Below are 288,358 nucleotides of genomic sequence, written 5' to 3'. Positions count from 1 at the left end.
TTATTTGTATGACATAAACAGCCTATGTTGACATCTTTTGTTCTACTCACAAAACACATTCGGGGACAAGGAGAGCCGATGGTTATCAAACCAGTTCATCTGAAACCCTGCTGATATTTGGAGGTTTGATCCAGAGATGGAGTCTAACCTCGGACCAAAATTCAGTGATATTTTTCCTACACAGCAAGGTGACCTATTTGGTAGTATGTGAGGAAGACGATAAAAGATCCGTCTGTGGTGGGAAGTCTGGAGGTGTGTTTTGGGCTTCGAATCCATTTCAGTGTAAGATGAGGACAGCAGTCACAAGATGAGTCGTGTCTCCTTGATACAGAAAGCAAAATCGCCCAGGTGGAGGGTGATAAACCACATTCTCAATGAAAAGCAGTTATGCTAAAACTTCCACATTGTTTCTACATGTATAGCCCCCCCGTAAGTCACCCCTTAGTTCTCTAGGTCATGAAAGAATTACAATTCTCTTGGTAAATGAATTGCAAGCATAGAAAATTAAGTGGAGAGTATGTACATCCTTCCAAAACAAAATAAAACTTTAATATTTTTCTTATTTTCTGAAGTTAAACATTGAGTGATGAAAATGTCAAGCTGTTACACTTGTAGTGGGACGGTCATCAAAGTCAAATTATATAGATTTAGAATATTTAGATCATTCTGTCCAAAGAATGAAATTCTCCATAGTATTCATCTCAATCTCCCGAAGAACAGCGACTGCCAGGAAAAAAAAAAGTATTTCTTTCTTAAGTCCTGAAACAATTCATAAAATTTCCATCAACACATTGGACTCGTATATAGAGATCTAATTAAAAAGCTAGAAGTACCTGCTAAGCTAAGCCTCAAGAATTTAAAATTGTTAAAAATCAATAGGAAATTAACATGGCACACCTTAGTTGGTCCTAAAGATCTTTCAAATTCGCAAAATGCCTCCAAATCATTGCCATTTATTCCCAATGCTCTGCGCAAATGAGCTAGTTTCTTCACAATTTTATTTCCCCACAAATAGTATCACTTCTCCCCCCTTCCCTGGTATCTTACATCGTATTAGAGCAAGGAAAAACAACAATTTATAAATGTATAATCAAATCAAAGGGAAGTCAGGCTAAATTAGTATACTTTAGAATCAAGAACACCCAGGGCAGTATAATTGTCCAGGGTTTCCACACAGAAGAGTTATGGGCAAAATTTCAGGAGCTATTTGATGAGAAAATGGACAAAAAACAATGAAAATGTTGATGAGTTTGAAGCAACACAGAATTACCTTTATTGCTTCTCACTGACTCTGCCAAAGCCACCCTCACAAGCAAATGTCAGGAGGCACATTTCATAGTTAAGTCGACAATCAAGCAAGAACAGCTGCGTATGTCTGGCACATTGGAGATGGCGAGAACATTTACCCAACAGGCAAGCTGGAAGCCAGGCTTGTGAAATAAGGACAATACCCACCTTGATGTTCATACAAAGACCTTCTACCATTGTCCAGGGAGAAAGGGAAAGGCACATTAGCTCCCAGGTAAATGCAACACTCACTTGAGCTTCATCCTGTGACACTCCGTGCTTTTGATGCTTTCATCTTCAATCTTCCCCAGATGCAACTGTATTAAGCAGGAAATGTCTAATAGTGGATATGCTGAGAGGGCCCTTCTGCCTATAACAAGACCACCAACTGTACTAAGGAAGTGCTACAAATAATGAGGACGCCAAGTGCCATCAGCTTTTCTTTCCATATTGTAGCTGCATCAAGTCACTTCAAGTCACCCAAATATCATTAAAAAAAAACAACAACTCATTGAACACTTCTGAAAATACTCTCATGCCTACAGAAAAATATGCTGATTGAAACTCAATGGGCTTAATCTTTTTCATGTTTTGATCTTAAGGATCTTGATTCATCTTAGCTTTTTCCATTAGGAAAGATATTCTTGTGTGATCTTCATTCATCAAGTAATTTGTTTGACTCGAAAGTCACTAAACCTCTGAGCAAGTGTTTCTACTTTCAAAATACTAAAAGGATTATAAAATCCATAATGGAAACTGCTAAAAAAAAGGTCAAATCTTGATTTTTTAAGACATTGGGTCATTTACATCCTATTTTATTTTCTTACTCCCATTAGCTTTCAACACATCCCTCACATTCTTTCTCAAGTGTATCTGAAATACTTAACATAAACTCCATGTGCTCATGTTGGGTAAAACAGCATTTTTTCTCCCAAGTCTGCCATGTGGAATGTCGACTATTTTTGCTTATTTGTTGTTGTTGATACACTATCTCAACAAACTAGCAGCAAGAATGATCACTTCAAAGAAAGGTAAATCTGCTTAGTGATTTCAAATAGCAAAGCATAAACGCAAATGTTGAATAAAATATCCACAAGTATGTCATCAATGATAAGGAGAGTCACCAAGTGTTAAAATAATGCAAACACAGCCATGATTTCTATCCAACGCAATTCTCTAATGCTGGCCCAACACACCTATGGCTCCACAACTACAAACCTGTGACAAGGACTGTATTATGTCCTGCGGTATGTGCAACAATACAGAGTCTTGTTCCCACTCCAATTCTTTCCAACGGTGCCCTTCACCTGTCTCCCTCATTTCATTTCACAGGTGGAGACTGATGATAGCTGACTCAGGAGCAGGTACTAAATGTGGTATCCAACATGAGGAAAGCAGGCAAATCAGACACAATGTGATACAGGTAAACCAGATCTCATGATTTCTCTCCTGAAAACACCAGGGTGCTTTTCCATAACTTATAGAAATAAATCCCAGTTCCTCACAAGGGCTCACAAGCCCTCTAAGTCATGATCCCTTTGGGGCCTGAGCTTATCCACATTGTTACCTACCCCCCATTTTTCAGCCACAGAGGTGTCTATTATGGTTCATCAGGGTAGCCACCCCTTACTGCACCAGCTCCCTGAATCAGAGCTCTCGTCAAGAGTCATCCTCTCTGCTTACCACACAGCTCCCTACTGATGCATGTGAGAAAGCATTCAATAATGGCCTAAAACTTGAATTCCTGCCATCCATACAATTTCAGAATCCTGGCTTCAGCCTGTCCCAGTCTTAGCAGTTGTGGCCATTTGGAGAATAAACCATCAGAAAGAAGATAAATATTTCTTTCCCTCTCTTTTTTTTTCTGTCTGCCTGTCACATAAATGAATCATTATATCGTAAGAAATGATGCTATCATTATGATCATTTCCTTGGATAAAATAGAAACCTAATTTAGATAAACAATGAACATAGATGGAGTAAGTGCATAGATAATTAACTAAGGTCTCCTTTACTTTTTTTTTTGTAAAGATTTATTTTATTTTTATTACAAAGTCAGATATACTGAGAGGAGGAGAGATAGAGAGGAAGTGGAGCTGCCAGGATTAGAACCAGCGGCCAAATGGGATCAAGGTGAGGACCTTAGCCACTAGGCCACACTGCTGAGCCCAGTCTCCTTTACTTTTAAAAGACAACTATGTGGGGCCTGGCAGCGTGGCCTAGCGGCTAAAGTCCTTGTTTTGAATGCCCAGGATCCCATATGGGCGCCGGTTCTAATCCTGGCAGCTCCGCTTTCCATCCAGCTCCCTGCTTGCAGCTTGGGAAACCAGTCTAGGATGGCCCAAAGCCTTGGGACCCTACACCCCCATGGGAGACCTGAAGGAAGAACTCCTGGCTCCTGGCTTCAGATTGGCTCAGCTCCAGCCGTTGCACTTACTTGGGGAGTGAATCATCGGGCAGAAGATCTTCTCCTCCTCTGTATATCTGACTTTGTAATAAAAAATAAATAAAAAATGTTAAAAAAAAAAAAAAAGACAGCTATGTGTTGGTCTGAGTCAATAGAAAATCCACCAGGATAATCTGAAATAAACCAGTCCCTAAAAGACATACTCATATGTGTTCTGATTTGTGATACCTAATAAATACAGTATAAACATGTAGCGTATAGGAAATTGTTATTTTGAGAACTGATTGTGGTTTAAAATCTTTGTCTACACTCCTGAGAAACAGTGTTTTTTTTCTACCTACTACTCGTTAAACTTTTTATTTAGTAGAGGATTGAGTTTGTGATTATAAAGTATAATAAAAGTACGTCATTGCAAAAAATTAAAGGACAGTAAGAAAAGAAGAAGGAGGGAGGCTAGGAGGGAGGGAAGCAGAGACAGTGAAATGGGAAGCATCATGTTCTTAGGACTGTCTATATGAAAAAGATGAGATGCATTCCCTTTACGTAAATAAATTAGGATAATCTGGATTTTACTAACCCTTTTCAAGCTCTCTCCATTCTTTTCTCTTTTTATCTTTGCATTATTCTTCTACGTGTCAGGTACATCTGAAACAACTTGCCCTTCAAGTTTCTCCCTGTAATTGATGTTCACATGTAAATAATTTGACAGCATTAATTGCTTGGGTAATTTATTTGCATAATCTTAATACTAGTTGACATGCTGGCTGTTCAACATAAGTCACCTTTGGATCTTAGTCTCTTCTGAGTCAGGACAGATAAAACACGCAACCAAGCCCTGCCATCTGAGGAATCTAGAATGCTTTTTAAATGTTTTTGTAAGTCTTGATGCTGCATCTTTGAAATCTGAGAAGAGGGAAGATGCAAATATACATCTCCTGTCCAAAGCACACCACTCTGTATGTATTTTTAGCATTTTCCTCCCAACGTCGCTACTGACACTACCCACAGTTTACCTAAACCTCTTTGTGGTAAATTCAGCTAAATGACACATGCCAAAACCAGTTTCAGACACCTGATGCCAAAATTACATCAACTTTTATTTAGCAGAAAAGTGTGATACTGTTTTAAATTTCTAAGGAGTATTTTGGTTTTTAGTTGCCTTGCTCTTTTTAGAAATCTTTAGCCCTTTGGAAATATCACATGATTGAGAAAATTTGTCCCCAGCGTATTGATCACAGACATTTGCCACATGAGTCTCCCATGAGCAAACTTCCAGGCTCATATTACCCTACAGCTCAGATTGATTGAAGCCTCTGTTTTTAAAAGATACATCTCCAATTTCTAGATAAAGAGACATCATGAATATCAAACCAAAAAGGAGTATCAGCGTCAATCAGATTTATGTTACACTTGGCGAATGATTTTTACTTGATTGACTGATTCATCATCTCCTTACAGGTAGGTCACCATTGTTTCATGATTTGTTATGTTTTTAGAAATGATAATAATAATAATAACAACACTATCAGTCTGTGCAGATAAATTAAAATTTAGTAAGAATTTGAGAATCTATGAGAAAAAAATCTTTGTTGCCTTTAAAATAATTAATCAATGCATATGTAACACAATGAATGCTTTCAATATTGAATTTGTCTTTCCATTTTGATTGCATTTGATAACGACTGCAATGTTGATATCATAAGCATGCAGCAGATGAACACACCAAAAACACTTATTTGTTAGCGATAAAGATTACGGGTTAGTTTCTTTGCAAATCAGTGAAACGTATAAATCTTAAAGAAACATACTGCCAAGAGTATCCAGGAAGCAAAAATTGGATTTGGCATGTAATAGTTAAAGTCTCTGCATTATTCTTAATTCATTTTTCTTTGAATAATCCCAAGGAGTCTTTTAAAGAACCAATATATTTCTCAAAACATCCTAATAGTTAACTCTCTTTTGCAGTGGAAGCTGGAAATGCAACAAAGCCCAGTGTTTGCTAAATACAGATATTGTATCATGCTTCGCTCACAATAGCCCTGCAAAGGAGACATTTGTCTTTCCTTTTTAGGTGAGAAAGGTGAGACTTGCAGTACCTAAATAGAACTTGGATTAAAGACATGCAAGACAAATGTAATAGCCTGGATTTCAAGCATATTCCATTTCAATCAAAATCCACATATGTATATATTTTTCTTATACATCATTGCCTCTGGCATGAAAGAGTGTTTACTAATGCGGAATACTAGCTACAAGGTTAAGAACAAAACATTGTTGATGATTCCTCTGCTCTTTTCTGTCGATCCCTACAAAACAAGGCTGAAGTGAACCACCAGTCTGACTTGCAGCCACACTAGATCATGGAAATGATTTTGCTCTAAAATGTATTGCAATAGAATAAAATGCTGATAATGGGAAATTAATCATTGCTATGGAAAGTTAATGGACCACCCATATCTATAGCCTGCAGTATGCTTAGAGCTTTGAAAAGCTGTAACTACAATTCGAGGCCAGAGATAAATCTTCAATGATAGGTTTATATTTACTTCTGGCCACCTATAGGACATGCAGTCCTTGCTTTTTCCAGATACCCAGAGTGGGTTGGGGTTGAGATAGGAGTTGTAAAACTCCAAATCTTGGAAATGGTCATTTTTATCTCTTGAAATCTGTGTTGAAATCTCTTATTGAGAATAAGAGATTCTTACTGATTCCCAATAAAATCTCAAGATTTCCACATGTTGTCACCTATGGTTACCTCAGGGGTGTGCTATCTAAAATTCATCTCAAACCTTATACGTCAGTATGACTAAGCCACAGAGCAGGTAGCAGCCTGGCTAGTGAATAATATCTCTACAAGCAGAACATTTTCATTACCACTGGAGTCCTCATTTGGACCATTCACTTGCATACCCAATTTAAATGAACTCAAATGTACACCCTGACACCTATTTATCTATTCTCCTTTTCAGAAATCTTGTCATTTCATAAATACGACACAAATGAAATCATGAATTGTTTTTGGATTTTCATTTTTATATTTCAACACACTTCTCTGGAGATTGATCCAAGTGATTGAGCCTATCAGTGGCTTTGTTGTTTTCACTACTCAGTAGTATTCTGTGTATACTAGTATAGATTTTGTGCCACAGTAACCATTCCTTCATGAAAAGATAGTTTGTTTTATAGTTTGGGATGTTAGGAATAAAACAATGAGTAATCATGCAGATATTTTTCATGTGATCATACATTTTCAATTCTATGGAATGAATGTACAGTTAATGAGGAGGTTAATGATTGCAAATTTGAAGCTTTACAGATGCCACCACACTGTTTTCCAGGCTGGATATATTCTTTTATATTTCCACCAGCACAGTCATGGATTCCCCGACTGTATCCCAACACTTTGTGCCTTAAAAATTTTTACCAATATGTTATGATTAGCATGTAATTATACATATTTATGTGATATCATTGAATATTTTGATGCACATACTCATAATGTGCAATTCAGTGTAAGCGTATCTATCGCCTCAAACACTCACCATTTCTTTGTGGTAAAAACTTACAAAATGCCTTCTTTTTGGATTCTTGAAATATGTAGTATGTTATTATTATCTATCATCAGACTATTGTGCAATGGAGCAGTAGGATTGTTTCTTCTATCTATAACTTAGTACCCATTGCTCAGCCTTTTCCAGCTTATCCCTCTCGCTTATTCTCCCTCTCACTTATTCCCCTAACCACATCTTCTGGAGCTCCTCTTCATTTCAATTAACGTAATGTCTCCAGTTTTATCTTATTTAGGGGAAAATAAAGGTTTTTCCAGATACAAACTAAGGAACTCAAGAGTAAAGTTACTGTGAATGTGGATAAGACCTAAATGTAATGAAAGATGTCCTTATAAAACAAAAGCAGAGAAATATTTCACACTCAGAGACAAAGAAACCTTGGTTATGTGACACAGTGACAGGGGATTGAGTTATATGTATATAAAGAAGGGTTCAGGGAGTACCAGAAGCTAGAAGAGGTACACGGAGTGTATATATTTTTGGAGCTTCCAAAAAGAATCACTCCTTTCAAAGACTTGACTTCAGAGCTTTGGTCTATGTGATGATTAATTTTTGTTGTTTTATGTAGTGGGTTTGTGCCCATTTGTTATAGCAGAATTAGGAATTTAATGTAGCGCTGATGTTTCCAGCTGTAATTATGCTTTGTCAATATTTCCTTTCAATATTATCAGTTTTTGCTTTATATATGCTACAGTTCTGTTGTGTGTTGCCTATATATTTAGAATGATAAATAGTTCTGTTCTATATCACTTCCGTTTTCTCTTGATTAATATTTTCATGACATATGGTAGAAACCTTAACATATTGTTATATTTTTTAAGGAAGGTGTATTCTAATTCATTGTGCAAATCTGTATTTTAATTCATGCAGCTGTACTATTTATATGTGATGTAATTATTAATGTTAGGACTTAGTTTGGCATTTCATTTAATTATTTACTTTGGTTTTCTGTTTGCTTATTTCTCATGTCTCTGAATCTTTTTCTTCTTTTTTTTTTTTTTTTTTTTTGGCTGACGACGTTGAAAATTTATCTATGGAAAGTTCCTGTTTGTTTCCTCCCTTGGTCTTTGATTGGGATACAGCTGCTGCTTTCCACAAGTCTTTTGTGTTGTCAGGTGGTCTCTTCCTTAACGGTTAAGCCAGGCAGGGTAGGTTTTTGTTTTGGTGAAGGCAGTTTTGTCTGTGTCATTGAGTGTCTAGTTTGCTGGAATGTCCCATGATGGTATTCCTTTGTTTTGGAGGTTCTAGTCAGTCTTGTGTTTCTCTCTTTCAGTTTCTTCTTCTTGCCATTATTATGTCCATGATACGGTTTTGCAGGTGTAGGGATTCTCCTCCACACCTCTCCTTCCTTCTTCTCTTTTCCCCTCCCCCTCCAGTGCCCCCCATATTATTGTAATAGTATAGTCCTTCAGCAAATACCGCAAGCGCAGCATCCTGCTGCACTTGTGTGTCATGTCATTGCAGATACTGGCAGTGACAGAAAAATCCAGCATCCTATGGTGAAGGTTCATTTTATGTGCTTCATGCTTGATATTTTAGAGGTAGTTGGTCGAAATACCACTTAAAAGTTTATCTACTGCATTTCCCTGCAAGTAAAAGGCTCACAGTTCATATGATTTTTACGTTATGAATATTATTCTTCTTTTGACTTCTTCAACAATTTAAAAATATAAAGCTTTCCATAGCACTGAGTCCACACAATAATACACAATGTGCTGGATTTGGCTCATGAGACATAGTTCATTAAGTCTTACTAGATGAAGATTTCTAAACAGCAACCTGCTTTGGTAGCCAGTCTAATAGCTTGCCTAAAATGCCTTTTCTGTTGTCAAAAATACGCACACTTGATAAGAAGAATGAATACTGATTAGGAGAGTTTAAGTAACAGATAGCTTCGAAGACTGGAAGCAATGCAGGAGGTTTAATGATATCCCTCAGATGTAACCTGCAAATAACAGCTGCTGTAAAATAAGCATACAAAATTTCTGGAGAAAATTTCCATTTTTGTGTTTGCTATTTTTACGCATATTCATAAAATGTTCATAATGCCGGGCCCGACGCAGTGACCTAGTTGCTAAAGTCTTCGCCTTGCAAGCGCCAGGATCCCATATGGGCTCCGGTTCTAATCCCGGCAGCTCCACTTCCCCTCCAGCTCCCTGCATGTGGCCTGGGAAAGCAGTTAAAGTTGGCCTGAAACCTTGGGACCCTGCACCCGTGTGGGAGACCTGGAGGAAGTTCCTGGCTCCTGACTTTGGATCAGGTCAGCTCTGGCCATTTCGGCCATTTGGGGAGTGAATCATCAGGCAGAATATCTTCCTCTCTGTCTCTCCTCTTCTCTGTATATCTGACTTTGCAATGAAAATAAATAAATTGTTTTTTAAAAATGTCCATAATGCCATGCAAACATATGGATGATTTTCCTGCTTTGCATATTCTCTTTTCTCTGACCTGTCTGCTGAGTAATCCAAATCATAATGTGTAAATGCATGACTGTCTCTAATCTACAGATCATCATTGTGTTAAGGAGGTAGATAAACACATTGAAACAAACCACTGCTCAAATGAGAAATAGGTAAAATTACGTCATGAAAGAAAAAAGAGCACAAAAGTAGCTAATGCCTGTTAATGTAAAATATTAAAACATTAAGCAAATGTGAAGCTGAGGAATATCCACACACACACACACACACACACACACAAAATGTTCCAAGAGACCAGGAGAAAATCAACTTTAGGAACAAAACTCAAAGTCTCACCCAGCTGCAGAATATTTTCCATGAAGGCTGGGCATGGGTGGGGCAGGGAAGATGATGTTGAACTCAAATGGCAAGTGAATACAATGCCAAGTCCAATTGTTCAGCTGAGCCTGCCTGAAAATTCATGCAAAGTGCAGAGTTAGTATACATAAAATTATTCTAAAGCTTCCTTTCTTGAATTGCCCTTAAATTTTAAATGAACATAGACAAGAGCTTTTGCTAAAATTGTTATGATCCCATCACCGTGGTGTGCAGATCTGTACCCTTCATGCTAGACAATTTCTGACACTGAATTCTGTTCAAAATTTCTCTTCTATTTTTTGTTTATTTGCTTTACCGATCTTCAGTAAGAAACATCCAATGTCAGATGAAAGGACACATATTGCTAGAAACTCATTTCTTCCCTTACTGGTGCTATGTGATGTGTGGCTTCCCATTGAATACAGTTGCCAACAAGGCACAGGTGTGCACTGCATGAAGAGGTGAAAATGTGATTATAGGGGAAGAGATGGTGGGATTTTGTCCCTCTTTCCATAATGTAGTCAGATCCAAATGAATGCCTGCTTTTTTCTCCCAAAGTCAACACCAACTTTGGGAAGGGGAAAAAACAGCACGTTCCCAACATTCAGACTCATCAATATTGAAGTTAGTAACAATATATACAAGATTATTCAATGTAGCATTGATTTAAAGATCATAAACAAGCAACCTAAATATTTATCAAGGTAAGTTAGTTCAATAAACTGTGAAGTATCTATTTATGTTGGACTGTAATAAAAGCAAAATCTGTATATGCTAATATGAGACAAGGATTTGCTAGATGAATGATTATAATATTACACCACTTGATTTTTAAAAGATAACAAAGGGCATATGTATTTATATGCTTGCTTACATATGTATATAAATTTATTGAATTTATGAATAAAAGGATCACAACCATTTTCTATATGAAGGAGATTCAATTTACTGAGAAACAATTGTACACTGGTACGCAAGAGACTATCAATGTCTACAGTTTTACAGTGACTTTTAAATTATTGAGCCACATAAATGATTATTAATTTAAAATACATAAAATTTTAAATTATAGAAAAGCTGTTGAGTTGCTAGTAGGCTACAATGTGATAAATGTGATCAATAACTACATTATACTTTATAGATTATCACTAATTTGCGGCTGAATGCATAATGCATTATACTTATAGCAAACCAATTAAAATCTCATGAGATAGACATGGTAAGACTCAGTAACCCAGATGAGCCTCTTGCACTAAAGCCTACACCACAGAACTGACTTTACTTACCAAGAAAGGAAGTGGAAAATATTCATTATGACTTGGAGAGTATTATGTAGATTTACATGCCTCAAATTTACCTTTTCTTGTTTTTTAACCATTAACTCGTATTTTCTGAAATTCTATCTATTAGGAAATCGAGACATTTCTGGGAAAGAATACCTAGGAGAGAGCTTCCCAATATATTGCCTAATTTATGCGTGACAGAAATTTGTTTACATATTTCAATTTAGCCTGTGCTAGCTAGGTTTAGAGAACTAAAACAATTTAACATAGGAAAGCTATATTTTTGTTTAAGAGAAAATTTGAGGACCATCATTATGAACTCTCAAATACTTGCTCACACATCCAACAGAAATGGTTTTTAGTGTTAGAGCTTTGGTGAGGTTGATTTTATTTAAAAAGTAATTTTCATAAGATAATTTCTGAAGAGTAGAAATAAGAAGTGTTATTAAAGTAAATACAAATTTCCATGGATAAATTAAGATATTCAAAAGGAGTTCTGATTACATGTCAGATCAAATAGTCGCTCATATTGTTAAAAATGGAATAATCTTGAAGTGTTTTACTTATACCAACATGTTTACTTAAATTGGTAAGAAACCAAAAGCAAAATGATCAGTAGTGCTAAGGCAAAGAGGATTGAAAATCCAACATTAAGTTATTGAAAGCATAGATACATTCATAGAATGAGAGTAAGGTCGGTCACCATTTTTATATATAAACCATTTCCAAATAAGCTTTCCTCTGAGACACTTCCTATTCCATTAGCACTTGGTGGGTCAGGAAAGATCTCTTAAAGCCTTTTAAATTGAGATTTAAGTAGGTGCATTAAATCTGAGGAAAAGAATGCCAGTTTCTGATAGTATTCTTTAAAAAAAACTTATAAATAGGCAGAATTTTGGTTTAAGCAAAATTATTCCAAATGGTTTGCCAATAAAAGAGAGGGGGTTAACTTCAGGTACAACTAAAATTATAATCTGAAAATATTTATTTTTAATTAAGAGAGTCCTGGAAATCAAATTGAAACTATTTGCTGATGACATGAGCTGATATTCAGACTTCAAAGAAATCACCAAAAAGCTATCAGAATTAATACACAAATTCAGTCAAGTTGTGGAATATAAAGTCAATATGCCAAGATCAGTAACGTTGCTATACACCAATGGCGAATATTTTGAATAAGAAACAGTAAAGGAATCCATCTACAGCAGCTACTAAAAGTAAAACTTGAGTAAATTGAAAAAAGCTAACAATCTGTATGATGAGCACTATAGCTGATTAAAGAAATCGAACAGAACAAGTATGTTGTGTTCATCTTTAAAACGTGCGTACTACACAAAATAATGTACAGATTCAGTGATATTCCTCTCAAAATCCCAGTGATGTCTTCCACAGAATTACAGAAACAAAACTACAACTCTGTGTGGAGACCAAAGCTACAAATAATGCAAGAAATCTTAAGCAAGAAGAATAAAGTAGAAGGTATCAGGCCTATCTGACTTCAAAATACACTACAAACTTACAGTAACTCAAACACTATGTATTGATAGGCACACAGATCAATAGGCCAGTGGAAAAGAATACATACCTTGAAGCAAATCTGCACATCTACAACCAACTGATGCTTGTAAAAGGTGCCAATGATGTGCATTAGAAGGAGTGTTTTCAATTAATTGTGAGAATTGGATATCCAGATGCCTTAGAGGTAAACTATATAACCTTTTTCTCACTACATCAAAAAAAAATTCAAAAAAAATTATTGACAATGATGTAAAAACTGAAACTAAAACCACTAGAAGAAATCAATAAAATGATCTAGGAATTATATTTTTTATCAAATTCATAAAGCACAGGAGACAAATGTAAAAATAACTAAATGGGTTGTTAACAAATTAAGACTTTCTGAACAGCTATGGGAACAACCAAGAATAAGTAGAAACTCTGTAGAATGGGAGAAAAGATTTGCAAGCCATACATCAGACAAAGGGACCTCAGTAGATAAAGAACTTCAACAGCTCAATAGCAAAACTCAAATCATATACTCTAAAACAAGCATGACTTGACTAGTCACTGTTTAAAGTCAGAAATACGAAAAGGCAAGGCGCATCACTAATCGACAACACTAATCATCAGGGAAAGGGAAATTAAAACCAGAATGAGACATCTCTTTATTCCAGTTAGATTAGTTATTAGGTAGCAAATGTTGACAAGGAAACACAAAAAGGGATCATTGTACATGACTAATGAGAATGAAGCCCTAACACAGCCAAGACTATCTGACTCCATTTCCTGGCTCTACCTATCTCCAAACCTCTTCCAAGCATCTTAAAACAGAAAACATAGTCAATTTTATTTCTGAGCAGCAGTCAAAGGACATAAAGGAACAATAAAAAGGGGAAGAAAAAATGTAGAAAGCAGCATCAAGTTTAAAAATAAAACTATCTTATGACACAGCAATCCAACTAATGGCTGTAACCCAAGAGTAATGAAATCAATTTATTTAAGAGATATTGGCACTGTCATGCTTATTTCATAACTATTCATAAACAGGGAAAATGGAAACAGCCTAGGTGTTCATCTATTGTTAAGTAGATTATAAAAATGTACTTGGCCATATTAAAAAAATGAATCATCATTCATAATACCATGGTTGAAACTGGAGATCATTATAGTAAGTGAGATAAACCAAGTACAGAAAGACAAGTATCACATGATCTGACTCATATAAAACAACCCAAACCAGAAGAGCACCCACATGGGAGAGCCGGAAGAAGCTTCAGATTGGCTCAGCTCTGGGGGCTGCAGCCACATGGGTTTTGAACCAGCAGACAAAAGATCTTCCTCTCTCCTTCCCTCTGTAAATCCTACTTTCCAATAAAAAGTAAATGAAGCTTTAATAAAATACTATAAAATAAAATAATTCTTTTAAAAACCACTTCAAGGAATTTGAAATCAGGCCTCATCTAATTCATATTATTAACAATGTAAATCCACAGAGAGAAATGTTGGGGGAAAAAAATGTCACACTGAATACTGAAATTAGGTAAACAGTTTGGAAGTTCGGTAGAGGTGCTTTAATCAGAGCCACACAGAGGTTGAAATTTCCGGTTCTGAGTCTTGGAAGAATACACAAACAAGCCCTTGAATTAGGACAGTTCTGTTTGCAATTTTCAATCTTGGGATGATGTGAAATCAACACATTTTGAGTAGAAATTGTATTTCAGAGTTTGAATGTTGTTTTAATCTGAGGGTGGTGATGTTGAGGGACATTGCCTCACAATGACACATTGTAATGTGGTGGGCATGACAAGTATTCTGCCATGAGCTGACCTAAGCTGCTAACACTGGTGTGTTCTATGCATTTCATAGTAAGATATGTTCACTTTACAATAATCACACTGTAAGTTGAAGAACATTCCATATTCCCTTGACATGAGGAGTTTATGCAGAGTAAGTGACTACTGTTTGTCAATTCAAGGCAAACATCAACATAATGACATTTTAATTTTGTTTTTGCTTTTTGGTCTATGGCATTATAAAGCTAAATTAAACTTGTATACATGATCTATTTTATGAATCACTGTATGGCAATTTTAAAATGACATTTTATCTGAGACATGAGTGTCATGTTTTCAAAATGAAAGCAGGTAGGAATTAAAAACAGAGAGGGGAAAGGAGAGAAAGAAACAAAAGGAAATACAAAGAAAAAATACATATGTTTTGCAAAATGACCATTTGATGGCTGAAGAGCGAAAAAGATGATTTGACTGCACTGTCCGTTTTCCTTCTCTCCACTGCCTCAAATTAGCTGTGAATATCAGCCAGGGAAGTCTTATTTGGAATCATTCATAAAACTTTTCATTATCCAAGCAAATGATTAGAGTCATTACAATGTCAAATGAATTTAATCAAGATGAAAATATACAGGACATGGCTAAGGACATTATATATGTCCAATAGGTTATACATATTATCCTAGTTAATTTGCATTTTAATATGGAACGTATGTCATTTTAAAGTTGCTGAAAAAGAAAGGGACAACGCTGGTCCAAAGTCAAAGAACCAGTGAATCACAGAGATTGGTTCCAAGCCAAGACTATCTGACTCTGTTTCCTGGTTCTACCTATCTCCAAACCTCTTCCAAGCCTCTTAAAACAGAAAACATAGTCAATTTTATTTCTGGGCAGCAGTCAAAGGAAATAAAGGAACAATTAAAAGGGGAAGAGAAAGAAAAGAATAAGAAAAAGTAAAGGAGGAGGAGCCTGACAAGCAAGCACCGTCCTTGAACACTAGTTGTTGAAAATCCTGTGTATCAGGTGGGTGTTTAGCTTAGTGGTTAAGACTGGTTAGGATATCACAGAATACATTAGAGGAGCTCTTTTTGATGCCTGCCTCTAGCTCCCTGTTATTACTGACTCTGAGATGTAATGAACAGAGGTAAAAAAAAAAAAGTAGACAGAAATTAAATAATTGAATTCCACTTGGAAGACCTGAACTGAACTCCTGGCTCTCAGTTCTTGTCCCAGCCTTTAACATGGCAGGCAGTTGTAGAGTGAATCACTCTTCAGAAGTGTCTCTCTCCCTCTTTTTCGTTCACCCCCTCCATTTTCATGAAATAGAATGCGAGAGCTAGAGAGAGAGGAAGAAAATTTTTTAAATTCCCAATGCAGAATGAAACAGAGTAAATGTAGATATGATATGCAAATATATAAATCTGCCACTTTCTATAGAAGACATTTCCAAGTATAAGAATTGAGACAGGAGATTTCTGGAGAAGGAAATCCTAGGGTAGGTAAGATTTGGATTAAGAAGAAACAAATCAAGAAGGGAAGAATTCCAAGAAGGGAAGCGGCACAATTTGTAGAAAGAGTAAGAGACAGCAGAGAGGATGAGAAAATCAGTTGCAGAAATCGTCTGGAAACTCACGTCTACTCATATCCTCAAATGAACTCACATGTCTTAACATCTTTTTATACTTCAATCAGCTTCTTTCTCCTTTTTTACTTTTATTTTTGGGATTTATTTACTGCTTTAAAATTCACAGGAGTTTGCAATATTTAACTTTCGAGATGAAATCATGGCCCCAATCTGAAATCATTCAAGTGAAACTGCGTGTTCCATTTGACCGATTATTCCGAAACAGCTGACATTATTTGTTGCATCTTAAATTCCCATCCTTAAATGTACCCTGGTTGAGCAACAGTCTCTCCTTTGCGGTGATGATACGGCTTTCTCATAACTATCCATGGCATTAATTTCATCTACACAAAGTCTATGTAGGACTTACCACTAGAGGCTAGTTCCTACTGGGACTGTGGTGAAAGAGTGGATACGTTGTCCAGATGCTTTTTTATCTAGATCATAGCTCATTAAGATTTACAATTACAGTGTGTATACTGTTGACCAATATATGTGAATATCTTAGATCACATAAGGAATGAGGCAAAGTAATTATTGATTTTGACCTGTCATTACTCTCTAATGGAAATTTTTGCCTTCTACCCTTTTGCGTGCTTGCTTCTCCAGAAGACAGACAAATGTGTTTATTCAGATACAATCTATCACAAGGGTACAAATGAGAAATGACATGTGCTCAAATAATTATGTCAAGGTTCCCATAAATCTCAAAGACCTGATTTGTTGTCCCAAACTTTAGAATACAATAATTTCAAAGACAGAGGGAGCAAGAAAGAGTTCCCAAGGCCCACATGGACAAGGCTGCACCGGGAACTCAATTCAGATCTCCTATCTTGGTGGTAAAAACTTCATTTCTTGAACCACCACCTCTGTCGTCCAGGGTCTTCATTAGCAGGAGTCAGGAGCTGGTGCCCTGACGTATTGACGCAGGACACAGGCACGTTACATGCTAGGCCACAGCACAGGTTTTTCCCTTTTAGTATATTCCTCACAGACCCTTGAATTACACTTGAAGCAATCTCATTCTTAGTAGATGTCCCTGTCCTCAGCACAGATGAGATTGTGATGAGGTTCTTCACCCTTTGCCCTTCCTCCATCAAATAGGATGTTCAGCTACTGTTTCTTTAGCACATACAGAGGTGAGGTTCTGAGAAGAGGAGAAATGGCAATACACAAAGTCCCTATGCTAAAGCAGCTTACATTCAGGCAGTGGGAAGTAGGGGATCATAATAAATAAGTATGCAATTTACTGTAATTCTGATGATAAGATCTATGGAAGAAAGCAGACCAAAGCAATGAAGTCTGCATAATGGAGGCAGTGGAGGGAGAAATTGTCTCTCTCTACAGGAAAGTCAGGGGTACCCTAAAGGTCTTCCTGCGGATGCTCCACAGGAAAATGAGGCTCATCCTGACTGTAGAGAAATCTGTGTAGAGTGATAAAGAAACAACAAAGAAACAGAGAGATCAGTACGAAGGATACTAGAGTGCATCAAGGTACTCTCTGCTGGTAGCTGTCCTAGCCCAGAAACCCAAAAGCATAGCTAGAGTGTTAAGAACCGAGTTTCTAAGAAACTGTAATAGTTCAAACAGATGCATGGTAGTCAGAATCACACCACAATGAAGGTGTTTGGCAGGAACAATATGTCTAGAATCAAATGTGTTCTGGAAAAAAAAAAAAAGTAAAAAGGAGATTTCTTAGCCAGAGCAGCTAGTTTGGATTTTGGATTCGCCTTACGGCCCTTACACTTGATCAGAGACTTTTCTGTGACTTGGCCCGTGGTTCTCAGATGTAATGAACATTGCATGAGTTTTCTAGCAGCAAGACATAAATAATGCCTAAGAGTATATTATGGGGAAGCACAGTAGATATAAAATTACCAGAATAAGGACCTTGGGCCCTCAAATTGTTTTCATACCCTGGTTGCTGAACTTTTTAGAGAAAGATTGGCATCAAATACCAAGTGTCCATATATTAGCACATAAATTAAGAAAAATAAACTATATGGTTCATTACAAAATGGTAAGTTACATCATGCAAGAATAACTGCTGGGAAAATGTTAAATGTGTATATTATACCACCTTGTATCTTCCATGACAGTCTTCCCCCGAAACTCTGGGACTTTCCTAAGGTTACTGCTTGTGTTCTCTCTCTTCCATAAGACAAATAAAACTCAAAATCAAAACAAACTGTCCTTACCTTAAAAAGAATAAAAAGATGACAGTTATGACAGTTATGTGGTTTCCATTAATTTGTAAAAGATGATCTTTTATCAAATATGCCAAAAATATGTTCCATCTTCATACTAGATTTGTTATATACCACCATTCCAGTAATTCATTTTTATTTATTCCAGTAATAAAATTAAAGTTGAATCATTGGATCTATAGTTCACAAGATTGCTACATAAAGTAAGCTTGTTTAAATTGTTATTATTTGATGAATATTTGCTAAAGCTATTTTATCAATATAATGTAAAGCTTTGGCCATGTTTAAACTTCAGTCATAGATACAAAATGTGAGTTTTCCTGCCGAAATAGAAGCACTCATCCACATATATTCTTTGGACTGACTTCCACTAGGGAGAGAAAGCAAACCACCAAGTACATGGCAGTGCTTCAAGCCATAATGAGTCAAGGCAATTTTATTTTTGTTGACCACTGCTCCAGGTCATTGTAATTTAATGAGTTGTAATTCTATTTAAAAATACGTTGCAGGCAGCTTGGTGCCTGCTGGGAGAGAGTGGCTATGCATGAACAGATCAATATGCATTGTGTGCTCTCAACCATTCAATAATCAATTCACCCTTGTTACGAGAAAATAAATGCCAAAGTCCCCAAAGTTAATTTCTGAAGAGAGCATTTACAAGGCCATCAGATTATTAAAAGTTTCCATGGGTTATCTTTGGTTTGTTTATTTGTTCCTGAAATTGCTGTGTTGCTACTCACAATATCCCATTCAAAAACTGCAGAAGATCCTAAAAGTTAATTCCAGCAGGAAGATTGGCTACATTTTCTTAGTATCACTAAAGTGCTGGAGGCTTATTTGGACTGAAGCATTTTACAGAGTCAACTCTTTCCCTCTTCTAGTCTCACTTTTTAAAAATACCAGCTGCATTTAATAAGCCATCAAGTAAGGTTTTCAGCAGGCTTACCTAGAAGATGTCGGATCTTCTACTTCATGTGATATTCAGTGATTTTCAATTTCTCAAATTTGTGCATTAAAAGAAGATAGCATATTCTTTAGACTAGTTAGACTTTTCAGAAGTCTTACTTATATGCCATGGGCTTTCAACATTTCCCTGTTACCATAGAAATGGGTTTATGAAGAACTAAGTCTGCACAGCATAATCACAAGCATTAAATTGGTGTTTAAAAGCATCCCAGCCTAGCATCTCTACTGTCTGTGTTAATAATTCTACTGCTTCTATAGCAGGATCTTACCAGGCAGTAATTCACTCAGGGAGTCTTAAACGCTATCTCTCATTGAGCTGGATTTCAGAGGAGTGTCTTACACACTGCATGCCATTTTACTTAACTGGGTTCTCAGCACATCATATTGTCACATGAATGAATTCTACTGATTAAAGAATCTAACCGGAGACCTGAACACATCAGAGCCCCAAACACAATGCATGAGTTTTGCTTGTTTGAGCTCAATGAGTAAGATAATATGAGTAGTAAATAAAACTCATTTCTTTGAGTCTGCATCACATTGTTATATAACAGAAATCGATGAAAGGTTCAACTCAGCAAGTAAATGTTGTTGGTCCCCAAAGTTACTAAACTGGATTTCCTCAAATGTTTTTCACTCTAAGAAGGATCCTTCCAAAGTTTAATTAACATGGACCATATAGATAAAAATTAACATATTAGCTTTTGAGTAGTAAATAACCTACCCTGTCATGAAACCATTACAAAACAAGGCAAGCCATCTAGGTAGCTCATATTCTCATACCGGTTCCTCTGCTATAAAATTCAGTTGGAATTCCCACTCCTTCTATTTTAATGGCTCCGAAATCTGATTTTTATTCCCAGTGGATCCAGAAAGCAGATGTTCTATTCTGCTGTCTACCCAAAACTGAAGTTAATTAAATTCTTTCTTGTAACTAAAACTAGCAAGAGTCTAAAATTAACAGCTCCTTTATTCTTCGGTGTGCCATCTTTCATTGTAGTCTGCCTGTAGAAGTGACATTGTTCAGCAACTTTTCACTTGATTGTGGAGAACTAGTTTTATCTGAGCTCTTGTCAGTTGTTACTATTTTTCCCCCATAAAGGCCAATTCACTTGCACAATACTCAATGGAGGTGCAAGTCATCCTAACCAAGCACAGCACCCAGTGCCTTAAGGTTAATCAAACGAGATTTTTTTTCTCACATTTTGCTTGCTAAGCAAGGTCAAGAAAAATTAATTTCAGTGATGATTTGTTAATTGCAGGTTAGCATCCACATTGTTTTTTGTCATACAAATTCCCCCTCTCTTACTCCATTTGGATCTATTAGGGCTGAATTCGTTTCCAGGTGTGAAGTATACCATTTATGCTTAACCAATCAGTTTTTCTCAGCAGCAGAACTGGTTCACTGAGTGTACAAATCACACATTTTTGCAATTAATGCAGCAGATCTCACATCTAGGAACAGAGTTCCATTCCTAAAACCTATGTTGTGATGATACGAATTTGGGGTTCCCAAAAGAATAACACAGTTAAAGGCTAGCTAAAAACAGGAGGAAGTTGTCTTGTGATAATAACGTTTCATCCCATGAAGACAGGTGTACTGCAACACTCCTCACCACTGCCATTCAATTTATTTTAGTCACATTAGGTTACATTCTCTTTCATGCTTAATGGAAGAAATACAGACAGCTTCAGTTCATTCAGTCATTCTACAACATGTGCATGTGCTTTAAAACATCATGTTCTGCACAAGAAATACAAATGCTGTTACCTGTCAATTGAAAAGAAAAGGGACTCTTGAAGTTCACTCCATAAAGACACATACATCGGGCCCAGCGGCGTGGCCAACTGCTAAAGTCCTCTTCTTGAATGCGCCAGGATCCCATATGGGTGCCGGTTCTAATCCCGGCAGCTCCACTTCCCATCCTGCTCCCTGCCTGTAGCCTGGGAAAACAGTCGAGGACGGCCCAATGCTTTGGGATCCTGCACCTGTGTGGGAGACATGGAGGACATTCCTGGCTCCTGGCATACCAGGAAACATATCAAGTATCTCTTTAGATATTTCTATCCACATTATAAAATTTTCCTGATACAGGAAAATTTCCCTAACCTAGAACTCTCCCAATGTCACTTCTATCTTCATACCCTAGAGGAAAGTTTGACTTCTTCCACCTAAAAATACTTCTTTTTTTTCTATTTGTACTAATGAACTCCAACTTAACATGTAACGGCTTTAGATCCATAGATTTCTTATGTCATTTTTCAGTGATAGTCAAGCTAATTCACCTCTTTGAGACTTGATTTTTTTTTACTCATAAAGGAAACATAATGATCATTGACATGGGAAAAAATAAAATGAAACGAAATATATAAAGCACTGAGAAAAGTACCTCTGTGTAGCAAACTCCAGTGAAGAGTGGTCAGTATTAAACATGCTAATCCAACACACCAAAGAGAAATTTTATTCCAAACATTGAAGATCTCTGCTATTGCAATTTTACCGTTACAAAACTTTTTCAGAATCTTAGTGGCTTAAAATGACATATATGTCCTATACTACTTTTCTGGAGGTTGAAATCTACAAGGGGTCCCACAAGGCTGTGCTCTTTTTAGGATGTGCTGGGGAGGAATTCAGTGACTTTTCTTGCCTGATATCTCTGCCTGATCTCCTCCATGGGTGGCTTGTCCGTCTTCCGAGCCAGCAGCCCAGCGGCATCTGACACCTCTTCTTCCTCTTTGCAATGGCATGCTCGCGAGTCAGTTGAGCTTCCTAGATAATCCACCATAATCTCTCCTTCTCTCTGTAAATTTGATCTGCCTTTCCAATAAAAATACATCTTAAAAAAAGAATAAATAAATATATAAATAAATTGATGATCGTTCATCTCGTTTGTTTTATCTATTTTGGATGATTTAATGCATTTTTAGATTGTAGTAGATAATACTGGATAATATGTATAATTTGGGAATAACTATCTTATTGCTGGCTTCAAAAAAAAAAACTATTCAGGAGTAACTTTATCCCTTATAAAGCACATTCCCACAAAAGTGCTAGTCGGGCAGATATTTGTTACAATGCACTAGTGCCCTGGTTTGTTGAGTGTATATGTGCTTCTGGGTTAATTCAGTTTGACCTGCTTCTAGTTCCAGGCTCCCTCAATTTTTGCAATTTTTACAAGCTAAAAGTGCAACCCTTGGGCATAGAGTGGTAACTCAATAGCTAAATACTCATGCTACAAGTGCTGGGTTCACACATAGGTGCAGGTTCATGTCTAGCTAATCCACTTGTTATCCAACTCCTGGCTTGTGGCCAAGGAAAGCCATAGAGGACGGCCCAAAGCCTTGGGACCCTGTACCTGTGTGGGAGACAAGAAAGAAGTTTCTGACTCTGGGCTTCAGATCAGCTCAGCTCTGGCCATTGTGGCCACTTGAAGAGTGAACTGGTGGATAGAAGATATTTCTCCCTATCTCTCCTTATTTTTAAATCTGATCTGCCTTTTGAACAAAAATAAATAAATCTTTAAAAAACAGCAACTCTTTGGCTAGATAAAGACTTCAGATTTGTGCTGGATGCATAGAAGCTTAAAGAAGAACTTTTATTTCAACTCAGTCTATTTAAAGCAATTAAATTTCAAGTTCAAAAAGCACTTATTTTCAAATAAAAATCTGGGCAAAAGACTTATAAAAGTAATTTTGCTCTGATACTTTATTGATTCTTGTGGCATTTTTTCCAAAAAATTATTTATTTTTATTCATGCACAACTACACGGGAGATAGATTCATGATCAAAGCCAGTTTGATTAAGGAACTTGAAGAAATTTTATTTTTGCAGATCTGATATTGTGACCGGCACCCCCTCCTTTTTGCAATCAGTCACCAGAAATACAAGGTCTAGAGATGCAAAATTATAAAACCAAGGTGTTGGCAGAGCAGTATTCCTGGTGGAAGCTGCAGGAGAGCATCCGTTTCGAAGCCTGCATTCAATGATTCTGCATTTCTTTCTCCATCTTCAAAGCCAGTACCAAAATTTCACACCTGCCAATACTGCTACTATTAGCATTCTGCCTGCCACAGTGTAGCTTATAATGAAGGAGTCTTACAAAGAGGCATGGTGGTAGCTGCTTGTGTCCTGGTTCACTTTTTCTTGGCCCAAAATGGCACCCATCTGTCCACTCAGTTACTATGGCTCTAGCATAAAAGCCATGAAGCAGCAAGGTAGCCAGCACAACAATCCAAGAAAGAACATGGTGACTTTACTCAGATCTAAGCTGAACAAAACAGATAGAGCTGAAGACAATTGAGCCAGCAAGAGTGGCCAGTTCTCCCACATAAATAGCAAGAACCCCAGTACCTGGGATCTCATGTGCATTCAGTAAGTTCCAACTCAAAAGTCTCCTGCTTAAAAAAAAAAAAAAGTGAAGTGGTGATGTCATATGATACTATTTGCCATGTGGAAAAGTCACTGTTTTGTGGAAAAGTCTCTGTTTTATGGAAAAGCCTGAAAAGAATTTGTGATAATTGCAGAGGAAATTAGAAAAAGAGACAATTGCAACTCTAGAAAAAACAACACAAACACATAATAATGGAAAAATGAGTTGATAGAGTAGAATGTACCACTTGTCTGTAAACATTATATAATCAGCAACAGGAAGAGCGAATATTGGTTTAGTAAAATTGTGTAATATGGCTTTATTTTGACAACATTAGAAGAATAAGAATATACACTTTATGTTTACATTTAGGTACAATAGGTAAAGCCACTACACCTGCAAAACCACATCCTATATGGGTGCCAGTTCTTGTCCTGGCTACTCCACTTCCCATCCAGAGTCCTATGGCCTGAGAAAGCAGAAGGTAGTACAAATTTCTTGTATTCATGCCAATCACTTTGGAGGCCCGTATAAAGCTTCTGGCTCCTGGCTCCAGCCTGTCTGTTCCAGCCCTGGACCCTGCAGTCATTTGAAAAAGTGAAGCAATGGTTAAAAGGTCTCTCTCTTTCTCTCTCTCTCTTTCTCTGTTTCACTCTGACATTAAATGGATACATTACTTTTTAAAAGTGAAGAACACAAATTTTAAATTGATGAAGGTACAGAACCTGTTGAATTTGGCAATACAGGCTGACTGTTTAATGTAGTCTTTGGAGAAGGAGGACCTGGGTGTGGCAGAAGAAAATGCTTTCACTCCGCAATGTTTTATGAGCACATCTGACTTCTTTCAGAAATCAGATATGACTATTACTTTGATTTTAAAAATTCATTTGGAAAATGAGAGACATTCAATGCCAACTGTTTCTGTTCTGATTGCAGACTGTAAGAGCATTATTTTAATCTGTTGCTACTGCTTTCATGATGTGATCTGCAGCACACTATAAATTTGATCTAGTAGAGATTCATGCTGAGGAAGCTATTTTTCTCAAATCCTAAATGCATCTTTTATTTTGTCTTTGTCAATTTCCTTTTAGAAAAAAAAAAGATCAGAAATAAATAGGGCTGATTTCAGTCTATTAAGAGCACATGGATAATGTTGCCATCAGGAAGTAGATCAAAGGGACATGATTTCTTCCTCCATTTTTGTGTCTTTCATCTGCACTGGATACTAGGACAGTAAAAATATGCATATTCATTGCATATAGATTGAAAAAATAAACATTCCTAGACTACAGGTTCAAAAAAAAGGGGGGGAGAGAAATTTTATCTTCCTTGCAGGGACAATAGACAAATGACAAAGCAATCTTAATGAGATCCCAAGATAGTCACAACACTGGTCTCAAAGTGCAACTGTTGAATAGCTGAATTTAAACTCAGTGCTATTCCTAGAACTTCATAATTTTTTTTCAAAGAGTGTGGTGCACAGAATACTGGACAACAGAGGAATAATGAATTTTCGCCCTCTTTGGAACATCAAGATTTATTATCAGGAGTTCAGCACTGATTAATGATATCACAATGAGTACCAAAAGGGACCAAGGAGAGATTTGTCACTTATTATAAAGTGTACTCACATTTGTTTTAGTTTCTTGCTGAGGGTCCAAGGAACCAAAGTCATTACTTTCTGAGTGAAATATTGGATGCCAGATATGAATAATAGGGCATGAGGAGCTCTCCAGTTCCCCTGGATTATCATCTATGCATACAATTTTGCAAGGAAATTGAGTGAATTGTTTAGGGCTTTGGAATACTTGAGCATGAGAGCATTGCCTAGGGCAACACATTGGCCCCTTCGGGCCACTGGGTAATTGTGCAACTGAGAAGGTCCTTCCCTCAGTGCTAACCTGAATCTCTCCAGCCCAGAATCATTTTGCTCCCTGCTGTGAATGAGCCAATGGGTAATTCTGTTAGGAATATACATTAATTTCTATCTTCCATGCGGCTCATTTTTTGGTGCATCAAATCATGGATCTGGATTTCATCGGTTAATTTTATCTACTATAATGCTTCACTCTCAAATTCAAGGACATAAACTTGAAACAGTCATAAGTAAAGGCATGTTAGCAACAGCTGATAGTAATGCCAATTTCTGTTTGGAGCATCTGATATATGTAGTTTAGTTTGACAAGATCTCAACATTAAATGTAACTTTGTGTACTCAAACAAGCAACTCTCTTTCTAGGCGACACACTTCAACTGGGTTTCTTATTAAGTTTTTCTTGCTAGAATCTATCCTGTTTCACATTACAGACTTTTGGTGGGTGTATTTTAGTTTCTTATTATTTGTAGGCCTCTGTCTGCCTCTTCTCCCCTGTCTCTGTTTAAGCAGACACGTACACATTTACACATTTACATATTTACACACACACACACAAATTCCACAAATATACTTGATGATGTTGATATTTACCAAATGTTCCAGAACCTTTTGTTTCAAAACGTTTATTTTCTAGGCCTAGTAACAGCAAGGTTACGGAATGTCCCATAAACTTTTTTCATTCCTTTGCCTCTAAATATAGTAGAAAGTGGTATAGCTAAATTTCTACGTTGTTCTAAAATTTTAACTAAACTGTGTTCAGCAAAATAAATTTAGGGAAGAAATCCTATCAGTCACCTAAAATCACAAAGAAAATGAGACTGCAAAATATTTAACCATGTACAGTAAATGAAACTTCCAAATATTTAACCACTTATAGTATATTATAATTACATGGCACATATCCAGGACATGATCAAGGAAGACGTGAAATAATCATACATTGACCAGACTAGCTGAATTTTTAATAGGGCCTCATGACAATGAGTATTAGATGTCAAAAATACGAAGATGTAGGAATTGTTATAATCTCAGTAGTTTCTCAACTTGTACCACTGGTAACAACGCTACTATGCTCTTCAACCATAAGGAACCCTTTATGTGATCAGAATTTGACAGAAATTGATGTTCAACTTGAGTCCTCAGTTGTCCTGGTGTCTCTCTAGAGGACCATTCATCTTGAGTTCATGGTAGCTTGCTGTCTTCAGGCTCAGACTTAGTAGACTAGATATATGAGACCCTCCTCATGCTAGACTGGTTAGTATAATTGATGATGGGAAATCGGAAGTGTTTGTGTCTGTCTGTATCTTCTTCCTCACACTGCCTTAAACAGAGAGCAGCACACTGCCCCTCGTGCAGGTCACGGCTGGAGGAGGAAACCATACTGGAGGTTCATCATTTTCTTCATCTTGAATAGTATGTGGAGATCTGTAATTTGACCTCGCCATCTACCTACACAAACTTCTGACTTCAGAGTTTTCTTCCTTGATTCTGGACCTGTTAGGAGGCAGGCAATACAGTCACGGATGCTTTAGTTACATGTTACTGTGTGTCACTGATGAGGAGAAAAAAGGAAATTTCCACAAGCAAGTGTCCATAGGCGGATTGTGAAGGGCACCATCATTTATGATGAAAAGGATACCTGTTGAAAGATAAGTCACAGCGTATCAGGCAAACAGAGATGTTTAAATCCAATCTTGTAAGTTTTACCACCTGGTAGTGCAGTTTCTGCTAAAATTCTCTGCCACTAGGGTTTTTCTGTTTGTTTGCTTGTCTGCTTGTTTATTTTTACCATTCTTGGAGAACCCCATCAACTTACAAAGACTGAATTTGAAACACAATATTTCTCCTAAAAGGAGGAATGAGAAACATAGAGGTTGAAACAATAAAGTTGGCATTTCAGCATGTGGTCAAGAAAAGGACAAAAGGCAAAAATCCAAGCAGATGACAAAAATGTTCTCCAACACCTGAGGGAAACTTTACTTTCTGGAAGGTTCGAGTTGTTAGGTCAACCTTCAGTTTGAAACAAAATTTGCTTTCTTTGTCACTTTGCTCTTCCAGTGTCTGCTGAATATCTAGCATAGGCGGATTGGGGATCCAGAAATCATCAAGATTTATTGTCTCTCTTTCCATCAAAGAGCTTGGACTGTGGCTAAGAGAGACAAATATTGTATTTACAAAAGCATCCCACCATGTGAGTGACATTGCTGAGAAACTCTGTTTCTGAAGACTAATGGGGTTTCCTGCTGGGGTGATTCCAGAGCACAGGCGAGTATTTGAGCAGCTACATTTGAAGAGGTATAGGTCGGAATCAGGAGTTCAGAAGGCTGACAGAATACCAAGTGAAATCAGGGCATAAAGTTTACCTATGATGAGTGAATTCATCAGAAGATAAACAGGTCTGTATTTTCAAGTGAGTGGGGAACTAGGGGACAGAACGCTGGGAAGGCAGCAGCATGATAGCATGCTATGAGAATTCAATTTGTTCTAGGAAAGAATAGTTTTCCTATGATGGGATTTTAAACAAATAAGCAGCAAAAGGCTTGAACTGAAGTGCTTATGGTAGACAGGATCTCGTGGCATTCCAGAATGATGAAGTTTAAGATAGCTTAAAAAGCAGGAAATCGAAGAAAATGTGCACAATCTCTTAGGCATTGTATGTGGACAACAAAGTATGATCATTCATATTCCATGTGTAGGACACAGCATTTTCTTAACAAATGTGCAGATCTGCAGGGTGTAATATTCTACTTTCTTTCGTTAGAGGTACGTAATGTAAACCATTAGATACAATTTCTACTGTGTTTGAGACAAACGCTTTCAAGTGTTATGAAAAAGCTTTTATAAAAGCTCTAGATTGTAATAACTTTTTATCCAAATGTTTATATTTGGCTTACCTACACCTAATTTTATAGAAAACAACAACTTTCACAATTCACTTATTTCAAGCTGCTACGAAGCATTTTAATTGACTATCATGGAAACAACTCCCTCTTTTCACACTCATACTATACTTACTCATAGATTATCAATGACACTACATAATTATAATAATGATTGGCACAATTGGTATGGGAATACACTGTGCTGAGCACACAAGTGAACTGATAATAGAGCCACACAGCTATTCCAGACACTGGAGCTGGCAAGTAACCTGCCTGGCCTGATTGTTCACGATTCCTGGGAAGAGAAAGCGCATGCTGTGAGCAGATGGAGCACATAAGCTATTAGGAGTTGATTAAGCGTACAAGGGTAATGGGGAATCTAGCTTAAAAATTAATAACTCTGCTTGCATGCTTTTAGATATCTTATGGACTTTACCAAATATTTTAGTCATGTATCTATATTTGCTTCTATCAAAAGAAATAGTCCAATGAAATAACCATTTCAAAGACCTTATGCCCTAGGAATCTTTCAGAAATTCTAGTAACTCTTCATTGGCTCCCTACTGTCCAGGAAATTTCACCTGATTTCAGGCCAGAGGGTCTAGAGTCCAAAGAAAGATCCATATCAAGGAAAACTAACTCACAAACCAATGTGTGTTTTATGTGTAATGTAGAAAGGTCTGCAGCACCCTGGTGAGATGAAGACACCAAGTCCATAGTCGCCGCATTTTCTTAAGTTTGTATTGTTCCTCACTTCTGCACCAAATATCTTTGAAATTGTATTTACATCCCAGAGTACCACATTTGATATGAAAGGGGCCAGGATGATAACTTTCAACTTTATGAAATCCCTGAAGATCACACGCCTGCCAAGACTAACCCCAGAGGCAGATGACAACTCTTAAAAATCTCAGAATGGTGCATTGAAAACGCTTTGCTCATGTGTATACATCATGGTCCCAAACATCATTGTGACCAGGAATAAACAAGCCAACCATGAAGTGCTGTAAGCTGGACATTGACTCGGGTCAGCTTCAGAGTAGTATAGACTAGGAAGAACTCATTTTTGGTTTTCTGGGATCCATAATTACACACTTCAAGCTTTATATCTTCCCAAGTTTCTGTGCAAAGTGCACAATACATTATTATAAAAATAACCTGGAATCTTTAATCTATTTCATGGTAAGTATAGTTCACTTAAAATGAATCTATAAAGTTGCCTTAAGAATAATATGATAAACCAAATAGGGTTATGTAAATAAATCAATATATATGTATAAAATGAAACATATATAATACATAGAACATATTCCTCATTCACTTCCACAGAAAGAAAATGTCAAGACAACTGGTTTATTGTGTATAAAAGAAGATTTTATCAAAATAGCATTTTCAGTCATTGGGAACTGTCAGATACATTTACAGTGATGCTTCAAAAAGATAAGCCACTGAATTGTAAGCAAAACATTGCAGTTTTCATTTTTCTTGCATTACATTGCAGTCATTTTAATTAAAACATACTGCATACACATATTAAAATGAATCATGAAAACATCTGTGTTTATAAGAAATTCATGAAATAATGTCATATAATTAGCATGGTATAGCACCTGATACCAATACTAAATCTATTAATGATGGGAAAATACTGCATATACCATTTGAGGTATTCTGTGTGTTTGTTTCCAGGAAATACTCAGTATATACATATCTGGTTTTTTTTTTTTTGGAAAATATTCAAATAGTAGTGGACATGATTTTAATTGAGTGAATGTCATAAAGTAATTACAAATACATCAAACATGGATTCTCCAATATTGCATACTCACATAAGGGATGCTGTGTCATGAGAAAATATTACATTTCAAGTTTGAAGCTGAAAATGTTGCTGATTTTAATGTTTTTAAAAGGGGAAAAAAGATAATATCAAAACATGAACTTGACACAATTTTAAGACTACTAATAGGGGGCTGATGCTGCGATGTAGCAGTGAAGTACACGCATCCCACTTGAGCAACGGTTTGAATCCCAGCTGTTCCACTTGTGATTCAACTCTCTGTTAATGCTCCTGGGAAAGTACTTAGGCCCTTGCAACCATTTGGGAGACTCAAAAGAAGCACCTGGCTTGTGGCTGCAACCTTCCTTCCAGTCTAGCCCAGTTGTTGAGGGGTCAGTCAGACCATAGACATTGTCTCTGTCCCTTCCTCTCTCTTAGCTCTACTTTCAAATAAATCAACACATCTTAAGAAAGAAAAAAAACAGTACCTAGTTTCCACAATCAGGACTATTCTTGTTAACACGAAGAAAGGTAACCATATTCAAACCACTTCAGTTATTTCAGACATGAGCTAAAGCTAGGCTCAATGTCTGAATAGGTAGGCCCACCATGAGATCTCTTGGAACAGAGGATGTGTGTTTTTATTCAGGCATTCTGGAACTGTGGCATAGTACCGGAATACTTCAGTTATTTACTCATTTCAACAGGCTTGTAAATGTTTTTCCTGAAATAAAGAGAACATTTGTTTTTCCCATCAGAAGGAATGTGATCTCTCAACATAAGCAGGACTGAGTTCATGTTTCTGTTCAGTCACAGATGTTTGGAAATTTAGGCAAAAGCATTTTGATAGTTTCTAGAAAAGTAACTTTTCCCGATCATGGAAACTTTAGGAGGTGAAAGGGAAGGAAAATAGTCTAACCATCACAACTATTTTAACAGACAATTTGGGGGCAGCATGGCATCCGTGTTAGGGGTGGATAGTAGGAAAGCCAGAGAAGACAGGGGAGAGTAAGGAAGTACAATGACAAGCTAACAGACAAAGCTAGATGCTGATGAAAGGTTAAAAGTAGGGCCCTCATTGTGGGACTTCAGGTTATGCTACCACTGCAATGCAGCATCCCATAAGAGCACCATTCCAGCCTTCAGTTCCAGTCCAGCTCCCTGGACACTTGAGAAATCCGCAGAGGATACCCCAAGTGTTTGGGGTCAGTTCAAGTCTCAGCAACTCTACTTCAAATCCAGCTTCCTGCCAATGTGCCTGGAAAGGCAGCAGAAGGTGGCGTAAGAACTTGAATTCCTGCCTTTCACTTGGGAGACCAAGACAGTTTTTAGTTCCTGACTTCAGTCTTACCTAGTCCTGGCTTGCAGTCACTTATGGAGTAGACCAGCACAGGTAATTCTCTCTCTCTCTTTCTCTCTCTCTCTCTCTCTTTCTATTTCTTTCTCTCTCTCTCCCCCCTCCATCACTTTTACTCTAGCTCATACTTCCAAATAATAATCAGTGCTCTTTTTAAAGTACAATGAATGCCCAAACCAGTCTAATCAAAACATTCCTGAGACTCTATAGATATTCCATAGCTGGGAAAAACAGGAATATAAAAAGGGATTTAAAAAAAGCCAGGGATTGAGCTAGACATAGCAAATCTGGTTACAGGCTAACAATACAAAGCAATCCCAAGTATTAGGATTATATAAAAGTGGCCAAGAAAAATTCTGAGAGAGCAAAGTCCCAAGTGTTGTCACAGGGAATAACAACTGAGCAAAATGAGGAACGAGACTGAATTGATCAATGAGTGTGGAAAGAAGATCTGGAAGACTAAGTGCAGCAATATCATAATTGGAAAGTTTGGCCAAACTTTTTTTCCCCCTAATTTGCTCCCTAGAGTCGCATACACATGAGTAAATGGATACAACAGTGCAGGAATTCATGCTGAAGGATGGGCAACTGCTTATTCTCATCGGAGGTCTTACTGTTAAGCTCTGGGAGCATTTGTAGGAAGACTTAACCTCACAGAGGAGAAAGATTATCTGCTGTTACCCTCAGAAAATCAGCCAGTGATTAACAACCATCATCAAAATTAACTCTTCGCTGAAGGTAAGATTAATAAGCTCACTTCTCTCCTTGTCCAATATGTTTTCTGAACATAAATCAGACAGGTTTGAAACAGCATTAATTTTCTCAGCACTCTAGAATGCCATTATTTAAAGGTATTCCTGCCTTTTGAGTAAATAAATGCATCATTTTTTAAAAAAACAGCATGTTTAAGACAATTAGACATACTTTTGAGGCTGAGATGCAAAAATCTTATGATGTGTTCTAATTAAATGTACATCCTGGCTATAGAGATTGAACCACGATAAATTCTTTTTTTAAATTTCAACTTGTGTGAACTCAGTTGTAGAGATTACATGGATTATGTCAGTGTTTTTCTTGCTTCAATTTTTTATTCTCATCAATGCTGCAAGATTGTTTTTTCGTTTGCAAATAAACTTTCCCTTGGACAATTTTTAAAGGCTCTTTAATATGCAAATACATTTTCAATAACAACCCCTAATAGTTTTGGAGTAGTTACTCTTCTGTCAGGCAAACCAAAGATCATTTGTCAGTCTCTGCTGATTTGCAAGAATTCAACAATAGAAACCTATCAACTATTTTGGCCCTACCCTTAGAAGTTTGTCACTTGGTCAGGTTGGGTTGTTTGCATTCAGATAATGAATGATTCTTAATAAAGGGATCTACTAGGAAGCTGACATCTATCCTTATGTGTACACTATACTCTTATCCAACTTTTCAACCAAAAAAAAAAAAAACAAACAAACCCAATTCCTACACAAAATTAGCATTCTCTTGGTGATGCAGGCATCAAGCCAATTACATTCAGTAGAGCGTGAAAGAGCTGTAGTCGGGCACATCCTGCCTGGGCCTTTTTCGCTGTGTGACCTTGTGCATATACTGAGCTCTCCTGTTCCTCTGCTCCATCATTCCACACAATGATATGCATTCACACGCTGACCATAAGGGCAAATTAAGCAAAGGCAATATGAAGCAAGCGCTCAAAGGTAGAGAACTCTACAGAAAGTAAAATCATTACAGGTGATTATCATTATCACCATCAGAGTCATTGTTATAGTAATCACTGCCTTTGAAACCACTCTCACTGCCAGTTTCCAGCCTGCAGGGCTGCCCTCAGGGGCCAAAGAGCTGGAGCAACCTGTAGCTTCCCTCAACATAAGGATACCTTCAGGTGTCCCAGCTTACCTCTGTCTAGTTCTGTTGCTCCCCCTCTTTCTCTTTATAGAACATTTTTGAAATGGACATAGAGCAATCAGGAAATGAGCCATTGTATGTGTGTTTTTTTAAAAGATTTATTTATTTGTATTGAAAAGGCAGATATATAGAGAGGAGAAGAGACAGAGAGGAAGATCTTCTGCCCGATGGTTCACTCCCCAATGGCCGCAACAGCTGGAGCTGAGCCAATCCAAAGGCAGGAGCCAGGAGCTCTTCCAGGTCTCCCAAGCAGGTGCAGGGTCCCAAGGCTTCGGGCCGTCCTCAACTGCTTTCCCAGGGTGCAAGCAGGGAGCTGGATGGGAAGTGGAGCTGCTGGGATTAGAACCGGTGTCTATATGGGATCCTGGCATGCAAGGTGAGGACTTTATCCACTACACTATCACACTGGGACCCCATTGTGTTTTTATATCAAAAACCTGAACTGCTACAGTGAAATTATTGAGAAAGCATTCCTGTGAACACAGTTCACAGTCTTCGATGCAGGAGCGCATATATCGGCAACCTGCAGACCTCATTTGTTTATTTCCGGGTTCTCTATTGTGATCCACATGGAGGCGGTGCTTGATAAAGCGCTCCTTGCTAAGCAAGGGAATAATCAGCTCCCGTTTTGTGTTGCTATTGCTCATCATGCCCAAATTATTGCACATCAAATGTTGATGGAAAGTCTTCATTTTAGCAACATTTTTCTGTCTAAAAAGGTGTTAAAGAATCCAAAAATAAAAAGCCTTCTAAAATAGAAAATGAACCAACATCTTCTCTTCTTGAGAGAGCCCTAAACAAAACAACAAAAAGCCTGCTGCTGATTCACCCACGAATCTACTCTGATTAACAAAATAATTATTTTATTTTCTTGCATCAAGTAAACTGAGATAAGGACACGGGGAACTAAGCACAGAGACAGACATTCTGTGTGTGTGGGGGGGTGTGCGCGTGCGTGTGTGTGATCAGAACTTTAATGTACTGAAAGTCATTCTTGTGAAAATCCCATCTTAAACTTTCCAGACTGTTTTAACATTAGTTCTTGAAAATTTAATTATTATTTACGTGAATTGAGTCCTACCTCACAGGTCTCACCAATTCATACACAAAGGAACGTATGCATGCACAAGTAGACGACCTACTGAATATAAGGAACCATGACAAGAAAATAACTTGTAAAATTTAAAAAAATTGCCTAGTTTAACTACTTAGATGTTTTGCTCTGAATTAATCACATAAATCAATTACTTTTGCTGGTTCCATATAAAGTTTTATATACATTTGAGGTTAAAAATGAGAGATGTTTGTCAAACAATTGTATACTTAATGCTTTTTAAAGATTATCTCCTTTCTTTGAAATGCAGCATTATTCATAATAGGCAAAAGATGGAAATAACTTAAATATCTATCAACAGATGAGATCAGTAGATAACACATATATTAAATGGAATATTATTTTGTCATTCAGAATGCAGGACATTTTACCATTTCCAACATCATGGTCAAGCCTGATTAGAGGCAATTAGGCCAGAAACAGAAAGACAAACACTGTATGATTTCATCAAAAGGAAAGCATCTTCCAAAAGTTGATGAAAATGTATGTTATAATTTACCCATGCACAAAGTATAAAAATTTTGGCAGCAAAATAAACTTCTAGTTTAATTATATTCTCATGAATTTTTTTAAAGTACCGTCATATGTGGAAATAAAACCTAATTATCAGCAGGCACGGGTGGAAAAATAAGTTCATTAAGGGGTACATACTTTCTGTTCTGAATTCTGAGGTTCTAGGGCATATCTTGGGTGGTGATGGATATGTTATTGAAGTTTAGTTATGACAATTACTATCCAATATGTACATCAAATCATGTTTCAGTTAAATATTTCTCTTAAATCATGCTACATCACTCAGTTCTGAACAGCATCTGCTTTGTCCTATTGACATCAGTCTAGCCAAATGCACATCCCATGTGAGGACATCAGAAGGAAAACACACAAGTCTGTAGGTGATACAGAACTAAACCTCTACCTATTCTGTGAAGAATTTGACAAATCAATGCTTAAACTGGAGTGCAATGTATAGATACTTCTTACAGATACGGAGACAAATAGTAATGGAATCAGCTTGAGTATTTTCAAACTCAGCATGTGACAGTGTGACCCAATGGACAGTTTTGTTCTGGTGGGAAAGACTAGATGCATAAACTAAGTTATGTCCTCCAACTGTAAGTAATCCAAAAGGAACCAGAGAGTGAGGGGGTGGAAGGGAAAAGGGGAGTAAAGAAAAAGTTTCTTTAACATATATCAGCAAATAAAAATCATCAATTGAAATAAGTCTTAATGTAGAAAAACTCGATTCCCCAAATGGATTCACAAAACATAGAGTGAGAAGTTCTTTACTGGTAAAATATAACACTTTTTATTTAACATGCCACACAAAAGACTTTTGGGGGGAGGGTCAAGTTCTAAATGAAAGTTCCTGGCATTCAGGAGTTTCGCTGCATTTCATCCACAGGTATGTTTTTACAAAGGGTCAAGCTCCCACTTGTTATTTAGAGATGAGCCATGGTCATGCATATGCAGTGAGCATGCAATCACATGTGGGTCTCCAAGAGGAGCTAAGGCATTTTACAACCACCCCAGGCTCACACACATCACTTGTGTAGATACGAGACCAGCAAATGCTAGTCTTACCTTCTCTTTGTTTCCCTCAGTTCAAACGAGCTATTTGGATTCTTGCATTCTGCTAGAAGTTTAGATCAGCAGAGAGCTGATGCTGCAGTAGGCTAGAGTGTGAGAGCCACATCAGTAGAGACTATGTACTCAATATTCTGCTAAAGTCGTTGAGCGACCAGAAAGAACAGAAAAAAAAGGGAGAGAACAAGGCAGGATCCAAGTTAGGAAGTGCAAAATTAAAGTTTCATATCTGTGAATATTCTGAATGGACTTTGACATCCACCTAAAATGGCTACCTTTTCCTGCCATTTTTATACTTTTATCAAAATGTTAAGTGGATGACCTGTACTTTCACTGGCAGGCATGTGATTTCTGCTGGCAAGGGAGTTTTTGACCTTCAACAATTAAAACTTTATAATCTCAGTTTAGTGTGTCCTCTAACAGGAAAAAGAACACATTACCACAACAGACCTCTTGAGTGTCATTTTCAAACTAATGTATTCCAAAAATGCATTCAATCTCTAACAAAGAGCAAAGGATAAACAATTAAGCATTACACATAACAGAACTCTTACCCACCTGCCAACAATTAGACTCAGTAATTAAAAAACTTGTAGGCAAATACACACCAGCTTATCCTCTGCCACAGTCACACCATGGTCAAAGACAGGGAAAACTTTTCCTAATAAGCTCCTTTTCCCATTTCCCAGACTGCTTTCCCTGACATTAAACAGACATAAGAATCTGTCAACTGGGTTTCACTTTCTTTCAAAAGAGGGAAATCCCATTCCGTATCTCCTGGGAGGACTATTATATACAGATGAATGTATTCTGTTATTTAGTTTAATAAATGTGGTGTTCAGACCAGATGTTAAAGCTTGAAATTGTTCAGAGAAAGAAATAGCTCAGGTGGCAATAATGCAGCTCCCGTCTGCTGTGCTTTCTTCTTTGTCTTAGAAGGAAGCGCTACTTTCACAGGTGTAAAGGTATTAGAGTATTTATAGCCACTCAAGTCCTCACCACTGGACTGAGGCTGACAAACGGGGTGCTAATTGGGACCAGGCGTGTGGTGGTAATGGTGGTTTTATGACCCAGGCGTCTGGCTAGTAAATTGGACTAAGAGAAACAAGACATTTACAGAAGCACTGCAAATCCAGCCACGCAAAGAGGAAGGGGTGAATGTGAGGACTGCTCTTAAAAGAGGATTTTCCCAAGCCCCGGACTCTGTGGCCTTCCTCAAACTGTGCCTTCAGAGGACATCCTGATGCACATATGACTTATATCACCATGAGCCAAAGAATTTCTTTAGCATATACCTATAAACAATGATATACTTCCAGAAAAGGCAAGATTTTATTTGATCAGAACTAATGCCTGTCTTCTGAAAATCACCTCTTATAAAAACATGTTGATTACAATATAAACAACTGTCAATATGTGAATCTGTAAGCCAGGAAGCCATAAAACCATAAAATTAAACTGATTATATTTGATCGTTTAGTTAATTTTATAATGTTTGATTTATCTTAACTACAGTAGATTCACAAATTATGCATGTGATCAGCACATCTACATTATCTTCAATGATTTGATTTCTACGGCTCCTGTAAAAAAGAGAAACTGTGATTCACAGGACAAAATGAGTTCAGTTTCAGGATATTTGCATTTAACTCCAAGGAGCTTGTTGAAACAAAAACAGTTCCAGTGGACTGTAGGCCAAATCGAGGCACTCCGTTTTCCATGATCAAATGGTTCTTCAGTAAGAGAATTACTCTGAGTCTCACTTTCCATGATGATAACACTTGTTTTCTGGTAGCTCTGAGAATCAAAGGGGTATACAGAAACTAATCAGCATGATTGCGGGTGCATTGTGGTAGCTCAATGACTGGCTGAAACTATTAAAAGCATTAGCTTCCAAAAAGAACGGTCAAAATTGTTTCACCACTTAGTAACATATTCAGTACAAAGTTTCAAGTTAATCCCTGATGTTTGAGGATTCAATGTGATATGAAATATGAGCAAATATTGTAAATCACTGGAATATGATTAAAGGGTATGTAGGTACTGTTGCTGGGAAACATCTGTCTCGTTTCAGGTGGAAAAACTATCAAACTATAGACAGCCATCCAAAAATGAGTTTTACTATCATTGCATTTCACTTTAAACACATTTTAGAAGTTTTTCACTTTTACATTTTTACTTGTCTTAGAGAGAACACAATCAGCTCCAAATGACTCCCCCAAATGTGCTCAACAGCCTGGACTTGCACGGGACAAAGGCGGGTCTCCATGGGGGAACCTGGAACCTCTTCTGGGTCTCCCACACGGGTGCAGGGTCCCAAAGCTTTGGGCTGTCCTCGACTGCTTTCCCAGGCCACAAGCAGGGAGCTGGATGGGAAGTGGAGCTGCCGGGATTAGAACCGGGGCCCATATGGGATCCTTTTGGGGTGTTCAAGTCGAGGACTTTAGCCGCTAGGCCACGCCGCCGGGCTCTATCGTGTGCTTTCAATACATGTAAACATTGTATAATGTTCTCAAATTTTTATCACTTCTGAACAGTGAAATATGGAAAAATGTTGAACAAAGGAGCAGGTAGTTAGCCAAGAAGTTAAGAAGTCCACATCCCAAACTTGTCTCCAGTTCAAGGCCTGCCCCCAGTTTCCTACTTCAACTTGCTGCCAGTGTAGAGCCTGGGCTGCAGAATGATGGCTTGGATGGTTGGGTTCCTGCCACCCATTTGGGAGATCTGAATCAGCTTCCACTGCTATTCTGAATATCTGGGAAGTGAATCAGCGAATGGTACTCTGTGTATCTATTTCTCTCTCCCTCTCTCTGTAAGTGCATGTGTGTGTGCCATAAATAAATATTTTAATAACCCAATAACTAGACGTAGAATACTGACTTAAACAACTACCTGAAGCAGATTCTAATATAAAGTGAGATGAATATGAGAGGTTATTCCATACTCAAATTTTAAGCTTTGGGGTTACCAAATGATTTACCCAGGATCATACATTGCAATGGATTACAAAACCAAAGTTTGATTCATTACAAACATTTACCCCCAGGCATTCTTATTATCGAATCCCAAGTCAGTGGAGCCTATGAGATCATACACAAAGGAAACCCTGGAAATCCTTGGCCTCTCAGAAAATACAAATAAAACACAGCTCAGCTTTGTTATATTGGATTTCCTCAGGAAGAGGAGCTTTCCCCAGCAATTTTTGTTTCTAACTTGAACTACAGAAGCAGAGAGGCTCCCTGATACAGCTGCCTCATTTTCTCATTTCCTCTAAGACAGGCATTAGAACTCTGCGAAGTTCCCATGTGGACTTTCTGTTTTTCATTGTGTCCTAGATTTACATCAATTCCTCAACTGTGTATTTAGGGTTGGCAATGTTTCTTTCAACCAAAATTTTACTTAGATGAAGATTCTCAATGTTAGAAGTACATTTAAGTTCCAACAGTTAATTTTTAGAAAATAATTAAGGTAGTATTAAGGAACGAAGGAATGGGGGGAGGGAGGAAGGAAGAAAGGGAAGGAGACTATTTTTTTAAATATTTATTTATTTTTATTGGAAAGTTAGATATACAGAAAGGAGGAGAGAGAGAGGCAGATCCTCTGTCCGCTGATGCACTCCCCAAGCAGCTACAATGGCTAGAGTTGTGCTGATCCAAAGCCAGGAGCCTGGAACCTCTTCTGGGTCTCCCACACAGGTACAGGGACCAAAAGTTTTGGGCTGTCTTCAACTGCTTTCCCAGGCCACAAGCAGGGAGCTGGATGGGAAGTGGGGCTGCTGGGATTAGAACCAGCTCCCATATGGGATCCAGGCATGTTCAAGGCAAGGACTTTAGCCGCTAGGCTACTGCACCAGGCCCAAAGATTTTTTTTTTTCTAATTTGCTGGTTAATTTCAAATGACCCCAACAGGCAGGGCTGACCCAGGCCAAAGCCAGGAGTCCAGAAATCCATCATATTCTCCCACACGGATAATAGGGGTCGAAGCACTTGGTCCATTCTCTGCTGCTTTTCTAGGCTCCTTAGCAGGGAAATGGATTCAAATCATTCATTATGTACTTCTTCAGAGTTTCAATACAAGAATCAAAGTCTTAAAAAAATCAGGAACTATGTGCCTTGAGTAATTTCTGAAATGATAGGTGGGTTAGTTCTGCCTCTTTGTGACATATCAAATTCTCAATCCAGAAACTTGCACATTCCTTTGCTTATCATGTATAATGGAAACAGCCACTGAGTTGTATCAGGAAAGAATGTACATGACTTTCTGAGCATATTACTGGCAGACAGAGTTTTGTCATAGTGATTGATAACACAATCATCTAAAAGCTGACTCCATGGAGAACAAGGCTGACAAGAAAATAAAAGTGAAATTTTCAATAAAATGAGAGAGCTGGCAAGGTTGACCTATGACTCCACCATAGTTGTTCTACTATCATTCACCAAATGACCTTAAGGCGTAAGAATAAAATCAATTAAGCCATTTAGTCTGATCCTGAAGGAATGTTGTTTAAATTCAATGAAAAGCAGGTGCTTGAAAATCAGGCACTGTGTAGCTAATTGGTTTAAAGCCTTGTTTAGGAAAAGGACTCTTTTAAAATATCATATATACTTGAGAAGTAGATTGGGATTTCATCTTATTTATCTGTAAGATTATTTTCTAAAGCAATGCCAGCCTGTCTCTTGACAGGGATTATGCAAGTTCAAGTCAGATGATTTGAAACAGCATCAATGAACAACAGCCTGTTGGAGCTCTTTGCATGCCTGGCACTGGGCTCAAGTATGTCCAGGTGCTAATGCCATTTAATCATAACAATCATGTGATATAAGCATTCTTATCCATCCCACCTTGCCTAGGAAGAAATTGAGACTTAGACTATAGGTATCTCCAGGATTGCAACATTTACAGGAGTCCTAGGCCTGGACTTTAAACTCAGAACTTCAAAGCTGGAGCCTGTGGACCTCGTTTTAAAGACCTCCACGTAGCAAGGAGGAAGATGGAAAGCCCATCAAAGGTGGCTACTAAGGCACAGTAACCATTTTTACAAACTAACAATTTACCTCATGCTCACAGTAAAGGAAACATCGAAGATGTTCTTTTATACCAAAATGCTATAAAAAAGAGTGGGTATATAGAAAATATTCAGTTGTGTGCAAAATACTCTTCAAAATGAAGCCACTTGGCTTGTGCTGATGGTGGTGATATTTATCACACATAGATGCCATGAGAAAAGGAACTTAATTATGCTTACATATGATGAGCTTGGCATGGCAGTCAGGACGTGACCTGGGACGCCTGCCTGCCATCTCGGCATGTTGTCTCAGCTCTGCTTCTGATTTCAGCTTACTGCTAACAGGCACCTTCGGAGTCAGCAGGTCCCAAGTTGGGTCTTGGCCATGCCTGTGCCAGATCCAGCTTGCAATCCCTACCTCTGCCTTTTCCCTCTCCAGCTGAAGAGTTAGTGACTGGGGGCTCTTTGTCTACCTCTCTCTCTACTTTCCAAATAATCTAAATATATAATTGAATAAAAGTTAGAAAGTATGATGGTGTTGCCCTTATTTTCTCCTGTGATGTTCACTAAATGTTTTGTGGCGTAACCTTTTATACTTACAGTTATGGTCTTTTTGTGTTGTTTTTCTTTTTTTTTGTTAAAAATTGTAAGATTTTTTAAAAGCCTGTAGAATCTGTGTCTAGATTCTTTTTGTTATTTCAGTATCTGGTCTTTCTGGTACTATTTTTTGGAAAGACTGTCTTTGCTCCATTATATTGCCTCTGTTCTTTTATCATAAATCAGTTGATTATATTAGTTTTTATGTGAGCTTATTTCTGGGACCTCTTTTTGCTCCATTGATCTATTTGTATATTCTTCCACCAGTATCAGCCTGTCTGGATTCCCCTATCTTGGTATTAACTTCTGGTTCTAAACAGTGTCACTCTTTCACTGTTTCTCTTTCCCAACATTGAGTTGCAATAAGTCTATTGCCTCCCTAATAACATTAGAATCAATTTGTCAATATCCACCAAATATCTTTTGGAACTGGCTTGAATCTACAGCTGAAATTAGAAATAATAGTGACCGTCTTTGAACAACATGCATCTTGGTCAACAAGAGCTTTCTAACAATGTAAGCATTTGGTGGTCTGAGTAAGTAGTTTTCTCTATTTTTTTTAGTCATTCTGTAATATCTTTATTAGTCTTGTAATTTTCCTTACATAGAAAAGGCACTTTTTTCTTTTACTGTTATTGGAGTTATAGCTAGGCATTCATTGATAAGGTGGACTCATGAAAATTGCAATATGTTTCTCATTTACATTCCACTTGCTCATTGCTAGTATATGAAAAAAGCATGTGATTTTTTGAACCAAGCATGTAGTCTATCTTAGTGAATCTGCCCTGTGAACTTGAGAAGCACGAGTGTCTTGCTGTTGTTGAAAGAAGTCTATAGATGTATATCACATCCAAGCGATTAATGATGTTGCTGAGCCCAACCACATTCTTACTGCTCTTCTTCCTGTTGAATCTTTCCATTTCTATTGGAGAATATTGAAGTCTCTGACTGTCATAAGAGATTTATGTCTATCCTCTTGCAAGTATGTGAGTTTTGCCTCACAAGCTCTTTTGCTAGACTTACATGCACGTTAGGATCATTACTTCATGAAATATTGTCCACTGATCATTGGGTAATGTCCTTGTTCAACAATATTTTGTCTTATATGTCTGAAATTAATATAACAATATCCATTTTCCTTTTTTTGTTTTTGTCAGCCATCTTCCTTTGATTGATGTTAATTGGATAGATATTTCCCGACCCTTTTATTTTTAATTTGCCTGTGTTTTTGTATTTGAAATGAATTGTATATAGATAACATATAGTTGGATCTAGCTTTATGATCTGCTCTGACAATATCAAATTTTACTTGGTATATTGTAGGCCACTGTTCATGAGTGTGATTGTGAGTATGGTTGGATTACAATGTACCATATTTGTTAATTTTGCTACTGGTTTCCCTTGGTCTATATTTCTGTCTCTTGCGCATTTTTTTGCATTGTATGATTTAATTGTAATTTTATATCATTTCATTTTCTCCACTTTCTTATTATATGAATTGCACTTTTTTTTCCACGTTTGTTAGTAGTTACTATATGGTCAATATAAACTTACTGCAATTTCAAATAACATTATGTTAACATCACAGAATGTACAAGTTTCTGATTCTAATAAACAATTCCTAGTTCCTTGCTCCTTTTGCTTGTATCATTGTTGTCATTCATTTCACCAGCATACATAAGTATATGTGAACATACGTGTATATGCAGGTACAATGAGGTAAATTATCATTATTAATTTGCACAAACTATTATCTGCTCTATCAATTATATCAAGCAAGTATAAGAGGTGTCTTTATTTATCCTTTCCCTGATGCTCTTCCTTTCTTTATGTGGACCTGAATATGTGTCATATGTCATTTGCTTTTCTTTAAGAATTTTTCTTTTACATTTCATGTAAGCAGTATCTAATGTCAACAAATTCTCTAGATTTTGTATTTTCTAAGAACATATTTCACTTTGGAAGAATAGTTTTGCAGCAACCTTCATGCAAAATAAAAAATCAATAGCCATTTTAATACTGTTTTTGCTGCAGCTCATCGGTTTTGATGTTTTTGCTTTTATTTACATTTCTTCAAATAGTGTCTTCTATTACATTTCTTCACTGACTCACAGGTTATACAGTAGCATCATTTTCTCCAAGAAGGGTTTTGTTTTCTTTTTTCATTTCTTCATCAACACATTGGTCATTCAGTAGCATGTTATTTATTTTCATGATGTTGTAAATGTTTTTTTACTTTATTCCATTGTTGATTTTAGTTTTTGGCTTTTCATTTATGGGTGAAGTTCTGATTTTCTGTATTGTCTGTCTGGATCTCAAGTTTGGGGATGGCAATGTTTCCAGGGACCTTATCACCCCGATACATCTAACAAAAGTCGTTGATTTTTCAGTTTTTTGGTTTGTTGTTGGTTTCAATTTCCACCTATTCCTCGGACGGAAAAGAATTTCTAAACTTCTGAGCTCTTCAATCAAAGACTGTAGGAGTCCCATTTTTTATTTTTCTCATTTTGTTTTATATGCAGTAGCTTTAAGTGAATTTTCCCCCAACTACTGCCATGACCTTGTACTCATCCTTCTTTTTAGTAAAGATTGATGCATTGTTTTCAGGAATTACGGATATACTACACATATGGAAAATGAAGAATTATTCCAGGAAGCCTGACATTAGGGAGCCCAGCACATCACTAGGATGTGCCACTTATAGTGACGTTGGAAGCGTGGTAGTGACCGCTCCTTGTTTAGGTATTTCCCCTGTAAAATGAGGACAGACTTTCAGTTCTCATGACCATTTTATAAGAAATGCATGTTAAGTAATTACACGTGTTCTTGAATACACAGAAAAGGTCGTTTTGAGCCAACAACAATGCTGGGATTGTTAAGCAAGAAGCATGTGATGTAGAGGCCTTATCCAGAACACAGTGGCAAAGGTGAAGTAGGGACATCTGTGACGTGGCTGTAAAGCCCTTCCATTTTGACTTTGATAAACTTTCCCACCTGGAGTAACATGTGTTCCAAACTTCCTCATCAGTCCATAGGTTGCAGAATCGTTTTCCATGGGCAATCTTGCAACAAGGACATCCTACTAGATATAGTCCACAGATATGGCTCTCCTCTCTATAATGTCAGGAAAGTCATGAGCAAACTCATGTGATATGGGCAAAGTCATCTGTTGCCTGTCATTGGGCAGAGTGGTGGTGGATAAATTAGTCTGGTAATCTGGAATCAATGATTGGGAGAGAAATATGTAGCAGCACTCGCTTTTAACCCCTTTCCATTGAGCTAATTCGCTTGGTCAGTACAAATTCTAAACGATGTTTAAACAGAGCCCTTCCTACTATTTTCCCTGATGAATACTTCTTCATAAATTCATTCTTCACAAATCATTCCAGATTTATTTTCTTTTAAAATACACTCGGCAAAATGCATACTGTACATATGCACAATGATTCTTTTGCATCAGAGTTGGGAATAGTATATGCTAAAATACAGTTTAGAGAAACATGTGAACATAGACACTACAACAGAATCAGAGAAAGGGGAGTATTTAAGCTAGAGATGAAGGTACCCTGTTCCCATGAGAGCAATCAGAGCACCTGGGTTCGATGCCCCAACCTGACTGATCAAACCTCTAGGATAGTTCAAGTAATCATGTTCCTGACCTATCATGTGGGAAATCTGAACTGAGTTTCCCATCCCTCCACTTCACCAAGTTCAGGCAGATGTGGGCATTTGGGGTGTGAATCAGTGAATGCCCTCTTTCACTGTATGAGTCTCAAATTTTTTTAAAAAAAGTTCAAGGAAATGCATGTTGTAAGAAAACTATGGGTTTCAAAATGTTTAACACTAAAATAAGGTTATATTTTAATTTCATTTTGCTAAAGATATTTTAAGTCATATACGGATGTGTGCTAGATACAAACCTTGTGTAATAGCACAAATGTGGAAAACTCTTGGTTTAGGAAAATACAGATTCATATATCATTCAAGAACAGGATTCATTTTGACAAACGCAAGTATGTTCTGTGTGTCTCATAGAGCATATGTGCACAAGCCAATATGGACGGGCTATTTCTAGGTGCTAGCCTTACAGGACCACTGTTAGATCACAGTCCACCACTAACTGAAATATCTTTATGGCAGATATGACATTAATTAATTATTCAGGACTCAAAGAGGTGTGTATGTGTGGGGCAGGGCATGGGGGCATGTAGGAATCCCTAAACTGAGAGTGGTAGAAGAGAGAAATTTGAAAAATCATTTTATCATCTTCATAAAAGGAAGCAATTTGATTCAAAAAAAAAAAAAAGATGAAGTGAAAAATAGGGTAGAAGTTCCCATGGAGTAGAAAAATGTGTTCACTTTGTTCAACTCAATCCTTCATTCTCCGATGGGCTGAGTGGCTCTGATGGTCCTTTAGTTTTCATGGAGTGATGTAGAAGAGGCTCGTGTAACGAAGTGTGAACACACTTCCACCCAAGGACAACCTAAGCACCATGTTTAAAAACTACTTTCCAAAGTACTTTAAAAAACATTTTCATGAATTTTCATTAAAATCTTATTTACCCTTGAAATACTCTTTTACTAAGATAGATAGATAGATAGATAAATGAGCTAATTTTTGTTTCCTAAATTGGCATGGAATTATAGTGTAAAATATGTGGTTCTGTCTTAAATCTTGTGTACAGAACATATTATAAATTTGTTTTGCTTCCCTAGTGTCTTTGGCCATCAAAAAATGCATAATTCTCACTGGTTCATAGACATCTTCAGCCACATATAACAAAATATGGTGAAAAAGAAAAGGTTAATTTATCCACAGGATTCACAAACAGACCTATTTCACAAATGGATTCCAACACAAAAATACAAGGACCCAAAATATCATACTTGGAATTTTTCAAACCCAAAAGGGAAACTAGAGCCACCAGGAACAATTGACTCGTTGCTATGGAGAAGACAAGGGGGCCTAATGAAAATGAGAATAAGCCCCAAGAAAAAGTAAGCTGTAACACTATCTTACCTCCTCTAAGGTTAACTCTGATTGCCATTCTCTGTTCTTCCTCCCACTTCAACTCTTTTCTGCTTCTATTTTATATCCTTTGAAGTTTCTGATTATTTGCTTTAGAATTTGCTATTTTTGTTTTTGCTCTTTCTAAGAATCAGGCCTAAAATGTGCAAGCCTGGCTAACACTCATATTCTCCACATCCATACAAATCTTCGTGTTCCTACAAATTGTGCTTTTCTTGCTTTTAGCAAGGTGTGCCCTGTCTTTCTCGGATCTGAGACTAGACAGACAGGAGGGTAGACTATGTAAATAATTACTGACAGGCGCATCCAAAATGTTCTTTATTAATCCCAACTATATGTCACTGTGAAAGGAATAAAAACACTGTATAATAAATATTTGTTACTTACCCAGATTACCTCTGCCTGCAAAAGCTGATATAAATCATGAATCTTGAACACTTATTTATAACTTTGGAATAGTATAATTTGATTGATAATGTAGAAGTATGTGGAATGCAAGCAAGCAAGAGTAAGAAGATAATGAATGAGAAGACAGGATGTTTTATAGAAGAACCTGGAGAAAGAAAGAATAGACATGCCAAAATGGAAAAATAAATTTCTAGAAAATACATAACATAAATACAAAATTAAAATGCCCTCTATGCTATCTTTTTTTTTACTTTGTGCAGCAACTTTCACTAGAACACCCTTTCTATTTCTACTATGATAGTAATGTTTCTAGCGATGGATCAAATTGTGATTTTCACTGATGTCTCATTTATGTTTTTATGGTATTTCACTACAGGTCAGATAAATTTCTCTCTAAACTTGGGCTTGTGAACCCTTGAAGCAAGCACATGTTTATTAAATAAATGTAGTTAAATATACGTATTTATTAAGGCATGTAATTCATACGTATTTCTTAATTGCATGTAAATCAACTACATCTAATACATGTAGTTAACGTTTATTGGATGATTTAAAATAGGGATTCCTATTTTTATTATATGTGTGTGTTCTTCATTTGAACACCAAAATGTTAGTCTTCACAATGTACTTATTGTGGTAATGGACTGAAAAACTCAGTTTTCACCAGATGCCCGGAAAAGAACAGGTGGTCGCTAAGCCAGGTTGCAGGTGCAAAGAAGCAGAGGCGACCAAATGACTTCAAAGCTCAGGGATCTAGAAAACAGGTGTAACAGACAAAACACTAGCACAATGTTCGCTGGAAAGAAATGGACAGTTCAGGGGACTAGGAAGGAAGCAGGAGAGGAGAGAAAAGAGATTGAAAGAGGGAGTCCCTGCTGGGAGACATCTGCAGCAAACATCTGTAGACACTTCTCCATCACTGCCGGGAGGAGGATCTGTACCACAGCGGCACGCAGAAAAGGCTTCCCTACCTGCGGTGTTTGGTCGAAGGGCATAAGCAAAGCTCAGTGCACCAGCCTCTAATTACTCCCTGACAGCCCCGGATCCGCCCTCCCAGTGGAAAACATATGTCAAAATCGCACTTAGTATTGATTGAAACATAAGGCAATTCTTTGATTCATCACTTTCCCCACAACATGCCTGCCTTATTTCACCCTCATTTGTCTGAACACAAAGAGAAAAAAAAAAAAAAAAAGCATTTCCTTCTGAGGAGAGATAAGAAATGGCTCTGATCCATTTACCCTAGAATTGACTTTGCTTTCTGTACCTGATGTTAAAAAATTTATTTTGCCAACACTGCCCTGTCTGCCTGACATTGAATGCCAGAGTAGCTATGATAAAGGTGTTAGTTACAGGAAGGGGATGCTGTCGACAGTGACAACTACACCAGTGGCTGGAGCAGCTCTGGGAAGGCTGAACGAGTCGTTGGGAAATCAACTGTAAAGGGGTTCATCCTCCCTGCTTGGCCCTCGAAAACATTCCATCCTTCCTAAGCGTCACATTATACCATTTAGAGCTCATTCAGGGATAATGGAGCGGAGACAAAGCATGAAGCTAGAGACAGACAGAGAAACCTTGCATACAGGAAGAAAATTCTTTCCGTTTGACAGAGTTTGCAGAAAGTGAAAAAAAAAAGAATCTGTCTAGATTTCTGGGTACACATCAATATCCTTGGCCTGTTCAGTTCTTTCAGTCCCATGACGATTGGCCCCCATGGAGTGAATGCATTTTGTAGGTCAATCACTGGCACATTTGTGTGGCCGGGCTGTTGTACAGGACTGGGTCTCCTAGTCAATGATGAGCCAAATGCTACCGACGGTGCCACTCCTAGAGTTACTGTCTCAGAGAGCTGGTTCCTTTGAAGTGTGGCCAGCTGAAAGGAATGAGCAACTGTAGAAAATACAATGGAACCTATAAGCGGCCTGGGCCAAAAATTGCACATACACAATTACCCAATTGTTAGGCCTTCCATTCAGTTTCAGAAGTCTGCCTTATCTTGACAATGACTTGCTGAGCTGCTCAACTTTCTATGCTACTCACTCTTTCCATTTATATAATACGTTAATAAAAGCAAATTGATATAGAGTAGTATTCCATATACGCAGGTGTCCTTCAAGCCTTTCACTTTATTGAAGAGATCAAATAGATTAGCTTCCTATTGACAGCCACGCAGGCTATCACAGAAAGTATCTAAGAAGGACAACAATCAAATACCTAGGGCATTCATACCAGCAAGTTAGTTGGCATTCGAGAGGGTTGCTTTTCTCTCCTGATGCTAAGGCCTGAAAACCAGGCAAGTTCAATGATTCCAATCGTTTGCGTAAGCAAAACAATTAAATGTTCCTTTTTATATGTAGCCAGTACCTGTCACAATAGATAATCCACTGTGACCAAGATTCAAGCCACAATTTGAGGTCAATATAAAAGAGACAAAAACTGCCCCACAATCTATCCTGCCCCTTCCTCCACTCCAACTACTTAGTGTTTCCATATCTGATAAATAATAATAAAAAAGAATGATCAAAGAATATGTCTAAGAAATAAAGGGAATGGCTTATAAAACAAAACACTCTTGCTTCTCTTTCTTTCTGCCCAGTCATACACAGTTACAAAATCAAACCATTTCATATCACTTCTTGTAACCAACTCCTATCAAAACCACCATCTATTTACCCCCATACAGACTTTAGGGAAATTCCATAAATACACCAGGTGCCCTAGAACTGCCTTTGGGCATGGAGATTCTACCTACCGATTAAATACCTATGGTCTGTGTGGAAATACCTAAGTTAGATGCCCACCTCCAGCTCTTAACTCCAGCTTTCTACCCATGCAGACTCCAGGGGCAGTCACGTTGGCTCAGTTGATTGGGTTCTTGCCATCCATCTGTGTGATCTGGCTTGTGTTTCCCTAGCCGGTCTCTGCGTCCAGTTAACCCTGGTTATTGTGTGTATTGGAGGAATCAGTGAATGGGTGTGTGTGCTGTTTTTCTCTCTCACTCTTAAATAAACAGGGGCCTGGCATGATGGTATAGTAGCTAAATCTTCACCTTGCAAGTTCTGGGATACTGCATGGGCACTGGTCTGTGTCTTGGCTGCTCCACTTGCCATCCAGTGGCCTGTGACCTGGGAAAGCAGTCAAGGACGACCGAAAGCCTTGGAACCCTACGCCCATGTGAGAGACCTGGAAGAAGATCCTGGCTCCTGGCTCCTGGCTTCAGATTGGCTCAACTCTGGCCATTGTGGTCACTTGGGCAATGAACCAGCTGATGGAAGATCTTTCTGTCTCTCCTTTTTTCTGTAAATCTGCCTTTTCAATAAAAATAATTAACCTTAATTAAATCAAATAAAAAAAGATAAGTCAAATAGGTTCAAAATGGTTTCTGCCTGGAATCTCAATGGCCGAAGGTAGAGATTACTCTGAGAAATACGTCTTACTTTCCTATATGTTAGTTTTGTAGAATTTGGCAGAAGAGATGGGGAAAACTATAGTGCTTGGATATCTAAAGTACAACTGTTGTAGTTGTAGTTGCAGTGTATATATGTATAAACAAATATACAACTTAAACATGCATTTGGACCTATTCATACATGAGGTTTTTTTTTTGTTTTGTTTGTTTCTAAATTTCTCCAAAATTTGTTCCAAATGCTAATCCACTGATGATAAAGTGAAATTGCACTTGCATTACATTTGTATAACTGGTGTAGGTTCTATCACATTTATTGAATGGTGAATTTCTTTTCTCTGACGACTTGTATTTTATCTTCAATTCCTAATAAATGTGGATTGACCAAGAGATACATGTTTTAGGGCAAAGGCTATTGAGGGTCACCTTTTGCCATTGTGAATTTCATACTTCTGTCTGCAGTCTTTTGTTTGTTTTTCGCTCATACAAACCATCTGTGCCTCTCATCCTATGTTTTTAAATAAGCTGCCTAATTATAGGGATTGGAATTTTTATATTTTACCCTCAAGCCTGCTGTTTATCATTTTTGTGTGTGTGTGTCAAAATTGAATGTCTGGCCTTTGAAAGGTCATTTCTAAAGTTTAAACCTGTTGGTTTATGTTATTAGAGCAAACCTCATACCAGAATGTTTGGGATTGTACAATAACCATGCATCTACTGCTGTGTGTAATGAATAACGAAGTCAAAAGCCACTATTTCCTTTTAGCTGTGAAGACCCAATTTTAAACACACATGCATTTTGTGGTCGGCCTTTCCACATTTTTCAAGCAGCTAGTATGATGATACCATGCTCAAAGTTTACAAAGTCTATGGCTTTCAAGTAACTCTTTGAATAGTGGTGTTATTACATAGGAAGTGAAGTAACATAATGATAGATGTCACAGAACACTCAATAGATTATTTCTGCACTCATAATTTTCCTTGGCTTCATGGATTCAGAAACAAGATAATCTTTCATCTTTATTTGACATAAAAGAGTGGTATATTATTCAGCAGATAGAGATTGCATTTTTTTCTGATAAAAAAAAACTAGAAACTGTTTAATATTTAAACATGCTACCAAAAAGTGTGCCTCTTTCTGGATTCACACAAGAAATTCCACATGAGAGATTAAGACTGTTGCAGATGGGACTGTGCTTTTGAAATTTAAGATTAGGGATTAATTACCAAAAGAGGAAAAAAAAGGAAAAGTCTTTTGGATTTGACTCTAGGGTTAGTCACAGCCAGTACTAAAAGAGATGGGAGTAGGGAGACTAAGATGTGATGCAGTGCTCCCTCAACACCAAATCATTGAATAGACACAGGCCAGCACTTTTTCCCTTGATAACCACAAAGCTACAGGTGCTTTAGAGTGATCCCCGGGGTTGCTCTGTGGCATTGATGAGAATGATCTAAAGGAATCCAACGTGTGACAGACGAAGTCCATTGGTCCTCATAATACATTCCTCAAACATGGAACCTAATAATAAATTAATACTAATCATATTAAAATAACAAGCAAGCAATACACTAGCTTACATATTATAAGAGTTCTGAATATATCATCATAGATCCTGCAAGCCAGTGATGGTCAGATATTTTGGTTACAGTTCTTTTAGCCTATACTCTAAAAAGTACAACTAAAAAAATAATTTTGTGCTCTATTTTATTTTTGATGAAAGCATCATTGCAAACAGAAAACTGTGTTTCCTTCTTTACATTAATTATCTTGAAAGGTTTGAAATAAACACATTACTTGACGTACAAATACAGATATTAGAACACAGTCACAGAACTTACCATTAAGATTATTTTGTAAGGGCATAGAGCAGGCTGGTGTGATGGCTCAGCTGAATCTTGTGCCTGAAAGTTCTGGCTTCCCATGGGGGAACCAGTTTGTGTCCCGGTGCTCCACTTCCTCTCCAGCTCTTTGCTTGCAGCCTAGGAAAGCAATGGAACATGGCTCTCAAAAGCCTTGATATTTGCATACTCACAGGAGGCAGGAAGAGGCTCCTGGTTCCTGGCTTCAGATCAGCTCAGCTCTGGCCATTGCAGCCATGGGGAGAGTGAACCAGCAGATGGAAGATCACTTTTTTTTTGTCTCTCCTTCTCTGTAAACCTACCTTTCCAATAATAATAAAAGACAGAATTTTTTTTTCATAAAGCATAGAGCTTAATTCTTAACAAAGTGTAAGGCATCTTCCTTATTTTCACAAATGGATATGTACTTTCAGCCGAATGAAGGAACTTCAAAAATTTCATAGAAAATTAAATTAAAAGCATGAACTTTTGCACAAAAAATATTGACATGGATGCATGTTTTTTTTTTATAGTGAATATTTCCACACACATACTGAAAAAGAATTATTTTGGAAGTTGGAATGCAGAACTTCAGTTGAAACTCTGAGTTCATGGAGTGGGTATGAGGGTGCAGCAGGTTGTTATCGTTTGGGGTGCCCACATTCCATCCTATAGTGCCAGTTTCAATCCCAGTTACTAGGCTTTTACCTGGTACTCCTGCTAATGCATCCCGCAAGCGCTTGGAACCCGCCACCCATGTGAGAGGCCCAGATGGAGTTGCAGGTTTCTGAGGGTATTTGGAAATGAGCCAGTTAATAAACTCTGTACCTTTCAAGTTCATTAAAGCAAATAAAAAATATTTTAAAAGGAACAATTTAAATTAGTCCTAAAGTCCTCACTGATGCTGAGAATATAGAAGAGTTTCAAGACTCCTTAATAAAGTTTCAAAATGATGAGGAAAAAAGTCTGAATCCAAAGGCAAGAATTTAATTTAATGGTCCAGATGACACTTGGGTAAGCTTCACCCCATTTCAGACGGCCTGAGCTTGAATTCTGGGTCTCCTTTCAATTTTAGCTCACTATTTGTACACATCATGGGTGACAATAGGTGAGAATTCATGTGGTTGGGTCTCTTGACAGCCATGTAACAGATTTCAAATTGAAACCCCATGTCTAACCTTCAGTCTGACCCGTCTGCTGGCTGTTGTAGGCATTGGAGAAATGTACCAGTGGAAAGCAATACATATCCTTTCTATCATTGCCTTTCAGGAAACAAATAAACAAATTGATTTGATAATAAAGTAAAATACAAATAAAAACAAAACCTCACTCTAATTCACACTCACCAAGCCAAGGTGCAGTAGCTCACGGCTTTGTCCCTCTGCTTCATAATGTCTAAAACAGGGGAACACATAGCTCGTGGAGACTCTCCTAAGAGTCTTGGAGCAGCTCTCATACATTCTCATACAGAGTGCTAATTTATGAAACTGTTACTTGTCCACAGACAGCCTTTTCATAATTACATAAATGTACTGGCAGAAACATCACTTTCGAATTTCATGCTGGAACTTATTTTACGCAAATCACCATTGATAATGGCAATACTGATAGTAAGAAGGAAGTTTTTGCCTTGCACCCAGTATCAATGGAACTCTGTAATGTTTCTCAATTCTTTTGATTACTCCTTAGCTCAGTTTTATCTTCCTTCAATTTCTGTTATCTACATCTGTCCACAACAGGAATACTGCAGAGGAGGTGGTAAGAAAGCCAGTAGACAAGGCTCGGGGCAAGCTGCTGAAACAAAGTCCAGCTGCCAGGGAAACAAATATTTTCAGTAAATCAATGTATTTGAAGTTGTGACATTTGACGTTACCTCAAAAAAATCAACCTTTTAGCTCTTTATTCGTATTATCAAACCGCTCTCCAACAAACATTATAATGATAACCTTTATCTTCAAAGACAGGGGAAAAGTCAAAAATAAAGAGGGTGAAAGGAAAATCTTTGTGTATGCACTTTGGCTCAAAAAATCTTATTCTACTTTGACACATCAAAAAAACCTCATCAATTGGTTCTGCTTCATTCAACAAAGGGATAGAGCTCCCACACTATAACTGAAGTTGTCCAATTAAAAAAAGTTGTCTCACTATTTAGACGTTTTCAGATAAAGACTACCCTGTGAGTAGCATATACAACAACATGCGTTAGTGGTGTCTATCAGTAACTGTCATGGACACCTATTTTAGAGGAAAAGAAAGCACTGTATGATTTTTTAAAGATTCATTTATTTTTATTAGAACGGCAGATCAGATTTATGGAGGGAAGAAAAGACAGAAAGATCTTCCATTTGCTGTTTCACTCCCCAACTGGCCATAATGGCCAGAGCAGAGCTGAGCACATCCAAAGCTAGGACCCAAGAGCTTCTTCTGGGTCTCACACAGGACTATAAAGCCCTAAGGCTTTGGCCCATCTTCTGTTGCCCTCCTAACCACAAAGAGAGCTTAATTAGAAATGGGACAGCCAGAACAAAAACTGGTGCCCATATGGGATCCCAGCACTTGCAAGGTGAGAATTTAGCCATTGAGCCATTGTGTTGGGACCAGCACTATAATTTTTTTTAATAGGAGATTTTTCTTGGCATAATGCATTAAGCTGCCTCCTGTAATGCCGGTATCCCATACAAGTATGGTTGGTAGCTCTACTTCCCATCCAGCTCTTTGCTTAAAGCCTGGGAAAGCAGCTGAGTATGGCTCAACACCCTGGGAAGAAACTCTTGGCTCCTGGCTCATCTCTGGCTATTGAGGCTATTTACTGAATGAACCAGCAGATGGAAAGTCTCTCTGTCTGTCTCTCCTTTTCTCTGTAAATCTGCCTTTCAAATAAACAAATAAAGTTTTTAAAAATAGTGTTAATTTTAATATTTAAAACATGAGCTCTGCATAAACTCATGAAAATTAAGAATGTGTAAATATTTTCAACATCACAAAAACAATGAAGTTTAGCATGTAATTCCTAATGTTTGCTTTATTCCAATAACCAGGCACAATATATGTACATTACAGACTACTAGAATACATTTTCTCTTAAGTTCAGTATAATGATATAACAACTTCGTCCATTTTTCCTGCTGTTTTATAAGATGCCTATTATTCTTACAATGAAGTTAGTTGGTAGAAAATTGCACAGGTGGATTTCAGTTGTATTCACCAAGTTCATGGTTGTATATACCTTTATGATAGAGTATGAGATCATGGGAAAAATGAGAGGCTGGAGAAGACAGAGAGTCCACAGTCAAAGAATCAGGATGGAATGCATGATGAAAGAATGGAAATCCACCACAGACACAAGAATGGCCTTGTGTATCTCTTGCTTGTGGATTTAACCCTTTCTTTGTTTCAGATTAGTAGACTGTATGCAGCTGGAGCAAGAGCAGAGCAGGCCTCAATGGATGAGTGTGAGAACTGTAGAGGATGGGGGACCAATTGTGGAAGGTACTAGAGTTCTCAATAGTGCTTCAAGTGTACAAGAATCTGATGGTGTCAGCTGTTAACGACATGAAGAAGTTTCATTTAAATAACTGATTTTACTATAGAAAACATGGAAAATTCTCTGTCACAAAATGGAGATTAACTTGTGTTACCTTGCATAGCTAGTGAAATATAAGGACATGTGGATATTAAAAATTCAGGCATCTAGAAAGGTAAAAATGTAGGAATCTAGCAGGATGGGGACACCATCGTCATAGTTTCTCTTGGTTTGTTTACTTGGCAGTTGCATGCTTCACAGTTCCTGCACACATAACTACAGATGCATCTGTAACCTACTTTTGCAGTCTGTCCTTCAGAATGTGGGTATCACACGTGAGTGTGTCAAAGCATTCTCCAGGTTCTGCCCTCCTGCTTAACTGTTGTGTACTCTCCCCAACTTCCCGACTTAAATTCCCAATAGAGAGAACAAAGTAGTCCCCAAGTACATTTCCAAACCAGGCATCGTTCATGTTCCTGGTGCCCTTTGGGGACGAGTCAGTTATATGAAAAGCAACAGCTCCATTGTCTGGTCAGATTCTTCAACTACAGAATGGGCAGGTCAGACTGACAGAGGAAGGATCATTATTTGTTAGTCCTGGGACGGACATCTGTCACATAACGATGAACATGATTTATCCAATATATTTTTGTACTGAAAAATGAAAAAAAAAATTCTGTTTTAAATAATTTACTGAAAGACAATGACTACTTATGGCACATCATCAGAGAAGAGCTGCAACAGTAACAACCAGCAAAATATACTAATTTTATCCAAATAATACCTAATCTTGGTGATGTTTATGTATGTCATACTGAACTATAATTTAAGATGCAATTTATACAAACCAATATAATGTGCAGGCAACCTCCTGAAGTGTTCTGACACATTTTCTATTCAAGTGGAGGAGACTTAAGAGCCCCAGATCCCAGTGAAATCAGCTCACTGAGTCACATTCAAACAACCAAAGAAATCATAACTGCCAGAAAAGTAAAACTGATGCACAAAAACATTTTGTATTCACCCCTCTTTGTAAGACTGGCTAAAGACAAAAAAAAAGTCAATTCTTTAAACCATGGCTAAAAAAAAAAAATCAATTTTTAACCAGCTTAAATGCTCTAATTCAGAATTGTCAGTGGAAAGCAAATATGGGAGCTTTTAATTTAGATTTCCAAGGCACAAAAAGTTCTATCCCTACTGCTTCCAGAACCTCTAAAAATATCCTAATGCTCTATTTAGCAAAAGTACCCCCAGAAGAGGGAAAAGCTTTTAAAACACGTCAACCTCAAAGCAAATGAGTTTAAGGCATTATTTCCTTGAAGATTCTATTTTGCATCAATGGTCATTAAATCCATCAAATATAAAGTGGAGTGTATCAAAGTCTACACACACACATACACACACATGCACACACACAGAGACACACAATCTTCTCTAGCAGGTAATGAAGACTAGATTACTCTCATTCCTTGTGAACACCTAGGCTTAGAGTTGGAAGCAATTTTATTTCACTCCTTTTTTCTGAAGGAATTAGATCATATTTGTTGGGCATTCAGATCTGTGTGAACATTCAAGAAGAAACTTCTATCTTATTTAACATATATTTGAGCCACATGGAAGGTTACTGTATAGTATTTGGCATAGTTAGCCAAGAACCTAAAAATGCAAGTAAGTCAACAGGAAAATATGGTCTTTGTGATTGATGTGCTTGGAGAAGATGTAGCCTACATAAAGTTCTGGCATCCTTTGATAAATGATGTCAGATTGGCATGTTGCTGCTGATATTTACTTTTCATCGCTGTAGAGAATAGCAGCAAAGTTGATACATTCACGTCATTATCTTCTTACGAATCTAATGTGAAATTGTAAATTTTCTTACAGGAAGCATGTTCACTTGCTTGACAGGTGTGAAGGAAGAAGGAAAGGAGCAAGCTCTCGTCTGTTCACTCATTTGCCCGGATGTCCACAATGTCTAGGGCTGGGCTGAAGGTGGGAACCAGGAACCCAATGTTGGCTTCCCATCTGAATGGCGGGAACCCAACCATTTGAACCAGAACGTGTGCATCCCAGGGTCCACACAGGCAAGGAAGCTGGAATCAGGAACCAGGGGCAGTTACAGAATTCAAGTTCTGTCAGGTTCGGGTGTCTTAACTGGCATCCGAACGACTGGGTTAAAACACCTGCCCTAGTAAAGTATGTTTTAACGACATAAAGAAAGGTTGCACGATAAAGATCGCATGGGTGGCACTGTACCTACACCCAGGAGCAAGTACATACATGGAGGCTTGCGAATTGAATTAACAGTTGGAATATGGAGACAAATAAAATGAAGTGCTCCGTTCTCTGCTGATTAAAAATGAAGAAACTAATTATCTCTCAGTTCCCCAAATACTTTTCAACTTTGAGCTCTGAAAATAATATAAGGCTTTAAATAGAGGCACAAAGAGACATCAGTCAGCACACAGTCTGTAAAAGAAAATACTCCTAATCTTGGGGAATACAAAGATAGCGTCATCAGCTCCTCCCAATATGTGCATTTGCCTACTGTTGCCATAAACCAGGAGGAAGCATTGCATCTCAAAGTTCAAACTTCTGATTTTCGTTCTCAACTTCCATGTTTTACTGTTGGGAAAAAATAATTTTTAGAACATGAAAGAATTCTCCCAGTGTCCAATAACTGATAGGCAGAACAGCATGGGAATCCTTGTATCATCCTCTAGATGGAATTTAAAACGTAAATGGATTGTACTGGTAATTCAGTAAGTATTCTTCAAAAAGATGAGAACAATCATGAAAGATTTCTTCAGAGGAAATTTGGTCTCTTCCCAATGAATGGCAATAAAGTAGAGGAGAAAAATATGCTATAGGACGGTGCTTTAAAAAAAAATTCTTGCAACGTGAAATTAAAAGAGAAGCTTAGGGGTGGGCATTGTCACACACAGGTTACCGCCCAGGATGCCTGCATCCCAAGTCAGTGTGATGGTTCAAGTTCCAGCTACTCTGCTTCCTATGAATTCTCCCCTAAAGAGGAAGCAGAAGATGACCCACGTACTCCACACCTGTCACCCATGTAGTAAACCCAGTTGATTATCAAATTCCTGACCTTTCCCTGACCAAGCCCCATCTATTGTGGGCATTTGGAGACTGCATTAGAAAATGGAAGATTTTCTCTGTCTCTACGTGTGCCCCATCGCTTTCAAATAAATAAAACAGAATAAATCTTTTTTAAAAAAAGATGATCAAATTTCATTGATATAAGGCATAATTTTGGAATCTACGCATAATTTTTACAATAAGTATTTTCCATGAGCTTTTTGAAGATTTCATGCATACATGAATAGAAAAAGAAAGTGTGCATCAAAATAAACACTTTCAATACAAATTTCCACAAACTATTTGAAGTCCTGTCAAATATTCTTCGTCTTCTAAACATCATGTGTTAATTGCTTTAGAATTATTTTTTAACAGATTGTAATAGCACATTAGATTCTCAGGGTCATTGCAAATGAATGATAATCACTACAATACAATTCTCATGAATTTTCAAGTTAAGGTGCTATCAATACGAAGAAATTAAATTCCATGTAGCTCATAAATATAATTCTAAAAATATAGTGTAACTTTCTCTGTCCCTCCCTTGTTGAGGAGATGACTTGGCTTCATGCCCAACTTTGAAATAAAATGGTTTCTGGTATAACACTAGGTATCTTTTATTTATTTGATTTACCTCCATTTAATAGAATCATTTATTCTTAAAGAGCTATTTATTTATTTAAAAGTTGTGCTGGCAGTAAGAGTAGGGGTGAAAAGAGAGAGAGAGATGAGGAGATAGAGGGTTTCCACCTGCTGGTCCACTCCCCCAAAGGCCCACAACAGCAGGGGGTGAACCAGGCCAAATACTAGATGCTTGATTTCCAACTGTGTCTCCTACATGGGTGGCAACAACCCAAGAAGACATGGGACCTATCCTCAGATACTATGTGTGTGTTGGGGTGGGGGGAGGGCAGGGAGGGCAGGGATGGAGGACGGTGGGAAGGTGGCAGGGTGCCTAGGGGTGCCTAGCTGAACCACAATGTGAGTCCCCATAAACTCATTCTTTAAAAAAAAAAATAGAAAGGCAAAGTCACAAAGAGAAAAGGAGAGAAGGCAGAAGACAGAGAGCTTCCATCTGCTGGTTCACCCCCGAAATGGCTGCATCAATCACAGCTGAACTGATCCAAAGACAGGAGCCAGGAGCAACTTCTGGGTCTTCCGTGTAGATACAGGTGCCCAAGGATCCGGCTCATACTCTGCCACTTTCCCGGGCCATAGGCAGAGAGCTAGATCAGAAGTGGAGCAGCCAGGATTTGAACTAGCACACATATGGGATGCTGGTGCCCTAGACAGGAACTTAGTTTGCTATACAATTGCACTGGTCCCATAAAATTCTCGCACAGAAAATCAAATGGCTCATCACTTGTATCATTTGCACCAGGAAACCTTAACTAGCTTCACAACCAGCCACACCCGATGTAGTAACTGAATTTCCTTAGTAGCAGCATTTGAGAGGCAATAGTTAAAAGTACAGATTCCGAAACAAAACCTCTGAACTGAGTTCCAGGTTGCATATGACTGAGATCATTATTTAACCTCCCAGAACTTTAATTTTCTCATAGAAAAGTCACTTACCCGTTTTAAATGAGTCGATAGGTCAGCTTTTAGGACTGAGTGTGGCGCATTCCTTTATGTGTTATTTGTATGATCTACCTGGTAAACAAGTGCTGCCAAATTTATATTTTCAAAGCAATGTAGCACCCTGATGATAGAACAATAAGTGATTCCTGCAGAGGCTGGCACTGGGTTTTCTTTGGTTTGGGGAGAAGAGCTCTACCTGCACTTGGAGTAGGGAAGCTGCACAGCAATGCAACGCAACTGCCTCAGCAAAGCCACCACAGCAAGTTCGGAAGAGGCAGCGGCAAAAATGCAACACAGAGATGAAACGATCTCCAGGTCCCACTGATTTAGGGGGAAAAAGAATGTTTTAAGGGCCCAAATAGTAGAGAAACTGAAACAGCTCTCTTATTCGTTATTTCCACATTACTTATCTGTTGCTGCACAAAACATCGCCATGGTAATGAGACATGTGGATCACATCCCCATTTCGAATGCCCGAGTCTGGTTATGACTTAGCTGAATGGTCTGCCTCAGGTGCAGGTGTCAGTCAGTGCCAAGGTCTCGTCAATGTTTGGGACCAGAAGTTGCAAGCTCTTGTGGCTGTTGGCAGCGTGCCGTGCCTCAGGCTGCCACAAGGCTCATCTGAATCTTGTCCATCATGCTGGCTGGCTGCTGGAGGCCTCTACTTGTACATGGTCTTCTCCACATGGACCCTCTTGAGATTTGGAAGTTCTAGCAAGATGGGAGGTACATCTTAGGCAACAATCCCTCACAAGCCATCATGTCATTGTCAGCACTGTCTTGTTCTTTTTGATGAAGGAGGGATGCTGACCGAAGGCAAGAAGCAGGGTTAGCACCAATGCATCCTGTTGACACCTTGGATCATAAACCCATCAGAGACTCTGCCTGCCTTAAGTTACTAGTGCTCCTTTTTCTTCTCAACAGTTCTGTACATGCTAGAGTCATGTTATTTCTCTTTGATCGCCAGGAAGGCCAAAGTCAAAATTTTCACTCATATTACTCACAACATGATGCCATATTGTGTGTATATCTGCAATGGATACCCTCCTGATGCCCACCTTCCTTTTAGAAGTTCATTTGAGTGTTACCATTAATGTACACCCTTGTTATTCATTTACTTAACATAGTACTATAGTTTATATTCTGTACAGTAAGGCATGGACCAAGAAGATTGCTAAAAAGAATAACTCCGCTTTGGAAAGAGGTGAAGTTCCTACATTGACCTGGCTTCTAGGAGTTTCTCCATTGGGGTTGTAGACATCCCTAAGGTGAAAAGAGGTTCCCAGTCCTTCCCCCAATGCCATAATTGATCTACCTAATTAGAGCATAAGCCAATCATTTCATGTACTGTATTAAGTTAGCACAACTTTCTTTTAATCAATGGAAATGTCCATTTCCACTTAAGTTGTAAATAGCTTCCCCTAATACCAAAGAACATAACATTAATGAAAGAATATTACCCCATTCCTACTTGGAATTAATCTGAAAGGTGTTTCAGTTTGTAATACGAATTCTCATGGCTCGAAGCAGTGAGTGAAAATGATATTATTTTAAGAAACCATTCCTTTGAACCAATCTCCCTGATATATTTCATGAGTACACTCCAACATTTTCAAATATTTTCGAAGTTTTATACACATTAGTACATACATTTAAAAGCTTTTTTTAAAAAAAACCATTATCAAGGGTATTTTAATCTCAGCTTCTCCATGTTTCTTATCCAAACAATAGGACTAAAGCACAACAATAATACATTTAGTCAGCTAAAATGTTTACAGCTCCTCACAGTAGTTTTGTTTCATGGTGAATAATTATTTCATGAAATGGGAAAAATGGAAAAGCATGCCTTCATGTTATGCCTTTTATTTTCTCACCTTTCTAAAACAAAAACAAATGCACTAATTCTTTGCTGGTGTAAACTTTACTTACTCATCAAAACAAATGAACCTCTTCAAGTTCAGTACAAGCAATAGCTGAGTTTGATAATGGCCTTTACAATCCTTTGTGAGATTAAATTATGCAGATCTATGGGTGGTTTCATCTCATTTTTACAGAGAGACAAATTCAAAAGGATTTAAATCCTATTCTTTTTGTTCTTTTTGGTAAATGACACTTTCTTGAGAGTCAACAACAATACTCTTATATCCCTATAGACTAGGATGATATGAGTCCCCTGATTTGTAATCAGATAGGGTTGCTCCAACATTAAACATCACACAAAGAATGTTTTTTCGAGTTTTCCTGTAATTTTTAAGAGCCACAGTCATGTGCTTCTCAATTTAGGTGTCTTTTAAGGAGGAAGAAAGGGCACAAGGAGACTGTCTAGAGGGCTAGGGACCATAAGGAAGGAAGGAGGGGTGGTCTACAACACACCCAGACATGCCTACTTGCAAAAGCCAGTCTCACTGATGGCACTTCACATGGGACGATTTGTCAGCAGATTGCTTCCTGCTTGTTATAACTCTCATATTCAGGAAGAAGAGAATTGGCCAAACCAGCCATATAAATGCATTGTGTGTTCTTCCCTCCCTCTTCATGATTAATTCTACCAGTGGTACAAATTTGCATGAATGAATGTCAGTGTGTTTTCTGCCCTGAACATTTCCTGCTGGCTTCAGTTCAGCCCTGCTGACATTTATTACAAATAATAGCTAAATATTCCTGATTTAATAGCTGCAGTGGCCCCACATCTGAAGGTGATGTCTGTAATAAAAGCAGACAAGACGAGCTTATAACAAATACTAATCAGATTGTGTTTGCACACATAATGGATAAGCCTCACAGATATTCCCACAAAATGTAACGGTTGTTTTTTAAATGCAGCTGTTAAAAGTCACAGTTCAAGAACATATTGGTTGCTTTATTTCTTTTTCATTTCTCTTCTTCCTCTATTTTCTTAGAGTATCCAAGGCCTGGGTGCACAATCAAGATTGAATATTATCCCCCTTTTTTATCTGGAAAAATGGGACACTAAACACAGAAGGCCTGCTCTGTCCTTTTATTCATCTTTTGTTGCTCCTTCTAAACAAAGGGCATTGTCCCCTGATAAATTCTATTTTCTGCCTCTTATTCAAAGGTAGTTTACACACCAGCTACAGTGGTTCTCACACAATGCAGTGACTGCCAAAGATACAAATAACTTTCAAAGTTCTTTCAACCTGTTGACCCAGGTGGCCCTTCTGAAAGAGATCAACTAGCCTTCCACACTTCATCCAATTGATAAAGGAGACTATAAAACCTGAGATTACAAAAAGAAAACACACAGTGCCTACTAAAGGCAAGTTGAAAAAGCCTTTGGGAATAAAATGTACTTTTCTCTTTATCCTCCCCAAACTTCAGCAGCCTCCACATGAAAAATGAAGAAGGTCAAATTAGCATTGTCTTTACCTTGACATTTAAACGCTTAAGAATTTTCACTTACTTGGCATTAATTGCATATAACTTTATGGAAATACAACTTTTTTGTAGGCTTTTTTCCTTCTAGAGTAGTCTGTGTAGAAAATAGTTATTACAGGTGACTGCAGCCACTAAATTTCTAAAAACATATATTGCATTGAAAATATATTATCTAACCAGCAGACAATGCTTTGGGAACAAGGTCTTAATTATAATGCATCTTAAGATCTTCTAGAATATGAGCCCCTCAAATACAACCCTGGATATTTGAGTACCAGAAATTGAGGCACTGACTGCAGAAGCACATATCTTGTCTAACTCTTGAAAGCCACCTTAGGACGCTCCAAATTGTAGCTCCCAAGCACTGCCTGCCTCCTCTACCCTGCAAAACGGCAGCCCAGAGAGGCAGTAAATGTGAGTTCTAGGTGCACTGGTGCACTCTCAAACCCCTCTGACCATCTCCCTCAGCACCTGAGCAGCCAGACACCCCTACCTGAGCTTCAAACCTCAGTTGTGTGTAAATCCAAGTTAACAAAAACAGTTTCAACAGACTTTGAAATTGTCCACCTCATTGTGCTGGACCAAATAAACATAAAATGACGCAAAATATATCCACATTAACACAACATTTCTACAGGAATTATATAGTGAGAGAATGTTAGCTTTAGAAAGGGAGTTGAGGGGCTGGCGCTGATGTGTAGTAGGTAAAGCTGCCACTTGCCATTCAGTCGTCCCATATGGGTATGCAGATTTGGGTCCAGCTGCTGCACTTTTTACCTAGTCCTTGCTAATGCACCTGGGAAGGCAGTAGAAGATAGCCTAACTACTTGGACCTAACATCCACATGGGAGACTGAAAAGAAGAACCTGGCCCCTTGTTTCAGAGTGACGCAACTCTAGCCATTACAGTCATTTGGGGGCGTGAACCAGTGTGTGGAAGATTCTCATATACATAATTTTGATCCCTGTCTCACATCTCAGGCTTCCTCCACTGAAGGAGTCCCCATTCGTCTCCATCTTCCTTGTCCTCTCCTGATCCACCAGCACAAGTCACTGGCCTTTGCTTCATCTGTCCTGACCTGCAGTTAATGAGTGCTGTGTGGGTAACAGAAACTCTGTGGCCGAGAAGTCAATGTGACAGTGCTCCTGCTCTCTAGCATGTCCTTTTCTCTGTGGGTGAGAAACCATGCTCAGTCTGACAAGGAACGATGTTACATGTGTCCTCGCTGACCTCTTCATGACCAGCCTTTAGCCTGCTGGACGATGGGCGCTTGAGCTACATTTCTCCCACTTTCATCACTAACAATTATACTGCTTCCAGAGGTGCAATTTATATGTGAGTTCTTAGCACACCGTGTTGAGATTCTTCTGTCTCCTACCAGTTCCTTTTACATACATTGAACTTCAGCTAAACGTCCTCTGTGGTTCAGAGTACATCTTATACAAATGTGCTTTAGTAGCTGTACCCTTGCCATGATCTGTACTGAATACCATTCTATTCCAATCCTCTTCTTTTTGGATGTCATCTCTTCTTTGAGTCTTTCCCAAAATATCAGCTATAAATAACATGTATCCGTTTCCTTCTTGTCACTTTTATTTTCATAGCACCCATACACTGGTTTTCTTGCATGATACTTCATGTATCAGATGTGCTTGACCATGGATGACAATAATTCATCCTTGCACTGCCCACCACACAGCACAGTGCACGACTCATCACTGGAAATAACAGCTATACATGTATATACGTATATACATGTTAATGCTTGTTATTCAGAAGCTATATCTTTTCATCTTTAGCAAAAATGATTATCAAAAAATAGCTCATTTTCACAACACCATATTGACACTAAAAAGCAGCATGCATCATTTTAACGTCTTAAAAGTCATGTGAAAATTGAAGACAAAACAAAATGGGTCTTCCCATAGTCCACTGTAAGCAGAAGCTATGTATGTGCCCGAGAGCAGAAGGTTACGTGAGGGAGGGAGACATCACAGGCAGGCATTCCGAAGACTTATTCAGCTAAAAGACACACATAGTGGAGTTGTGACTCACATAATCAAAAGGCAATAATGTGACAGCTCATTACCTGAAGGTGCTTCCTTTTGGTTTTATTTATGTTTTTGCTTTTTGCTCGAGATGCTGAGACGCACACACACATATAGGTAGAGGCAGAGCTGGACAAGCTGAGATTTCCATCAGTTGGTTCACTCTTGAAATGCTTTTAACATGTGGGACTGAGCCAGGCTGAAGTCAGGAGTTGGGAACTCAGTTGAAATCTCTGAAGTGAGTAGCAGCAACTCCATTACTGAAACCATCACCATTGCTGCCCAAGGTATGCATTAGCAGGAAGATGAAATCATGAGTCAAATCCAGGTACCCACCCCCTTAAAGGATGTGGCCAACTCTAGTGATGTTTTAACTAACACAACCAACACCTTACCCCTCATTTGTTGAAAGACAACATCAGACTTGACTAGGCATACAAGACACCACTCATTACACTGCAGTGCCAGCAGAGAGCTGCTTTCTGCTCATAGATAACCCCAGCTGGGATTTGACACAAAAAGGCTCTCCTCCACCCTTCTCCAGAACACCATTCAGTTGGATGGTTACAAGGAAGCTAGGATCGGTGGCACCAAAAGACGAATAAACAAAAACTATCCTGTTGTTTTAAACTGTAGAGTCAGGATTCAGGGAAATTCTAAGGCGCTGAGATTATCCCAGCAAAATGACTCAATTGGCTAATTCTCCCTCTTCACGTGCCAGGATCCCATATGGGCACCGGGTCATATCCAGACTGCTTAACTTTCCATCCAGTTCCCAGCTTATGTCCTAGGAAAGCCCAAGAGGATGATCCAAAGCCTTGGGACCCTGCACCCATCTGGAAGACCAAGAATAAGCTCGTGGCTTTAAATTGGCCCACCTCGTGTCATTGTGGCCACTTGGGGAGTGAACCAACAGAGGGAAGATCTTTCTGTCTCTGCTTCTTTCTGTAAATCTGCCTTCCTAAGAAAAATAAATAAATCTTATTAAAAATTTTAGGATTAAAAAAGCACACTTTTTGAAGAATGGAGAAAGAGCATAATGGTTAGTGACAACGATGCTGCAACAACAATGATTTAAAAGCAAGTTGTGTTGGCCGTGAGGTCTGCTCCATCTCAGTAGTCCCTCGGTTACGGCAGTGAAAGAAGTCGGGTTTTCTTAAACCACGCTAAACCTCAAAACCGCTGTAGCATCTGTCATGAACCTGATACACAGCCTGCTAGTGTAGATCTTAAAAACTTGTATATAAATGTCTGAGAGGCATTCACCGTGCTGAGAGCAAGTCACCCAAATCCATACTTCTCCAACTTTCATGGGCTCATGAATGACCGGAGATTCTTGTTAAATTAAAGATTCAGATTGCATAGCTCTGGCACAGGCTGGAAAGGGGGCATTTATCACCAACACCCATGCTGCATGCTGGTTAATGGATCAAATGTCAAATAGGGAAGACCTACGCAATATCTAAACTGGAGCCTGACACATAAAAGAAGCATTATACAATTGCAGTCTTGTGTTTAAATTAAGGACCATATATATTTAGCATATAGATCCTGAATTATTTAAATGTTAGATTATCTGTAATAGCATATGATAATATTTCACGACTCAGAATATATATTGTTACATTCCCCTACAAGTGTATACCAAAACAGCATGAATTACTTGTTTTCTGAGATCATTTCTTGCCTCTGTCTGCTTATATTCTTTTTAATAGATTCCAAATGAGAAATGTTCACTTCACAGATTTTAATTACCTGAAATCCTTTTTTCCTTATTGATTACCAAGAGCAAAGTAGCTTTCTGCGTTAACCTTTCAAAATGTCCAATTTAATTTATGAATACAATATTTTCTCCTGCTCAGTGTGTATGGGCGATGCATATGATTTCATGCTGTTTATTGAAAGACCATTTTAATTACCCTACAGAAATGTACCTGAGATGGAGAGTTGGAGAAGTTCATGTATAAAACTGACCAACAATTTGTTGGAAGAGCTCATGGCACCTACAAAGTCATTTTATCCGTGCTAGATAAAGCACTCTTATAACTGCTGGGAAAATTTCTTTTGACATCACATTAGGATTAAACTAGTCATGCAGCATTCAATAATGCTTGCCTCCATCTTACATTTTAAAAAAAATAAAGCCTGATTTTTTTTCTAGGTCCCACCACATGTGGACTAAGGAAGGGCTCTGCTGCTGCTGGTGGGGTCACCTTGTGGCACTGGAATCCAGGGCTTCCATTATGCCAATCGTGATGGTTATTCTAGGAAGCTCCAGGGTCACACAGCCAACACGGCTTGATTGCAGTCACTTCTCTGTTGCCTTCAGCATGTGCTGGCTCCGTTTTGCATTTTCTGGGCTTTGAAAATTCACATAGTAAGTTTATTCCCCACTCCGCCCAAACCAATCAGAAAGCTTTCAAGCAAGCCGTTCTGCAAAAACATGAAATCAGGGGGAAAAGAAGCTAAATCAAACTCAAATAAAAAGCAGTGATAGGAGGCTTCAACAAAGTCCACACAGGGAATCAAGCCTGCTTTTAAACAAAAATATTGACATAGCAATTTAAAATAAATACCAGCTTCTTATGCTGAACACTTTATTATTGGCTCCAAGCACTGCAAATGTAAAGAACACATTCTTCTCTGAAACGTTGCCAAAGGCAAACCTCCTCAAAGCCAAACATTGTGACGTGCTCTTAAGTAGCTTGCCATCATGCCGATTGTTGCATTTGGTGGAACACGATGCCCGCATGCTCATTAAGCCTACAGTTTGCAATTAAGGTACATATGTTTTGCTTCTCCAAATGTCTGAAAGCCAGGTGGAACAAGTCAATCGCTCTGGTGACATTGAGCATTTCAACAACAATGCTGAATTCCAGCTTAGTCTTTTGCATCGTCTGCCTATTATATAGGAAAACAGAATTGCCAATATGTCCTTTTCCTGCAAAGACATAAAAGCTCAGAGATCTTAGCAAATCCTGGCTATGTCACCATTAAAGTACGTGAAGCAGATGTCTACAATTATCCTGTTAAAAAGTTTCTTTGTAAGAGACCTCAGCAATGCTGCCAGTAATTGTACATTAATTGGCTTCACTCCTCTCTGAGGGTCTAGAAGAGCACAGCCCTCTGATTTGCTGCCACCAAGGCACAGTCAATGTTCCAAATAGGGTTGGGGGGGGGGGGGACTTGTCAAGCGCAGATTGTATTCTCTCATTGTCTTTTCATCTTTGGGAAAAGTGCCTATGGAAGAAAGGTAAGTACAGTCTCTGCAAATAATAAACATGTATTCAATCATTTACAAAGCAAAACTAGAATGGATTTGACTCCCTGGACTGGGTAATACCTCAGGATAAAAGGAAAAACATAGAGGCTAACCTCACATTAACAATGGTAAGTTTCAGTTCATTGGAGACTTGAAATTGCGACCACTGGGCAACTGAAATGTTAAGTGTCGAGTAGCTGCACAAAATATGGTTCTTACAAATAAATCCTGGCAAGGCTAGAATTGTGTGACCTCCCCCAATCCATGTCCATACGTGGCATGCAGGATGACTTTTATTGCAATGTCAGGAAGAGCTAATTAGCTGAAAGCTGCGTCTCAGGTGAAAGGGCAGTGGGCAGGCGAAACCAGGATTGCTTCAAAATCACTCTGCTTATGTCTTCTGGACAGGGGTTTGGGAAGATTGCTAAGAGTGCAAAAGCTCTTTCTGATGTTTCTGACAGTTAAAGTACCCTAAATTGGAATGCACTTCTGTATAACAGAAAAAGGGAGGAAAACAATTGTCCTGGAGTGTTGATGGTGGCTGGGGACAGTTAATCGTTGCTCTAGGTGCCCATGTGACTTGGAGAAGTTGGATTAAAAAAAATAAATAAATGAAAACTTTCAAAATATTCTATAAACCTCGTGCATGAAGTAGAGCTCTTAATGGCTAACTACTCAGTAGGCACCCTTACATCTCACATATAACCATGCCAGCATACTAACACCTTTCGTTTGTTGTCTTCCGATGCAAGAAAATGTTTAGGGAGACCCTGCTGAATCATGTATTCCACTAGATAACAGGAAGAACAGAAAAAGAGATGCAATTAGACATGAGCATCTGAGAAACTAATGGTTTATCTACCAGACTGGCAGAACCCAAAGGCCACTGCAAGTGGAACCCAGTGGTTCTCCGGTCACTCACTAATGGCTTTACACGTTAAAGCCATTTCTTCTTTCTTTGACTAGGTGTCCTCATATGTTGTATGAAAAAAAAAAATTCTTCTAACAACAGCTTCGAATTGTTCCTGGTGACCGAAATTAGAGTCTCACGTCTACATTCCCAGAATCTTCGTCTTTCCTCTGTGGAAAGGACTGACAAAAGGAGACTTGAGGTTTAAATCTTCCCAGATACCTTCTATTCGTCAGCTTCCATTTGTTGGCATATGTATTAGTTATCTTTCCATTACTATTATAAGATGCCTGAGGTAGCCTAATTCTACAAAGAAAGAAGGTTTATTAAGTTCACAGTCTTAGAGGGTTATGGTCCGAGGCCACTTGTGCAATGCTGGTTGGCCTCTGCAGATGGTGTCTGCTGGGAGAGTACAGAGGGGCTTAAGGTATCACATGGCAAGAGACAGAGTATAGGTCTCTGACTATATCTGTGTCTATGTTTCTTATGAAGCCACCAAGATTCAAAATACAGTCCCCTTCCTACCAGCCCAATCCAAGCAAATCACTTCCCCCAACCAAAGGGTACTCTTACGCTACAATTGAATCGATTTCCACAGTCTTAGTAACATCAGCATAAAACTTTGCGGACCAAATTCCTGAGGTTTAGGAGACAATCATGCAAACTACATCATAACTTGAGTAGTAATATTAAATGAAAAATAATAATTTGGGGAGTTCCTTAAGTTTAAGAAAACCAAAAGAGAAGACTGATCCTGGAGAACCGAAGGTATTTTGCAAGTGTCAAATACATCATAGGTCTCAGATGAATTCCACCAAGAATGTGGTCTTCAAAGATCTTCACGATTTGGGAAGACTATGAAGCAGTTGGACAGAATATCCAAGTAAGATCCCAGAATAATTCATAACAGAGTCACATAGTCGAGGTCCTGATTTATGGCAAAATCCCTTGAACTTCTATTTCAGATACAAGCATACTGTGTAGAGAACACTGTTGAAAATTATCATTGAAAGGAAGTAGGAACAAGATTTAAACCATTGCCAAAGCGCAATGACTTTCTTTTAGAAAACAGACAAGTCTCAGCCAGAAATTTGCTCTCACACCATCTTGTTATATTAAGGCTATTAGAGATTACAGAGGTGCGAGTGAAATAAACTCAGTTAATCAAATCCGCTCACTAAAACAAACTAACAGTCTGAGAGGAAAAACTGTCAACCCATCCTAGACTAAAATCAGACAATTTGGTCAGCAAGCAAAAGCAAACCAACGTCTGTTAATTCCACAGACATTTTACTTACAACCAGGTGGTTGGCTGACACTAAACGTTGTCTAGAAAGTGAGATCTGGCTTATTTCACTGCATTTCTTCTAAAGTAATAAGACCAAGACCAGATAGGTTGGAAAACAAAAACAAAAGCAAATAAATGACCAAGATGGACGTAGAAACTAGATAAAGTGGGGAAAGAGAAGGAAGAAAAATAGCATTGAATTAGGTTTTTAAATTCATTTTTTAACATTTTTTTAAATCCCTTGATTATATATCCAAGGTAGCAAATTAGAGAAAATGAGTTCAGGTCCTCTAAATATTACAGATAATTAGGATTATACAGTGAATAATGTATTTCAAGGTACATTCATCCAAAGTTCTATTTAAATCATCTCAATTCAAAAATTACCAGTTCTTAAATGTTAAATTCAGCCAAGTTTGAAGATGCGCAACATGCAATGCCCTCTTTAATCATTACATGAGAAACATGTTTACTTCTATAAATTAGTGTTTTTCCAAGAATTATCTAGGTTACTGACACTAACTAAAAATATTTTTTAAAGATTTATTAACTTTTTCATTGGAAACTCAGATACACAGATAGCAGAGACAGAGAAAAGTATATTTCATCCAATGATTCACTTCCCAAGAAGCCGTAATAGCTGGAGCTAAACCGATCCCAAGTCAGGAGCCTGGAGCTTTCTCCGGGTCTCCCACACAGGTGCAGGGTCCCAAGGCTTTGGACCATTTTCATCTGCTTTCTCAGGCCACAAGCAGGGAACTGGATGGGAAGCAGGTTCGCTGGGACTAGAATCGGTGCCCATATGGGATTCCAGGGCTACAAGGAGAGGACTTTAGCCACTAAGCTACCACACCAGACCCTAAGAATATATATATATATATATATATATATATATATATAAATATATATATAAATATACATATAAGAATATATATTATATATTATATGGGTATATAAGAATATATATTATATTTACTATATTATATTATATTATATGGATATATAAGAATATATAAGAATATATGTTATATTCTTATATATTAAATTCTCTATATTCTTATATATATAATATATATTATGCTCATATATATATATATAATGCTCTTTTTGTCCAGTTATATAGTGGTGTCTTATTTTTATACTTTCTTTGAAAAGGAAGTAAAATTATATCAAATCTATTTGCCTGACTCTCAATTTCTTGCTTTCATATGGTATATTAGGTGTCAGGGCAGGAAGAACTGCTATAAGAAATACAAATAAAGGTAAGAATAACTTTGCATCTGATAAATAATCTTCCACATCTAAAGGTGAATTGACTCTAAATATGCCTAAATAGATATCCTTATGTCACACTCTTGATAGAGATACAGGGCATGGAGGACTCCCATCTAATGGCTCACTCCCCATACACCTGCAAAGAGCTGGGTTGAACATTGGCAGAAGCTATGAACTCTAGGCTCAATCTAAGCATTCCATATGGGCAGCATGGGCCCAACTACCTGAACATCTCCATCCCCGCCCAGGGTACATAAGACAAGAATCTGGAAATAAGAGTGAAGCCTGACTCAGACCTAGAGACTCTCGATGGAATAGGTGTGTTCTAACAGGCAGTTTAAATGCTAAACCAAACACCTGCCCCTGTATTTGTTTCAGATACCATTGTTCAGCTTCCTAAACAGTAAGATGAGGGTAAGGCTTTTGCTGCCATTCTATTCTAGGGCAATTTGGAAAGACTGAAGCCAAATGCTGTATTCCCAAATGTTGAAACAGTATTTCCTACAATCATATTAGGAGGCAGAGACAGTAGAAAAAACTGCAAGATTATTTTGAACTAAAATAAGATTTGATTTATGTGAATTACATTCATTGAGGCCCACATGATTTTTCATGGCAAGCTATCACCATGTTGGGCTGAGCAAATATTATAGAAATATTTGCAGTAATATATAAATCCCAGTACTTTTAGAAGAAATTGTTCTTCAGATTCTCCAGGATGTTTTAATATAATACACACACATATGTATATATGTCACATTATTGCTTTTATTGTGAAGACTGCACTTAACGTCGTCTCATTCCCAATCCTAGAATTGTAGAACTATGCAGAGTGTACAGGCTGCAATAGTAAAAGCAAGCAGATACACTGTCTTTGATGTATGCTAAACCCAAGCCAAGCAGCACCAATTTCAGCTCTCATTTCTGCCGAGCCTCAGTGTGGCCTCAGCTGCTTCTCACACAACACTCGAGACTGTCCAGTCCAGCATTCTTAATACACAAACGAACTGAAGTAATAACAACACAAGCAATTCCCCCATTTTGCTGTTTCATTGGTTTTCAAGGAGAGCTACTTCTAACACACAAGTTGAGCTTTCATAATCGCTGTTTTCTTGCCTTAAAGGACTTTGTTTTAATAGGAAAAGATAAGGAGCTTTGGAATTAGGATATTTTTCATTTTAAAAACTCATTGGTTTATTTTCATTGCAGCTACTGATTTTCATATATGTAATTTATTGCTATTTTTCTGCTGCCTCTCTATGTAAACCAAGAATATTCCTAAAAGAAAAAGAAAAAAATATATTAGGGGCCTGGGCAGTTGTGTAACAGACTAATCCTCTGCCCTGTGGTGCTGGCATCTCATATGGGCACCTGCACCCACATGGGAGACCTAGAAGCTCCTGGATCCTGCCTTCAGTTCAGCTCAGCTCAGCTCTGGCCATTGTGACATTTGGGGAGCAAACCAACAGGTGGAAGATCTCTCTGCAAAATCTGCCATTCAGATAAAAAATAAAAGACATTAGTCACTCTTTATTTTTTTGAGATAGAGAAACAGACAGAGACCAAGAGGCAATGTTCTCCCATCACGGATTCATTCCTCCAATACCGTGGAAGACAGGGAGAAAGGCAGGTGTAAGATGGTAGCAGGGACTTCTTTCAAGTCTTTCAATTACTTGACTACCTTAGGCATTACCTGCTGCTTCTCTGGGTACACGTTACCAGAAAATTACCCCTGAGAATGCAGTTGGGTTTTCACCACAGATACCTCAGTACAGGATATGAAAGTCCCAGTGACTTCTCAGTTGACATGCCAAACATCTGCCACTACCCCCCCCCACATGCTTTTAAAAATATGCACATGTTTTTGAAGCAATGACATTCCGTGACATATATATTTCAAGTATTCATAGAGCCAACCAGTCCTGGAAATAGCTTTCTCAACCTTATGCAACTCAGGTCTACACTTCCACTAACCAAAAACTGCCAGGCCTCACCCAAGGAAGGGTAACCTCTTTGGTTATTCTGACATCTGGAGGGTATATCATCTAGCTTTGTACCATGGTGTAAGTCACCTGCTCAAATTTATTTCCAAGCGCTGATGGTTTGGTGTCAATCAGCTGGTGCTTGGATTCTTGGCCCCTGATTTCCTGCACCTTGCTCTTCTGCTATTTTAAGCAAAACAAGAAGCCACTAGTTTCCTTAGCCAACTGTCATGAATCCATTCAGTAAATATTTACTCTGCTCCGAATATGTAGCAGGTGCTGCTAGAGTTCAGCAACAAAGTAAAATCCTGACATCAGCAACTTTCCATCATCATTTAAATTTTAGCAGGTGAATATGCCACATTTCACATGTTGATTAGGCCTGAAGGGGAAAAAAATTAAAATACAAGGGACACAGGGATTGATGGCAGAGGCGTGCTCTTCTGCACAGGCTGATCTTGAGAAACATTACTGACAACCCAATGTTTGATCAGCATCTTCAAGGAAGTAGAGAGGAAGCCATTTATAACTGACAAGAAGGTCTCTAGGCAAAAAAAAAAAAAAAAAAAAAAAGTCTTGGACTCGCAACAGCATTTTAAGTCATGAGAATGAAGCCACAAAAGCCCAATGCAGCCTTCACTTTGAAGGCCTGGGCAGTGGGGAGAAAAAGGACACACTTGCTCACTGTGAGATGATGCGGAGAGGCTGGATGAGGAGACAGGTTCTCAGTACTGTCCATCTCGTTTATTCACAGAAGCATCTGACATCCTTCCCTAAAACTAAGTCAAAGTGAGCAAGCAGGGTCAAAAATGAATGAAGACCGGTGAGCTACAACATGTGTAGAACAGATCTTGGGAGTTTTACACTGGAGAAGAGCATGAAATTAGTTAGAAATAAATGGAACTATTGTTGCATTGTTTTAAGATGGGAAAAGCTTCTATGTTTTTCACTGGAATGATTTTTTTTTCTTTTCTAGAAAGGGCAGAAAGTGAGAGGGCTGGGGGAAAGGCAGCCTTAGTTTGGGGAGATGAGGAGTTCTTAAACAGTAGAGGAAGACAGATTTAAGTGTACCGAGGTGGCGTGATTGATAACGGAAGAGAATATTGTCTCATTTCTTTTCCTCTGTGATATAAGAAATAAAGTCACAGCTCAAAATGAAGGAAACAAAGGAGTGTTGAAGGCTTAAGGAGAAAGAAGATAATCTACTAAACAACGTGTACCTACCACTACCCTTAGCTACATTAATAGGAAAGCAGGGGAAATTTCTCTTTGCTAATTATACACACCACTGCTCCCTTCCATAAGTGAATCTTGACTGCAAGTGCTGGGAAGATGGGCAGAGGTTGGCTTATTACTTTCACCTTGAAAATAGTTTCAAAAAATTACTCTCAACTCACGGATACACATTCTTTCTCCCGCCCCGTCCCCAGCCATTTCCTAATTATAACCACATCATTGTAGCACTGTCTGTCTTTGCATAGGACATTCCTAAAAGAAATACAAACCTAACAAACATATTTATTTAGGAATCAAGAGGAGGGATCATAACCATTCATTGACCTTAAGTTTTGTTTTATTATTTTTTTTTTTGTTTATTTTTTTTTCTTTTTTTTTTTTTTTTTGTCTTTATTTTTTCCTTTTGCTTAATCATTTTGTTTAAACTTCATCTTTATCTCTCTAATCCTTTAATCAGCTGCTATTCTAAGCTGTGATCTGATAACCATGGTATAGAACTTCAAAGGCTAGAGATATATTGAGAAAACATAAGTGCTATCATAACATGAAACCTGCAGCACTGAAATGAGTAATTGCTGTTTTCATGGAGTCGTGTTCAGACATAAATGCAAGGCAGTCCACGTCCATGACTGTTTCAGAAAACCAAGTGAGAGATTTTCCTATTTGTGGGAGAAGAAGAGCAAAAGCATGAAAACAAATGATCAAAACAGATGCCCTTGGATGCTCATCAAATATTGGCTTCATCTCTCCAATAGGTGAACGATATTTTACCTACAGCATAGCGGATCTCTTCTCTGACCTCTACACCGCATGGGGGAGATGGCTATTGGGGGAGCAAATTATACTTAGCTTAGATCAAGGCCGTGCCCCCTAGAGAGAAATTAAAAATTCCTCTGACTTCAGTTGCACACCGGAAGCTGATGCTAAAGGGTCTTCTTGGAAAATCAGAATGTTCCCTTTAACACCCTTAGGATGGATCTCCCCTATCTCTGACTTATTTGTCATTCATTCCTGTGACAGATTCATTGGCCAGATTGCCTAAAGACTAGCTGACAAGCGTGCCAGGCGTTGGAGATTTGCTGGTGAGACTGCACTCAGAGGACGGCAGGGAGGAGCCGGCAGAAGCTGTGCTTTGCAAAGGCAGGATCTGAGAATGTAAAAACAGGAACAGGAAAGGCAAGTGCAGGAAGCAAGAAAATAAAAATAAAAAAGAAAATAGAGAGCCCACAGGAAGTAAAAATGGAAAACAACCCCCTCAATAGAAGAAATACTATGATAACAAACAAATTGGCTTCATTTTTTTCTTAGACTAAATGACAAAATAATACTTTAATTGATTAGATAATTGGGTGCAAAAAAAAGCGTTGAGAAACAAAATTTTCATTACCTCTGTAGACATCAGCTTTTAAACTCAGAAGTGATGTAATGAATCACCAAAACATGATAAACCAGTTTATTTAAAGAAAATGTAAAATGTATAACCTCAGAGAACAACACAAAATAGAAAGGGGAATAGTTTATGTCATTATCCTTCACTTTCCTTTCTCTTCCTAAATGATTTAGAACAAGGACTAGCTGACACAGTCAAGCAAAGTAGTAGTGTGAGTCAGTGAGCCTGCTGGGATAGGGAGAAGTGCCAGTTGTGTCGGGGAGAAGGGCTCCTTTGAAGCAGGGGCAGTGAAGTAAAGGGATCTGTGCGCACGTGGGAAGAGGGGCTCAGGTACACTTGTGAAAAGAGCTTCAGGAGAACTCGGAAGACAAGAGGAGTGGGACAGTGGCTGTGATGTTGTGGCAGGTGGGCTGTAGGGCAATAATCAGAGAAGTGAGTTTGTAGAGGATGAAGGGACCTGGATATTTGTAGACACATGGATGGATTTTACGTGTGTGTGTGTCTGTGTGTACACTGCCCCTCTCTGCATCCACAGAGGCTTCCTGAGAGCTGCCACTCATACCCCAACACAGGAAACATCCCCAGCTTTCAGATAGGTTTCATGAAATGGCTGGAAGAACATACAGTAAATTATTTAGAATGACTTGGTAGGTTGCTAAGATGATGGATAATATTTGTTTCTTTACTATGTTTCAAGTATGCCCAACAAGTCTGCAATACATTTCTATAACTATAACAAATAATTAAAAGAAGGGATGTCAGAAAAAGAGGGCAAGGCCCTCCAAAACCCTCTTTGTATTTACCCTCCATCTCGCAGAAGCTTGAGGACAGAACCATGCCCTTGGTCAGCTTCCTTTGGAGCTAATATGGCTGTAGGACACAGTTCAGGGCTTTCTCAAAGCTTTCTACTAAGAATTAGGCAAAATGGATTTTCCATATGCATTCAAGGCCTCTTGGGCAAAAGCATTTTGCTGTGTTGTTTCTTCCTGTTGGAAAAACAAATGATCTTTCGGTAGGCTCAGCAGCCATCCTATGCCACTGAGCCAATAGGACAAGGACCTTCACATCAGAGCCAGCAGCGCGTGTGGGAAGATGGGAAGAGACTGTATGCCCGGAGGCCTTGAGCTGCTCTGGATTCCTCACCCTTGAACTTCTTTGTTCTGTGAAATCAATAAGCCTGGTGAGTTTTAACTGCTTCTTATGGTTGACTGTTACAGTAATAAACATACGAAATAAGAAAAGTACATTGCTGTACACAGAAGGTGTGTGCCAGATTGTCACAGGACCTTCATAGCCAGGCTCAGCAAAGAGCATCAGTGCTGTCATGACAGAATTCCAATCATGTCCTGTGTCCACAGCAAGAATACTTCTGAAAGTTAATTGGAAATAGAATTAAAAATGCTTATTTTGGTGCAAAACTCTTTAAAACCGATACATAATGTGTTTTCAAGAAATTCTTGGAAAATGCATTTGAGAAACCTATGCATAAATTTCAATTATTGTTTAAGCAAAATAGACATTTGATCTAGTTTGCCATGTGCTCCTTCAAGAACACTTGTAAGCAAAAGAACACTGCCCCCAAGCCAGTTCTTCTTTTTATCAGTTTTATATATTCCATACATTCCATACTTACCGTTCCAAAAAGACAGCCACAATTTCTGTCTCTTCCACCCTAAGTCCTCCTTCCCTTTCTCCTGTGAGAACTACCTGATTCTCCTAAAACATGACATTTAATTCAACTAAATATGCAACTTGTCTCTTACTAACACTACTTTAATCTTCTATTAGGCATGACTATAGTCTAAATTCTGTAATATTGCTATGTCAAAGAGGTGGATTAGAAAACAGTATGAATCTAGAATTGTCCATTGTTTCTCAAGCTTTCTACCTCTAACGTGAAGACAAGTGAACATGAAGCCAAAATTGGATTGGGAAGTCTGGAGCTGGTATTCCTAAGAAATAGGAGAGCAAAGCAACTGTTTCATTCTGTGACTCAACTATAACCCGAAGGGAATTGCAGTCAGCGGAATTTCATTTAAGTCTTCCATATTGGTAAAATAAAAAAATCTAAGTGATTCTGCAGTCTTAGAGGACATTATTTTTCGTAATTTGATACAAGACTAGTATCCAGAATATATAATTAACTCCTACGAAACAATTAGCAAAAAAGAAAATAGAAACATACAATCAAAAGATGGGCAAAAATTAAACAAATGCTTTTAAAATGGAATATCTGAATGGCAAGACATTCCTTAAAGAGATAAAAATTAAAACTGCAATCACACTACCCACTAGAATGACCAAACTTTAAGGGATTAAAAGTGTGTGTGATCATGTTCAACAGCCAGAATTCTAATAAACTACAAGTATTCATGAAGGCATAATGTTATGTATATCACAACTGTTTATAATAGTTAAAAAGCCTGCACTACCCAAACGCCAACCAAGAGCAAAATGTAAACACTCAATGTGATATCTTTATCCATTGAACACTATACCACTGTACAACAAGAATAAACAATCTATAGCTACACACAAAAATATTGTCATCTCTTCCAAACATGTTGGTGAGTGAAATGAACCAGACAAAAAGTAATCTATACTGAATAGTTTTGTGTTTATAAAACTTGGCAATGACTGGCGCTCACTTCTGGTAGTGTAAGTCATGGGGAGGGGTACAGGAGACGGCGGTAGAGGGAAACGAAACTGCAAAGGTGTGGTGGTTTGCAAGGCAGCCGCTCAAGTTCCGCTTCTCCTATGAGGTGTGATGGACATTTCTGGGCCTCCCTCTCCGTGTGCCCTTTTATCCACGTGTGTTATGCTTCAGTAAACAGAAAAGCTGTAATGATATTGATAGGATTTTGCATTCTGCCTAAGTTATTTCTTGTTAGACTGCTATCAAGGTCTCTCTTAATTTTTTTTCAAGTTCTCAAGAAAAATCATGGTCTTCAGGGAGACCAGGTGTCTCTCTCAGCTGCTGCAGAATTTGGCCACAGCCACATTTTTCCAGTGGGAGGAAAACGGAAGGCATCTCTCGTACCTCACTGTGCTATCAGAAGCTGGCCCAGTGCAGCACACTGGTGACCGCACAGCCTCATTTTCAGTGGTCATCACCATCAATATTCATTTGTTGTATGTGTTCCCTTGTGCCACGCCTCCAAATAATTCACTGGGAACGCCCTCGCTCCTCCACCTTGCATGATAGTTTTCTTGTCACTGCAGTTCAAATAGCCTCTGGACTCTGCAAATTTTCTTAGTATTAGAATCATTCATTCAGCTCTGCTTCATACAGGTCTGTAAATGTGCACACCCAGACAGGCATACATGTACATGCACTTGAAAGGACTGTAAAAATTCAGGAAGATGGAATTGCTAAAATAACTTTATTTTGGCACCATTTTTTTTTTCAAATCCAGCATAAAATGAGTGTTTAAAAGGAATGTGGAGGGCCCAGCCTGGTGGCTCAGTAGCTAAATCATTACCTTGTAAACACCAGAATACCATATAGGCAGTGGTTTGTATCCCAGCTGCTCCACTTCCCTTCCAGCTCCCTGATCTTGGCCTGAGGAAACAGTAGAGGATGAGCCAAAACCTTGGGAACCTGCACTGGTGTGGGAGACCCAGAGGAGGCTCCTGGCTCCTGGCTTCTGATCAACTTAGCTCTGGCCATTGTAGCCAGTTGGAGAATGAATCAATGGATGGAAGACCTTTATGTATCTATTTCTCTGTAGATCCGACTTTCCAATAAAAAGAGATAAATCTTTTTCAAAAAGAGCATATAAAAACTATATTATCAATATCTATTCATGAGTTTAAATATTTTTGTACAGAAATAATGCCAGCTTCCATAACATTTTCAACTCTTTATAACATACACATGTTTATATACATGCTCTTTATCAAATACATGCTCTTTCTCTTACTAAATCTAAACTATTTCAGGGCAAAGTTCTCTCTAGTATCTTTTATCTCCATAACTTGGAGTCGTAAGGCATAACGAGCTCTGAACATAGATTCACATTTAAGTAAATTCAGGTTGGCACTCCTGGATTTTCAGCATCAACAGCTAGCCTCTACAGTATCCCTTCATATAGCATGTGAGATGTTGAGGTTACTCCCACTAGAAATCTGGTATACCACATATTCCAAACAATTTTCTGCAACAACCAGAAAGTATGAGCCACTCCCAACCATATCAGACTCTCGGATGTCAGCACTTAGTGTAACATTTTGATAAATTAAGGTAAGGCTAACTTCTGTGTGCTTCTCTTCAGCTGTTAACCACACACTCTACAAACTCCCTCATGACCTCCTAAAGTAGACATGTGTGTGTTAGAAGAGAGCTGATAGATGGCTAGATGGACAGACTGATGGGGTGAGGGGACTTGTAAATAAATGCATGGATACAGCGATAGATGTAAAGTGATTCAGGAGGTAGAAGATGACAGAAGAGCTTAAGGACAAAGTAAGCACTTTGAGCTCACCCCGGGAAGATAAACCATTTTACAGGGACTTTTGCTCTTGTCTTTTGTTTTCACAGCTATATTGCCAGCACCTAGGCAAGTCCTGGAATATTATAAACACTTAATATTATATTATATTTTTTTCCTGAGTGAATAGATCAGATTGGCAGCTTCAAAAATGAACAGTCACATCTCCCTTCATGCACCTGACACCTGGTATTCCCAGATCAGTGATATTAAGTTGCTATGCAATTTGGGCCCCTTGTAAAGAAAGAACAGTTGGAAAAAAATATGCCTCTGTACCAACAACAAAGACAAATATGAATAATGAATTCAGCTTTCTATAAGCACTACAATTTCCAGATTAAAAAAAAAAACTATACAATAAATATGTGATCTGCTCTTGACAATACGTTTTCAATTTCTGGAAAACTAAAAAGAAAGGTTATGTTTTCTTCTTACATGGAGAACATAACAACCGAATATGATTCAAGCAAACTGAAACTGATTAAGATATTTATTCATGCATACACAGGGAGATGCAGTGAGTCAGGTTTGGAATGAGATGGACCCAGATTTTAATCCAGCTCCAGCACTTAACCTTGGAAAAGCTTCACCTGAAGGAAAAAAAAAGAGGTAATTATATGCCTCATGCACTTTTCATGAGGAATAAAATAGATAACACATTTAAAGTTCTAATCTATATATGGGGAAAGACGCTCGATCTTGTTATTGGAGGGCCTTCTTGATAAATATCGCATTGGAATTCAAGCTTGTTTGAATTTTTGCAACATATTTTAGATTAAATTTCTCCCTACCAAGTTTTTCCTGGAGCTTTTGAATCTGTTGATTTTTTTTTAAAGTGGACGCTTAATTCATTCTTAGGGTCAAACCTGAATACAAGATCATCATCCAGTGTTCATCTATTATGTTGAACGAAATTATCTTCCAAAATGATCCACCTTTAATCCGGTGCTAAAGAGATATCTGTTCACAGCTTTAATTGACAAATCTAATTACTGTGATGAGTTTATTTATAGGCACTATTCAATATCTATTGATAGTTTCTTGACCTTGACAAATATCATCCAATTAACATGGCTATGTGTGTTAATGGATTTTTAAATTGCTTTACCCTAGATTAAAAAAAAAAGGAAAAAGAAAGGGGGAAATTCATTTTCAGACAGAAGAATCACAGATTATGACAACAAATCTTACACATTTATCACTGAACATGCAAAATTACAGCGGGTCTTTTGTATCAATTCAGTATTATGAAGGGTATGTAACTGATGTGAGGCTCACATTTTTTAAAATCCTTCCAGAAAAACAGTCCTAAAACTCAAGCAAAAAAGTCCAAGGAGAGTTGTTTTGTTATAGTGAGAGTCTGCTTCTATTTTTGCAGAATTTGTTAAATTTGAATCTATTCGTTGAAAATGCAGAGTTAGAAAGAGATGAATGAGCAAGAATCACTGACTCCATAAAGCATGTAGGAGATAAGAAAGCTTTCTTTCACAATCGAGAGGGTTCAGGAAAGTAAGGCTGGTGTCGCAGGGGAGGTAACTGTCACTACCTCATTGCCAACTTCCACACAAGCCAGCCATGCCCCACCACCCCATCCACCATGTGATTTCGGTTTAATTTTGGTATAGACTTGGAGGCACAAAGTCATACAGAGCCTAGATGATCTCTACTCAGTCTTCAGCTGCAGAAGGCCTACACTGAGAAACTGAATGGTGAAGTGCTACTCTTGATGGAGTCATTCATAATTTTACTTCTCTGTCTCCTGACTGATCATTAGCTTATCCAAGCCAGCAACTGGTTCTTAATATTTGACAGTTAGGATGGAATTGTGCCCCATCAAACACACATACACACTTTGTGTGCTGAAGTCCGGACACCCACTTCTCCCCAACCGCCACTACCCAGTGTCCTTGGTAATGATTACATTTGTAGATTACACCGTGAGAAGGCAATTCAGCCTCATGACGTCATATGGCTCGGTTCCAATCCAACAGCAACATAAAAGAAGAGCAGACCCAGGGATGTACACACACAGGAAGGTGGCAGGAGAACCTGAGGACTCAGGACTACTGAATCCTCCAACATCTTGCCCTTGCATTTTTAGCTTCCAGAGGTGAGAAGAATAAACGTTTGTGAAGTCATTTAGTCATTTAGTCTGTAGCATTATTATTTTATTGCCACTCAAGCAAACCAATACAGGGTATTTGTGTTCCCAACACCTGGGAATATATAAGTCCTCTATTTACAAAAGAAAGAAGGGGGGAAAGATGAAGGGAGAGGGCAGGAAGCAGAGAGAGGAAGGAATGTGCCTTGTAGATGGAAATTATTGGTTACAGAACAAAAAGAAGAAATATCTAAGCACTCTTCATGGAATCAAATGCAATGAGACTTCTGAAGTGTAAAACAGGCTTTGCGCTTGCTTTTCCACATACCTGGATTTCCTGTTTATTTATGATTATGCACCTGCAGGACAGTAATTCTTTCATGCATGGGTCTCAAATCTCAAATCAGCATGCTTGAAATCAATGGTTACATTTGAAGAGAGAAAAATAGACTTAACACCTCTGAAATTCCTGTTTTACTTCAAGTAGTTTATTAAGAAATATTTCCCATATAAGGCAGAAGTAGCTTAGCCAGGCTACATCTTACGAATTTTCAGTTACCACAAATAATTTGCTCTGATATCTGATCTGTTAAAGACGGGGCTAGGGAGGAGTGGAGAGGAGATTTAAATATTTGTTCTGTGTTTGGATGTGATGCTTTCAAGCTTGAATACCTAACAAAGGAAATTTTGCCTCCAGAGTTCAGGAGATACTCATTTTCCTGGTCTAAAATAAATTGGAATGGATGACTGCATTGAGAACTACCTCTGGCACAGCGAAGTGCAGCAAATGATGCTCAGTGAGCCTCACTGGACATGAAGATGATGCAGTCAAATGCACTTAGGCACGATTCCAAGATGGCTCTTTATTATTCTGAAAGATGCCAGTTAGATAATCTATTCAAAACTACATCTTTTAATACTTTGTTATTTTTTTTTTCCTTTTGAAGCCAGGGATGGGAGAGGAGGAGGTGGGTAGGCTACTCCCACAATTTGATGATAGAAGTTGAGGATAGAAGGTCCTGCTGAGACTAGCAAAGTCAGACCATTCAACAGCTGGGTTCACATGGGAATAAACCTCTGTCCATTCCATGCTTATGGCATTGATGCCCAATCCCTTATTCCTCCCCAGCTTTGCAGCACTGTAGATGCCATGAGTACCTACAGAAATGAAACAAGCTCTACAATGATGGCACCTGATCCACTGGTATTATTACAGCCTAGACATTCAGTGACGGTTGCTGTTATATTCTCATCCTGTTCCCTAACACCATTCAACAATTGAAAGGGGGAATTCGTGTGACTATAGGTGAATATGAGTGCACAAATGTGTATGTTGTATGCATGTGTGTTTATATATCTGAGTGTATCGTCTGTGTGTCTAAGTGTGTATCTGAAGAGATATATGTGTGCTTGCCTATGCGTTGTCTGTCTTCCAGGCAAGGCACAGGAAGCAAAAGAAAGCCTATTTGGGCCTTCCATTTAAGCACTCTCAGCCTGCTTAGGCATTCCATGCATGTCGGCCTCAGAAGCCACCGAAGCCATCACAAATTACCCAAGTCAACAACTGAATAATGTCCGTTTGGCTGCTGAACCTATTTTTTGGTACCAATGGCAGTTTGATTTTTACCCATTTAACCTTCCCACCTTCTCTAACATACTGCACTCCTCACTCAGCCTGCAAAAATCCCCATCCACTGTCTCAGACCTGGGTGAATGCCAGCTCTTTTGTTCAGCACATTTTTCCCGTCCAAAAGAGGCTTGTGTTCATAACCTACACTATTTGTTTATAACTTACATTGTTAATAACCACAGGTTTACCAACCAAGCATGCAACATGAGTGGGTAAGTGTATGCAAATATTGTGTCCACATGTATTTTCATGTTGTTCACAACTTGATACGTCTGTAAGACAGAAAAAGTTTTCCGCCTCGCTACTGCAGGGGAAGCAAATAGATGAGCAAGGCAGTGATTGGCAGCTGATGTTAACTACTCAAGTGGGGACAAAAGGGAGGGCTGGTGACTATAGCAAAGTGAAGAGGAATGCCACTTGCAAAGTGAACAGCAGCTCATGAAGCCTCCTAATGCAAGTGTGTGCAGAGGATTTCCATATCTCCCAGTTTATCAGGAGAATCCTGAATCTGGATGATAATGTGAAAATCTCTCGATAAGAACTGGCAACTAAATAAGTTTAAACACATACACAGACACACACACGGACTTTTCCCAACATAATACAAAGAGTCCAAATGCCCAAGAGTTAGCCCAAGTCATCATTTTGTAACCCTGCAATATATACTGGTGGAACACAGATTTCCTTAAATCATTCATTATTGTCTAAAGCGACGGTTTTATGTAATACCCAGGATGGACATTCTAGGAGTATGGGTTTGAAGTCAGCTTCACCTTTCACTAACTGTGTGACACTGAGCAAGTTACCTAACCATGCTCTGCCTGGGGTTCATGCAGACAATAATGGGGTTGCTATGAACATTAAAGGAAGCCCCAGTTGGCAAAGCATTTGAGACTGTCAATATAAGACAATTATTACTAAGTCTTATCTTCTATTTAACATTTTTAACATCTCTCCCCAACCCTTCACTAACTCCCCTGACCCCTAATGGGCATATGCCTTAAAGATGCCTTTAATATAATGAAATGTTTAACATAGTTCTTTTTGGAGAGGAGCTCAGTTAGAATTTGCTCTCTTAAAACCTGAAATGTAGTAGAAATCATAAAAGGAGATTTAAAGAAATTGACTCGCAATCAAGGTCACACTACTGCTTGTCCTTGCCTCTGTTCTATATATTTAAATTTCCTCTAAGGGTAGCACGTTGTAGCAGTCCATGTCAATTTATTCTATGATCAGTTGTAATGAATGTTTTCTGAATCCCAGAAGTATAATTTCCTCTTTGATATATCCTGTCCAGTCTGCAGTACAACAGACAGGAACTATTCGTGTGCTTTTCTTTTCTCCTTTAAAAGACCAGCAGAGTGTTAGGGTTAGATGGAATGGTGGGTACACGTAGGGTAGCCTTGTGTGGCTGGAGCCCCTGGGTGTTTTCTCACCTGCCTTTACTTAAATTGACAGAGGTTACATCACAAAAACCTGCCAGGGCGCTTGTCAAAACGGAGCCATTATTATCCTCATTCTTTTCTTCCTCTGCAACCCTTGTTCTCTTTGAAAATAAAGAGCAGGTTCTAGAAAGGGAGTGTTACAAAATGGAACCCCCCATATTTCTCAGCATGAAACGCAGAATTCTGAGACAGATAACACAAATAGAGTTTCATAGTACAGACAAGGATAATGACTGGTCCTCAGAAGTTTGGGAGGTAGGCTTTAAGCATGTAAAGCTAAAGGCATGTCTCAACCCAATCTAAACTTTTCTCATCCTCAAATGATATTTAAAATATTGATTATAAGAAACACAAACCATCTGTCATTAGACAATGCAAAAACTTATCCCTCAGCTCTTGAAGTTAGCTACGATGGGCCAGGACCAGAGAAAGTTGAAACACTCAATGGTTTCAAATAGGCTGATGTTAACACCAAAGTCCTGTAGAGGTGAGATTAAAACAATAGTCATGATTCCTGAGCTGCCTCGTGTGTAGGGCATAAGGGTGACATGTATTTCATGTGGAGCAACTTGAGGAGAAGAGAACAATTTGGAAGGAACCTGGAATTTTGGAAGAAGCCAGATAAATCATGAAAGCTTAATGAGTAACTGCATAAATCGTGCAGAGAAACCTCTCTTAAAAATTTAACTTGAGCAAAGGTGAAATGTGGGGGAAAATTAACCTCACCAAAATGTACAGTATTCATCTTCTTCAAATAAATATTCACTGATTGCCTACTCATTGCCAGTCACTGGACTTGACTACAGAGTATGCAAATGAGATGGTGTATCTTGCCTCAAGAAGGTGTGTGTGTGTGTGTGTTTGTGTGTGTGTGTGTTGGCAGTAACCTTAACGACAACAGCAACAAAAAAGGAAAGGAAACCCGATTTAAAAAGAACGGAAAGGTAAAGCCAAGTTCAGCATTCTGTTCAGTACAAGGAGCAGAGAGACGAGAAGAGCAACAAAACAGGCTTCATGAGAATTAACCCTTGAACTGAGCAGGTGTTGCTAAGCAGATGGTAACTGAAGGACATCACTTCATGAAATTAATCACTTGACACACTTACTTCGCTTCTCTTTTCACAAATCCTGAAGCATATATCTGTTATGTCTGTTATGTGACGGAGGAAATCATGTAACACTCATATATATTGCTAGGTGTGTTGCAGCAATGTTGTTATTTGTATCCTAAGAATTATTCTCCAAAAGGAAACAACAGATACAACTTTGCAAAACATCCTCAATAATAACATTTCTTAAGATTACTGGCAAATTGTTTAGGCCCGAAACTCAGAAAACATAAACAGTTGGGTAGATTTTAACAGATTATTACCTAGACTTCAGACCAATAGGAATTGTTAAGGAAGCAAATTCATGGCTGTGGGGCCAAGACAAATGTTCCAAGTCAGACCACTGACCTGCTGGGTCCAGACACAACAGTGATCTGGTGTATCAGGACACCGAGGCAACTGAATGAACAAATGAGACTTGGTGCATGTCACCAGCAGCAATACCAGCCATGAATTCTGGATGTAGGCCCCAGCAATGCTGCTCTTGCTACCCCAAAATTCATCCCCAGCTTCTCCTACCAACAGAGAACCCCTCAAAGTGCTGCCTATTCAAGGTGAGTACGTCTGACTTGACAGGTGTCAGGTTCTATGTGTCCATGTCATTGCTATAAGAGACACTTTTTGAAATCGAAAGGGGAATAGACTCATGTCGAGGATCATAAGACAAAGACAACACTCACATGTGGGAACAGGGACAAGATACTAACCAAACACAAGGAACAGCAGGAGAAGCAATATCTTGCTTTAGCAATTTGAATTCAGACAAATCTGACCATAAATGTTTCCTTTGTCTTATTAGAATTGTGGCAATTTGTCTTAGATTCAGTTTTACAACAAACAGGAAAAAAATAATGACATTCTGAGTTGCAGAAATTTGTTATATTATATATATATATGACATATATAATGACATATCCCTGAAGCATAATAGTATTCAAGAATGATGCCTAGTTTTGCTTATTAATCAGCTTAAGGTTTTTTTCTCCCTTATTCTCTCCTTGGCATCTTAGAAAAGGAGGAAGATTTCATTTACCATGAAATATTTATGTGTTGTTTTGTCTAACCTAGAAGTATGAACTTCAGAAAACTATTTAAGGCACATTTCAAAAATTTCAGATGCACTTAGGGATAACAAGGAGGCAAAGTCGAGAAGGAGTTTTATGTCAATCACCCGGAAAAAGGAGCTCCCAAGCAAGCCCACATTTTGTTATATAACCTAGTGGGAGGATGGGAAAGGCATTGGTGAAGTGGAAACCAAAGGAGAAAATTTTCAGAGCAGCAGCCTGTTCTTGCTTTCTTTATTCTCTGCTTTGTGGGAGTAGGTAGACAGCTTATAGCCATTCCATGTACAGCTTGCTATTTGATGAGCACAGGGACTGCATGCAATTGAGAACAGGGCAAAGATAACTCCCCCTAACTGTGAGCTGAGGCTCCAAGACGGGGGCTTCGAGACTTTGCCAGGATCTGCAGAGTAATTAAAGCTGTGGATGAGGGGTTGTCCTGGCCTACTTCAGAGTCGTCCTATAAGAACATACAGGTGGCATTGACCTTACAGGATATCAGGCATTAGGTGAATGCCAGAATTCCCTCTAGCTGGGAGTTCATCTTAAGCGTCATACCACACAGGTCTGCTGTTAGACACAAGCTGTGCACTTGGCTTCCAGTGGCCAGTGGGAGCTGATTAAGAGGCAACGTCAACCATAAAGGTACCCCAGGTTCTACACGAAAGGCAGGTGGTTTCTGATGTGAGCAGCTCATCCTCACCCACATCCTAAGCTTCAGAAAAAACACAGAGAAAGGATATTGCAGGCCTCCGTCACAATCAGATATTGAGTGTAGTAAATATTGGCTCGCGTTCCTGAAAAATCACCTAAAAGGTAGTAAAATAATTTTACTGAAAAGATCAAGTTTCCTCATGGTCCAGCATAATAATTGCATAGTGAAATAGAAAAGAGTGCTGGTAAGAAATTAGAAAACAATGGATGATGAAGCTCCGGGATCCCATATGGGCACTGGTCTATGTCCTGGCTGCTCCACTTCCCATGCAGTTCCCTGCTTGTCACCTGAGAAAGCAGTAGAGAACCCGGAAGATGCTCCCGGTTCCTGGCTTCAGATTGGCTCAGCTCTGGCCATGTGATCACACGTGAAGTGAACCAGTGGGTAGAAGATCTTTCTCTATGTCTCTCCTTCTCTATAAGGCTACCTTTCCAGTAAACATAAATGAATCTTTTATTTTTAAGTAGAAAGAAGACTGCAAACAGCTAAGTGTTCACTGCGTTGAGGATGCGTCATCTAACAGAACAGGTTTTATATAATTTGTCTGGTGCTTGAGTATCTTCTAATTCCAATTTCAAGATCAAGCAAAAATTTAAGAACATGCTTTTGCAGGTAGTAAATCAACCCATGGTTCCATGCCTGCTCAGAAAAGTCATAAAACTACTAGACCTGAACCTCCCCTCTGCTTGATAACATGTAAGCTGAGCTCTGTTGATTTGTAGTTAAGAGTCTCTCAGATCCTAGATGGTGGGGTTGTTTATCTCAACACACTGCTAAAAACAATCATTAACTTTAATAATAGCAATAATTTCCAGCATACAGTGTGTCTTCCCTCTGAGAAACTCAAAACAACTTCACATTTACTATGTCGTTTGTTCACAGGCAGCTCTGTTAGAACTGAAAAAGAACAGGAACTGTATTGATTGTGCTATAGAGAAAGACCCAGTGAGGTTAAGTATTAGTTCAAGGTCACAGAGCTGGTCTATGGCAGACACATGATAAATACTGCTGAGGGTAACTATATAAACCAGGGTTGAGCTGAAGCCAGTCACAAAAGATTTGATTAAGGTCCACACTTCTGCAGCCGGGACTGGACCTTCTCGTCAGAGTCATGAAGTGCGTGCCCTGAGTAAACCTCAATCTCTCTTCCTAAAGGAGCCTTAAATTAGCCCGTTGGCCCCGATGCATTGTACTTCCTTCAAATTATTGCCTTCAAGATCTGCATTGGCCAGATGTTTCAACCAAGACAATGGGTAATTTTGTTCTCCGTGTTGGTGACTACAAAAATTTGCCTGACAAGGAGGCATTTCTTTGATCAAAACAAAAACATTCTCTTTTATTTTTTTCAAGATTTAGCTTATTATTATTATTATTGGAAAGTCAGACATACAGAGAGGAGGAGAAACAGAGAAGAAGATTCTCTGTCCGTTGATTAACTTACTATGCGGTCACAACAGCTGGAGCTGAGCCGAGCAGAAGCCAGGAGTTAGGAGCCTCCTCCAGGTCTCCCACATGCGCACAGGGTCCCAAGGCTTTGGGCTGTCCTCCACTGCTTTCCCAGACCACAAGCAGGGAGCTGAATGGGAAATGGGGCCACTGGGAGTAGAACTGGCTCCCAGATTGGCTCTCAGCACATGCAAGGTGAGGACTTCAGCCACTAGGCTACCGTGCCAGGCCCGGAAAAAACCTTTTTATCACAGCATTTGAAGGGCAAAACATCCCCATACTTTCTGGAAGTTATTGTTAAGACTATTCAAAAAAATATTTTATAAAATTGGCAAATTCTCGGGCCAGTCTGATGATCTAGCAGGCTGATCCCATGCTTGAGGCACTGGGATGCCACATGGACATGTTCATGCTCTGGTTCGCATCCTGGTTGCTCCACTTTCAACCCAGCTCTCTGCTTATGGCCTGAGAAGGCCGCAGAGGATGGTCTAGGTACTAGGGCCCCTGAAACCTCATGGGAGATGTACAAAAAGCTCATGGATACTGATCTGAATCAGCTCAGCTCTGGCAGCTGAGGCCATTTGGTGAGTGAACCAGTGGAAGTGAAGTGCCTTCAATCTGTTTTCTTCTTATTTTCACAGTAGCAGTTGCATCTCAGAATATTTGTTAAGAGTTCTATCTGCTTCATCCCTCACTCACTAGACTTCCCTTTCTGGATCAGCACAATGGAGATAACCCTCTTCACCCTACTTTTCTTGCAAAACTATACCAATAAAACAAAACAATGCAAGAATGCTTGGTATGCCATAAAGAATTCAGCATAGAGCAGTGCTTCTTTTTTCACGATACTCTAACTAGAAATACACTTACTCTTTTTTTTCTCAAGCAGTGAACAGCATTTTTAAACCCCTATTAAATGTCAAGGTTAGAAAGGTACAATATCATTTGTAAAGTTCAGCTTGAAGGTAAACAGGGCAGCTTATTAGCATCCACAAGGACTGCAAGTTAATTTTAACCTAACAAATATCCTGAAAGACCCGTAAGAAGATAGTGCATCATACCAAAAAAGGTCTCCTTTAAACTAATGTCATACTCCACCGTTTTTTTTTTTTTAACATATACCTTGTTTATCCTTTTTGCCAATCTCTTGCTTTGACTTTCTTTAGCTACAAGTCTATTTGGGATACCAGTGTTCTTTGAATTCAGCCACTTTAGATTAAAATGCTTCTTATTACATCAGCTCTGTGACCTTGGCAATGTACATAACTGCTTGATGTCTCCCATTTCTTTTTCTTGTTTTTTTTTTTTTTAAGTATTTATTTGGAAGTCAGAGAGAAAGATTCTAAGTGCAAATTCACTCTTAAATGGCCTGGGTCAGGTCAAAGGCAGGAGTCAGGAACTTCACTTGGATCTCCCACTTGGGAGGGGCCCAAGTGCTTCGGCAGTCCTCTGCTGCTTTCTCAGGTGCAATAGCAGCTACCTGGATTGGAATTGGAGTATCTGGGACTCGAACAGGTCGCTGCATATGATATTGGCATTGCAGGCAGTGGCTTGACTCTAGACACTGCAATATACTCTACCTGCATTACTTAGAATGCTTGTATTATGTTATGCAGATTCAATAAAAACACGCACAGAATCAACCAGCACACTGTTTTATATAGTAACAACTCTAATGTTGGCTGTTAACTATTGTAATGATACAATAATTATACTTTCTAACAATTGCTGTATATAGTAAGATCATTTTAATGCATTAGCAATGTCTGTAATCACTATAATATCACATGATTCAATTGGGGGTACTTCAAAAACTTTGAGTAAAAGTAGGATTAGGTGTTTATTGTGACACACACACAACTGGAAATCCATGCCCCTTTTTCACGTATTTTATAGATACACCTGGCTTCTGATCTTCACAACCTGTAGTCATAGAAACACAAGACTACCCACCTCCTCCAGTGTCTTCATCTCCCGGAGTCCAGGGTTTAGAATGGGCAAATCTTAAAGCTTGTTCCTTTTCTTCAGAGGCTGGGAACTACATAGTTATAGTAACCAGCATCCTTGCAGGTCACAATCGCTTCTCTAACCAGTGTCACCATCCTCATATGGTGAGAGGGAAGTCTAGAAAGATTCTGCATATTGTTACAAGAGGTGGAATACAGAGCATGTGATAGCAATGGCATCGTGGTGAGAAATTTTGTAACTTCACACACACAGCTGTATTCTCACAGTTAGCGAGTCACTAAGAAGCTCTTTAACTCTATGGTTATTTCTCAGGTTGCAAAAATTGCTTCAGCACTCTCACGTCTTAAAGATCTATGGCATCTTTAAGTGCACACTGCTGGGTTCTGCAAAAAAATTCAGTTTTCTACCATTGCCACCTACAAAGAGCCTTGGCCCACAGAAGTTTGATTTCAGTCGTGATTTAGGATAAAAGGAAATGAGAACAAGAAGAGTAGACTATTTCTGAAGATTCCTTTGGACGGACTTGACTAGCAACCTTGAGTACTGTCCTAAACCTTCTCAGTGATCATCCATAATGAGCATGAGGTTTTCATGTGTCGATGTAAGGACTAAAGGGAGTTAGACAATCATCAAAATGGGACATCCAGGTGTCTCCTCAATGAAGCATCAGCTGTTTGGGAATCTTCAGAGAAAGTGTTGAGCTGACGCTGTGGGAATACCAGGAAATATAATATAGGCAGACACACTTAACACACCCCCTCATCTAACACCCGATCTGCAGGCCTGCCAAAGGGCCCAAAGTGACACCGCAATGGAGTCTGGTTAAGGGGCAAAGGATCTTTATTTCCAGAGAACTTCATAGTTTGAGAATGTGTAAATAGTAACTGAAGGAACATATTTTAGCTATTTCTGTCCACTAATTAGCAGCATAAATGAGTGTATCAGAAAAAGATTAATGTACTTAGCAAGAAACTATTAAATAGGACAAATTTAGAAAGGAGGGAAAGGGTAGGAAGAAAAAATAGTCCCACATTAGAGCTGTCTATTGAAAGTGAAGATTATGTTTGACTCTCTGAGAAGTGGAGTAAGAACAGAGCTGATGGGTATTGAGGGAGAGAAATGCCTGCTTCCTAAAGCTGGTAATGTTGGAAGAAACAGCTCTGGACAGAAAATCATAGTGCAATCATCCATTCAACAGTTCATTAAGTTTCTAATCTGTACCAGGAACTTTCAAGCATTTAGAATACCAGTAGCAATGACAAAATCTTTCTAGAGAGCTAGTATATGTTAGGCATTGGACTTTGGGAACAAAAGCAGCACAATAAACAGAGGAAGCTAAGAAAACATCATGGCCAAACTCTTTGGAGCTTGTGTAAGGTAGCGGAGGAAGGCTTTTGATGACATCTGATGTGGAGAATGAAAACAGAAAGAAGCAAGCAAACAGTGGAGAATCTTCTGGAACTTGCTCTAAGAGACATGATTGAAACTGATCTACTGATCTTATATGTGCTTCGGAGCCCTCATGCCTTCAGAGGTGGAAGGGAGTACTGTGGGGGGGGCAAGATACTGGAATTTTGAAGGTATCTGAGAGTTCTAAAGCCTTTGAAAAAGAGAAGATAAACTAAAACAATAGTCCAAATTTTCTAGAATCTCCTAAGTGTCTGTTACATTACAACATCCAATTCCTATCAATTCTGTCACTATCAGATGTTTATGAGAAGGCACAGAGTTCTAAGTTTCTCATGAGATAGTTGGTTAGCTAAATTCTGCTTAGCTTTCCTCACTGCTACTGGGCTCATCATGTAATATTCCTGTGCTCCTGCTGCACTATGGCCAACCTCTATCAGAGAGCTGACCAATACTGAACTGCAAACTGTCAAATTCTAAACCGAAGCAAATCTTGTGCTTCCTAAGAATTTAGTTCCTCTCTGGAATTTTAAACTTACTGGAACTAATACATGACATAGTGGTTCTCCTTCCTCCCCTCTTCCTCTCCTCTCTTCCTCTGTCTCTCTTGGGCTCTCCCCCTCTCCTTTCTCTCTTTCTCTTCCTCACCAAGATAGTCTCCGTAAGATTCAAACATGAGTTCCACAAGCAGCTGCAGGAATGAGAAATTGAAGGCTGGGTCTGCCCCTATCATATTAGTTCAATGATTATTACATATTATTCTCTTTTTCCATAAAAATAAGTTTTTGTAAAAGATTTCTCAATGCACACAAACACCAACCATAGAGTTGCAGGGCCCATGGTCTGACCGTGGAGTGCATGTGTCAGAGCTGAGCCTCCTTAGTGGCTTAGACAGAGCAGTGGACAGCATATCCAGGTACACATGGAGGATATGCAGTACATTGGAGTCTGCACAGGACACCTGGAACCACAATAGAGGATGGAGGACAGGACAAATTGGTCAACTACCCTGGCCATTTGTTGGCCAAGAATAACTGGCAAACCAGGACTCTAAATTGAACTATGTCAATCCGTGGATTCTGGAGAGATTTCATCGTATTTGGAGTGGCAAGATAGGCAGTAATTCAGAACTGTTGAACTATCGAAATCTCAGGAGCAGGACCCTCAGAGCGTGTCCCACACTGGGAACCCTGGGGTAATGGCGGGTGGCTGTCCTCTGTCCCAGGGTGCAGAGGCATTTGGGAAGCTGGGCGTGGTTTCTTTCCTTGTCTCTCCTTGTGGAAATAGCAGTCTCACCCACTTTCCTGAAACCTTTGACCTTAACTATGCTAAGCAACTATGTAATAATCACCAAAAGTAAAATAAAAAACAATTAAATTTAACTTTTAAAAAAAGGACTCATCCAAGCGGCTGCGACGGCCAGAGCTCAGTTGATCTGAAGGCAGGAGCCAGGAGCTTCTTCTAGGTCTGTCACGTGCCACGACACAAACTGGCACCTGTATGGGATCCTGGCACAAGCAAGGTGAGGACTTTAGCAGCTAGGCTACCATGCCAGGCCCATTACATCCAGCTTTAACCTCTTCTAGAACCTTCTTCATATTCCCAGAGAGTGAGAACACTTGAACTTAATAATCCCAAATAGTTGAAATATAAAATTTTTGCAGGCTGAGCAAGAGAGTGGGAAGGGCATGCAGAATCAGGAGTTGGAATTATTTCACTGAAAAGCATTTGTTTATGAATGTTAAACCCCTCACACATTCCTCAAGGAAAATAGGAAGCAAATTATGTTTCCATAAATGAGATCAGATTCAGAGGTTGGTTGGGATGGAGAAAACTGGCAGATTAATCTAGAAGAAGAGAGCCTCTTATCTCCCACCTGTCTTGCTAACAGAGGCTATGAACAGAATCTGGGAGAATCTTGAAAAGATTCCTTCAATGCCTCTTTGAAAAATATGTCCTGTATCACAAAACAAGATAAGGAAGGCACTCCTTCTCAATCTGAGTTTAAGATGTAACATTGAACCTAATCTCTAGTCTCTCAAAGAACAATGAGTATGGTTTTCAACAGACAAAATACATGAGTTCATCATCAAATTTTAAGAACAATGGTCACGCTTTCCAAACATGATATATAATAATTCAATATACAAGAACATTAAAACATAGTCATTGCTAACCATAAATAGCTAAATTATTTTCTCAGGTAAAGTTGCAACAATATTTCTCTGCGTGCTCAGCATCTGTTGTAAAAGGTCTTCAAATTGCCGGTTTCTTTGTTTCAGTCTCATTGTAACAATTCTGAGATTCTATTTAATAAAGAAAAACCTGCCCATCTAATAGCCATGATTATTTAAATCATGTATTTTACATTAAACTGGGAAACATAATGATATCTCAAGCTCCATCAAATTTGTAAAAAGCAAATTAAGATGTTAAGGTTAAAATTTTAAAAAAATAACTCTGAAAACCTTAAAATGATAACTTAAATCCATTTCAGGAACAGAATTACTAACTCCAAATGTTAGTAATGTTATTTCTAAGTTTCTGCAGAATCTGAACTACATATGCTGTTTAGTCTAAAAGAATATGATTATAAGACTATCAATCTGTGATATCTACTAAAGAACTGATTAAGATAAACAAAATGGCAATAAATGATCAAGAACTATGCTCATATCTAAAAGACATATGGTCCTATATGCTTTAAATTTACTAGTTTTGGGCCCGGCGTGATAGTGTAGTGGTTAAAGTCCTCGCTTTGCACGCACCAGGATTCATTATGCGTGCCGGTTCTAACCCGGCGGCCCCGCTTCCCATCCAGCTCCCTGCCTGTGGCCTGGGAAAGCAGTGGAGGACAGCCCAAAGCCTTGGGACCCTGCACCCACATTGGAGACCCGGAAGAGCTCCTGGCTCCTGGCTTTGGATTGGCTCAGCTCCAGCTGTTGCAGTCACTTGGGGAGTGAACCATCAGACGGAAGATCTTCCTCTCTGTTTCTCCTCCTCTTTGTATATCCACCTTTCCAATAAAAATAAACAAATCTAAATAAACAAATAAATAAATTTAGCAGTTTATTTTAACCCTGAACAGTCACCAATCAGAATGCCTTGAGTTGAAAGCAGGGAAGTGCTTCCTTTCATATAATCTTTCGAAAACATTACGGAATCTATCGTATATCTGATCACACAGTAAGAAAAAATTATTGAGAATAGCAAAACAGCCCTTTAGAATGCTGTCTTACAATAGCTCGCTTTGGCAAATAAGGTAGACAATATCATTCCTAAGAATAAACCAGTAGAATAATTTGTTCAAAACTTAAAAAAAAAAAAAAAAGGAAATGGCATTCTGAGATACAGCTGCATTGACTAGATGATGAATATTCAACATTTGAAAAACTGACAAAGTTAGCTTTACTCCATCATTAAGCATGTTTGTGACCAGCCGGGTATTCATCCCATGAGGGCTCCTTTTCAGTGGTGTTCTTCGTGTCTAAGGCTTGCTCATGCCCTTCCTGACATACTGCAAGCCTAGCCTTTTGTTTTCCTTTACAAATTTCTGATTACCCACATTGTTAAAAACTCACACTTAAAGAACTCTTTTTAATAGCAAGAAAGTACAATATTGGTGAAAACTTGCATTCCATATTCGAAATCTTGAAATAATAGCATCTACATCAGCCCATCTTAAAAACAGGTACTGAAAAATGTATTTCTGTTCATTTGCAAGATGTGTGTTTAATTGTTTTTGTTCCAAAGAGTACTGTTTTCTTCATACTTTTAGGTTGCTCCTAGTTCAGGGAAAGTAGAGTCCTTTTTAAAGACAATTTTCAACTCCAAAAATTTCATCTTTTTAAGGCAAATTATTCTTTTCATTCATCTTTCATTGTTGCAAAGAAGTCTAGCATCTAACTGGAGAGTTTCATCCAGTTTTTAATAATTCATTGAAACAATATTCACCTTAAGAGCTCATTGAAATCTATTTCCAAAGTGGGTTCCTGGTGTTTAGCCGGAAAATAATACGGATAATTATACCAAATTTGGATCTCCAGAATCCTTAATGTGTCACATGTTCTGAGAAGCTTACTATGAGATTGATTTTGTAAATTGTTGAAGTTTGGCAAATATGGGCATTAGAAGATTCCATGATGCCTTTCCAAAAATGTGACCAAAATATCTTTTCCGTGTGAAAAAAATCCTATAGGAAATGACATCATCCACGTAACAGCAGAATCTTGGCTCTCTCATTTCTTATGTATTCAGCACCTTCTTTGTATCTCACTGTCCCAGCGGTCACAACCAATCATCAATACTTGTAGACACATTTTCAATATTTATAAGTTAGGGGCTTAGATCCAACAGTTATCAATAGCAGCCCTACAATTCCATTCACACTCACTCGCATTTCAATTACACTGCCAAACAATACATATTCTCAGGAATTTCTCTATGCCAATAGTTTAAAATAAAATCTCATTTAAATCTGCATTAGGGCTAGCTAGAACTGCCAAAGATCTCACTTACACTAGCACCTCTGTCCCTTGGAGTACTTCTTATAAAAAGGATTTTTTGTTTGCCACATGACAGGATGTATAAACAGCTGCCTGAGCTAAAAATCATACTTGCAAAGTGTTCGTACCAAAAATAAGTAAGAAATAGCATTGCCTGCTAACAAAAATAGTGATGACTGGTAAAGAAGATAGATAAATGTCAGCAACTTGGGTTTGTCTAAACAAGGGTGAGTGAGAAACGGTACATGTTTGCTTTAAATATCCAGGAACAAAGCTTATTTCACTCAGCACCAAATAAAATCTACTTATTTTGTCAAAAGAACTGCAATCTAAGTAAAAAAAAAAAAAGAGTTTTCAAATGGCATTGATTTTGTACTAATAATCCATGACAAAGATGAACATAAAACCTCCCTAAACATACAGACAACGCATATCACTCACATTTTTAAAGTATGTCCAACCAGAATTTGATTCGTAAGATCATTTTAAAGATTCAAACATAATTATAGCCCTGAGAAGGGAATACCTCTCCTTTCAAAACACAGTACCACTAAACTTCAATTAATGCTGTCCCTCAAGGGGCGAATGAACCATGACTGCCGTAAGGTTTCCTAGAAAACATTCAGTGAAAAAAAATTAAATAAATTTGTTATGGAATAATCTTTCAAAAACATGGGGTTGCTTTATTTTATTATTGTAGAGTACATGGAAATCTATTTGTTTTGTGCTCTAATTAACAGAGATTTTATTGCCTGGGAACGCACTGTGCCTATGAATCTCAATGGGTTCTCATGCCCAGATTGAGAGAATAAGCCTTAGGTGAAAACGTGTTTTACTTATTCAATGTTAAGATACTGTCACAGTGACAGGTTATCAAAAAGCATTTGCCAAAACTCCTGTTTTTTTCAGTGTTCTAGAAACTCAATTGACTGACACAATCATAAAAAATCTCCACCCCACGTATATGTTTTAATGTTCCATTTCATCACACACTCCTCTACACAATGCACACCGTAGTCCAGCCTCCAAACTAAATATGTTCTCTAAATAAAGAACTCTAGACTGTGTCCCAAACAAAAAGACAAATGTCAGACTGCAGTTTGCCTGACAATGAAGCTGAAAATGTATTTAACCCAACAAAATATGAGAAAGATAGCTACCTGTCCAAGTTTTTAAATTTAGAACTTTGGATATTTATCTAAAAGGCAGAATTACAGACACACACACACACACATACACAGATTTTTCCATCTGCAAGTTCACTCCTGAAATGGCTTCAAAAACCAGGAGCCCGGAGCTTCATCTCTCTCTCCAGCATTAGTAGCAGGAGCTCAGCCACTTGGATCACTTCTCATGTTCCCAGGTGCATTCGCATCAGGAGTGGCACAGCCTGTGATTATTCAGGTGGCAGCGCAACAGTTCACCTTCACCACAGTACCTGTCTCCTCACCAGGTTTCAATCAACCCCACTTCGGTTTTTCAAGGACTTCAGGAAACCTGACTTAAAAAGCAAGAACTCTTAACCTTGTAAGCTGAGCATCAGTCCTCAGACCAACTTGGGAAATGGGAAATTACCACCAATAAATACTCTGGCACCAAATTAAGCTCTGCTCTCTGCTATAAAGTATATAACCAGAAGTCTGACTACTTGGAACAATCAGAAAATTCAACTACTGTGAGGTAATGGGTTCATAAGTAACCTTGCCCAAAATGTTAGGAATTGTTCTGTAAAATTGGAAGATGATTAAAGTATTTTCCTTAATCTTTCTAACTCTAACAATTTCCTTCCTTTCCTTCTGTCCTTTGTGTGCAGGACAATGCCTATCAAGATTCATGCTGGCAACACAGTCATCTTTCCTCCAGGTCCCAACTCCACTGTAGATACATCATTTCAAATGACAATTCCATAGGAAATCAATAGTTTGAAAGGAAGATTGCTTCAGCCTCTGTGGTGTGGACTCTGGGTACAGCCAGTGAATTCAAGACAACAGAACCAATTGTATCCACCGCTCACTCCAGCAGGATTGATTGCAGGTACTTGGTCAGAGAGAAAGTGGAAGAGCTATTCATTTCTTCTTCTCTTTTCAACTTGTACCTCTATTCTGGATCGAATAAAAAACAGTTTAAAATTGTAAATAACAGGAGGAGATGAACAAACATTTTGCCCCACACCAAATGCTAAATAATAATTCCACCTGTTGTTTAAACATTGGTATTTTCTTTTGAACCTCTTTTTCTTTTTTTCCTATTTTGCATTGCCAGCAGTGGCTGCAAATACCTGCTATTACATCACAGGGTGGGCCATCTAAAATCTACTGATATTCCATCTAAGAGTGCTCTTCTGACCACTGTAATCAAACATAATCAAAAATGTTCAAAATCTCCTCTTTCCTGCTTCCAGCATTTTAAACCAATATTACATATTTCAATTGCTTTTTCTAGATTTTATACTTTATTTTTGAATGTTTTCTGATTAAAGAAAGAAGTAATATTCCGAAGGAAAGAAGAAAAACCTACCACTACTCTAAGTGCATCTCTCAAAGGCAGCATTGTTATATCTTAATAATCTCTAATACAAAATATTGATATTATAAGCAATTAAAACCTATTCAATTATTTACAACAGGTAATATCATATTAAGAATGCAATTTTATGTGTCCTTTATAAGACTTTTAAAACGGAAACATGAACATGAGAAGAGATGAGGAAAAAATAAACATCCCCTATATTTAAAGACAATGATTATTCATGTCATATTTTAGAGATGCACAATAGTTTATATTGCACAAATATCCTAGTCTCCTTGATCAACTCATTACTACTGATACTTAACTGTATCCATACAGTATTGTGCCACAATATAGAACTGTGAGGGAGGCATTGAGAAAAGAATTAAGTGCTTTTCCTTACAAATGTATTTTTAAAATAAGCCTCTTTTTGTTCATTTCTGTTCCAGATCATCAGAGCTGCCCACATATCTTCACATCAGTGCGTGAAATAGCCTTTCTCTAAGAGTTCAGAGGATGGTATTATACTACCCAGTGGATCAGACAAACAGCAAAGTGAAGATCAGTTTAATCTCCAAAAGTTTACCTTACACCACATAGATTGTCAGATCCCTTAAGACCAAAGCTTAAGAGTGACTCCACAAAAAGCGTAGTCAATATTCTCTGTTCTTCCCTCCGTATGAAGAAAGTAAAGATAGAGAGAGAGTTTTTAAAAATAGGAACTATATCTGACACAATGAATACTTCAATCTCGTGCCTGCATTAAGGTCAAGAAGAAATAAGGAACTAACCATTATTAAACACATAGTGCAGCCAGCCTTGTCGCATGTCACTACATAATATGTACGTTCATTTGGCCAGTTTTCTAATTTTAAGAGGCCAAATAGTGTTACATGGATAGAATGGTGACATGACAGCCAGGAGGCAACAGTTCAAGTTTAGGTTCTAATGAACTCTCTACCCTTGAACAAGTCAGGTAACCCCTCTTAATATTAGCGTCCTCTGTGAACTGCATGACTGCGAAAATTAATCTAAGTGTCTGTGGCATTTTAAAATTCTATGGTGCTCAGTCATAATTTATCCTGTAGCAGGATAAAATCTATAGATTCTTGCCTGCTCATACACCCAAAAGACAATCATTGTTGAAGATCGAGATCACAATACAGAATAACAACAAAAGTCAGATGGATTTTGAATGGATTTGTAAGCACAGAGAAAAGATGTTGTCCTGAAAGTCATTGGCAGGACTCAGCCAAGAAAGAGGGGAAGCCCTCTATTAAGTTTCTGAAAACCTGGCTTTGTTTATCAGGATAAAGGAGAAACGGGACCATTCTTTCATGTCATTGCAGTACACACTGCTGGTCTAGGCCCACAGTTTCTCTAATAAAATAAGATAGAATGCTTTACAATTACTAGGGGTAAGTTAAATATGTGACTTCTTGGGCTAATGTGAAAATATCTCTTTCACAGATCTTTTCCATCAATGCATGTTGAAAACTGCTGCTCTAGATTAGGAAACACAGCATGTGGGAGGAACGCATCTGCTTATGTAAATCGAGTCATCCAGAACTTGAGAAATACATGAATGAAGTGGCATCATCCAGGGCTTTGGAGGTACATGAATGTAGTGGGAGAAATTCTCACAGCTTATAGAGGATTGAGTGAGGGAAAGCGCCTTCAGCTGTTGTTCCCAAATCCTCCCTATCTCCTGAAGGCCTACAACTCAAAGAAATGCAGTCCACCAACTTACTGAGAATATTAAAACAGAAAATCTCTATTTCTTATCTGCTGTTATGAACAGAGGCAATTTAGTAGCATAATGGCAGCCAATATGGAGATACTACACCGAGGCATAAATGAGAACAGAATAGATGCAGGGAAGTGTTTGAGAGTCACGTCTGTTCTACCGTTCTTCCCAGAATCCCATGGGATTTGGATATTATCCAAAAAGACCCTCTTATCCAATGAGGCAAAAAAAAAAAAATTTAGGTGAAAACAAGATATGACAGTCCTTCGGGGGGTGAGAAGTGAAGACATTGACAGCCCAGCAAGCTTCCCAGAGCAGTCACTCTACTTTGCCAACACTAAAAGGACAAAGGGCAAGTTATTCCAACAATGAGCACAGCAAATAAGGCCTGAGACCATGCCCCTCCTTCTAACAGCAAGAAGACAGGGACATACTCAAACCCTAGACCATCCAAAGCAAGAGAAGCAATAGACGTTACTCGAAGCTGATTGATTTTAAGCAGAAGATACAACTTTAAACTGGAAGTAACGTTGAGGCTTGGATTACATGGCAGATTAAAATTCAGAAGACATCAGAAACATGAGTCTGTGGCTGATTTTATTCATTACATGTTTTTCCCACGTAAGATTTTGAACACTTTTGAAAATAGAAAATGACTTGGCTTACTTTTTGCTTTTTACATTTTCATTAATATAAAAAAGGACAGATTTCATGTATTTCATAGTTACAATTCTAAAAAAAATACTTCCATCCTTCTATCTTTCCTTTTCTCAATTCCTTCTATTTCCTTCCTTTCTTTTCTTTAGTTTTTCAAAGTCACAGGCTTAAAACAACACTACTCATGATGTTTAACAAGTAAAAATTAGAAAGACCACAGGCCCACAGGAGTATAAACAAGGGCTAAACACAACAATAGATCACAAGATGTCTGCTTTGTTCTTATCCATATCTTGTATTCCAATTCTTTTTGGCTTGCAGCTTTGGGTTCGTGGGCTTCAGATCAGATCAGCTCTGATTATTGTGACCATTTGGGGAGTTGAACCAATAGATGGAAAACTCCCCCTCTCTCTCACTCTTCCTTTCTGTAAATCTGCCTTTCAAATAAAAATAAATCTTTTTTAAAATATGAAATGATAATACAAAAAAATTAAAATCTGCATTTTACGCAAGGCACAATAGGTGAGTCTTAAGGCACCTTCTGTCTCATCAATGTTTCTGAAGGCTGAAAGAAACAATGAGTGACACAATGGCAATCATTTCAAATCGTGATCTATTTCATAACAAAATACAAGGAAAGTATTGAATCAAACTCATGTATCTGATGAGTTCAACATGGTCTTTATAAAACACCATTTATACTAATGCATACTCCAACATTGTTGGGAAATATCTGTGGTTTCTTCTCGTTTTGATTTTTTTTTTTTTTTGATGATGTTTACATAGCTGACCAAGGTGGGAAGGGTCGAGGATCAGGAGAAAACATGCAAAATCATTGCTTACACATTCTCTCCCTCTTCTTCCTGCATCGGGGGGAGGAGTGAGGATGGGAAGCAGACACAAGGGGAGAAATTGTGGTTTCTCCTTTGCAAAGACAGTCTTGGGGTGGGAAGGTACATTTTAAGTATTTCAATATGTTGGAATCATTTAGAAGAGTTCTGGTCATGAATTTCTACAATGACCTCTTATTGTTGAGGGTCAGCAAATCAAGTTGACAATGTTATATACAATACAGGTCCTGAAAAAATTAATTCAGAATTTATGCCGGGTATGAGTCATCATTTCTTCAAAGTTTCATAAATAATCAGCAACACTTCTCTGCTTAGCAACAACTTATGAACTATACAAAAATGTCAGAGGTCTTCTTGTAACCGAATACAGATAGACCACTTAATTTTTTTTTCTACTTGCTTCTAAAATGCCATGATAATTTTTCCTGTTTTGAAGTCTACTATTCTTGCATTTGGCATTATTTCATTACACCAAAAAGCCACTTAAGTCATTTTTAACAGCACATTTTGTTGAGTGACCATACTGATTCTTTGATCTTGGATGAATAAATGCTCCTGTTTAATGATCTATTATTTTCCCAAGAGACCATGAAACTTTTAAAACAAATCTATTGCTTAAATTTATGTCACTTAACTATAAATAAGGGTATATTACAAAATTTCGGCTAAATACAATTGAAATCTTTCACCATGAATTAGGCAACAGAATAAAATTATTGTAGAAGTTGTTATCTCCTACCACAGTGTCGTGAGGTAGGGTCCAAGATGGCATTATTTTTTAAGATAACAGTCAAGTATGTAGCATATGGATTTGCTGATTTCGACCATATGCTCAAATTACTTTGAAAAAGAAACTCACTTCTTTGAAGGTGACTCTTGTATCTGAACTCCAGTTAAATACATTACACACACGTTGAATTAATAATGGCATTTCTGGTCTTGTCAATGCCCTCTGAGCATCTGTAATTTACCAGGTCCAGTTTCAGGGCTACCTTCTCCATGAAACCTTCCCTCTAACTCAGTTTCGGCAGCACGTATCATCTGGACCTCTCAAATGGCACCCATTGTATGTGTTTCCATAAAATTGCTCAAGAAATTTCATCTCTCAATGGAAGAAACATCAGCAAATCCTAAATTATTTTTTTTAAAAAAAGGCCATGGTCACTTTCAGGGGTCTTTTATATGACTTGTATGCTAAATGTCCATTCCCAAAGGAATCAGAAAACTGAATATTATTAGAACTAATGGAAATAGCAAGTGTTTCAGCTACCATGGTGTTAAACCTCTCAACTTATGGACCAGTTCATGAATATTTTATGTATTAATCTATACAACGAAGAGGTAATCTACATATGCATGTGTTAATTCATAGCAACATAACTGGTTCTTTTGTTCAAAGTACACTTGTGCCTTATTTGTCAACATTAAAATGCCTGTATAAACAATAATATTATTTGTAATGAAAAGCATATTTCTCAAAAACAAGAAATGTACTGGCATTGCTTGACAGCATGCTCATTACCCTTTAGTAAACACATCAATACTGTACAAGGTTATTTTCTTTTTTTTTTCTCAGTATTTCCCATACAATGAGCTAAATTTTAATTGCAACCAGTGGACAAAACTGGATAACACTAGTGCATGAATTATAACATGCCTGGTAAGAATTGAGCCTGGTATCTAACTCCCTCCGTGGACCCAATAAAAGCTTGCATAAAGCAGGTTTTAGTTGGTTCACATGACATAAATCTGCCTGGAGTGACAAAAGGGAATTACCCAGAGTGTGCTAGTTTACTTCATAAGATCCAAAGAACTGGGCAACTAATTTAAGCGACAAAGAAGCAGCTAGATCTTTGGAGAAAATGAGACCAAGAATTAGCATCGTTAGGTCATTGTGTCAATGCCTGAGTTCTTCTTTTCTTGCATTCCCCTCACTCTTCCTCAGTGAGGAATACCTTTCAATATAGCTGAGCTCCCTCATTCTCAAGTGAAATGAAAACTCCGCATACAAAAAAAAAATCCATGCACAGGTTACCACAGAAGGTTTATTCAATAATTTCCTCAAATTGCAAGTAACCCAATGCTCATCCACAATGGAATAAGAAGTAAACTGTGTTATATTCACCAACCATAATATTACTCAATAGCAAAACGATCTTTATAAGCACATCATGAGTTTGTTTCACTAACTAAAGAGCTAAGATTGAAAGGTCTTTAAACAAACACTGGATGACAGTATTGGTGTGACACTCTTGCAAATGTACAGAACTACAGAGATGAAACTACCTCAGAATTTTCCAGGTACTGATCAGAAGTTCGCCAACTCAAAGGAGCACAGAGAAACTGAGCAGTGGAGGTTGCTGCCCTGGTTTTGTACTCGGTTGTTACGGTGTTTACAACCCTAAACGCTAAAATCCATGGCTTACATACTGAAAGAGGTGAATTTCACTTCACAAAAATTATACTTCAAAAGATTTTGAAAGCAGAGAGCAGAAAGCCAAACTTTAATACCCTTTTATTTTTTTTTGGATGTTTTGAAAACAAAAAAAAAGCAGAAATGAATGATGAGAAGATAACAAATACCGAGAATGTCGTCTTGGAAGGTCAAGACAAGGTATTGACCCCAGCAGTCTCTGACATAAGAAACCAAAGCAAGTGGATGAAACAAGTACTAAACATTGCTTTTCAGGAAAACTTCCTAGAAGTAGATGTGAAACTACACAGAAAGAGGCACACCTGTACCTGCCAATTTATCCCAAAACTGCTATCACTCAGTTACACTCTAGTAAAATTACTGGACTTCAAAGAAAAAAATCCTGAGGGCATTTTATAAAAGAACACTCCTAGGACAAGAAAATAAAATTACCATCAGTTTTTTTTTTTTTGACAGCGATGCTTTCTGCCAAAAGAAAATTGAATAATATAGTTGTGAATCTCAGTTGCAGAATATCTGCTATCAAGAATCTTATATCTCTTATCAACACCGAAGAGGGCAGGAATGGTCTCATGAGTACACTCTGAGGAATTTATTGTATAAACAATCCTAGCAACTAGAATGACTAGAGAAGCACCAATCAAAGAACTGTTGGTGAACATTATGTTTATAATTTCAGTTAGAACTAAAACTAAATAGGAATTAAAAAGAAAAACCTGCCTTTTAATTGCAGTGTCTGTAACGTTTGTGCAGTACTCTTATGTATTTGCAATTAGATGACTATCAAAGAACTATTAACCTTTACATACAAGGAAGACACATGTTCAAATACAAAAATAATCACAGAAGAAATTGCCAAAGATTGTGACAGAATTTACTAAAATGTGTAAATACACACATGTATATCTATTAAATATAAAAAATGATGCTCAATCTTAGCAGTTGTTGCATAAGTGCAAATTAAATATCATTCACAATTTTCAACCTTTTGGATTTGTGAAAAAACTCAGTGTTTAATAAATAGCAATGTTTGAGTATATAGAAAACTAGGTTATCATACTGTTATCTCCCCATGAAAATAATCGTAAATGCTTATAGCAGTTTCTGAATCTACATGAATTATTTCTCTGATTTTTCATCTCTTCTTTTGTGCTCGATTCCAGGTGGATTCCCTTGTTCATGCTTTATTTATTCACTTACCTATTTTTAAATTTTCATTAAAAATCTTATTTTCAAAGCCCAAGGACAGAAAAGGAAAAAACTTGCAGAGAAAGAGATCTTTTATCCAGTAATTTACTCCTATAATTGGTTTCAACACGCTGGGTATGGACAGACCTAGCCAAGCTAGGAGCCTGTAACACTACAAATTTCCCACAAGGGTGGCAAGGCCAATGCACTTGGCTATCATCTTCCACTGCTTTTCCCGATAGAAAGCAGCAATGGTGGAACTGGAGCCAGTACTCTGATATGGGATAAAGGCACACCAAGTGGATGCTGAATTTGCTGCACCACAACCCCATCCTATAATTATACTTCTTAATCCCTAATTAATTCTGCATTACTATTTACTCCAATTCATTTATTAGACATATAACTGGTTATCTTTTTCTGAGAACCTTTTTACTGTTTCCTGGCTTCATTAACTTCTTTTATATCATTAAGTCTATTGGGTATCTTTGCTTAAAACCCTATCTGTGCTTTAGTTCTGTTTTTAATGGCGTCAGCCATGAAGTCTCAGGGCTTTGCAACCATTAAATGTTTGAAAATATTTGGCTACCTATTCATGTTCCAATTTTGTTGACATCATTTTTTCTGACATCATTTGTGCTCATCATTTACATGCCTTTGATGCTTTCTTTAAACAACCACAGATAATCCTAGGAATTGGTGGAGGGATGTGGGGGTAGATTGTACTTGCTGCTGAGTGTGAGGTCAAGCAGTTGTCTTATGAAAGTGAATGGTGCTCTGTTTTCCCAGGGTGGTATCAGTCATTTGGTCATGTTTTTCCCATGCCACACCCACTACATAATTAGTATCAGCAGTGAATGGGTACATTTGCTCCTAGGATCTAGGCCATTGGCTGAATGTGACCATGAGAAGGAAAGCATAGTAGAGCCTATTTAGCTGTGGCCACTCCACATAAAGAGAAAATGTCACACACACAAAATACAGTCTTGGAAACACACTCATTAGCAGATACCTCTGTCCTGTGGGGTGAACACTGAGAAACTTCCCGTGCCTCATCTCCAACTAGAAACAGGCAGAAGCCCAGCCCCAACCACTTCTGCATTGCCCTGCAGTTACTCTAGAACCCTTTGATCTCTATTTCCCAATATTTGACAGTATCTATCAGAAATGTTTTTTTTCCTCCTATGGTCTCACTTCTAGTATCTCATTTTTTTTGGCTAAACTACTCCAACTAATTTTTGTAGTCTACTTCTAGAAAAACAAAGACAGTGTTTATTCAATGCCATGCTAGATCTGCTTAGTTCTTTTAAAGTCTCTTAAATTAATCTTTATAGGCCAAAAAAAAAAAAAAAAAAAAAAACCACTATCGTGACATCAAGTAAAACAATTCCAACCCTGGATAAGTGTCTTCTTTATGCCTTTTTTCTTCTTAGCCTCTGAGGGTAGCTCTAGTGGACATGAAAGTGTGCAGCACATATTTCAGTTCTAGAAAATTTGCTACAGGGAGCTTACCTGAAAGACGGCTTCTGTTTGCTACCACTTTGTTTCTACCACGGCAAGTCAAGGCCGCAGTTCTCTTAGGCCCATCCCAGCAAGACTGACCCCAACCATTCAGGGGTTACTGGACCCTCACAATTTCAGCTTTACCCAATTCCTTTAACAGAAAGCCTTTACTATAACACTCACATCAGCATGGGCACAACTTTCTTAGAACATCACCCTGGTCAGCAGCTTTTTTCTATCCAAACCTGATTACTCATTCTCTCTTTTTGTTGTAGGTAACACATTGCATTATGGTCTGTGGTTTTTGCCTACCATAACTTCTATACTTGATCTCAGTCAAAAGAGTAAGGAGTGATTGCCCATAATAACTTCTTTCTCCTCTACTTGTCCCCCTTCATACTATCTACTAGGGGCATTTACCCCAGTAAATCTCCTGAGCATATAATAAAATGAATATCATCTACATATCTGTTCCCTAGAGTATCTGGACTGACATAGCAGAACCAATAGTAATCTTAAAAAAGAAGAAGAAGAAGAAGAAAACAGATAAGAAAGAATGTGGAAACTCCCTCACTTCCAAGTTGGTGGGGAAGACTCCATGCTGAGTGGAATGTGGTACAAGCAGTCACTGGCACAAGATGGAGGCAGAATCATGGAAGATTTTGTTGATGCTGCTCTGGGAAAACATCTCATTTGAATGAGATGCCTTTTGCAATGCGAAGGCTCAGGCATGTAAAAGATGGTGATGAGGGATGAAAGATGCCAATGCCCACAAGAAGAGTGAAATTGGCTGATAGTTATTAAATGATGCTGATTACATGCAAATGGGCGATGAAAAACCAAGAGTGGTAGCAAACAATAACAAGATGTATGTGCCAGAAGCCTACTGAAGTAGCTTTCAAAGAAGCCATCATCTTCTGCCTTGGAATACTGGACACAATTGGTGTACAGCCTCAGGCTAGACACAGAAAAACTCCAAAGAAGTCTGAAAACTAAGCCAAGGATTTGACAAACTGGAAAGTTGAAGTAATCCCTAAATTGCCCCCTGGCTTGTGAAGTAAATCTATTGGAGAGTATAGGCAACGAAAAAGATTCTGAAAATTCACTCCATTGAGCCAATGAACCAACTACAACACAGAAAATTAGATCTCAGAATGTCAACATTAATGACCCCAAGAGTGTAGGGAGAGTGATCACTGTTAAATATCAGTTTACTTCACTGTTACGTCTTGAAGAGAAATCAGTCCCCTTAGAAAGTTCAAAGACCAACACTAACCGCACAAAAAGTAACCCTGATCTTGGATGCTAGATTTGATGGCGGGTTTCATGGCTAAGGCAAATTAAAAAGGTGTAAGGTGCATTGTATGCATTGAGTTGACAAGTGCATTCTTTTCTATACCAATAATAAAAGATCAGTAGCAGTTTGTATGCAATTAGAACAAGCTATATATCTCTTTACTATTTAACTATTTTAACTCTACAAGCCTTTGTCACAATCTAAGGGTCTTGAGAACTACAACAGAAATTTCACCATTTTTAACCACAAATCCCTTCTTATTTTTGCAATCTGTTGCTTCATATACAGACTACAGAATATTTGTTTTATTTCACTTTCATGAAGCCTTATAATCGTTTAAGGAGAGAATTTGATTATCCGGTTCAGTCATGGCTAGAAGAACTACCTGAAAATTACATATGTACTTAAGAATGTTCAATGAGAATATTTATCATAGAAAATCCACTAAGCAAAAAAGTAGAGAAAAAAATAAGTTTCTCTTAGCTATTGTTCATCAATAACTACCACAGAACTACTCCAATGCTGAAAGGGAGGGGGTTGTCCTAAGTTTTAAGGATGGAAGCTACATTGTGACCCAAGAACTTTTCCATACATATAATGTCAGGATACACTTAAATAGCAGAATGATGGGATTATGACTGCTTTTACAGGACCATATTATTATAATACTATAGAGGAAATCAGTGTGGGGAGGAGTTTGGGGAAGAGGAAAGAGGAAATCCCAGAGCCTATGGAATTGTATCATAAAATTTTTAAAATGAAATTATAAATTTATAATAAATTAACAATTAGTTTATAAAAATTTATTAAAATTAATTATTAGAAAAGAAAATCCCACTGTCCGAAACTAATATAACTGCCTTTCAATAACCAGCTTGCCAACAACACAAACAATACGGCAGCAGTCTTTGAGGAAATCAACACTTGACCAGTTGATCATATCAGATCTATGGGATCCTGCAAGAGCCAAAACAGAGTTGATCCTCAAAAGAAGAGAAATACTCCAGGTTAAGACCTCCTTTACAAAGCTTCTGTCACCTGCTGCTGCCCTGAGGTGATGCAGCCTGTGCCTCTGTCCAGGGACATACGAATGCTGAGACTCCTCAGCCTAGCATTGCACGCAACCCAGCATATGACTAACGCACCAGCTCCACAGGAGAGGAGGTATGCCACCCAGAGCGCCAGTTATCCTGGACTGCTGGGAAACCTGCTGAAGACAGAGCCCAAGTGCCACCTGTGAGGGAGCAGTCCATAGGAAAGGGTGCCAACCTTCAGCTGTTCATCCAATCAGACACAGGTACCCGGTCTCCCTGAATTGAAGAAGCCACAGGTTTGGGAATCAGTAGCACATCAGGCATGGTTTCACTTTTGTTCCTTCTTATGACCCCTGGAGAAGCAGGTGAAAATATTCAGTAGCACCAGTTCAGATTTTCCTCAAAAAGCTTTCGCAAAATCATTATTATTAAAATATATTCTGCTTTCTGAAAAAAAGTAAAAACACAAAATAAAAATATATCATGCTTTCCCTCAAAAATCTACCTACAATCCCATGAACCTTATTCCGTAGTAATTCACAGCAGCTGCATCAGCAGTACAACAGAATTCTTCCTGGGAACTGACTCGATCAGCAGAAACCACCAATGGGAGAGCACATGCTCACCTAGAATTCATTTTAAAATGTAGACACTAAAGACATTGCCTGGTCATAATCAATTTATCAAGTGGATTCATCATTGCAGATGTAACAAGGGCAATTCCATTTACTTGGATAAATTAGATTTTTTTTCACTTTAAGACATTGAATAGCAAATAATATAATTTTAATGGCATTTATTTAATGTATATCCATAAAATGGCACTTATTTCTATGATTATCTTTGCAAAGTACTTATAAATGATACTTGCATTTTTCATTTGAGCCTCACAACAACCTTGGGAATTAGATTATATATATATGTGTGTGTGTGTGCATAACTGTGTGTGTGTGTGTGTGTAAAAAGTTTGGAACCCAAATAACAGAAATGTTATTGACTGTTAATAAGGAAGAAAGCCAGCATTTGAATACATGACTGATTTTACTTCTTTCTGAAGAAGCAAGATATTAGAAAGCATACATTTGGAGTCAGAAGTAGATTTCTATGCTTTCTGTATAATTACTAGCTATAAAAACTTCAGCCACTTAATTATCTGTTCTAAGTCTTAATTCATCATTTTCCTATTAGCTATTAAGCAGAAAAGGATAGGAAAGCGGCTATGCTGTGAATGTAATCTATTATCCAATTACGTTTATATTGCTTTTTATTCACAGGGTTTTTCTAAAACATGAAGTCACTCTATTTTTCCTCTGTTAGCAACATGCTTCTCCTGATAATTTGCTATGGCACAATTCAGCCTTCCACCAACACCCAACAGGACAGCCAGGGCTAGGGCAGTCACCTGTCACCCGGCAGTGCCATGAGATGCTGTCATGAGAATATGCCTCTGCTTTTCTACCTTACAGCCGAGGCACCTATGGTCAAGAAAGAGCTGCTTTCAATCTCAGACTCAAATACCTCAAGCATTTGGAATTTTACAAAGATTCTGCTTAATAATGAATCCAGTTAAGTCACAAGGTAGCATTCTTTCCATTTAGCCTCTTTCCTGTGCTATGGGACTTAGAGGCCCCTTAACATTCCCTAAGGAACACTGTGGCTCCCACCACTCTGAAAAGCATTCCTAGAGTGGCTTCTAGTCTGGCCATATTTCAGTGCAGACAATAGAAAGAGAGATTGAGTACAATCTCTTTCCTTATGGAAATTGTATTTTATTTGGGGAGAGAAAGAAATAATTACAGGAATCCCATCACTATAATTCAATACACACAGTGGTTACAGATAAGCTCAAGGTGTTACAGTAATGGAAAGGAGAAACAATTAGCCACTCTGAGAGTGGGAGCCATGTTAATAAAAGGCTACAAGAAGGAATGAAATGTGATCTTGCAGTATGAGTAGGAATTAGCAAGTGAAAAAAAAGGATAAAGAGTTACAGGTGGAAAAATAATATGAGTAATTGCATCGACTCATGAAGCCACACGTTTTGGTCAGGCTGCAAGCAGCTGGATGCTGCCAATGCAAACAGTAGCTTCAGTTTTGGACATGCACATTTGATGTGCTTGTGGGACTCTTAAGTGGGGGAGTGTGTCTGGAATCTGGGGAGACAATCAAGACCAAATAGGTGTTAGCCATCAACTATATGAAGTGAAGAAAATATCATGCAGGCTGAGCAAGCAGAGTTGTTTTTGTTGTCATTGTTGTTGTTGTTTGGTTTTGAGTTTTTTTTTTTTTTTTTTTTTTTGGTATGGAGTGAATTTCCATTCAAAGTTCTGCACTATACAAAGGTGATAATATCTTAAGTAAAGAGACAGTAGGTCTACAGATTATCTCAGAAAAGAGGTTTCCAGCAGCAGAAAGAAAAAACAAACCCCAAATCCTGAGGTAGGCATGTACTTGAAACGTTGGAGGAACAATAAGCACCAGAATGGATGAAAAATGTCAATCAAGAAGGACAGAACAAGGACATGATGTTCCAGAGGTATCAAAGGCAGAACCTTCATAGTTCCTCTGTGAACTTTGACTGATTTCAAACAATATTGAAAACCATTAGTTGATTAGACTGAAATATAACATGATTTGTATTATAATAGATCTCCTCTGGCTATTGCCTGAGGAGTACACTTACTGGGAGAGCGACAAAATAGAGAAGCCTGATAGGAAGTAGAACTATACGTTCCTGAAGGAAAGGAAAGAATTATGGAAGCTTTCATAATTTTTTAAAAAAAAAGGATTCTGGGAACATTTTGAAACTATCAGTTCACAGGAATTTAGTGTGTTTGCATGTGTGGGAAAGGAAGAAGATAAGGTACAAAAGATAATGAAAAGTCTTCTCAAAAGAAGAAGACTCAATCATGAAAAAGGAAGAGAATAGGCTCAGAATGATGCCATAAGACAAAGAAGGCCTGTAAATCCATTTCAAGATGTTCGCAGAACAGAAAAAAACAGAATGGAACGGTGAGTTGATTCCAGTGCAAAGTTTTGGAAATTCAAGCACGGTATTTTCACATTTCCAAAAGAAAAAAAAAAAAATTGGAAGACCCTCCTATGCATGGATTTCAAAGCTTCTTGTCCCAAAATAAATTTTGATTCAATTTTATATGATTTTTTTCAAGTACCCTTATGTTTAGTTCTGAGATTTTAAGAAGAATATAAAAATGTTGCCTAAAACAGCAGAGTGAGAAAACAATAACAACATCTGTTGAACTGAATGTTGGAACTATTGTTAAAACAATCTCAGCGCAGTGGAAAGAGAAACCAGATTGCAATGGCTTGACGGACGGATGCTGTCCAAGGAATGGGAGATAATATGGAGTGCTATTGGTCAAAAGTCAGCAGAAGGAGAGAGAGGGGAAGAAATGTTCACGTTGTGTGCTCAGAGAGCAAAATGTTTTCACCCTTGTGGTGTGGTGTAATTCAGAACCAGAGAGTATATCCATAATTATCTCTTCTACTCCGGGGCTTAAAGAACCACCCACTGGAATCAGACAGTTCCACGTCCCAAACTTTAAGATTCAAATGTTCATTTTCCTGGGAATAGTGATGTCCAAATAATATCAGAAGTGTCCAATAATCGTCTATACAAAATTTTTAGCTAAACCTTCCCTGGGGATATGACACATGATTTTAATCTCTGTAACATTATATCCAGGTGTGCTAGTACCTGACTTAGTAACTTTAACTCATAAATCATCAGTTTTAACTTTTACTGAATAAGTTAATCTATAAAATAAGCACTTATTTAAATTATATTTATATGAATTAAAATATAATTATACTGCCCTCAATAAAATTTATAGTATTTTTCCAATTGTTAACCGAGTACAATATATCATGAACAGGAATGTAATTTCCCCCTATGACTAATGCATTCACTTGTATTTTCTAAATACCCCTTCATTGCCAGAAAATGGACTACTAGCCACAGAGATTTTAGATTAGAAGTTTCGGAGTCATCGATTCCAAGAAATTTAATTTCTAAAGGAGGAAACTAGAGCACAAGGAAACTTCTTCGTCAGGCTAATTATGCAAATACTGACAAACAATGAAAATCTAGAATCCCAAAATTTAGGATTTTTTTGTTATTCTATGATTCTTTTAAACAGTCCCTGAAAAAAAAAAATGATGACACAGCCACCCAAAATTTAGTGGTGCTTTGCTATATGGATATTGTTCTTAGTCTTTATATAGAATATTTCTCTGTCTTCAAGGCAATCCAGAGGCTGGGAGTCATATTACCCCATCAGACAGATGAAGAAGTTAGAATGCAAATACATTGAATGATTTTTTTTTCCCCTAGGACGTACACGCAGCATGTGACAGGATTAGAATGGCATCCTAGGTTCCAGGGAGTCTGTTCATTTCTTGAAGTCTATCCTAAAAGTATTGACTGAAACTAATCATGGGTAGCACATGGCCCTGGGAACCAAGTAAAATATGTGCAATGCAGAGCCTAACACCTATCAACAGAGGTATACGCTATTAACACTAACACAACATGGGTAACACATTCATATGGACATCGTAGACATGTTATCCAAGGCAGCATTTCTTCCAGCCATTTCTGGATTTCTTCAGCACTGAAGTAATTTTACTAATGCCCGTGGTGCAGAGGGTGAAGAGCATGCAGTAAATACATCAGCTGTGCAAAAGCTCTCCTAATATATCAAATCATCTTCACAGAAAGTTATCAGAGGTTTCAAAGTGTCCATAAAATAATCCATTTACATTCACTGTCCACTTAAGCAGCAACCTTTAAATTTATGAGTTATCCAATCACTAGAAAGTCATATAACTTGCTGAGTATTAATTTCTAAGATGACCCTGGTCTGGTAAGAAAAGTGCAAAGAGAGTTAAAGTAACTCTGCCAAATATACCCCAGACTATTCAAAAATCACTCTTTCTGCAACGTAATATTTTTGATACATGTTTAAGACTTACTGAAGATCAGTGTGTACGCCTTTGAGTGTTAAGGCTTCACATTTGCTCTATCTTCGATAAAGACACTTAATCAAATATATCTTGTTTTTCAATGTTCAATCTGTATACTAAAATATATATGTTTTTAAAAGTAAATGGAGAATCCAGTGTTTTCTTCCTTTTCTTTCTGTAAATGTGTCTGTCATAAAATGGGAAACATAAGCATCTAGCGATGGAGAGTGTGTTAGATTTCGTTTGTGATTCAGGAGTTGGCCATTGGTATTCTCATCTCCAAAGACTGCACAAGCTGCCATTTTGAGTGTCAGATCACTTTTCCTGATGTTGGACAAGGGGAGTTTCTCATCCCTTCCTAGTGAAGAGTATTCTTATCACTAACAAGTTGGAAGTGCAGCTGAGAGTTTTGGGAATGGTCTGCATAGCCAAATTGTGCAGAATCTCTCTTCAATAGATTTTGAAGTTCTCTGTGGATCTGTGTTGGTCAAACTTCTTTCATTTGCATAGTACTGTCATGACATTCGATCTTATGTCTGCAGGAAAGAAACGCTATGTGCTTAATATTTTTATTTAAGTGGAATCATTATTTTGAATACATTTACTTTTTTTTTTTACAAAGGTTTCTATCACTTTTGGAAGTTAAAAAATATCTTATGTCATACAAAATGTCATAAACATCTGACTGGCATAATAATCGCTTGCCAGGGCCTGCCCTCCAATTATTAAATGGGAAGAAGTGTAGTTAGTGTCAGAGAGATGTTAAGGACATATTAACTACATATTGAGGAATGTTTTCACCCTTATTCTAATTAGGGTCTGCTTCTGAGCTTCAATGTTACTTCATGCTGTGCTTCTGTATCCCTCATGTCATCTCAAGCGCTCCAGAAAGCAGGTGCACTTTTTTTTTCTCCCAGAGACGAACTGACCTGGTCGTCTGGATGTGGTGACCACAGTTATCCTGATATCTCCTCTGAGTGGATTTCCTGATGAAGATGCTTCACCTTCAATGCTTCGGTTCTTTCTCACAGATAATAGGCTTGTCTTTCTTGAATTTCTGCTGCTGTGAGCCTAAGCAGTCACTTCACCATGCGTTATTTACTTTCATTCTCCACGTTAGTAACTCTAAACTCTCCTTGGAAGCAAGATTCGTGTGCTCAGCCCTGAAATCACTAAATTACTCATTCCAGTTACCACAAACCCTAAATTCAGACATGGCAGTTTTCTCATCCACAGTATCATCACATTGTATGTGCTTCACAAAATGAAAATCCTACTAGAAAACAATCAACAAAACCAGTCCAATTCAAACTTCTTTGAAACCATGGGAAAAACCTGTGGTCTGATTAAGAAGTGCTAAGTGTCAGGTTAAGATGTGCCATGCAAATTTCATTGTAATCTCCTTCCCAATTTATTCCTTCCCTTCTTCCTTCCTTTCTTCCTTCCTTCCTTTCTTTCTTTGCATAAATGGAAATTGGAAATTAGAAATAGCCCAAAAAGTATGAGTCCAATTTCCTAAACATTAAATGGATCAAACAATTATATACCCATTTTAGGAGCCTTAAAAGATTCAACATGATTCTTAGAGTTCTTGTTTCCTTTTCAAGATTTATTTGCTTACCTAATTATTTGAAAGGCAGAGCAACAATATAAAGAAAGATCTTAATCCTCTGCTTCGCTTCCCAAAGTGACATGGCACTGAGGTCTGTATCAGGACCTCAACCTGGTGCCTCACAGGTGTGATAAGGCCCAGATACCTGAGCTATATCTGCTGCCTCCCAAAGGGCATTAGCACAAGTGAAGTTTCATGGAAAGGAAAGGAAAATCTGCAGGTAATGATACAGTCAAGCCAACAGTACTAAATAACTATCAAATACAAAACTCAGCCATACCAGTGAAGTGTTACATACTAGGATGTTAGCCACATTTAGACAACTTAAATTAATTTGTCTAATTAGTAAGCAGTGCCTTACATTTGACAGAGTCACTTGCTTGATCTTAAAATGAAATCTACATGGTTTGGGGATGACAAAAATATTAATAATGTTCATTATAATGTTCTCAAAGACAGTTTTCGGAGGAAAACAAAAAAATATTGGAATCGGATGACATATATGGTATTCCAGTGGAGAGCTACTGCAGCAGTTCAAAATGTTTACCCAGGTATCTCTTCAAGGTCTTAGTAGTGAAGGGTTCTGATAAAACAGTAAAGAACTTTAAATTCATTTGACTTTTGAGATTATCATTCTATTTAACCTTGAAAGCTTTTTGCATTTTCTCATGCCTTTGTTTGCTTTCAGGAATTTATCTTCATTTGAACTTTAATCCATTTTATATCACCTGCCTCATCTTTGATCCACAAGTTTCAACCTTCTTTTTTTTTTATTTATTTATTTTTATCTGCAGTGTCTACAGTGAGCAAAAGCCCTTTCTCATTTTTGTAAAGGGTATATAATGTGGTCAGCCTAAAGAAAGGTTATGCAGGCATACATTTCAGTGTGTGAGTGTTTGTGCATGTGTATTTATGCATGCTTTTGTGATTAGCAAATGATAATTTAATCTTTTAGGTTGAAAAACTGGCATCTGGATAATACATGCACCATATCAATAGTGCTTCTGTAAATTATGTAATCCCCAAAGGTGGTAGTACTTTGTCTCAAGTGGCCCAAGTATTTCAATATAACCTCTTAGAAAAATACAAGTGTTTATCAAATTTGCCCAAGAACCACGAAATTAGCATAAAAAACATTGGCTGTCTCACACCTTTTATAGAATAGTAATAACTTAAATCAGCTTTATATACTCTAAGGTATCTTTTATATCAAGTGTTGCAAAGATAGTTCTTAGAATCTGAGACTAAAATAATCATGTATCAGTAGCTCCAGAAATAAAAAAGTTCAGGTTGGGTATTTAGCCCAGCGGTTAAGATGCTTGCCCTCCATCCCAGAGTATTGCATTCGATGCTCATTCCTGTCTTCTTGTTCTGGCTTCCCCCCAAGTGCAGATTTTGGGAGGCAGTGATACAGTCAAGTACCTAGCACCTGCCTCAGGTGGAGGAGATCTCTGGGTTCTGAGCTCCAAGCTAAAACCTGGTTCATTCCCAGCTGGAATCAATACACACGAATCAATGTACAGGAACTCTCTCTTTCTCTCTCAAACAAATTTAAATGTTTTTTTTTTCATATTTAAATGATGTCTGCAAAAATCTTCTATCAGCTTTAATTCAACTTTTATGTTAATATAATAAAATTGAAATCTCAGAAACAAAAGGAAGAATTTATCCCATTAAAATAAATCTATTTTAACACTTTAATCAAAAAGTTAATATGACAATCCAAATATTTGCATTAGAATTAGAATCTGCTTTGTATAACGAAAAGCGGAGTTGACCAAAGCAAATGTTTCTAGGTTATATATTGCCATCACTACAGATCTTTATTCAGATGTCAGCAAAACAGTAATTAGAGATGGTAAAACACTGAGGATTCTGTAAAGCAACAAAAATGTCTATTGAGAACTATTTCCTAGCTGGAAATTACTTTCCTCACAGACATTAAATCAGATAAATTGGGATTTTCCATAAGTCTTACCTAGTGAGAAGAAAACCCTGGAGCCTCGGTTCTTATTATCATTGGTTTTATTCCTACCTCATTTCTGAAAACAGTACAAATAGAACAGGTCTACTCCAAGATAATTAAAGAAATTCTATACTGTTCCAAATATTATCATGGGTATCAATAGATCTATGATGCTCAACTTCTTTTTCTTTTTTCACCAATTTAAACTTGCCAAGGATGATTATAACAGGGACATTCACAGACGTGCTCACATAGTCATCATTGTTTCATATTCAGCAACTCACAGTGTTTAGAATGACCCCAATACATTTCCTACCTGAGGAAAATCAGAGCAGAGAATTCTCAAAGTCAGGTGCTTTTACAGATCAGACTTATAAACTACCTGCTATCAAACTACCACATCCTATTACAGGCCCACACCTTGTGAAGGCCCAATATAAACCTGGTCTTGAAATCAAGCACCCTAGTGTTACAAGCCAGCCTGTTTCTTCACAGGAACAATTCCCTGGAGAGAAACCGCTCTCACTTCCTAACAGGTTTGAAACACTGAAATGTGTCTGCCTCTGTTCGGTAGTTTTCCATCAAACGTGCAAAGATGCCTCATGACAGTGAAACAGCATTTCTCATTTACCTTTTCAACAAGATTGAAATATGCCTTCTCCATAACCGAGCAGTTATTTTACTTGTGTAAAAATGAGGTTGATCTCTAGAGTTTAATTGCTTTATTTTTCAGATACATCTTCACTAAAAGAAGAAAAAGATGTGTATTGAGTAGCTCCTATTTCATTGAACCAGATAGGAACATTCCATTTTTTTGTTAATTATTTTGCATTATGTGACAGTTTCATAGGCTCTGGGAATCCCCCCACCCCTCCCCACTCCCCTGGAACATTCCATTTTAACACGCCACCTACAACTAAATGTGATAGGACATTCCAGTTGCACTGAGTCACATGTTGTGACTAGTTTTCCTGGTGTCCATGTAGCCAGTCACTGAGAATACAGGTTGCAATTACCAACCCAATTAAAAATGCTTCACAGAATATATAGAGCACTAAGCCAGTGCTTAAGAGTTCTGCTGGGGATGGCAAGTTTTTAATTAAAGTAAAACATTCCCGCTAGCACAAGTGGAAATATATATATATATATATATATATATATATATATTTGAAATTGAAACCACTATCATGAACTGTAACGCAACACTTCCCAACACTGGCTACCATCAGAGGTGCATTCTGCGGTCATAGGAATATAAACCTCCGTTGGAGGTGCTGTAGGGATGAAGCTCTTCCTGACCTGCAGGTTCTTGTACAGGAGCTTGTCTTGGTCAAAAAACACCCAGCGGTTATTTTCCCCAATAGCGAATGTCATACCTTGCTCCGCTATAAAGGTAGATTGGAAAATAAATAAACAAGAAAAGCATTTAATCCTTAAGGCTTCCCCGTAATATGCTTCAATTAACTCTAAATGATCTCAATGGCCTTAAATATTCAAATGTCCCAGGAAAATGATCAATTACATAAAGGATATCAAAGTTTACAGATGAGAGGTGAGAGGTCTTTAAGAAGTTCATGGAGGGCCCAGGACAGTAGCCTAGTGGCTAAAGTCCTCGCCTTGCACATGCCTGGATCCCATATGGGTGTTGGTTCTAAACCCGGCAGGTCCGCTTCCCATCCAAGTCCCTGCTTGTGGCCTGGGAAAGCAGTCGAGGACGGGTCAAAGCCTTGGGACCCTGCACCCGCATGGGAGACCCAGAAGAGATTCCAGGCTCCTTGCTTTGCATTGGTTCAGCTCCAGCCATTGCGGTCACTTGTGGAGTGAACCATCAAATAGAAGATCTTCCTCTCTGTCTCTCCTCATCTCTGTATATCTGATTTTGCAATAAAAATAAATACACCTTAAAAAAAAAGTTCATGGAAAATGAACATAACAAAATATTATACATAAATTAACTTTTTTAAATTCAAGTTTCCACGACATTGCTGAAGTTGCCGTTTCTATATAAATGAAGAATCTTTATTTCATCCTACTTACAACAAACTTCACTAGTCACAACTGGCAAGAAGTAGCCATGTCCAAAGGAGTGAAAGACCCTGATTATTCAGTTTATGAAGAATGTGAATCATTTCAAACTTCAAAGGTGCCAGAGGCCAGGGTAAGACACTGCGCAGAGTCAGGAGAGCCCAGCTTCCTCCCTGGCTTAATTAAGTGACTTCAATTGCCTGCGACTGAGGTGCTTTGTGAAATGGGCTGGGATTAAAGGAAACAGCTGTAAAGGGTTTCATGAGGTGCATCTTGAAATACTGTGAGTGCACTCAAATGATCATTAACTTTATATCCCCCAATAATTATACAAGATTAGCAAAGCATTTCCCATAACTATGTGGATTATTCTGCCTCACTAAATCACTAACATGAAACTCATCTTCTGTTGAGGTGCCAAGTGTTTGTGATTACACATTTCCAAAGGTTTGGGACACCGTTTGTTTTCTAAGTAGGCTAAATAAATTTTCTGCACTGCTGGCTTATTTATACTTAACATGTGATTACCAAAAAATACCTAAAGCGGGGGGCGGGTGGAAGAAAAAACCATTGTTTTTCATGAAAATTTCCCAATTCAATAGTGCAGAATAGGGTCAACATTAACTTTCTTCAAATCCTCCGTTAGCTATAAACATGTTTAAAGACATTTAAGAAGCTTAAGGTTCAGTTTCCTCATTTTCCAGATTGTCCAGTACTGCCCTTAAAGGTGAAAGAACTAAATAAAAAATCATATGTGGGTTTGTGTGTGTTTGTCATTGCATACACTGAAAATTATGCATGCATTTACAGGTGTGTACATAAAATCTGGCAAGATTTTTCACAGATAAGAATAAATCAATACAAATAGCTGTTTTTCTACATTAAGAATTTACAATAAGGGGGTGGGCAGAGGCAGATATATTGGCCAAGCAATTAAGATACCCATGTTCAAAGTACCCATTTCAGGCTGTAGTTCCAATTCCCAATTCCAGCGTCCTGCTAAGGCAGTAGTGGTGGTTCAAGCACGTAAGTGCCTGCCCATGTGGGAGACCTGGAATGAGTTTCCTGCTCCCAGTTTAGAATTGGCCCCTCCCTCCCATTACAGGCACCTGAATCAGAAACAGGAGGTCTGCAGGCTCCTCTGTGCAAACTGTGACATCCATACCTGGGCTTAGGTGTATCTTAATGTTCTCATACCTAAGGTTGCACTCAGAATGTGGGTGGAGCAAGATACTTATGCTCCTCACTTAAATTCCAAATTAACGACAGAAAAAAGATAATTGTGACTATAACAACTGTGCTTAGGACTCCTAATTTTCTAGACAACTCTCAAAAAGTGCCAGTTGGTGGAGGTCTTCATTCCGTCTTGGGCGTATCATGCAGAGGAGAACTTTAAAAGATTTTCTATGCAATGTCCTCGCCACTGAATTTGTTTTCTCTCAGTAAATAGAAAGAACATAAATGTAAGAACATTATTAATTATTTATTTGGCTTCTGACAGTTGAGAAATTGCCTTTGTTGATTTTTACAGAGACAATGATAGGACTGTCAAGTCCTGAGATGTGTTTAATGATTCACTGACCTCTTGGTAATCCTGCTTGTGACAAATATCTTCCCATCCATATGCTTGTTTGTTCTATCCAGCTGCTGATTGGCCGGGTTTTGGATCCTCGTGCTTGCAGTACTCACGACCCCCCAGATCTTCTTCACTCTCGCTCTCATTCACTGTGTAAACATCCTCTCCCACAGAAAGAACGTCCTTGCCATAGCACCTAAATTCTTACGTGCGTCTGACCTAACTTTCTTCTTCTAACAATCTATGTTTTATTTCCTTTCAGCAATTATGACTGCCTCGTTCACGTACTTATCTCCTTGTTTGATTAACTTGCTTAGCTTAGAATTCTGCTTTGGCTTTTTCACTACAGTGCTGTTGACTTCTAAACGGTTACATCGCACTGCCTACCAGAAAGCACTGGCTAATTCATACCTGGAGAAATTAACTAGTCGTGCATTCGTGGAAAGGCTGAGCACTTCCCACAGCACACTGCCTACGCATTCTTAATCAAAGTTGGAGGACACCTTCCTTTGTAAGCTACATTTTCCACACAGGAATACAAGTCTAATATGTTATCTTTGGCCCAATCCACCTCAGGCCATGAGTGAATTCAGGGAACCACTTATCCAGAAAGATGATAACAAAAATGGGTTCCTGTTAGGATCAAAACCATATGTAGCTTCATCAAGTGAAAGCCCGAAAGAACAATGCTAGACAGTAAATCTCTGTTTTAGCAAAGCTGACACTTTGCTAAAACACATTTTTTTTCCAGTGGGAGAAAAAAAACCTGCATGACAGGCTTTTGTTAGATGGTAAAAGCAGGGAACACCATTGTGACAGTGACCCAGCAGGATCACAGCTGTGAAGTGTCTACCTCTGCTGAATTAATTACTGGAGAGAGCGCAACATTTGCTACCAAAATAGCATTTACATTTCAAGAATTCCTTTCGCTACATAAAAAAATTACTTTTTATTTATTATGTATACAATTCACTACCACACACCCCAATATTTTGATAGCATGGAGTTGTCTTTTTGTTGCCACCCAGTTACATACACTCAGACTGCTGTCTGCACACTGTTCCTGAGAATACACACAGAAACCCGGGCAAGGCCACCCACTCCTTTTATTCAGAATTGGATCCCAATTTTGTCCCATTTTCTCTCAACTTATTTTACTAACCCTCATTTGTCTCTTAAAGTCAACTCTGATCCTCTCTGATTCTACAATGTGCACTTTCCCTGGATATCTTTTTATTTTCCCAGACTCCACTGGTTTCCAGCATATTAGAGACCCAGGAGAAAACCTCTCTCTTCAATGGTTTGAAAACAATATTGTAAACCATGCAGTGGATTTGGACTATCAGGGGGCTTCTTTGTCACTCTTACTGTTAGGCCATTAATACCATCCCCTTCATAAGTGTAATCACTCTCACTTAATCTGAGAATTGTCCTTTTGCAATGATACTCTCTACTTTGTTTGATATCCCCTCACACTGCAAGTTCTTCTAAGACAAGGATGATGCTTTACTCAGCTTTAAAACGCTTTGCATTTCCTAACACAGCCCTTCCTATATAGAACTTTCAAGAGTTAAATATTAACTAAATTGAATTCTCTAAAAATTTCATGTCAAGCACTAATTTGTAACTGATATGTATGTCTGTGTATAAAATAAAAAAAAAAACTATACTCTGTTTTGTTTTAAGTAACATTCAATGATTACCACCCAATTGGGAAAACTAAATTTGAATGCAATATATGCAAAACAGCACAGAAAGCTTTCATAGAAGTTGATCCTGATGATGTCTGTTAGATTCATGCAAAACAGCTGGACAAGTCAAGGGATCCTAAATGAAAGCTATACTTATTTTTTTTTTGAAGATTTATTTTAATTACAAAGTCAGATATACAGAGAGAGGGGGAGAGACAGAGAGGAAGATCTTCCGTCCGATGTTTCACTCCCCAAGTGAGCCGCAACAGGCCGATGCGCGCCGATCCGATGCCAGGAACCAGGAACCTCTTCCAGGTCTCCCACGTGGGTGCAGGGTCCCAAAGCATTGGGTCGTCCTCAACTGCTTTCCCAGGCCACAAGCAGGGAGCTGGATGGGAAGTGGAGCTGCCGGGATTAGAACCGGCGCCCATATGGGATCCCGGCGTGTTCAAGGTGAGGACTTTAGCTGCTAGGCCACGCTGCCGGGCCCGAAAGGATATACTTCTTGATCTGAAACTTCTGTTGACACAAACCTCTGCAAACCACCACTGACAGAGGTACATGCCATTGGAATTAAGAGGGACAAGAAAATCCTGATGTTTTCCTCCAGAGAAGTAGTGAAAAATACGGGCAATGATATCATGGGCAGGAACCGCTGCTGTTATTAACATCATCATGACCTTTAGTAAGGATCCTCACATAACTTCTTAGGATGGAAGTTTTTGAGCTCCACCCTCAAGGACATCCCTTATCTGAGACAGAGCAAGATTTTTGCATAGTGCATGTGCTGTGGTTCGAATAGGACACAGCTCTCAAACTCAAGCAAATGTGTAGAGCCCGCCCCCGCCAAATTGAAAGTTAAGGATGCTACTACAGTGGTGGAAATTTTGTATTATACTTACGATCTTTAAGAGGCAGACCTAGTGGACAGACCTGAGTCCTGGGCTTACCCTCAAAACGTTTGTTCATTGCAGCTTGAGTTAGGCCCAAACATAATGTTTCCTGGCTCGTCCTGTGCTCCTTTGCCCACATGCACTTCACCGCCCTGATCAGATACTGATTCAAGGACTCCATCCAGCCTTGCACTTGAACTTCCAAGGCTGTGAACTCAATGGGTTTTCAAATAACATTTTCTTCTTTGGGGCATTTTGTTGTAGGGATGACAAGCTGATTAAGGACACCATGCATCTTCTATTCTTCAGCATGATCAATTTCCAATGGTTACTTGAGTTCTACAAATAAAAAAAAATAATAATAAAAGCTTCCTCTTTAAATCTCACTTCAATTAGATTCAGTCAGTTGCTTCTAACTTGGCAAATTCTTGTTCATTCTTAATGTTTCATTAAAAGGGTACATACTCACTTATTAATCCAGTGCCGTTAGGGTGACTCAAACCTCCAGCTATTAAATGGAAATGTTGTCACTTACAACTTGACCTAAAAATATGAAAATGCTCATTATCTTCAAACTTATTCTGTAACTAGTGACTGCAAGGTGAAACAACCAAATTCTATTTGGCCTGATGCCATGCTTCTTAATTAATACTCTTAGGTTTCCACAACACGGTTCCAAAACAATGGTAAATCATTACACTACATACTGATTCCTGAATTAATGTCCCAGCACCAGCCGCATTTCTGCTATTACAAGCTGTACTTAGATCATAAATTTTATTCTGTGACTTGTTGCCTGTGCCAAATAAATGGAAAGTTACTAATATATACAAGCATGGCAATCTGGCAAAATCTTAAGAGAACAAAAAGCAAAAAGTTTTATGTACCCACAGCCAGGAACCTCTAGTAGCAGAAAATAATGATTAAAAAAAAACTGGTCCCTGTAACACGTTTGTTGAAATCCTGCTTCATCTTCAGCAGACACCTGAGAAGAAACTAGTTAGCAGCTTGACAGAGTCAAGGCAGGGACAAGCATCTTTGCTTGGCACTATTTTAAATTGCTACGAGGGAGGGTGAGTCAGGGAAACTGAGAGCAGAGGAAAAAGGTAGTGATTGCTTGGTAGAAGACCTATGCCGTATATAATACTAAAAGAAAATTCTACACTTCCAAAATAGGCATTAAATTATTGTGGAATCCATGTGCTTAAAGGAATTATTTTGCTTTTTTTTTTAATAACCTCTAGGAAATAAAACACACACCTAAAAACAAAAGCAAGCATTTGAGTTTTGAAAATTATATTGAACCCCGGGACTCTGTTCAAGAATTGACCCGCTCTTCTTAAAATACTACATTCATTCTAATAGAATCACAATCTATATTTGTGAATATAAATGGATATCAAATAACCACACCAAACGTAGGCAGGATGAAAGCAATGTCAAAATACAAGGTCAGCAACACTTTCTGTAACGGGTAAGACAGTAAACATTTCGGGCTTTGCCCTGTCCATAAGATCTTTGCCATAATTACTCAGCTTTGCCGCTGCAGTATGAAAGCAGCTGTAGGTAATATGTGTGGAAACACATGAGCATCGCTATACAAGTCCATGAAAGAAGACTGTAAGGCGCATGACGCAGAGAAGGGGGCTCTTTTACAGTTGTGTAAATACAGATAATGATAATGCAGTGTACAGTATAGTTCAGCATATACTATGAAGTGTAGCTATACGCTTCATATATGATAGAAGATAGATAGATGGATAGAGTGTATACCATGAAGTAGGCACGTCACATACCAAACTGCCTGAGCTCCAATGCTGACTAATATCCTGATTCTGTTTTCTTGCTAATGACTAGCTTTGAAGGTAGCAGGTGATTGTTTGAGTGATCGCATCCCTGTCATCAATACTGAAAATCCAAATTCAGTTCCAGGCTCCTAGCTTCAGCCTTGCTCAGTCCCAGCAGGTGCAGGCATCAGAGGAGTGAAACATCAGGCAGCTTCTCTCTCTCTCTAATAAAATAAAAATAAGTAAACAAGTGCTTCAAAAACACTAGAAGAAACTTCTTCAATGCTTTCAAAGTAAATAAATAACAACTGTTTACAGAGATATGTTTGTTAGCTCGGATGTGAACACTGAACATCACACACGTGAACCTAAATATCACATGGTAAGCCTTAAATGTGTAAAGCGGTATGTACCAATTACAAACTTAAAATCAGCAAATACATACAATTTTGATTTGATGTCAAAATATATCTATAAAACCAGGCAGCCAGGAGTGCTGGAGTAGGCAGGCAGTCGGCAGGCATCTGCTCACCTTGCCTTAGGCTGTTCAAACTTGGGCAGAAGTTCAGGAAGTGAAAGGCGAGTCTTGCAGGTGGCGTCCACAACCCTTTTTACTTTTCCTCCTGTCTCATCTTAGCCACAGGGAAATCCTCTGATGTTTTGTTGTTCTTCCCTCGGAGATGCTTCCTCTTTCTGCTGTTTCCAGGAAACCAATTTTAAACGTCTCAAGGGACTTCGTGTCTGTGGAAACCCTCAATAGAAATAAGAGAGTCCTACAACAAACTCTGCTGTGCATAGTGTGACAAACATGCTCCTGTTCCGTCCTCTGACGTGAACAAGGGAACAATATCTGGCATAGGTGGAAAGCATAAGAATTAAAACAGTTGGCGGGCCCAGCGGCGTGGCCTAGCGGCTAAAGTCCTCACCTTGAATGCGCCGGGATCCCATATGGGCGCCGGTTCTAATCCCAGCAGCTCCACTTCCCATCCAGCTCCCTGCTTGTGGCCTGGGAAAGCAGTCGAGGACTGCCCAATGCATTGGGACACTGCACCCGCGTGGGAGACCTGGAAGAGGTTCCAGGTTCCTGGCATCGGATCTGCGCGCATCAGCCCGTTGCGGCTCACTTGGGGAGTGAAACATCGGACGGAAGATCTTCCTCTCTGTCTCTCCTCCTCTCTGTATATCTGACTTTGTAATAAAAAAATAAATAAATCTTGAAAAATAAATAAATAAATAAAAATAAAACAGTTTGCATCAGGAAAGTGTATAGTCCAGTCTTTGGCACATAGAAGTTGTCCAGTAAGTGGAAATTATCATTGCTATATCTATATTATTTCATAACATTTCTCTAGGAAAAGGACACACCTGATGTTTTAACAGCATCCCAGAATAAAGGAGTAAGCACTGATAGAGACTGTTTTTAAATAAATCTCAAAACACTGCGACGCACTATCACCCAACCTAGCACTAGACAGTGCAATAACTGGAGAGTGATCTCCTTATGATTTCACTCACATTTATCTAAGAAAGCACATAACTTCTGAACAATACATCAAAGCTCGCATTCTGCCTGTGGGCTGAGACATGGTGATAGTCAACGCGACATTCCAGGTCATCACTGTGTAGCAAAACTGGGTGCCAAAGCACAAAGACCACTGCATCTAACTTCCACCATCACCCATCCCTGCAACATACAGCCAGACAGCTGAGAACTGACTCACCATCCGAGGGAGTAGTTAGAAGATTCTTCTTGCCACGGGATGAGCAGGTGACAATTCTGGCTCTTCCTAACCATTTAAGGGACAAATCTCCTGTCCTGAGAAATAAACAGTATGTGGTTACACATGAAGATAGGAATTTTCTGCATCTTGAAGCAAATATTCATTCTGTGTACTTTTATGTATTCTGGGCAGAAAAGGAATGTATATTATGTCTCTTAAAATAACTCTAGCCCTGGACTTTTTTTAAGTAAAATAGTTCAATTATTTGAAATCACTGTTATTTTAGCACAAATAATATATTTACTTTGCATCCCTAGAAGATTTCATATGTTGCCTTTTAAAAATTGGCACATACAAGCATAAGCAAATTGAAAAGATAAAAATAAAAATTAGGGTCAGATTATCAAGACAGAATCAAACGTATTAACACATTGGGCACTTACAGATTGCCATTTTCAAATTCATCAGTTAAACTTTATTGCTTCTCTTCCCTTTATTTCATTATCAAAGAATTTGAGCGTAATTGCAGCATAGTAATTGATGAAGATATCTGCTCGTGCCCCGTTCACCATCACTCTCATCTACAGTAGCCCCTGGATTCTTCCTTTTTTTAACTTGGAAATCTACTTAGTTTCTTAAAACCCAAATATAATAATTGGCTCCCTACCTGCATCTCAGACACCTAAATTAGAGTCTTGATCCCCTACTAGAAATTCTCTCCTTTCCTATCCATATCATTATCTAAGATTTCTGTCTTGCCTACAATTCAGCTTGATGCCTGTAACATCTACCACTTAACCTAGTCAAAACTATAGAGCCTTCTTCTATCTCTGAAATATCCTTCTGTCAAATTCCACTCCCAACGAAGCTTCCGCTGTTACACAGGATACAGATGCTAGCATATACGATGTGGTTATGAAAATTGCCATGGTTGGGTAAATAAACCATAAATCAACCATCTGTTAATCATTGTTCTGATTCAGCTTATGCTTTCAGGAATAAATGTTTTAAATAAAATACCTATGCATAAGTAGTTCTGATATAGAACAATGCAAAGTGATTTTGAATTCCTTCCAATTTACAAGTTGGTATAAGCTTTCACATGTACTAGCCCCAATTCTAGTCTCCTCCATTATTCTAAATATGCATACTCTTAACTCTGCGTAACATATTGTCAAAATTGCCTGCCTTTAGCATCAGTGTTTTATTTGTTGACAGTCCTTCATATCAAAAGCTGTCACCTAGCCTGCACTGTTTCAAGTGATTGCACTGATCTGCTTGGGTGTCAGTTGGGGGCACTGAGGTGTTCTACAAAAGTAAAAGCACTAACCAGTTAGAATGGAGGCTGACCAAATTCCAGAGAAATAAAGATGGCTCTGTCCACACCTCCTACTCCAGTTGAGGAAACCTGTGGACAACTTTCTACGCTATGCTTCAGAAAGTCAGGCTCCTTCATTCTAGCTGCTCTTACTGAGCAACTACATCCAGCCAAGAGAAGAAGAAAACAGAGAACATTGAAGGGAAGCACCTGCTCTTAACGACCTCAGCATGGTAATGACACCTGTCACTTCCCCCACACATTCCATGGGCCAAAAAATGAGTTATATGCTCCCCTAAAATGCAAAAGGCCTGAGAGCTGTCACCTAGCAATGTAGTCAGTGAGTAAAAACTACTCCCACTGAAGCACGCAAAGATGTGAAAAGATCAAAATGCTAAATGGGGAAAAAAACTGAACAAGAGTAAGTGGGATTTGGAGTACAAGGAGTGTGCAAATAAAAGCTATGTATTCAGAGTAGGCCTCCCTAAAGAGGTGAAAGATGAGGAAATGCTTGGAGGAAAATATAAGCTTAACTGTACACAGATTTGGGAGGATACTCACACAGACAGTTCAAAGGCTGTGAGGCAGGAAAGCACCTGGTAGATTGTAAGAAAAACGAGGAAGCAAGGATGCCTCGAGCAGTGTAACTCAGGGATGCCTGAGAATGAAAGAAGCTCAGTGGACTTGGACAAGCCATCGGAAAGACATTTCTCAGTTCTGAAGACAAACGGATTCTCTTGAACTTTGACTTAACAACTATGTGATCTGGGTTCCATTTTAACAAGACCACTAAACGTGTTCTCTGAGAGCATGGTGCAAAGCATCAGCATGGAACATGAGAGGCCAGTGACAAGACAATCCTCCACAGTCTGCAAGGGTGGACCCGGGTTGCCAAGCAGAGGAGATTGTTGAAAAGTGTCAAAATTCCAGATATAGATTAAATGCAGAGTCAATGTGTATTTTTTTCGACACATTGGATGCAAACTGTAAGACATTAGTCTACGATCACACCAAGGGTCCCATAAGCCATAACATTAGCCTGATCTCAAGGAGCTTTGCCTAAGAAACCAGGAAACTAGAGTTCTCGTCGACTAATACAGAGAAGAGCAAATATGAAGCCAATTTGGACAGAGTACAGGCAAAGGAATCTACATTGAAATCTGTAGTCACTGGGGTATCTATTATCTATCTCAAAGGAATTTGCTAGTAGCCAGCTGGGTGTCTGACTCAGTGACTCCAGAATCATACCAAACATATGGGCCAAAGATAGAAACTTTGCAATTGTAGATACTGGGTGACATTTAAGCCATAAGGCAGACAAGATCAACAAAGCAATAAGGATACCGAAAGAGAAGGTCCAAGGTCTGAACTCCGGGCCAAGGCGACATGAAGAGGTCAGATAAACAAGACACATCAAAAAAAAAAAAAAGTGAAGAAAGTAGACATGGAATAATGTGGAAAGAAATCTGAGAAAGTGTGGTGTCTTGGGAACCAAGTGAAGAAAGAGTTTTCAGGGAATAAGTACTGTGAAACATGTAAAACACTGCTAATAGGTCCTGTAAGAAGGATTTTTGGAGAATTGAATTTAGCACGCGAGGACCCTGTGGGCCCTGATGAAAGCAGCTTCTTACGGATGTGGAATGAAAACTGGGGAAAAGAGTGAATGCAAGAGAAATACGAAGAGCAGAACTAGAGATAGGAAGTAGAGTGACTAGTGCCATACAGAGAAGCAGAGACATCCGGCTGCAGGGAAACCTTGCTAAGGAATGCTTGTTTGTTTTCAAAGATGAGCCAATAGCAGGTTGTCTCTACCACGCATTAGCAGAAAACCACTTGAGGCTCAGATATAATCACAAACTTCCTCCAATTTACACATTTCTTGAGAGACTAGTGTGGAACATCATAGTCCTAATCTTGGTCAAAAATAGAATTGCTTTGGTTTACCTTGGATGATTAACCTAGAAAAATGTTCGTTGGACCCTGCTATTTGTTATTCTTCAGATAGATTCTGTCAATTAATGCCTTGTCCTGGTTTCCCTTAAAATTAGCACAATTATCACCTTTGGAAAACCTGAACACTCTATCTTTCCTGTTCCTTCTGTCAAAATAGGCACACACTAACGCATTTCACAGCTTAATCTGAGTCATCTCTTTGTTTCTCTTCACCAGTGCTTTTGCTTAAAAACTAGAAAAACTACATCTTTCAAAATAAAAACAAAGGGTACTGTCATCAATAGATGAATCTGTACCCAATGTCCTCATTGTTAAAATGACAAATTGTTAAGACAACTACTTCTTCCAAGCAAGAACAAGGGCTGGCCGTGTGGCACAGAAGGATAAGCTTCCACTCACATTGCTGACATCCTGTTCCAACTCCCTATCCAGCTCTCCGCTAATGGGCCTGGGAAATAGTAGAAGATGGCCCAAGTGCTTGGGGGCTGGCAGCTAAGTGTGAGAAGCAGATGGAGTTCTGGGCTAATGACTTTAACCTGTCCCAGTCTTGGCTGTTGCAGCCATTTAGGAATGAATCAGAAAATGGAACAACTCTCTCTTCTCTCGCTCGCTCGATCTTCTCTCTCTCTCATTCACTCTCTCTCTCATTCACTCTCTCTCTCTGCCTCTCTCTCTCTCTCTCTGTAAATTTGATTTCAAATAAATAAATAATTTTTTAAAGTCAACATTTTCCTCACCATAATGACTGGCTGGCCCTTAGAAAGGGTTCATGTGACAATAGCGACAATATAACTATGAAATCTTTGACAAAAGTCCATTGCAAAGTACAGATCTGAAACTTTTAAGGATGGAAGTTAGTAGGGCTACAGGAAATGGCTAGAGGACAATCAGTAGTCACCTGTTTCTCCACAGTAAACACATGCAGTTCATCTTTCTGAGACTTCTATTGGTTCCAGTCCAACACACAGAAATTAGAGACTGGCAACAATGCACAACATCAAATATCACTTAAAGTGAACATTAAACAAAGTGGATAACATTTCAGTAAGACATGGAATTCAGGTGCTATTTGATAATAGCCTCCTTGTTGAGATCAGCTAGGAGGTAATTTAGGGTTCTTTTAACTAAACAGGTTTCTCCTCAGAGCCTTTAATGTGTCAGTCTCTGAGCCAGGAAGCCAAGAATTAAAAAGACATTTTCCTCATCTTTGAAGAGCTCTCTTGTGGATAGGAGAGAAAAAAAAATCAAGCAGCAAAGGCACCATGTGGCAAGTGCTCTAATAAAACATTCAAGACAGCTACCAAAATTTATAGAAACAGTCATTAAAACCACTGGTGACAGTAAGGGAAATACAAGATAGGAGTTAATATCTGAAGGATCAAAATGCCTCTCTAGATCTATGAGAGGGCTGGAGGAGGTCAGAAAGAAAGGTCAAACAATTTGAGGCAGAGGTGGCAGCAAAAACAAAAGCGGGTAAGTGTAACAAGACGTTATCAAGATACAAACACATGGCTGCCTCCCGGTTCTGCTTTTCAAAGCCAAGGCAGCCACAGCAAAGGGCGACTTGATTTTCTGAACGGAACAGATGGAATGGGGCCCATCCCTAACATGACATAACAAACAGGAAGGAGGCCAAAGGAAAAGACCACCTTAAGAGAAAACTGCTTGACCAAAGAAAGAAGTAGAAGAGGACTCATCCTTGATTTCATTCTTTTTCCTCTGTGCCACCCTCCCTTGTCCTTACTTCAGTCACAAGCCAGATTTCTGGTTCTGTTTGTAGAACATATCTGAATTCCTTCCACCGCCTTCTCTGCCAGGCCACACATGCAAGCCACCATCACCTCTTATATAGAGTGCTGTAAAAGCGCACCTGCTTCCATTGTCCCTTGCTCCCCTGCAAGCATTGGTTCTTCAAATCTTCAGAATTCATTTCAAATCATGAGTTATGTTATAAGGTTCCCTTACAAAACAATTCTTTGGAGTCCTATTAGAACCAGAATAAACAACGGTGTGCCCTATTTTCATCCATGAGGCCATGTATGACTTGGCTCCTGCCCATTCCTCTACCCTCACTTCCTATTGATTTCCTTTTGATTTCTTGCACCTAGAATTTTCCTCTCCATGACCTTCAACTCTCTCCTACACAGTTTTAGCTGAAGCATCACCAATCAAGCTTTTTCTGACCACATCATTCCAAGTGGCTCCCTCCTGCCACTCTCGGTCCACTACCCTGCTATACTTCCTTCATAGCACTTACCACACTCATGTGATCTTCTTTGTTTGCTTTCCCTACATTCCCATTGTTGAAGTAAACACCAAATACTCAAGGAAGTGTTCTATCTTCTTTATTTCTGCTTCTCAGTGCTTCTCATAGCTGCTATCACTGAAGAAACACTCAATACATAATAGTTATATGCACAGGTAGAGGAGGAAATATGCTCACACAATTTTAGAAGCTATCTCTGTGAAGCACTGTATAGAGTTTCTATGTACTCCTCCTGGACCCCTACTACAAACATCTACACTCTTCTTCAAGACATTGGGAGGCAGGCGAAATACTTTGTCCAGCACTTCAAAACAAATTAAAGGAGGTCCCACTTTCTATAAGACAGTAGTAGGACCCCCGTTTGAAAACTCTTCCTCCAATAATTCTAATTCCCACTCAACAAAAGCATTTACATGCCCCTTTATCTACAGAACAATGTAACTTTACTGGCAATTGTAAGAAGTTCAGAAGTGCTACAGCAGAGCTATGATTCATACAGGTTCTGATGAAGATATTCCCCAATAACTAAAAAGAAAAGGCAATCAGACTTTGTTACAACAAAGCTGTGGTGAATAACAGAATTGGGAAATAAGATATTCTGCAATAGGACTGGCACTGTGATTATGTCCGTGGAAAGACAGACATCCCACCTTGTAGCCATAAAGGTCACTAGAGGAAAATTCCATGACTCTACAAGATTTTACCATGAACTTAAAGTCCGTACCAACCCTTATTATCATTCCATGTTCCTTCAGCAACTGATCATCATTCAGCTTCCTTGGTTCCTGGAAGCTTGGAAAAGGTTTGAGTTACCCTCATGGTATGGCATTCTTCTCATGAAAAAGAGTGGACTTGTCTGAGGTCCTGGTTGGGCCTGCATTACAGCCAGTTTCTCTCTGCTCATCCCAGCCCCCTTCACTTCCCTTCCACACATATCTGCCTCCAGCACTCTCTCCAGCTTCCTACCCAAATGCTAATCTCCACCTCCCAGTTGGCCTTCCTAGGAGCCCAGCCTACCATCTCTGACATTAACCACAGCAAGGCCCAGATGTTCACATGACGTAATTGGCAATATGTTTCTGTCTCTCAGAAACTGTGTTACATTCAATCGTAGTAAGACTTCTCTGTGCTTGAAAAAGTAGCAGTAGTTCATGTTGCCAAAATTTTTCCAAAATTCTTCCAAAAATATTTTGGAAAATAAAATATTATAATACCCTACCCCCCCAAAAAAAATTGAAAACCCACACTATTTCTCACAACAAACAACTGAGCATATGAGCTAAGAAATAATTCATTATGTTGTGGGATTTAAAAAGATTAAAGGTACTCAAAGCAATCTTTGAGGAATTGGCATGGCCAGAAGCAATTACTGTTGTTACTATATGATTACTATGAAAGATTTGACCTGGACAAAACAAGAATACAATTATCTGATGGATCAAAAGACACTGGTTCTGAAAACCCTCAAAACGATCAACTATATCATGTAAGTAAAACATGTAAAATTCCCTAGAAGGTGAGAGAAAAAGGCACACCAGCAGTGTTTCTTTAACCATTACAGCTTTCAAAAGAAGGTAAACTTGAACTTTTTAACTCAACTTGGAACAAGGGCTAAGACAGATTATTTTCAAGCCAATTTTTGTTTATTCTTCTTATCATACCACGAAGCAGCAACATTTTCCCTTTTTTTCCCTAAGTTTTTGAGATTTTCAAAAACATTTAACACAGGGGGCCAATGTGATGGCACATCATGTCAATCACCTGCCTGCTGTGCAGGCATCCCATATGTGTTCCAGTTTAAGTCCGGGTACTTTGCTTCTGCTTTAGCTCCCTGCCAGGGGCCTAGGTTGGACCAAGACTTTGCTAGCACCCCTGCACTCACATGGATTCCGGGGAAATGTTCCTGGATCCAAGTTTTGGATCACCCCAATTCTGGCCATTGTGATCATTTGGAGAGTAAGCCAATAAGCGAAACATTTCTCTCTCTCTCTCTCTCTCTCTCTCTCGCTATTTTTCTCCTTTCTGTAACTCTGAGTTTCAAGCAAAATAAAATAAAATAAACCTTAAAAAAATGTAAGTCCTTGAATTTTGTTTGGATTCCAACATTTATACTTCTGATTCATAAGAGAAAAAAATGTTCCCATGTTGAAGTATGTATGACTTGCTATGGCAGTTATTATGTTCTTACCTAAAAAGTACCCTAGCATGCAAAATTTATTGCTGATTATGGTTATTTTAATCATGAAGATATTAACTACCATCAGTTTTTAAATTATATTTAATTCTCAAATCAATAACCTCTATGCTGGATAATTGAGAACTGATATATTAGTAGCAAACTGAAAGAAAACTCCAAGAGTTTGAATTGAATCTTCAGGTAATACTGAAAACGTTGCTACAGTCTTTCTTTCAACAGCTGACAAATACACATTCAGCACCTTCTGTGAGACAAGAACTGCTTCAGGCACTAGGAGTATAACTCAAACTCCCTGCCCTGACAGTGTTAATATTCATCAAAGGAAGCAGGCCAGATGTCCATTTGATGTAGCAGCAGAGACGCTGGTTAAGGTGTGTATATACTGCCGGGAGCACATGGTTTCAAGTCCAGATTCCATTCCCAGTTCCATCATAGTTGCTAATGTGTACCCTGAGTGACGATGGGTGATGTTAGGTTCCAGGCAGTTGGATGGGAAACCAAACTGAGTTACCGACTTGTGAGTTCAGTCTGACCCTGCCCCAACTATTGCAGGCAATAAAGGAGTGAACTGGCAGATGGAAGAGAGAGAGAGAAAAAGAGAGAGATTTTTAGAAAAGAAAGCAAATGAATACATTAGATCATATTTTGGTAGATATCATAGAAAAATAAAACAAGGGGCCAGCATTGTGGTACAGCAGGTTCATCCATTGATTGAGACACCAGTATGCCACAGGAGCACTTGTTCAAGTAGCAGATGCTTCACTTCTAATCCAGCTCCATACTAATGTGCCTAGGAAAGAAGCAGAGGATGGCCCAAATACTTGAGGCCCTGCCACCCATGTGGGAGGCCCAGAGGGAGTTCCAGACTCTTGGCTTCAGCCCAGCACAGACCCAGCCATTGTGGTCATTTGGGAAATACATCAGTGGATGAAAAATCTCTTTGTATGTGCATCTCTCTCTCTCTCTCTCTCTCTCTCTCTCTCTCTCTCTATATATATATATATATATATATATATATATATATATATCTCGGAGTTATATATAACTCTGCCTTTTGCAAAAATAAATAAACCCTTTTTTCAAAAAAAAAGTAAAACAAGGCAAGGCAATAGAGAGAGAGCTATTCCCAAAAGAGTGGGTAGAGCTAAAAAGAACACGTATCATACCCTCAAGCAGTGAATTGAGAATAAAGTTGAGAAATAGCAAAACAGAAAACTAAACATCACCTTTCTTATTGCTAATACTGACTTAGCAGAAGATGTCTGGTATCTGTGAGCAACTAGATGCCCTGTTATTGATAAGCTAATCAGTTTATTGGTCCAGTCATTCTCGGGGCTGGAAAACAAACACATGCATCAAGATCAGACCCCTCTCACAGCAGCACAGCCACTGCAAGGGGGTCTCATCCTTCCTCCAGGCAACGATACCCTCAAGGAGGAGGAAGGAGATGCCCCAGTCTCCCTCTTAATCTTTCAAGTACATAAACCACAGCTTTTCCTTCAAGTGTAGAGTGCAAAGACATGGACAGGTCAGGCCTGTTCCTACAGCTCCTCCAGCCAAAAGCAGACAAGATGAGGTGGATAAGGATGATTCCCCATGAACCTGTATTCTTCTCCCAGCCACCTTCTGCCATACAGGTGCAAATGCAAACAGGTTGGGAGATAGTGATGCGTCTAACTGGGACACCGCCCCCTAAGTACTACAGAAGAGAGGAATGATGAAAAGAGGTAGGGGAACAGGTGTTGAGAATTTCTGCAAGGGAGCAGCTGTAGGAAAAAAATGTAAACTGGATAAGGAGAGAGTTTAGTCCATTAAAACAACACAAGCAATGCAATAAGTAGTCTAATAAATAGATTAGGTCCAAGTATAATCAAATATTTCTTGGAGATAGAGAATTGCTAAGTGACCTGCAAGTATAAGGTAGTTTCTCCCATAGAGGAAATAATGGCCTACCCAAGATGTGCATATTCTAATGGGATCGTGAGATAGTCAGAGTGCTGAACACAATACTCTGCTGCCTATGAAGAAAAAGAAGATGGGTCCCAAGTCCAAGAATACAGGAGGCCTGTAGAAGCAGCAAGCATCAAGGCATCGCACTCTCCTCAAAGCACCCAAGTTTAAGAATCCACTGAGCTTGTCACAGCAATAATGAGAAACTAACAGCCTGTTCGAGTGGAATCCCTGAAATCAGTATAGAGTAATCCAGCTATAGGTCATGCAAAACCTGGAGCCTGCAGGGACTGGGTTGTGGTCAGGAGAGAAAGAAGTGCAGTAGTTCAGGGGCCTTGGCTGTTGGTTTTTCTACATGGATATTGAAGTCTCTGAGTATAAAGATAACAATCAAGATGCTAAAATCTTCAGTGAATGACAGAGAGAGAAACAGATTGCCAAGTCTGCATGTACTTTCGAGGATCTTGACTTTTGTGGGCAGCAAGAAACAGTGGTCTGGAAGGAATAACAGAACAGGGGGGTTGCTCCTCAAAGATGTCCATGGGAGCCAGAACCAGAAGGCAAAGAATGCTCTCAGTGAATGTCTTTAGTGAAAGAATGGAAGCAGTGATGAGCAGGAACCCAAGGATACCAGAGTCTAGATTTGGCCAGTAGCTTAGAAGAACACACTGAAAGAACCCAAAGATTAAGGTGAAAGCAAAGGAAGAAATAAAGTGGAGCCATTAAAGGCAGACAGCACATGCACGAACTGAGACACTGGATTCTGAAGGTTACTTAGATAAGCTAGAGCACAAACTGTGTGTAATGTGTCCTGACACATTTTCAGAAGGATAGGCAGTTCTGAAGACAGAAGGCTTTGGGGAACTGTCTTACCCACAGCAACAGCAGCTCTCTGGGCTTACAGTAAGCCAGTCTTAAGGAGCAGAACAAACAAGCAAACAAGAAAAATCATTCTCTCTCTCTCTCTCTCTCTCTCTCTCTCTCACACACACACACACACACACACACAGAGCAGCAGCAGCAGCAGCAGCAGGAACAGCAGCAGGAACAGCAGCAAGGCCCTCCTGAAAGCCAAAAGTCCATGAAGACCTATGGGTATAGAAGGAAATGGGGCTGTGGACCTCTTACCAAGCTGCTGTTGGACTTGCTTGTGGTCATGGTGGAGAAAAGGGCAAGTGTCAGAAGCTAACGTTGTTGTATAATTATTTGTGAAGGTTTTCCCACGACACCAGTCCTCTCATAAACTCGAGCATCTTGGGGAGGTGCTGTGGCACAGGGGATGAAGTCATTGCTGGTTATGCCCCCATCCCATGTCAGAGTACCTGTTAAAGTCCTGACTGCTCCACTTCCCGTCCAGCTTCCTGCAATGCATCTTGGCAGACAGCAGATACTGGATCAGGGACCTGGGACCCTGCTACCCACATGGAAAATCAGAATGGAGTTCTAGGCTTGGGACTTCAGCCTGGCCCAGCACTGGATATCATGGCCATTTGGGGAATAAATCAACAAACATAAGACTTCTCTCTCACTCTTGTTCTCACTCTTATATTCATTCTCTCCTCTCTCACTCTCCTTCTCTCTGAATTTCATGGAGACGAATGAAATACATAAACCTTGGTTTTAAAGGCTCAAATATCTTAGGAGTAAATATGAGGCAGTTTTCAAAATAATAATGGACAATGCATATCATGAAAAAATCCAAGCATAGTGTTTGTTAAATTTTACACCAAGTAAACTTCTATTAATTCAAATTTTCCCTTAACTTTCTTGAAGTAACATTAAAATGAGTCCCATTTTAAAATTATTTCCTATTTAAAGAAGGAATAATTTTAAAATGTTGACTAGATCGAATGAATCAGAACAGTGAACGTGAAAAAGAGAACTGTAAATGAGGAACCATTGAAATGGCGTTTGCTGACACAAATGAGAACTGTTCTTTCAGTGTGTTTGGCAATCTTTAAAACTCAAACCTCTGGCAGAAAAAGCCAGGCACTGGGAAAAAGATATTTTATTCAAATCTGTTCTAAAAATGAATTCTACTTCTTTACAAACAGTAAAGTTTTCTTTCTACTTTTTCTGTTTTCCCCAGACAGGAGAAAGGTAGCTCTTGGTCTCTTTATAACAGAGTTTCTTATGGCTTCAGGGTGAACATGCTGATGGTATAATTATGTATGTGTTTATACGTGATAAGATAGATATTGGTCATTACGGAGTGATGGGCTCTAACTCAAAATATCTTATGTTAAAAAAGGAAAAAAATAAAACATCTCTTTACTAAGAGTTTATAATGTAACATTGATTTATGTTGGTATTCTCTGGTATAAATATACTTTATAAATATAACTTTAAATCATAATAACGATATGGAAGACAGCAAGAATTCATAAGTCATTCACATTCTAAGTGAATTTATGTTGAATAAAAGAGGGGAAATGTAAAAGAAAATGAGGATCAGTAATTTATTGAGCCCAGCGTTTAATGAGCACCAACTTTATGCCATGTGTTTTGTTTTGTTTTCTATTTTTTAAAAGGTTTATTTACTTATTATTGGAAAGTCAGATATGCAGAGAGGAGAGGGTAGAAAAAGTAGTGAACAAGAGAGAAAATGAATGAAACAAAGCGAGGCTGGTCAGTACCAGATGCTATTTACATTTGGTCTCTGAATACAGTTTGAGTAGAGTTAAAAAAAAAAAAAATCCCTGTAATTTCCTGAGTAACAGGAGAGTTAGGAGACTCTCTTGCTCCATTACTTCATCTTTGATTCCAGTTCCTGACACAGAGTTCCTGTAACCTTCCTGCATGATTGCAATGTCAGTAACGACTCGTAGATGCATGAGAACTTCCTGAGTGATGGGTAGATGGAGCTGATACCAACGTTTGGTGGTGTTCTCAGTCAGGTTATGGAATGAAGCCTTCATGTTATTTCCCGTTGTGGAAAGCTGAGGGAACTTCCCAATAGCTGGACACATGGAAATGCCTAGCGGGTGATGTGCTTTGGCGAGGGCACCGAAGCTCCTCGCCCTTCCCACGTGCCTCATCCGTACATCTCTTCTGCCTAATTGTCCATCTGCATCCAGCGCAGCGTCACTTCTCCTAAATCGGTAAACATCTGTGAACTTCCCTATTGAAGGCATCCTAACCAGCAGTAGGTGTTCAGAATGCGGAGTTTGTAATTAGCATTTAAAATAGATACAGTCTTTTAGAACTGACTCCTTGACCCTATAGGGTCACGCTAACTCCCAGTAACGTCAAAATTCATTTGAATTATAGGACACTCCACTGGTGTGCACTGGAGAAGTTATTGGTGTATGAAGAAAAATCTGCAACATACATGTCTTCAGAAGTTTCAACTGAGTGGTTAGAGAGAGTAACAAAACAAAAATATTTTCCTTCTGTAGAACTTTCTACTGCTAGATATTAATTGGTAGTCATAGACACTTCCCATGAGTGTTTAGCATTTGAGCTGAGTTAGGAAAATTCAAAGGGGACAGCAAATGTGAAAGTCCTAGAATGAGGGTGAAACTGCCTTATGTGAAGAACTTCAAGGGAACAAAACATCCAGTATATATTAAGAGCAAGGAAAAACAGTACACTCAACATTGGGAAAAGAGGCAGGGCCCGGAATGTAAAATAGACATAGGGCATGTGAATACAATGGGATGTTAATTAACATTAGGAGAATCACTGAATACTCTTCAATACAGTGGTAACAAGTCCTGAACGAAGATTTTGAAGGATATTGATCCAATACCGACTAACTACCTGAAACAGAGAGCCCCATGTTTAAACAGATTCAATGATGAGTTCAAACATTGAGGGAAAAGCTTTAAACTCTTCTTGGAAAGAAGAAATAGAGAAAATGCTTTCTAGTTCATTCTGTGGTCATTTTTTGCAACTAAGGTTAACATCTCTTTTCTAAAAATCATGTATTTATTTGTATCACAAAGCAGACAGAGAGAGAGAGAAGTAGAGACACAGAGAGAGATCTTCCATCTGCTAGCTCCTTCTCTCAGACAGCTTCAACAAGTAAAACTGAACCAGAAAAAAAAACAGGAACCAAGAGTCTTTTTCAGTTCTCCCATAGCGGTACAAGGACTTGGGCCAGCCTCCACTGCTTTCCCAGGCCACTTGCAGGAAGCTGGATCAGAAGTGGAGCCTCTAGAACTCGAACCAGAGCCCAAATGGGAAGCCAGCATATCAGGCTACTACAATGAGCCTACTACGCTGCCACACCAGCCCCACATCGTCTTCTGCTTTTAAACATAGAGACGGGTATCCAGGTTAGTGGATCTTTCCAATCGCGGTCAATATGGTCTTTTAAGAGTTGAGCAGGGCCATTAATTTTCTTCAGTAATTTGACTTACTTTCTCCATCTCAGGTAGAAACGAGGAAGCCAGAATAGGAGCTTGGTGAGGCCCAGAATACGCCGAGGATGTTTGATTTTCCTGTATTAGCCGATAGCCTATTTGTCATCTCCCTGAATTCCTTATAAAAAATTGCCCGTAAAAAATTTTCAGCGATAAACGGAGATACTAAGCTATTACCTGCTACCTTTTGGGAGGAGCACTTTTTTCTTTTATTTCTTTCTTTTCTTTTCTTTTTTCTTATTTATTTATTTTATTTTTTTTTTTTGCTTTTTGTTTGTTTGTTCGTTTGTTTTACACCAAGGTTAAAAACAAGCTACCAAATATGCTCTTAATTAGGCTGTCAAGGAGGAGGGCCACCATAAAGGAAGGCAAATGTTGAGTTTTTAGGAGCCGCCTTGATTCTAAGATCCTAATAATAAAAAATGGAGACCATTGTGAGTGGGGGGCGCATCACTACATCTTAGAAGCCAATAGCCAACAACAACAACAAGCTGTTTCTACTTTTCTAACATCTCCTGTGAGATAACTCCAAATATTCATTTTATTTTAAGAAGCCAACAAGATCACCAAAGAGATCTCTAAAGAAAATTTCCCAACTATACTCTGAAAACTGAATGTACAACACTTTTATCTCCCCTAACTTACAACAAGGAAGGGATAACAGTCCCTTACTGTGAAACAAACAAAGCCAACTTTTTAAAAAAGTGATATATGATTTATAAGAATCCTAGCTCCCACTGTTTCCGCAGCAACATCTGCATGGCTGCATTATGATTCGACGCTGTTTGCATTTATCAAAAACCAACAGAGTGACAGCTTAAGCATTAGGAGAAACCAAGTAAGAAAAGTCAGATTATACTCAGATGCAAATACACCCATCTCATGCTCACCAAAAAATGCCCTGAAAGCTTTAAATGTTCTGAAATGTTCAGCATTTAATACAGAACGGTTTCCGTTGTGTCTCACGCTAGGTTGACTCTCTTCATTTCTGCAATGCCGTTGCGCCCCCTAATGGTCATTGTAGGATTTGTTTCATTGGAAGCAATTTATTCAAGGCTATTCAAAGGTTTCATCTTGTAAATTTGAATTTTTCATTATAGTAATGACATTTACACACTTTAACACCTTTAAATCTGTGATTTCATAATCCCAAATATTAATTGGAGCTCACACCTCCTCACACTGTTGAGGAAGCAGAGATGCACGGAGTTGAAATTACAAGGAAAATAATTAGGAAACACTTCATACTTTCCAATTATGTCTGACATATTAACAGGGTAATAAGAATTTAAGATTCTGCCTCCTGGCACAAAACAACCCCACAGTATGGTCATCGCTCAGCATCACACTTCTTGTTTTCTGATGCTGATACAATAACACCAGGTCAGAAGGTATTTGGGCCTTTTTAAATGAAGCATAGACGATTTCTAGGTTAATATAATCTCCTTTTTAAAAACATTAGAAACTAGGCTCCCTTGCATTAATAGCTTGGACATAGCAAGATCAAACACTAGCATATGAATGCATCCACACACACACATACATACAAACTCTCACTGCATCTTTTCAAGGTCCTTGGGTTAAAGCAGTGTAAATGTAATGGTTGATGTTAACATTCTACTCTGTTCTCTTTTCACACCCAAAATAAAAATGCGTATTCCTTTCCCGACACAAAATCTTCAGGTTAAGTGCCATGTTGAGAACACAGGTGAGATGTGTAAAATGTTAATGCAAGTCTTGCTTGAGATCATGTTCCTGAAAGTGGTGATGACACCTGCTTGGCAGTGAATAGAAACATCGGATGACACCGTACAGATGTCAGAGGAACTACTGTTAAAAGTGTTTATGAGGAGAAATGTTGCAATGCAGCTCAATGTTTTTTCCTTCTATGGTGATATTACACATTTCAAAGTATTTTAACAAACTGATTTTCCTCTTCATCTCTCCTCCCTGTAAATCTGCCTTTCCAAGGAAAATATTTTTTTTAAAAAAAAAAGGGGGGATACTTATTAAGTAGCCAATTCACTCCCTAGCATATAAATATATACTTTTACAAGAAGGTTAGTTTAACTAGTTGTCAGTATTGTTCCTTATATTAACCTCTTAGTTCAAACTATTTTGATAATTCTAAAAATTCAAACTATTATTTTGTTTTTAGTTCTCTCTTATATATCATAACTTAAACATGACCAGCACAAAAGAAGAATGGTATGATATCCCACCAATTTAATATTTGAAGGTGGAACGCTCAATTTTTTTCTAGAATCTAATATACATATATATGGGGTTTTTTTCAAAAAGAGGCTCAAAAATTCAGGGTATTCAGTTATATTTTCTTCCCTGTTTCTTATCAAAATGGAGGAAACAGTCTCATGTTGATAACGCTAAGAACAATAGACATGCATAATTTGCCTTCACATACATTATAACCTTTTAAACCTGGTTTACATTTACAACAGTGAAAGGCCAAGAACATAGATTTCATTTTGAAAAAAAAAAAAACATGTTTTAAGTGCAGTGCACATTCAATAGACAAAATCCAAAGAAAACAGTCCTGCCTGAAACATTTACAAATCAATTCATCATATTGATTTGGAAGGAGTTGTGCTATAATTTTAAACATAGATTACCCACAGGCTAAACTTGATCAAGTTCTCTTTCGAAGGCACTTTTACTTGGTTATACACTTGAGCTGAGAATTCTCAAAAAACAGTGGTTTACCCAACTTTATTAAAAGATATTGTATGTAAACAATGGTTTCTAATGAAGTAACAATTTAAACTGTAATCACAACTAAATTTCAGAAGTACTTGAAAAATTACATTTGCAATAGCAACTTTAATAAAGTGTCAGTATCTTACTGAGAACAGGCACTACATCTGTATTTCAAAATGATTTATCACATACACAATACTTGGAATGTTTTACTTTCCTCACTCTAATGTAACATTTAAAGAAAATAAATTCAGGTTTGATTTGTAATTTTTGTTGTTGTTTGTTTTTCAAGGAAAAAGCTGCTTTCAGGGGAAATGTGTAGTGTGCTTAAGAGTTTCTTTGTGCCACCGAAATCTCCTGAGGTCCCGCTGTTTTACCTTTACCCCAACTTAAATGCTTCATCATTTTTTTTCATTTACCGTTCTAGAATGTAGGGATAATGATCACTAACCCAAACATAGGACATTTCTCAAAAAACACTACAGCTGAGACTCAGAAAGACTTGCCATATTTTAATAACATGAACCAAAACGGGAGCATGAGGTCAACCAGTCAATTAGAGAAATGGCTCAAATAGACAATTTTTGGAGAAGAAGGGATATTTGTCCATCACTTTCTTCTTAACAAAATGCAAGACCTAATAAGATGCGGAAGTCCTGACAGGTTAGTAAATCAAAGAGTGATTCAAATGAGGCTCTCAGAGTCCGCGTGAGAAGCCATGGGAGAGCTCAGTCTCCTTTTCTTCCAATCTGTGCTGCATCTCAGTTTCTTCATCTGAGCAATGATCCCATCATACTACGTGATCTCACAGTTCTGTTGGGATTTTAATTGTCCTGAGTTCTTCAAAAGCTCCAGAAATCTATTAAAAAATAGAAATCAACTCACTTGCTTCTGTCTAGATGACCCCACATAAACACTTGAATATTCAACTAATTCATAGGTGAGTAATGCAAACATGCACTGACCCATGGAAATCGAAAAAAAAAAAAAAAAAAAACCACCATGAAACAGCTCTAATCACGTCATCCTCGAAAGTGCTCATCATATTTAGTAAAATGACGTTAAAAATGTGAAAAATCAAATAGAATACCTTTATGGAAGCTGGAAGTTCCTTCCCTGTCCAGGTTTGTTTCCTTAACAGGAAAGCTGTGAACCGCAGCAAAATTACAGTATATAAAATAAATTATAACCAGAGAGCATTTTTTCAAACCGCTCCCTTAAAATGTCAAGAGCCATTCAAACTTTCTAAAATGTGTTACCCTGTTCAGTCAGAGTAGCTTAGCTTTATAAAAGATTTCTTAAAGTTCAGTGCAAAATTTCAAAAATAACCACCTTTGCATCAACAGAAATAAATGATGTTGTTGTGACAAGTTCCAGGCAAATTTTAACAACCTTCAAGCTACCTTTCTAACAGTAAATATTTGCATATATTTTGGTGGGCAGTTTACAGAAGAAGCAAGAAACAAAAACAAAATCCTGGCTTTTCTCGGATATTTGATCTCATAATTAAAACAAAATTCAATCAAAAAGTATTTGACATACATGTATAACTTTCAAGTGATATCTAAAATAATTTTTTAAATAAAATTGTTGGAAGCGTAGATTTTGAAGACTTTACCAATTATATTGCTGAGGAAGCTTTGAAAGACTTTCTTCCAAGTTGATTAGGTCTCAGAAGCGCAACCTTTGCTAGCACTGCCACCTGCTGTTGACTCTAAGTTAATTTCCTATAAGTAGAAACAAAAATAAATAAACAAATAGAACCAGGATACATTGTATTCATGTGTTACAACAGCACACTTTAGCCATAAATATGTAATCAAAAATGTAATGGAATATCAAGGACAAATTAGTCTGGGAAGCAAGATCTAACCCAGATGTTACAACCAACCTGTAGTTAAGCAGCTGATAGCTCGTTTTCCCACTGTAATAAGCTACTACCACAAGCTAAGAGCACAGCACAAAACTGAAAAGCTCTCTGTGATTGGGGGGGTGGCGGGACGGGGGGATAGTTCCTATTTGATTGATGTATATTCTTTGCAAAAGTGTTTTATCTAATGCTATAGAGAGAGATGCAACCAAAAAAAAAAAAAAAAATAGGAAGAAAGCACTAAAGTGTTCCCAAGGGGAATTAGGTGATTTCCTTTTAAATGAGTAAACCATGTTTAATGTGTTTGCACGTAGAAGCAATAATCATACATGTGGGCAGACACGAGCAAAGAGATCCTTTGCTTCAACTTTTTATTTAGGTGGTTGGTCAACCTATGAAAGGCAGGCATGTTAGAACCCGATATAAACACACATGGGTATTTTTTAAGCTGCTTTGCCAGCACAAGTAAATGACACAGAATTTAAGGGAACATAAAAATTATATTAGACACATTGAATGTTCAGGTGTGTTTCAAAGTCTAACCAAGACTGAATCTCTTTGCAGGAATATTGCAGAGCACCCCCGCACCCTGCCGAGAACCGCGACTTGCAGCAGCCTCGAGTCTTAGGGAAGACAGCGCGGTGTGCAGCTGGAGTTCTGACCTCACACGGCCCCTGGGGCAGGCTGGAACAAGGTTTGCGACACAACCCGTGTAGCCCCAGGACGGTGTCCCTTTGCAATTTCACAACCTTGAAGCTTCATCCGTGCGCTTCAGTCAGGTGTTATTATTAAAACTGGAACTCCCGTTCAAGAGCTTCATTTTTAGTAAGAAATCTAACCTTTGCATCACAGAGAGCTTTGGGATCCACTGTCCAGGGCTCTTCTAGGGACTTGGCCTCTCACCTCCTCTGTTCACAGAGATTTGAATGTCCTGACCCTCGCGGAGTCACACAGTCTGTGCAAGTTGGTATGCCTCTCGTCTGAGAATTCAGACACGGAGTTCAGACAGAATGGTTCAGTCTCAGGTGTTTGTGGCTGTGGACTCCGGTAAACTGGGGAGCAACGGAGGCAAACACATGGAGAAGTGGGCAGACGGGCGCATACGCCAAGGAGAAACGAAGGAACATGGGAACAGGAAAGAGAAGAAAACCCAGCGAGAGGCACTGACAGCCTACCAGTGCCACAAGAGCACGGAGGGACTGTGGGTTTCACAGCCATTTCCCAAAATACACTGAACCCCACTGAAGCAACGTTACTCACTGTGACATTGTCTCCTGGAAATTCTCTCTCGTGACCCTCCAAATGAAAGCAATGCAATTCCCAGCCCAGGACCCTGGGCTTGGCCGTGTGTAAAGGAGAGCCAGTTGATTCGTGGCATCATCCAGCTGGTATTTAGGCAGTCTTGCAGGTCCACCATAACTCTCCCTTCTCTTTGCCCACACAAGTAAGAGCACCAGGAGTCTGTATTACAACCCCAAGAGGGAGTTGTCAACAGGTCAACCCACAATAGCCATTTACCACTGGCAGGAAATAGTCATGTTGTCACTGAAATTCAGGGATTGACTAGTACCACAGCGGGATAACCTGATCAAAATTGACTGATGCCTGTCTCGCTTATTCAGATGCTAATAGAAGAAAAAGCAAATATTTCATTAGAAAGTTCATTTACTTATTGCTAATAAGTTTATGTTTTAAATAAGCCCTTTTAGTTTTCAGCTATCATGCTGTTAATGATTTTAAGGATCTTTACACACAATAATTACAAAAGGATAGATTTGCCACTTCTTGCATGTCATTAAGAATTGCCAACACATTTATCCAAAATACATACTCTCTCTTAAATTATTCCACAGGCATTCTCATTTTAGTATCTGTATTTAAGCACTATCCTAATTTTTCAAAACAATAAATCGAGAAAAAAATTTTTTTAGAGTTTTTTATTCTGCTTGCACATCATGAAAATGACCTGATATCAAGGATTGTATGTCTTTCAAAGAGTGCAAACTCAAAGCCATAGCGAACATCCGTCCTACCTTGTCGTTTGATAACACCAGTAGCATTACACTCTTCTACAATCCAGATCTTAATTCTGCTCTTTTAAAAGATTTACTTATTTCTGTTGCAAAATCAGACATACGGAGAGGAGGAGAGACAGGGATTCTGTTTGATTCATTCCCCAAACGGCCGCAACGGCCAGAGCTGTGCTGATCTGAAGCCAGGAGCCCGGAGGCTCCTCCTCAACTAACAGGGTGACAAATTGAACACAATAGGAGCAGCAGTATGGGTGCTGGCTAGTTTATCTTCCATTAACTTCCCACAAAATTAGAACCAGCAGAAAGGTAAGTTATTTGAGAATTAGCGCTCTCTTTCTCCACCAGCCCCATGGTTACAACTTCTGTGATTATTCAATTCAGTTTAAATGTGAAGTGGTCACTGGATAAATATCCTTCATTTCAAATACAAAACCTCTTGAATGTCCCTAACAAAAGATCAAGAACTAGTTTCAATGTCATTTGCATTACGTTACAGCTCATATGTAGCAGTCAGGTAATATTGAATCATCACTTAAACCAAATATTATCATATTCTATCTGTTTGAAACAAAAAGAATTGGAGAAAGAAAAATCCAGTGCAATTGTGCCAGTAAGAAACTATTATTTCATTAGCACATTTCAAGTATGCAGTTTAAACACTCCCATTCATTTGAATTCCTGAAGTTTGATATTGGCAGAAGGCATGCCTCAGCTAATATAAATGTTCACCAGAATCCTCTACTCCCATTGATGCAACTTTTTTTTTTCATTGCTATTTCAGTTTTGAAGAATTCATCTTTATTTCACTAATGAGACTGAAGATTTTAATCTATAAGGCAAATTTGGCATTTGGTAAATAGAAGCCTGAAGTCAAAAAAGCTACACTGAACCACAAGTAAAAAATGTAAGAACTGTAACGCAAACAGCTGAACTTTCTGGAACAGATATTTGATCCAGCACAATGTCCAACCAAAAATGTATATATGGCATGTTTCTATTACATTGTTTTCAAGGATGAATATGTAAATGACAATTCAAAAGGAGTCCAATGGCATGACTTTCACAGGTATATAACTCTGCATAAATTCTTACAGAAAAAGTAAACATATCCTATATCAAGATTTGGACATCCTTAACACTTTCTTGCCAAGTACCAGGTTTATAATAAAGATATGCCATTTAAACAGGAAGACGTCAATTATTTGAGACATTATGTATTAGCTGGCAAAAAAAAAAATGCTTTCCCAGATCTGAATAATTTTTGAGACCTTCAGGAAAGGATCACAAAATTCAGTTTAATTTAAATAGGTTAAATGTGGCATATTCTTTTTAGAGCTTTTAAATTTAAGAAAAAAAAATTTTATAAAAAGTCATGGCCCCAATATCAGAGAAAGGTGACAAAAATCCATTACTTTTGGGGGAAAAGAATCAACCATTTTCAAGGAGACTCTTGAGGAGAATTAATTTGCCTAAAATGAGCCAGAATTGCAGGATTGGTCTCATAAAAAAAAACTTACGCATTTTGTTCTTGTTTGTCATATGAGAGAATTCAGACAGGTTAAAATGGAAGCCGGTAAATTTTTGCATCTAAGTTTGTTCAAAAAGGAGTCATCAATAAAATGAAAACTTGGTTATTTCAATACATAACAAAATAAAGATTACTGCAAATCATGACTCAAATAGATAGCAATTTCCACTAATTCTTGACACAACTTTTGGTATTGTAAAATACTAAAACAACAATTGGAAACTGTCTACATTTTAGCTTTTAAGATGTTTGCTAAGGATCATATTTTGTTCCTAGAATATATCTGTCATTTTTCTAGCAATATCAATAATCCCAAAGGGACCTATACACATTTCCAATAATAGCCCAAGTATTAAATAACTAATCCAGTATAATGCAATATTCCAAAGTAGAGTATTTGGCCAGTATACCTCTTCAGAGAGATACTGTAATTACTTCCCTCTGCTTACAATGAGCAATCTATAATGAAAGTTGCTTTTTAGGCTTAACGTAGAGCTGAGCCCTGTGGGAAAAGATTGAGTCTTTGTAAAATGGGTTACAGTTTACGAATAAGAATGCAGAAGCAGCACAACTGATGAACCAGCAAATCTGCTCTGACTTCTTTGGTCTTTGCTGAATGAATTTGAATATCATCAAAATACATTATCCTTATCCATAACCCACTTCCTCTGATTCACTCTGGCCTCACGTTCATTGCCAAGGGAACTTTCAGCACTTCAATATGTTGTGCATTTGTGTTAGTTCATGGCATTACAAAAAAAAAAAACAGAAGAAAATGTTATTTTCTAAAAGAAAAGAATCAAATTTTTCAGTAGGAAAAGTTAACAGTTTGCTATTTAAAACCTGTAAGGGAAAAATGAAAGCATACATTTGATACTGACACAGAATAAACAGAATTTCTTACCTAAAAAATAACACAAAATTATTTAGTAAAATTATTTAGCAAAATTACATTACAAACTCACAAAAGAGTGGATTCAAGCTTGCACCAACTAGATGCCTTATCTTGAACATGCTTATTAACAACTCCCTTCCTCCCTTCTGCATAACTTATCAACAAATAAACAAACATATTGAGTTTATGTCCTCTAAAGCATTTCATGAATGGCACTGCGATTAAAGAAAACGTAAGAACCTTGATCTGTGTCAGCCAATAGACCTTGGGAGGATTTCCTCAACCTTGGAGAACAAAATCAACATCTCAGACCTATTGAAACCACTTATGCAGTATCCTCAGCACATGTTCCACACCCGGGACCCTAGGATGATATCGCGTGACCGTCCCCCATCCTTGGGTACTGATATGGTTGGGCTGCTGGGAGCAGCCCTCTCCCCTTCTCGCCTCCCTTCTCCCAGTTACAGGAAGAAAAACAAAATCGGAGGCAATTGTCTCATCCAGTTTCTCCCATTCCTTGACACTTCCCATGCGAATCGGTGGTCTACATGGGCGTGCATCCTTCTGAACTTTGTAAACATCATCAAATGTAAAATTAAGAATAGATAAATATTTTAAAAATTAAATAACTTGCAAACAAAATAACAACTGGAAAAAATAAGGACTTCATAGTCCACATGATCCTGACGTTAACACAAAGGAACAAAGGGTTTTAAACAGATGAAGGATGACAATCCTAACAGATCATTTGTGTTCCAGGACAAGTATAGCATTTGGGACGCCACTGTACTCCTCCTTCTGGGAAGCTCTGGAATGATGATTGTGATACAGTAGGAGTGCCAAGGAGGAAGCAGAGGCTACCCACAAAGAAAAAGAGACCCTTAGCTCTAAGGTTGACTTACATTCATGACAGTTGGTTCTACACAATTCAACAAAGATAATCTACACAGCCTCCCCAAAACAGACCTACACATTAACTTAGAGTGTACTGTTCCATTTTGCTATTTCGTATCATTACACCTTAATGATTATGTTTTATTCTTATTTCCCTTGTGAGTGAAATAAACATTGTAGAAGCTGAGAAAGGAGAAAGGAGTGAAACAGAAGTCAAAAATGAGAAAAAGGTCACTGGCTCATATCTTCAATGATCCCCCATTACCATATTGGGGATGGAGATATTATTTCTATTTTACCAGATTTCTAGGCAGGGTCTTTTAAATAAATTCATGACTGCATATATTGCAAACCCTCCTTGCTCAGAAAACCAGAAACCAAGCAAGAAAGAACAATGAGCTATACTCTAGGTGCTTAATCTACTGGACTTTAAACACTTAGATTTAACAAAATCTAACTAAAATTGGATACATTTTTAAACACTGACCTTTTAGCTTAGGTTCTGGAAAAGGATAAGATGTGATCATAAATTCAATTGTTTTATCTTCAAGTACCATTCACTGGCAACATTTTAAGAATTCCTTATCCTTCTCTGAGCAAATGAAACCGTGCTTAAATTTATTTTAGATCCAAATGTCTAGTCCTGCACAAGAGGTATCACGTTGATGGTCCTCTTGCCAAAAAAGCTATGTGTGATTAAACTGGAAAGGTCTTCACCAAGGCTGAGCAATTTTAATGGGACAAAATGGAATATTATGTGAGATATTCCTGGTGGCATTTTCTGATGGGTAACAGCTCCTTATCCTGGTTTCACAAATATTTCACATGGCCTTCACTGGCATAGCCCTTCACTTAAGTTATTCTAGCTTTTCCACAATTCTGTCACTTTAATTTATACTGGAAAAAGCTAGGCAGCACAGTGGCAATGACTGGATTCTCAAAGATTTTTCACAAGACCTTACAGTATTTAATTCATTGTAAACATCAACGTTAAAATATGCATGATGCTGAAAATCAGGTTTTTATTGTTAGAAATGTGCAAATGGTTTTTGGAATGACGACATTTCTTAAAAAGAAAGAAAGAAATGGAATAATATTACTATTTTTTCAAAACCCTGGGAATTTACTGAATTCAGATTGACAGTGCCTTCCAGAGAATAAAAACAAAATGCCATCCCACAGATTCGAAGAGTATTTATTAATCACCCCAAATTTCATTTCTTTTTAAAAAGTATTCAGAAACTGTTGCAGCAATCAGCATTGTATTACGGCTGCAATGATAGCTTGAGAGTCACAGAAATCTTGGGTGGGATGTTGAAATGAGGCAAATACAGGACAGCTGTGAGAGCACTAACAGGCACTTCCTTTAGAAATCCCGGGTAAGGTGTCCTCTAACCTCGTCCTATTTTTTTAATTCAAATCTCCATATTGATTTCTCAACCAACCCTGTATCAGGCTCAAACATAGAGTATATCCTCCTCCAGCAGCAAATTAACCCACACATGAGCACATAACATGAGGCCTTAAATACAGCATTAAATGGCCCATTCTCCATGGAAAAAGAATGAATGGGCTCTGATTCAGAGAGCAGGTAACAAGCCCAGGACTCTCCATCACGGCTGAAGGCATTGACGTGCACTGCAGACACTCACTCTCCCGAGAAGGTCATCACTTCACAGCCTGGGAAATAATCCCTGCCAGCCGACTTGCACAGTGCCTGAGGCATCACTCCTGAGAGGCATCACTCCTCTTCTTTCAAGGCTAGAGGTCACAGCCATGATCACAGTTCTGTCGAATTTAAAGGAAAAACTATCTGGGGTCAAAAATATCCTAAGGAAAAAGAAAAAAAAAAAAAAAAACAGAAGACTAAACCTCAAAAAAAAAAAAAAAAAAAAAAGATCGCTCTCCTCTGGGCTTTGACATGGTGATGGAAAAACCTGTTGCAGAATATTAAATTTAGATTTTTTTCATCTGAAAGCTTCAAAATAACTAAACTGAAACTGAATACAGAGGCTGATGGATGTCAGACTGCAATCACTTTTGAGGACATTTAAATGCTAGAAAGCGATTTAAATACTCATCAACGTAGACATTCTAAAGAAGAAAAAATCAAGTTTAAGTGACTTAAACATGAAATGTGAACAGCGGCTTGGTGATTAAATTACTGCATCAATTAACTGGAGCACACAGAGAGAATGCTGCTCTTTCAAGCAGTGTTAATTCTGCCTCTGATCAGACAGGCTCCTCCTGGCAGCAAGGCTGTTTCATAAAACACCACTCATACAGCAAAACTGGGCAAGATGATTTGTAAATAAGAATAAACTGCTGTTTGGGAAATCTTTATAAAATGCATAAACTAAATTGATGTTTGTGTGAAAAATACAGTCATTACCATATACTTCCAAGAGTGAAAAACTCTGAAAATTGTCTTTGAAAATCATCAGACAGATGGAATTACATTAAATGCAACAAAAGTGGCTGCGTACCCATAAAAATCATAAATGAGGGCATTTCAAGATTAAAGGCACTCCTAAATGTACGCACCGCAAAGGGTAAAGTGTTTTATTTTGGTCATCTCTGCCAACTGCTATTATATGCTGTCATTTTCAGTTCAGGAAAATCTATTTGCAAAAGCAGAGTGAGCACCGCAGGTCTTACATCAGACAAGCTGAGGACTTCTGATGGAGCACTGTCATTCCTTGGCCTACCCGGGCCCTTGAACGTCAGGATTTTATGGTGTGTTTTTCTGACAGGACTGACACTGAGTAGATGCTGTTACCTCCTTAGCATCTGGGATTTTAGCCTACTTTCAGGACCAATCTTGTGCCTGATCTTTTAAAAGACAAGAAGAAAAATAAAGACCGCTTACAGATTCTGTCCTATGATTGATTTTTCAAAACTCAGTCAGGAGGCCAACTTGCCCTTTCCTCTGTGACTCAGAATAGACCAGGTCACGATGAGGCAGCAACATGTCCGTGAAAACCCACTGGCTTCAGCTGCAAAAGTTGATTTCTTGCTCCTGCAAATCCTGCTGAAGACCCGGAGACTCTCCACAGCAGCTCTCTCCCAAGGGTGAGTGGTTCTTTGTCACTATGGCAGGTGCCTCCAGACTGCCAAAGCAGAGTAATGGCAGATGTGCAAAGTGATGGCACTCCCTTAGCTGCTTGGATCCAGAAGGCTACCGCTTCTGCACCAGTGCGTTGGCAAGGACTAGTCGCAAGAACACACCCAGTTGTCAGAAGCCTGGACCATTTCCTCTTCCAAGACAATCTACAAGAAGTGAAGAATAAGACAGGGCTGGACACTCCAAGTCTCCTCTATTCCTTGTCTGGTCCAGCCCTGTAAGTCTAGATTGGATGCCCAGCATTTGCTCTGCACTCTATCTTCATTCTGTCATAGTGCATGGAATTGTATTAGACAGAAATCTCATTGAGGAGAGCAACTGAGTAATATTTTCCCTGCTTAAATTCCATAAGTAAACATAACCACAGTGTTCCTCTATAGTGTTATTTGAGTCCAGTTTCAAAAAACCTGCTTGACTGAATATGAGAACAATCATTTGTTTAACAGCAACAAAAAATGCACCCAATGTTTCTTATGGGGCAGATTCTGCACAAACAGTGCAGAATGAGGTAAATGAGGACCTTCCTGTGTTGGAGTTTATATATTTTAACAAGAAAGTATAATGCATAAGCATCAGAAGTAAAACATGTCAAAGATAAGAATGCCATCATAAAACAAAGTAATATATATCAGTAAGAGAACTACTGAAAACTGAACAGGAAAGCCCTCCAAGGTAACATTACCACTGACACCTGGTGGCAAGATGGCACCTGCTATGTGACAGTCCAGGCCAGGGGGATTTTAAAAAGGAGGGAAGAGCCGAGCATAAGATCCTAAATCCAGAGCAAATTGGTGTGTTCCAGAATGCAGAATACGATATTATGCACTAGAAACTCCACCACTGTAGTTACAAGTGAAACTATATATATATATATATATATATATATAATGTATATATATGTTAAGATGATCTCACTTTTACTGAATTCACCATGAAATTCTTTGTATCCTGGCCACTCTATGTCTGCTCTAACTCCCTGCTTGTGACCTGGGAAAGCAGTAGAAGATGGCCCAAGTCTGTGGGACCTTGCACCCATAGGAAAGACCTGGAAGAAGAAGGTTCTGGGCTACCGGCTGCAGATTGGCTCATCTCTGGGTATTGGGGTCATTTGAGGGAGTGAATCAGTGAATGGAAAGTCTGTCTCTCTCGATCTCTTTCTTTCTGTGCAACTCTGGCTTTCCAATAAAGATAAAATAAATCTTTAAAAACATTATGCTTCACTGAGAGAAAAAATGACTGGCCACACACTAGAATTTCAAGATTTTGTGAAAAACGCATATTATGAAAAAATTTAGCACCAAAATAACATTATGTTTTTATTCCATTTCCCCACACACTTTGGAAGTGTTCACATATTTCCCCTAATTTTAAGATATAGCTGGCATACCTCTTTCTTAGGAAACATCTTATGTGCCATGCACAGTATTAATTTGCAGAGTGCCCAGAAAGGATACTTAACAACTTTTCCAAACAGCTAAAACTAAAATACAAAAATAAATAAATAAATAAAAGTTTAGGGCTTTTAAAGGACTGACAACTTGAGGACTGTTTTATAAAATGATGCTAAAAGCAGGGAAAAAATAAGCAATGACTTGAACTTTTTTTTTTTTAAAGATTTATTCATTTTATTACAGCTAGATATACAGAGAGGAGGAGAGACAGAGAGGAAGATCTTCCGTCCGATGTTTCACTCCCCAAGTGAGCCGCAACGGGCCGATGCGCGCCGATCCGAAGCCAGGAACCTGGAAACTCTTCCTGGTCTCCCACGCGGGTGCAGGATCCCAATGCATTGGGCCGTCCTCGACTGCTTTCCCAGGCCACAAACAGGGAGCTGGATGGGAAGTGGAGCTGCCGGGATTAGAACCAGCGCCCATATGGGATCCCAGGGCTTTCAAGGCCAGGACTTTAGCCGCTAGACCACGCTGCGGGGCCCACAATGGCTTGAACTTTAAAGTCAAATGATTCATCTCAAGGGAGGCAAACCAAATGTCATGCACTGATCAGCACTAAAGCCGGTCACATGCAGACAACGGGACACAACGTGCCTCAGAATGACTGGTCATAGGAATTTATTTATTTAATGATGGTTAACGATCCTCTCAAGCTACACAGAGCAGGCTCCCTATTACATAACGTGTCTTACGAATTGAAAGGAGGAAAAGTACCTTTGTCTTCATTTAATGGTTTTCCCAGAAGCAGACCCTGAGATAAGAATTTATGTTCAGTGGGAAAGCTAAAAAGAATTATTGGTAGGGACCTGAGGGAAGGAAAGAATGGCTGGGAACTACGAAAGGGAATTCAGCCAATGAAGAAACAGTCACTAAATAAATGTGCCCTGCAGACAGAAAGCCTAACCCCAGCAGGGAAATTTGCAAGCTCTTTAGTAAAAGAGTCTGAGTGAAAGGATGAGAAGGACCGAGGTGTTTGCGTAACAATCCAGATCACGTGCGGCACCTGCTGAGACCTGCTCCCAGGCGTTAGGAACTCACTTTGCTGATCTGCTGAGCACAAGGGCAAAGTGTGCTGCTTTCCTGATAAGAAAAAGTCCTCAGGGGAAGAAAGACCTGCACTGGAAGAAGGGCTAGCCAGCACTTAAAGTAGTCAGAAAAAAAACCGTGGGAAACTGGTAATGCCATAAACAGATATGATCCAGAAGATTCCATGGAAAAGGTACTTGATCTGAGTTGTGAAAAGTGCATAGAGCTTGACTAAAATGAAGAATTCAAGTTAGGCAAAATTATGTAAGTAAAATCACCAATGCAGGAAATTAGAGGAGGAGTATCCCAGATCAATAAATAGGCCAGCTTTTGACTGAATCAGATAGATTGTTTTATGGTAAATTGTTGAGAACAAATATTGCTAAAAATATAAATCTATATTAGTGAATTTCTTTTTTTTTATGTAAGCACTAAAGACCCTTTGAATTTGGCTGTTCAGTAGTAAAATAAAACACTGTTGTGTTCCATTACTCCATGTGCCCATAATACAGCTCAGTAAACAACCCAGCTTGTGTACGATTGAATGCATCAATTAGCTCAAGCCAGTAGCAGGTTTGCAAGTTTGGGTAAACACACATTGTGATGGTCACACATCAAGGAAATTACCCAGCAATGCATTTCAAAGTATGTATCTCCTATGCCTACAGATGCATAACTGAATTACCAATCATTTAAAACCTGATCATGAATACATAAGGGATACACTAGTCTTTTTGCCTTAGTACCTGTGTGAATACAAATATCAACCATGCCAAATGTGTAACTATTTATTTATTTATTTATTTATTTATTTATTACCACTTGTGTCATCATTTGTAAGGCCATCATCAAGGACTGGAACCAGTTAATCACAGAAGGAAGCGAGGGTCTGAGCAGGGAAGGGCGGTTGTCCCAGAGTGCTGCATCAACAGCTATCTACAGCCTCATGTTGAGAAGGCAGAACATCCAAGAACCCAGGTAAAATCCAGGGCAGATGGTCTTAGGCTCCTGTCACTGTTTCCCAAGAGGCAGGGGAGTCAAAGGAAAATCATTGGTCTGGGAGTTGGAAAACCACCGTGCACCCTCAACAAGTAGTTTTGATTTCCCAAATCCCTTCATTTATCTTCTGTGGCTCTGAGAGCTGAAAGCGCAGGACAAGAAATGACAAATATACAAACATATAACAGCAACAGTAACGAGCTGCACAGTGGGAGCTGTGTTGTGGGCACCATCCCCAGAGGCTAGTTTGAGTTGTCCTGCTCAAACTGTACCACCCGAGCAGCTGTCGTGAACACTTCATACATATATTTTTTTAAGAGACTATTCATGGGATAAGCATCGATCCGAGGTATTACTTGATGCACGAGGTGAATGAATTTTTCCACAGATCAATAACCTGTTTAGACTTCGTCCAGTCAATATCTCAGGATTGCTTAACGCGAAAGAAGCTTGACTACGCAATTCCACTGATAATATTGGTTGAAATGTTAAGGAAGGCGTCTGCAAAACTGGAAAATGAAAATCGTTTGCACAAACCTGGTTTCACATCGCCCGCACATCTAGTTCTCAGAGAAAGGACGGTCACGCCTCCTTCAGCTAAGCCACAATGCTAGGCCATCTGGCCAAGATCTCTAAACCCAGGCTCCCCTACATCTCCACCCCAAACCCCGCCCCTCCTAGGGTTTAGCAAAGACTGTGACCCTCAAACTACAACTCCCATCAAGCCGTGCGAGGACACGGATCCACCGCCGGAAGTGGGGAAGGCTGGATTCCGATCCAGGAAAAGTGAGTCGGATTTTCCCAGGCTTTTGGGGGATTCGCTGATTTCCTCTTCACCTGTGATCACTTTGGGGTTAGTAGCAGCGGAACGGCGACCCCGGTGTCCCTTGTGCAGGGAGGCCTACTCACTATCCCTCCGGGCTTTTGGGGCTCCGGACTGCCCGGCCCGGGTAGGCGGGCGCAGGTGCTCGCGACCGGGGCAGCTGGGGTGTCCCCGGGAAGGACTGGGGCGCAGGGGCTTCTGCTGCTGCTGCGGAGTCTGCTGCCCAGAATGTGAGGTGTGTGGGATTGGCAGCTAGCTCACCCTCAAAGCAGGAGTGTCACTGTGATGGCAGAAAAACTGCCCCTTCCCCGGGCGCTGGACCTTGACCATGGCCGTGCCTCCCTGGGGTATGGAAGTGGACAGCGTGTGGTGGGCGACTTGGCTGACCATGTCACTGCCGTTTGGTCATTCAGGGCAGTGAACGAGGCTGTTGGTGCAGTTAACATGGAAGGCCCTAAGCATCCTTTAAATGACCTCTCGGGACTTGAGGATACCTGAGTGAGAAAAGGGAAGCTCCCAGGCTGTCCCGGAGGGCGAACTGGACTGTTCTGGAACTATGGGGTGTAGTGGACATTGGCCTCCCCCCACACACCCTCTGTGACACACTGTTTCGGACAGTTCTGTGGTCACTTGAACTAGCCTGTAGGGAAAGAGAGACAATCACACCACAGAAACCAGAGTCGGTGAGGTATTCCAAGGCCCTGAAGAAACTGTGTACCTCAAGTGAATGGGAACAAGATACAGCGACTTAGAGACCATACTATGGCGCGTCGAAAACAAACCTCAAAAACTGGCAGTGCTTGTAACTCATAATAGTTTCTGAAATATTTTACAGTTTTGCGTGAGAACAATAAGAAAATTAGAGTGAATCATAAGATGATTTTAAGAAATTGTTTTTTTGCGCCTAGGTGCTTGCTTCTTAATTTAATTTCTGAAGCTTGTCGATTATATTTTATCCCAGGATATCCATATTAACTGCTTTATAAATCGAAAGTCGTGATTAGGAATCATTAACAGGTTCAAAATAAAGTTAATCTTCTTTCTGTACATTTTTTCCATAAATTTTGTTCGTGTTGTGCTTATGAAATTGACTAGCCAGAGTGCTTTTTCAGAATCTTAAGAAAAATAAGTGTCAAAATTCATTTTAAGCTAAATATTTTACTGTTTAGAATGTTTGTCAAATTTTAGTTAAAATTTGATTCTTTTAATAGCTTTACATCTTTTAAAAAATGCTTGGAATTACTTCTTGACCTTTTGACTAAGATCAAGTTTTAAAAACAAGTGCTTGGAAGGGTTAGTAGAAATTTAGAACGTGAACCATTTTCGTCCAAACACAAAAAACATGCTTGGTTTGTGCCCTACCACGTGAGTCTATGATTTGCCAATGTTTATTAGGAGTTTGGGTGCAGTTAACTTTATCCTCACTGAAACATCTGAGTTAGAAACCACAATAACTTGAGGATTTCAAAACTTTCTTTGATTCCAGGGCAACAAAGTGAGCAAAAGAGCTATGTATACTGAAAGATCCAGAGATATGTGGACATTTGATTGGTGAGAAACATAATAGCTCCAGCTCTACAGTGGGACAAAGGTGGGGATTCAGGCATAGTGCTCAGTCATAGGGATTACTCATTAACGTAAAAAAAAAAATCTTCTCTTACACCATGATCAGGTGGATGGCAGAATTAGCAGCTCAGAATAAAGCTATAAAGTGTGTCCATGTGAAACCTTGAAAGCCTTTGAATAATTTCACCAAAGGTAGGGGAATTCTGCAGTACCTGTGGTTGGAACCACAGCGAGAATTCTGCTTGTGATGGGCCAGAAACCTCTGCCTTTACTTTCGCTCTTTGGCTCCTTTCCGTCATGTCCCAACTCCATAAGGCACAAGCACCCTGCCCCCCGAGTGTGTTCCCTATCTCTTCTTCCCAACATACAACCTTCGTATCTTACTACCAGAGCTTTTTTATTTTACATCATCTGTTGCACCCCCATGTGTATATACATTTAATTACCAAAGCCCTTTATATATTACTTTATATACCCTTATATTTGTGAGTCTTTAAACCGGGTTATATTTACAATTGTCAACTGATGACAATTTTATAATGCATTTTGTGATGATCGTTGACTATTTCAGATATGTAGTGTTTCATAAACTTGTTATTCTAACCACATTAACATTCAGATATTGTGCATAGATTGATAGAGAAAGCAATTGCAAATGAAAATTATTTTTCCTTTGTCTCTTTTTTTTTTTAGGGATAAAATGTCTTTTGTAAAAGGAACTCCTAAGAAAGAGATGATATCCCAGTTTCACTGTTTAGCTGCCGAAGGAGATATGGCCAAGTTGGCAGGGATGCTCAGCCATTCTCCGTCTCTTCTCAACGAAACGTCGGAAAATGGCTGGACCGCTTTGATGTACGCTGCCAGGAATGGGCACCCCGACATTGTCCAGTTCCTGCTTGACCAAGGGTAAACATTTTGCTTGCTACTCCTGAGAAGCCCTATGGTTTAATTCTCTGGAGAACATGTCCTTTTAAATTTTTCTTGTAGCTGTCTTTGTATCACTAGGTTAGCAAATAATTCGCAGATGAGTTTATTATTGAAAATGCACCATAATTTCTAACTAAAACTTTCTTCTTCAGTGAAGAAATTAACCCTTTATGAATAGTAAGTAAGGAAAATTTATCAGGGGTTTTATCTTTTTCTCTCAAATATAAAATGTGAGTCAGTATGATTCAGTGTGACTACCAGTGTGTTTTAGAATCTTCTCGTGACACAGAAAGCCCTAGTGCTTTGGGGCTAATGTCATGATGCAGTGAGTAAAACTGTCACCTGTGCTGTGGCATCCCTTGAGGGTGCTAGTTCAAGTCCTAGCTGCTCTACTTCCAGTCCAGCTCTCCACTGATGGCCTGGGAAAAGCAACCAAGAAGAGTCCGAATGCCAGGGCACCTGTACCTACATGCAAGACCCAGATAAAGCTCCCAGTGTGTCTTTAGCCTGGCCGAGCACTGGGAAGCCATCCAGAGGGTAGAAGATACCTTCCTCTCTGTGTCTCTCCTCTCTAATTTTGACTTTGAAATAAATAAGTAAATCTTAAAAAGGAAAAATAAAACTCTACTCCCTTTTGATTTTCTAGGTAACCATCCAAGAAATTTAAATGCACAGTCTTTAACATTTTAGCATTTATAATTATTAAGTAGTTCTTTTAAACTTACAGTAGTAAAAGTATGAACCAAAAGGTGAAAAAAAAATCTTAAGTGATCATTGAGTCATTAAGCCATAATCATTTTCTGAGACTATTTTATTAAAATAGTTATAGGTAAAAATCCTTACTTTCTATTTTGTTTTTTCCTCCCAATCTTTTCCTTTTGTCTGTAGGTGTGACAGATCAGCTGTAAATAAATCGAGACAGACCGCCCTGGATATTGCTGTGTTTTGGGGTTATAAACATATAGCTAACTTACTAGCTATAGCTAAAGGTGGAAAGAAGCCTTGGTTTCTAACCAACGAAGTAGAAGATTGTGAAAATTATTTTAGCAGGACACTGCTGGACCGGAAAAGTGAGAAAAGAACTAATTCTGACTGGCTACTAGCTAAAGAAAGCCATCCAGCCACCGTGTATATCCTTTTCTCTGATTTAAATCCCTTGGTCACTCTCGGTGGCAATAAGGAAAGTTCTGAACAACCGGAAGTCAGGCTTTGTCAGCTGAGCTACACAGATATAAAGGAGTACTTAGCTCAGCCTGAGAAGATCACCTTGATTTTTCTTGGAGTAGAACTTGAGATGAAAACAAAACTCCCGAATTACACTGAAGGAGTCCCAGGAGAGGAAGAAGATGGGTTGGTTGCCTGGTTTGCTCTGGGTATAGATCCTACTGCTGCTGAGGAATTTAAGCAAAGACATGAGAATTGTTACTTTCTTCACCCTCCAATGCCAGCTCTTCTGCAGTTGAAAGAAAAAGAAGCTGGTAAGAAATAAGCATGGTTTATTTGTACGAGTGATCACCGGATTCTTAGCAGTGAATTGTAGTTGTGGGTGTCTGCACTTCCAGGAGGTGTGTACTTTCCAGTTAGCACTGACATTGCTGTGTCTTCAGTTAGTAACTTGCTAAGGTTCTCAGCCTACAGATCTGCTATGGTTTTAATCATCTGACATTGGTTTCCTCCGCATAAACCCTAACACATGTGGCTTTGTGCAATCCCATGCACTACACAAAGACTTTGTTTTGTTTTCTATTGCTGCAGCGTTTTTGGAATAGTTAAGAATTAGGATGTATTCTAAACACCATTTAAATGTTGATGAATTTGACAAGAGAAGTGTCAGTGGAGTGGAAGGAACAAAGTCCTGTTAGGGTGTAGGTGAGTAGGTTGGGAGGAATCATTTCTCTGTGTGCACCTGCCATTACCTGACATGGTGGGCCCTTCCAGAGACTGCCTTGCACCCTTCCTCCTCAAAGTCAGCTGGGGTACATTTTATTCTGCACACGCATGGAGAAATCATCAAGCTTTTTTTTCCTTTTGGAGGTATATGTAAAAATTTTAAGATCAAAATTACCAGATAAGTGAGATAGTTTATTTTTTTCTTTAGTATGGAAGCCAAGTCCCTTTAACTCCCTCAATCTGTAACCGTATGAAGTCACTTCCCTTTTTGGCTTTTGATTTCGTCTTCTAGAAAATAAGGGTAATAGCAGTAGCCATCTTCCTCCTAAATTGCTCTAATCATTAAATACATCTCTCTTTGTGGTACTTGGCATGTGCTACTTGTTAATATACATTTGGTACTCAGTGAATGTCAGCTTTTCCTCTGTTGATGCTGAAATGATGGAGTAGCCAAGAGTAAGTCACCTGCTACAAGCTAATGCAGCAGACGGATGTCTGATGTCACCGGAACACTCAGTGCTAGTCTTGATTTTACTTATTCATATTGCTGCGTAATGGTAGTTATTATTTTATTTCAAAGACTCATAGCCAAATCATGTTAGGGTGAATAGTTATGTCAGGCATTTGAAATAAAGAATTTTCTAGTCTTAGGTCTTCAGTAGTAAGGTTTTCGCTAAGCACATATTAACTTTTTGAAGTACCAGGAAAAATGCTGTATACAGAATTATATATCCTAAGAGTTAATCTGCGCACTTTTTTCATAAACGCCCTTAAACTGAGACATTATAAATGTAGAATGCTGCATACCCCATAGAGTCCCCAGCTAAAAACAGGATGTGGACCACGCTGGCAGGGGCCAGTGACGGCTGACTCACTCCAGCGAGGAATGGAGAGGTTTCCTGCAGCTTTCCAGTAGCAAACATATTAGGATCCAGGTATAAGTTGGAAACTGCCTTTGTGATGTATTTTTGCTAAAATCATTATTTTGAAGCCCCTGTACACTAGAATCATGTATAAACGTGCCTCAAAAATGTTTGAGAAAAGATGGAATGAAAAGTTTATTTTGATGAAAAAAAGTTTGAAATCCAGGCGTAAAAGAGTCTTCAAAAGATTTATGGAAATACATACTATGGGAAAACTGTACATAGATTTCAGTTGTATGCGCCAAAGAAGCTTATCTTTTTTATTTCTTTCATAAACACCTTCAAGTACCCCTCATACCCAAAATCTAAAAATCACAGAAAAGCCAGATGTGATCATGTATGTATAAGAAGGATTTTACTGTAACTGTCTTAACAACAGTTGTATTTTTTAAGATTAAAGTTGGATCTAATTTTCATTTGTCATCTGAACATTTAAACCCCAATGGAAGAAAATGTCCTAAAAATATAAATTAAAACCCTTGATCATAGCTATTCAGAAGGCAATGTGAATCCATTTTATAGGTTAAGAACATGTTACCCCTACGTTTGTCATATGTGTCACAAAATTCAAATTTGCCATGTTCTCCCATGAAGGGGTTGTAGCTCAAGCAAGATCTGTCCTGGCCTGGCACAGTCGTTACAAGTTCTGTCCAACCTGTGGAAATGCAACGAAAATTGAAGAAGGTGGCTATAAAAGAGTGTGCTTAAAGGAAGGCTGCCCCAGTCTTCACGGCGTTCATAACACTTCTTATCCAAGAGTTGGTAAGCCCATTTTCCTGAAATCTTGGCGAATCCGACATTCTGGAAAGACGAGTTTGTGATGTGCCAACAGCATTGCCTTTTGATTAAAAGTGTGTCTTATTTAACCGTGTAAACTGCAAGCATGAAAGTATTATATACTTTTAAAATTTTTAACTGGAAGGCATTACGCATGAGTAACCAGTTATTGACTTTCTGTTAATTAGTATGAATTTGATATCTTGAGATTCCAAAAGCCCTCCAGTTTGGCTCCGTTTTGTGGAGAGATAAAAGAGCCCCCCAAATCCAGTGCCAGTTGCAGTGCCACCAAAGCAGGATGGCCTGCAGCTAGCTCTCCATGACTGCTACTCAGCCTGGACCTCCTCACCCTCTCCTATCACTGCTTCCGGTTTATGCCTTGTTGGAAATCCAGTATGCCAGCCTGTGGCAACTGTGCGCAGGGAGCGCCAGTGGACGCAGCAGCTTCGCAGGAGGTGTCTGGGGAGTGGAGTGCGGGTCGGTTTTCCCAGCACTAATTGTTGAAGAGACTGTCCTTTCTTCCTGGATTGATTCAGTTTACTTGTCAAAAATTAGTTGGCTATCAATGTGTGGGTTCATTTTGGGGACTTCTGTTTTGTTCCACTGATCTTCAGGTAGTTTTTCATGCCAGTACCAAGCTGTGTGGGTGATAACTGTCCCACACGTACAGCTTTAAGCCTAGTACTGTGGTGCTGGCAGCTTTGTTTGTGATGTTTAAGACTGCTGTAGCTGTTTGGGGTCGCATGTTTCCATATGAATCTTAGTATTGTCTTTTCTATATCTGAGAAGAATGTTGCAGTTATTTTGATTGGGATTGCATGGAATCTGTAAATTACTTGTAGTGGTATGGACATTTTGATGATATTAATTCTGCCAATCCATGAACATGGGAGGTTTTATTATGTTTTGGTGTCATCTGTATATTTCTTTAATTTTTTTTTGTAAGTTTGTCTTAGAGTCCCTCACATCCTTAGCTACATTTATTCCAAGTTTATTCCAAAGTAGTTAATTTTTTTTTTTAGCTTTTCTGAATGGGTCTGATCTTCCAAGTTCTTTCTTAGTTGTGGAATTGTTTGTTTTGTGTGTTCTTTTATATCCTGCAACTTTACGAAACTTTCTTAGAAGTTCCAGCCATCTCTTAATGTAGGTGCTTTCGGTTCCTCAAGGAAATCATGTCATCTACAATCAGGGAAGGCTTGAGTTCTTACTTTGTGATTTGTATCCCTTTAATTTCATTTTTTTTTTTCTTTTCTTTCTTTTTTTTTTTCCCACCTATTAGCTCTGGCTGGAGCCTCCAGGGCTGAATAGCAGTGATGAGAGTGGACATACTTGTCTGGTGCTGGGTCTTAGTGGAAATAACTCCAAAACTTTTCCCCCAAAATTTTTTTTTTAACATGGGACTGGCTTGCTGGCTATGGGATTTTTATATATTGCCTTTGTTGTGCTGAGTAACAAACCTTTTATATACAATTTGTTTAAGCTTTTTATCATGAAGGGATGTTGTATTTTGGGGGGACGGGGAAGTCAGATATACAGAGAGGAGAAGAGACAGAAAGGAAAATCTTTCATCCATTGATTCACTCCCCAAGTGGCTGCAACAGCTGGAACTGCACTGATCCGAAGCCAGGAGCCCAGAGCTTCTTCCAGGTCTCCCATGCAGGTACAGGATCCCAAAACCTTGGGCCATTCTCAACTGCTTTTCCACACCACATGCAGGCAGCTGGATGAGAAGCAGGCCTGCCAGGGTAGGAACTGGTGCCCATACGGGATCTTACCGCATGCAAGGCAAGCACTTTAGCTGCCAGGACACCACGCCGGGCCCAGATGTTATATTTTATCAAATACTTTCTCTACATTTATTGAGATAGTCATGTGCTTTTTATTCCACAGTATGCTAATGTAATATATCACATTCCATTCATTGATTTGCATATGTTGAACCATCTCTGTGTACCAGGGACAAATCCTACTTGGTCTGGTTGAATCATCTTTCTTACATATTGTTGGATTTGAATAGCTGGGTTTTTTTTTTTTTTTTGGATGATTTTAGCACCTGTATTCATCAGGGATACTGGTCTACAATTGTCTTTCTCTGTTGTATTATTTTCTGATTTGGGAATTAAGGTGACACTGATGAAAGACTTTGGGAAAATTCCTTCCCTTTCGCTTGTTTTGAATAGTTTGAGAAGAACTGAAACTAGTTCTTGAGAAGTTTGATGGGTTTAAGGAGTGAAGCCTTCCGGTCCTGAGCTTCTTGCTTTGGAGAGTGTTTATTACTGATTAAATCTTCATCTTAGCCATTGGTTTGCTTAGGTTTTCTGTGTTGTCCTGACCCGATTTAAGCAGGTTTTATGTGTCCAAAAATGTAACCATTTCTTCCAGATTTTACAATTTGTTGGCAGGTAGCTCTTATTGAAATTTCTGATGAATCTTTGTGTATCTGTGGAATGCACTGCTGTATTTCCTTTTTCATCTCTGATTTTAATGATTTGTGTCTTCTCCCTTTTTTTTCTTTTCAGTTAGTTGGGCCAGTGGTATATCAGTTTTCTTAATTTTTCCAAAAAATCAGCTCCTCAATGTATAGGTATTAGATGTCATTTTTGTGTACATTTTATTTATTCCCTTATTTTAATTTTAATCTTGTGGTTATTTCTTTCTCACTTTCAAGGATTTTATCAGTCTTTCATCTTCACATTCTAATACTGAAGTGTGGTCGTATTCCTTTTTTCGTGTTTCTCACGTGGCTCTGTTTATTTTTAGTCATGTCTACTAGTGCCAGCTTTACTGCTCTGATCGTTTTTATCTTTGAACTCTTCCTTTGTGCCTAATGGACTGAACACTCCTTCAAACATGAATACCTGGAGGCGTGTCCTGGGTGTAGGTGGCCTATGCTGGTTTGTGCTCAAGTATGGAGTGCGTGTCCAGGGTGACACCTAGATTGGGCTTGGCAGATCTTGTCTTTTGTCAACACGGGGAAGGAAGTGATCACATCTGTTAGTGAGGTCCCTGCATGACCTCTCTTTCCGAGTGGTCGACACCCAAGCTTAGCCCAAAGCGACCAGAACGCCCACCCACGCAAGCACATGAACTCTACCAAACATCTCTCTAGTTGTCTCTGTGCCCAGCTCCACATCACTGCACAGTCGCTGGATTCCTGCCGTCTTTGTGCGGAAGACTCCCACAGCCACAGGGTGCTGAAGCAGCCCTCAGCCACAAAAGTCTGCCCCAACTACAGAAGGTACCAATGTTTCCCGCTCCAGCTATTTCTGGGTGCCCCGCCTTAGGAACTCCCTCTGCTGTGCCTCACAGGGTTCCTAGAGTGATGGATGAGTGATCATGCCACCCCGTCAGGCTAGTAACCCCAACTTGAAGTCAGTAAGGGATTCGGAGTGTTCCTTGGGACAGAAGCCTCATTGTGTGCCTCTGCACAAAATCCCATGTATGTCACAGCTGCGGCAGCCACAGCACTGAGCCGCACTCAGAATGGCAAGCTCCATCCACCAGTGTGGGCACCGTGTAGGAGAATGGCAGAAAGGAGCGTGTGCTTGCCCACAGCAGCGCGCACGGATCTTCTCACTCTGGCACTGGGACGCTGAGGCCGTGTGATCCGTGAGATTGATTCTGTGTCGGCCAGTGCCCCTGGCGGCTCTTGCCATGTTGGGCACCTCAGCCTCCTCCACAGTCAGTAATGCTGGGACTCCTCCTTCAAGTGGTGAACTGTGGCCCAGACTGGCCGCTCTCAGCCCACAGAGCCAAACTTGGGCACACTTCCAAGTGCTGTCCCCCTACCCACGGAGCTCCCACTGGTTTCCTTTCTCACCAGAAATTTCTTTGTACTCAGCCCTTCCTTCATTCTCTGCAGATAAGCATGTTCACGCTGCTGGGTACCACCAAGCTGACACACACACACACAATAATTAATTTTGTGTTTTCTTATAAACCTAGCCATAGTGTCATACCAGCCTTTCAAAATATCTTAAGGGATGAGGTGGAAAGGAGAGGAATATGCATTGTGTTTACTGAAGTAAAATCTTAATTTTCCCCTGTCCTTGTAGTATCCATTTTCAAATTAAAAATTTTAAATTATCACAAAAAAGGAGGTGAGCATTGAGCCTAATGGTTAAGCTGCCCGTGCCTGTATCCCAGCATGGGTTAGGTTCTTCACTCCAGCTCCTGATGCCAGCATAGGCCCTGACAGGCACTGTGATGGCCCTGCTGAGAAAGTTCCTGCTATCCATGGATATCTGGAATGCCACCCAGGCTCTGGTTTTATTTAGCATTGCAGGCAATTGGGAAGCGAATCAAGCACACACTTATGCATTCTCTTTCTTCCTCTCTCTCTCATAAATATAAATATGTTTTATAGAAACGAGTAAATGTTACCACTAAAATTGAGCAAAGTGTTGTGGGGACTGCGGCAAGTTGATCTTCCACTTGGGATGCTTGAATGCCATATCTGCGTGCCAGTTTAAGTCCCAGCACCTCTGCTTGCTACTGAACATTCCTGCTGATTCGCCCTAGGAATCAGTCAATGATGGCCAAGTTGGCTTTGACCTCTGTCACCAATGTTGGGAACTCAGCTGGAGTTCTGTGTTCTTGATTCTGTCTGGCACAGGGCTAGCTTTTGCCAGCATTTGGACAGCTCTCTCTCTTTGATGAAGAGTTCTCTGCCTCTCTCCCTCTCTCTCTTTCTGTCTGTCTCTCTGTCTCCTCCAAGTAGACGTACCCAAGTTTTTGAATACTGCAGCATATTGAGCAAACGTGGCAGACATTTGGCCCCACAGTTTGGCCACTGATTCGGATGCCTGCCTTCCATTTCGGGACACCTGGTTCAGTTCCCAGTTCCATCTGCCTGGTTTTGCACCCCTGTGCAGGCAGTGACTGCCTGGTTTTGCACCCCTGTGCAGGCAGTGATGATGACCCAAGCGGTTAAATTCCTGCCAGCCCCAAGGGAGAGTGGGCTTGAGTTCCTGGACTAGGCCTCCTGCCATTCCACACACATCTGGGAAGCTAACCAGCAGAAGAGACTGTGAGTAATCAAAAGAGAGCAGCAGGGGTCATCCCTTAGCTTGCTGACAGCATTCTTGCCATCTTCCCGAGCTGCAGTGCCATCAGCTCTAACAGGGAAGAAAGAAAACTCTCACCTAGCCTGAGAAGAGTCTGATTCCTGCAGCAGCTCCAGGCAGTGCTGCTGTACTGTGAGCCTGACTTAGTATTCCTGTCACTCCGATTCACATGTTTTCTTTCTCCACAGATCCAGTCGTAATCATGCAAGTGATTCATCCAGATGGGACCAGATGCCTTTTAGGCCGGCAGAAAAGATTTCCCCCAGGCATGTTCACTTGCCTGGCAGGATTTATTGAACCTGGTAAGTCTTTCACTCAGAATTTTTATAATACTGTTCATCTGACTTATAGTTTCCAGATAATCACTTTAGGTAGTATTTGAGAAATCTCAGATAAATTGCCATTTAAAATGAAGCTGAACAGGGGCAGGTGTTTGGCCTAGTGGTTCAGTTACTGGTGATGATACCCATCCCAAATCAGAGTCTCCAGCTTCAAGTCTCTGCTCAGCAGCTGGTTTGAGCTGCCTGCTAATAGCACATCCTGAGAGGCAGCAGGTGCTCTTTGGGGGATGGGTGGTTGGGTCCCTGCTACCTACATCGGAGACCCTGGTTGATTTGCTAACCGCTGCATCAGCCTGGCCCAGCCCCAGCTACAGCAGGAAATGGAGAAGCGACCCAGTGGACTGGTGTTCTGTGTTTGTCTCTGCTTTTAAATAAAGAAAACATTCTAAACATTCTAAACATGACATTATTGCATTGTTTTAAGATATTTGAAACATGATATAATTTTAGTGGTATAGTTTGAACAGAACTGATTTTTATATTTTCACCAGTAATGATTTTTTTCTCTTCTATTAAACATTCAGTATTTGCACTTTTCTGTATTTCTCTTGGTTGAGGTATCTCAATGATTTGCAACTTGCTTCCTTCTATAACACACTCCACTATTGCCTTTTCAAAGAGGTCTGATGTCATTGCCCTAAATATGTGGGTTCTATATATGCTATATTCACGACCCCTTTCGTCTTGCCAGATGTTTCCCTGTAGCACACATCACCAGCTTCTATGGCATGAATGTACATGTTTGTTAACATCTTCACTATCTTCCCTTAGAAGACTGGAAGCCCCATAGAGCAGGGACATTGCTTAGTTCATTGTCAAATCAGCAGGTTAGAACAGATGTCTGTCATTGCTAATAGTTTGATAAGCATTGGTAGAATATGTGATTGAGAATATCTGATTACTAAAGATTTAATCTCACCTTGTAATAGTCATCCTAATCTAGAACCGTTAAGTGTGTTAAATCTGATTCTCAGTCAGCCGTATAAAACATAGTACTACAGCGAATTTACTGATGTGAAAAGTGTGGAAGTGGGATTGTGTAAGTCAAGATCCCATTCTGCTCATGGCCATTTAGTTTATTGCAAGGCCTTTGCTCTCACCAGCAGAGCTGCAGTGAGCATTCTACTTGTCATGCGTGTTTGCAGAGCTCTGGGACACGCCTGCGTGATGAGCGTCTCTACCTTTCCTTGCTCTGGCCAAGTCGCTCCCTCGCCATTCCCACTCCTACCAGCAATCCAGGCAATAATCTCCAAGTCTCTATCCTCATCCCACTCAGATTTCCAAGCCCTGTAAGTCATCGTTCTGCAGAATAAGAAATAATATTTCACTGTGCTTTTCATTTCCATGTGCTGAGGAAGCATCTTTTAGAAATGCTTGCTAGGTACCCAGGTACCCAGTTTTCATTTTCTCATTATTGTAGGTGTTTATATTCTTTTATATTGGCATTATTTTATTACTTATATTATTTTTCTGGTTGTTTATTGATTTAGGAGTTTTATAAGGTAATAATTATATGTACAAATAAATATATGTATTATAATTACCTTATATGTATTATAAGGTAATTTTTAAAAACTGGTCTTGCAAATAACTTTTGGTAGTCTGTGACTTGCTGTGTTCACTGAAAATAAAGGGTTTTCAGGAATTTTGGGTAAAGTGCCCCAGTGCCCGCTACCCACATGGTAGATCCTCATATCATCGCAGGCTGGGAGGTGGGTGCCCACCTCTACCAGTCACTGTCATTTGCAGAGTGAACCCAAGATGGAAGATCTTTCTCTGCTTCACTGCCTTTCAAGTAAAAATTTTAAAATTAGCATTTCATGGAAAATGCATCTTACAAGAATATTTCAAATACTTTTGTACCAGAGTATTTTTAATTCCATTTCCCCTGAACTTTGTGAGGTACTCATTTATTTTCTTTGGATGAATATTAGTTTATGATCTTTGTGTAGAAAGTTTATCAATGAGAAATGGACAGTTATGTTTGCAACATGTTTCATTGTATTGTATTTCCCAGACTACTTCTAAACTTTCATATCTGTTTTACTGAAAAATTATTTCCTCTAGTCTTACCTAAATTTCAGCCATCAGGCATATAAGGAAACCTTACAGATACTTGAGGGCATAAATCTGTGCCTAACTTGATTTGAATTTGACGCATTAAAACATCTCATTAAGAGCACATTTGTGTATACCACCATATCATAGATGAGAAAATGGCCCTCTAGAGTAAGCAGTCACTTTGCAGGAAAAAGTATCCAGTATCATCTTCTATCATTTTTAAACCATAGTTAAAAATTGTGTACCATAATTATTTGAAAAGAATTATATACCATAGTTATTTGACACAATAATATAAAACAGTTTCAATATTTTAATATGGAAAAGGCTAAACATTTGTAAAAGCCATGTGCTGATAATTTATAGTATTAATGATAAGAATTTATACTATTTGGATATAATAATATAGTATTTGGATAAGAAACATCCAAAATATGTACAAACTATTTAGCTGCTAGTAAAAGTTGGAAAGCAGTAGATACTTTAATTGTCTTAAAGTTCAACAAATTTGAACCTCAATGAAGAATTGCTTTTAGAATTTTGATATTCTGTATACGGTCATGTACTGAAAAAATATATGTTTTTCTCAATTCCAGTCTAGTTTTAGACTTATGGTTTCTGATGAAAAAGAATTGGGTTTCTATCCAAAGTGATTTCCAAATGTTTGAACCCTTTGGAGCATAAAATGTCCAGGGCACGTTCATCAACAACTTGTTCTTTTGCCCCATTTGATTAGGGGAGACAATAGAGGATGCTGTTCGGAGAGAAGTAGAAGAGGAAAGTGGGATCAAAGTTGGCCATGTTCAGTATGTCTCTTGTCAGCCATGGCCGATGCCCTCCTCCTTAATGATTGGTTGCTTAGCTGTGGCAGTGTCTACAGAAATTAAAGTTGACAAGAATGAAATAGAGGATGCCCGCTGGTTCACTAGAGAACAGGTAAAGTTCAATTTAATTTCCTTCTACTATTGATTGTTCCCTAACTGTATTGGTTTCTGCATGCAGCAAGGATTTTCAGGAGTTGACTGAATGGCTACAGCCCTCTCATTATGCGTGGATTCCAGTATAATCGGCAATTCATATAGGAAGAGTAGGTATTTAGTAGTGGGTTCTGTATTAACTCAGTGTGTGAAATTCATCCAGCACTAATGATTCCATGTCATTTCAAATTACAGAGGCCTTTCCTTCAAAGCGATGATAATGTCTTTTGGTGGACTGAAAAAAAGGATAAACAGTAATTCAGAAATGAGAATTTTATCTTAACTTCAACTCCACCAAGCAGAAATTAAGTTATTGTTTTGCAATTTTTTAAAGGGAAACCTGCTCCAAAAATTGACTTCTCTTTGAAATTAAGTATAAAACATATCTTTTGCTTCTTATGACCCCATTTTCATAAGGAAGTAGGCTCCCTGAGACATGATATTCAAACAGTAACTCAGTCAAGTAATTAAAACACTGCACTAAATTTTGCATGTTGGCTGTTTATGTTGTCACTTTTTACTATTATTCACTACAAATGTCATCGTGCTTTGGGTTGTATAAACATGGCATTAAAATTTACACATGGCTAACTCTACAGTCCTAATGCATTTCATTATGTTATATTTTAGGTGGTGGATGTCCTGACCAAAGGGAACCAGCAGGCATTCTTTGTGCCACCAAGTCGAGCCATTGCACACCAGTTAATCAAGCACTGGGTTGGAATGAACCCCAGTCTGTAAACAGAAAACCAGGCTTTGCGTGCTCTCTGACACCTAAAACCATGTGTTCATTAAGCAAGATTAGAAGTAATGCTCTAAGAGTATCATAACATGGAAGATCATGCTAGGGTTATCCAAATATTTGTAAAGATCTTATCCTCAGAATTCGTATCTTTATCATTTTTTAAAATCATGGTCACAGTTTGTTAAATCTGATGTCAGCCTTCTCTGAAAAAAAAATATATATATATATATATATTTTGGTTGCCTGTCGCACTTCCATCTCATTAGCCATGTTTCCAGTAATAGATACTGTTGCAGTGAAGAATTATATTGTAAAAATATGAATCAGTCTCAATTTACAGTTCCTCTTACTGGATCAATTGATCAAAGTTCCTCATTTGAGAAGCAAGACAAAGTGACTTTAATGAATTGTGAACGTGTATTGATTTCTGGTCTTCCCATAACCACGTGGTTCCCTTAAGTTGTCAGTGTCTGATTTTTTATTCATCTTCCCATCGCTGTCCTTATCTAGCTGTGGTACTGCTCATGCGTGACCACTATTGTCATCGGTCTGGTGTTTTGAATGCAATGTGCTCTCTCAGTGCCATGCCCTCATGGAAGGAGAACTTGAAGGAGAGCTGAACATGCGAAATTAGTGACTGTATTGTGTGTTACTCAGACCTCTAGTTGTATGACAAATCAGGATTGTTTGCTTCTCACTGTAGCTGTACGTGTTTAAGAGGAAGTCTCCACTAAGGTCAGGTGTTCAATGAAACCCAGTTGTATTGATACATTCAGTGAAGTCCACTGACATTTCGTTTTGTGATGATACCTGCAGCTGTGTTTGCCAAAAAAAAAAGAAAGGAAGAAAGAAAGAAAAATCACATTATCTTTACCAACAATATTTATTATGCATCTCACTTTAGCCTTATTTCAATACATTCTAAGATGCCTTGATAAAATACTTATATCTCAGAGCTAAATCAGATTTGAATAAAAGGAAATGACAGATGTTCAATAGTTTTACACCAAAGAATCTTATATTTTATAAGGCTATTTTGAAATTGTTTTAAAAGGTAGTTTTTAAATGGACTAACATATAAAGTGTGGCACTTTACCTTTATATACCAGGACTGGAAAAGACCTGTGAGACAATATGTCTAATTTGCTATCATTATTTTATAGACAAGGAAAAGGAAATCTAGAGGGCAAATTCAATCATTTGCTGGAAATTATACAATTAATCAGTTACAACAATCTCTAATGGATAACCCATGGTAGGGGTCCACCTGTGTTAGCAAATAAAAGCTATTACTAAAATTTTTAAAAAAATTTAAAAGGGGATGACAACAATAAAATTTGCTGACCAAACATTACTAGTTAATATACTATATTTAAACATATTAAACTTTCTCTTATATGTTTTTATTTGACTAATAAATAATGACCTTTTTAGTAATTGATGAGTACTAATGAAATCAACAATTCAAGTTAAGACTTAACACTGGAATTTAGATATGAAATCAAATTTGAATTACAGAAGTGCATGGAAAATGATTATTAACTGTAATGATTTTAGCTTCAGCTCTATTCTAAATGTACTTTCAATATTTGCAGTCTCTAAGATTGTGAAGTCTTAAGTTTCCATGTTGTCTGGAAAGCAAAGTAAACTAAAGCATCAACATAGTTATAAATTTAGTTTGGATATTTAATCCCATACTCAGGGAAAATCTATGTAAGTAAATTACTGCGTGAATAATTATTGTTAAATTTCTAACCTCTAAGAGGTAAATAGCTACATGCGTATAGGAAGAATAGTCAAATGAAAGAATGTAAAGGTATTAAGTACTATGAGTGTAATCTAATGGAAATGAATGTAACAGTGCATTAAAATATGTATCAGTTTTGTTTGTGCATTGTGTGTTTTTTAAGGTTTTGAAAATTGCCTTTGACAAATAGGTGAAATCAAATTTCAATCATTATTTCCTAATGCTGGGTTTGTGAGCCCCGGAAGTAGGAGTTCCCGCGGGGTCTGGGTCATCTGGCCTGATTCCTTGGGCCTTTCTGCATGGTAGGTGCTGGGTTTGTGAGCCCCAGGGATGGAGGGGTCCGGTGTGGCTCAGGTCTCCTGGCCAGTGTCCTTGGGCCCACCTGAGAGAATATGTCCTCGGTGGAAAAGGCAGAGCAGTGGACGGCAGACACTGGTGCGCATGAGGAATCTGGCAGCCTACTGGGTACCATAGCAGAGGAAGGAAAACAACAAATGGGACAACTACCCAGCCAAATGATGGCAACAAAACTCTGGGTGAATGGAGACTTAAGGTCGACTATGTCAACCAGTGGACACTGGGGGGACTTCCTCCTCCTTGTTGGATGGATGAAACCAACAGCATTTCAGAACTATCCAAACCACTTGAGCAGAACCCTCAAAGCATGTGCCACATTGGGGCTGTGGGTTGGTATCAGGTGGCAGTTCCCCATCCCCGGGTACTGGGGCATTTGGAAAGCTGGATATAGCTTCTCCCTTTATCTCTCCCCTTCCCTCAGAAACAGGAAGAAACAGAAAATTTGGAAACAATGATCACACCCACTTTGCCTAACCCTCGATCCTTTCCACCCTGATCAACTGTAAACATCATCAAAAACAAAGATTTTTTAAAAAAACTTTAAGAAAGTAATTATGTTAGAAAAGCTGTGTTTCAAATTTTACATAATTGGAAAACTTCAAGCTTTTATTAGAATCTTAAATTTTATAGTTTGGAGTCAAAAACACATGCGCAAATATTTGTAATTATACACATATATTCAATAATTGTTGATCTTCAAATTTAAATTTATGTATATACAGTACAATGCATATTCTTTTTTATTATTATTTATTATTTTTAATTCATTAATTACATTATATTATGTGACACAGTTTCATAGGTACTTGGATTCTCCCCACCCCTCCCCAAACCCTCCCACCATGGTGGATTCCTCCACCTTGTTGCATAACCACAGTTCAAGTTCAGTTGAGATTCCCCCATTACAAGCATATACCAAACATAGAGTCCAGCATCTTATTGTCCAGTCAAGTTCAACGGCTTCTTAGGTATACCCTCTCTGGTCTGAAGACAGAGCCAGCAGAGTATCATCCCGATCAATTAAAAGCTCCAACATACCATCAGCAAAAATTTACATCATTATGGAATTAATTGACATAGTAATGAGTAACCAATATGTTAAAAGTAAATGCGAGATATATTCTTATTATTTGTTTTAATATTGCCAGTCATTGCCTTTATTGAAATATTCATCGGTTTTTTGTTTATGAAGAATTAGAGGCCTACATATTTCACTTAGCTAGAAAAATTAGTTTTTATTCAATTAGGGATCTGAGTGAAATAGAAGAATGGAGGAACAGAAGAACTTAACATGAAAGGGGAAAATTAAGGTTTTTAAGAAGCCAAATTACTTGATTAAATCTCACCTAATGTAACAGTAAACTGACAGCTAACTATTCCTAGAACTGTCATGTATACACAGCAAAATATCAGGTGCAAATATTATGCAAAACCAATGCATTAATTATTAAAATAGAATTTCCACAGTGCACTGAGAATTAGCTGCTCATTTCTAAATATAGGAGAGAGTGTGAGTACATGTGCATGGTAATGCAGTGTTCAGCAAAATTGGTGTATTTACTGAGCTTTAAAGAGGAAATTTTCTCTAGCAGAAAAATGTGTGGAACAAAGTCCAATTGGCAAATTGAAGGGCTTCTGTCTTCAGATTGAAAAACCCCATGTTTTGAGGCAAACCAGAAGAGCCAGCAAGTGGGCTAGGGAATGTGGGGTGCAGGAGGGTTTGATGTTCTTTGCAGATATGGGAGGATGCTAACTACATGTTCAAACACTTGAGTGCTTGGATGCCAAAAGGGCAGAGCAGGGATCGCAATGGTTGTGCTGGAGGAGCCGGGAGAAGAGTGATCCCCAAAGACTAGAAGTGGACAGGGCAAGAAAGATGGATGGAGGTCAGGTGATGGGCACCAAAATACCCTTAGGAAAGAAGAACAGCTTCCAGAGCACAGAAGGGTGAATATTATTATCAACAACTTGTGATATATTGTATATTGAAACAACATAAAGAAATGATGACTGTTTCAAGAGCTAGAAATAGTAATTAACCTGATTTGATCTGTTCACATTGCATACATGTGTAGGGTTTCCACACTGTACCCATAAAAATGTCCCAGTATTATGTTTCAATTTTTTAAGTAGTATAATACTGTATTAAAACAATGGCTCATTGACCAGAAGCTAAATGGAGGAGAACAATTTCTTACCCTATTCTTTGTCCTCTTTAATGCCAGAACACAAAGTAGAACTCAAAACAGCTTTTGAATATTGGGAAGATGAGATGTAATCTATTATTCTATTAGATTTTCAAGTAATTCAGTCAATACAGTCATTCAAATAATAAAAATGGTATGGAAGAAATGAGTATTTGTTTTTGTTAAGGTCTATTATTATTATTATTATTAGTAGTAGTAGTAGTAGTATTTCAAATGGACACTATGGCTGGAGCTGAGCTGATCTGAAGCCAGGAGCCTCTTCTGGGCTCCAGTGTAGGTGGAGGGTCCCAAAGGCTTGAACCATCTTCCGTTGTTTTCTCAGGCCATCACCAGGTAGCTGGATGGGAAGTGGAGCAGCCAGGATGCAAACTGATGCCCATATGAGATCCTGGAACCACTGGGTGGAGGATTAGCCTATTGAGCCATGGTGCTGGGCCCACCTGAATTCTTTTGTTTGTGAAAGAACACATTTCCACTAGAATGAGCACTTGCTCATATTAACTGTGCTAGAAGGCTAACTCTGAATGCCATGTTTACTGGAGATTGGCATGTATCTGTGGCATGGCTAAAGGAACACTATCAAAGAAGTTCTCCAATCACTAAGCAGCTGAAGCCACAGCACCAGACAATGAACATACCCTCCAGAGTTGTGGAAGCCTATGTGAAATTTTAAAACAGATTTTGATTTTTTAAAGCTCTCTGCTAAGTAGAAATACTTTGTTTTCTAATTACAAGACTATGACAAATTGCAGCATGAATGAAAAATTGTCCTGGTTGGCCATCCCTGGGTTCCTTGAAACTACACCAGATTAACTTGTTGCCTTGCCCTGCTGGATTAAGAACACTTTGCTAACCACTGAATTTGTGATATGCTTTCAGTTTTAATGATGAGGAGGTTCCACCCAGGAGTAGAAATTGGAAATCGTTCTCCAATCTATTTAAGAGTAAATGAACAAATGATTTCGTGTGAGGCTTATTTTATTGTTGTTTGATTTTTATCCTGTTCGTTTTACTCTCACTTGAAATTGTAGTCTAGCAGAGTAGCCTGATGGTCTGAACACCTCATTTGAGTACCTTATAAATATTTATCGCTACTCTCAGAAGTGGATGAAGCAATCTCTATCAATGGGAGTAAAAAGGATTTAAAACACCACTCATTCAATCGCTATACTTCAACAAGTCCTTTGGTAATTTTTTCTCTTTCTGGGCTTACTTTCATTTGTGAAACAGGTGTGAATACCTGTTCATTCTTGAAAAAAAAAGATACCCCGATATCCCACTGATGTGGATCCTGGCACGTGTAAGGCAAGGACTTGCTGCTAGGCTATGATACCGGCTCCAAGAACTGATATCTACTCAGTGATGGTTTTAAAAATTCAAGATGCAGTCATGTGCCCACTTTTGTGATCTATGACCTTGTGGTTTGTCCAAGTTGGAATAGAGTTAGTGCCAGCCCAGACTGACAGCTGGATGTTACCTGAGTCCTATAGTCACTTGCAGGACTGTCTTGGGTATGTGTGCCAGTTGCTTATATGGATGGAGGTGATGTAGGCTGAAAACTCTTGTCCTGCTGGGGCATGGGTCTCTGCCTGTTGCTAGGGCAGGTAGAGAGGTTCTGTATATCATCACTTCACAGAGACAGGGACCTCTGGTCTCTATCTATGGCTAGGTTTCACAACAGGACTGGTACTGAGCTTTTAGTCAAAGCCTTGAACTTAATTTCCTGCTCTATTTCTCATTGGCTGAAGTCTTAGCCTTTGATTTCTGCCTAAGTCCAGGAGAAGAATAGAGACAGGGTCCTTTGGCAACCCAGATGGACACCCGGCCTGCTCACTCCAATAGTCATCAGAATCTCAGGGTGCCCATCAGGCTTGTGTGACACCGGAGATAATACACCTCCAAAACACTTCATTCCACAAGACTGTCAATCACCTCCTGATGCTGGAACAGACCCAGATGCTATACCTGTGAGCAGAGGTAAGGCTGAACCCCTATAATATCAAAGCAGCACCCGACCTCTCAGCTATTTCCCTTAGACCAAGATGCTCTTGATTGATCTTTATCAAAGGAATTCACTGAATTGAACAAGTTGAACAACTGACCCATCACATTCATAATCACCAGAATCCAGGGTCCTTTGTTTCTCTAATAGAGAAAGCTTCATTGGTCACTATTGTCCAGTTACACTGGTTTAAGGAATTCTGGTCCAGGCAAGGAAATACCAGGTGCAAAGCAGAAGGTAACTACCACCTACATGTAACCACCCAAACCAAGTAGAGCTCATTTTGCTCTCATAGATTCCCTGAAGACTGCAGTGCTACTGACCATAACAAAGAAAGACCCCAAGAAGGAACTGATCAACCAGGACTTGAACAGGAGCTGATTATGTACCCTTCAGCTAGGAATCTTCACCCCTAACTCCTCAAGGATTCTAGGAATTAAGACTGGTTGCCCATTGTGCTTGGCAATACAAACTTCTTTTTTCCACCACCCTGTTGTCAGTGATTGACTTTCTGTACATTGGGCGGTCAGACCCAGCTTTGGGGATTTGAAATGCCTTTAACTATTTGGCCATGTTGTTTGGCAACACTCCCTAGGAATAGAGGCTTTTGTCTTGGGCAGTTCCAGTGCTGAGCTGCAAAGTAAAGTCCTAAATTCACCACTCTATATTACTACTACCCAGCGTCTGGGAGCCTTGAGCTCTATCTGCTAGAGGTCGGGGGAGTAGATGCCTCTCATGGCTGTCCGAATGTCTGCAGGTTCACCCTGAAGGCACCATACAGTCCTGTTCAATGCTAGGTGTCACTGTGGCAGACCTGTACTGTCTTTTAGGTCTGAGGCCCAGATAATATTCCTTCCTCATCCCGTAGTGCTATGGTAGAGCAAAGGTTAGGGTTGGGGTTAGGGTTACAGTTAGTCACAAAATCTTTTGTTACTTCCTTTTTTCAATGCTTTTTTCTTATTGTACTAAAACCAGGCAGTGTGGTCACTCCATTGGTTTCCTTGGCTTTTTGTGAGAGTGGGTGTGTGACATCTGTGTGAGTGACCTTGGCAAGAGTATTTTGCACAGCTGCAATCTCAGGAACAAGTTTTCTTCGATCCATTTCTGAGAGTTACTTCTGTATCCCTATTTACAACAAGCTCTGAGAGAAAACATAATTCTCTGATTAGCTTATTCACAATTCTAATAATACAGGCATTTACACAGAATGTTATATATAGAAAATGTTGATTAGCATTTCCATAATCTTAACATTAATTTGATAAAATTTATTAGCAAATACTTGAATGCTTACATCCAAAATCAGATATTAACAGTAGAAATAGAAATAATGTTTCATCTCTTTAAAGATTAAAGTAAACCTGTGTACTATTATTATCATCTGCATATTCTATATGATTTCTTAAAGTCTGAGTTTGTTTCTGCAATGCTTACTTTAACTTCATAAATACAGACATTAGATCTAAGAGAGATCAGGTGATGTTCCCAAGGTTAACACAGAACATGGAAATGGGACTGGAATTTAACACCATTGTTCACTTACAAGGTATTTGAAAATAGATTGTTAGGAATGATTAAGATGGACAATAATAGCCTGATTAAAGGGTAATGGATCGTTCCTGACAGCACATAGGATTAAGCATGCTAATCAGATTTTGGGTTTAGAGAACTCAGGCATTTCCAAAGTGGAACAGGACAAGAAACACAAATTATTTTCCTTGCCTTTCAAAACGTATGTTTGTATTTTATCCATGCCTCTTCAAAACTGAGCAATTTATGAAGGCTTTGCCCAGGTAAGCTGATTATATACTTCTTCCCTCCACCCTGCCTTTTTTTTTAATGTAGCACACTCTATTTTAATGCTTAGTTTCCTGAATTAGTTGTTTGGCAAAGGATACTAGCAAGGGAAAAGTAACTTAAAAGTTTTATATAAAGGCAACCTAACAATGGATTTCTTTCCAAGCACAAAATATCAAACAGCTGTTTGTAAGTTTGTAACTTACCCTGTTACCAAATAGAGAGGAAAAATGCACCCCCTCCAAAAATTTCCTAAATGATCAACATGCTTAGGTCTCTTATTTATGCTAAGAAAGACATCATATGCACATTTAAATGAGCACCATCCATAGCCTAATTTGGTTATTTCAAATAATTTGTGCATTTGGAATGCAAGGAAAATGCAATTGACAAGCTAGACTTCTGAACATAATTGAAATTCATTCAAATGCAGGGCAGGTCAATTTCATTTCAAACAGTAGACTTTGCTTTGAATTCCTGTATTCAGCTTTGTTCCTGCAGCAACAGTAAATTGCCTAATCACCAAAATGATTTTCAGATCATGTTAAGTTACCTGAATTTTGCTTCATGAATTCTACAGTGAATGTTACTTAAATAAGTATTTACATTTAATTTTTTGAAATATACTCATTTCTCAAAATGTTGTGATCTGATTTCAAGAATGAAGACACAAATTAATTTTTTTCCTGTAACAACAACTGCAAAAACTCTATGATTTGGACCACTCCTCCAAGAAAAATATTCCAGCCAGTATCTTTTGTGCAAATAATTGCAAATCATACTGCAAACAGTTTGTTTACAATCTTGCAGCCAGTTGATCTTTAAATGATGTCCCCCCCCCATTTCTGGGGCAGTACCGACTAACTGTGCATGGTTCCTCTTGTCCTTAGATTGTCTGCAGCTTTTCTTACCTTCCTCATACCTATGCAGAATTTGAAGGTTAGATAGATTTTCACTTTGTTTTCTCCTCCCAGAATTTAAACTGTGTTTGTTCTTACTGACAATAACCTTGAGTAAGTATCCAAATTTTCTTTCTTTGGGAAGTAAACTGAAACATAAATCTCTCATTATCTACTTTCGTTTTAAGGTAATCTGTCAGTTGTTAGCAATTGACCTACTTGAAAACCTTATGTGAAACCATTTAGGTTCCCAAAAGAAGTTACAGTAATCATATGATAAAATTACAATGAAGAGACTCATAAAGTAGTCTTCAATCCTCTCTCTAGGGGAAAAATTATCCAATGACTGAGTTTTCAAATAGCTTAGAATAACATTTCAGAAAGTTAGCTGCAATAAATCAGATTCTCAACTCTTTCATCAGGTGTCAGGCCAGTTTGCTTGTCTACTGCTTGTGTTTATACAAAGCAAAGCCAAAGTTCTGAATATGGTCTGACTTGCTAACTTTTACGCATACTTGCCCTTATCTCCTGAGACTGCTCAGACCTCAGTCAATTTGAGATGGAATGGAATTTAAAAATGATTATCTTCCCAGTGCAAACTCAATCATACATTGATTCGATTAACCTGGCAGATTAATTTTGATTTTATTTTCCATATCATAATTGGCTAGGGTATAGTTCACGCACTTTTCTATGACACTGGGTAAAAGCATAGCACAGCAAGATACTGAAACCATGTAAAAGGAAAGGTAGCAGAAGATATCAAGCACAGAATATTTTAAAGTATTTTAAAATATTTTTATTGATTTTAAAAAACATGCATTCATTTGGATTACAATACAGAAATTTGTCTTCTGCACTGAATAATTAAAGTAGACAGGAAATATTCGAAAATGCTGTTTCTAAATATACAGGAAATTACTCTCCTTTTTTATTAAAGCCTCTTTAAAGTTCTGATATGCACTTATATCAACATTCTTATCAAATTATTTTTCAAAGGCAACACAAACAATTCCAGGTAATTCAAGTCACCCAGCATTATGAATTATAAGTAAGCAACGAGGTTTCCCATTGCTTAGAGCATCTCAATATTATTGAAGAAATAATTTGCTATAAATTAAAGCTGACGATGCTGACATCAGCACTGATGTGCTTATTATCAGAGTGACTGGAAGAAATGGAATGACCATGCAACCGTTCCCTGGGTTGCCAGGAACAATGTACAGCATTGCCTCGGTGATGATGAGCATTCTGAGTGTTCTTCTCATATATTTCATTGAGCATTTTCTCCATCTTCAGAATCTCACAGTGTGCTTATACAACAGTTTCCTTTGATTCCCGGCTGGAAAGGAATGACAAGGCCCCAGGGATGCTGCTGGGGGCCATCTAAAGCTCACTGGCCTCTCCAGAGTCGATCAGATGCTCCCCTGGGAATGACATTATTTCTTCATTGAACAAGTCACAGGGATTTCATGCTCTAGAGGAACGACACACTGAGGTTTCTGTGTGAAAAAGAAGTCATGGCATATTCAGATGCCACCTACAACTGAGACTCAAGGTTCAATATTTCAAAATGAAAAGGATGTCGTTTAAACACAGCATGGGTTGGCAATTCATCAACGATTAAGTCTTCAGAGGAGCATAGCTTTTCTGAAACGTGGTGACTGGGGTAGTGTGGCTTCACTTCAGTAACTGAGCAAAGAGACAGTCTTTCAAAGACATTCTTCAGTTAATTTGTAGGTAGGAGACGTCATATGAGCAGTCCCTGAGAAGTACTCAATGAACGTTTTGTGCCTATTCTTTGCTGGTTTCACAAGGTTTCCAATATTATATCCAAGTGTATCCAAGAGCTCTATTCTTTTTTTTATTAATCTTAACAGGAATATATCTTCCTGATAAACTTCTTGCTTGACATGTGCAAGTGTTGAAATGAAGACACCTTTTATCTTATTGCAGACAACGCAACTTCAAAGAGGAGACATGTGAGATGCGTTAGAGGACTAGATAAATTTTGAAAATGCTTTTCGCAGTAGAGGTTCTGAAAGTCCCTACGCTGATCAAAGCCATAGGAGAAGAAATCCATGAAGAAAGATTTCTCTGACCTGGCAATTTAAAAACATGAAGTATCTAGCATTCCAGCTGTAATTGAATGTGGGGATTCCACTTCATACAGTGATATTTAATTCATGCATCATTCCACACATGGGATTAATAAGCTTGCACTCCAAAAGTCATTTTAAAGCCAGAAAGGAAATGAGGCAAAGCAAAAAATGCAATTGGTCTGTGATTTCTGATCTAATAATATCATGATACTGGCACAGTGTGACCACATCTTTGAAATTCAGGGATACATATCATATAACTGGTATGCAAATGGTTTCAAAAGGTGAACAGTTAAGACATTTTCTCTTTATTGTCTATTTTTATTTTCATAAGTACTATATGTAGCCCACATGTTCAACTATATTATTTCCTGATGTGAAGCTAAGTAAAAACAAAAATAATTTATTCCAACCAAGTAAGCAAATAATACAGAAATCTCATGAATATTATAAAAATCATGAAGTCTGAACACAAAGTCTGACGAAAAACAATAGAGTTAGTGATATTTACTCATTAATATAACAAATCTTTATTTACTGTTACCTTCCTATTACACATATAAAACACACAAAATAACACAATAAAGATATTAGCCTTTATGCATTCCACCTTTTGGCCCACAGTTCTGATTTCTCACAATACGGCAATGATCGAGGGAGGTGTACACTGCAATATTTTTTCTCTACTGAACCCCATAGTCAGATTCTTCTGAAGTTCAAGTTCACTGGCTAGGCATCTTGCTCAAGCCCAGGACAAATTTTCCACCGAGAAGCTCTGTAAAGAGCACACCCTGTAAATCCTGCAACCCAGCGAGGTGAACACTGCCATCACCAAAAAGATCAAGCACTAGGTCACTCTGCCAAGAATCCTCCTTCCAAACACTTGCTCTCAACTGCAGTCCTCCAGGTACAGCCCAGCCACTTCAACTCAAACAAACCAAACCCCAAACCTAAGTCCATTTGTGACTCTGAGAAGCTGAATGTGAACCCAGGCGAGACTAGCAATGAAGCAGATGGTGTGGTTTGCTCCCTTCCTGCAGCATCCGGCACTGCTGATTTGATCCGCTGGAGATTGGTTGCAAGCCAGGGTTAGCACGGATGAAAGGAGGATATGGCAGGGCTTTTACCTCAGACTGATTCAGAACACAATTAGGAGAGACTTTTCACACTGGGCTGAGAACAAATAAAAGAAGCAATTTCTCATTGAGTTTTCTCTCTGGAAGCTTGTTGAGGTAGAATCTATTCTTAAAGCATTAAATGGCAAGTCCAAGGCTTAATGTGAATCACTCAGCACAGAAGGGAAGGGAGGTGGAATGCAGTCAGTCCGAATTCACAAGTTTTCTCAGTGATGGCTTAGCCTAAGATATTAAGACTTCCAAACCAGGGATCAGTGAGGTAGGCTGGCGGCTAAAGTCCTGCCCTTGCCTGTGCCAGGATCCCATATGGTCATTGGTTCATATCCTGTCTGTTCCACTTACAGTTCCCTGCTTCTAGCCTGGGAAAGCAGTAGAAAGTAAACAAATTCCATGTATTTTATGTACACAGATTTAGGAGCACAATGAAACTTCACCATATCCTCCTTCTCACCCATGTTCCCAACCTGCTTTCTCCATCCTTGCTTTTTTTTTTTTTTAATATTTTACAGTGACATATTTTCACTTTGTTTTATAACCACAACCTTAACCCTCCACTAAGTAAACAATCCAACAAATAGTAACTAGGGTGAAAAAGCCACTGTTTCACAAGAGTCAAGAGTTTAGACAAATGCTGTAAAAAATGTCAATTTCATTCATATGCATTACATTTTTAATTCAGTGCATAAGTTACACAGATCATGGAAAACCAATAATATTTGTCCTTTCTGGAATGGCTTATTTTACTAAACATAATGTTTCCAGTTGCAAACATTTTGTCACGAAGACAGGATTTTTTTTCTTTTTTATGGCTGAGTAGTATTCCATGGTGTATAAATGCTACATTTCCTTTGCCCAATCATCTGTTTATAGGCAACCTGGTTGATTCCATAGTTTAACTATTGTAAATTGAGCTGCTTTAAGCATAATGGTAGAGATAATTCTTTCATATGCTGATTTTATTTTGTTTGGGTAAGTTCCCAGGAGTGGTCATATGACAGATCTGTTTTAAACTTCTGAGGAATCTCTACACTGTCTTCCTTAAGAATTGCACTAATCTACATTCCCACTAACAGTGGGTTAGGATACATTTTCCCCCACATCCTCACCAGCATGTACTGTTTTCTGATTTCTGTAGAATAGCCATTTTAACTTCACTGAGGTGAAACCTCATTACAATTATTATTTGCATTTCCCTAATGGCTAGCGGTCCTGAGCAAGTTTTCTTGCCTTCTTTCACCCTTTGGAAAATGCCTGTTCATGTGCTTTTCTCATTTATTGCTTGTTTTGTTGTTGAGCTACTTGAGATCTTTACAGATTCAATGTTCATCTTTGCCGGTTGCATAGTTTGCAGCTATTTCCTCCCATTCTGTGGGTTGTCTCTGTCATGTTTCCTTTGTAATGCGAAATATTCTTAGCCTGAAGAAATCCCATTGCTCTATTCTTGCTGTTAATACCTGTGTTTATGATGTCTTTTCCAAGAAGTCTTTGCCTATGCCAATGTGTTACATCGTTCCCCTGATTTTTACACCTGTAATTTCATGGTGTCAGGTCATAGATGGAGATCCTTGATTCATTGAGACTTGATTTTTATAAATGGTGTAAGGTAGATGTCTTTTTTGATAATTCTGTATTTGGAGCTCCAATTTTCGCAGCACGGTTTGTTGAAGAGGTGGTCCTTTCTCTGGGGAATAATTTTAGCTCATTTGTCAAATATTGGTTGGTTTTAGATGCATGGATTGATTTCTAAGGTTTCTATTCTGTTCCATATACATATCTATCTATCTATCTATCTATCTATTTATCTATCTATCTATCTATCTATCTATCTATCTATCTATCTATCTAAAACCAATAGCATGCTCATGTTCAGTGGCAGATGCCCTGATCTGGTCAAAGCAACCAAGAATCCCTTCAAGGCTGCACCCCAGACCCAGCTACTATGGTGTGCTGAGACCTTAGGCAGCCCACTGCTAAAACATGTTCCCTGTGGCATATACAGATGCAAAAGCAGCCATGTGAATCCCTACTAGGTCATATCCTAGACCTGGTTCCAAATTATACAAGCAGGTACTACAATCTGGTCTAGCCTGTTTCCCAGTCCTGGTTCTTGCATGCACAAGTGTGTGATACAGCCAAATTCTTCATGTCCCAGCCCCGGCTACCTACATGTAGACCTACAAGCATAGATGCCTAGTCTGATGGACTTCTATGAATCCTTACCATGCCGGTCTCTAGACCTGGTTCTCACGTGCAGTAGCAGTTGGAACAGTGTTATGGCCTGCCCCCAACTCTGACTTTTGCTACCAATGGATGCAGTAGTCTGGCTTGATCTACCCCAAGACCCAGTTTAGCATTCACCTGCAGGTACCTAGGCCTGAATAGGGCAACTCTCCAGAATCCCTAACAAGCTGGCTCTCTGACTTGCCATTTGTGTGCACCAGCAAGTGCTGTTTCTGGCCCAGCCTACTGTCTTGCTGACATTCCTGTGCAATGGGTTCTTCTGTGGAAGTCCCTAACAACCATTTTCTGCCCCTCATGTAGCACTCCTTGGCCTCCCTCCAGGCAGTTCCTAGTGGGTGGGTGGCAGACGCAGCCCCGGCAGGCTCCCTGTTCCGACTCACCACACAACAGCTAAGTTTAATTCATTTTTTAAATGTGCATGTAATTAATTCATAGTTTCTACATGATTTTGTTTAGTTAGTTAGTTAGTTAGTTAGTTAGTTAGTTAGTAGGCAGAAAGAGTCAGACATGCAGATATGCATCCCACTCACTGGTACACCTTCATAAGGTGGACCACATTATGCAAGAGCCACATGTGGATAAGGCTGAAGTTGGGATTTAAGGGCAGAGATTCCATGGTTCCTAATCCCTTCACTGGAAATAAAATCCTGAATTCTGCACACAATACAGCAACCTGAAGAAGATGATAGGTTAAGAAGCCAATGAATCAAAAATACTTTCTCTCTCTATCTGCCTTTCAATAAGTAAAACTTAAATTTGTGTGATGAAAAAGTTCTGCACCAATTTGATTTTCTCGTACCCAATTAAATATCTTTTAGTTCCTTTTCCCTTGAAAATCTTTAAGTAGCCACCTGCTGTCTAAGTAAACAGAAACTGTAGGATTCCATTTCCTTCAAATATTTTAATTGAATTTTGAGAATTTGTTTCACATACATGAACTTCTTTGAAAATTTGAGTGCAGAGAGCATAGGATTTGTATTAAAGAAAAGTGAAGCTGTAACAACAATATCTAGATTTCTTTTCGAGTCCATAGAAAATGAACCTGAGGAACGTGACAGAGTACTAGGTGCAATAGTGAACTACCCTGAAAGATAGCTTTTAGCCTTCTGGAATTATCTCTCACTTAGACCTCTTCCAGAATTTTAATAGTGATAATTTTCTACCCTTTGTGACTCCTTCTTTTCATTGGTAATAGAACATTTCTTGGAATGGTTCAAGGAAGTCCTTTCAGGCTAGCATTAGAGAATTTTTAAGTAATTTGTCAGAAAATGACACCAGTCACAATACTTTTCAAAAAAAAATCTTTGTCATCCAACAATGTTCCCAGAAGAGCAGGATCGCTATATAATCCTTCAGTAGAAAGATACAGCTAGCATTTCCTGTTTATATTTTCTCCTCACTCTTAGTGAATTACAGTGATGACTCAAAGCCCAGTTGGGAAAAGACATATAAAATCCAATATAAACACATCTGATTCAGTTGATATATAATAGCAATTACAGTAACTTTACTGAACTTTATTGCCTTATTGCTGATTTTGCACAGAACAAATAAACATTTATGAAAAACATAAATCTAGAAAAACCTGTAGTAGAATAAATTTCTTCACGTATATCCAAAGGTGTATTTAGTGATGATATATTTTACTTCTGGATTAAATTACATTTTATGCATACATGTAAACAAACAAAATACTTGGGATTTTTAAAGGTGAAATGAGATGCCATTAGAGGAGGTGACATGATTTAATTTGTGTTTTAAAAAAATCAGTCTAGCTGCTATGTAAATAAATAACGGATGACACTATAAAAGCAAGAAAAGCAAAGATATTTCAGCAGTCCAGATTTTAAAAACCACACACACATGGTTTTGAATGAATTGGTAATAATGGGGAATAAAATATATAGGCATAATTTAGGATAAAATGCTTAGAAAAAAAGTAGGGCAGACTGCATTGATCAATTGGAGGGAAAAGGTAAAAAGAGCCAACTCAAGGACTGCATGTGAGGTTTTTCATGTGAGCTGGATAGATGCTAAAGTTCGCAACTGAGGCAAGGAAGATCCAGGTGAGAGCGGAAGTGGAGAAGGCAGAGGACTTCAGGAGCTCTGAGGATAAGATGTGTTAAAATTCCAATTACACATGCATGTAGATACATCAGTTGGCAAATGGATCCTTGTGCCCAGACTTCTGACCTTACGATACTGTGAATTAACAAGAGTTACATTGCAGATTATAGAATCATCTCTATATAGATGGCATAAGGTCATGTCTATGTTTATTAGGCTTTTTTAAAAGAAGAGAAAGAGGTGGACATAATGGTCCAAAGGGCTAAGGCTTGTCTTGGGACATCACATCTTTTATATAGGGATGCCTGGTTCCAGTCCAAGCTATTCCATATCTTGCTGCCAATGTGCTTGGGAGGCAGTGAACAGTGGCCCAGGAAGTGCTTGACTTCCTGTATCCTACATGGGAGACCCCTATAGAGTTCCAGGGTCCCGACTTTGGCCTTACTGTATTTTAGACTGTGGAGAGTGAATTACTGGATAAAGGACTCTCCCTCTCTCTTTCTCTCACTTGCTCACTCACTTTCTCTTTTTTGTCTTTCTCCCTCTCATGGTCCACTCTGCCTTTCAAAAAAATATATATATATATATTTGGAAAGTAAATAAAGAAGTTATAGAATAGAAAGGGGCTACAGAGAGCAAGAAGTGACTGTGTTAGAGGCAGAGGGAACAGGAATGAGAGGACAGAAAACAAGCGCTTAGCATTCTAAGGAACACTTTCTCCCACCCTCTCCTTCCGTTCAGGCCCACTTTAGACAATGAGACTGCAGCCATGCCATGCAGGAACTGTTGGCAGATGTTCAATGCGAGCAGAACTGATGGAATCCTACAGCCTGCTTACGACTTATCATAATGACGCCAGAGGCAGCCATAAGCTGCTTTAGGGGCTTTCTTACGGAAGCACATAGCAAGAAAGATAGCTAGCACAGATATATGAGAACCATTGTTCTGTTACAGAAAACAATAAATAAATAAATAAATAAATAAATAAATAAATAAATAAATAAATAAAACGACTTTTGGGGGGCAGGCATGATTCCCAGGTCAGTTCCGCTTTCAGCTTCCGGTTAATGCGTGCTCAGGGAGGCAACAAGTGTTAACTCTAGTAACTAACTCCTTACCATCCACCGGGGAGACTCAGGTTGACTTCCAGGCTCCTGGCTTCAGCCTGGTGCAGCCCTGGCTGTTGTGGCATTTAGGAATGGGAGTAGCAGATGGAGGATGCTTCTCTCACTATATCTCTCACTGTGTCTCTTTACCTTTCAAAGAATATGAAAATAAATTATAAGGTTTTTTGCATATTAAAAGATATTTAAGAAAAAGCAATTAAAAAATAAGTCTGATTTTTCTAGAAGATTTATTTATCTTTTAATTTGCTTATTTGAAAATCAGAGTTGTGGAGAGAGTGGAAAAGACAGAGAGATCTTACGTCTGATGTACCATATCCATTGCATCCCAAGCACATGAGCAATATGCTGAATTAGAATTAAGGGGGTGCCTGCACACCAGTAAGTTATGTGGGTCTGATAAGCTAAGCACAGACTTAACTCACTGTGCTGTAACATCTGCCTTAAAAAGTTTATTTTGATGCAAAAAATTAAATACATGCATAATTTTTCATAATATGCATGTTCTGTGACCTTCACAAAGATACTCTATAGGCAAAGATTTCAATTTGCGGCAAAATAAACTTAAGTGCTCATTCCATTTTTACATGAACATTTTGAAGTACTCGCTTGCATATACCCTAATAGGAGGTACAGAAAACAGGTGCCATTTTGATTGAAAGCCTGTTTGTGGTTGTGTTTCTGTAAGATATCCCTGGAAAGTAGAGTATGCCCCAGAAATAAAGGGAAGTCAGCCTTGCAAAGACAGCAGGTCCTGCTGCGGAAACAGCACAGCAAGTCAGCAACCCAACTCTTTGGAGCCCAAGCCCAGAGCACTGGCTGCTAGACGCAATGCTGCAGGTTACACTCTGACTTGCACATGGTGGAAACCATAGAGGAAACAACCAACAACCCTCTCCAGTGCTTTAAAAGCATTTTTTCCTATAATTAGAAAACCTATCTTGGATAATACAGAAATACAAAAGGAAAGGCATCAAGTCATGTGTTTATAATCATCAGCTCAACCCAGCCCCCACATTGGACATCTGAGAAGAGTGATTGCTCACCTGGCAGCAACTGGGTGTCCAGCAATGAAGTCTGAAGGATAACAGGCAATTGGTAGATGAGTATTAAGTTCCTGTATAGGAAGAATAGCCTACAGAAAAAAATTATGAAAATCATGAGACTTTGAGAGTCTGTACAATCAGAAGCAATGGAAATTAATGATGCTGTGACATAGAGAATTTTCCGCAGAGATGAGAACTGTTCAATTTTGCTGAAACTGAGCACAAAGCAGCCCTATTTTGTTTGAGTTTACACATGCATGAGTCAATGAAAAGTCAAGCTTCTTATCAGAGGTTTCCAAAAAACACAGTCTGCCCAAGTTCACTCAAAAGAAACTGCTACTTGAAAAGCGCTTTGTCTTCAGCTTTCCATTCTGATTAATCCTTTTACAGGAGAGAATTTAGAATCAGGCAGAGCCCTGAGCTCAGGCACGTGCCTACCTGAGGTAGGGCATGGAAGTCAGGAAGCTGCCTTCTCCCCTACACCTCCTTTTACAAAGAATTGCCAACCCTACCAATGTCTATATTCAATAATTTTATAATATGACATTATAAATCACAATAATATTAAATATGATAATGATTCAATAAAGGTAAAACATCTACTCACCCCACTTAACATTGTAGGGTCACAGATTTCATGATATTCAATTTAGGTCACACTCACTAAAAGCTAGATATTTCCATTAGGAAGGAAAAAATGGAACACAAAAATAATGAAACATCACTGGTATCCCTTGTACCCTCCCTTGTACCCTAAATGTCTGCAAATGCATGCACATGTCATGTTTGAACGTTTACAGAGTATGTGAACATAAACTAAAGAGTAGGGACAGAACTGAAGATGAAAGAAAAAAATACATGTTGACAATAAAATAAATTCAAAGAAGAGTATGATGGAGAAGCCTCAGAAATCTACCATGCTATCCAGTCAGCAGGTGAGCTGCTAGCAATTTAATTAGAACTAATTTCCAAGTGAAAATCAATTTCAAATTTCATAGTTTCAAAGGACAGGGAAACTGGAAGGCCCACAGCTGCCCATAATGAAAAGGAAAAGAAAAAAGACCTACAAAAAATGGAAGATCTTGGATACCACAGTGTGTAAGTTTGATTCTATGATTGTATAAACATAAAATGAACTACTTAGCTTAAGTGCTTTGTTCTTTATCACAGGAATGTGAACAAAATTAAGACAGTCAATGCATGTAACTATTCCACCATGGCACAGTGGCTAAGACGTCATGTAAGACACCTGTGGCCCTATCAGAAAGCCTGGAGCCAGATACGGATTTCCCTCCCAATTCCAATGTCGTGCTGGTGTATGCTCAGGACTACAGGTGTTGGCTCAAGTAGCTGAGTTCTTACCACTTGATTGAGATTCCCAGATTCAGTTCCTGGCTCTTGGCTTAAACAAATAAATAAATTATTTTATTCACTTATTTTAATGTGTTTGAAAGGCAGAATTACAAAGGGAGGGAGCCACAGAGAGAGAGAGGTTGGGGGAGAGATCTTCGTCTACTGGTTTGTTCCCCAAATAGCCTAAATGGTTAGAACTGGTCCAGGCCAAAGCCAGCAGCCTGGAAATCCATCCAAGTCCTTCATTTGGGTGGCAGGAGTCCAAGAACTTAGACATCTTCTGCTACTTCCCCAGGAGTGTCAGTAGAGAGCGACCACAACTCAAACCAGAAGCAGTGATCCCTACAGAATGGTGGCATCTCAGGCTTATCTTGCTGCACTATAATGGCAGAACCAGTAACTAATTAACATTTAAAAAAATCAGTCAGGGCTGCATTGTGGCATAGCAAGTAAAACCACCACCTTCAATGCCAGTATCCCCTGTGACTGCCAATTAGAGTCCTGCTTACTCCACTTCAGATCCAGCTCCCTGCTAATGAGCCTAGGAGAGTAACAGAAGATAGCTCAAGTGCTTAGACCCATTTGCACCCACATGGGAGACGCAGAGGGACTTCTAGGCTCCTTGTATAGCCCTGCCTCAGCCACAACCATTATTGCTACTGAAAGTGTGAACTTGTGAATGGAAGATTTCTCTCTTTCTTTGTCTCTTCCTCTTTCTCTGACACTCTGCTTTTCAAAGAATATTTTAAATAAGTAATATTATAAAATGATTTGTAAGTTTGGCCTGTTGCTATATATGTAATGATTAATGATGCCTATTGTGAACAATAAGATTTTAAATTAAAAATTCACTTATTCAGATTTAGGCTACTAAAACTCCCTGTTCTCATAAGCTTGGAGGCTTAGACAGTCAGTTCTGTTTTCCTTCTTGCAGAAATTGAAGTGTAGTCAATGGAAAACGGTTATAAAATACAGAATCATGAAATACAAAGGAGCTATAACCTGAACTGCTCTTGGCATAAAGTTGTTATTTTAAGAACAAATTAATATCTCCAGTTCTGGAAGGCCTTCCATCAATGAATAAATGGTCATGTCCCTGCTCGATTGTAAATGCACGACAGGAAGCTATGACTCCACATCTCTTCTCCCACAACTGCACATCACAGCTCTCAGTCTGTAGCTGGGGCTGTGGGAAACCATTTAAGCTCCCTGAGAGGAGAGGAGCCTTTCTATAGGCAAAACGAGAGCCAATGGGAATGCTCCTTATATCAGTTAAGGATACTGCCTTTCCTATTAAAGAGGTTTCATTTGCCATATACAGAAGTGCTTCTATAAATATTTTCAATAAAGCTACACAAGGATACAATAGGAAGTTATCAACAAGTTCATACACAGACATGAATTATGAAAAGAACTGTGCATGGATTTCAAAATCTTGGCTCCATAGAGGAGCATTTGGTGCAGTGGTTGAGTGGCCACTTAGGACAACTGTGTTTCATATTCAAGTGTCTGGCACATATCTGCTTCCAATGCAGTTGCCAGCTGAGAAGTCCCCCTGGGGAGGCAACAGGTGACAGCTCAGGTGCTTTTGTCCCTACCACTCATGTGGGAGACCTGGATGAAGTTCAGGGCTTCTGGCTTCAGACCACCTCAGCCTTGGCGATTGTAAGCATTTGGGAATGAGGTGGTGCATGGAAATTCTGTCTGCTTTCAAACCAAAATACAAATAATTTTCAAAAAAATGTGTTCACTAAAAACATTTAATCTCATTTCTGTGTACTTTCTGAAGCCCCTACACACGGACTTCCTGTCTAAATTAATAGCATTTATAATAAATGTATAAATTTTCCCTCTTTAGATTTTACTTAACTTAAAAATACGCTGCTGCTCATATTTCTTACAGCACAGCAATTTAACAAGACAAAACAGACAGGGATAGGCTGCAATCTGACAGCTCTTGCCAAAATCCAGTACCCAAAAATATTAGCCTCTAATTACAGAAGATTTTCAAACATTTGATCCAATCCTGACAAAGCGGGAGATTTCACAATGGCACCCACCCAACAAGCAATCAACCCAGACTAGTTCTCTTAAGAAAATCAAAGGACTTACCAACACTAGGATGCCTTCTTACTTGGCATCTATTTGTAAACTGTGGAGAATGTGTGCCCAGTCTACTTCACTTGTGTATACTACCTATAGGGTGCCGCAGGCATTTGAGTTAGTAGGCTCTATAAAAGCTTGGGGCCAAGGCATACCAGACCATAACTTCTGGAAGTTAGACTTAAGACTCTCATATCTTCCTTACCCACATCTTTATTTGTAAAACTAGCTCAAATTATATGGAGTTGATTTAGCCTGTTTGGTAGTAGGCCAAGGTCACAACTGACCATGACAGCTTCTTCTTTGTCAAGAAGTTGCATCTAAAATTTACTCGGATATATTTTTACTGAAATATAACACTTATATTTCACTTCAGTGTCTTTTTGAAACCTGCTATTTTAAAATGAAGCTTAAATTCTTCACTTCCTAACAAGTGATATTCTGTACTCTAAAAGTATTGGTATATAATAAGATATTTATTTAGAAATGAACATTTGTGCAGTATACTATTTCATACTATAAATGCATGAAAGCTTACCCAAAATACTGACAAAACAGATACAGTGTGCTTCATCCTAGAATTTGGAACATCTACTCTCTAAATCAACATAGAAACCTGTCCCCCTCCCCTTTTTTTTCCTTCAAGGTGCAACTAGGCTTGCTGATCAACCAAGCCACAAAAACAGAAAAGATCTTGAAGAAAAAGTCGAAGGAGGAACTCTGGAGGCTGTGCGCATCAGGAAATTCTCCAGAAAACAAAGATGAGCACACACCTGCTTGTAAGATGAGCAGGAAGCCGGACCTCTCCCTCACCCCTAAAGAGAAGAAGCAGAGTCCATCTGACAACAAAGGTCCCCCTCCTGCCATTCCCCATCAAGGAGAGAAAGGCTTGCCAGCGGTCCCAGTTAATGACTGTGAACAATCGTTACTAGGGAAAATTACACTACAGGATCTCCCCAGCAGAGCAGGGGGGTTTAAAGCAGCAAAAGGCACATTTAGTACGGACGTGAAATGTGGAGATGTCCATGTTCAGGTAGAAGTTAAAAAAAGCATGTTTCGTAAAACAGGTGCCAAGATCTCTACAAGGAAGAGATGTCCAAGATGTCACTGGCGTTTCCCCCTCAGACACAGTCGGAGATATTACAGGCCTGGGGGCTGCTTCCCTAGACAGAAGAATGTGCTGGCCCAAGAACCTGAAGTGCCGTCTACATTCAAGGGAGCTGCGGTGGCTGCTGAGAGCCCCTCACTGCAAGTCAGCATTGAAGGAAAAGAAATCAGGGTTCAATACATCAGTGAAACACAGAATGTTTTCATTAACATACGTCATCCTAACAAGTCGGGGAAAGTCACTAAATGCAGCAAGGTTTTCTTCAATGGCAGCACCGAAGAGTGTCCCCGGCCTCGTTCAAAGCACAGCATTCGGCGCCCTGAGAAGTGCAGGCTCGGAACACAAAATCAGTGGTGGGAATGTTGCACTGCCTTGTCTCCCCCTCCGTTTTCCGTCCAGCAGGAGGATGCTGATACAGGTGTGGTTTCTCTAACCTTAGCTCCCAAGAGGGAGAGGAATACGCCAGACATGCTCCTGCCTTCATTAGAGGATGGACATCCAAAATCTACCGTCTGTCAGCGCCACAGTTTTGAAGTGACTCAGAACATGCCCCTAAAGAAACACTCCGCTCAGGCTGACGCTCTGCTCCCAAGCATTCCTCCCACTTTGTGCAACACACTGAAGGGCTCACGTGTCAGTACTTCAGACCTCAGCAAAATGCCTTTTGAAGATGAGAATCAAGAAAGTAGAAACGAATTTGATATCCTGGAAAACATCCCACCAGTCTCCTGTGCACAGCAAAACACAGATGGATTAAAACACTGGCCAAGTACCATGGCTGACGTCTCCCCAGATGAAGATGATTTTTCTCTGAGTGTGCAGCTCACAGCAGAAAATCCAGCCAGCCTCTGCTGCAGATGCAGCAGAAATCCACCTGCAGGATGCTGGGAGAGTGCAAATTGTGCATCTTGCAATCCCAGTCAAAATACTCCAAAGCCTTCTACCATATTCAGTCTATCTCACTGGGCCAACAGACACCCAGGACCTAAAGACGCACCTGCAGATAGCTTTTCCTTGAATTGCTGTCCTGAATTTGCATTGGATCATGAAAAAGAGGACTTTGACATGACTGACAGAGACTATAATCAAGCGTTGTTACGTAGCAACTCACAGCCGATGCCGGAGATGAAGACTATTCAGACTCCACCTGTTGAGCCTACGTTCTGTGCCAGCCCCACTGCAGGAAGCCCACCCCACAGAATTAGCCAGAGCACCATGACATGGGACCAAAAAGAGTCCCACGCAACTCATTCACAGACAGAAGCCCCCAGCAAAGTAAAAATGCCAGTCTTGACCTTTTTGAAGTCAGTTACTCAAAGTGACCATGAAGGCACAGTTGATGCTAACTGTCCCATGGGACTAGAACAGCCCAAAGGGTCACCCAGCTCTCTGGGAAATGTTGAACAAGGCAGATGTCAGATGGCACCCGTGGTAAAGGATGCTTGCCATCAAGATTTATCAAATGGGAATCATGAGGAAATCTTTTCTCAAATGGACTTTCCGACAAACACTACTGAGTCCAGCTGTGCAGTGCACGCTATAGGCAATCTATTTCTTATTCAGGAAACAGTCACTAGTGGTACCGACCAAAATGATAACAATGATGAAGGAAGTCTTGGAATTACCACTTTTAAGCAGGAGCCAGCAGAGTGCCAAATGATTCCATCAACAGAATCAAACTCTGAAGGAGATGATAACAAAAATGAAAGTTACTATCACCAGATAGACATATTGCTGTCACCTCACAAGCAGGAGGCTTTCAAAGGTACAGTGGGTGATGCAGAACCTTTAACTGTTATTGTTTCTACATGTTTGGGCTTTGAAAAGTCTCAGGTTGAAAGCCTTTTTTATTACTTAGGATTTTTTCTTCATTGCTAGAGATATATTGAGTAATTTTAGAGTTAGATGGATTTGGGCAAATATATATCAGCTTACTTCTCTGCATTATCACCCACTTCACCCATAAATAGTGCATAGCAAAATCACTAAAGCTGCAGCTTAATATAAAGTTAAAAAAATCAATTTCTCTTTAAAAGGTTGACGTATGGCCAAATCAATTTTGTAGGAAACGTTAGCCTTTTGCCACTCTTAAATAATCCACCATTCCCTTCCCTCTTGCAAGCTAAGCACTTTTAGAAGAATAGGAAGAATATGGTTGTAATAAAACGTGTTTTAAATCTGACTGTGATGTTGCAAAAGCAGGGTATGCATGTCCCAGGAGATTGTGTGGAATAGTCATTAAAGGAAATGACAATAACCAGAAAAGGCCTTGGTTAAGCCTGAGTGAACCGTCCCTGGGACCTCTAACCTCTAGCAGACTTCTGCCCTCCCTTGGGTACTGGCTGGCCTTACTTAAGCCACTGATGGATCCCAGAAGCTCTGCAGACTAAGGAAGGGCTGAGATGGAAACTCGCTCCTCAGCATCTAATACTGCCTGTCTGCTTCATGGAAGGCCCTTGGGATGAAGTTCAAATTATTTTATGAGTAATGTTAGCATTATTCTGTGTTGCGAATTAATCTTGGAAAAAGTATCAGATGCTTTCCAAATTAGTAATAACATTCCTAACATGCCCAGAAATGAGATTTGAGACGATGTATCTTAGTAGGAAAGCGACCTCTTCTTCATTGTGGCTGTAGATGGAAATTTTGTAATGGAATTAATGAAATTTAATAGGAGAATAAAATATACATGAGTAATCAGTGACATAGCAGTTGGCATAACATTTGAAATTCGTCGTATAGAGAACAAATCTGCTTAAACCAGTGTCAAAACCTGCTTTCTATGAACATCTTGAAGCAAGTCTGCCCAGCAGAGCCACTGCTAAGCACTACCAGTGTTCCTGCAGATACCAAGCTCAATAGCGTTCATTCCAGCACTTGCTTCTGTCCAGTGTTTCCTTTCTCCCATCTCATGATCCCATGGTGGGCATCCCTGCTCACCTGGATGGGTTTTCCGTAGGCTGAGTACCTTCCTAATGGGAGTACTTCTCTGCTTATTGCCTTTCCCAGTAAAGCTGACTTCATTAATAAAATCAATAATGCCACTCAGAATCCTCTCATAGGTGAACTTGCACTTCAGTAGATTTGGAAACTCTCCTGTCTGGTAAGCAACTACAGCTGCTGATTTCCTGTGTCACTGTGGTTCATCCAACATCTATCCCTAGGGTGGACACTTGGCCTTCTGACCTACTGCCCAGGTCCTGTTGCAGAGTGCCTAGGTTTGAGTCCTGGCCCAAGTTCCTGATTCCAGCTTCCTGTTAATACACACCTTCAGAGGCAACAGGTGAAATCACAAGTAGTTGGGTTTCTGCCAGAAATGTGGGAGATCTAGATCGTGTTGCTGTCCCTGCCCCAACCCCAACACCAGGCATCGCAGTCTTTTGAGAAGTGAAATCAGCATAGAGGCGCACACACAGTATGTGGCCCCTTCCCCTGCCTCTCAAATAATAAAAACATACACAAGACTGTTTCTGAAACTTCCCCACATCCTTTATTCCTTCTCTCATGCTTTGTATTTTCTGCCTGCATTGATTTATTTGAGTTTCTAGAACCTTCCAGCCAGAATGCTACCTCTAATCCCTTGCATGAGTTAGTCCCAGTTCCTCGACATCTAGCCTTACATTTCAGATTTAGAGTAATGACTACAATATTTATGTGATTACTTCACTCGCGGGAATGAACTAGATCAGGCCTCACAGCAGGTTTTCTACAGGGACCAGGTACGCAATGTAAATGAGTAAAGCAGCCTGCTTTACTCAATATCAGTAAATCAGAGAGAACCCATCCGAAGGACGTGAGAATACAAGGCCAATGCCTTCTGACTTTTCAAGACAGTTGTAATTTAGCAGTGTCTTAGGCCTAAATTTCCAGATTGCAAGATTTGGAAGACACAGCAGAGATATAAACAATCTGTGACTGCCAAAACAGGAGCGAAGAGGTGTGGTGATGATGTATGTGGTAACAGAGATGCTGTGGTGGACAGCAAAAGAGTTAGCTGAAATTTTAAAGTGTAATACAGAATTCTTCCCTTGCCAGGCAAAGGCCATTGATTATATTTAGATATATATAAAGATACCTTCTCCGGGATAGATTTATTCTGTTCTAAATCGACTGAAATTTATCTGTAAAACTTATGCCTGAAATCAGAAATTCTGACTCATAAAACATTTTGAGGAAAGCGAAGCTAGCTCACCCTGGAGAAGTGACAGGTAAGGAGGAGAGTTCCATGATATTTCATGTGGCATAGAAATACTCATAATTAAGCAGACTTTTTTGTGTAACAAGGCACCAAAATTGCAGGTAAGTTATAAGATGGCTTGTTTTCCAAGCTCCCTGTAAACAAAATTGATTGAGAATCCATATTTAAACAGAAAGGTGTGCTGGATTAAGGATGCAAGAAAATTTGGGTCCAGGCTCTGCGTCCAACACTAGCAACAAAAAGAATAGAAAATTATTCCTTCTCTTGTAGCCAATGCAAGAAATATTAGAGTAATTTTTAGCAAACTGATGTTATGGTGAATATGGTAACTTGCTGTACACAAGGTTCATGCCCCAGCCACACTGCCCACACTGCTGTCCCTTAGCAGGGTGCCACTGCATGGGCATTTTCTTTCTTGTCTCCCAGTTCACTTCCTGAGACCCTGCCACTTTCGAGGTGGTTTGGTCCATACTTGCTACTGTAGTCTAGTTCCTGTACGTGTGTCATTTACAGAAACTGCAAGTATATTGCTTATAGTTCTGGAACCTAAAAAAGTCTGAAATCTAGCAGCTGCCATACAGTGTCCTAGGGAGGGGTAGTGTGCTGCTGCCAACACAGGGCCTTGTTGTTCACCTACAGCAAATGGGCAGGTGCTGTGCGTTTCTAAGGTTGAAGGCAAAAAACAGAAGGGCGAAAGGGCAGAGGTAGCTGTTCCCATTCTTTTCACAAAAGGCCAAAACCTGTAGGACCTATCTGTTAATCCTGGCACAAATGGGTATTAGGTTCTAACCTATGAATTTTTGGAGACTTAAGAGATGCCTCAAAAAATCTTGGGAAAAAAAATCAAAGTAAAAAGATATGTTCATTTTTTCCACTAGCACTTTGAGATCACCATGTACAACCCAAACATAGCAATGGATAAAAGATGTATGGTTTCTAATCTGTTGCTCCTACAGGGTGCACGTTGTTTTTTTTTAAATCTTTCAAGGAACGTGAGCATTTTATTTCATCCCAGGAACATCTCTAGCACATCCTTGGCTCCTGATTGCATCGTAACTCAGTAGGTTAAAGCCACTACCTGAAAAACCAGCACCTCATATCAGAGTACAGGGTTGAGTCCTGGCTGCTCCACTTACCATCCAATTTCCATAGCCTAAAGAGCTGTATTCCCTACAACTTACGTGGGACACCCTGAGTTGTTCTAGACTCCTGGCTTTGATCTGGCCCAACCCTGATCACAGGCCATTGTAACCATTTGGGGAACCCACCAATGGATAGCATCTCTCTCTCTCTCTCTCTCTCTCTCTCTCTCTCTCTCTCTCCCTCTCTCCTCCTCCTCCACCTCCTCCTCTTTTTCCTCTTTTTCTTCCCATTGCTACTTATTCAAATTTAAAGCAAGCAAAATCTCCATGCCTTTTGGTATTTCTTTTCTTTTTTTCCATTTTGAGCCAACATGTGTAGCAAAAAAAAATGTATTATGAAATTTGTACATGCATAATGAATAGAGGTCAAATCATATATATGTGAGTGCAATGCTAAACTCATTATTATGGATTGTAATTGGCCCAGTTCAGGTGATAATAATTTCTTATTGAGAACTTATTACTTGCACTCAACAGTTCATGTTCTCCTCAGTAAATACAGTGGCTGGCATACTGCTCAAGGAATACCTGTTGAATGGACTCCAATGTGAAAAGTGAAAGAAAAAATGAAAATGTCCTATTAATCTGCATGATTCCTTTGTAAAGACTGGAACGTATATTTTCTCCTGAAATGTCTCACTTTCATACTGAATGTGGTTGTATCTAGATTTGGAAATAAACAGTCTCCGGAAGTCATCCCAGGAACTGGCTGCGGGATGCGGGACAGCCAGTGATGGTTCCCAGGAAGAAGCAGTAGAGCTGTGGGCCAGAAGGAGGCAGCAGTTCAAAGACGGCAAAAGGTGCAGCTCAGCAGGGGGAAGTTCATTTACTAGCAACATCACAGAGGGATCCAGTGAGTAGACCAATGACTACTTTTCCAAAACAATGCTGAAGTCAGTAACTTACTGAATATCAACCAAGGCCCCTCTCTTTTATTTCCATAACCTAAACTCTGCTGTTTAAACACAGTACTTCCCTGATGATGCATAATTTCTAGTTGGTAACAGGCCTTCTTCAAAACTAACCACCCCCTACTAAGGAGGTTTTCTTTTTTTTGGATAGGAAGATAGCTAACCTGCTGGTCTCCTTAAGAAATTAAATCTCTATCCTCCTTCAAAGAATAGAAGCTGGTTTATAAAAATGGCATGATGTGAAAGGAAAAGCATTCAATTTTTAAGTAGCTGGTTTTGTTCTCATTTAGACATTGCTGAAAATGAGAATGTTTAAATGGATTTGCACTTGAGGGAGAGAGTGTTCTCATGCAGTCGGAGGTCTGTTATTTCAATAGCATTCTATTTCAGTTCCCCAGTTATGGGAAATAAGTCAGCATGAAGAAGATACAACTGACAGAAAAACATGTGGGTTAAAAAAAGAGAGAATTATTCAGAAGTTTTGTGCTGCCCAGCTTCTCATCCCTAAAATGGGTCTAAATTCTGAAAGCAAACTTGTTGAGAATAAACACCCAACTAATGTCCATTTTCTGTTTGCATGTTATTTGAAAAAAAAATGCTAAGGAGAGACCCCAATACTGAAAGTTGAACTAACTTTGTTTTGAAACCAGGAAAGAAAAGCACATGGTTGTGTTGGAGAGAGTGATACCTTCATAAAGCAAACACTGAGTCCCACAGCTAGACTGGTAGAATTCCGCTAATCAAATTTGTCCAGGTAGTGGAATATTCCTCACAGAGGAAATTGAAAATCCAGCACACATTAGGGATTTGATGTATTTGTACATGTGTAGGTACACATTATGAGTTAATTTAAATGTTTAAATACTAAGCTGCATTGTTGCCATCATAACATCCTTATATTCTTGTGCCAGTCATACTGTAAAAGACTTAATCCTGATCGTCACAACACCGAATGTTAAAATGCTTAACAGTCAAAATTCCTAAAGTCTAAAATTCCTAAATTCTAGAATCCATATTCTGAAGTCCTGAAAGTCACAATCCAGAAGGGTGAATCTACTGAATGTTGAAATCTCCAAAGCTGAAATCCTGAATTTTTAAATTCCCATGTGATAAAAGGGCTATATAAGAGTGGTAGAAACTACATTCTGTAGAAGGGATTGGCCATCCAATACAACAGTGACAAAAGCCTCAAATTAATAATGCATCATTTGTCTGCATTGACATTGCTGTGGTTGGTGAAATTACAAGATTTTTTAATGAATTGAAGCAGCAATTGCATGAAGAAATGAAGGAAATTACTGATTGGTTCAAAAATATGTGCAACATAGAATGGTAAGATACTTAGGCAATGATGTTTCAATTCAATAAAAAGTGCTTCTATCAAGTTGAGGTCTGCAGAGGAGTGGAGGGGCATGGATTTTTCACCTACTCAAAACAACAGAAGCATAGTACAGAAGGTGCAAAACTTTAATAGGTCATGCTTTTTTATTATATATTGAATCATAAAACAATTTCCAAAAAAAGCAACACAGCATACAAAATGAGTACAAATCCATTCTCCAAAGATAGTCATGCCCTAAAACCAAGAACAAACAGCTATTCACGGACATGCAAAGCATTTGACTTGAAAATATAATGAATGATTGTGAAAGTCAACAGACATAATGGACTGCCTGCTTCCATGTAATTGCCTTCACCATTGTTTTTCACATATCATGCTTTATTGTTCTTATTTTTTTCTTTGTTCTAGTTTTTCTTCAGTTCTCTTTTTAAAGTTGTTTCTCCCCAAAAGCTTAAACTGTCACAATTTATTTCTTACAATTCATTATGCTTTTTCTTCTTCACATAGTTTTCTGTGCAGGAGACATAAACAGAATACGTGTTTTGTGAGAGTTCTATTCCCTTTATGCATCTTTTTCCAACTTGACGCTGCAAGTGCGTTATCACAGTGTTGACAGTGCATCAGCTTTGTGTATGCAAATAAAAACACTGAAACATTCTCCGTAAATGGAGACATTCCTTTTGTACACTATGTTTGTGAATGGTGAAGTTTCCCAAACTACCAGTTCTTTACACAACCATATAAATGACTGTGACCTATAGAAGTTCTTCATGAATTTTCTCAAAGCACTTAGATTGTGCCTTAGACTATTTCAGATGGTTACTGTTATAAAGCTCATATACAGTTGTTAACCCAAGTAATGTGCTTATACATTTCATTTTCTGACCTATTTATTTATGAATATGGTTATTTTACTCATACCTATTATCCTTTGTTGTGCATGTCGGTAAATCTAAGTACTTATGTCTGCAAAAATATGCATGTTATCACCGCCTGCTTCACTGTGTGATGTAATGGAGTATTCTGGCATTTTTTATGTTTCTCAAATAAATTCTATTTTCATAATATGTATGCCTTTTAAAGGATTTTCAAATTTGTTCCAAAATCATCATCTTGGGGTTTTAACCTCAAAGATGTTTACTCTTTCAGGATTTCAGCTTTTGGAATAATAGCCTACACCTTGTTGTTTCCAAGGTCGCTCTGATGCCTTGAAGTCACCCCTAGAGGCCCTCTTACCCAATGCTTCCCTAGTCCATGTGAAAGTGCTGAATCCCTTGGTTTCTCCTTTCTGATTTTTTCCCCTCAAAACTCTCCTCTTCCGTAGTACAGAGAAATTCAGTGGCAGTTCACACCTCTGAAATGATCAAGGCATTCACCAAACAACCATTTTCCTGTAATCAGCATCTATCTGGTTTTGAAACTAAGAATAGGAGTCTGAGTAACGAACACTTTCTGCATCATAGTAAATATATATATATATATAAACATGTTAAAAATTGCATAGCTCGCCTGTTATCAATATCAATTTGTGAATAATCTAAGTAAAGTAATTTAAGTACTGGAAACATTGTTTAGTTTGATCAACTACAGACTTTCTTCATTCACTCAAAAAATACGGACCAGTGCATCAAGCTTTCAGTTTCTTCAACTTCACTGTGCCCTTTGGCTACTCGGCCTTTCAAGCCAAGTGCATCTCATTCCCTGCTTTATTGATTAATCCTTCACTGTCAATGATCTGAGGCATGCCTATCTGCTCTGCTTTCCTTGAGAAAGAAAGGCATCAGTGTGCTGAAGCCAGCTCACACCAGCTAGTAAAAGTGGATTGCACACATATTTCTAACACTTAGTTTAGCAACAGCAGATTGGTAGCCTGAAATTGGCCGTGGTAGAGGTATTTATACAATGGAAATTGGCAAACATTGCAAATCAGGGATTTTTGTTTCCTTTTGGAGCATCAACACATTTACCTCACTTGAAATAACACAGGAATCACTTGCATGACATACAAATTCAAATGTCATGCCAAAAGAAGACAGTTGCTGTAATTAAGTCAATGGTTGTTTTTCTTTTGGTTGACTCCTGTTTTGGATGAAAATCTATACTAACAATTTATTTCACATTGGACACAAGAGAGTAGAACTGTCTGCCATTTCTCATTCAGTTTATCCAAGCCACAGATTCCCTGAAGGCACATTGTATTTCTTTCAGAACTTTTCAGTGGTGACTGCAAATTACTAACAGTTGCCGGGACTAACGCTGTTTAATACATGGTTTAAATTTTATCTCATTTCTAGAGTCAGGATATGCTACTAATCCATGACTTAAAACCTGGCAGCTTCATCGAGCATCATTACAAGCTAGTGTTTCTCACTCTGTTAATCTCACTCATCTCTGACTTCCTCTGTAATAACTGGGAAAGACATTAGCAATGACATATTTATGTGTGTGGACACTAGGCTGCGGGGAATGCTGAGTAAGGCACATCAGGTAAATAACTTGAAGGCCATAAACTGACGCTGCAGGAAGGGCCTGCAAACTAGAGCTCTGATTTTTGTCATCTGAATAGATTCTGTATCACAAACAGATGTGGCAAGAGTTTGGGTCTAATCATGTGAGGACACTTGATAGCACGTCCCCTTTTGCACTCAGGTATGAAAATTGCTGTGGAAATGTGTTTTACAAACATTGTTTTGCTTGAGGAAAGAAGGGAAGCAGGGGGAGGACAGAAAAATGAACTCCAGCTCCTAATAGTGACAATGAGCAACTACAATATGCCTGTTCAAGTTCAGACACTCTCCCAGGAGCTTGACAAGAGATGATCTTATTCATTCTCCCAGCAACACTATGAACCAAGTGCTATGCCTTCCTACTCACTTCACGGAGAAAAGCAGGCATGGGTCCAAGGTCATGGAGCTATAATTAACTAGCCAAATCTAATCTTGGTCTTGCATCTGACTCCAAATTGACTCTCCTTTCAGTAAATGAGAGGATTTGCTTGTTTTTTTTCTAAAATGATACCCAGATAATACAGAAGAATGAGAGACCAGAGAGGACACCAGGAACTTGGGATGGTGTCTACAATAAAAACAAATGAGAAGGATTTTGATTTTTGGAGGACAAGCTCAAATTCCGTATCAATACGATCAAGAATTTTTGAGTTCCTTTATGAAAAAGCTCATTTAGCACACTGAATTGTAGTGATAAGGGTTTTTTGTGTGTCTGTGTGAAAAGACACATGGATTTGTTTTCTATTTAACTCAAGGTCCCACAGAAACATTTGAAAAGTTAAATTGTAAATCTGTCATCACATGTGTCTATATGTTGATACAATGAATAACACTTAGCGCTCTGCAATCTAGAGCTAGGAAAGCAGAAGTGGAAATGTAATAGCGGGACCAGAAACCCTTAGGAATGATGGTCCAGAGGTCTGTGCAAGCAGAAGGCCTGTCCTGCCCCAGGTTTTTTGTAACTGATTTGTGGCTGAAATGCAGCTGGCCACCACTGGGAGAGTAGGGCGAGCAAGGGGAAGGCTCTATCCGGAGTCTTTGAGAGGAAGACATGGAAGCAACTGGAGGTAGTGAGGAGCAATACAAGAGGCTATTTAGGTTGTTATTCTTTTATTTAAGATTTTTTTTTATTGGAAAGTCAAATGTACAGAGAGGAAGAGAGACAGAGAGGAAGTTCTTCTGTCTCCTGATTCACTCCCTAAGTAGCTGCAACAGCCGGAACTGAGCTGATCTGAAGCCAGGAGCCAGGAGCCTTTTCCAGGTCTCCGCATGGGTGCAGGGTCCCAAGGCTTTGGGTTATCCTCAACTGCTTTCCCAGACCACAAACAGGGAGCTGGGTGGGAAGCAGGACTGCTGGGATTAGAACCGGCACCCTTATAGGATCCTGGTGCATGTAAAGCAAGGGCTTTAGCAGCTAGGCTACCATGCCAGACTCAGGTTGATATTCCTGTTGCTATTTAAGAGACCCTACTATGGTCTTCAAACTCCACTCTCTTCACGCTAGTTGGGACATAAAGATACATGATGTATGGTTCTCGTGAGCTCTTGAAGGGCTGAAACCCTTGGCTCATGACTTTATTCAGGTTCCATCTTCCTACCCAGAGCCACAAACAAACTTTCAGAAGGTAATATTGAAACCCACTGGCTCAACTAGCACAGCCTCCCACACTATGCAAGAGACTCCCCCACACCCCGATGAGACTTCATCTGCTTCCTTGTACCTTCTTTCTGTAGGCCTGAGACCCTTCCTGGGAAACCTCCCAATGCCTTCTGTGACAGCACCAGGAACATCTCGGGGACTTCGGTTTTTCTTTTTAAACTTGACAATCCTTTCTTCTACTTGAAATTTTGAAATGGATCCCAAAACTAATTCCTAGCTTTACATGTTTTCATCTTAGCCTATCAATACTAATTAGATAGGTCTTAAAAAACAAGCACTTTCATGCTCAATATATTAGCTCTAGGATCCCATATTGGGGTGCTGGTTCATGTCCTGGCTGTTCCACTTCCCTTCCAGTTCCCTACTTGTGGCCCAGGAAAACAGTAGAGGATGACCCAAAGCCTTGGGACACTGCACCCATGTGGGAGACCAAGAAGAAACTTCTGGCCATTTGGGGAGTGAATCATCGGTTAGAAGATCTTTGTCTCTCCTACTCTCCATAATTCTAATATGCTTTTCCAATAAAAATAAATAAATCTTTTAAAAAAAAAACTTTGTGTAGTGTTCCTTTCAGTAGGATTGGTAGTGCTGCAGCCTCTGCGTAGACTGTCACCTTAGATCCTGAAGCAACACGATCTTGGATACATGTGCTCCGGTGTTTCTTCTGCCCCAGAGAACCCTGCAGCAAACTGGGCTCCGTGCTTCTGAGGGGACATTCTGTGTCCCAATCTCATTCTGCCAACATCTGACAGCTGTCTCATCTTGACTTTCAGCATCTCAGGGTTTCTTTCTTGCCAGGATGTAGTTCATGTGTTACCTCCTCTCCTCCTCAGTTACCTCAGAAGATGGCCGTTCTGTGGACCTCGGTTTCCGCACTGACGTTGAGGAAAAGGGATTCTACACGGAGAATTTTCATTCGGCAGCCTGGGTTTTTCGAGGGGATGATGGGAATCCTGAAGACAGTCCCAGATGTCTTAGTAAGAAACCCCGGCCAGTAGCTGGTAAGGATTCCATAATGATGGTGAGACAAACTGCGTGAAAGAACCACCAGCTAAACTCCAGACAAGTTTGTGAAGTCAGTACTGGAACGCTGCGTTGGGTGGCGTACAAGAGTAATGTGGACAGCTAACTCGTGAGAGTAGACATGCGTTCACAGTGCTTGAGCACTTCCTAATATTATGGAAGACTCTGAGGCTATTAAAAATAAAAACTGTCTTAATATCCTACTCAAACCTAGAGTAGCATTTCCAGAATTGGAATAAAGATTGATGTAGTCAGAATCAAGAGTTTGCCTTCACACCACCAGTAAAAATAGCATTAATTTTAAAGCACACATTCGTAATGATATAAAAATTTAACATTTATTCCAACTCCCTGGTACAATTATTTTATCATTATATATATATTTTTCTAAGCAAATATGGCATAAGTACTTGATATTATCATGTATTCATTGGATATATATACATATATATAATTTTGTAGTGTTCTTTTGCATTTAATAGTGTGTTTTATAGTTATACCTTTACTTCATCAGGCAAGTATTTTTGTGGGTTTTTTGTAGACTCCATTAATAGTTATAAAGTTACATGAATTTTGTGAGGTGAGTTCTAACAAGCTGCAAGCTGATATTTCTGTAATGGATAATAACTATGATTTTTTTTCAATGCCTTACAAATGAATTGTAAGCCTTAGTATGTGAAGTTCTCATTTCTATGCAATGCTTGCTGCAAATTTTAAAGTATAAAGGTTTTGTCAACTTCTGATTTAATGATATGAATAACTTGATGAATAATAAATAATTTAACTCAAACTAGCAAAAATTCAGATTGAAACCATGTTTCCAACTAATTACATAATCAACAAGTTGTGTGGCCCTTATGGTTCAAGCAGTAGAGGGAATTTGTTAAGATACACAAATAAATAACAGATTTGATGCTATAACAATGAGGTATGATCTTAGCACCCACAAAACCAAATGCACAGTGTTGGTTTCATCTTAACCTCACTTACAAGGAGAAGAGATAGTCACTGATGTATCTAAGACCATGCATTGTATCTGAAGAGTAAAATACAGCTTCCCTTGGTTTCTTCTTGATTTCTACTCATTTACTATTTATTTATTTGAAAGAGAGTGAAACAGAGATATCTCCACACACTGGCTCACTCTGCAATGCCTGCAACACCCGCAGCTATGCCAGGCCACAGCCAAGGGCTGGAGACCCAGTGTGGAGCTTCCCTGTGACTAGTAGAGACCCATACACATGAGTCAGCACCTGCTTGCTACCTTCCAGGATGTTTATAAATATTTGCAGGAGGCGAGGGTTAGGAGCAGAGTGAGGATTCTAACTCAGGCCATCTGAGAGGGAACTCTAGCATCTCAAGTGACTGCTTCACTGCTATGCCAAAAACCTACCCTTAAAAATTTTTGTTATTTTATTTTTATTGGGAAGTCAGATATTCAGAAAAGAAGAAACAGAGAGGAAGATCCTCCATCCGTTGAGTCACTGCCAAAGCAGTGGCAATGGCAGGAGCTGCACCGATCTGAAGCCAGGAGCCAGCACCCTTTTCTGGGTCTCCCATGCAGGTACAGGGTCTCAATGCTTTGGGCCGTCTTCGGCTGCTTTCCCACACCACAAGCAGGGAGCTGGATGGGAAGCAGGGCTGCCAGGATACAAACCGGTGCCCATATGGGATCCCGATGCATGCAAGGTTGTGATTTTAGCTGCTAGGCTACTGCAATGGGCCCAAAGACCCACCCTTACTTAGTTTTTCTTATAGATATGAAATTCAACCATGGAGAATTTGAATAAGGAAACATTTTAAATCTGAGTCTTCATACACAAGCAAAAGAGAATACAAAGTTTATATTTTACACTTCTAGAATATTTATACTCACTGTGTGACTGAATTAAGCTTAACTATTCATTGAGAAATAGACGCAGAACTCTGAGTCTAAACCTTAACACCTAGCGGACTTAGAAAATTCAAACTAGTTAAGGTGGCATAAAGTTTCAGTTAGGCTAGATGAATGAGTTCCAGACTGCTATGCAACATTGTTTCATGTCGGAACACCACGATTTGTGTTGCGGCTGTACCACTTTGGATCCAGCTCCTTGTTTATGGTTCCGGGAAATCATAGAGGATGTCCCAAAGCCTTGGCACTCTGCAGCCATGTGGAAGAAGCCAAAGAAGCACCTGTCTCAGGGCCCAGCACAATAGCCTAGCAGCTAAAGTTCTCACCTTGCACGTGCCAGGATTCCATATGGGCTCCAGTTCATATTGCAGCAGCCCCGCTTTCCATCCAGCTGCCTGCTTGTGGTCTGGGGAAACAGCTGAGGACGACCGAAAGCCTTGGGACCCTGCATGGAGACTTGGAAGAGGCTCCAGGCTCCTGGCTTCATATTGGCTCAGCTGTGGCCATTGTGGCCACTTGGGGACTGAACCAGCAGACCAAAGATCTTCCTCTCTATCTCTCCTCCTCTCTGTATATCTGACTTTCCAATAATAAAAAAAAATACATCTTAAAAAAAAAAAGCGCCGGGCTCTTGGCTTCAGATCTGCTCAGCTCCAGCAATTCCAGCCATTTCGGAGTGAACCAACAGAAAACATCTTTCCGTATCTTCCTCTATCTGTAAATCTGCCTTTCCAATAAAAAAAAATGAATATTTTTAAAAAGTACAGTAACAAAGTATAAGCTTCATTAGAAGCAGGAACCTTTTAAGCATTCTTACAACAACAAAATTAAATTTAAAAAGAAAATGAAATGAATGTGAACACCAAATGTTTGAGCAATAGGATGGGTCAGGGATAGGATACCAGCCTGGAAATCAGGTTCCCACAGGTTATAGTCCTGCCTGTTGGTTGTTGATATATTTCACATGTGGAGAACAAGCCTGAGCCATTATGGGAAGCTGATACGTGTTTCTGAACTAATGAATAAAAATATCTGATTTCATGAATACTCAGCAATTTACTAACTATGTAGCCTTAGGAAAAAATCATATAATTAGTTACTCGTGCTCAATTTCTCTCCTAGCATTACGTAAACATTAAATAAACATATGAGAAGAAAGGGCCGTTTCTAGCCATCTTGGCTACATATATCTCCCATCTTTATTTTCCATAATTTTAACTTGAACTTTGACAGTATGATGAACATAAATATATGAAGACTTAAAAAATTTTGTGGAAAAATGCATTTTATGGAAAAACTGTGCATGGATTTAAAAACTCTCTTGCATCAAAATAAATAGATCTATAAATTATGTTTTCCCACTGACCTATTGAAGTACCCTCATGTTTGCAAATGTGTTTCAATCCTGTGAGTTTCATAGCATTGTGTTGGACTGGAACTCATTTGAAGATGTGCTAGTTGTTCTTACTAAGACTTCAAATGTTGCATATTCCAGATACATGTCCTATTAACTGGATGATACTAAGAGATTAAAGAAGGTAGATAGGTGATAGGCAGGTGAGTTGAGTGAGAGGCAAATGAACAATTTGTACACTAGTAAATGTCCTTATTAGCTTAATAGCATCATAAATATGGTACAATGCTAATTTAGACCCACCAACACACATTTTCTTGAGGTTATAAGTTTACGTTAAAATATATATACTTATATATTTTTTCCTTGTTATCCCCAAAGAGTTTTGAGTTGGAGAAAATGATAAATAAAGGTTTGTATCTCAATAGAAGCATACTGCTGAAAACTGCACTGAAAATGTTAAGGTGTTTTGAGTGGATGTCTTATGTTATATTTATGTAAATATTTGCCCCTCCTTTGAAATTTTTACACTTAACAAGATGATTTTTAGGCAGTGTTATCTAGGGTGATAAATTACTTGAAGAGGTGCCCACACAGCCCCCGAAAAGGCAATGACAGTCATTTGGGGCTTTTTAGCAGCTGTGTGGCATCCATAGATTTTTCCTCCAGACAGTAGCAAGGGGGAACCAGGACTATCAATCTTAAAATATGAGAAAATTGTCTTCAGAGTGGAAGGGGAACATGTTGCAAAATATTTTGATTGTCTGTTTCCCCACAGGAGATGGCTACAGTAGAGCTCACCATTTAAAGACTTTATTGAGTGGCATACTGTTGACATTCAATTTCCCTGATTGAAAAACAAAAAGCAACCACTATCAAAACAAATGCAGCTCTGAAAGCATTTGCTATCGTAACAATCCAATGCAAATACTAAGCCACAAATATGATTTGATTTGTAGCCACCCAATGCAAATGCTCCATTAAACAAATATATCTACTGGGTAGTCAACTTGTCAAAAGCAAATGATATCAAGAGAAAACTAGAGAGAAAACAAAGTTTTGGTAAGTAGGGATGGTAGAAATGATTTTTATGGGACTCAGAAATAGGATTTAGATGTTCCTTGTCCTGATTAGCTCTACCAGCCTATTGCAGCTCACCAAGGTATTCCTTCCTGCATCCTTGAACTTCCCAGCACCAAGCATTAAACCACTCTTACATTAAAAGAACCATGTAAATGACTTCTACAGGGAACTCGTACTAACAAGTCACAGAGATGGGCTGGAATGGAACGGAACAGAATCCAAAGTGTTGCCTCTGGACACCTGGAAAGGTCTTCAGCAATTCAGGTGTGCTTTCCCAATACTACTTTAAACAGCAGAAAAACAATCTGTTTTCTTCAGTTTGAAAAGACAAAGGATTTCTGCTGGAATCCACACAAAGGATCTCATCCTTTCTGTATCTGAATGTTTACCCATTCTTGGCAGCCAGTTCTAGCAGATGAATTTTGGGAGAGCGAGTCCCTTAGTCCGCCCCCTAGTCCACTGCATTTCTAGCACACAGGAGGATCCCCGGGCACGAGGTGGAGTCAGCAAATGTCTATGAATGATTGGCTGCTGCTATTAGACTAACTGGTGAGGAGTCCCATGTTTCCATCAAATATTCTTGCTGCCAGGGAGGCAGTCACATCTGAGCCCCCCTTGGATAGATGGCGCAGCCTTTTCTTATCTTTTCCACGTCTCATACAAAACTCAAAAACCTTGACTTGGGGCAAGCATTTGGCCTAGCCTTTCAGATGCCAACTGAGACCACCCATTATCCATACGGGGTTCCTGGGTTTGAGTTTTGAGTCCCACTTCCTCTTTTTTTTTTTTTTAAAGATTTATTCACTTTATTACAGTCAGATATACAGAGAGGAGGAGAGACAGAGAGGAAGATCTTCCGTCCAATGATTCACTCCCCAAGTGAGCCGCAACGGGCTGGTGCGCGTCGATCCGAAGCCGGGAACCAGGAACCTCCTCCAGGTCTCCCACGCAGGTGCAGTATCCCGATGCATTGGGCATTGGGCCGTCCTCAACTGCTTTCCCAGGCCACAAGCAGGGAGCTGGATGGGAAGTGGAGCTGCCGGGATTAGAACCAGCGCCCATATGGGATCCCAGGGCGTTCAAGACGAGGACTTTAGCCGCTAGGCCACGCCGCTGGGCCCCCACTTCCTCTTAATGTGCACTCTGGGAAGCAATGATGGCTCAAGTTCATGGGTCCCTGCCACCTCTTTGGGAGACCCTGAGTTCCAGGTTCCTTGCTTGGATCTGGCCCTTGGGCTCTTGCAGTCATTTGAGGAATGAACCAATGACTGGAAGATCTCTCACTCTCCCTCCTTCCTTTATGTAATATAAGAAATAAATAAGGAATAAATATTGCCTTCCAGGTTCTGCATTGGCAGAAAGCTGAAGTCAACAGCTGGAACCAGGAATTGAACCAAGATACTCTCACGTAAAACACGGGCACTTTAGCTACTAGGCTAAGCCCCTGATCCACAATTCCTTTTACTCTTTTTCAATGGAACAGGACTAAGTTAGATTTAGATTTTCTGGAATCCACTGCCTGTGGTGCTTGCATCCCCTGTGGGCACCAGTTCACGCCCCATATGTTCCACTCTTGATCCAGGATCCTGCTGATGTGCCTGGGAGAGCAGTGGAGGGTGACCCAAGTCTATGGGCTTCTGCCATCCTTGTGTAAGTCATGGAAGAAGTTCCTGGCTCCTAGCTTACAAACATCTCCCCTGCCCAGCTTCTGTGGCCATCTGAAGAATGAACCTGCTGAAGGAAGATCTCTGTCTCTCTCTACTTCTTCTGCAACTCTACATTTCAAATAAATCAATAAAACTTTAAAAAAAATACAGGTTTAAATTTCCAAGGTGTTGATTTTGCATGCTCTTATTAATCAAATGGCAATTCTAGTTTCTAATTAATTACTTAGCTTTTTTCCAAAAGATTTTGGAGTGGGCCTATTATTCATAAGCATTTCTGGGGTTTAGAAAGCTCATTTTATACTTTATCATGATTTATTCTTTAGTATTTTCAGGTATTCATTAGCAGCTAGAAGAAAAATTCAGCCAAAAAGGAATGCCAATCTAGTCGTTAGGAGGAGAGCCATTCAGCATTATGTTGCTGTTTTCACCTCTTTCTGCAATAATTAAACAAGTAAATCTACATTACTTTAAAGCTTTTTTTAAGTAGATCAAAAATTATTTCTCTATGATTTTCTAAGTTATTCTGACATTTTATTTCAATGTCATACTCTAGCTAGATCCAGAAATGTCTTTTTTTTTTCTGAATCAAAAATAAAATGTGGTTATCTTGTAAGTATAGAATGCCTGCCACGGCCACATGTCCCTTTGTGGAAATCATGTTTCAGTCAAAGAAAAACTGACAGAAACGTGTTTTCTGCCTGAAAACCTTGCCCTCTTCTTCTCTCTCAGGTGCGATGGCCCTAAGGAGTTCTGCAGAGAGATGCCTTTGCCTTGTGACCTTCTCACCTGTAGAAATTCAAGCTGAGAAAATGCACAAGTTCAAATGTCTGGGAGTGCATCAAATATAGGAATAAGCCAAATCCGACAATGAGCAAGTGTGAGCAAGAAATGTATATGCATACACACACAGACACACATGCACACTTACTTGAGGGGACTTCAAAAGATTTGTGAGTAAAAGCAGAATGAAGAAAAAGTTTATTTTGGTGCAACACGATTGAATACCATGCATATTTTTTCATAATGCACATTTTGCATGGATTTTTTGAAGATGCCTTGTGCGTACAGGCAGTAAAATGTACAGGGAGGAAATGGTAGGAGAAGCCTGAAAAACAGAGGGATTGCTTATCACACTCATTAAAGAGCATGAGATTGGTACAACAATCCACAAATTCCTACTGCCGGGTTCCTGCAAATCTGCACCTTCAACCCAGCACAGCTCCCAGAGTTCCCATTTCTGCATGACCCAGATCTGCCCGTTTCTTTTGAAACTCAGTTGCTTAGATTTTTTGGAGTTCCCATGAGACCTCAATGGATGGGTGAGAGTCTGTGTAGGATTTGTGTTGTTTTCAAATATGCGTTTATTTTTATTTGAAAGGAAGATTTGCAGAAAAAAAGGAGAGACACACACAGAAAGGGAGATCTTCCATCCTCTGCTTCACTCCCCAAATGAGCTGATCTAAGGCCAAAAGCCAGGAGCTTCCTCAGTGTTCCCATGTCGTTGCAGGGACCCAAGGACTTTAGCCATCCTCTGCTGCCTTTGCAGAGCACAAGCAGGGAGCTGGATAGGAAGTGGAGCAGCCGGGATCAGAATTGGTGCCCACATGGGGTGTGGATGTTGCAGCCAGAAGATTAATCTGAAATGCCACCGCACCAGCTCAGAGGATTCTGTCTTCATCCCCGTATACCAGCCTATTTAAAACGTCTCATGGTTACCTGTTTTGAAAGGTTTAGGTCTTTTTGGCTAGAATCACCTCCAGAGCAGCTCTGACACAGGTCACGAGCAAGAACCTAGGAATCACACGGCCTGAGAGAAGCATCACCTGCTACTCACCTTGTGACTGGGGCGTGTTTTTTTATTTTTTTTTTTTTAGATTTATTTTATTTTTTTATTACAAAGTCGGATATACTGAGAGGAGAAGAGACAGAGAGGAAGTGGAGCTGCTGGGATTAGAACCAGCGGCCATATGGGATCAAGGTGAGGACCTTAGCCACTAGGCCACGCTGCCAAGCCCGGGGCGTGTTGTTTTAACCCTGAGACCTCAGCTACCTGCGTTCCAGAAGAGAAAACTTCTACGATGTTTGCAATATTCGCACTATACCTGGTGAATAATACACAAATGATAAATGCTAGGTACCTAAAAATACACTTATAAATTAACTCAAAACCAAACAAAAAACCACCCTCTTTGTTTTCTTTCTAGTTCGTGAGCGAACCGTGAAACTCTTCAAAGGCACCGGGGATTATCCTTGGGGTTTCCGAATTCAGTTCTCCAAGCCAATCATGGTCACTGAAGTGGACGCCAGTAAGTAGTCTGATGACAGTAGCTTTATTTTAGAACAGATTAATGATCTCAGACCTAGCAAAATACGCTCAGTAGCCTTTAAGGTCATTATCCAGTAAAACACGCATAGGCACAAACAGCAACTTCCCAATCTCAGTTTACCCAAGGTGCCTGATGAGAAGTGCTGCTAGCGTGACCACGTATTTTAACTGACCCTGCTTTCCTGATGGAGCATGTTCTTCCGATCTGCACAGAGCACTGGCTCCCCTCCCACAGTACCCTGCCTGGCCACCGTGGCCCACTGCCAGTGTTTCAGAGTTTCCATTCTCCCTGAATTATTTCTTTAAAGTATTCTCATACTTCCCTATTTCCTAATTAAAGCAGCAATAAGTAGATACCTTAGAAGATTTAGATCCCTTGCTCTCCTATTCCTAGGATTAAAGTAATCTGAGACCCATGCTTCACAAAGCACAGTCCTGCTGCACCTTCCTTTGTCAGCACTTAGGGCTCTTCTGTCTTGTGCCCTGTGACTCCATTGGCACTCTGCTCTCACATCTGTAAATGGAAGATCGCCAAGCTCTGATAAAGGTCCTGAGGGGACAGGTACAACAGGTACAATTTCTATCACTAGAGGTGAGTCCAGGGGCAGGAAACAGGGCTCAGGCAGTCACATATCCTTCGTTTTAATGGCATTTTCTGATCAATTGTCACGGCATGACATTAGAGAAAAGAAATACTGGATACCCACAAAGAATGTGGAATCTTGCTAGTGCAGCGAAGACATAAAGATTTACAGTTTCAGAATCTATGGAAAGGAAGTTTCTTGCAGGTCATCCCTTGCCGTGTGATCAATGACACTGATTTTGTGAAATGCAGAGACTCAATCCCCTTTCACTGGAGGGGAAAGTCTAAGAACTAAGTGGAAACCTACATGCCTGTGTCACACTCCAGGGTCTTAAAGAAAGACATCTTCTTATTTGTAACATCAAGTCAGAAATGGGCACGTTTCCCTGTAAATCTAAAGACCATGTAACATCACAGAAATCCACATTCATTGGATACTATATATGTATATATATTTATGTATATGCACACACAGAGATATTGAACATGATATTGTCATATCTACCTAATAGATAGTATTACACAACAAAATAATTAAATAACTTGACCAAGGTCACACTATAATCAGGATCATAGCAGATTTCAGGTTTCAAAACTTCTGCCTCCAGACTGGAGTTCTTGGCTGTGACTTAAATCAGTTAGGGCACTCAGGTGCAAGTAATAGAAAAGCTGGACTGAAGTGGTTTACGTGCCAAGGGGGATTGATTGACTGCCTGTTGAAGCCTGTGAAATAGCACATGTGGTTGATTTGTGTCCATGGCTCAATCACTGCATCAAAGGCGTGATTTCTTTTGACCCCATCATTGGTGTTTCAAGCTTTCCATGTGAATCCACAGCTATCTTGGATATTCTAGCTTACCCATCATGAATTGTACAAAGAGCTAGGGCAAGCTTCCAACACGAATGTCCTCATGCCCCTAGGGTCAAGCAAGAGCTGCTTCACTTCCTCCCCATGTGCACTAGATATTTCCTGAGATACTGGAAAATCAGGACCTGCCATGAAGCTGAGGGTGGAGTTTGTCCCCTTACCTTTAAATATATATGTAATTCAAAGTCAGAGTTAGAAAAACTTCTTCTCCTCCCCGATCAATCTCCCCCCCACCACCAAATGGCTGTATTGGATCAGGCTAAAGTCACAAGCAGAAAGCCAAGAGCTTCATTTGACTCTCCCACATGGGTGCAGATACCCACTTGGGCTATCTTTTACTGCTTTGCCAAATACATGTTAGCCTTTCCGTGAACTCTTTGAAATATCTTCATATCACTCAAAATAAGATGATATAGAAAGAAAATGATAAACACCTAAATGATCAGCAGGAAAAACATGCTTATCACTTTTTTTGATAGGTAAGTTGATAGAAGAAATAGAGGTAGAGTATTCTTCCATCCTCTGGTTCATTTTCCAAATAACCACAACAGTCAGAGCTTTCCTGACCCAAAACCAAGAACCAGCAGCATCCTTTGCTGCTTTCCCAGGCCGTCAGCAGAGAGCTGGATCAGAAATGAAGCAGCTGGAACTCCAACTGGAACCCATATGGGATGCTGATCCTTCAAACAGATGCTTAGGCTACCAGCCCAGCACGCTGGCCCTTCCTAACCACCTTTAATATTAATGTTTAAAGGCATCACTTCTTTCCTTATAAAGGTTTACAGATATCATTTCCATCCATATTCTAGCACATCAATTGTTTTGTATTCACTTTGAGTGCTTTTGGTGAAAAAAATAAAGTCAGACATTAAAGCATTTGTAGGAAAGCAAAGTGACTAAGCATAAAATTCTTTTATCCAAGGGAAAAAATGTTTCATTCAGTAATTAGATATAGAAGTGCAAATGCATTTTTCTTGATGTGATTGGACTTCAACTAAAATTTAATCAGTTAAGCAAATATATAAGTGACTATTAACAAAGAATCACCTTAATGAGTGCGGAAGGGAGGGATTCATCCTCCAATATTGGTGGAATTTAGGAGGGAAAAGATGGAGCAACAAATGGGGGAGAAGGATGTGAAGGCAAACTGAGGGGTGGAAAAGCAAGGATGGCTAACTTGGCAGGATGCAGCTGTCTACGCCGACCCCCTTCAAGGGAGTAGGAGCAGCAGCATTACGACACTTCACTCCTGTCTCGTAGTCATCATGCTAGACAACGTTGGATCACAAAGTGACTTCTCAACTCTTGCTCTGTTTTTGAGAGAATCTGGCTTGAACAAAATCAATTCATTCATGGATTTTTTTCTAAAGGCGTATTTCACACCATTCTACTTGCTTTGGATTTCTCCCTGCCTTTCCCCAACTTCCTTTTCAGCTACTCCTTCCCTGCTTCCCTTACTCTACTTCTGGCTTCAGAGGATTAGTCTCCAATAAACAAAGGAATTTTCCAGGAATATAGAACTGAATACACTTTAAAAGTCAATGGTTACAAGTTTTCTAAGTTGAGCAGGTTTTTGCAAAATATCCAAAACCTTGACACAAACTGTATGCCTTTCTTCAAACACAACAACAACAAAAACAACAAAGGATTTATTTATTTGAAAGTTATAGAGATAGATCCTCTAACCTCTGGTTCATTGCCCACAATGATCGGGTCTGAGCTGGCCCAAAGCCAGAGGCTAACAGCTTCCTCCAGATGCAGAGGCCCAGGTCTTCGGGCCGTCTTCCACTAATCTGCCAGGAACATTAGCAGCGAGCTGGATAGGAAGAGGAGAAGCCAAGACAAGAACCAATACTTTATGGGATGCTGAGTCTGCGGGTGGCAGCTTTACCTGCTATGCCCCAGCACCTTTCCCATGTGCCAGTCTTTCTAGGTGAAGTCAGTAAAAGCAGTTCAATAAAATGCTATCACTTATTTTGCTTCTGATGCTTTTGGCAACTGCTTGGCTGAGAGAGTTAACTCTAGCCCATTCATTCAGATGAGGCATAAATGAAAATGTTTTCCTGGTAAAGCAGGGTATTTAGGAGGCCCTGGGGTTCTGTCACGGGAAAAGCAGAGGCATTTCTCCTGTAGCAGAAATGATACAATACGGAGTTAACCCAGGGTTTTCCTCAACATAAGAAGATGCTGCTTGGGTAGGCTTCACGTGCCTGCGGAGTCTGTCTGTTTTGTTCCTGGTGCTGAAGAGCACCCCTTGAAAGGCATTGTCACATCCCATCTCCTAAATGAGGGGCTGAGGGACTTGAAAATTACACAGACTTCCAGCAGTTCTGAGAATCTTATTCATACCACAAAACATTGTTCTGGGTGCACTAGCGAGACTTAATTACACACTGCCGATGAATAGATAAAGTGAGGCGACGTGGAGGGGGGATGAAGATGATTACCCATAAGTGTACAGTGTGCTTGCTTGTAACTTACGTAACTAATTGCCCACACCCGGCTAACATTGCCATGCACATTTTCTATGGAAGCCTAAATGCTGGTGAGATCTGTTGGCATAAACAAAAGAAACAGATGTTTCAACTTTGATATCAATCATGCTTGAAGAAAAAAAACTGCGTATTCAAGGGAAGGACAAACTACTGGGGAAATTATGGACAGGCCCAATTTTCTAGAAGCTCTAGCATTTTAAAAGCTCCTACTATTGTTAGTTCAATTTATTTAAAATGAAACACACAAACTGCCATTTTGATTATAAGTTTTTCAGATTCTGCCTTTTGTGTGAATATGCATAAAACAATGGCGTAACTTAGCATTTAGCTCTTTATAATAAATGCAGGGATGTGCGGTTAAGTGTCTATGGAAGGGAAATGTAAATTTAGGAAGTTAGCTCTTATTTCCTGCCACCTCAAGCCTTCCTGTGCACTGTTGGGCAAATTTTCCATCTGTTCTCACGATACATCTCAAAGTAGGCCAACTGTCTGGTGTATGAGAGGGTCACCTTGAAATGTCTCCCTCATCTGTTTCCTTAAGACTAATCTTGAGGAGCTGAGAGAAAGAGAAAAGAAGGGAAAGTGGAGAGGGAAGAGAGAAAACTACAGGACATGGAGTGGTGTGAGAGGTCCCTTAATGCCTCAAGCTCCCACCACAGTTGATGGATAAAAGCATAATTTAGTATTTGCAAGGCAAAAATACAGGAACAGAACACACTCTATCATTACAGCTAAAAGCATTCAAATGAACTATACAATCCAGAAATAATCTTTCTACAAGAGGAATAGCTTTCAATACTTCATAGCATAAATATACCTAACACAACTTTTAAAGATGAAAAGAATTGAATACACATTTCTCTAAAGATGTAGACAGAATCAATAAATACCCCTGTCCACCCATTAGGAGTAATCACCAGAAACATGCAAATCAAAACATACAGAGCACTTCATGCCCCATAGAACAACTGTTTCTAAATCAGAACAGCTGATTTCAGCAAGACTGTTGAGCACACACATGTACACACCTATATATTTTTTCATTTGCATGCAATGGTAAATATTGTAGGCCTAATACTGTGTTCTTTCTGTTACTTCCTTTAAAAAAAGATTTATCTATTTTTATTTGAAAGAAAGATTTACAGAAAGAAGGAGATAGATTTTTCCTTCTGCTCATTCATTCCCCAAACAGCTGCAAAGGCCAGAGCTGAGCCATTCTGAAGCCAGGAGCCAGGAACCACTTCTTGATCTCCCATAGGGGCCACTCAAGGACTTAAGCCATCCTCTGTTGCTTTCCTAGGCCATAAGCAGGGAGAAGGATGAGAAGTAGAGGAACTGAGACACAAACTGGTATCCATATCAGATGTTGGTGCCACAATTTAGAGGCTTAGTCTGTTGAGCCATCGTGCCTGCCCTTTGCCCAGCAGTTACACTCCTAGGCATGTACCCAAGGAAAATGAAAACCTGTTTCCATAAGAAAAGTTGTACACAAATTGTCATAGTAGCCTTGTTTATAAATTTTTTTTTAAAAGTTTAAAAACTTCAATTGTCTATCAACTTGATGGGTAAATGAAATGGTCTAGATTCTTTCATGGGAATAACGTATATCGATTAGAAGGAATACAGTACGTAACGTAGAAGCATCTTGGAAACCTTAAGATAAATAGGTGGTGCCAAGCACTGAAAGACCACCTGTTATGCGATTTCATTTATATCAAAACAATGATAAAGCTTAGAGACAGGGAGCAGGATAGTGGGTTGCTGAGGCTGAGGGTTAAAGAAACAGAAAGTAATCAACAGTGATAAAAATATTGCCAATTGGAATATAGTGCTGGTTACCCAACATCATGAACAAACTTAAAAGCATTGAATAACATATCCTAAATGATTATCACACAATGGTATGTGAGTTGTATTTCATTAAAGGTAATTTTTAAATAATGTTTCTCATGTAGGTAGTTCCATTTAGTTTATAAAGTATTGTCTAAAAGCAAATTTGACTTATTATTAAACATCTTCCTTTAATCATAGTAGTTCATCACTCCAGTCACTCAGCCGACCAGCACAGCTTGAACATTTCATGTTACCTCCTTCAACTTCTTGACTATCATTTCCTTTGCTATTTCCAGATTTACTCACCTTCCCTCTACCTTCATTCTTGACTTCTTCAACAGCCCATGATTTAACTTGCCACCTGTAAGTTAATTTTCTGGCATCCCGTAGAGCTGTTGACCAAACTTGCCATCTTAACATTCTTCTTTTGCCTTAGTTAATTTCACACGCATCCTCCTGAGCTGTCCAGGGTCTACCTGTGGCCCCTTTCTCTTCCTTTTTGCTCCCACCTCCCTTCTCCATAGAGGTACTAATATCTCAGGATTGTGTTTCTGCTCTTGGTTCCCTACATTCATTCATCAGTTGGTTGTGATTCCTGAATCTCTTTCTCAGGCTCATTGTATAACCCAGGTTTCAAATGTATTTTTCTGTTGTTCCAATGAACAGCTTCAATTCCCTTCTTACCATTTCCTCAGTGTAACTAAAAAATAAATAAATAAAGCGAAAAACAAAACACGTACATTTAGCCACCTTTTAAAAAATTCCCTAGCATGTGCTAGAGGGTGTATTATGCATAGGAAAAGCACAAATTAATAAATAAAAATAAAGTTTATAGAACCATGAGATGCTTATGACCCTCTAAAGGTAGTTAGACAAGTAAGATACTCAGTTCCAAGACAAACTCTTACACCCTCCCCTCATTTCCAATTCCCTCTTGTGGAATCATAATACAGGCTTATATTAATGCTAGTATTGATATCCACACTGATCTGCTTAAGTTAATTGCCCTCCCAACATTCCAGATTAATCTTAAAAACCATGCATCTGCCTTCCACTCACAATCCTTCCCCAGCTCCCGCTTGTTAAAGGATGAAGTACAAAGTCTCCATCTTCAACTTCAAGGCTGACTTTCTTCCTGTGGCTCCAATGCCTACCCTTTATACCTGCTCAGAACCTCTGCTCTGTGCGACATTTTTGACATGTCTCGTTTCTACAACTTGTTCATTGATTTGAAATGTAAAATTAGAGTGAGAGAGAGAGAGAGTTCTTCCACTTGATTTTTCATACCCAAAAGGCTGCAACACTCAAAGGTAGGCCAGGCTAAAGTCAGGAGCCAGGAGCTTCGTCAGGATGAGTGCCAGGGTTAAAGCACCTGGGCCATCCTCCACTGACTGCTGGGCACATTGCTAGAGAGCTGGGTTGCAAGTGGAGCAGCCAGGACGATAACCAGTGCCCATTTCACTGTTACTAAAAATAGTTCTAAGTTGTGTTACCTTTCCAATACAGTCATGTTTTCAGATCAAAACAATTTCAGTACTGTTAGGTTAAGAGGCTATTGAGCATGAGAGTTTTAGTTTAGGCAGAGTCAAGGGAGAGAGTGTGACAGACCGCTCCCTGGTGCGAGATGGCTGGAGACCACTTCCACATGGCAGGGTGACCACGTAAGAGAAATGGCTGCCCAGGCTATACAGTACAGGGCCGTTCCACATCCTAGGCACGGGGGTTTGGGGAGAAAGTGGCAGTTTCTCAGTTTGCGCATGCTTATGACATGTATCTCGGAATACTCATCAAGGCAGGTGCTGACCTGCACAGGAACAATGTTTAGGGTATTTGGCATCCCAAACATTCTTGGGTGGGAGTGTCTGCTTGGCTTTAGCAGGGTGCTGGAAACAGTTGGTGCAGGAAAGTTGATAAACTGTTATGTAATACATTGCAAGACCATGAATTAACTACGCACATACACCCGATATTAAGATCTCAGGAAGAGAAAATGGGCTTAAACCTAAGCAACAAAGAAAAATTAGGTTTAAAATGCAACAGGTCAAATATAAGGGAGATCTCGTTAAAAATGAATCAAAGTGGAAATGGGTCATTACCTACTTTTTTCTTTAACGCTTGGAGAATACTAGGTGTGTTACCATAATTGCAGATATTAGAAAGCCAGGAGATAAAAATAAATAACCTGTGCAAAGTTCCTCCTCATCTTCCTGGGTGCTTAGACTTAGGCTATTTTGGATTTCTTTTCAGAAATAGCTCAGAAAGGAGCCTGTTCAATAAAAGAAAAAAGGTAGCTCTTTATGTTCCTTTTCTCTGACGACTGCAAGATCTGGTTTTGCCACAACTTCATAAGTATTTCAATTACTTTCTCTCTCAACAATCCCCGCAAAAGAGCTCTGGTCCCTCCCCTCTCTCTGGAGATGAAGATATTGAGGTTAAGTGATTTTCTCAGGGTTACAAAGAGACCTAGTAGCAAAGAGGGAATGAGAACTAGCGGTTCACCCTTCTGGAAGCTGAATAGATTGGGTTTCTGAGCAGCTTCGCTATTATATTGCAAAAAGGCCACGCAGCTGCCTCGCTGAATGTGCAAGGCAACGCATCCCTCGAAATGAAAGAGAGGCTGCTGGGGAGGAGAGCATTTCACTTCTTATTCAGACAGCAGCAATTGTCTTCAGTGGGAAAGAAAAGCCCTTTAGGAGAAAGAGCTTTTTAGAAAGAGCACACACAGCAGGGCACTCAATTTAGGAGCCTCCTTCAAAGAGTCTGTTGTTGTGTCCCTGCCTACAGACAGCGCTGCGGAGGAAGCTGGACTCCAGATTGGGGACACGGTACTGGCTGTCAACGGCACCGAAGTCACCAGCGTGGAGCACGCGGAGGCTGTGCACCTGGCGAGAAAAGGTAGGTGCGTGGCCGTCATCGACTCCAGTGGAGGTGAAGGAGCCGAGAACTGCAGTGCACGAACACGAAGGGTGAAGAGTGGCTGCGGAGTAGACAGAAATGCACTTTGCTCCCGGAACTGCTAGGAGAACCCATGTATTAATTATCAAACTATGGGCTTCAACTCCTTGCAGAAAAAGATTCTCATTAAAAGAATTAGTGTATTAATTCAGTTCCGTCCAGCCTTCTCTCTTTTCTTCCTTTCTTTCCTTCCTTCCTTCTTTTTTTGTTTGCTTGTTTCCTTTCTTTCTGTCGGTTTCTGAAGATCCTCAACATTTTATTAATATAATAAAAAGAGACAATCCTGACAGATGGAATCCACAAGAATAACCGTAAAATCTGGCCTGCACACCTGTATCCATCCCCCCACATTAAACCGTGCAAAGGTTACTACCTCCTTGTCTCTGTGAAACAACTTATTTCTCTGGCATCATATTACTAATCTTATCTTCCCACAGACCTAAAAATATGCAGAAGGTAAATGCCGTGTTCCATCATCAATTATGTGGTGTGGCTACCTGTTTGTACCTTCCTGCAGGAGCATACCCACTTCAGGGCAAAACATATTAAACGAGGGTGGGTTTGAAATAAGCCACATGTGCCAAGCAATAAGGTTAACCTGCGAAGCAATGTAGCTTCATCTCATTTAACAGCCAAACACTGCTTTAGTACAGCACAGACCAGCACACACACACACACAGAGTCACTAACAAAGGTTGTGTTATTCTGAATCAAAGCCAGACATTTGTTTACATTTTGCAGCTCTGTAAGATTTAGAGTGGATGCACCAACAATCTAATAACACTGTTGTTGTGAATGTGCAACAATTGCTTGCAGGTTTTACACAGGTGTGAGTATATGAGAAACTGGAAGATTATGGCAATGACAGCACAGTGGCAACAGTGGTCCAAGATAAGGGTATGCTACCTCTTGTTTCTGGATTTAGCTATCCTTAGGTTTGTTCTCACCAACACTTGCTTATTTTTCCAGCTAGTTGAAGAAAACCTACTTAATGATATTTCTACAACCAGTACTTTATTTTTCTCCAACATTAATTCTTCCACATAAGATCCTATTTGCTCTGTTTTATGACATCACTCTAAAGGCTTTCCATGTTTCATTTCCTTATCTGTGTTGCTGGTAAGTCAGAGTTTTATACTGCTTCTCTGCTGCCTTTGCCTAGTTCCACAAAAAGACCTAGCCAGACAACTGTGCAAATCATGGCAGTGTGGATTATGAGCAGTCAGTGGGTGACACCACTGTAGACCCTGAGTCCAGCTGAGTGAGGGAGTCCATCATTCCTTACTCAGACATAATCTCCTACATAACCCTGGGACTCATGTTTTATAGCACAGCTTTTAACTGAGAAACAACAGAGCCTATGACTAAAGAACACGGAGATTCTCTGAGATTCAGGGTCATTTGGAAAGATGTGAATGATGCAAACCTGGAGTTAAGCCAAGATTGCAGCCCAAGGACCTGTTCTCCCTAGAGAGGGGCCTGCTACCATCACTACCATGTTTACCAGCACAGGCATCTGTGATAAGCATTTTCAGCGAAACTATTTAGTAATCTTGGAGTGATAAGAAATGATTAGCAAAAACAACATAGCCAAAAAAAATACATTTGCAATGGTATATAACAAGCAATGTAAAATAAATAAATTTAAGAGAAGCATTTGAAATGAAATGTATAAATATGGCAAAAATGATAATGAGAGATGTATGGGACATTGTGCATGAGGCAGAAAAAAAAGCAGATGTATAAAAGAATGAATTGTCAAGCATAGATTTAAGAAAGGCAATTGTTGAAACATGAAAATGCAGTGGATGAGCTGAAAAACAGAAGAAGTGCAGTGGAAAATTTATAAATGCTCCAGAATATTTCTTGTGAAAGTCCAGGAAGAACCAGGAAAAAGGACCAGGAAATCACCAGGAGAGAGAAAGAATGATGTTAAACAATTATTAATAAATGCAGAAGGTACTATAACAAGAGCCAAGATGATGTTTTTTCAAAGGTTTCTTTCTATTTGAAGAGCAGATGTAGAGAAAGAGAAGAGAGACACGGAGAGAGAGAGAGTTATTCCATCTGCTGGTTTACTTCCCAGATCCCCACAAAGGCCAAAACCAGGCCTCTTTGAAGTTTGGAGCCAACAGCCTTTCCAGGTCTTCCCAGAGGTCCAAGGACCTGTGCCACCCTCCACTACTCTCCCAGGTCCTAAGCAGGGAGTTGGATCAGAAGTGGAACAGTGGGGACTCAAGTCAGTGCCCACACGGGATGCCAGTACTATAGCTGAGGCCCAAGGCACCAGGATGGCAACATTTGAATCAAGAATACCTGAAGGAAAACAATGTAAATACACGGAAGGAGAAATATTTTTAAGAAAATAATACTCATTTCGGAATTCATGAGAGTGCTCAAAAAAATTTTCACAGTTTGCTGAATAAGTGGTAAAAACCTCATGTTGGTATGTGATAGTGAAATTGAGGAATCTGTGACACTTTTTTATTACTCAAGACCAAAAAATTACATCATTACATATATAAAGAAACTGAAATCTTTTGCAGTCAGACATTTTAATAATAACACCAGATTCTAGGATACAATGGAATAATATTTTCAACACCCTAAAGGATGTGGGCATTGTAATGGCCAGCTAAACTATTACTTAAAGGGACATGCACAATAAAGACAAACAAGGGTGTTCACAGCTTTAAAAAAACATTGTCTGAAGTAGTCTTAGGTGAAATGTTGTGGAAAGGAAAAAAATAAACTTTGCATGATTTTATAATAACCATGTAAAACAAAGGTGAAGAAATTAAAGCTTCCTGTTATCTGTAACAATCCATTCTCAGGAGAAATTATTTTATTTAATCATAATTAACCAGTCTCACAAAGTAGCAAAGAAACTTAGTGAACCGACAGGGGACGTTTTGCACGATGGTAGAATAGGAAACCCTACCCCTTCTCCCCACTCACACCCACAATCACACCAATCTGGTAACAATTCAGAGAAAATTTTCCTTTGTGAGAAATCCGGAAACTAAGTGAAAATCTCTACATCCCTAGTTAAAGCAAAAATCAGACTTCATGAAACTAATCAGAAGTTTTGAAACCCTCTCACAGCAGAATCCCTACCTCCAACTACAATACTACCTACTAATGTACAATCAGAAAGATGACCCCCTGCTACCACCTTCTCTAAGGGAAGGGGAGGGGGTGTCTCCACATGTCCAGCACCCAGACTGTACTGAGGTCTGGATTCAGTCTGACCCAGGCTTACCCATCACAGCCATCAGCAGGGGTGACGCAGTAGATGGAGGCCTTTTCTCTCTCTCTCTTTCAAAGTCTCTGTCTCTATGTATAACTTTGACTTTCAAAACAAATAAATAAATTTTTTTTTGAAAGAATATTTCAGTGTAGCTCATCCCATAAATGATCTCAATAGATAGCACAAAAATATGTAATGAAGTTCAATGTGCAAATATAAATTGTGACTACATTTTAAAAAGAGAGAGAGTGTTTTCCTTTCACAACCTGAAAAAGATTATCTACCAAAAACCTCTTCATGAAAAGAGAAATGTAATCACACAGGAATAAAAACATCTAGTAAGGAAACCTTGGATGCAGGTTTTGGAATTGAGAAGAAAAATGCTGATCATATCAACTGCTATTCAGGACAATACCAAAGGTCTGATAGCACACATAAGAGAAATATACCGTATATGGATTGGAAGGGGGAGAGAAAGTCATTATTATTTGCAGAATATACATAAACCCAGGGTACATGAACCCAGATCTTAATAGCTGACAATATGTAGTATTTCTATGGGTGTAGAATGTTGTAAAGATCTTAATTCTCCCCAAATTAATCTGAAAATCCAATAAAATCACAAGTAAAATCTTACAGAATGTTTTTAGTAGCTTGTCTCACTTACCTTCAAAATTTTATGGAAGAATAAATGTCAACCAAAGCTGTATTGTTTGTGAATAGGGCAAGAAATGTCAAAACTTTTCAAGGCAGATTATAAAGTAGATTACAAAACCATGCTGCTAACAGTATAGTGCTGCCATAAGAGCATACAACAGCCCAGAGGTACGGAAATAACTAGGAAAGTTTACAAACTGACATTTCAAATGTTTATCAACATTTATTTGTGATAGAGGTAGCACCACAAAAAAAAAATGTCCCCAAGCTATTAAACTTTTACGATATTACTTGTAAAGAGAAATGGACTGATTCATAATTTCATACTTACACCTCAGACTTTATGTGATATACAATTTTGATTGCATGAAGACCTCAATATTTCAAAATCATAGTGTTAATAAGAGAATCTGTAGGAAAACAACTCTATTAGTAACCAGGGACATGCAAATAAACAAGATGATTGTTGCAATCTACAAGATTAGAAAAGAAAATTAAGAAGTCAGATAATAACCAGCCTTGATAAGGATAAAAGGATATAAGGTAATGAGAGTCTTAATATAGCACTCCCTGGACACAGACATTCCAGCCAGCAATCTGGCAGCATCCAGTAACATACCCATAAATCTTATTTATACACTAGCAAGCCACAGATACCGCTGCAGAGACGCATGACGCAAAGCGTGCTGTGTTCTGTATAGTAGAGGGAACTGCAGCAATCTGGTGGCCCTCACCAGGAAAAAGAATGAGTAACCCACAGCAGTTGCCTAAGCTGAACCTCCACACTGCACGGCAAAGCCATAGCCAAGCTATTTACGCACGTCACCAGCACCATGCACACTTTCCTAGATCAAGCAAAATTGGAGAGTGTCAGTTGCAGGAAGCAGAATGTGTGTAGAGCAAGCAGACAAGAAAACCAAAACAAAACAGCACAGTTCTGTGCTGAGAGCTGAAGGTGATAATGATCTTGCTCTATGCTTCCAAGTCCCTCCTGAATGGAGACCCCACTGTACACATTTAGCTTCACCCACATTCTAAAATGTGTAGGAAGTTATGGTAAAAGCAAAACAATTCGGATTTTGGAGACACAGTGCATCAGTGAGAAAAATATAGGTAACCACAAAAGCTGAAGAAAGCAAAGGAAAGGGAAGAAGTAATTGGAATAATTTTATTCTTATGTGCTGCTTTCCTATACATTTGATTTTGGAAGCAGTCCTAGAAACTGTTCAGGGTATTTTCTGGAACATCTGGACTTTGAAACAAGCTTTGGGGGGATTCTCTTTGGAAAAGAAGTCACCAATGCAACAAAATAAGTCATTAAATTCACATGATATATAGCAGTCTTAGAGTGAAGATTTCCTAAGAATTATATCAGGAGCTTGCTTTAAATTCTGAAGTTCCCACTTAAACTCATATATCTGTTTGCACAAACTTTGGTCACTATATTTCTTCCCACAACCTACCGCCCTGTATTTTAAGCTTTAGTGACATCTTGTTGGACTGTTGGTCACTTCTTTCCTTAGATTGATCATCAAATCACTCTGCGCAGAATGCTGAATTCTAAATCCAGTTGACCATCAGTCTCATTCAGCAATCTTTTTAAATGCAGAATTGCATTTTCATCTGCCCTTCCTCACAGCCAGCCCCTGAGCAGGGCACAACCCAGCATCAGGGCGTGGCCACTGGGGTCACAGGCATGATTGGACATCTCTTGGTGGGGTTAAGCTCCCGGGAAAACGTCTTTGTATTGTGCATCAGGAATGCAGCTCATGAATATTATAAAGTCTGATTTCATAATGAATGAAATCTTCAGTGACATTCAACTTACTGACATGGACAAGTCACCTTTATTTGACTGATGGGAAAACCAGGGCAGGACATTTTAGGAAACAGCCAGTGTCACACTGGAAACCATATCCCCACATGAATCTTTTAGTGCATGCAGATTTTCCTTATTCTCTAGTTTGGCGTTTTTTAGGCTGCTCATTTGCAGACTTGGTAGACTTAAGATGAATCAGTAGCCCGGAGTAATCAGGTAAAAGTGAAAGGCCTTCCGCCTGAACTGGCTGTACGTCCCTTAGCACTCATTTGCTGCACTAAGTGTAGGTTTCAAGAAAATCATACACACTGTGGGGCCGCGTGCTTGCTGCTGCCCATGGTGGAGTCCTGGGGGACAGCATGCGTCTGACACATTCCTGGTCCACACCTGCGAGGGTGGTGGAGTTGTCTGGTGGCAGAGGTGCGATGGTGACACAGTTTTAAGATTGGTGGCATCATAAAGACCATGATCCAAGAGCGAAAGTGTGAATTAGAAAAAGAAATTATTTTTCTCCTTCTTGTAACTGTAAATAACTCACCCACAACTGCCTTACTTTTGAAACTCTAAATCAACTTGCTAGGGAAAGTGTTAGATGGTGTCACTTTTATTTTTAAGGATATCCTGAGCAGAAAACTGCATTTGTTAAAGGGATGGGCTTCAAACTCATTTGTCTCATGAAACCCAGTTCTCTTGACTTTCATCTCCAGGGAGATGGACAATCCTCTCTTCCCATGCTTCCCACTCACCCCCACAAAGGAAGTATGATGCAGAGGAGGAAGACAATGATAACGTGCTTTGTTGTCCTTGGGTAGGCAGGTACTAGAGAAATAAGGAGGTTGGGAGGAAAGCTAATAGCTTTACTGCTGAGAAATATTGAAGCCGAAAATGGAAAGAGACGGGGGAAACTCAATCATAGCTAGGGGAAAGAAGAAATATGGTGCTGGGTGTCAGTGTCTGCTCAGAAGAGTCCCAGAAACGGAGAGATGGCTGAGGACTTGGGACGCACCCTAGGTCTCATGTCACCCAAGAGCTTATTGCAACTACAGCAGGTAGGGCCTCTTGCCAGAGCTCCAGAATGAGGGAACACAATCCAATCAAACCACCAGATGATTTACATTCCTCCTTAGTCAGGGAAGCATTGCACTAACACACAGGGTCCCAGGAAGTTAATATATAAATGCCATGTAAGCTAAGTGGTTTTAAATGCATGTATATGACAGTTTAATACCTTTACTAACACACACACACAGCAGTGACTATACAAATAACCTTGAAGATAGTATTACAAGTCTAACATCTGTGCAATGAAAGCATTTGAAATTCTTCCTTCCATCCTTTCATTTCTCTTTTTAGAAAAATACACAGAACATGATTCTTATCTGTAGAACTATTCTGTAGTAGAACACCACAACTGGTAACTACTCTTTGTCACTTATTATTTGAGGAGATAGATATCCTTATTGTTATTGGACATTGCATAATATAGATTTGCTTTTTAAAATTTTATTTTAATATTGAGTATGTGGGTGAGGAGATTGTGGACCTATAGAGATAGAGAGAGTCAGGACAGGGAGGCAGATGGGTGAGACAAATGTTTCAGTCTTTTCTCCTGGGTCCAACTCATTATGCATTTGTACTAAAACGTCACAAAGAATCCTGTAAATGTATGCATTTGCATGGATCAGCTAAAATTTTTTTAATTACCAAAAAAGGACTTGCAATTTCATTGTGATCACATGTAAATTTTGAAGTCTGAAAGCCAGCCCCTCTTGGCAGGTGTCAGGTCCTTGTCCTGAGCAGACTCAATCAAGTCTGAAACCACCATGGCCCAACAGCTGTTTGGCACTCAGGCAGTCCCCACATCTCAGGAACCTGTCCTGACACTGAACGGAAGAACCTTTCTTCTATTACGATGACATCAGGTTGCAGCTAGACCATCTGTAAGCCTGCTCCAGGGAGAAATTTTTTTGTGCACCAAGTTAATGCTCATGGCTGGGCTGAGGCACTAGCTCAGCCTGATTGGTATCAGAGATACCCAGATGCAGTCTGTGTAAGCAAGAGGCTCCTGACCCCAGGGGCAGGCCAGTGCAGCACTACACAAATACATTGGCAGATGTGTCAAATATGCATATTAATCCAGCGGCACAGTTCTTCAGGGACTAAAGTGCAAAGTCAAAGACATTTGTGGTTTGCCGGTCAGTCTGGAGGATTTCTTCTCATTTTTCTGGATGCGTTTTTGACAGGAGCTTAAGGGCAGTTCAATAAATTAAAATGTATTTACATGACAATGAAGAATGATCTTGACACACGGAGAGTTATTTAATTACCAAGGTGCTTTGCGGACTGCACCCGTGAAGACAATGTCAGCCTTTCCGGGACCAAGCTTGATGTTCAGGGCCATGTGGCTCAGCCAGGAGTGATCCCGGGGGTTAGACCTTGTCATCCACAGACACGGAGTCTCCTCACTGACTCCCATTTCCATAGACAGCTCTAAACAGATCAGTAATGTCAATGTCAGACATGACGATGTAGTCAGCTCCGCCAAGGCCAAATGTCCCTCTTCAGGGAGGTGGCCTCCTTCTCGGAGGGATTGTAAATGAAGTCATAGCCCATTTGCAGTCTTCAAAGCGTGTCAGGGTTGCTGTCTGGATGACAGTTGGAGGCTTTCCTGGAGGCATCAAGAGTTAGCCTAAGACAAAAGTCTGTGTCCATACTGGTTGCATCAAAACACAGTGGGCAAACGGGGACCTCCTGGCAACAGGGGTAGGGACTGTTCCACCCTGCCCACCAGGCCCTGCACCATGCCAATCCTGTGGGAAAGGAGGTAGCACTGAGGTACAGGGGCCAAGGATTAAAACAACAACAACAGATTGCACAGGACAGAAAAAAGTAAACTGAAATGTTTGCGGCTCAGTCTTCCATAATTTAGGTCGGCTTCTGAGCCTATGAGCTTGTAATTGATTTCTAATGTGTTTATTGATTGAACTTATCTGTTTGAAAGGTGGTGAGGCAGAGTGGGAGGGTAGCACTGGTTTACTCCCCGTATACCTACAGTAGCCAGGGTTCGGGCAGACAAGGAGTCAGGACCTTGGAACTTGGTTTGGGGCTCCCATATGGACTTCAAATAGCAAAGTGTTACAGCTGTCATCTGCTGTGTCCCAGGACGCAGATTAGCAGAAAGTTGGACTCATTTTCCTTGTAGAGTTATTGAGGAGCCCTGGTTGCTCCATTGGACTCCATTTCTGAAACCTGTAACGTTTCCCCATCCTCTGACCCATCACTGCCCTTCCCGTTGATTCCTGGGGATTCCCTCACCTCTCCCCTGTATATGCCTGCAGGTCCAGATGTCCTGACCCTGGTGGTGGGCTCTGACATCAGCCGCTGTCCCAACACCCCCTGGCCCACCTGCCGCGGCTACCTCCACAAGAGGACTCACTCGGGCTTCGTAAAGGGCTGGAGGAAGAGGTGGTTTGTGCTGAAGCACGACGGCTGCCTCCGCTACTACAAACACAGAAAGGTAAACTGAGGACAAGCGTTGAGGGCGGCTCCGCGATTAGTCCGTGCCCATGTTGTCCTGCAGGGGGCGCACGGTAGGATTCTGAGTTTGATGTTCTGACTTCTCAGCAGCATTTCCTCCCTCAGAAGTTCAGCGAGTTTGTGATTCATAATCTCTCCAGATACATAGTCCAGGCTGGCATGAGTTTCATTCTCCATTATACCTGTTTTACATCTTCTGTGAAACTGGCCTTACCAAAGCCAGGAAGATAAGAACCAAACTGCCTACCTGGTGCCCTAGAGAAATCAAACAGGATTGAAGACAAGACGCTGCTCTCACTGGGTCATAGAATGCAGTCCCTGCTCCCCAAGTGACAGACGAGGCTTGGTGGCATGCAGGTTCGGAAGCAGAGCATCACAGCAGTGACCTAAAACACCTAGTTTGTTTAGCAGACTACATCAGAGTAGGGTGTTTGGGAAGAGATGAACTTTTTTTTTTTTTTTTAATTTGAAAGTTACAGAGATATACACACACATCCTCCATTGACTCATTCAGATTTCCCCATGGTACAGGGGCCCAAACATTTAGTCCATCTTCCACTGCCTTTTCCAGACCATCAGCAGAGAGCTCAATGGGAAAGAGAGCAGCTGGGACTTGAACTTGCACCCCTATGGGATGCTGACTTCACAGGCAGCAGCTTATACCCACTATGCCACAACAGCTGCCCCACAGCAGGGCTTCGAACTGCAAATGAGGAGCGGAGGCAGCTGCAGGAGATACAGCTGACTAAGTCCTTCCCAGGTGCTTCCAACTCAGCCATCATCAGTTTTGGGAAAGTGCTTTCCGCCCCCTTATCCTACCCTGAATCTAATGTGCAATTCAGGCTAACTCCTTATCAACACTGGTATTTCCTTGACCCACTGTGATGCATTATCTTTTAATCAGGAGCAAACGTTGCAAAAGCAGGCATTTCACATGAACTCCTCTTGGAAATTCCCTAGCAACAGTTGGTAGGAGCTGCTGGACGCCCCTCCAAGCAGTGGATTCGTCTTCCGCTGGGAACTAAGGTCTCCCTACACATGCTGGCTTCCCTCTGACCATCTGTGACCAAGCCTGAATACATTTTCAAAGCACGAGTTTGGGTTGTTGACTTCATTCATAATCCCAATCTATTTTTTTTCTGCCTTTATTTTATGTGCTGCTCGTCTCAGCTTTATTTTAAGTTGTGTGTAATCATATGTATGTATTCATACATACACACGCAAGGGAAATTCAAGAAGGTCACAGTAAAATGGCAGGAAAAGGTAATGAAGGTTTTCCATGATCCCAGTGAAACTCTTCCTCTTACTGGCTTCCCCACCCCCAAACACAAGGATACTGCAAAAGGGACATGGAAAATGGAACTAAAACTTATTGATCTTCGCACAAAGAAAACCAAAGCTCAAGCAGACAAAAGCCCCCTCCAAACTTCACTAAAAATGTTAAGAAAAACTGCAATGATTTTTTTTAAAAATTACCCCAAAATATGAATTTACCTATTAATTTATATTTTCTGTGAACTTTTGGAAGAACTTTTACATATGTAATGTTGATATGCAGATACGTGTACACCAACAACCTTGACTTGTCTCTGGAACAGAGGAAAGTCTACATCAACAGGGAAACGGATACCTTAAAATCAAGTGAGGCATAATGTTGCAGAGTGAACTCTTGGGAAGACTGTCTATTCTTAGATTATGAATCATTCATTTGTGACCTAGACCCTGAAACACTCTGTCTTTCCTGGCCAGTTTGAGCCAAGCAGCTACACTGAAAAACTCTGTCTCCCTCCAGTGCAAGAAAATAGGATTCTCTCTGATCAGAAAAGAGAAGTTCTGGTCAGCCCTTGTTTTCAGTATTCTAAGTGTTGAAGAGGAACAGACAAGAAGTTTCCATCTGGTCTATACTTCCCACCTCCCCAAGGAGTCTCGGTGGTCGCAGGTGCAAGCCCTCACCTCCCGCTGACCTCCTGCACCCCCAGGAGTGGGGTCTTGGGAATTGCATGGGCTCTTGAAGCTTTCAAGGCACCTCTGATTTGTAACCTGGGTTAGTTTCTACAGAAGTAGAACAAGCACAGTCCAGTCTGTTCCCATTGGTACTCCAAAGCCAGAAACAAAACAGCTAACTCAAGCTTGCCAGTTTTCTTCCCCGGAACATGATTTACTTTTATCGAAGATGATGTCCTACCTCCCGTTTGGTCATAATTTGTTTTTTCTTGTAAGATAGTAGTAATAGCAGATGCTAGCTTTTCATACTCCACTGCAGCGAAATTCATTTTTAAAAGCTGCTTGATGTAAAGTGCCTCGTAGTTTAAACTCCCCGGCCCTTCACATTCGTGATGGTTCCTGGAACTCCTGTTTGAGGTCTGGGTTTGTCAGGTAGTGGTAGTAGGGCTGGTGCTGCCTGCAGATGTTATGTTTGGCTAGCATCATGTTTTTATAGGTTTTTTTTTTTTAATTAAATGCACTCGGGTGAAGCGTGTGCTGTCCAAATTGCCATAAGCCTCAGAACTCCTCATTTCCTTGCACTGAGCTCAGTCATCTGAGTTACATACCAGGCTCTGTGGGGGTTTGAGTGTATGAATCCTAGGGAGGAATTTATGTGAGAAATTAGAACTCTGGTGGTAATAGTCGTTGGAATTCAACTAGATTTTTTTTAACTGCTACTAATCTTCAGAAAAGAAATGTGGAACTCATGATTTGGATGCAGCCAAGTGGTTTTGATCATGATTGTTACAGTAGACTTTAAGGTGGAGATGGTAGAATATGAAAAAAACACAACTTTAATTTATTTATAAAGAGCCAAAATCAGATCCCTTGTGTTGGTTCAGATTCCAGAATACATTATGTCTGATCTTTAGAATGGATAGCAAGGACTGGGAAGAACTAATGTGGCATAAGAAGAATATAACAGAATTAGCAGAACGTGAACTCAGCCATGCGACCTTCATTCATGCAACAAACACTGAGTGCTTTTTATGAATCAGGCACCGTGTTAAACACTGGGAAGGTAATCAAACACACATGTTACCTGCCCTGGAAGGGAGCACCATGGAAGAGAGTGATATTAAGAAACAGATTCACAAATAAATAAACAATTATGATTGGGACTGTGAGTAGAATTACAGGGAGGCAGAACTGTAGCAACTGGGGTCTAATCTAATAGGATCATGTTGTGCTTTAAATGGGAAAAGTTTAAAATAGAGAGACATCAAGCTAATATATAAGGTAACTGTAGGATTTGCAAAAACTGAGTGCCAAAAGAGGGCTCTCAAGTAGAAGCTAATTTGGAAGGGTTCCCCTTCGCCAAGCCGGGGGATGCAGGTGTCTGGGAGAGATGAACTTGAGTCCCCAGGATGACAGAACAGCTTCCTGGCTTTCTAGACTGGAGTTTGAAGACACAGAACAGGCAGCTACAGGCATCTTTGCAGGCCTGGATGAATAATGAATCTCAGCCATGACTGGTGGAAAGTCACCCATGTGGCACAAGTCTGGTGCACGGGTATTCCTGTGGGAAAGGCCGTGTTGGGCAATGGTGGCTTGGAGGAGACCACAGAGACAAACCTAAGATGAATGAGCCGAGAGTGCCAGAGTAGGCCAGAAGCATAGGAAATGCACATGGGAACAGTCACAGGAAGGTGGCGAGTGTGCAGTCAGAAGAAACTGTGTTCTGGGTGCACAGGTGGGAGAGAGCACCATCTGGTGTCCACACGTACCTTGCCACCCATGCAACAGGGTCAGGAAAAGCAGGAGAGCTTCCAGTCCACCCCACCCCACCCCCAGTGCTGCTATAGTGTCCCCTACTGAGAAGTGCTGACATCAAACTCACTTTCAAAAAAATCCAGAAGTGACTGAAGAACCTAAGATGCAGAGTTGATCTTAGAACTGAGAAGCAATGAGCATTAGAGACCATCCTTCAAAACCCTGGGCTGTGAAGAGGGCCAGAGAAACAGAATAACTGAAGAGAGTTACCCATTCATTGTTAATCTCACTACTGATGCATTTGAACTACAGTATGCCACCATTATTTTTGCTCTCAACTAATGGCTTCTAGTCTGCTTTTAAATTTTATTTTATTCCTTTATTTTTTAGTGTAATTTATGTAGTTAAGAGGGATGTATACCAATGTGGATCTCTGATTAGGGTGTGGAGGGTCAGGATATAGAGGAAGGTAGGTGGGACAAATGTTTCAATATTTTTCCCTCTGTGCCTGTAGTGGGGGCAGGGGAGAGGGGTACTGCTTGCTCTCAAGCTACATCAGGACCTGGGGACAGGAGACAGTCATCTGATGACGTCTTAGTCCCCAGCGTGGGGAAGTGTTCCAAGGGTGTTCCTTGGATGGTTTTGATAATTCTGAGATGCCATAACTTTTGTTGAGCCAGGATTGAGAAAATCTTTATAAGATCTATTGGTTGACCAAGTTCACCTTAGTGCATCCACAGACCCAGCATGGCCAGAATTGTCCAATTTGTTCTGCTTTGCATCCTCTGACGAGGCACTCAATAACATCTGCTGGCCTAGATGAGCTGGCTGTCATGTCCCCCATGTGCATCTGGGCATACAGTCCACCACACAGACATCAGCAACTGAGGAGGCCTAGACCTAACACATGCACTCGGGTTTGAGTCCCAGGATCTAGTTGGGTAGTCCCCCGCAAAAAACCTTGCCTGGGGTAACCTCAGACTTGACTCTTGTATGTACCAGCCAGTGACTACCTGTGGATGTAACTGCCTGGTCAGCTCCAGCCCCCGCCCAATCTCTCAGGTAAACTAATGGGTGCTATGGTCTCTCCCAGACCAGCTCACTACAAGCCCAGTCTTCATGCACAGCATGGGTACTACAGCCTACTCAGGGTGACTCCTAATAACCTCCACCAGACCCACCCTCAGCCCTGGTTTTTGTGTATGCTGCCATGTGCTGTGGCCTAGCCCAATTCATCTGCATCCCACCTGGCTCTTCTGTACCTCCATGGGGGCTGCAATTTAGCTCAGCCCAACCCACTTCCAAACTTGTCTCACACGTATGCCAGCAGCTACCGTTGCCTTGACCAACCTGACCCATCCCCAGCTGGGGCTCTCATGCTCACCTATGAGAGCTGCAGCCCAACAGGGGAGTGCCCACAGTTACCCTACCAGGTCCACTTTCAGCCAGAGGTTGCACCTGCCAGGGAGCACGGCAGTCCAGCCTGACATGACTCATACCATGAGTCTGGGCACTTTCCAGCAGGTGCTGTGGACTAGCCTGGCTGGCCTGCACCCATTCTGGTTTCCATGCACACCAGCAGATTAGCCCAGCATGGTCTGCCCCCAGTTCCAACTCCCATTCCAAGTCCCAGTCAAAGCAGTGGGTCAGTAAGGAAATCCCCAATTATTCCTACCAAACCCAGTCCCCATCCCAGATCTCTCACATGCCAGCATGTGCTGCAGCCCTTGCTTGGCATGATCCGTTCTCAGTCCTGGCATTTGCCTATACCAGAAAGTGCTGTAGCCTGGCCGAACCCACCCTTCTCTCACCCCCAGCCCCAGCTCCCGTAAGTGTCAGGTGAGTTCTGTGGTTCAGCGTGGCTCAGCTGTCACCAGCTCCAGTTCTCCCTGCAAATCAGCAGGGGCTGCAGCCCCAGATACAATCCCACAAATCCCCTACGGAATCTTCCTGCAGACCCCAACCTGGCATGGCCTGCCCCCAGCTCCAAAACTCATGATCAGGTTCTATAACCTAGCCCAGGCAGCCCCAGCATTTGTGTGTCAGCTGGTAGCAGGTGATGCCTTTTAACCCAGTTCAGATTTCCCACATCAAGCGGGTGCCTTGGCCTGACCCAGACATGCCCTCTGGTTCCCCCTCTCCCGACCCCCAGCCTAAACCATTTCATCTCAGCTCCCTTGCTTACCTGCGAGTGCAGTGGCCCAATCCATGGAAGCACCCAGAATTCATTCCTCCCCAATTAAATATGCCTACAGACACCCCCCACTCCAATACATGCCCAGACTCCCATCCCTGGGCAATCTGCAGCCCCTTCCTCACCTGGGGGCTTACCGTTTCCTGCCTTCCCCATGTATCCTAAAAACAAAAGACTAGGCAACTATGCTGATACAGTGGAAGAATTAACACAAATTTGGCATTGACCAGGCCCAGAACACCTGCCAGCCTTGGCTGCCTTTCTCCCAGCAGTGTAACACTGGTTGAAGTCCAGGGCAACCCAGGCAGTTGTTGAATGTTTCAGTTGAATGTTTTCATGATCCCATTTATTATCATAGTTATTAATTCTTTCATTTCCATGGTTACATTAGGCTTACTGGAGCCTAGTATCAATTAATACTGAGACTATTTTATGGACATGAGAGCATTTAGTTTAGCCACGACCTGAGTCATGCTTGTTTGTCTGCCATGTGTATTCCTTTCACATAAACAGCCGATGCCATGAGCTGCAGTTTACATTCCTTTCATGCCATCAACCTTCTTGGATATTTCGCATGTTTGCCCCTCCGTTGATGGTCATCTGTTCCTGCCTCTCCAAACCTCTCACTTGGGATCAGTTTCCTGTTCCCAGTAGCACACTGTTGAATCAGAGGTTGACAGTGTTGAATGTTTTGGTTATCTTTCCTCTTAATTCCCCCAGAATCACGTCCATGACTCTAGATTTGATCGTTGCTCTCTGTCAGATCTGGGAATGCACCTTTCCACCTGTTTTATATTTCCTTATGGCAAGGCTGCCTCAGCTAATATCTCAGCAGAAACAAGTGCTCTTCCTGTATTGTAGTGCTTTGACATGCTTCCCACTGTGTGACCTGGCACTGAATCAACACCACCAAGATCGCAGTCTCGGCAATGATATCGTCAGTTCTACTCTCCACTCTGTTCTCTTCTGTAAATCATTTCCTGTTAATGCTGCAATTCTTAATTTTGTCTTTCCTTTCACTGAGTATGTTCATCACAATTCATGCTAACATCCAAGTCTGTTGCCATTTATCCTAGCACCCTACAGACCTATCATCCACAATTATCAGTTTTCTTCTGGTTGGAAAGGCAAGGCTTCCTAACTCTAACCAGCTCTGACTTAATGGGCATCCAGCTACGTGGGGTTGGTGCTTCCTGACTAACCCTGATTTCTAGGGTTATTTCTCAGGGCTTTAACTAGACCTACATTTATCAAGGTCACCTCACCAATCGAGTCTCAAGGCCACGAGTTTAAATGTTCGATTTCACTGCCTCTTCATTTGATGAGTTTTACCCCATTACTATCCTCTGTCTTCTGATACATTCAAGGAGGCACCAATATCCTTTGATTTTCTGGTTTTTTTTTCTCAGCAGAACTGGAACTTAGTAATTATTCTAGCACTCCCTAAACAACTCCAATGACAGCCAAAAAAGAAAGTCGTATGAGGGAAGAGTGGGTTTTGTGATGCAGTCTTTTAAAGACATAGGTATAAGTTTTGAGCATGAATACTGATAGTAGAATCAAATATAAAGACAAATCTGAAGACACCAAAAATAGAAATAAGTGAAGGATGCATTCAGTCTTAAGCCATCTATCCTAAACTCTGGGCATGTCTAGCTGATAAGTTCCCATCGTGGAAATAAACTTCATAAAGATGAAACAGAACGTTGAACCCGGTTAAACACCAAGGAAGGCATTTGCCTGTACGCTGCAGCAGAACAAGCCAGGTTTTGTGCTGTTCTGTGAGTCTGTGTTTGCAAGATCCCAAATGTGGGCGTATGGAGGAACTCGGGAGGCACTTACTCACAGAGCTTTATAGCTGCTTAGAAAGAGCCGCAGTGTTATGCTTGAAACACTTCCCTTCTTCTCAGGCATCCTGGGGGCGATGGCGTATTTACACTGCCATGTTGGTGGAGAGATCACAGGGGCGGCATGGCACACAGCAGTGAGGACACTTCATCCCAAACGAAGAGCAGAATTGGGAGCGTGAAATAGGATTGATTATTTTTGTCCTGTGCCTGACTCGCTTTTGCAACTGAGGCTCGTTAACCTTTATTTCCCATGATCACAGAAAAGTGACTGATCTGCCATTGCAGAATTGCCAAGAGGCTAGCAATTCACCAGGAAAGATGTAACGCCCCAGAATTAAATGGAGGCAGATTGGAAAAGGGAGACAGACTGTGTGGGCTCTGAAGGTCAGGCTGCCCTCCTCCAGCCCCCAATTCCAGAATCAGGATTTTTATCCTACAACTTTCAATTAACACTGAAGAAGTCTGAGCAAATGAGTAGCTTTGGGGACTAACATTGCATTTGGTAGGAGAAACAGAGAGGAAAACTCAAAAGGATGGGTTTGAAGGGGGCTGTGGAAGGCAAAAACAGGATGGATTTCTGACAGTACCATATGATCCTTCTTGCTCTTCAAATGGTTCTACGCCTCTGAGATCCCCAGGTGGCTGCAGGATGGAGACAGCACGCTGGGGCTCAGGTTCGCTATCCAGAAAGAGACACACAGCATGAGGGCACCTGGGAAGAAGGCAGTTTGCAAGACAACGTGGGACAGTGCCTGGTATATGGGAGATGGTCTAACAGTAGAGGCTGAGCAGGACCAACCAATGGAGCGAGAGGAAACCCAGGGAAGATCCGAAAAGCCGAGCAGAGTGTGCTCACAGATGATGCAGTGGGCATTAGGGTCAAGTAGCTGTCAGAAGAAGCCTCTTGGTAGAAGACTGGGCATGCCTAATAGGCCAGGCCTCCTCTGCACTGGACTTGTCTCTTTCTTTAATTTCGTGTTTGCCTCATCTACAAGATGTCTGTGCTATCCTTAAAAGGAAAAGGGGACATTCCCTTGCATGGTCTTATAACCAACCTCCCATGCCCGGCTTTCCCCTTGGCAATGCAAAGCCCGTTTAAAGAACCATCTGGTGTTGTCTTTCTCCACTGCTTTTGCTAACCCACTGCCATCATGTGTTCGCTTGAGCTGCCAGTGTGGCTGTTGAAATGATGAGTAAGCCCTGATTGTCCTACTGTGCGCAGGATGAGAAAACAGTGGACTGTTAACATTGAGTAGGCAATGATGTCTGCCCAATAGGAGTTTCCTGTACAATAAGCATAAATAAACCAGTTACTGGGGTGTAGTATCACATACAGACTTGCATTCACCTTGTCTGTTTTGCTGCATTCTCAGTAAACTCTCCATGGTCACGTAGCTGGTATCTGATGCTCTGCTCCCATTGGCTGGTGGCACCACATGCTTCCTCCCTGCTAGGCAGAACTTCTCTCCAAGCCGTTTAATGCCAGCTCTGTGCCACCTGAACACTGCTATCACCCTGGAAACCACAGCCCCTAACAGCTCCCAGCTTTACATCTTAGCACTTAGCATCTTAGCTCACCCTGCTGAGCTGTTTCTAGTTCACGTCTAGCATTTCAGCCTTCTCCTGCCGGCCCTACCTGTTCCCAAGTGCTCTTAACTGCATCAGCTCCAAGATCTGAAGTTCCAGAAGTAAATTCCACAATGATCGAGATTGGGAGCACCGTTTGCGGAGTTCAAAGGAATGAGCTAAACAGAGAGTCCACAGAGGACTGCTTACAGGATTCAGAACGAAGGAAATAAGTTACACTTATAGGTGGTCAACCTATAATTTTGATGTTTAGACACTTGTTGTAACTTGAGATGGCCAGTAGATGGCGCCTCTTCCTCACAAATAGTGTTTCAGAGCCTGCTGAATCAAAAATCTTGTCTGCAAGAAGGTAGATGAGGAATAATGCGGAAGGTAAGAGCTAATATTACAAAATTTGCAATAGAATGCATCCAGTCCAGAAGCTGGGAAGATGACCGACTTGCGGTCATTCTATTAGTGCTGGTCACCTGCCTGTGACAAGGTAACTTCCTCTGCAAAGGCCATGAGTAGCAGGAAACAGTTCTAGATTACGGGGTATAAGGATACTTGGGAAAGATTTTCCAGGATCATCACACTTTTTTTTAATATTTATTTGAAAGGCAGAAATGAGAAAAGGAAAGACAAGAAAAATAATCTTCCATCCAGTGACTCACTCCCAACATGGCTGCAACAAGCCGCTGTGACAGGAGCCAGGAACTCTGGGTCTCCAACGTGATGGCGAGGGACCAAGCACTTGGCCAGGCTCTGCTGCTTCTCCAAGTGCATTAGCAGAGAGATGTGTTGCAAATGTAGCAGCGGAGCCTTCCACCAATTCTCCGATATGGGATACTGGTATCCCAGGCGGTGTCTTCACACACAGTACCACAACCAACACTGGTTTCCAGGTTATAGTTCCTAAGATGGTTCCCTGTGGGGGCTGTTTGTCCGCTACTAAGAAGACCACTCCTCCATCCACCCACCAAAAAGGGAAAGCAGGTCTGAGAGTGAGAAGTGATCTTTTCACTTGCCTTTCTTGCTTGCCATCCACTGCTTTTTTCCCTTCAGCAAAAGCCCACTTGCCAAGCGCAGGTTAGGAGTGACATTAGTAGAAGGGCTGCTTTCTGAAATAACTTCCCAAGCTTCCCACCCCTTGGAGCTCCTGAGGGTAGAAGGCAAAGTTGCCTCCGTTTCTAAAAGGCGGTCCCTATGGAGTAGGCACTGAGCCTGGCGGTGGAGGTGCCTGCAGCCCACCTGACACCACTGGGGCTCAGCTCTCCACAGCAGCTCCTGACCGGCTGCCTGCTAGTGTGAACCCGGGAGACAGTGCTGCTGATTCAGTTCATTCATCTAGGAATTCACCCCTCATGCCTGTTCTCAGCTTCAATCAACCCAGGCCTGTTCATTACAGGCATTTGTTCCGTGGACCACCAGACAGGATCTCCTTCTTTCTCTGTCTCTACTTCCGTCTCCTTCTCTGTCTGTCTGTGTATGTGTCCCTCCCTGTCTCAAAGGGATCGGATGGTGAGAATGGCAGATCAGGCTTACAGCCCCACACACGTCATTGCAGAAATAGAAAGGACACACAGGGTGATTGCAGATGGTGGTAAGATGTCGGGCTGAAGGGAACATGTGGTTGGGAGGTTATGCTCAAGGGATGGTGGAGAACCTGTGTGTGGCAGAAGATGAAAGTTATGGTGCGACAGGGAAAGTGAGAGGTGGGAAGACAGGTGGAGCAGAGACACAGGGAGCTTGAGCTGTCTTCAACCACTGTTTTCTTAATAAACGCTAGCATTAGCTGCTTCTTTTTGAAAACTGTTCGGCAGGAATTGTGATACACGGGGTCGGGAGGGCTGAGAGAAAGGTCTTCCATGCAATTGTTCATTTTGCAGATGGCCACTGCGGCCGGGAGCTCAGAACTCCATAGAGATTTCCCACACAGGTGCCCAGGACTCAAGGTCTTGGATCATCCTCTTCTACATTCCCATGAGCAGAGGGTTGGATGGGAATGACAGCAGCTGGAATTCGAACCTTTGTCCCATGCAGCACCCTAACCTGCTTGGGCCATGACAGCGCCTGAATTGTTCCTTGAATGCTGCTATCTGGTATAAAGAAAGATGCTGACATTTAAATGAGAGAAGGGAAAGGGAGTCTTTCTGGGATCTGGTAGATATGTCTCCTTTCCCTAGAGGTTGGGTGGGGTGGGAAGTGGGCACTAGCCTGAAGTGGGGCATAGGAAAAGGGGACAGAGGAGGGCAGGGAGATTCACAGTTGGAAGGAACTCCTAGCGCCAACTCTGGGAGCTTAGAAGTCACTGTTAGAGAGCTTTGAGAAGCACCTGCCTATTCCTCCCTCTCTATTACTGGGTTTCTCAGCATGTGATCTGAGAACACACATTCCTCACCACCTCCACCACCCTCCCAACCAGGTGCTGGTCAGATACCATAGGCATCATATCCGAGCAATCGAGCCAGATTTTATCAAGTGGGGTTTATAATAAACACACTGCATGAAAGTCATGGCACTGATGAGGCGAGCTGGTGCTGTGTGGAAGTGCTGATTGCCACGCCTTCAGCTGTTCAGGCAGGCTTGGACTCATCCCGCATCTCACACAGGTGCAGTTCTTCAAAGCAGAGAGAGGCTAGAATAGCTCTGAAGGAGAAAGGATTCATACAACGGCTCTTGAAAAAGCTCCTGGAAAACATGTGTTATGAGTAAACCCCAGGTGGATTGCAGAACCTTTCGGCACCAGAAGAAAAAGATCTTTCCCACTCCATTTACCATGAACTTCTTGAAGCCATCCCATGTGTGCAAAATGAAAAACAAAAAAACCTGGGAAACAGAATTCTCAAAAGGTCTCTAACGTTTCTGATATTCCCTCAGCCCATCCACTTTTTTTTTTTTTTTAAGAAACATAAGGCATTTGGGAATATGAGATGTTTTTATCTGTAATATGTAATGGAACCCCTTTTTTCTGTATTTGACTAGACTTGCCTGGATTTGTCAAGGATGCAGTATTGTCTTTTCAATAGATGTAGAGATTTTGTGGGTGGCCATCTGTGTCCTCCATCCCCCATGCTCCGAAGCTCAGGGACTTGGCACCTTAATCCCTTCCTGGTGGAGTCACTCAGGACCCAGGACCAGATGATACTATCCCAGCTCCTTGGGCAGGCCACAGTGAGATGACAAATGCCTTCAGGGAGGTGAATAGTATCAGCATGTTCCTCATTGCATTCTTATCCTAGCATTCCATTAAGAGAACTCTGCTACAGGACGCTCCTTCCCTACCTCCAAGTCTTGATTGACGTTGGGCTTTTCCACTAACCTTTCCACCAACTCTTCCCCTTCCCCCCAAAAAGATCATAACTTTCCAGTTACTTCATATATTATAGCCAGAATGACTTTATGCTTAATGTCTTTCTTACTATTTAGCCTCAGAAATTTGAAGACAAGGCACGTGTAACGCCTCCCTCTCACTGACTGGTGAGCCTTACTGTCTCATAGCAACAACAGTAGCAGGTGCAAACATAGGACCGTGGACAAAAAAGAAATGTCCAGAAACTGGACCACTTAAGCTTAGCTGGCTAAGGCACTGTTCTCACTTCTCTTGTTCTTGCTCTTGCCAAAATGAAGCCAGAGGCTCCGTCACTGTCAAATTTTTTTCTGGCCATCATAGCACAGTGTAATTTTCCTCTCAGATGAGATAAGAACAGCCTTATCTATGCAATCGCAATCAGGAAAGTTTGTGTCTTTGTTCTGCACACAGAAATCTTGAGGTACAAGTTCAATGATGAACTGTTGAGATGAATTATTCATAAGGCAAATGTCATTTGCATCTTTCCCTTTGGGACGGGCTTGCCGTCACCGCTTACATGAAGGCAATGTGCTTGCAGACTGCCCTTGTACCTCAGGACCAAGATGATGTTTCCATTTAAACTGAGTCATCCTTGTCCTAAATATTACATAAGGGCACGGCTGCCATCTCGTGCTGCCTGGGCCAGACGCAATGACAAGGCAAACTTGGCTGTGATCTCTGTATCTCTCTTCCTCTGCCCAATGGGCATTTGGTGCCATGGCCCTATGCATTTGTTATATTGCTGGTTATCATGGTATTGAATGAGCAGCACCAAAGTCCACCTAGAACATCCTAAAATAAGAAGGTTGCAAATGAAGTGCCCCAGCCTTGACAAATGTGTTCTGAAAGTACAGAAGGAACATTTGCTACTTGAAACTTTTGGTCAGAAATCGAGCGAGCTCAAGGTCAGTGCAATATCAATCCCTCTCCCCACCTTCCTCCAATTCTTTCATCTAACAGATACCAAGTTGCATTTGAGTCCGGCCAAGAGTTAGGAATTTGGGTCACTCTAGCCATCAAAGGACAAATTGCTTGAAACACAGTCTGTTTCCATCTGTTTCATCTTGAGTAGCACTGGGTTATTTTAAGGCCAAAAAATGACCAAAACTTGCCTTTTGCATAGAAAAGGAAATTCATTTTTGGTAGGTTGAAATAGCCTTTGAATAATGTATAGGGAGTGGAGAATTCGTCAGACTGATATCAGCAACAGCCGTGATGAGACCGCACAGTGCTGTGACGAGTGCTGTGGGAACTTGGGAGCTGGAGCTGGAGCTGGTGAGCAGGAAAACGCCAATGCAGAATCTCAGGAAAGAGGTGATTGAGAAAGAGGAACACCAAGTGAAGGTTCCTGAGCATGCGACTGTGGAAAAGAGAAGGGACCCATAACCTGAGGCAAGGCTGGACGGGGCCATACTGAGACCCAGCCTCCGAGCCACGCTGAGCCTCTTCTGCTGCTTCACAACCACCAGGAGACACTTAGAAACATCAACCAAATCCAAACAGCGTAGAAGCTCAAGTTTAGACGAGAGAGCTAGTTGTGTCTCCCCCCCAACCCCCACCCCGAGTGGCAGACAAGAATCGGAAGGATTGGGACACCAAAAGCAGAAATGAAGCTGTTCCTTAGGATTATGGGTGGTGCTGGGAGCTGGAATTGGAGGGTGAGTGGAGCCTTGAGTGAATTCATGCAAGAGATAAAAGACTGAACTTGGTGGTAGCATGAAAAATTAAGCAAGAAAACTAAAAGTGGTCTCAGAAATACCTGGATTATGTGTTGGCTAATCCAGATTTACTCCCACTATCCTATACTCCTTTTAGCATCTCCAATTCTCATGGTTGTAGACACTCTTCTTCACATTTCCTTGGCCAGCTGCTCAGCCCTTATATTACAATGGTCCTTAAACTGTGGTGCAAGGATCCCTTAGGGTTGTGATGTTAAACTTCTTGTAGTTATATGGGAAGAAGCACCATACCTTTCTTCACTGCCATTCAACTGAGCCTTCAGATGATCTTCAGCTACAACATAGACAGCAATCCACTGTACAATTAGCTGCAGATCATTAGTATTTTATACTCTGTTATTTCACAGCATTTAGGGCAGTTGTTCATATATTATCATATAGCTGGTATTCGTCACTATGTAAAAGGCGCCAGACGGCACTCCAGCAACACCTATGCTAAACAAGTACCAGATCTCATAATTTAGTTTGTGATCTCACAGTTTTTGTGTGACAGGTATAACTTTTTTGTACTATAAACCTGTGTATTTTGATATACACATTTCAAAATGTCATCCTAACATTGGGAAGCCTTTTGGAATCGGGTCGCTTTCTGCCATTGAAACCAAACCCACGGAGTTCGCATCATTTCCAAGGCATAGCTCTACATCTGGGAGAGAAACTCTCCACTGCCAAAACCCGGGAAGGCAGCCATGCTTGTGTGCACCCCCACAGGCTGCCGAATGAAGGGCATCCTTGTCTGCTTCTTTTGTGGCTGGACCCCTTCCCTTTCCTCCATTTTTACTGCCTTTTCTATTCTGTGCATCTCCTTTGAAATATCTTCATAGTATCATGGCTTAAGTAACCGTCCATGATCTCAATCTCCATTTTACTCTTATTTTTGTTTTGGGGAGTTCTTTCTATGGCAAACCAAATGCTCTCTTATACCCAGATCTAAATCCACTTGTTGCTGCTGCACATCAGAAGCCAGTCAATATTCAAAGGTGAGGGTGGTGAACACTCTGTTGATTCCCTTCCTTCTAGATGGAGATCAGGAGGTGACAGACCAATTTCCTGCAGGGAACTAGTGAAGTGATGTAAGGAGAGAAAGAAGAAATGAAATTGTTGGCTGTACAATGGGAGGAGGTATTTGAGGGGACAGGAAATGCATTAAACTTTGTCTGGGGATGACCTTGACTGCTGACGCTGAAGGATATTGTGTGTGGAGAACCTTAGCCCTGGTGCATCAGCTGATAACCTCTGTTACATAACTTCTCAAAGGGTGCAAACTTGGACCACACACTGAAAACAAAAAGAACCATAAATATTGTCTTTGTTGACACTGCGATGAAAACTAAAGTCATTTGAACAGATTTTGTTTTCATGAAATTTCTTTTGAATTTACCTCACTTCCCATGACTAAGAGATGGCACTGGAGATAGAAAATTCTGTGCATACTGTAGAAATCCATGATGTTTCAGTGTGGGGTTTTCTTTTTGTTACCTGTTTTTTTGTTTGTTTAGCATGGACATCAGGTGATTCATGAGAAAATAATTGGCTAAAAACCTGTACCTGGGCACATGTTTGACACAGTGGTTGAACTAACACCTGGAATGTTTTACTCCATGTTGGAGTTCCAACTCTGTCTTCCAGCGGCTCTGGCTGTTGCAAGGTTTTAGGGACTAGAATGAAAGAGGTGTCGCTCCCTCTGTCTCATATATACACAAATGCATACATATATATTTGTCTTTGCATTTCAAATACAGAAAAATACCTAACAATAAATAAAATTGTACACGTTATTGGAATGCCAATGGAACTTCTGGTGTTATGTCTGCAAAACCGTAACTTGATATTTTCAGTAATAAGCAATAAGAGAGGAAAATGCAGTGTGATCATTCAGATCAGAGCTGTAGACCCACGGATGTGTAGTCTCACCAAAGGTAACCATAGAATTCAAATGGAGTTTATATAAAGAAGTTGTAGGTGGAGACAAATATATAGCAAGAGAAGAGGAGGCAAATGGATATTTGCGTAGGACCAAAAATGTCAAGGGCTTAACGTGGGCAGTAAGCATCAAGGAGCAGAACTAAACTGAGAAGTGCAAAAATGCTCACTCTCTGGCAACTGGGAAGCCATGGGTCCAGTAACAACGGCATCACATGGCCTCGCTCCAGTCTTGGGTCCAGAAAGGTAAACATGTATCACATATTAAAATTGCAAATAAAAACTTTAAATACCTTTAGAGAAGAAAGCATTGCTCCATGATGATGTCAAAGATTTCATGTAGAAAATTTCTAAGGACAATGGATTAAGTTATTTAGAAGTACTCTGTAATAGTATATCTTGACGAATTTTTTAAAGGCTTATTTTGTGTATTTGAAAGGCAGAGTTCACAGAGAAAGAAATCTTCCATCTTTCATCCTCCAAATGGCTGCTTTGACCAGGGTTGGGCCAGACCTCTCAGAGGGTGCAGGGGCCCAGGTACTTGAACCATCGTTGCCTGGAACCAAGTGGGAAGTGAAGCAGCTGTGATCAGTGCTGTTGTGGGATGCTGGCATTGCAAGCAGCAGTTTGACCCACCTTACTGCCATGCTATCCCCCAGGGTATCTTTTCCTAGGCAATTTCATTCTTCCTGATTTTCTGGTGTTAAATTCACTTTTCTCTCTTAGATACATGTAATAGATGGCATTGCCCCCAAACGTTCCTCCTTTGGAAATTTTTTTTTAATTGAAAAGTCTACCATATCTGAACATTTTTTTTTTAGTTTTCCTCTCTTAGATTATGATTTATAATATAAATCTTTCAGAAGATGTCAAGTACATATTTAATATCTACAATGTATGACATTTCATAAATTTCCTGTATGTGCCACTCTGACAACATATATTGATATTGCTGAACTGACATCAAAACATAAATTTTAAAAGATGAGATAAGGAAAGGTAATAATTAATATTTAAACTTTATCACAATAGAGCATTTAAAATCTCTCACCTTGAAAATTTTGATTTGAGACTGACTGAATATATCTCATTATTTGTAGAGGGTTGGTAACACAGAAATTCAAAGGCCTCGTTCAGAATTAAGGTTATTTTCCCGCATACTATTCATGGCTGTCATGATGAAGACAAGCGTCTGACATAGCTCCAAACAGAAAAGCCTTTATTGGCTACACACTTTGCAATTACTCACTTTGCAATCCCAGCCACCCTTTTTGCAAAACTTTTGCTTTTCAATTTCCCCGATACATTTCCAACTCCATGAATGCTGGTTGACCTGCTCTCCCAATCAAACACACCGCACAGGGATGCATTTCATTCTTTTTCACAAATGGGTTCAGAAAATCACATTTGGAAGACTTTAAAGTTCTAAGTTCCTTAAGTGTAAAGATAATGATTTTTCTATAGGTGAAATTCACTATTTATGTCAACTAAATCATGAGTGTTATCAACAGTTCCCAAATGCTTTCTTCATAACACAGGCTTCTTTTGGAAGCCGTCCCTTTCTCATCCACTATCAAAATGTGACCTTTACTTTGACAGGACAAATAATCCTCCTTACTTTTTCATGTGTCCACTCGGCAGCACATACTACTATTAGCTGCTGGTCAGTGAATTTGGCAGGTGAGTGGTGCTTGTTGCTGGCATCTTTAGTTTTAATAAAGAAAGCATCACACGATTCGGCTTCAGGTTGGAAATGTTATCTTCTTGTCGTGTAACCTGCAGCCCTCAGTGTTGAGCAAAAGATATGAGCATTATCCTACATCATTAAGAAGTACTGTAAGCAGTTTTAAAACTAGAAGGTAATAAGATGTTTAATTCACTTAATTGCACGTTTATTTAGCATAACATTGCAGTATATTTAGAGTAGACACAGGGCCCGGGGTCAGTTAATACCTCTCTGTTACAGAACTCACACTCCAAAGACCTCAGGGAAAACTTCCCAACTTACAACTCCGAAATTGAAGCTACATGGTGATGCGGAAGAAGCTACATATGAAAATTCAGGAAGCTTCATTTGTTATGACAGTTTTAGTCGAAGATCTAAAATTCTGGTTCTATTATCTCCTTCTTACCTCTCAGTCTGTAAGGTATGGTTACCAAGGTCATGGAGAATTCACATCGCATGCCTTGTTGGCTAATTGCCTGGAAAAGGGTAAAAGCTTAAATGGCAATGTTAGCTCACTAACGTTGTCAAGTGTGTCTTTCGAAAAGCAGTGTCCTGTCATATCAAGTACGTGTCCACAGATTGCTCAATGTTGCCAAGAATAAATTAAAAGGAAGTGACACAAAGTCAAGAAAAAAATGACTACAGACTCATTAAAATGGTACAAAGAGAAATTCTGGGAAAACATACTCCTGCCAAGGTGTTCTTCTAAAATAGCAAGCTGCCTGAGAGGAAAGGAAGTCCCTGTTCCAGGATGGTGCTGCGGCCAGAATGGCTTGGCGATCATAGCATGCACAGCGCTTGGCTGGTGTTTCATTAGTGTTCGTAAGAAGATAGCAGAAGTACCGCTTTTCCTGCTTCAGCCAATGGTGTTCTCCCTATGGCTTAAAAAAAAAAATGACGTGTTGAATGGCTATTAATGCCACCATTATCACCTTTTGTGCTGATTACCCAAAAGTTCAATTAGTGAAACTTAGCTAGAAATATAAATTTAATTAGGGATTACTAAGACTTAGGGCCTTCTTGAAACAGACGCCCAAGTAACCTCTGACATTTTTCTTATGATTTTCCATGAGATTGATAGCACAAAACCAGAAGCTACAGAAACATCTACAAATGAAAATAACTTAACTTTGCCACATTAAATTCTTAAGAAAGAAAGAATAAATGTTTTCATGTGTGCTTATAGTCATGCATTCATTGGTTAACCAACAAATCTTTTGTTATATTCATAAGGACAAATTTAGAATCTATAACTGACTTTCATCATTGCCAGCAATTACAGTCTATAAAAATCACCACAAATGATGAATTAATGAATTGACTTCTTACAGATGTATTTATTTAGTTCCTTGATAGAGTGATATATATATAGAGAGGGAGAAACAGAAAAAGAGATCTTCCATTCACTAGTTCACTCTTCAAATACCCAGACCAGCAGGGGCTGGTCCAGGATAAAGCCAACCGCCTTGCTGGTCATCTTAGTGCCCCATGTGAATGACAGGGTCCGAAGCACTTCAGCCATGCTCCAGTAACTTTTCAGGGACTTTAACAGGATCAAATGTAGAGCAGCTGGGACTCAAACCCAGCACTTCCTTATGGGATGTCAATGTTGCAGGTGTCCAATCTGATGTGCCAAAACAGCAACCTGGGGGCAGGGCACAACAGTCTAGCGACTAAATCCTCCCCCTTGCAACCACCGGGATCCCATATGGGCACTGGTTCATGTCCCAGCTGTTCCATTTCCCATCCAGCTCCCTGCTTGCGGCCTGAGAAAGCAGTCAAGGACGGCCCAAAGCCTTGGGACCCTGCACCCACATGCAAGACCCAGAAGAAGCTCCTGGCTCCTGGCTTCAGATCGGCTCAGCTCTGGCAGTTGGGCCTACCTAGGAAGTGAACCAGCGGACGGAAGATCTTTTCTCTCTGTATTACCGTCTCTCTGTAAATCTGCCCTTCCAATAAAAAAAAATTTAAAAATCTAAAAAAAAAAAAGTCTGGTGTAGCTAAAGAATTAATAGATACAAAAAATAGCTTAAAAAAATATCATAGCAGCCTGGAAACTAGTGAATGCCAAATCATTTCCCTGAAGGAAAATAGAGGTTTAGGTTCCTGTGTCTGGCCACATTTCCATCAATCAATCAATTCATAACTTTGTTTGATATGTATTTCTATCTAAAGATACTTCATTCAAATACCTTCCTGACTCATTAATACTGAACCTCTGCCTGCAGCACGGTAACTCATCCAAATCAAGCTTTGTAACACAGATGTATCTCCCAAAGGCACAACACCATCTCATAACCCTGAATGGCACTAGAGAGCACTTCAGCACAATTTTACATGGTGAAATCACCAATCCATAGAAACGTAAAACTGCAAAAACACAACACTGTTTCAGCTAGCAGGACACCTGTTTACAGTAAGAGCAATGAAATCAGGAGGCAGGACACTGTCTTGCTCAACCTCTGCTGGGAACCGGGGCATTGAGCAATACATGTGTGTGGTATTTTTTTTTAACAATCGTATGCATGTCCATAAATGAATATTGACTTTGAGGTTAACAAACAGATTTTAGCAAGTAGGCATATTCACCAATACAGGATCCAAAAATTAGGAGCACCCACTGTACCTGAAAAACTTAGATTACTAAATTACTGAAACAAAAACATTACAGGTAAAGGAAGATTCAGCCTTCATTGTCGAGTGTTCTTAAAAATAGGATGCTTATCGGCCCGTTGCGGCTCACTTGGGGAGTGAATCATCGGACGGAAGATCTTTCTCTCTGTCTCTCCTCCTCTGTGTATATCTGGCTGTAATAAAATGAATAAATCTTTAAAAAAATAGGATGCTTAGTAAAATTAACAAATGTATATTGAGTTTGCTATAGGCAAGATAAGACTGTGAGGCACCTAAGCCTTCCATTTCAGCCACCAGCACAATAATAAACACTGTTGTCCCCACTCACAGAAGGGAAAACTAAAGAAGCTCATGCTGCTGGCTCACTTATTTGCTCATTGCTGTGCTTCCACTCAATATCGACTGTGCTAGCAGCACCGGGGGTGGAGACGGTCTTTTGGTGTCACCTTAGAGACCCTGAGACGGAAGACTGTTCTGAGGGTGCTGCTTGAGTTTTCTTGATAACTCTGAGACACCATCTGCGTCATTGCATCGGGGTTGAGAAAAATCTTTCTAAGGTCTACCAGCTGACCGTCTCTAGTTCAGTATAACTGCAAACCTAGATGTTCACTGCAAGGCCTGGCCAGAAGAGCTGTCCAACCATTCCTGCTTTCCAGAAAAGGTTGCTTTGATGAGATACTCAACAGCCTCTGTTGGCTTAGCTGAGCTGACTCGTATGTCCTTTATGTACATGAAGGTATGTTCTCTATTGTACAGGCATCAGCAACTGAGGAGGCCCAGCTCTGATTCTTGTACTCCAAGGTCGGACCATATATCTTGTGATTTTCCTGGAGGCTGGGATTTGAGTCTAGCAGTCTAGGAAATCTTGCCTGGGGCGTCCTCAGGCTTGATTCCTGTGAGCCAGCTAGTGCAGGATCAACTTCAGTCCACACCTAAACAAGCCAACACATGAACCAGTGGATGCAGTTGCCTGGTCATTTCTAGACCCAGCCCCATTTCTCACATGAACTAGTGGACATTCAGCCTCGCCCAGCCCAGCCCATCCTACCACAGGTCTGGTCTTCACACACACCAGCAGGTGCTTTCAGCAATAACCCCCACAAGGACCGCAGGTGTTGCAACCTAGCCCAGCCTGGCCCAAATCTGTCCAGCCTTCATGCACATCTGTGGGTGCTATGGCCTACCTCAGCCCAACCCACCCCGATACCCAGCCCACACACTTGCCAACAGGTGCTGCTGCCTTGTCCAGCATGGCCCACCCTTAGCTTTGGCTTTTGTGTTCACCAGAGGGAATTGCAGCCCAGCAGGGGAGTCCCCAAAGTTCTCCCAATCAGGCCCACTACCAGGCCACATCTTGCATGTGCCAGTGGGTGCTTTGACCCAGTGTGGAATGGCCCACCCCTAGTCTTGGCACTTGCCAGCAGGTGCTGTAGCTTGGTCTGGCCCAGGCTGCCCCGAGTCCCAGTCTTGCTGACAGGTGCTGCAACCTAGTCCACCTTGGCCTGCCCCCCAGCCCTGGCTGCTCTGCTCATCAGGGGAACCTCAACCTAGCAGGACAGTCCCCAAATTTTCCCTTCCAGACTTGCTTCCAGACTTGCTCACATGTGCCACAAGCGCTAAAGCCTGTCCCTGGCTAATTTACTGTCAGCCCTGGCTCTTGTGAATGTCTGCCCACCACCAACCCCAGTTCTTGTGCAGACCAGCAGGTGTTGCAGTCCCACAAGGGGCAAGTCCACAAATCCCCTCTAGAGTCTGCCCCAAATCCTAGTTCTCTCATATGCTGGTGACACTGCAGCCCAGCCTGACATGCCCCACCCCTGCCTTAAGTTTGCCAACAAGGACTACGCCATATTCTTTCCAGGCCCGTCCCACAGTCTGATCTTTCATGTGCACCAGTGGGTGGCAGGTGATGCTACCCCAAGCCTAAGTCTACCATGGGTGGAAGCTTTGGTTTGACCCAGACGGGCCCTCCAGATTCCCAACTCTGACCAACCCTGAGACAAAAAAAGTACTAATGATTTAAGCAAAAGTGTGCAGTCTTTACTTTGTCATCTTCTTTAAGATTTGTCTTTTATACGTGGCAGCATGGAATGGTGGCCATGGGAAAAATTATTAGTAGTGGAGCTTAAGAAATGCTTTATTAGCCTTCCTGGTGGGGTAGGAAAAATCTCAGCTTTATGGGCATGTTTCCTTAGGAAGAAAACATTCCTAGGATGGCAGGACATTTTCTCACCCACTTGGAAATCTTCTCAGTTTCCTTCTATAAGTTTCTATGTTTCAAGTGAGCTCTTGCTCAAAAGAACAATATTTCGGCACTAATAAACTGTGACTTTCCTGCTGGCTTTCAGTGGGTTACAAAATATTCATGACTGATGGGGAAACCTGTTTCGGTAAACTTGAACTTGATGACATTTCTGATAGGAAGAAGAAGTGATGTGATGAAAACACAGTGGACTCTTCTTGTTTCAAGTTTTCTCATTCAATTTTGTTTTACAGAGAGGCAAAAAGACCACTTTTCTGGAATAGCAAAGGGGGACTTGCAGGTGGAATTAAGTGAGGGAGCTTAAAAAGAGGGGATAATCCTGGTTTACCCAATGGCCCAGTTTAGTTTCAGGATTTTCAGAAGAGGGAGCCAGGAGAGTCAAACCCACAGAAGACATGACAAGGGATGCAGGGACTGAGATGCGATGAGCCTAGAAATTTGGGAAACCTTTAAAGCTGGAAAGCGAAGGGTTAAGGAAATTGATTTTCCAAAGCTAGTACCTCCTTGACAATGCCTTCATTTTAGCTGAGGGAAACAAATTTCTGATTTGTGACCTCCAGAACTTAAAGAGAATACGCTGCTGTTGTTTTAAGTCACTGAGTTTATGGCAAATCCAATACAGCAGCAACAGGGAATTGAGACAACGGCTGCCAGTAGCTCAGGCTGCTGAGTGGGTAATGGCTGAAAGCAGTGTGAGGGGTAAAAGGGAGGGGCCAGCAGAGATACAATTACAGCAGTGCAGAACTGGCCTGTCTGAGTCAAGCCCAATGGATATAGACTTGAGGTAAGGAGACCTGCTGGACTTGAGCTTTGGAAGCAGAGCTGATACGAGTTGTCAGCTTCCCTGAGCTCCTACACCAGTCTGTTTTGGCCAGAGTTGGAACCCCTGGGTGCTATTTGGCACGCCAGGGCCATCAGTCTTAGAAAGCAGTGCTGTTTTGCCAGGTGACTGGTTTAACAAATAAATAATTTACTCACCAGCCACACATATCCAGCCAGTGGAAAAACCCAGCTCAGTAAGCAGATTGAACCAGTCTAAAAGCGAACCTTGCTCTGCACTTTCACAAAGAATAGAAAAGTAAGACCAAATAGAGAAAGCAGTGCACATAGTTGAGGGATAAAGTGTTCGGAGGTTAATTCCAGGCTACGCAGAATTTTCCATGACAAGAAGTAGGGTGATGTCTTCATGATCAAGAGAAGCAAGTGCTTTCCCAACAGCAACAGTCAACAGACCTCTGAATTCCATTCTTCACTCCTCCATGCTCCGTGCTGTCTGGCCCCCACCTGCCTGATGGCAAGACATTGAGACGTTTCTGGCTTACAGCTGTCTAATCTACCCACTGGAGAATCGAAGAGAAGCAAGGCCAAGAGACAGGGGGATCCTGCTGGAGATGAGCAACGCCATCCTTGTCCTACAAGCGCATTTCTTTCCCGGAGAGATTAAAATAGCATTACTCTCCTCTGGCCTGGCTCCAACACCATACACCTTTCTCCATCAGCACCTGCGGCCCCCGCCTTCCCCCAGGCTTCCTAAGCAAGGTGCCTGTTTTGCAGCAGCCCTGCCTTCAGCAATACTTCATTCCTGCCAGTTTGCACAGCACTGTTTTGCTGCGTGTGCCGCCACTGGCACTCTGAATCAACTGACAACCCCACCCACAAGGATGAAACCTCAGGATTCTCCTCATTGCGGCCTCCCACCATGGAAAGGGGGAGTGGGTGCCTGCATTTTTGGAACCAGCAGTACAAAGCCATGAGGCTCAGGGGCTGTGGTGAGAAGCGCTTCTCTGGGGGAAGCTGAAAGCAACATTGTGCAGGTGCCTTTCAGCACATTTCAGCTGCCCTCTGCCAGGCTCTGTCATAAGACAGAGAGAGCTGCTTCTGCACCCAGTGAGCTGGTCCTGTGTTCAGACCCACAACAACCAGAACCAATCTCTCGTCCAAGTTTTCTTTCTTTCTTTTTTAATAGATACTCTTTCAATCAAAGGGGCCCCTTGCTAATCCCCAAACATGTAGCTCTCTGCATTGATGCCTCACCTTATCACGTGCCCACCCCTCAAAATCCCCAACATGATTTGCAAAGCATGACCTCCACCTTTCTCCAGCATGAAAAATAAAGTGCTTGGCTGAAAGAATAGCACAGAGGCGCAGGGCTCACAAAGACAGGGCCTTCACACTCTCCTCTGTCTCACAGCACAAAAGCCCCTCTCTGTCTCTATTTTGGGACATTTTTCATCCCACAGGCCACAAAGGCGACCAACGGCCTGAAGAGAACGGCCCGGTGAGGAACGCAGAGGTCGCGCTGGACGGGCTGTGCCATGGGTTGATTGCTGCCTTTTCCAGGGCCGTCCTTGGTGCAGACTCACTGAATGCTAAATGCCATGTGCTTCTCGCTCTGGCAATTAGCTTTGATCTCCGGCTTAATGCTGTGCCTGGTTGTTCTCTAGGAAAAAAAAAAAAAAAAGCAGCACTGAACCTCCACACTGTTTCTTTTTATATATTCATTTAAGAAGACTTACTCTGAGGCTTAGGTCTGTCCACGGTGCTGTAAGAAATGGAAATGAATCATCCCCAACTCTTAAGAAGTTAGCAGTACAGAAGGAAGAGTGTCCTTAAGCAATATAGGCCATACAATGGACTCCAGGGATTGGGAGGAGAGGACCCTTTCTTCAATAACGATGGAAATTATGGCTCTGAGGGTCAACATGACAAAAGTAAGGAAGGTTAAGTTGGTACCAGATCTTCAGGGAAGAGACCATCAGGTCATCAGTGAACAATTCAACAACAAGAATGAGTGTAAAAAAGAAAAAGATGGATATATTTATTTGAAAACACAGTTATACAGAAGCAGAGAGACTCTTCTGCTGGTTCACTCCCCCAAACGGCCTCGACAGCAGGGTCTGAACAAGGCAGAGGTCAGGAGTCAAGAACTTCATCCGGGTCTCTAGGAGGGGTGGCAAGAGCCCTGCCCGTGGACTGTTTTTCTAGGCTCATTAGCAGGGAGCTGGGTAGGTGCTCACAGGTGATGCTGGTGTCCTAGACAGCAGGCTACCCTGCTGGACCACTACAGCAGCTCTCACAAAATAAGGAAAAACAGAGAGCCACACAAAGGAGTATCTGATTCAGCGTGATTTAATATCAGCAGCCAATATGTGACCTTTCAGCTCCAGATTCACCATTTGTTGCCTCATTTGTGGAAACATATTAGGCCCTTTAAGTATTTTCCTTTGCATGCTTTGAAGGAAGAGAACGAGACCGACAACGGCTACCAGAGGCAAAGAAAATGTCATGAAGAAATCAGAGTTCGGGCTGTGCCTTGAAGGCTGGTTAAGATGTGAACAGAAGAATGCATTAGTCATCTCTTCGTTTCAGCAGTGAAATACCTAAGACAAACTTGTTACTTGCCTCACAGTTTCGGAGATTCATAGCGTGAGATGACTTGGCCATTGACTTGGCCATTTTGTGAGGCTGGAAGATGACAAGGGAGGAGCACACTTCCCTGGTGAGGCAGGAGACAGGGTGGCCGTGCCCAGCTGGACTCTTGTCATCAACTCTCTCGGGAGAACAGGCATTCAAGACCACACCTCCAGTGACCTAAGGGGCTAGTACTGTCCTTACCTCTCAAACAACACAATTGGCAATTGGCTCAAGCCTTTGCTCTCAGAACTATCAATCCCTGACTTTGGGACTGAATTGTCTACATGTTTTCAGGAGCCACATCCCTTTCAGACCATAGCAAAAGAAAAGAGATGGAAGTGCCTAAGTGCTGGGAGGAAACTGGCACCAGGCAGAGAAGAAATGGGTGGGTGATTTTCAAGGACACTGACAACCACTACAGAGATGGGGTAGATGTGGTAGACACAGATTATATGAGGATTAAGAGGCACTAAGAGGGCCTCTAATGAATGCTGTTGATGAGTCCGTGAGTATATTAGTCTGGGTGCATTCTGGAGACAGGTGTCTATGCTCCAGGATTCTCTGGAGGGTAAGAACCCACAAGAGAAATTTTGAAGAACTGGATAATGCAATTGTGTGATTGGCAAGTCTGAATTCTGTGGAGTACTCTGTGGGGAGGCTGGCTGAGACAGCACTTCAAGTAGAAATTCTGGTGGCTGTAATCTCTATATCTCCTGGGCGATGGAGGCAGTTTTTTTCTTAAGGCCTCCAACTGATACACCAGCCTTACGGGAGATTTAAATGTTAATCACCTCTTTCAAATACCTTTAAAACAAAACCTAGGATTTTGTTTCGTGAAACATCTATTCTAAGTATCATAGTCTAGCTGGTTACACAAAACTCAACAGCAGAAGTATAATGTAAAGAATGACTAACCAGGCCCAATGCAGTGGCTAAATCCTTATCTTTCAAGCCCTGGGATCACATGTGGGCACCGGTTCATGTTCTGGCTTTTCCACTTCCCATCCAGCTCCCTACTTGTGGCCTGAGAAAGTAGTAGAGGATGGCACAAAGCCTTGGTACCCTGCACCCATGTGAGAGACCCAGAAGAGGCTCCTGGCTCCTGGCTTTCGATTGGTTCTCCTCTGGCTATTATGCCCATCTGGGGAGTGAACCAGCAGATGGAACCAGCCACTGCACTGACTGTCACCCACAGTCACTTAGCAGCCATCTCAGTAATTAGATCAACTATTGCAGCATCCCAAGGTTTATGTTCACATAACCTTAATTTAATGAAGGCCTCAAAGCTCAAGAAGAGTGGTGCAAAAGAGAGTCAAGGACATAAAACATGGAAGATTAACTATGGTCCGTGTGGCAAGAATGCACAGCATATAGCAGGGATTGCCACCATGCATGGCAGGATTCCATTGCAGGTCATAAATGTGGGTTACTGTACATTGAGTTCAAGCAAGTGGTTCAATCAAAGAGCTTAAGATTCACAATGTCTTCATTTCTCGGTTAGACTAGCAGATTTTGTTGCCTTGTTTTTATTCTTTTATTCTTCTATTTGGAAGCAAAGAGAGAGGGAGAAAGAGAAATTAAGAAAGAGTTCCCACCCTCTGGCTCACAACCCAAATGCCTGCAACAGCCAGAGTCAGAGCCAAGCTGAAACGGGGAGGTGGCAAGTCGGGGTGAGTCTCCCTAGAGGGTACAGGAGCCCAATTCCTTCAGTCATCACTGCGGCTTTCCAGGGTCTGCACTAGTAGGAAGCTGGATTCAGGAGACAGATAGAGGACACAAGCATCCTGTCCAGCATCTTAGCAAGTAGACCAAACGCTGCCCCACTTTTTAACATTAAACAAGCTCATAAGTCATTCAGTTTCATTATTGTATGATATTTCTGCTGTGATTAGAGCACTGAGTGGTAATTGTTGCATTCCAAAGAGAAGTTTAAGACCCAATAAAAATTATGACAAATGAGCCATGTAATTACGGTAAAAAGTCTCCAAGTCTGTGCAGCCCCTCCAGTTCAGACTCAGCTTCCATGACGTTGCTTCCCTTGGCTGCCCTTCAATCAGGGAGCCTGGTGCCTGGTCTCAGTGTAACAGGTGTTCGTCTGCTGTGCCGGAACTCCTTCAGCCACAAGAAGTGCCAGGGTTTCCTGGAGCCCAGCGTTTCCCTCCTGACAAGAAAAGATTTGATACAGCCAGCATGTATTTATCACACCTCAAGGAAAAAAAATGCTTCCTCACTCCAGGCAAATGGGAAAAAAACAAAAAGCTCAAAATTCTGAGTTTGCAACCTATCACCTCTGCTGATGTCACAGCCGTAGTCAGGCATGCTTATAAAACCAGAGGAAAAGACGAACCATTTTAAAGGGTGGAGTGGCTTATTTCTGTCTTTCTATTCGGACTAAATAGTTGCTTCAGCTTTTGGGGGTAAGGAAATTGTCTTTAATTTCTTGATAAAAGCCCAAAGGAGAATGTCAAAGCTTTGATGGGGAACACGGAGTCCCAGGAACAAGGGACTCACTTGCATGCTCATCCTTACCTTGTGTTCTCTGTGGGTTGTCCTTTCTTTCTTGCTGAGCCTGGAGGGGGAAAAAGTGCAAACAGGCATATGTGAATCAGCAAATACATGCAGAGTTGCATAACTGCATGCACAAGTAACCAACCGTGAGTGGTGCACTGAGGGGCTCTCAGTCCTTAGAGGGTCAAGACCTCCATTTACTCACAGGATAGAAACATCTAAGGTCACTACCATGAGCATGAATGTACACTGATCTCCTTCACTCCCTTTTCCCCAGGCAGGCTTAGCTGCTCTTCTGATATGATTGGCCAGCACACAGAGGCCATCGCCTCCTGCTATCAATCTGTGTTGGTTCAGCCACCATTGGGGAGGCTTGCCTGCACACTGACAGAAAGATAAAGGGTCCTTGGCATCCTTAATAAGGCTCTAAGGGACAGTCATTCCTCAACTTCGCATCTGCCTTGCAGCTTGAAACTGAGTTCCCTGGAAGTGTCTTTCATGCATCCTTTCATGTGGTGTTTTGCTTTAGGACATGCTTTCTTTCCCTCTAAATTTATCTTTCCCACTGAGAATTAGCTCTTTCTCTTGGCTAAAGAAGTCTTTTTCTCTAGCCTTAGTTAGTGGATATTCATGGCTGGAAGCCTGAAGATAAAATGGAACATATGGATAGAGTACCCCACCAGCCTTTTTCCCTTTTCTTAGATAAGGAGGCCTTACAATGAGAAAACATTTCCAGCACATTACAGCCACAACATTAACCAAAGTAAAGAAAAAAAACCTAAAATATATCTAGAGGTAATTGCAATCTAGTTGAAAGCCCAAGTTAACCGACAGAAATGTCCTTGTCTGTGAGTCTCTTTACAGAAACAGTTTAATTTAGAAGTGGATTCTCTGAGTTTTTGTCATTCTTAGTGACTACTAGCTCTCTTTTCTGAAAAGACTAGCCTTTGGGATTATTTCTGTAGACATGATTTCCACGAGAGATGATAGCAGTGTGATCCAAGGCCATATGGCATCACACAGAGAAATTCTTTTCTTCTGTTTGCAGCTTCTGGACATCACTAAACAGTTCCATGGCAGATCCCTCCAGGGTCCCTGCTATTTTCATCAGCCCTGCCCACATGAAGCAGCTGGAGCTGCGATTTGACTCAGGAACAGAGAAATGAAGCTGACATCTTTGTGTGCCTTGGAAAGGGAACTATAAACCAGAGTCTTAAGGAAATCTTCATTTCTGGCACCCATAGTAGAGGGGCTTTGCGCAAAGCTGTACAGGAATCCTGCAAAACCCGATTTTAAAAAAAACAAAATTGACAAGGGACAAGGGGCAGGCATTGAGCAAGTGACTAAGATGCCTGTCGAGTGTCTGCACCAGCTACTGCAGCTTGAATTTGAATCCAGCTGCTTGCAAAGGTGCACCCTGAAAGACAGCCACGGTGATCTCAAGAAATCAGATCCCTGCCACGCACCTGGGAAACCTACATTGAGTTTCCACCTCCTGGCTTCAGCCTTGTACTCAGAGGCAGTTTCAAAGCTCCGGAGTTTACCTGAACCCACATCAAAATACAGCAGACTCTGAGCTGTCCCTTTTTGAATTCTAATTCTGTGCTTCCAAGAGAAGTACCCACTGGAATTTCAGTCTCTATGAATGAGGAGAAATCCACAGAAACAGGGTGTGGATAGAATATCTCAAAGCTGTCCATTAGACAAAGATTACGGTTTTAATTAAAAAATAAGGAGTTGAAAGGTGATTATTTCACACAGCAATTAAGACGCCACTGAATATGCCCATATCCTACATCGGAGTGTCTGGGTTCAAGTCCCAGATAGCCCCTGATTTCATCCTGTTAATGTAGAAGCTAAGAGACAACAAATGGTAGCTCATGGACTCAGGTCCATGCCAGGCATGTAGGAGGATCAGACTAAATCCCAGCCTCCTGCTTTCAGACTGGCCTATCCCAGCTGTGTCTGACATCTAGGGGTTAAGGCAGTGGTTTGAAGATGCCCGCCTTGTCTCTGCCTAGTAAATAAGTAGGAGTTGAAACCTAAGTATTTCACTTCAACAACAATAGAAGCAACTAACTAAGAATCACTGCCAAGAGAGAGACTGACATTTACTTAAGGGAGGAATTAAAGCTCTCAGGGGCCTGGCAGGAAGAGAGAAAAGAGACTCTAAGCCCTGTCTCTGGGACACAAACAGTTGATTTGGTCCAGGAAGCAGCCTATACAGAGAACCTTTTCTAACTCCTGTATTTGCAATAGTGGAAATTAGAGGCTGAGGGCACCTGAAACCAAGAACTGGAAACAGAAAGCACAGCTGAGTGTGTACCCGCACCTGCTGCTAGGTTCTGGGGCCACAGTGTCCTCACGGCTCCTCGCAGGGCCCTGGAAGGCTCATCACCAGGGGCAAGGAGTCAGAAGTTGGAGTATGACAAGAGGCAAGTCAGGCTGTTACACACACGTTGTTTTTGAATTGTGTGTACCCAGCAGTCTTGCATTCTTCTCCCATAGCTGCAGTTTGACCAAAGGGACAGAGCGCTGAGAACCTTCAGGAACTCTTCTTGGTTGTGTCTCATGTGCCATGTGAGTGAATTCTCCTACAGCAAAAGATCTAGGAGAATGCAGGTCACCCCATCTGACCTCACAGTACGGACACTGAGACTGACAACATGGTTTCACCTCATCTGTGTAATGGGTGCATGGAAAAACACCTCATAAGTACTCACTCTAAGCAAATGAGCACAGTTGCCATTTACCAACAAAATGCCTCTGGACTTTAATTCTAGTTCTCCAGATTTTTTTTTTTTTTTGTATCATTTCAGATGGTACTGGGAGAAGATGCTACTGTCAATATGCAAAGTCTTTTTCATTAAAAATGGGTGTTAGGAAGCCAGCCATTACTGAGTGTTGGTGAGGATAAAGCTCATATCCTGGTGCCAGCATTGTGGTGCAGTGGGTTAGGTCACCACCTGCCACACTGGCATTCTGTATGGCTGCTACTCTACTTCTGATCCAGCTCCCTGCTAATGGATCTGGGATGGCAGGGGAAGATAGTCCAAATTCTTGGATTCCTGGTACTAACAGGGAAGACTTAGAGTTCCAAGCTTCTAGCTTCAGCCTGGCCCAGACCTGGCTGTTGTAGCTGCTTGGGGGTAACCTAGCAGGTGGAAGAACTCTCTCTCTCTCTCTCTCTCTCTCTCTCTCTCTCTCTCTGTCTCTCTCTTTCTCTCTCTCTCTCACACACACACACACACACACACACACACACACACACACACATTCTGTCTTCCAAATAAAGAAAACTCCAACTTGGTTGATGGGAAAAAGGGAAAGGTACGGCCACAATGGAAAATATTTCTGTAAAAGTTAATCAACACTCTACCATACAACCCAGGAGTTTTAGTAATCTAACAGAAGTGAAGGCTAATATTCACATAAATAATTGTACACAAATGATAATAGCACCACTATTCAAAGCAGCCCCGAAACTGCAAAGGAGCAGCTCACAGGACAGAGAACTGGAGATACAAAAACAGAGGAAGAATTTCCATGACGGGCTCACTCTCCAAATGCTTGCAAAAGCTAGAGCTGGACTGACATGCAGGGATTCATTTACTGGAGCCAACACCTGCTCCATCCCAGGGTGCACATTAGTTGGAAGCTAGAATTAAGAATAGAACCAATACTCAAATCCAGGCACTCTGACATTAGAGGCAGACATCTCCACCACTGGCCAAATGCCTGCCCTTGATTTCTATTTATGATGGAAAAATAGGCATTAATACTTAATGATAATTTTCCCAAGTTGGCATAAATGCACCACATGTTATTTGAGCCAATTCAAAAGGGATGCAGAAAAACAGCATAGCTGGAAAATTTAACCTGCCATGAAATATATCACAAAGAACATAATAAAAACATGTTTTAAGTTTTACTTTTAATGCAGAATCCCAAAGCTAGCAATTCCAAGCAATCACTTTAACTGTCCGTTCATTTCTCATGATCTCCTCAACCGACTTGGTTAATGGTGTGTACTCTGAACATCTTCCTTACCAATGACAGGATGAAGGAAAATGGCCACCTCTGGAAGTAATAAAATTGGAAGGTGCAGAAGTCAACGTTGACAGCAGCCTAGGAAAACCATTTGTGTTCAACTGTACACCTCAGTCTGGAACTAGGATTTTTTGCCTCTGTGCCACTTCAAGCCAAGAAATGAAAAGGTAATTCACTAATCTTTTATCAGTTACGTGCTGAGTGGAGAAGGCATCCTTCCAGCAGGCTTGCACATGCTTGGGATTAGAGAAGGAAAGAGAAAACAACAAACCCATAGCATGAGTCAATAAGTTGCTCCCCTCCCTTAAGTGTGAAAACACAAAGTCTTCCTTATTCTTTACAGTTTTTTTTTCTGGCAGAATTTCCAAAATAGCAGAAGCATCTTACACTAACTCATTTGCTCTCACTTCTAATGTTTCCTACAAAACTTCAGTATGGCCCTAGCTCAGATGCAACATCCCACGGGGTTGCAAGATTTATGTACTTTAAGCTAACTGGGTGATTGGTTTTAGGTTAAAAATAAGAAGAATGCAATAAGATGATTCAAGTTAGCTAATTGGAGTAATGTAGTCTCGTGGGGGCATGAATGAGGGAACCCTTTATTAATACCTGACGTAATTGGAGAAAGAAGGGCATGCTCATTCTAGAAGGGCAGCCTCTGAGCCCTGACCACTCAGCCACCACCACTGCTATTCAGTTTCTCCCTGAAGGAATGAAGACCATTGATTAGTGCCAGTGTTTGTTGATGCATACCTCCTTAAGAGGTAAAAAAAAAAAAAAAAAAAAAAAAAAAGCCCTCTGAACCAAGAAGTCCAAGCATTTTAAATAGAAGTTAAGAAGTGTGATAGGAAAAGACAGAGTAGTCCTTGGGCCATGACGAGGGAGAAGCTTTCTGGATGAGAGCAGCAGGTGATTGTTCATGAAAAAATATGTCATGGAATTGGATGACAAATGAAAGGAGGAAGGAAACACAGAGGGCAGAGGAAATAAATCCAGCTCTGCCTAGAAGTCATGCAGATGGTGCAGTGGGAAGCTGGGCGGCTAAAAGACCAGCAAAATAGATTGGCAAAATGGGAGGGGTAAGTAGTCTGATTCCGGGATGAAGGAAGCAGTTAAGAGAAGGCTGAATTCCAGAAGAGGCACCAGTGGGGCACTGAAGGTGGCCATCGTGTCCAAGAAACACTTGGGAAGAGGTCTCAGGATGGCGCCTAGTTACCACTATCTCCTTTTAGTAGTAGCAAGTCTCTTACAGCAGTTGTGCTGGTTGTTTTCAGTCTTGGTGCTCCCCATAAGCTCCACATCCCAGCAAAAACAAAGAGCGAAGGAATTCTCTCTTAATTAAATTAAGGCATTAATTCAATTCTAGTAAAAAGAAGGATGAGTATTAATTGTTTTATAAATACTGGGTGGAGGAGAGATTTTGCCACCCTTCAGCCATAAATTCAAAACAATGAGACACTGGGACTCAGGACAGGTCTGCCTGAGCCACAGGTTCAAGGCTAACAAGCTCCTCCAGGTGACACTTCTCCAGCTGATAGTATCTCTTCTTTTCTGCTCTGCAGGTGGCTTGATGCAATGGACAAAGCAGCGCATCCTGTCCACCAGGTCAGTCTTCCTCGACAATTCATCTCTGCTTTCAATCTACTTTTCCTCTAAGAGGAGACAAGGAGCAAGGAAACTGCCCTACAGTCCACTTCAGGACTTCTTGAATCTGTTCTAAACGTGGCGAGGAAAGATTTTGAGTCAACAGGGTTTTCTGTTCTGCACTTCTTGGGGAGCGGGGAGTTTTATAAGTTCTACAGATATATCCACCCACTCCCACTATTCCTGCCTGCTCGTGATTCCCGGCTTTGGAGCAACAACCTTTAAGTCAGATTTTCCCCTACAAGTTAATGGTTAATCTCATAGCAGCAACATATGACACATCACTTCAGTTCCATCATTCCTCTTAGTGAATGTTGACGGGAACAATGCTTAAAATACCCAGTTGTTACCTTTCTATACTGTAAGTAAGGTTTGTAATGAAGGTGCAGATTTGCTTTCCATACATTCATTTCATCACAAAATGCCATAAAAGCAAATGGCACGAACTCTATTATTATATGTATATTTTGGCTCTTGGGAAAATTTGGATTGTTCAAGCTTGAAAGCAGTGCCCCATGCCCTACTGTCCTTTCAGAATAATGACAAGCCTCACCTGATGACAAACAGCAGGACATGTATTTCATTTCATCCAGAGCACAATGCACAGTACATTTGTCCATCTCTCCAATGCGGCATCCTAATGAGACTCGATTATTTTTAAGCAGTATCTGTTCTGCTAATGTAGAGTATCTACAGCAACATAGAAAAAAGTGAACAAACGCCCAGCAGGCTCCCACTTCACAGCAGAGAATACAGCATGCTCTGCATTCTGAGGTCTTTTGCACTGCCCTGTTGACACAGAAGAGCAAAAAATGAAACAAAGCAAGGAAATGGGCAGGGCATTCTGACAAAGAGATCAAGCCCAATGTCCCAAGCTTCAGGTCAGGGTTCCCAGAAACAGCCTGTGCAGCAAGGCTACCCTGCAAGACTAGAGGTTCTCAATTTCCCTGACCTTCCCCATCACTAAGCAGGGCAAACCTAAGGCCCGAATTGGCCTGGGACATTTAACTTGCACAGGTAGGAGATGCAGATACAGAAGCATGAATTGGGGGGCTGCTGTTAGTCCCAGCTAGCCTACAAGGCAGAGGGCTGCCCAGATGAGTAAAGCAAGCACATCAGGCCCCACGCTTACAGATAAGGCCATTAAGACTTGCCTTGCTCGGGTGCCCTTCGTGTACAGGATCACCATTTTTGACCTAATATAAGAGGGCTTCACAAAGTTCTTGGAAAATGGAATTAAAGCTACATTTATTTTGAAACGTGGATAAATATGGGTTGTAGGGCTGGTTGTTTGAGCATTCAAATTATCTTAACCATAGAACCATTTGGATAAGAGCTCACATAATTTCTTTGTGCCATATCTGCAGAGTCATGTCTGGGAAGATGTCACACTGCACAATAGCAGCCTGCCGCCCCTGGCTATCAAGAATCCGGAGTGTTTGGGCCTTCTGTACCAGCTGGACAGAGACACAGACACATGGGTCCAGCACTACTGCGTCCTGAAGGACGGCTGCTTGTACCTCTATGCTAGCATCCGTGCCACCCAGGCCTTGGGTAAGGATACCAGCTCTTGCAATACTGCTAATTTTATTAATTACAATAATGGCATTGTGACTTTATTGAGCTTTATCCAAGCCTGTGTTATGTATTCTTTCTAAACTAGCACCTTCAGAGAAGAGTTACTGTTAATTAATCCCATTTTACGAAGTAGGAAACTAGACCCAAGTTGGCCTAATTTGACAAGATCACATGCAGTATGTAATGAAGCTGAGATCTGAATACAGCCAGGCTAACTTCAAAACTTGCACCCTTAGCCACACAATCTTACTGCCTGGAAAAATTGATAGCTTTCACACTTTTAACCATTGATCACATTCAGAGCCAGAGCCAATTCTTTTCTTGGAATGTGACTTCATCCCTTTCTTTGAGTGTGGTTATTTTGAACAAGAGCATAACAAAAGGAACATTAACTGTCCATTTTCCTTGGTCAAATTACTTAGCTTTCTAAAACTTAGTTTTCTCATTTATAAGTGGAAATTATGGGAATCATAGAGCTTTCTTGAAAATTCGATCACTGCTGTTGAAGTGATTTAGCTCTACATTGCATGCATTCTTTGTAAAAAAAAAAAAAAAGTCCCTAACAATACATTGGTTTATTATTCATTTCACTATATATTTACTATCCATGTTTATTAATTTTATATATATATATGTGTATATATATATATAATAGCATGAAACAGCTACTTATACCAAATGGTTAAGTAAACAATATAGTGTAAAAATAGTAATTGTTCTTGATATGCGCAAGACAGATTGTTTCACTATCTAGCAAGTTTTTAAAGTTACTATTTGAAAGGCAGTGGGACAGAAAGACAGGCCTTCTACGTGATGCTTCATTCTCAGCCAGGACACAGCCAGGCCCTGGGAGCATGATCAAGATCTGCCACATAGGTGGCAGGGATCCTAGTGCCTGCATCCTCAGCTGACGGCTCCAGAGGTGTGCATCAGCAGGAAGCTGGAATCAGGAGCCAGATACAGGTATCAAGCCCAGGAATGCCAATGTGAAACACAGACAACTTCACTTCGAAGGCAATGTTCATTCCCTTCTTAAAATTTTTGACAAACTATATTAATGGTGTCATATTTGTCATTGAATTTTTTTCCCATGTGAGTGTTCTTTCATTCATGAACAAAAATAGTATCGGGAGTCTCAAAGATTTAATTTCGATTTTTTAGCATGAACATGCCAAAGGAAAGAGGCATCTGGTGACCATGTCAACCTTCTTGAAAATATACAAGATGTCCAAGGCAAGAATCCCAGCCAGACCTCTTTGTCATCATTTGAGATAAATATGAACAACTCTCCATATGATATCATTTCAACCATGATCCAGAATATTATATGGCTATGAACAGGCAGCATCCCTAAGTGCTCACAAAACAGGCTGTTCCTATTCTCAACTCCTTATCTTTACCTGTAACAGCTGATACCATGATAAAAAAATAATGTAAAAAAAAATACAATGAAATCTCCAGAGAAGTCTTTGTGATTTTTATTGTGAAATAGCAAAACGAAAGTCTGAACCTTTTTTTTTTTTAAGATTTATTTTAGTTTTATTAGAAAATCAAGAGGAGGAAAGACAGAGAGGAAGAACTTCCTTCTGACAATTCACTCCCCACGTGATCGCAACAGCTGGAGCTGTGCCGATCTGAAGCCAGGAGCCTGGAGCCTCGTCTGGATCTCCCATGCGGTGCAGGGTCCCAAGGCTTTGGGCCGTCCTCGGCTGCTTTCCCAGGCCACAAGAAGGGAGCTGGATGGGAAGATATGGGCTGCTGGGATTAGAACTGGTGTCCACATGGGATCCTGGCCCGTTCAAGGCGAGGATTTTAACCACTAGGCTACAGTGCCCAGCCCTGAAATCTTTTAATTACCAAATCGGTTAAATTAATTTTCAAGAGGTTGTTTCCACCAATAGTAAGGAAATGTTAAAGATGGAATGTGTGGATCACTCCAAACTCTAAAACATTCTAGAAGTGCTTCCCAACTCCTGGGGCCTATGCATGGTAATCTCCAGAGAGTTTAACAACAGTGAACACTTCTACTAGGTAGCTGCTGCTATTCATAAAGGTCAGAGAAGGACCTATTTGGATAGAAGGTCTTGGTTATGAAGCTACACACAAGTGACCAACATGGCCTAAAAATAGCTCCAGATAGAGCAGTAATCATTTTTTTAACTTTGATCTATTTTCTTTTAAAAAGGTATTTATTTTATTTGAAAGGAAAACTTTCTGAAAGAAAGGAAGGTAGAGACAGAGAAGTCTTCCATACTAGGAGCTTCTTCTGAGCCTCCCACATGAGTACAGGAGCTCAAGGACTTGGTCCATCTTGCACAAACACAGAAATCATGTAGTGAGTACAGTTCCTGCAAGGCTCACCCTTGTGAGTGTTTACCTGCTCATTGTGCTTCACTTTTAAAACAATCACATTGAATAGGTTATTATCCCACATGCATATTTGTAATCTGATGCTCTGGCAAGTTAAATCATTGGTTTAAGTTTCTCTAGCGAGTAACTGATGTAGAGAGAATGTGGACCCACCCAATAGTGGACAAAACGAAACCTTACTTACACTCAACTCTTACATTACACACCTCTTTCTAGAACCTTCCATGATGGCCTTTCAAACACTCAAGGATCGTATTCTTTGGAACAGCTTTTATTTTCCATTCCTTGTGTTAAAGCACTCTGCACTCAACCCAAACAATGTCACATTCTATTTCCTTGAACACACCCACCTCCTCAACACTTCTAATCATGTATCCTTGCTTGTGTAAGCTCCTTTCCCTGAAACGTCCCCTACTTACCTATTATGCAATACAAGTTGCCCTTAAAATACCTATTCAAATGCTTCGGAGCTCTGTTATAGAGTAATCCAGGACTGTCCTGGTTCGAACACTTCCCTTTCCAGAGCCTGCCGATCTGTGCCACTCATTACCTTCTAGCTTGTATTTTACTCCTTAATGAACACTTAATTCTTCTAGAAATTATGTCTTCCAGAATTGACTTTATGTTAAATTCTGCATATTAAGTAGATGGAGAAAGGACCATTCCAATAATCTCCATTGGCCATTGGCCATTGACCCCATAATTCAGTTCGTGGGTAGCTTATCAGCCCCTTATTTGATTGTGGGGAAAGGACAGGAGATTGCGAAATTAATTCACATTCGTGTTGTTTTTGCCCTAACACACTCTTCCCAACATCAAGAAGTGATCTAATGTGTTTCTCTTTTTGAGTTCCTCTGTCTAAAATATTTTGTACAGTAACCCCAGGCTCGGTACCTAAACATGTAATAAGGTTTCAAAACTGGAAACCAAAAAGTCTGAGTTCTAGTCCCAGAGTTGCCACTAATCTTTTTGTGTGAGCTCCAAGCATGACCTCTGGGGGTCTCAGCTTCTTCATCTGTGAATGTGACACAAGATGTTCTTGATCCCTGTTCAGATATCTTTCCTTTTAAGATTTAATTTATTTGAAAAGCAAAGTTAGAGAAAGAGCAAGCGAGAAAGCGAAAGCTCTTCCATCTGCTGGTTCATTCCCCAAATGACCACAGCAACCAGACTTGGCCCAGTGCTGGGGTAGACTAAAATCAGGAGCTTATAACTTTGTCCAGGTCCCTCCCTTAGCTGAATCCAGGAGCATGGAACTCCATTCATACAGATCCCCAAGCAGCCTAGCTATTTGTTGCTTTCTCTGGTACATTAGCAGGGAACTGGATCGGAAGCAGAAGAACCAGGACTAAAGCCAGCACTCATATAGGATGCCAACCTTGCAGGCAGCAGTCTGACTGCACCACATCATCCCCGAAGATTTATTTTACTTATTTGAAAGAGTGACAGGAAGAAGAAAAGACACACAGAGAGAAAGGTATCATCCATTTGTTGGTTCACCTCTCTAATGGCCAGGACCCAACTTCTTGGACCATCCTCCTCCTCTGCCTTCTCAAGTGCTTTGGCAGGAAGGTGGCTCAGAAGCAGAGCAGCCAAAACTTGACCTGGATCTCCAGCATGGGATGTCAGCATCTCAGGCAGCAGCTTAACTCACTGTGCCACCACACCAGCCTCCTCTTTATTCCTCCTGACTGTGCTTCTAGTCTCACTTTGTTTTTCCTTTCACTCTCCACAGGTGGCCTCTATCTGCAAGGATATGGGGTGAGCGAACAGACCCTCAGCTTCAAGCAGTCAGTGATTGAACTCAAACCTCCATCTGAAGAGTTCCAGACTTTCTATTTCTGTGCAGAAAGTAAAACAGAAAACCAGCGGTAAGCCAAAGTCTTTTTATTTCTCCTTATCAGTCGTGACGAGGTTTTCTTGGCAAACGCTTCCCCTTATTTTCCAGCTCACACTCTCCACAGGAATTCTTCCCTTTTCTTAGTCTCCAGTTCATAGTCTCAGGATTTTTTTTTTCCAAAACATCCTTATATGACTCTTGTAGAAACATGTTTTTTTTATTTTAATGCAGAAAAATAGTCCACACTCTTTCCTAAAGTAGTGACAGCTGACTCAAACATGATTTTTTTTTGAAGCCTAAAGACAACATTATCTGTAAATATTGTAACTTAAGAACTTAAAGATTTTCTATTTCCCTTCTCTTCATATCACTCATGTGGATATGTCCACCTGAATTTGGTCAACAGATGTTCTCATAAGCCACCAGGGGACATAGGATTTCCCTAATTCACGGTGTGTTCCATGTGTAGTTGGGTGTGCACAAATGGGCATTTGGTTCATATTAATCTCAAGAAAAAAAGAGAGAGCAGCAATGTTAGCAGAGACAAAACTATGAGGTAGAGGAAATGTGCTCTGATTCCCAAAGCATCCTTCTCCACCCCTCTGCTTTCTCTAGCCCATCTCCCACCTCCCATCTCCCATCCCTTACTCCATGGCCATGTGCCTTTCAAGACCCTCCCTTTATCCAGATGACTGGGGTGGAGGGCAAGAGTCTAGTAAAGAAATTCATGGTAGTTGAAGACTAAGGCCATGGTACAATTTCCAAGCACATTGCAAGAATCAGAGTCACTTAAAAATGCTTTTATTTGAAAAGTAGAGTTGGGGGGCAGTGTTGTGGCATGGCAGTTAAAGCTACCACTTGAATCCCATTATCCCATATGGATGCCATTTCATGTCCTAGCTGCTCCACATCTGATCCAGCTCCCTGCTAATAGCCTGGGAAAAGCAGAAGAAGATGGCCCAAATATTTGGATTCCTGCCAATCACAAGGGAGAGTCCAGTGAAGCTCTTGGCTCCTGGGTTTGGTTTGGTCCAGCCTTGGCTGCAATGGCCATTTGGGGAATGAGCCAGTAGAAGGAAGATCTGTATGTGTATGTATCAATCCCGTCTAGCTGTAATTTTGATTTTTAAATAAATAAAAAATCTTTTTTTAAATGAAGAAGGCAGTATGACAAAGAAAAAGACTGGTCATTCATTCATTGGTTCATGCCTCAAATGCCCAACTTGAGCTTGACCAGGTCAGAGTCGGGGCCGGGAACTCCATCTGAGTCTACAAGGTAATCCCTGACCCCAGAGAAAGCTCAGCTACAATACGAACCACTATTCCCTTTCAGAAATTTACAAACGGAATTTAACCAAGTAATATTTGGCCCGATGGCAGTAGATAAATAGGATGCAGCTAAAGAACTAAACGTTGAAGTTAAATAGACACATACAGTACTGATAACAATGTCTCAAACCTTCTGGTTCCATTAGTTATCATTTGCAACCATTCTCTTTTTCTGATTCTGTTGATCACATACGTCATTGCTATCATTGCCTATTTTCACCTTAGAGTGCCTAAACTTTTATTTAATCCTAAATCTTAGCAGCAGGGTTTATCCTATGATTTTTAAACTAAAAACAACAAGAAAATAAATGAAAATATTTTTGGTAACATCATGTCTCCCAGAGTCCAGCGATTCATTTAAACCTTTCCCTGTTTTCATTTTTCCTATAGCTGGATTACTGCTCTGAGAATGTCTATAAAAAAATGGCTTCCTTTGCAGCAAGCTATTCAAGACTTCATGAATCGACCTCCGGAGGAGACCAAAATGTGAAAAAAAATTCCTGATTTTTAACGGGAAGGACCTACAAAATCATCACCAACTTGCAGGAGGAAGCAAAATGTTTATCATTATGTAGCCTTTCAAAGGAATAGCCCTCCAATATATTAGCACTTTATGACAAAATTGAATATTGCTTTTGCACCAAAGCACCAATACTTAGTATGACATTCAGGCATTCTAATTATATCAGTACCAATAATCTTCCATATTGCTTCCACTAACAGCCCGTGCATGTTAGCATCAAAGTATAGTGTGTCCTACACTTCATCGTTTGAAGGCATAGATACAATAAAGGCTGATTTACTCTACCTTTTTTTTTATTGTTTGCTACATATTCCATTCTCTCTAGCTGTAGATTTCCTGGAATACCTTTGGGTCATCCTGCAGAAGGCTGATATTTAGATAAATTAAGATCCTGGAAACAAAGTAACTGAAATAATAAATAAATGATTGAATTAAACAAGCTCATCTTTCTTAAGTCATTTCACAATGAATGGCTCACATGCTTCCGAGAACTTCTATTATGAAAGAAAATGTGACAATTAGAAAAAAATAATAAACAAGAAATTGAACTGAATTTAAGAAAGAAAACTCTACCATGTTTCTTAGCCACCAGCAATATTTCTGTCACACTGTAAACCAAAAGCAAATCGAACATGTTCTAATCATTGATCTTGAAAATAGAATTCACAGGCTTCCCTTCTCCGTGGAGCCGTCCATTGCGTACCCAGGATATTGTGATTTATTGGGAAGTCCCAGACCTCACTAATGGATCACAGATCACAGATTTTAGGGAGTTCAGCTGTGAGAGTCAAGTATTCTGCAGCACCAACTTACAAAAAAAATCTTGAGTTCCTCTAAAATAATAGTATTTTAAAGCTCACAAAAACCTTACAGCTCAATCCTCTACTTTGCAGGTGAGGCCCAGGGAGGGAGTAGCCTGTTGTAGATGGCTTTAGTTGCTAGTGGCAGAGCTGGAAGTGTGGCCAGATTTTCAACTTCACATCTAGGATTCCCACAACCCTCCTCTCCTCTGCGTTGCACCCTACATGATAAGGCCCACCTCTGCCCGCAGTTGTTGAATTCTTCTCTGTGGTTGAGAACTGACACATGCCAGTGCTAGAAATAAATTGTGCTTATATTTCTACAGTCTCATGGAAGGATTTCTTGCTAATTAAAATAATATTTATGCACAGAGAAACTAAAGTGTGAAAAACTTTTAAAAAATGAGTATTGTTTTTTCCCATGCTCCTCACCTCTGCCTCCTTAGATGCTGTGGAGTTCTCCTGAAGAGGGTTGCAGCCTGCAGCTGTCACTTACCATAACTCACACCTCTGTGTGAGGATGCACTCCCCAGGTTGTGAACCAGGAAAACCTGGCTATTAGAACTAACACCAAAAAACACAGACTGCATACTCTGATCAACGTAGGAGTGACATCAATGAACAGTAACAGATCCTCTGTTCTAAAGGGGTCCCTTTGTTCTTCCAGAACTTGCTATGATCATAATGAGGCCTTTCAGGAGTGACATCATCAGCAATGCTCTTGTTGGGAACCCAGGACTCGTACATCTGCTCCCTGTGTGGGCACCCTGTGTCTCCGGAGCTCTGCCAAGGAAAGCACAGGCTGTGCCGTTACCAGTCAGCCAGCTATGACCACATACACTGTGAAACTGGCACGGAGCTCTCCCTTGAAGGAGAAAAACAGAAACAACTACCTTGGGAAAAATGTGAATCTTTCTCTGAACCAAGCATTTGCATAAATCTCTTGAAAGTCAAATGTACCAGTACTCAAGGTGCAGAATCATTCCCCCCAAAACTACTATTAGTTTACTTCAGAAACTTTCTAGAAATCAATACAATCCTCGAGAGGATGCAGAAAGTTTTTACTGGTGGAGAGAGCTCTTAGCTTTTATACGACCCTCAAAGAGATGCAATCCGAAAAGAAATATCCAGCTCTAAGGTTATTTCCCAAGATCTACAAGGTTTGCAGCTCCAGAAGATAAAATAAAGAGCGAGACCTGCCAGTTCAGCTTTCTAGACAAGCAACCTCTGTCCATGCATTTTAGTGTTAACCATTCAACAAAGCGAGGAACCCTCTCCAGGGGTCAATTAGCTACCAAAATGTTCTTTGAGCACCTACTTTGGGTCAGACTCCCTGGTTGCTATCAGCCAACTACCACTTACGGGAAAAAATTGCTCAAACTATCTACTCCATAGTAGGGGAATCTGAGTTCAAATTCCAGCTGTTTGACTTCCTTACTGTGACACTGGGCTGATTAGCTCTCCATGCTTTCTTTTTCTCCTCCATAAATTGGAGAAATTACAACCCTTACCTCATAGTTTTATGAGAATCAAATGAATGGGTTATAAAAAGCTTTGGAATACTCTGCAGCCCCAGTGAACTCAACCTAATTATCAGTATCATTGCCAAGGATTCCTTACCTCTTAGGCAAGACCTCACACGACAGAGACTAACTTTGGAAGGAAAACGTTTTGTTAGCCTTCACCTCATACACTGCAGGTGTAATGATAGAGGAAGCTCCACCAAGGCTTCTATCTGAGGCAGATACTGCATCATATTGACTGTCTAAAATCCCAAAGACAGACCACTATTGTCCACATTGTTCTAGCCCAACTCTATGGTCAACTTGGGTGATTTTACATCAGATTCCTTAGAAGGACTGTCCTTGCAGGGCCTCAGCAGCTGCTAATTTAACCTCAACCTCTGTTCTGCATGAACTAAGAAAAATCCTCAAGTTGTTCTCTACTTGGGTTTTCCAAGAGAATTGTGTTCAGTGATGATAAATTCATAAACGCTAAAAAAAAAAAACACACAATGATTCATCCCCCCAAGAAGGGATCACTAAACACAATCAATTTCTTTATGTCTCACTCACAGATTCTGAGAAATTTTCTAGCTAACAAATCAACTCCCAGATTTCCTCCTGGGATTGGAATAATGCCTCTTCACCAACTTGGGGGTGTGGGGCGCGGTGGGCGGAAAGAGACTTTGACCATAGTAACTTGGCTAATGCAGTTGTCTAGAACCAAGCAAAATCACTTCCGGGCTTTTTGGTTAAGATCAGGTGTAGAACCACGCAAACCTCATTTGAGTAATTCGAGTAACGTGTGGAAAAAAATGTGAAAACTAATGAACCTATAAAGTGTTTTTAAGAAGCAACTCTAACAATGAAGTTCTATGTTATAAATGCAAAATCTACGCATCCATATTTCAGATTTCTAAACATCCTTTCATATGTTAAATCTACAATGACCCCCATCCAGAGGCAGAGAGCATTTGTTTTCCTATCTCTTCACACACTATTGGTTAAGCAGATGGACAGTCGGGATGCATTGTTAAGGCTCTGAATGCAATAGTGGGTGCTTTCATCAACCTTTTGTAGCAGGATGGGAAGGACTTCGCTTCTGTGATTAGTGATTTCACATCTTCAGGGATCTTTGCTCTAAAGCTAACATTAATACCTAGCATGTGCTAACCACTCAACAATCATCTAATCTAAGCAAAAGCATAAATATATGAATTCCTGATACTGACCTAATTTTAGGTTTAAATTCTAAATTCTATCAAAACTTGGAAAAGTTCAGTTCATATAAAGCTTTGGAGGGTGAAGTTAAATATAAATGTATCCTAGTCATAAGAAGCAGGTAATGTCTCAGGGACAAATTGAGCAAAAATTAAAGCACAAAAAAGAAATCCGAAGTATCCTCTCTCTGTTGGGCTACTTTTTGTACCTCTACTTCCTTCTTTTTACTCCCTGAAAAATGGCTTTGGTTGATATAGAGCATGAGCACATGAATTATGAGTCTTATATTCCGTATATATCACAGTCTTATCATTGTGTAATCGATATGTTCACAAAACATGTGGCCAGAAGCTGGGGTAGCAAAGCCTTGGTAGCAATTGTATTCATCCTGGAATCGATTTAAGAGTGCTTATATTGGTATGGCGAACAACAGTACATGTCATCCAGAACAGCAAACACCCACACAGCAATACAGATACGAGAAACAAAGTGAGTTCTCTTCATACCAAAGATTAAAGCTTTTTGGTACAAAGACACACCCTGCCTCATAGAGGTGAATGGTGCCTTCCATTCTTTTCAAATACTTTCTAAAAAGGGAGTTTGTTGTCTTGGAGCCAACTGAGTCCCAGTGTAGTGCGTGGACAGCTGCTGTTCAGAATGAATTACTGTCACTTGTCATCAAAGAGTCTTCAGTGATTAGGGAAATAACATAATTAGGTTTCTAAATCAGGATATTTTGAGAGAATATACCACTAACGGTTACCTTAGGCCAACAAATGTAAAATAGGGGATGTCCCAGGAGAAATGGTCTGTGCTTGACTTTATGAGTAATAAACAAACTGGCATTCTCCGCTTCCTTCTCCACAGGAAGAAACATGATTTTAGCTGACAGCTCGTAGTTCACAGGCTCTCAGGTCCGTCTCCCTATGAGAGAATAGTTTCTCTTTCAATTCCATTTCCAACAAACTGAGACACAAATTACTTGTGACTGAGGAGATGAACTCACAGTGCAGGAAAATAGAAACCAGGAGCTCTGAAGCCTAGCTGTGTTTGTCCAAAATAGGATGGGAGTGAAAAGAATTTTATCTCTAAAACTGCGGTCTTCAGGAAAGTCAGCTGTTGGGATTTCAACCCAGTTACTTAAGCTTAATGGTGTGGAGGATTCATAAAAGTCCAAAAATCCCCATTAAAACAACTGTAATGAATTATTCCATCACGGTTCTGCAGAGACATGAGATGTTGCTGTCGAGACAAAAGATTTGAATACTCAGTAGCAAGAGCAGACACTTCCCACCATTGTAAACCTGCAGCCCAAGATGCCAGTTCCAGTTCTGGAACCAATGGCTGTATTTAGCACTTGCAACAAGTCATTTAGCTTTGCAAATATTTAGTCTACTCACATTTATTTTAAGGTTTTTTTTTATTTTAACTGATATATAAAAATTATACCTATTACCAGGGTACCTACTGTGTTTTTCTGTGTGTGTGTGTGTGTGTGTGTGTGTAAATAGAAAAAGAGAAAGTCAAAAGTAGAATCAATATATGTCTACTCAGGCATTTGTCATTATTCTAGAACATTCTAGACTCTTCTGGCTTTTCTAGATAGAAAATACATGATAACCTGTTGTTATCCACAGCCGTTGAACACCCATACATCTTTCTCCTATCGAACTACATCTTAGCACCTGTTAATCAATCTCTTTCCTCTCCACTCCCTGCTTTATTTTTGTGCTAAGTACTCAAACCCCAAAATAGACTCCAACACTCATTTACTTAAGCAGTTATTATGAGAAACCTGTGTGTTCCCTGAGCGCATAACAACAGTACAATCAGCCACCTCACACCTTTAAAAAGTTACTGTGGAATATCACACACCTCAAAGTAGTCTTAAATAATGAGGAATGATCTTTGATGTAGACAAGAGGGAGTAAGTTATTGGAACCAGACAAATACAATTGGACTTCAGAAAGTTAATGGAAATGGAACTGAAACATGTTTATTTTGGTGCAAAAACTATTGAGACGCCTGCACTGAGTTCCTGACCCCTACCCATTTGGGGATTGAATCACCAGGTGAAAACCTCTTCTTTCTCACTCTCCAGTATTTTTTTTTTCTAAATCTTAAACCTTAAGTTAATCTGTTTTTAGAGGCTCTCGGCCAACATGGTGTGATCACCTTTAATTATAAGGAAATAGTTGTGTCCTGAAAGTAGGGAAATTAAGGTACGGGGTGACAGTGGGATGAGAATGACAGAAAAGTTTTATTCCTTTTACGAGACTGAAGATTTCCACTCATTATTTTCATAAAATAAAAATTTATTTTAAAAGTTGTATAAGCTTTGATACCTACCATTAAATGTATTGTTGATTGCTTAGAGGCCTTTTATGCTTCCCTCCCCATTCCGAGAAACACATTACAAATTATTTTAGTAACAGCATAGTAATATGTGGTGTACACTTCTGCATTCACATACACTTTATAGATTTTTTCCTAAAAAAAAGGCCTTTTATGAAAAGTAAAGGAAGATGTCACCTTACAATCAATATAAGCGTGTATCCTGCTTAAAGTGCATATTCTGGAAGTGGCAGCTTTATGGCAGAATCACGGTAAATCAATCTATAGACTCATTTTAATGAATTATAGAGGAACGAGAAGC

General features: G+C 39.9%; 2 protein-coding genes across 5 annotated transcripts; both read left to right on the top strand.

Moving 5' to 3' along the window:
* The first annotated feature begins 162,131 nt into the window (after positions 1–162,131).
* On the top strand, positions 162,132–177,779 carry NUDT12 (nudix hydrolase 12). Of its 4 annotated transcripts, none has more exons than XM_058656365.1 (7): positions 162,132–162,274; positions 164,571–164,783; positions 165,693–166,282; positions 168,212–168,379; positions 173,649–173,762; positions 176,599–176,798; positions 177,470–177,779. In XM_058656365.1, exons 2-7 carry the CDS (start codon positions 164,578–164,580, stop codon positions 177,578–177,580), a joined length of 1,389 nt encoding a protein of 462 aa, XP_058512348.1. In that variant the 5' UTR covers positions 162,132–162,274; positions 164,571–164,577; the 3' UTR covers positions 177,581–177,779. The 4 variants fall into 4 exon arrangements, with proteins under 4 accessions (XP_058512348.1, XP_058512351.1, XP_058512350.1 ...); XM_058656368.1 differs by having other exon boundaries at positions 162,227–162,341; positions 165,855–166,282; XM_058656367.1 differs by having other exon boundaries at positions 162,227–162,341; positions 165,852–166,282.
* A 19,423-nt stretch (positions 177,780–197,202) lies between these two features.
* On the top strand, positions 197,203–282,146 carry LOC101536502 (uncharacterized). The gene is made up of 12 exons (XM_058656194.1): positions 197,203–197,244; positions 200,412–202,638; positions 206,881–207,066; positions 213,467–213,634; positions 221,859–221,960; positions 230,544–230,654; positions 239,779–239,957; positions 272,905–273,062; positions 274,458–274,500; positions 275,907–276,093; positions 280,223–280,358; positions 282,047–282,146. Exons 1-12 carry the CDS (start codon positions 197,203–197,205, stop codon positions 282,144–282,146), a joined length of 3,639 nt encoding a protein of 1,212 aa, XP_058512177.1.
* The last annotated feature ends 6,212 nt before the right edge of the window (positions 282,147–288,358 follow it).

Source organism: Ochotona princeps, chromosome 28, assembly GCF_030435755.1.
Source record: "Ochotona princeps isolate mOchPri1 chromosome 28, mOchPri1.hap1, whole genome shotgun sequence".
Classification (NCBI taxonomy): Eukaryota; Metazoa; Chordata; class Mammalia; order Lagomorpha; family Ochotonidae; genus Ochotona; species Ochotona princeps.
This window is presented reverse-complemented; position numbering and strand designations above follow the sequence as displayed.

Coding starts and splice junctions, on each gene's coding strand:
- LOC101536502 (XM_058656194.1), top strand. CDS start 197,203: ATGGAGAAGCCTCAGAAATCTACCATGCTATCCAGTCAGCAG. Junction 202,639..206,880: donor CAAGCAGGAGGCTTTCAAAG/GTACAGTGGGTG, acceptor GGTTGTATCTAG/ATTTGGAAATAAACAGTCTC. Junction 207,067..213,466: donor CAACATCACAGAGGGATCCA/GTGAGTAGACCA, acceptor TCTCCTCCTCAG/TTACCTCAGAAGATGGCCGT.
- NUDT12 (XM_058656365.1), top strand. CDS start 164,578: ATGTCTTTTGTAAAAGGAACTCCTAAGAAAGAGATGATATCCCAGTTT. Junction 166,283..168,211: donor GTTGAAAGAAAAAGAAGCTG/GTAAGAAATAAG, acceptor TCTCCCATGAAG/GGGTTGTAGCTCAAGCAAGA. Junction 173,763..176,598: donor GGCAGGATTTATTGAACCTG/GTAAGTCTTTCA, acceptor CCATTTGATTAG/GGGAGACAATAGAGGATGCT.